This window comes from Triturus cristatus, chromosome 7 (genome assembly GCF_964204655.1).
Source record: "Triturus cristatus chromosome 7, aTriCri1.1, whole genome shotgun sequence".
Taxonomy (NCBI): domain Eukaryota; kingdom Metazoa; phylum Chordata; class Amphibia; order Caudata; family Salamandridae; genus Triturus; species Triturus cristatus.
In genome coordinates, this window is record NC_140590.1 from 926,411,233 (window position 1) to 926,699,590 (window position 288,358).

Consider the following 288,358-nt stretch of genomic DNA (forward strand, 5'->3'; position numbering starts at 1 on the left):
CACTCCCATTTGATGGCGAGCACCTTTTTGGCCCACAAGTAGACTCCCTACTTTAAATAAACAAAGAAAGACAATGAAACAGCCAAGGCCATGGGAGCATTACAGATCTCAACACAAAGAGGGACTTTTCGTCGCTCATCATACCGTAGAGCAGCAAACCCCACAACCACATACACCTCTACATCATACCAGCTTCCCAATTGCAAACATCTTCGCCTAGGGGATACTATTGGGAGCCCTATAAGGCAACAATTTGAGAGGTAGAGGAAGAGGAGGCTTCCCCTAGACCTCTGCCACCACCACAAAACCATGACCTGCCTACCGTTTTCCCCAATCACATAGCACCTGCCGGGGGACGCCTTCTACAGTTTCTTCCCGTATGGCGGACCTTCAGCTCCGACCAGTGGGTGTTGGATATTATCTAACATGGTTATTGCCCAGAGCTCACATTCACACCTCCAAATATTCCACCTCACAATCACAAACTGTCCAGAGACCATCAGCACCTGCTCATACAGGAAATCCAAGCACTCCTATAAAAAGGAGCAATAGAACTTGTTCCTCCACAACAACAAGGCATAGAGGTCTATTCACTAGACTTCCTAATACCCGAAAATGACGAATCTCTAAGGCCAATCCAGGACCTAAGACCCCTAGACAGGTACACCCTATCAGAGCACTTTCATATGGTCACTCTGCAAGATGTCATCCCACTACCTCAAAAGGGTGACTTTATGGCAGCATTGGGCCTAAAAGGACACCTATTTCCACCAGCCAATTCACCGAGCACATAGCAAATGCCTCAGGTTTGCGTTTCAAGGACAACACTTTCAGTTCAAAGTGCTTCTTATCGGGGTTACTACAGCTTTAGGGTATTCAGAAAATCTTTAGCAGAAGTAGCAACTCACGTACAAAGGGAAAACATACATGTTTTCTGTATCAAGACAACTGGCTCATAAAAATCAAAAACTGTCCGAGCTGCTTTCAGCACACTAAAACAGCAATAAACTTTCTTCACAAACTAGGTTTCACTGTAAATGCAGCCAAGTCTCACCTGCAACCCTTGCAAATACAGCCTTCCCTAGGAGCTATCCTCTACTCACACGAGGGGACAGCTTGCCAAAATGCAGCAAGGATTCAATCCTTCCAAACTCTTATTCCACAGTTTCAGCCTCACCAACATCTACCAGGGAGAACTGTTATGCATCTCCTAGGGACTAGGACATCATGCATAGCAATAGTACCCCACGCCAGACTCAGTATGCGTCCATTGCAACAATGTTTAGCGAGTCAATGGTCTCAAGCAGAAGGCCAGCTAGAGGGTCTAATGTTGATCAGCCATCAAGCATACAACTCTCTGTAGTGATGGAATTGCCGCAATCTCCAAAAGGGACGGCCTTTTCTAGACCCAGTTCCGCAGAGAACCATCACAACGGATGCATCACTTACTGGCTGGGGAGCACACTCACAAAAATTAACTGTGCAGGGACACTGGACACCCACTCAAACTCTTCTCCACATCAATCACCTAGAGCTGCTAGCTGTTCATCCAGCGCTGAAAGCATTTCTGCCTTACCTAATGGACAAGGAAATTCTTATCAAAACAGACATGACTACCATGTATTAGCTGCAAAAACAGGGGGCACTAAATCACTTCAGCTACCTTGGCTAGCCCAAAACATTTGGACGTATGCTCTCGGGCACAAAATTGACCTCCTCGCAGAGTACATACCGGGATTGGACAACCAGTTTGCAGATTCTTTAAACTGAAGACAACAAGTTCACGAATGGGAGATCAACCCACGTGCCCTAATCCCATTCTTCCAACAATGGGGTCACTCACACATAGACCTATTCACAACTGCAGAAAATGCAAAATACCCAAACTTCGCCTCCAGATTCCAACACCCTCATTCCAAGGGCAATGTAATATGGATGAGTTGGTCAGAGATTTTTGCAAATGCTTTTCCACCTCTCCCACTGCTTCCATTTCTGGTATGCAAACTTCAAATGGCGTCTCTGACCCTCATCTTCGTTGCTCCTACACGGGCCAGACAACCATGGTTCACCATGCTACCAGTATATATATATTTATACATGTATGTGTGTGTGTATATATATGTAAATATATATATATTATTTTATGCTTAACATTTGTATAGGTCACTGCATAGTTTGCATTTAAGGTTTTTGATTAGATGCTCATGGGTCTCTGTTTTATTTATTTATCACAATATGTAAATATTAGCATAACTATTTTATCTCCAAGTGCTTCACTATTGAAATATTGAGGAAAAGATCAAACTAATATAAAAAATTGTTATTAAAATACACAAATAATTTAGCTTCAAGTAAAGCAACACTTGGAAGTCTGAGTTTATACAGTACTACTTTAAATCTTGATACATTACCTTCCTTACACATGTACACCCTTTCTATGTAGTTATGTATCTATATATGTATTACTTTACTCCTTGCACTACTTGGTCTCACCCTATACCTCTCTCAATATATCCTCTACTCCACTCTCTTACTCATCCCAAACCTCAGTCTACTGCTATGATCTCCAAAATAACCCTTTCTAGACTCTTCCCTTCTCTGTCCCTACTTGGCTCACCCCAAACCTCATTTAACTGCTATGTTCTCCCAGATAACCCTTTCTAAATTCTTCCCTTCCCTATCCCTCCTTTGACTCATCTCAAAACGTAATTTGACTACTATGATCTCCCAAACAACCCTTTCTAAATTCTTCCTCTTCTCTATCCCTCCTTTGACTCATCTCAACCCTCATTTTACTACAATGATCTCTCTAATCCCTTTCTAGAGACTCTTCCCTCCTCCATCTCTCCTTTTACTCATCCCAAACCTCATCTTACTACTGTGATCTCCCAAATAACACTATCTAGACTCTTCCCTCTTCTATCCCTCCATTATCCAATTCAATCCAAGTAACAGACTTGTATGTCTACCGCTCAGATTAACTCCTATTTCTCTGTACTAATCCACCACTAATCCTTTTTGGGTCCCGGAGTAGCGCGCTACTAACCGAATAGTGCTTTGACGCCTCATCAGGGGTAGCAAGTGCTATATAAATACAATTACAATCATGACAATGATTTCTTGAAGGCACAGTACAAGCCCTGCAAGCAGCAGCAAGATCTCTTGAAGGCATAGAAGACACACTAGGAACAGGAGTGCGATCTCTAGAAGGCACACCAAGAGCAGGAGTAAGATCTCTTTAAAACTAACTTGTTCTTCTTCATCCTTGCTGCTCCTTCTTATTACCCTGTTTATCGACCTTGCTCTCATGTTACTGCAAACTCAGAAAAGCAGTCAGTGGAAGCCTAGTGTCGCTACCAGGAAGTACAGACAAGCGAAAGAGAGTCACAGGGCCCCTCTTTCTATCACTCCATTGCAGCCTATGCCTAATCAGCTGTTAACCAAGACACATGGCGCGAACCAACCCCTGCCCTTAACACATTTGAAAAAATGACTATGACTGATTGTGTCATACTTAGGGATGCACCAATAAGTCATCAAATATGGCTCAGTGTAAAACTCAGAGCTATTATGACATCATAAGTCATCATGGCATTGTTATACTATTTGTGTTGGGGTTACTTGCCTTGTGTAAATATCACTGAAATGTGCAAACCATTATTTTGGCACTATGTCATTGGTTAGTAGAGTTATGACATATCACGATGCTCTCGTGGAATATTGTGATTATTTATCTACTTTGATATTTAAATTAATAGCATTGCCTAATATAAAAGTAATTATTGTTTATACACCTTACATGAGTATATTTGCACAATTGTTTTGCTAAACATTTAAAAGTTAATTGATGAAATTGTTATTCTTAAAAATAATCTGCTCGTCTATAATATTTAAATATGAACGGAAACAGCATACTCAAAAAAAAAAAAGCTGGATTTGTTTTTAAATATTTTCTGGTGCCTTTTAACAATCTACATCTCACACTCAGACTGTGCTCGTGCAGCAAGTAAAAATCAATCTTTCAGGAATGTCATCTGCCCGAAGATCAATGAAAGCAATACATGCATTTGGAAGTAAGCATTCTTTTTCATTAAAAATGTTTTTCATTGGCACAAAGTACAGTTTTGCGGCCTAAAATAAACAATCCTTCTCTGCCAAATGAAACAGGGAAGTCGTTTTGCTAAAAGACCATTTTTATAGCCGGCCAGGGAATTTTTATTTCTATTACATCTAACTTGGACATCCCAAGGTTGCTTTTGTTTGCAAGTCCCGTTTGTATTTATCTTTCTGTTTCGTGTTAGTGTTTCCATTACGACCTTATTTTTAGTAATTGAAACTTAGAACTTTTTTAACGTGTAAAATGTACATATGCGCTCCAGCTATGGGTGCCCCATCGCTCATCCTACGCCTAAGTACCAACTGCATGGTCTATGTGTGGGCCTTCGAGACAAGTGCCTAGATCTGTTTTTGTATTATATTGTAGCATTGTATAGCACTTATGATCCCTAGGTGGGTCCCTGAAGTGCGTATCTGCAGGATTAGCAAGCTACACCATGTATGATGTGTGGTTAGAAGGGTGTTGTTTTTGTTTTGAGCATATGTGAGAAGTGTTTTCATGGCACCTAGGTGTCATTATCGTGGTCATTATCGTGGTATGGGATACAATGCCTGGTGATGTGATGGATTAGGGGTTTTGGGGTTAGACGCTCAAATTAAATTTGTAATAAGGACTAAACCGTATAATCGTCTACACAGCACCGGCTTAACCATATGGGGAAAAGGGTCCCGTGTGCATGTACACAATAAGAGATGGAGAAATCAGAGAAGACCCAGTGATCCATATGGCAACTTGCACCAGGCAGAGAATGTGTCAAGTCAGTAAAAGGTTGGCAAAAGGGCAAGAGTGGGAATTGATGACATGAGCAGTTGTCATGCATCTTCTTGCCCTCAAGGCAAGGATGCTGCCTCTTGCTGAATAAATACAACAAGTGAGCCAGGAGGGCAACATACGAGGAAACTACAAAACCCTTAAAAGGGCCCAGATTCCACCTACTCCTGCTAGGCAGAATGAAGCCCAAGGTTTGGGCAAGGTTTCATGCCCCAAGCCCCTCACATGCTCCAGAAGGCTCCCAAAGTTGGAAAAGACCCGCAGAGAAAATGCATAGGCTTCACCCAGACAGACCACACACATGCCTTAAATGTAGAGCTCCGCGTGCTGATTTTTCACATATAGTCTGGAACTGTGTCAAAATTGAGTCCTACTGGCGGGCGGTCTGTAAGGAAATTGAGAAATGATTGGCTTAGATGTCGAGCCATTACCCGAGGTTGCGCTGCTGGGTTATTTGGCTGGGTTCACCAAGGGGGTGCGTGGGTTCACGGCAATAGCGCTGTTGTTGGAAAAAAGAGAGATTACCCTGGTTTGGGGGCAGAGGTCTTCTCCCACGGTGAAATCATGGTTACACAGTCTCACATACTGTAATATGAATAGTGAGTTATTCGCTTGCATGCAGCCGCCGACCTCTCGGCCAGAAGAGATCTGGGGTCCTTTAAAAAACGACCTCCTAGAATTGAATGCTGCCCCAATCACCCAACAGCCCGATGGAGTTGTGCCCTCTGGTGTGGGCTAGATGACCTTAAATTGGACTGTACTTATTCGGGATTCATATGTTTTGACATACCTGCAGTATACTACGCTGTATTGTCAAGTCTTGACATCTGAATGTATTGCTTGTACTGGTTGCCTGACCTAATGTTATTGCTCATAATTAGGTAGTGGTCTTGCCAGCTATGTATCCCAAATTGTAGACGGGTTGAAATGGTTCTATGTATGTAAAAGTGAGTATGCATACAATGTCTGTATTACAATGAAACTGATAAATAAAGTTTCTAAAAAAAAGTTGGAAAAGGCTCAGTCAGTCTGTCCAGACCCCAGGCTCTCTACACATGTGAGGGTAAAAGGACAAAGTGCTTGGAAGGTTGCTGTCCCTTAAAGTGCAAGAGCAAACCAGCCTGCCTCAAGTTATCCCTTTGTACACTAATCACCCCTCCTTGACAGACTAATGCTATTGTTAGATCACAGAGACCCCTGCTCTTTCTAGTTTACATAAGGAGGCATCCTTTGACCCTCTAGAATCTCCTTTTCCTTTGTTTCAGGTACAACTCCACATGTCCATCTTTGTTGAGGAGGAATGTTTTCACAGAGCAACAATGAACCGGACATGGACCCTGATCTGACCTTATGCTCTGAGGAACATCAGAAACACTGCTTTATGAACAAGATGGCTTTCAAATGCGCCCTCGTAATTATAGCGCTTCGTTTCTTTTCTTCCTTGTGAAATATGACGTGTCGCTGATCTGTAGCCATAAACGTTGCGCTCTCTGTTATTGGCCTTAATAAAGAGGCACTGTTATGAAGCCCACAGACAACGCCTGGATTTTTTTGGAGGAGACTGGTCAGTGGTCATGATGTTTCATCCACATACCAGTATTCTAGTGGTAGGTGTCAGTTTGGTTTGCTTGGAGCTCCACTGGAAAGGATCAGACACGTGTAGTGGATTTTATATAGGATAATCAACGAGTCTCAATAAAGTGGGATTCCCTAGTGGTGTAGAAGTGATCTATTTCTTATGCACTGTAGTGCTCTAGCATAGGTAGCCTTGTGATGCTAATGGTGGCTTCATGATGATATGAGTTGAACTGGAAGCCTGTGCACTCAGCTCAACACTGAGCTGGTGTACATTATCGTATGTTTTAGAGATTAATATAGCTACCTGTGGGGAATACTTACGATTATTCAGTCCCTTTGACTTGTGAGACAGACAGTGTGTTCACCTGGTGAATATGCATGGATCTGTTTTCCAGTGGCAGGGTGGGGGTAGTGCCCTTGTGGCAGGGATTGTCATGGACCATGTTGCTTTTGAGTTTCCGAAACCCATTCATGACTAGCTCTGAAGAAAACATGTCTAGACTGACTGAGCATGTTTGTGTTGTAACAACAATGACTTCCGAAGGTAACCACTGACAAAGCCCATTCACCTGGGCCAAACGCATGCTGGAAATGACATTCAAGTGGCAATAAACGTATGTAGTCAACAGTTGTAATATCTTGTGTGCATTCTTTCTTCTATCCATACTATTAACCTTCATATTCCTGATAGTGGCTCCGGGCCAGATTCACAAAGGTGAACTTAGAAGCTTGATCTAAACTTAGACCAAACGTCTAAGTTTACGACTTTGGGAATTCACAAAGGGGATTTAAGAGAACTATCTTCATGTGGGCACGTGGGACGGACATCCGCCCCGAGTGCAGCATAAAGATAGCACTGGCATTGAGTGTTGGGCAAGAGAGGAGCAAGGGGAGGTTCTCCACAGTTGTCGGGGGCTCCTCTTGTACGGTGCACGTCTAGCCCTGTGATACAAGACCAAATAGCTATTCAGCACAGTCCCTCTCAGCACCAGAGGTATCCCCAGTCAAGAGGAGCCCAGGCATTGCAAACAAATGGATACATGAGTCATTGCACACACGAAACTAAGCAGCAGTTTGCCAGAAATTCACATGCACATCCATTATAACATCAAAGTACCCTCATATTTGCAACAAAGATTCTTTTAAGAAAGTAAGGTGCTCTCAGACAAGGAATCTCCCTCTGCTTTTGGAAGAAACAACAGACCCGTGGGGAAACCACCAGGATGCCCTTCTAAAGTCTACACACTAGTTACCCATCCAGCAAGTGAAAAAAGTTTTTTCTGGGGAATTTAACAAATATAAAACTCATAGTCATCATGTTATTAACTACTCGAAATTTAGATTTTTTTTCCCTCCAGGTGAGATTTTTCTTTTAATAAACAGAACTACCTTCTCGGATATAACCTTTGGGCTAATTGAAGCAGATTTTCCGTGTAACCTTATAGCCCATCTTAATAGTAAGATCAAAGTAGTACCCACGCATATCACCGTGTTAGTACGTGATTGTATATTTGTATATATTTGTCTACAGCCTTGAAAAAGTCCTGATGGACGAAACACGTGTCGGATGATTTTTGTACATATACGTGGCATGATAAGAAGGAACAATAAAGAACAAAATTAAAATAAAATTGTGGAGCATATTGTGGACTTTGAATATATATTTATACACAGAGGAAATCGTCTTAACGTGGCTTAATTTTTGTCTATGTGTGCCTTGACGGATGGGTAACAAATGGATACATGAGGTCTACAGATGGGACTGAATTCAGCACTTGGTCTCTTTATAGTGATTTTAAAAAAGGCATGGGAACTTTTAAGCTTTTACAAATCCATTCCTTCTTATTTCTGAGCTTCATAAATCAAAACATCTCCTTGTTGTTCCCTTTGAATCTTCCGATTGGAGTATTCGCAGTTGGTATATATACTATTGAATACAATATATGTTTATCTGATTCCGTCATCCTTGAGTAGTCATTTAAAACTTTTGAAGACAATACTTTCTGTGGCATGTTTGAACTGGACGGTATCACTAAGTTCCTAGGTGAGAGAAAGCAAAGAGCTCAGCAGGAGTGTGGCTTCAATTGAGTGGAGTAGATCTGCCAATGTCTGGTTTTATATATGGGCTTCTCTTGGGCACGTATTATGACAGTTATGAAATCTGATTTTGCGAAAACCATAGATATAAACCTGATATTTTGTTGAAAGGGTTAGTGTAACAAAAATATCATGCACATGAAATATCTGTGAGTGCTCTAAGCTCTCTAGGAGACCAAGTGAGTAGAATATCAAATTCACCTGAAGGGTGATGCCTCCAAAAGAACAAGTTCAAGGCATTGAAGATGTGAGAAGACCTCTGGAGGAGATAAAAGCAGCTGGGACCCTACTTTCTCATCTGTCCTCCTGCCAAATGTGGAGCAGGACAGCGGGGCTGATATCCCCACTATCCTGAATCCTGTAGTCCTTACACCTCACCAAAAGAATTGTCTTGTTAAAGGTATGAATTGTGTATGCACATGTAATATCAGACACATTAGAACCACACTCTCCTAGGCCAGTAAATGAAAGCAGTAAGTAGATAATAATATTTTATTCCAGAGTTGGAAAGCGCAACTAATCACACCTAAGAGTATCAAGGTGCTGGGAACCGTCAGGGAGATTAAGTGAGCTCTGGCCACTGCGCCACACCTCTCCTATTGACAGACCACTGGTTGTCCGTGCCACTTCTTGGGAATGGGTGCTCGCAGATCTTCATGGTTGAAGCAGAAGGTGAATAGACTTCATTCATTTACCCCCATCAGGTTTTTTTAAATTCAGAATGCTGCTCCAGAGGTATCATAAAGCCAGTGCCAACCTCCAGAGGCTCATGGAGCGGAGAGAGACAGAGACAGGAATCCCCTTAAAGTGATTGGCTGCCTAGATGACATCATCATATTAACTTGGAGGAACTTAAAGGAAGACTCATGAAAGGCCTGCATAAGTATGGTTTGAAGTGGTCCTCAATAACAGGCAGTTCTGCCACATTTCCAAGTAGGTAAAGCACATTATATCAGAGGAAGCAGTTTGTTTTATTCATGACAAGTCCCAGAACCTAATCTAGACACTTTAGATCCCCTGGAGTGAAGAATCAAAGGAAATAAAAAGAAAACTTGGTTAAGGTGGTTAGAGTTCAGCCAAATAAAGGAAAGTCCTAGTAACGGCATTGTTCGATGGCTTCACTTGCTGCAGTTGGTTCTGGTAGAACTCTGCTTGTGAAATTTTGGTTTGCAGGATCTTCATAAATTGAAAGTAGTTATATTTAGGTCTTGATGAGGGCTAAGAGTGTTGCAGAGACTAAGGCTCTGGAGTGCCAAGGATATCGGCCGTGGTTAAGTCTTCTGAAGGAGCCTTGTTTGTTTAGATGTGATGGTTCTTGACTGCTGCATAGTATTGAGTCCGTTTTTGGAGGTATCCAGGCCCTTTCCCTTTTATGAGCGTTGTGCATACTATAGAGCATATTGAATTTCATTATGGATTCCATTGAAATCCAGTGGGACACTTGGAAGGTTGGTTTGACATGCCCGACACTGTAGGCACAATCTGGCTGCTTGTTTTTTTTATCCCGTGTTCTCTGCGAATGCAACACACTGTCAAACAACTCCACCCTGGAGAGAGGTCTATTCATAGGATCAGTGATGTCATAAAGACTGCTGAAGGTTGTTTTCAGTTGAATCCATCTTAGATTGGGGTCTAATGACCACGCTGCCTTGAACAGGCCAATTAGGTCTGGGGAAACACCCATATTGACTGTGGCCTTGCTTGCAGCCCAAAATGAGTTTCTAGAACGACAGTGCTCTATAATTACCACAGGTGATTAACCTTACCTTCCATTCATCAACATCCCCTGGTGTGTTCCTCTGGAGCCAGGACTGGACTGGAAAACAACATCAGCACTGGCAAAGATGTTCATACCAGCATCATACTATGGGAAGCGGGTACAAGAATGAGAGCAAGGGGCATGGTTGGGTCATGGCAGCCCATCCCACACTGAAAGCAGCCTCATAACTTGTAGCCTAATGGGAAATGTCAGAGTGGCAGAATAGCCAGTCCATCCCTGCCAGCCCCAGAAGCTCGCCACCTGCCACCTTCAGGTAAAAGGCAGATGGGGCAGCCATTTTAAAATGTACAAAGCCAGGCAGCCCTTCCCGGCCCTTATATGGAGGTCTGAACATAACAATAGCAGCAACCAAAGTGCCACTGAGAGATAGTCAAAACAAAGGCATAATTAACTGTTGTGTCCTTCAATTAACATTTATAGCGCAGCATTTACTGACTAATGAATTAATTGAATAGAGAACCATCTACTGTAACTAAATCACGGGAAGGAATCTGCATTCCCTTCGCTTGCTGGTAAGTTGGAAGGATCCATTTGCTTGCAATATGTGTCCAGCCCCTTTTACCATTCACAGTGGGCCATACTCACCACTTAACTGCACCTCCTAAAGGCGGTATTATATAGACTGCAAGATAGAAGACGGAGTATTTGGGGCATTCGTAAACCTGAATAAATCAGACCCCATTTTACATTGCGTGTATATAAAACCCCACCCAGCCCTTGCACTGCTAGTTGAAAAAGTCTGTTTAATAGAACTGCTTGCCAAGTTGGCTCACTCCGAGCAAATAGAGTTTCCGGGAGTGCCAGCTCAGCTGTCAGCAGGGAATATTTTGCTCAAAAGCCATGTCTTGTTTTTCTTTGAGACTAGAACTCAGAGGTTTTTGGGACTTCGATATCTCAGCTCCAGGCCCGGGGTCTCACGCTGATTTACAGCTCAAATATAAAGTGACTTATTTTCACAGAAATGAAAATAGGCATGTGATGCCCTCGTGTCCTGCTATCTTTACTGCGCGGCCATTACATTTCTGCTGCTTGCCTCCTCGAGATGAAGCCCCTGGTGGCACTCGTTCTAATGATGGTAATCTCCCTGCAAGGCTCTCAGAGCATCCCCGCCTTCCACCACATCGCCTGGCTAAGGCTACTGCGAGCGGGGGACAGCTGTGGAGAATGCGCCCGGGAGCTCTGCCCCAGGCCCACCGGGTGCCTGGCTGGGGCGGTGTTAGACGAGTGTGGCTGCTGCCCTGAGTGTGGCAATGTAGAAGGGCAGATCTGTGACCTGGACATCGCCACCCCCTTCTACGGCAAGTGTGGCGAGCACCTGGAGTGCCGGCTGCACGCGGACGACAACCAATCAGAAGTCCCAGAGCCCCAGTGCGCGTGCACATCTCAAGAGGCTGTCTGCGGCTCCGACGGCAAGACTTATGGGAACATCTGCAGATTCAATGAGATGTATGCAAAGAAGAAAAACAATCTTACCGTGAGGCATGACGGGCCCTGTGAAACAGGTGAGCACACTCAGCACCGCCAGGTACCTAAAAAGAACATCTAATAAAAAATTAATCACAGATGTTGGATGCATCACCTTTGCAGTAGAATGTTTGAATTGTTGTGAAAACTGGCACTGCCATTATAGTGGCATCAATGTAAATATAAAAATGTAATTAAATGTTTAAAAGTACATCGAGACAACACTGAGCGTTGTGTGTATTTAATGGCTTGTTGTGCCCTAAAGTGTCTGCATTTAGTTTTGTGGTTTTAAAAAACATATATTTTATGATTCTTTATTTATGCTACACAATAAAGAGGCATATATATCTATGGGGATCCTCATGGTAAGTCTGCATGCTCGGCGACAGAGGTGTTATATCCCTTCCCTGCAGCAGAAAGTCCCAATTCGCGATGTTTGTAAGCAGCACATGAATGGTATAGATGTATTAATACCGTCAGAGTGGATTCCTCCTGACGTCATATGTATGTCGATTTTCTCTAAGTAAGACCTCAGTCTCCAGGGACCTTAAACTTGGGGTCAAGCAAAACAAGCATTTGCAATGCAATCAGTCTCGCCTTTGGCACCTTAAATGTATTCAGTTTTATCCTGGGTGTTACAACATCTACTGTTCTCATTCAGCCTTACACAATGCCCTGTACGTAAAATACTACTGGAACCCGCAAACAATGGACTGAAGCAACGCATGTTTAAAGTGTGTCAACGCCTTATAAGGTAGTATATAAATACAATAATGAAATACCACGTTCTAAGTGGGGCAGGCTATTGATCATGTGAACATTAAGGGAATAGAGACATAAAACAAGGACAACATGTGATTTCCTGTCCAAGTTGCTGACTCTAGAACCACGCAACTGGGATCTAATTCTGCCTTCCCCATCTGAACAGAAATGTGTGATCTTGGGCAAATCACTTCCTCTTCCTCAGCTGCCTTTTGATGTTACAACCAGGAGTGCTATTAAACAGGTCGAACTGCAGGAAGAGTGAACAATAATGCATCTCTGTGTCTCTGATTTTGAGAAAGGGGTCCAACGTCGGTAAAATGAGTATGTTTTGACATTCTAGGTGTGAGCGCACTTTAAAAAAAAATGAACCTGGAACCAATGTGGCTAGTTTTATTATGTAGCTTAGTCACACTCTTATCTACGGCATTATGCCAGTTCTGAAAATCCTCTGCAAAGCAGAAAGTGACATTGACATGTGTACTACCAGGCTCTGCAGGACATATGTTATGTTGGTTTGTGTTGCATCACACTCCAGATGTTAAAAAGTGTGCATGCAGCCTGTCTAGAATGTGAGACGATTTCACACTATGCCACATCAATATTCGGTTTTGTACTCAGACTGGAAGAATGGGTCGGGCAGTGATATTAAATATACAGCAGAAACTTGTGCCATCCAGTAGTACCATCCTTCAAGAAAGGGATGGACAGTTGAAAAATGTTGTGAGTTCAACTTCAGAAACATGGTAGCAGAGCTATGCTCAGGTGCTAATACAAGTAGCAGTATAGCTTGTGGTTGCAAAGTGTACAAATTAGTAAATTAGTGATGTAACAAAGTTTTACATAGAACTAAACGAGGGCTTTGAGAAAAAAAAAAGCACTTCCCCCGAGGTCTGAGGCCACAGTATTGCCCCTGTCAATGCATGCACTAGGTTTAGAAGTATTGTATGTACCTTCAAGAATGGCATTTCAGTGTTTAACCCCTTCCCCGCTCATGACGGAACCGCTCCGTCATGAGCCACGGTTGCCGTGCGCTCATGACGGAACGGTTCCGTCATGATACGACCGTTGGCGGACGCTCCGCCCACGCGGCGCTGTTTCCCCGCCTGTGCGGGGGGACAACGCAACTGGGCGGAGTCATGACGGAACCGTTCCGTCATGAGCACAGCTCAACTGTGGCTCATGACGGAGCGGCTCCGTCATGAGCACAGCGCCACCGCGCTGCCCCCCCCGCACCCCCCAGCGCCGCGGCAAGGGGTTAAAACGAACCACTGTACAACAGAAGATAGAAGAGTGCCAGGTGAAAGAAGAAAGCGTTGTACCTCTTATCTGATTTCCAGAAATGCTACCCATACACTTTTCAAAGCTTGAAGGCGCACAGCAGCCACCTAGGAAATCTGAATCTTAAAAAGCCTTGGAGAAGGGACTGCCCACAGGGTGACCTGAGCCCGGCAAGTGGCAGAAGGGGACTTTAGCGTCCCAGTGTTCCCTTGCAACTTCCAGGCGAGTCTGATAGTGCGTGTGTGGGGGTGCCTGTGTCTCTACGCCTTCCCGTAGAGGGTCCCGGGGTGCCTCTAACTGACTGCTGCAGGCCCTCTCGAGGTACAATTTGATTTCTGGGTTAATTTTAGGCCCTTTGTCGCAGTTAAGCTAGGAAGAAAAGACCACATTAACAAGCATTTACAATGCAATAGGTCTCGCGTTTACGAGAGTTTGAGATATTGGAATTGTAAATGACAATGCCTTTTATTAATGTTTTGGTTTTAAAAACATAAATAAAAGGCATTGTCATTTACAATGCCAATGGCTTAAAGTCGCGTAAATGCAAGACCTATTGCATTGCAAATGCTTGTTCATTTTGGTGCCCAGAACTGTTTTCTATCCCAGTCCGACCCCCCAGACATATAATCTACTCTATAAATTCGCCTGTCAGCAGCGGACAGCCAAATGCCACGGCGCATTTGTGCGTAAAGGTCTGCGACTGAGTTGGGTGGATTCAACTCTATATTGTGTGCCAGGCTCTGCCATCTACCACCACGGTCTGTGTGGGTCAGGCTCTGCCATTCGAACACCCCCTAACTCAAAAGTGTGTACCCGGCCTTGCAGCTGTGTACCACGCAGATCTTCACTATGTCCGTTTGCCCGGCATGCCCCACTCGTCTTTCTAGTGTCTTTCTGCTAGCTCTGCCCAGATATAGCAGAGTGCACCACCCCTGAGCAGCACCTGGCATGTCTTCAGAACTCAGGCATTCCTCGTATTCGCATATGATATAATTGGCTTTGATGGACGGGGTAATCTGGTGGAATTTTACAAGCCTAGTGCTCGTGATTATTAACATATTAAAATGTCGATGTGTGTGTTTAAGCGTGTGAAATGTGTGCCCCATGGGCTGCTGTGGTTGCTGCAAGCCTGATAAACTTCTTCTGAGGGAGGCGTGTTCGGACTGTTGGATGTGACTGGCACCCTGTGTCAGGTCCGGCCTCTGCCCTAAGTAGTTCCAGGCGCGCCCCTCCAAGCCGGTCATCGGAGTTCTTCAGCCCCCCTGGAAAGTGTTTAGGAAACAGAAGTGCTAGGGATGCGTGTGAGCATATTCCGGACACATTTCTCATACCTTGAAGACGTGTGTATCGACAGCCCTAGATGATGCAGACAGGAATTGATGATGGAGACGGGAGGGGCGGCGCGCAGACAGCAGACACATGAAGAACATCTCTTCACAGCCATTCCTAGTACTGGCCGAGGAGGCTGGCTGGGTTCAGCCTCCCCATCGGTGCTGCATACTGAAACCCCTGGGTGGGGTGACCTACCTTAGGCCTTACAACGTACAGGATACACACTTTATAAAAACCCCAGCGCAATAGAAGGCAGCACATCATTCATGTCACCAAGAGGACATGAATGAAGCTGCCTCCAGGGCTTGGATGAGGCACGCAGGATGAGAAAGGTGAAATGCTTTCGGTTTGTCTGCCTTCCTGGTGTCTGCTTACCCCACTCACACTTCCTCCTGTGAAGAAGAGCTGGGCCCCGCCCCCTCCCCAAAGCCAGAACCGGCTCCTGCTGCATTCCTCGCGCCGGGCTGGAGGAGTCATGCCCTGTAGAGGCACCGTGGAATGTCGTGTAGTGTAAGGCCCCGCCCCATCCAAACTGGTTCTTCAACAACCTGGCCAGAAGCTGTAGGGTCCATTCCCGTCTGTTTTATGCCCCTGGGAACACCACTGAGGCTGGGAGCAGGCCAGCATGTCACCCGCGGGTCACGTCTGTCTCGGGGAGCTGCAGCCATCCCGGGCGCGATTCCGCATTATCGGGAGGCAATGACTGTGTGCAGAGCAAACACCGCCATCTGGCATACAATGTTATCAGGCGGGGGCCATCTCCAGCATCACTTCTGACAAGGAACATAATCGGGAGGAGGCCGCCGAGCTGATATGAAGCAGGGCGGGGGACGGTGGGAGAAGGAAGGAGGTCTCATCTTTGTGAGATGTGGGAAAGGAAGAGGGGGGTGGGGGGTTGAGGCTGACATTTCCGTGTCTCCACACTCGCTGCTGCTCCCAGACTTGAAAAGACGAGATAAGTTGCTGCCCGTAGTACATTGTTACAGCTGAAATAATATTGCAAACAAGCGGCCGTCGGCCGCGAAAGTGATCGGGATCCCGATCAAACACTTCAAAGCGGCCGCGAAAGTGAAAGCAAATGGTGTGCAGGCTGCCAAATGGTGCGTGCGCCCGGCGCACATGCACTGTATTTGGAGGCCTGAAAGCACTTGTTTGCACTTCCAGATCCCCCATTTACAAAAGCTCTCGCGAGAGCAGCGCTAAAGCGCTGTCTCAGGCGAGACCTAATAAACGGCTCTGCCATTGTGTGTTTGGAGGAGGGGGGGGCAGGGGTGTAGTTGACGGCGCTGAGAACATGGAAGTTCTCGATATTAAATAAAGAAGCAACTGGAGAACATGGTTCGAGTCACAGCGTCTGCTCTCCCGTGTGTACTAAAAAATAAAGAAATAAAAAATGTCGATGCCTAAATGCCAATCCAGCAATGGTTGAACTCCCCTTACAATGAAGTGTACCACATTGGGTGAACATACGATGGAAGCGAAACACTGCGTTTGTGATCGGAGGGTGGGGGCAGAAGCAACCTTGGCAATGAGCTCCTGATATCATAGCAGCATCGCTTGGGCTCCAGCCGGGAGCCTGACTTCTTGGTAGCCCCTGTGTGGCAGGGAGCACCCTGAAGAGGAGAGAGGAGGTTGGGTAGAGCACCGAATGCTGCTGGAGGAAGAGGGAGGAAGCGTTGAGTGGCAGGCGTGGCACACACCGAAGAAAGGAAATGCTGCCATGAGCTGAGTGCTAGCCGATGCAAACAAAAAGACTGCTTCACGAAGTGTAATAAAATATAGTACCACCATTGGCAACCTTCCCCACCCCTCCAACGTAACATGCATGCTAATAAATAAACACACAACACATTTCTTGTTTGGGTAAAGTTGCTGCAGGTTTATTGCATACACCGTTATGTAATATGGTGAGTTATCTTACGGGTGATCCAAGGGCAGACAACCATCTAGGCCACCTGCCCGCCTGACGAAGTGTAATAAAATATGAAGAGTTAGAGCACATGTAACACAGTCAGTCCTCATGTGAGGTTACAACAGTAGAAGAGGAGGGACTTCTGAGCAAATTAACCAACGAAAAGCAAGCATTTACGAAGAACAGTCAAAGGAGCCAATTAAAAAATGGGCTGTGCTTAAAGCCCATATTTCAGATACAGCATGTCTCAAAGAGACAGGGCATGCACTGCCTAGGCGAGACCATGTCAACATGTTGCAACTGGCTTTGAACTGCCCGATGAGTCACCCCACTTTTTCAGGACAGGGCAGATCTCTCCGAAGTTATCCCCCTTTTCAAATAGAGGGTTGTTCCCTATGCTTTTCTCAGTTAGCCTAATTTGTATTCAATGTAAACAACCTTTTTCCTACAGAACTGTTAATTCCCAGTTACTTTTGTGACACTCGGGTACTTCACGGCGTTCAAACCTGTGAAATAAGGGATACCGTCAGTATATCTCATATTATATCCACAAATAACCATTTCACTGACTTTGTGATGTATTGCACATCCAACTACTAGTGACACGTTGATGTGCATCATCACTCTGTTCTTGTGATCAGTTTCAGAAACTGGAATTCCTCCACATCTGTTCATTATCATTATCTGCCCCACATCATGGCTGCTGCTATCAAACAGTATCACACTTCCCCGTTCATACCAACCTACCATGTACGTTGTGAAGACATGTTTAAAATTAATTAGAGCATTAAAAACTCGTGACACGCAATTTTTGGGTATCGAGATACTGTTAAAATCCAACCCTAAACATTCATTAAATATAAATCAGGCACAGATTTACTATGATTTTGCATAAGGGCTGCATCATTTGTGTGGAACAAGCCTGATGCAGAATAATTATTGGCATTTACTCAGCCACACAAAGCTACTTTGCATGGTTTATTAAATACAAAGTAACAGGATATAGTGTTCCCTTGCATTATTTTGCGTCTGGTAGGCTTCACATGTTTGAAGCATGGACGTTCCAGTGAATACACCAATGGATTTTTAACGCAAACCCAGAATTACAAAGACTTGTAAACCTGAGTTTGTGCTATAAATGATGCACCTCCCTGACAGATGGATAATGTGGAGGTATATAGAAATATCTTTATTTCTTCTTGTTATTTTTTCTTTCCATGTGTGCTTCATTCTGCAGCACACATAGAAAGAGGAATATGCCTTCACGGACTGTTTGTGTGCAGGGAGGTGATGCTTCCTGCACAAAAACAATCCTGCCTGTAACACAGGCTCCCTTGCAGCATGGTGCAACGTGCTTTGCTGCACTGCAGTGCGTGACTTGTTAATAAACATGCCTCCTTGTTCCTCTAGTAAGGCAAGGTTGGACGCCATAACTGGGCAAAGCTCCAAAAGCACAGATACTTTCACTGTGACGTCCTGCTGAATTATTTTTCAGCATGGCAAAAAGCTCTGAACAGGAGAAACATGTTTTTTAGCCCGTCTAAGGTGTTACCTCCATGGACAAGCCTGAGCACCTTCGCCCAGTTCTCCAGAGCTTGAAAAAACTCACTGGGTCCCACTTTTCTCCAACTGCTGGGAAAGTTACTTCTGATCACATTTTCTGCCCCTAGGTAGGCTTCTAGGCACCAGGTCTCCAAACATTCTTTTGAGTCTGGTTTACTGCTGGTCCGGTCCTTAGTCGTTAGTTCTAAGACTACCCTTTGTTCTGCCAATTGTTTCTATCCATTCCCTGATTGCTTATTCCTGCTAAGCCATCAGGATTTAGCACCCATGTTCTCTTCATTGACTCAGAAGCAGACTATTGTCCTCTGAGCCAGAGTTACTAACTGTACAAGCCAAGGATGTGTAATGCAGCTCTGGAGGTGTGATGAGTGGCGGAAATGATTTGAAGTCAGTTCAGTTCTGGTTTAGGCAACCTAAATATATTTTTTTACACTTACGTTATCAAAATCCAATTTCACAATTAAACCAGATTTTAAATAATAAGCAGGAAATAGCTTTGAAGCATTTTTATAGCATTTTGCCACGCGGCAATAGGGGGCCTGTTAGAACCGGGCTTCCCTAGTTGGCTGAGGTAGGTACCTTAGGCCAAGTAGGGACCCTCGCTTTCACGTCAGGCAAAGGAAGGACACCTTCTCAGATAGCCTCTGCTCACCCCCTCGGTAGCTTGGCACGAGCAGCCAGGCGTATCTTCAAAGCAAATGTGTAAAGTATTTGCAACCACGCTCTCAATGACCCAATGATGACACCACAAAAGGACTCCACACGAGTTTCATAGAAAAATAAGTATAAGTTTATATAAAAAGATATACGATGAGACCACATGATATAAATCCAACATATGCGTATCTGTAATATTCCTCCTGGCCGGTTATCAGGCCAGCCAGCCCTTGTAGGTTCAGGCGGTATTAATGAGCAATTTTAGATGATCCAATGCAGTCCTAATGCAACAATCAGGCACTTTGCAATGTAAATATAATGCAGTTCATTATGCAACAATCAAGCAGTTCGTAATGCCAAAATAATGCAATGCGTTATACAACAATCAGGCAGTTCGTTATGCAAACTAATGCAATGTGTAATGCAACAATCTGGCAGTTCGTTATGCAGAAATAACGCAATACGTAATGCAACAATCAGGTAGTTCGTTATGCAAACTAATGCAATGCGTAATGCAACAATCGGGCAGTTCGTTATGCAGGAACAATGCAACCCACAAGGCACTTCAGCACCGACCACGGTGCTTCAGACGGTCTCTCTGCCAATGGTACTGACTCGCTATCAGCCTCCGCCAACATATGCCCCCAACACGGGTATGATGTAAACCACAGTGCAGCTCCACACTCCTGCCCTGGTACTGCTACTCCTTGGCACGTACGGGCCGCGATACAAGCTGGAACAGAGGCTCGCACTGCAAGAAGGGGAGAGCCCGAGAGCGTCTCTCTCTCTGAGCCTGCACCCTGCTCTAGGCGCCGACATACGTTACCTGGGGGGTGCGACCTCGCTCTCCTCTCCGCCTCTCGCGACTTGGGCCTCCGATGCGACTTGGTTGCTTCCGGGCCGATGGCGATAACAAAGATCTCAAGGCTGCAACAGGGCACACGCACACAGCGCTGCTGAGACTCCCTTGAGCTTCGGGTGTGTACGGTTACAGGGCAATCCTCATGAAGGTCTCAGGCTCCAAGAAGCACATGCACACAGCGTCGCTGAGAATCATTTGAGTTCCAGGTGCACACGATCACAGGCCAATCCTTGCGAAGGTCTCAGACTGCACGAAGCACACGCACACACCATCATTGAAACTCACTTGGACTCCTGGCGCCCACGATCAAGGGCAATTCTTACGAGGGCCTCAGGCTGCAAAAAGCACACACACACAGCGTCGCTGAGACTCGCTTTGACTCCAGGTGCCCACGATCACGGGGCACTTCTTACGAAGGTCTCAGGCTGCACAAGGCACATGCACACAGCTCCGATCAGACACTTCTGGAAACTTTTGTGTTTCTGAGTTTCCACAACAGGGAGCCTGCTCTCCTCGGGCCCTTGGGGTTAAGTTACTTCAGGACACAGCACAGTAAAGTCCTTTCAAGCATGGGGACACAGCACACAGCAAAGTCCCTTTAGCCTCTCCTTGGTTCAAGCGGCAAACTGCAGGCCAGCACCAGAACACGCAGCAAGGGTCAGTCCTTTGCTTCAGTCTATTCAGTTGTTTCTTTCTTGGCAGAGGTTCCTCTTGACCACGAAGTAGTTTCAATCCTTTACAGTCTTGAACAGTTCCATTCCATTCCAAAGTCCAGGGATTTCAGCTCTCATAGTTATACCCCTAAATGTCTTTGACGTTTTTGTGTTCAGGGGGGCACTGATCCCTGTCTAAACCAGTTCTGGGTGTCTCCCTGCCAGTGACACCTTCTCCCTTTGATAGTGGGGGTCTGGATCCTTAATCACTCAGCAGAGGATGGAGCCATTGTTTTATGGCTGCATCCCAGGCCTCTTCACCTCCAGTGGCTACTCCTCCCCCCTACACTCCAGATGTAGGTCAGCCTGTTGCTGTCTCACCTCCTCCCCTGGTTCAAGACATTCCCCAGATCCTATCACTTTCAGATCCAGACAGTTCATCCACAACCAGGCAGAGTCACACAGAAATGTTAGAGCACAAAAACCCAGCCACTTCTAAAAGAGTGGTTTCTAAACACACAATGCAAAAACCACCTTCACAAAAAGATGTGTTATTGAATGATGAGTTCAGGCATACTAAACTTATTTTCTCCATCTTAAGCCTTTGGGAAGAAAGGCTGGAAACATATTACACAGCCTCCCCATTCTGTCCTATGAGCAAGATGGCCTTTCAACAGTGAAAAACGAAATGGAGAGTATTTCACTGCTAGGACATGGTATACACCTCAGTACATGTCCTACCTTTCACATACACTGCACCCTGCCCGGGGGGTACCTTGGACCTACTATAGGGGTGTCTGATGTGCATAGAAAGGGAAGGGTAAGGCATGGCCAGTGGGTGCACTTGTCAGGACAACATGGCAGTTTAACACACTGTGCGCAGGCACTGCAGTGGCAGGCCTGAGGTCTCTCTTTAAGGCTACTTGTGTGGGTGGCACAATTAGTGCTGCAGGCCCACTAGTAGCATTTGCATTACGAGCCCTGGCACACATAGTGCACTTTACTATGGACTTTACTAGTAAGGCATACATACCAATCATGGACAACCAATTACCATTACACTTTACACTGGGAGCACTTGCACTTTGACACTGATCAGCAGTGGCAAAGTGCCCAACGCATCTAAGCCAGTCAAACGAAACCCATCACAGCATCAAAAATAGAGGAGGTAGAGGCAAAAAGCCTGGGGTAATCACACCAAGAAATGCCAGGTCTAACAGGGCCGATTATGATCGCGCTAGGAAAGCCCTCTGTACGGCTCAGATCTGGAAGGCTTTCCTAGAGAATTGCGCTCCGCGAGTCCGAGCGACTGATTCCTATGCACCCTTATGGTGATGGACTCGGTTCGCTCGGACTCCCATTGAACTCTTTGGGAAACTATATGCAGAACTCGTTCACAAGCTGCCATAGCAAAAAGGGGTGGGTGGGGAAAAGTGTACACCCTCTGGTGCCCGCCACACTAAGCATGCATGGAAAGGGGGGACCCATATGTACCCCCACAGGACCCATTCAGAGGGCCCCTGGTGAAGGGGGGCCTGCTACAGCCCCCCGAAGTCCGATTCCCAGAGCTGTTTCGTCTAAGCAAAACCAAGTCGATACGGCTGTCTGAATCATGCATCGTACTCACTCGTTCGGAAGCTGGCTCCATTGCGTGACACAATTTGGCTGCGAACAATTCGGACTGACAGGATCGGGTTCGGAAACGAATCGGTCGACGCGGAGGAGATCTTCGCATTGTTCCTGGTCGTTCGCAACAGGGGACAATTCGGTCGGCAAGATAGGCTCCAAATCGGATTTGTTCATTCTGGAACCCGTCTGGAGGCCTTCCTAGCGAGATTGTAATCGGCCCCTAGGAAGTAAAGACCTGGTGAGGGAAAAGTCCAGCCAATGAATGTCAAACTTTGTTCTGGCAGTACATATGAATTATTTTTTAGAAACTCTGTCCCTGAAGAAATTGACTACAAGAAAAAAAGTTGGTTAATGTACTTTTTGAAGATGTGTGTGTGTGTGTATGTGTGAGAGTGTGGATGGGTATGTTGTAAATGTAGGTCACATATAGGGGGCACACAATGATGTTCTGACCATGAAATGATTATTGGATTAGTGCTCTACATATGAAAAAAGTCTCTAATGTTCAATATATTCTCCCACTTTTGAATGTTATGAGTATTATTTTATTTATCTAGTTCACTGGTTTATTACACAACAATTGACTTACTTTTTTATTGGATTTTTAAGGTGTTTTTAGATATGACATAGGATTCATTCAATAAAACATTTATATATTAGCTTTTGTATTCTGTGACACTTGTTGGGGATATTGATTTGCATGTGTATGGATGTGATATGAGTTTATGATAGTATGTTTCAAAACAATCCAAAGGGAATTTGTTTTTGACTTGTCACTTTGGTTTCCTGTCCCTTTGGTAAAGGAGGACCGCTCTCTTAATTTGGTGATTTACTGCACGGTCATTGTGGCTGGAGAGTTAGGCCTTGTGCCCTTTTTCTAGTGCTATAGACACTTCAGCCTTATTAGGTGGATGGATCAATTAAAAACCTTTGGGTTTAGTTTCGATCAATACAATAGAATAATAAACACGAAGAAGGGAAATAGATTCACCGTTATTTCAAGCAAAGGTGAAAAATTGGGGATGCATTCTCTTCACTACATTGTGATGAAACAGCGGTATATATAGACTATAATTGAGGTAGAGATGGTATATATAAATAAGTCAGTATTTGATGTAATTGCATTCTAAATATATATAACACCTTACAGAGTTAGCAAATCAGTAGGTGCACAAGCTACATGCTGGGTAAATAAAAAAACTTAAAAACAATATATAAAGGAAATTTGTGACAGACAGTGAAATCGATGGACGATATACCTTTGGAGATATCTAAAATAGTGTGTTGTGCAGATGCGGAGGGTAGAGGCACAGTTTTTCCTACTGTATTGATGTGCAAAGTTATTCATAGGGTGAGGGGTGGGAGCAAACAGACCAGTCAGTTGGTTTAGGGTGGAGGGTTTAGATATTTGTTGAAGAGAAGAAGTTTCAGTTTCTTCTTGAAATGAGGGATGAATGATTGTCCCATAAATCCCGAGGCAGTCAGTTCCAGATTCTGGTTGAATTACCGGAGAAGGAGCTGGTGCGAGATTTCTCTTTTTAAAATTTTGGTTGAATCAAGAGAAGATTGTGAGATGGCCTCTGTTGACTGGCTTTTGATAACATATTTGTGAGGTAGGCTGTTTTTTCCGTGTAGAGAGCTTTGTGAGTTATGCAAGCGGTTTTTAATATAGCTCTCACCTCAAATGGTATCCAGTTGAGTTTCCTGAGAGTGATGTGATCAAAGCGTTTCTCTCCCAAAAGTAGTGTAGCTACTGTATGAAGTGTGGCTTTCAAAGGGGCTAGGTGTGTTTTTGTGACGCCCATAATCATTGTGTTATCGTAGTCTAACTTGGAGAGGACTAAGAACTGCACCACAGTCTTTAGGTCTTCAAAGGGAATGAAGGGTTTGACTTTTTTAAGCGTGCAAAAGGCACTTTTGGCAAACGCATTCATATGCTCTTTCATGTTTAGGTGACTGTTGAGTGTAAACCCCAGAGATTCAACAGAGTTGGAGATGGATAGTTTGCAGTTTAAAGCAGTCAGGTTGTCCTTTGGGTTGGATACAAGGGAATTTGGTTTTGTTTGAGGTGACGGTTGCTGGAAAGCCAGGATTGAACTGTGGAGAGAGTGCTATTTAAGTGCTGGATGTCTGTGACTGATGAGATTTTCATATTTAGTTGGTTGACATCTGCATAGAGGTGGTAGGCAACTCTGGCTTGCTTCAGGATCATTACAAGGGGTTCTTCATAGAGGTTGAAACGGGCAGGAGACAGGATTGACCCTTGAGAGATTGGCGTTGATTTTGAGATCGAGTAATTTATGTTGATTAGCTGTGAGCCTTGTTTTAGGAAGAACACAAACCACTAAAAGACAGTTCAGTTGATGCCAGCCTGCTGCAAGAGGGTATTTAGAAGGATGTTGTGGTTGACAGTATCTAAGGCAGCCAAGAAAGCCAGGAGAACTAGGATGTAGGCCTGGCCATCATCCAGAGATCTGTGTAGGTTGTCTAAGTTGCTCAGCATTGCAGTCTCTGTACTGCAGCCTTTCCTGAACCCAGATTTGAAGGTGTTGTGTAAATTGTATCTTTCAATATGGTTTTTGAGTTGTGCAAGCATACATTTTTCGATGGTTTTGGCCAGGATAGGAAGGTTAGTAATTGGTCTGTAGTTGTTAAGGTCGTTCTGGCTGGCGTCTGGATTTTTGATAAGGGAGGTGAATTGACCGAGCTAGAGGGGTCAGGCGTGGAGCTGCTTGATAGGGAGGAGTTGATGATTTTGGTCCACACCGGAGAGATGATGTGACTGAGATATTTTACCAGCAATTTCCGCTTCATGCTAGCGAGAATTTGAGGACTACTTCTTCAGGGCTATGGTTGAATTCCATCCAGGTTGCAGCATTTTTCAGTTGCAGAGGGTTGAGAATCGAGTACTGTGTTGCTGGGAGTGGGGGACAGCCATCATTTAGGGGAAGGGCCTTGGGAGAACCCTTTTTGCACAATGTGGCATCCTTGGTGCAGGATGTGGAGGTGGGTGGTTTAAGAGAGAGTTCGATGATAGTTATTTTTGCAACAGAAAATGAGGCATATTCTTTGCAGCACTTGGTAGAGTCATTGATTGATTGTTGGGGGGAAAGAGGAGGTTTGCTGTTTTATGATGTTGAAGAGGTCTTTGGGTCTATTCCTAGACCAGTCCAGTTGGTCTCACAAAAGGAGGCTTTTTCTCTGACGATGTGTTTTTTGTATTTTAGTCATTCAGCCCGGATGATTAAGAGATTGGTTAAAGAGGTCTGTTGCCTCCGATTTGGTTAAGCCAGTTGGAGTTCTCTATTCTCATTGTTAATTTCTTTATTGAATAAGGGGATGGTTCTTGACTTCTTGAATTTCCGAGGGGTGACTGAATCTACTAGTTTTGCTACTTTATTGTACTGGTTGGTAAGGTCATCGGCAGAGGAGAGATCGGGTGAAGGGGATTTGGGAACTGATTAATACTCCATCTCAGCATGGGGGAAATGGTGTATGTTCCTCACCCTGTGCTTGGACCTGTTGGCTTGGGGGTGTGCCTTTGGGTGGGTGGTGTTGAGATTGAAGAAGATTAGATTATGATCAGTTCAGTTGGCTGGTTGGATAGAGTCGAGGGATAGGATGTTATGTTTAGAGATGATTGAATCAAGGGTCGAACCCTTGATATGTGTTTGTTTGTTGAAGTGTTCGGTGAGATAGTTCGCTTCTAGGCGAGTGGATAGAGCTAGCGCTGTAGGATCTTCAGCATTATTCAAATGCAGGTTTAGGTCTCCTAATATAATATCTGTGCTACATTTTAGGGAGCGTTGTTACCTAAAGCATAGCAGTGTTGTGAATATATATGAGTAATAATTTTGCCAAACAACCAAAGTTGCTGCAATGTGTTGCGTGAAAGGGAGACAGCAGAACAGTGCCATATCTACTGAGGCATGGCGCTGTATCTCTGTCTCCCTCTGCTGGCCTGCTTTCAGATACACACACACGGACCATAGTGCAAAGGTGTGTGTGTGTGATCTGTAGCGTAGCTTATGTACCCTTCCAGCACAACATACTGGGCTTAGGCATAGTTTGAAACTTTTCCAAGTTTGTACGTGTGCTGTACAGTAGATCACACCTGAAAAGTTGGAAAAGATTGAAGGAAAAAAAACTTTTGTCCAATGTTGCACCTGCCTTGGAGGCAAAAATATTTGGTGCAAAGCCCTGTCTACCTTTCCTAGTAGGTAGGACTTTACGCCAAAAGCTATGGGTAGTTCCATGAGAATGCCCATGTGCCACCGATAGTACGCACCTTTGACTCAAAGTAGCACAACTTTGCGTTACTTATTCTGGTCAATTCGTGGTGATGTGAAATTGTATTATTCCAAGTGATTTCAACAACACATTTTAATATGTAGTCTGATAGGCTGCTAAAGTGGCCCATTTCGACTCTTTTGTTAAAGTTAATGTCTGTCTTTTAATCCCATTTTGGGTCATATTCATTTGCTACGTATTCCTTGGCTGGGGGCTATTAATTATCGTATGCGGCTTGGATACAAACCGCATTATGTGATATCTTCATGCATCTGTTTTTATTTATACTTTTCGTGTAGACCGTGCCTGCTCCTAATCAGGTCCAGACTTCTGCTCACAATCCACCGAATACTAGTTCTGCTGGCGCAGACGGAAGCTCTTACTAAAGAAAGGAACAGATGGTCAAGTCAAATGTACAATAGAAAAATTCATATTTGAGCTGGACTGGAAACAAAAAACATCTGTTGTGCAAGTGTTCAGAAGAGCCCTAACCTGCAGGAGGTCAGAAGGCGAATGAGACCTGGGGTCTTCATGGTTGGGTAAAGAAAGACCCCGATTCTGCAGCTCACCATGAAAATGCCAGAGAGGCAGAATGGCGAGTCTGGTCCTACTCTCAGTGGACAATGTATAGGTGAGGGCACTGTGCTCTGAGTGCTAAGGGAGGATGTTGCCTTGAGTCTAGCAGGCGATATTGATATGTTCCTGGTACATGAATATAAAGTACAATAAAATCACCACAAGAGTACACGAATTAGCAGATTGTAATCATTTATTTATTTGCTTTGAAGAGTGTTCACTTGTTACAAAGTCACCTCTTAATGCTGCTGTCTCAGCTAGAGGCAGATGAGTAGAAAAAGCACTTTCCTTTTCAAATGATTGTAAATACATGTGTGAGGTGTGTCCGGAAACACTGGAATATGTTGTTTAGAATGTGCCCGGGAGGGTGAAACGGTCGTGTGCACTCACTTTCTGCTCCGACAGGGCACTTCAGTGTCGCAGAAGGGACCACAGGTGCTTATGCAGCCACTTCTGTAATACAGATTGTATGAGCACACATGTAGCAATGGCATGATCCCAAGCAGATATGCCCTCGTTTGCATTGGAATGTGGCCTTATACAAAGAGGGAACACTTTTACTAAGCACCCACACCTTTTAACAGATTCGAGCGCAGGCACAAAGGAGTTGTCAGTCGGCACTCTCAAATGTGGCGCACAATCAATGCGCTTCCAAAGGACACTGCCAGAAAGTGGGGAAAGAGGGTCTGAGGAACCCCCAAGACCCTCTTTAGGTGCTTGCAGTCACTCACTGCATCTACCTGCATGGGGCATCTATGTCCCCTCTTTAAAGTGACTGTCCTATTCAGAAGAGGTGGTGTCGGCTAGTACCCCAGGCTCGCTGGTATGCGACAAGAATACTGAATAATTGATTGTCCAGTCAGTGCTTGAATACTATAGAAAGTAAAAGTATGATTATTACACACACTACTAAATACCATGCCTTATTTTCAAATATGTGCAATAAGGTAAATAGAAAAACGATTATTCACACCCTCAGAACAGGTTACACCAGCGGTCTTCAAATTTCTTGATGCCAAGACCCCCCATCAAAATGTATGAGGCGTAAGGACCCCCTCCCAAAAAACAATTCTAGAACCTGGTAGTCCTTATCATTGACAACCATAAATGTTCTCCAGAGAAATGGTCAATCTGTGGTTGCACCTCATTAGTACCAGTTTATCACTAAAATATAGCAATAAGCAACAAAATTGTGACCAGAGCAGCTTTCCAAAGAGCCTTCTACAGAGCATCAACACCTGTTGCTGCTTTTTAGTAACTATTAAACCTTTTGAGTAAATACATTTTTTTGTGTTAAAATTAGCAGATTACGCGGCAGATGATGGATTATGTGGCAAATGCGGCAAATTTATAATTATGCTAAAATTGCTACGGCCGCACAATCATATAATTCCAGTGGCCCTTGGTATAATAGCTGTAATGCATGGGCTGCAACTTTATTGCACGGCATTAGAGGAAAACCATGCTATATTTCATGGGATGCTTGGCATTTTCAGCTGCATGTAACTGGAGATAGCTGAACAAAATTCATCATAATTAAAACATACGTAAGTTTTTTAGGTCTTTCACCGTCAGGTAGCTACATAAAAAATAACGGGCAGCTTCAATGAATAATAAATACATTTGAAAAAGTTGTTACTCAGTGGGAAATGCAATATAATAAATTAGGAAACCTCTATTAGTTAATGCATTGCAAAAGTCTGTGTGAAAGTAGAGCGCCACAGAATTAAATCGTGGTTGGTGCAGTTGAGAATAGTGACTTGTGTATTTTTAGTGCTATGAGATCACAGCCTGCGGCAGAAAGCACTGTCACTATTTAAGTCGCTATGTTATACTTGCATTACACACAGTATAAAACAGACCTCTACAAAATGTGCAAAATGTTCTACGATAAAATGGTGCATCCAAATATATACTGGCTGCTTCCAAAATATAGGGGCTTATTTATAAGCCCCTTGTGCTGCCGGTGCACCATTTTCTATGACGCTCTGGTTGCGCAGAGAGCAGCCCCATATCTACGAGGTCACGCAAGGTCCCTTTGGGTGGCTTTTCATGGCATCCTAGATATGGTGTAAGGCAACGCAGCACAAGTCGGTGCGTTGTCTTACATTGCGTGGGGGCATTCCATGGGTGTTGCAGTGTGTTTACCAATAGGTTGTGACACATTCCCAGATTTACAAGGATCTGTAAACCTGAGGATGGGTCAAAACTGCACCCTGCCCCAGGGGATGCGTAGCAAGGAGAAATATCTTTATTTCTCTTCAATTGTTTCCTCTTTCTATTGTGCAGGAAGACGTGCCTTCTTGCACAAAAACAATCCTGCCCTCAATGCAAACACCCTTGCCCTGCATTGGCGCTAGGCACCAAATTGTGCGCCGGCAGAAGGACAGGAGTGCACTGTATCTTATCAATACAGTCCATTCCTGTACTTTTGAATTGGCATAGGGCAGTGCAGCAAAAATACTTGCAGATCTGCCCTACACCATTTCATTGGAAATAAGACCCATAGATTTTAGTAATAACCAGACCCTATGTAATGCAATTTTTTTTACATAACTGTCCCTTCAACACATTCTCAGGGATAGTAAGCACTATGCAAATACAATAACTATTAAAAGCAAGCACTTCACAGCTCAGTAAACTCTGTGCACTACCACTCAAAAAAGCGATTTAATCAATTAACTGTAGCAGAACTCTCCTGTCCAGAGAAATCAAAGTTAGGCAGACAACTAAACACACCTTTTTGCCAGTGTGCTGCTAGCCTGAAAGAAATGCAAATGTTTTCAACGAGTTAATCTGCAAATCCTTTACATTTGCAGATTAACTAGTTGTGCACATTTGCATTTCTTTCAGGCCAGCAATACACTCCTAGAAAGGTGTGTTTATCTGTCTGTCTTGCTTCGATTTCCCAGCAGAGGAAAGTCCCTGAATAACACTCCAGGGAAAACATGTTAACTACCGGAATCAACCGCCTGGGCCGTTTTCTTTAGCAAATGAAGAGCGCGACCCCCTTCCCATGCCTCCAGGACCCCCCTGGGGGTCGCGGCCCACAGATTGAATACCTCTGGGTTACACCTTCAGCAGGCCCTAAACCCACAATCACAACCTGCCCTCACCAATACTAGATCCAATATCACAATATAAGAGTGGGTCAGTATCAATAAGAAAGACCTACCGGCTTTTTCTGAGTGGCACCCAATTAGTAACATTGAAGAATGTTATGGATAGAAACACTATTCAGTAGTATTCTTTGTAAGACGTTGATTTGTGAATCATAATCATTGTCAGTAAAGTTTTACAGTAAATTACATGTGTCCCGGAGTCTCATTTCTACTTTAACACTGCTGCTTCTGCAGCTTTAGGGCTACCCAATAAGGGTCCCCACACTTCACAATACTCTTGGTGATTCAGGTCTATGTTTGTGGCCAATTTTGGGGGGGGCTGGCAGCTCCCCTAAAGATTTACTGAAAATGTTGGTGGTGCAACTGATTCCAAATATGCTAATTTCAGAGCCTACGGGGGAAGGGTGTAATGGGGCACACATGAATATTTTACTAGCAGCTTTCTGACGCATGCCATTTGATCTGCAGCTTCACTTCGCAATACTCTTTTTATATACGACCTCCACACCGCACATTTCTATCATTGATGCCGGTGCCCCAGCCTGTTTTTAGGGGGCACCTTGGTGTATACCTGAACCTGGATAGCGCAGAGAACCCATCTCTACGCTGCCCTTCTATGATTCCCTGCTGGCCATTACTTCCCTGCGCCAGTACGGAGGTCAGTTTATTTCTTGACCCGCCCACCTCTGAGCTGAAGGGTGCTGGTGGTGTGTTCCCTGATCTCCCCAGACACAGGCACCAGTAGAGGGGGAGACCCACTGCCTCCCCATTTGGAGCACATGGCTCTCATTGTTCTTCTGTCCCATGGCATGGTGTCCCCAGGGACAATTGCTCTAAGCACCGGGCTCCGGGTATTCAGATGCCCAGGGTCGAGAGTGGCTCAGGGAGGGGCCTCACGCATGCCCCTTCCACATAAAAATTGAAATTGATGAGGTTGTGCCTACCCATGAGGGCTAGGCCCTTCCCGGGGAAATATTTAAAAATTGCTGCAGAGAGATATATGCTCATGTTCCTACCTGGTCCCCCAAAGGAGGTTATGTCAGTCAGTCTTTGTCAGTAGCCATTCTGAGTTTAATAAGACCCTGCCTCCATTTATAGCAAGGGAAGTTCTGGTTGCTTCAATAAAGAACTGGAAGGTCTTCCTGAAAAGAGTGTTTTTTAAGAGCTTGTACAACAGCATACTGTGCAACATTCACATTGACAACACTGAATACATTTTCATAATGCTAGAAAGCTATTATTATCCGTCTCTAATTCAGCGTCTTCTTCTTAAGCTAGTGTTGTGCAATCTCATTCAGATATCCCATTATTTTATTGTATTTTGGGGTCTTCTATAGCTGGACACTAATATCGAGGACTGTCCAGTCGTGTGGTGTAGGTGGCACCAATTCAGTTTATCCCTGTGTTCTCCCCTTCAAGTTCCTAATAGTCCTTCCAGTCATTCCTGAGTTCTAGCACTCCACAGATAGCAATTCCACTGTGCGGCCCCGTGGCTATTCACTGTTATCCTCTTCACCTGTGGACTGTGCTGAGGAGTCTCTCACTCTTGCGTTGAACCCACTTCCTCACTTCTCACCTGTACTTTGTAGCATTAGGCGCCCCAGCTACCTTCCAGCTCACTGCCATTTGCTGTTTTTCCAGTACTAATGCCAAAGCTATACATCTGTTTTTGACTAAATGCACTACTTTTCCACGTTAGTTTGTCAGGCATGTGCCGCTCCAAATCATGTAAAAAAAGCCCTGCATCTTCATCACTGCATATGGGCACCCTGGGGATACCATATTAATCCCACGGGGATCGATGTATGTCATATGTAGTAGAGTGAACTGTGGTAGTTTAAATCTAGCATTTCTGGTAACGCTCCGCAACTGTTTGCCCTCAGATCCCTTCCTCTATGGGTCTGCCCAGGTCCGCTGCCCTTGAGTCTCTCGGTCTGCCCAGGGTGCATCTGGCCTGTGCCAGGAGGGTCTAGTACAGGAGTACCACTGGTCGGATTTATTTCCCAATTGTGCAGATATCCCATACCACCTTGGGAACCGATGGTTCAGTGTCTCTTCCCCTCCATGACTGATTTCAGCAACCCCATGACACCGGCTTTCTTGGTGCACCAAGGCAGTCGCAGGTGACGGGACTCCAGTTGCTTCTTGATGCGCAAGGGCAGTTACGGATTACCAGGCTCCATTTGAATCAATTGGAGGTATTTACCGCAGGTGTCCTGTGGGCACAGTACAAATGGACCCCAAACTAGAAAACCAAGTGCGCCTCTCCAACACTTGCCTCCCTCAGGGTAGGGAGAGAGAGCAGTCAACAGCTTACCCAAGGTGGTGAAATGGGTTAGGCACTCAGAACACAGTTTATACAGTAATACCTGGTAATCAAATCAATCTCCACTCAGTGCTTTCTTTGTAAAATAAATATATTTTAAAACCCACAGGGAAATATACTACACATAAAACAAGATACACATTAAAAAAAAGAAGTCTCTTTGGTCAGAATTCTTGACCCAAACAGTATTATGGCGCCTAGTTGCTAATCACTATAAAAGCTCTTAGCACTGGAAAATACAAACCATATTGCACATTGTTACTCTTCAAAGCTACCAACAGTACCAATACTTGATTGCAGTGATTTGGCTTTGGTACTTGATTCGCAGTCAAATATTCCGTTTGCCCACTGTCCCACCACCGAAAAGAACAGAAGTGCCCACCCTTACTTAGACGGGACACTGTTCTGGTGGTGTCACAGGTCCGGTTAGGGGTGCCTTTCTAGGCACAGTTACTGGAGTTCCACCAGTCCAGCATCCACTGAGCTAGCTTTAAGTGGTTAGTGGGTGGTCAAGGTGTCAGAACACCTTGATACCCTCAGGTGACACCAAATAGGAGCCTGTACCTCGGAGCCACGGATCACAGTATAGAGTCTCTAACAGCAGGGCACCCATGGGGACAGTACTGATAGCAACTGGTACAGGACATTCAAAGCCAAATCAAGAGACTTTGCAAGTCCTGAGGGCTCAAATTGTAAGTTCTTCAACAGGGCATACTCCTTTAGCCACAGCTGATAACTGAAAGCACCCACGGCTTTCCACGGCATAGCCACCACCCATTGGCATACAGATCAGCTGGGCAGTTAGAGGGAGTCCTCAGGAGCTTGTTATGTCACTGTAGCTCTGAGCAGTAGTCCAGTCAGCTGACACTGAGTCACTGCAGGTAGCCTGAGGCGGAGAGAGTAGGTTCAGTCTTCCTTCTCCGACAGCAGGGAAGGCCTCAGGCAGCATGGCATTCCTGTGGCAGCAGTCTTTCTTCTGTAGTAGCCGCAGGTCCTGGTGTGTACTCAAGAGTAGGTGTCAGGGTCCAATATATGTATACCAACATTTATACCCAGTGCCAGCTTTGAAGTGGGAGAAACTTCTAGGCTTCCCTCCACAACTGGTTTTGGAGTTTCCTTTCTCCCTGTCATGGTCCCTTGATGTCTGGGATGACAGAAGATTATTGTGAAGTACTTTGTGAGTATGCTGAGGCAGCCCCTTTGAAGTGCAAGTGGGTAGGTGACAGCTCTGCCCCAACCATTTTTTCCAGATGGCTCATGCAGCCAACACCCATTCCTTTTTGTGACACTATCTGGGAGGAAAACCTATAGGCCAAATGCTAACTACATCTAGTCATGTGACCCAGGAAACAGGCTGCAGGCACCAAATGGTTAGGACAAAAAAATGCCAACTTTCTAAAAGCAGATGTAACGATATTTGAAATAGGTTGCGTTGCACTCAAGATTCAGTATCTTAATTCAAGCTTAAGATATGCCCTAATGTTTTAATTTAAACTTAGTGTGCACACTCTGATAGGGCTCCAGCCAGGCCCTACATGTGAAAAGTGTCACGATTACTAGAACCTGTGTTCTAGACAATGTATCCACTACTATGCCCTAGAGGGCTACCTGTTAATCCTATCTAATCAAATGTATACATAAAATTAAACAAATTCTAACACAGAATTAACTGGATGAATTAGTTCTTTAATCCATTTGTTTCTTTTTGGATAACAAATTCTTGACGTAAATCTTCCATGAAAAAGAAGGTCACAATATTCGTTTGTGACTAACAGTTCAATCCAACCCAATGCATTTTGGGTCAAAAGGACCCTTCATTAGGGGTATCTACAAAGCGAAAATAATTTCATGTTTTACAAGATTTGCAAATAACATCTTACGGTGTTAGACATTTGACAAATAGATATATTTGTGATAGTGGAGCTTATGGCAAGCCTTAGAAAGGACAAGGAGATTGACTTAATTGTCGATAAGTCTGTGATTATGTAAAATATAGAATTGTGAACAAGATATAATGAAGACAATAGAGGAAAAATGAGAAAAAGAGGATGTTGGGAGATTGAGTTTCTGTCGACAGACTCAATGTTAGAAATGGGGGTCTCTAGTTGGTAGAGGTAGGTACCTTTGTCCAAATAGGGAGCCTTGCTTCTAGTCAGGATAAGGGGGATACACACTTTAGATAACCCTTGCTCACCCCCTTGATGGCTTGGCACGAGCACACAGACTTATCCCAAAGGCAATGTGTAAAGTATGTGTACTCAAAGCACACAATAATACTGTAATAACACCACAAATGGACACCACACGAGGTTTGGGAAAAATAAAGTATCTCTCCGAAAAAAATCCAACATACATGTAATAAGAGTATGACTTTAAAAAGGTTTAAAGCAACTGGGTCCACAGGAAACTATGGATGCGTGATTTCTCACAAAGTACCTGTAGATGCGTCAAAATTCACAAGGCCAAACAGTCGTAGACATGGGAAGCGTCGAGAAACAAACATATGCGTCAGTTCCTGAGACCATGGGGAGGCGATGCAACAGTTCTGCTGCATGCAGGAGAAGTGTTGTGTCGAATCCTGTCTGTTGGGGAGAGTGATGCGTCGACTCCAAGACAATTTTGGTCCGCAGGTGATGCGTCGGGAAAACTTGCCACACAAGTACGATGCATGGAAATCCGGGATGAATCAGTGATCAATGCAGCAGCATTGAGCGGCGTTGCATTGGTTTCTTCCGCCGCAATCCCTCGATGCACCAGTTCTTGCAGCGGCGACAGTCGCTGCGTTGGTTCGGCAGTGGCGTGGTGATGCGCAAAGATTCTTCTTGCACAGCGGTGTTGAATCAGAAAAACTGCCGCAAGAAGAGCGATGCGTCGATTTCTTCAGTTCTTTAGGTTTCTTCGAGCTCCCAACAGCAGGAACAACCTCCAGAGGCCCAGAACTGGAACAGGCACCTCCTGGCAGATCAAAACTCTCAGAAGCAGAGTTCAGGGGAGCTGGGGGGAAGTCTTTGAGTCCCTGAGACTTCGGAACAGGAGGCCAGCACACACAGGCCCTTAGAGATCTTCTTCAAGCAGGTTCAAAGCAAAGTTCCAATCTTTGTCCTCTCCTTGGCAGAAAGAGCAACTGCAGGACAACCCCACACAGCAAAGGGGCAATACCCCTCCTCACAGCTCTTCAGCTCGTCTGCTTGGCAAAGGTCCCTCTTGAGTCCAGAAGTGATCTAAAGTTCTGGGGTTTTAGGTGTATTACTTAAACCCCAAAATATCTTTGTTCTCTTTGTGCAAGGGTCACTGAGCCCAATCCAAACCAGTTCTGTCCTCACTTGTGCAGTATGACCAAAGGGGGTGGAGACAGCATTGTGCAAGGGAGACAGGCCCTATTCAGGTGCAAGGAAATCTCCTCCCACTACTCTAAATGCAGCCAAGCCCTATTCAGCTCAGCTCATCCAGGAAGAGCAAGGCACACCCCAGCCCCCCAGTGGCTGTCTACAGTGAATGCACTTCCCCAGCCCTTGTCAAACCAGACAGTCAATACACAAACAGACAGAGGCACACAGAATGTTTAAATAAGAAAATGCCTACTTTCTAAAAGTGGCATTTTCAAAAACACATTTTAAAAACTATCTTTACTAAAAGATGTGTTATTAAATTCTGAGTTCAGAGAGCCTAAACTTTATTTCTCCATCTTGTTCCAATGAGAAGTTATACTAGTAAGATGTTACAAAGTATTTCCCATTCTATCCTATGGGACAGATAGTCTTTCAATAGTGAAACATGAAATTGGCAAGATGTAACTATCAGGACATGTCACACACAGCAGTACATGTCCTACCTTTCAAATACACTGCACCCTGCCCATGAGGGTACTTTGGGCCTACCGTAGGGGTGCCTTAAATATAAGAAAAGGGAAGGTTAGGGCCTGGCAAGTGGGTGCACTTGTCAGCACAACATGGCAGTTCACAAACTGTGCACAGACACTGGAGTGGCAGGTCTGAGATATCTTTTCAGGGCTACTTATGTGGGTGACACAATCAGTGCTGCAGGCACTTTAATAGGGACTTACCAGAAAATGAAATATACCCATCAGGAAGAACCAATTGTAATGACAATTTAAACAGGGAGCACTTGCACTTTGACACTGATCAGCAGTGGCAAAGTGCCCAAAGCATCTAAGCCAGCAAAAACGAAATCCAGCACAGCATTAAAAATACAGGAGGTAGGGGGAAAAAGTCAGGGAAAACCACGCCAAAGATGCCAGGGCTAACACTCGACATCCAGGTTAATTTTCCAGTAATCCCATTCATGTGGTCGTGCATGTTGGGAACAACAGTTCTTTTTCCTCTTTTTCTCATTTTGCAGCTTAAGTGGGTGGCAAATTAAGTGCTGCAGGCCCACTAGTAGCATTTGATTTGCAGGCCATGAGTACATGCAGTACTCCTTTACTAGGGGCTTACAAGTAAATTAAATATGCCAATTGCTGTAAGCCAATTTTACCATGTTTATAAGAGTGAACACAAGCACTTTAGCACTGGTTAGCAGCCAATACAAATTAATTGAGCAAAACTGGAGGGGTGAGGTTAAAAGGTTTGGGGGACTACCACCCAAGAGTTTCAGATCTAACAGTGGGTGTTCCTACATTGTTTAGTAAGCTGTTTGGAATGCTTTTGTTTGTACAAGGTATCCCAGATTGCCTAACAAACAGGATACCAGAAATAGAAAATGCTTTCCTTTTGCTTCACAGCTAGTGCCCCAGTGGCTTTCTTTCTGGTCTGTGAGGTTCCTATGGGTGCAACTGCTCATGGGGATAAACTTCACATTTGTGTATAGGAGACCACAAAGCCACTCACTCGGACCACATAGCCCTGGATTCAACATCATTCTCTTTCTTTGCTATGCAGCCTACTCACCTCTCTTCAAGCAGCCATGTGTTGGCATGCACCAAGTGTGGATGCCAGCAGGGAGGTCTCTGGTGCAAATTGCAGGGCATGATTCCTTCTTCTTGCCTCTCACCACAAACACAAAGAGGGGACAGCCATTGCTCCTGGTACCTCAATGGGACTCCCACTAACAGAGCCATGTTAGGAAAATTATGGTTGAGACATTACTAAACTAGAAGAAGACATTGCAAGATGGATTTGTCTCTCCCTCTCCCTCTTAGGCAGAATTTCAATTATGAAAATGGTGGTCCTCCCCAGACTTCTCTTCCTGTTCACCAACATCCCAATGGACCTGCCGGCACACTTCTTCAAACATCTTAGAATGCTACAAATTAGATTGGCCTGGGCCGACAAATAGCTGTGTGCCAGTTGGGAACTCCTCGTACTCCCATATTCCATGGAGGGGCTGGGAGCCCCAGACCTTGACCTCTACTATCGGGCTGCCCAAGCCTCTCATGCATACTACTGGCTACATCAACAAACCCCCCCTCCTCATTTACACATAGAGCGCCTTGTGCTGGCTCCTGCCCATTTAGCAACTGCACTGTTCCGTGCACCACACCGAATCACTGAGACCCTTGATTCGATTAATGCCACCACGCACGCCTGGCATAAACTCCTCAACCGGCAAGCACTCTCCATATTATATTCCCCCCTTACCCCATCACAGATTTAGATTGCGTGACACAGCCGACTGCAAGAGATGTGGGGAGAACGATGCTGACTTCATACACCTAGCATGGCTGTGTCCCACTATTGCCAGTTTTGGCTACAGGTTTTTTCTGAATTTAGTGCTATTACGCAAGAAATGATTAGCCCCGACTCACTGCTGGCCCTACTTGGCTACTCCCAAAAACTGAAAAAGCCCATTAGACGTCTATTAGATATGGGCCTTCTGATTGCTAAATATGTAATAACAATGCGCTGGTCCCGTGGTCCCCCACTCCTATCCCAGTGGTCTAGGGACATGATATATTGCAATACACAAACTGAAGCGTATAGTGAACTACTACCCCCTCGGATCCTCCCATAGAACTTCTGGAGCTTATACAATACCTACATTGAAGCTCAGGCTCTGGAGCTTGCCATGCCACCTGCTTCCACAAATGGGTCACAACAGTCATGATAGATCTCACCTGTGTCAATTTACATGCTGCTGCCTCATGCATCAGTTAATGTGTGGTACTACCTCCGAATCAATGTGATCATTACTATATTATCTGCTAAATGTAATTTGATGATAGCATGTGTGTCTGCCTTTTTATTCTTGATAATTGGTCAAATTCATGAAGGCAATTTCCTATGTGTATCCTTTCTTAAGTTTACCCTTTTGTATTTGTATGTCAATTGTTTTCGGATTTTTTGTCTGTTCTGTATTGATAAAATGGAAAAATAAAATAATTTTTTTTTTAAATTAAAAAACTGAGCCATGTTGGGTAGGTCCAGTTGCTCCACTGGTATGACAATGACAATTTTATTTGTGTGATTAATAAAAACCAATACAAAAAAGAAACAATCAATGTAAAGAGAATAATTAAAATTGAATAAAATGATAATATATATATACAGCTTAATTCTAAAACCACCATTTGGTGTTTCGTTTTCGGAGACGCAATAAAATGTTCTCCCTTTGGCTGCACTGGGCAAGTTTTTAGTGGGGGGCAGCATGCATGGTGCCTTCCTCCGGATGAATACCATGCTGTGCCATGATTGGCCTGTCCATTAGGGCTTGTCGGGCATGATAGATGAACTTAGCAAAATTAGCCATGTGCTTCACCGTGTCCAGTAAATATAGCTGAAGGACTGCCTCCTTAGCCGTCCGCGTGCCCAGTTGGAGGAGAATAGGTCTTAAATGGATTCGACGGATTGACAACTGGTCGGGACAGCATAGTAAGACGTGGGTCAATGTTTCATGCTTGTAATGGCAGAGGCGACACTCCGTAATTGCTGGTCTTACTTTCACTGAAGGATACAAGTATTTTAAAGGAAGCACGTGCAGTCTAGCTGCAAGAATCTTTTGTAAGGCTTGCCTCCCCACCGGCTGTGTGAGGTGTGGTTTGAGGCCATGTAGAGTGTAAAGGGAGCTTTGGGTCTCGTGGAAGCCTCTAGCTGTCAAAGCTTCAATATCCAATTTTCGAGAGCATGATCTTACTTGTTTTTTTATTGATGTTTTAATAGTTGTATACTTAATTATATTGGGGTCCCAGTTCTCTTTGGCTGAGGCAAGACCGCTTGACCACGGGTTGTCCGGGTTATTAAATATTTTGTTTATAACAAACTTCATTGAGTTCTCTGGGGCCACAGTAGTTAAGTGGAAGTATTTTGCCAGACTTGCCAGTTCTTCCAAAGATTGTCGGTTAAGATTAAATTCCAAGCGAATTAGAGTGTTCCTTGTGCACGACGGAAGACAGAATAGATTTGTGTAGGTTGCACAATTGATCTTTTCAAGGTCTTGCACCAATTTGCCTGGGAACACCTGTGTCGCGTAGTTGAGGGAAGGTAGTAATTTTGCCCTCAGAACTCGCTGGATAGCCGTGGTCGTTGGACTTTCCAAAGTGGCGTTAAGTTTACAGATGGCGTAAGTAACCATTTTTCCTTTCTGCTGGAGCTTGTGTCGATGGGCCTGTGGCCGACCTGTTTCACTGAACCATACTCCAAGATAATTGTACGATTGAGTACTGGACAATGTTAAAGGTCCCAGACTCCATTTCATTAACTTCTTTTTCGGATAGCGTCCAAAGATCACTATCTTAGATTTCATAGGTTTTGCGACCAGCTTATTTTTGGCATTATACTCTGCTAATGCTGTTAGGCCTTTTTGAAGGCCAACTTTGGTATGGTCCAAGAGAACCAGGTCGTCTGGATACTGTATCAACTGGATTCTGGTTCCCCCAGTTGCTCCACTGGGGCAATGACACTCTTCTTTTGATTCCCATGGGTCACAGGGCTCTCCAAATGTTTACCCACCTTAAAGTGGATGAAATGAAGGAGAGCAAGTGGTCGCGCACAAGTCCCCAAGGAAATCCAAAGCAAAACCGGTGTATTTTCACAGAAAACACGTTTGCGCTTGTGTTATTCCATTAGAGGTTGATGCCACAAGCAGCAGCTTTCAGAGAGCTGCACATGAGCAGCAATTTTAAAGGATAATAATTCTGTCCATGCCGAACAATTTTAAGTGTAGTTGATAGTGTTCTGCTCCTGGAAGCTTGCCCTACTTGCACAACGAGTTAGGGTTCATCTGCTCTCCAGATTTTCATGAGGAATTCCTTCTGCCTTCTACTGCTTCTTCTTTACTGGAGAAGCATTGTAGTTATAGGCCTCTGGGCTTGCCCTCGTGCAGCTCCTGTGCAGCTCGTCATCGACGCAGCAACAGCATGGCGAAGGGATTCAACACTAAGCTCCCATCAACAGCATGGATTGGCACCATGGATCAGCACCGCTGCTCGCCTCCATCCTCAAATCAAATACAACGTGGCACCTCCTCGACTCCTCGCCTCGAGTCTTTGACATCAACACTTTGCTCCATCCAAGGTACTTTGTTATCAGAACCTGTTTGAGTAATGTAACCGGCCTTCTCTTGATCGCAGTTGGCTTCTAAGCGCTTTACTGCATTTATTCTTTTAAAAACAATATCTTGACTTCTACTTATTGGATTTTTGTCGTTTTGGTCTTGTTTTGTTTATAATATAATAATCTATTTTTATAAACCTTTGTGGAGTTTTTTGTGATGTATTCATTTTGTTACTGTGTGTATGTTTCACAAATACTTTACGCATTGCCTCTTTAGATAAGCGGGACTCCTCTGTGCCAAGCTACCAGAGGGTGAGCACAGGTTATCTTTTCCTGTGTATCCAGCTTACTCCCACTAGAGTGGTAGTTGATGCTTGTACAGGGTGCATACTCTGACAACCAGAAATCTCATTTCTAACAGTTCTGCATCACCATTTAAAACAGAAGAATACACAGTAATTTGAAATCCTCTCATCAATCACAGTCCTCGTTGTCTTGTTCCCTTATTTGGGTTTGTTATTGATCTTTTTAGTAGTTGGGCTCCCACAGGGTACTTGGTTTTACGCAATCAATTTTTCTAATGTAGATTTTGCTTCAAACTAGGCCCTAGGCCTCTAGAGGATATCCTAATGATTTATAAGGCCAAATGTGTCTCCATTGCTTCCTATGGAAGTGGCATAGTGGGGTATGTTAATGTTTGGATGTTCTCTCAACACCTGAGGCGATTTTAGGTTCTTGTAACTTGATCTGAGAGAGCGTGAAGAACTTGTTGAATAGATCCCTGAAACATATCTCTGTTAATCCTAGACCGTGGTTTCAGTAGCAGCTGCTACGGGGCAGTAGTGGTCGGGCAGGGAGGGGGGGTTAAGGAAAAGAAAAAAAAATCCACTTACCTGCCATTTAGGTCAATGCAGGAAACAGGAAGCACATAGGCCTCCAGACTACCCTAAGCCAATCACGACGCTGCTGTCACCAGCATGACAGCAGCATTGTGATTGTTCTCAGCATCCTGATTTAGTGCTCAGACAGGGAGTTGGAGGGTGTGCATGTTATCTCTACCCAGCTGTGCAATGCAGCTGGGTGGAGAAAGGCTAAGTGTGCATGTCTGTTTGGCCGGCCGAGGATGGCAGGCCAAACCGTTGATACAACACAATGCTGTTTTTCCGTTTTTAGAGGTGCATTATAATCACGTGTGAATCAAACCTACATTTAATCTGTTATTGTATTAATATTAGGCCATTAAATTGTGCACTGTATAACGTGTGAGCATAATAGCACGAAGAATTAAGGTCATACCTATATTCATTTAGATGGAATTATAAGACTGTAAAAGCGTATTCATGATTAATGAGTTTTTATATTAATGTTCCTGTAACAAGTGGATATTAACAACGTATACACATATGTATTCTTGTTCATATACTGTCTTATATGAGCAGAACTTGGTAGGCCTAACTCGTTTCTCCCTGTTCTCTCTCAAGTTGCAGGTTAATTAGAAATTACATGTCAGTGGAATGTTTTCTCTTTCTTCATTTCATGTATCTGCTGCAGGTACAAGAATTTGACCTCATTCGTTGAAATAACCCCTTTGTTTTAGGAGATAGGCAATGGTACGGAGGAGAGGATGCCTTCAAAAGAGCAGAGCTGATAATAAGGGAGGATGTCTTTTGTGTCTGGAATGGCTTGGGAACCAAGGTCATCGGACTGGGGCTTGGACGTGCCATTACTTCATGGAAATTTACCTACAAGGAGGTGTTCAACTGTATGAGGCGTTCACATGATGTATTGGGGAAGGGTTCGATTTTGGGATTAAGAAATAGGGACAGAGTCTGGAACTCTTCAGTGTATTCTGTGGAGGAGAGAGAGCATCTTAGAACGAGCTCTGCAGCTTTACGCTACTAGGACCCAAATAACGCGAGTGTGCTTCTAAGGAAGTCTTCACGTGCTGACATATTTTGGGGACTTGCCTGGGAAGATATTAAGTAAGGATGTCACCTTAGAGGCAGTGTAGGGACCGATTACGGTTTGCTCGGGGTTATGGATTGTAAATGGAAAAGGTGCTAGATGTGGTTTCTATAATTGGATGTGTCCTAATTTTGGAATTAGTTATTTTGTGCATTTTCCAAAGATTTAATGTAATTCGTAGGTTTGTCTTTGTATTAGTGCCCATGTATTTTTTCACACTCGGTAGGAGGTGTTTATATGTCCTTCTATTCTTGGCCTTATAATAAATATTTGAACTCTGGATCAGGAGTTGTGGTTCTTAGAATCATGTGCAATGGTAATGTATAATTATATAATGAGTTTTCCCCTCCACACTTCCAAAGCAGGCAACAAAGGTTCATCGGCCAGGGGTTCCAGAGTAAGTCTGGAACATGGAACCCGGCTCCATCACCGTCATGTGCATTTAGAAAGTGCCCACCACTCCTACCCCTGCACTGGGGGCAGCCCGGGCCCACCCGCCTCGCACCTAAACAGAGCCAGTATGGAAAAATAAAATGATAATAACATGGTGTTACCATTTTTTTTTTTCTGTGGGTCGATGCTCCTCCGCCTTTGTGGAGCAGCCGCCGCGGAGTGGTTTTATTATTTGTGTTCTAAAGTTCACCGGAACTTGATTTTTTTTTCTTTTTTTTTAAAGGAACCTAATGGTACGGCTTGAGGTCATAGCTTGTGAAGCCACTTACGAACCAGCATTTAAAGTTAGGTACAAAGTTTTGCAGCTGGAGGCTTGGGAGAAGACGCAATTTGCTCGCGGTTTAAAAAAAATCCAGTCTTTTTTTGGTAAAATCACAAATCGTCCTTTTTTTGGGGGCACACAAAGTGACTCTTTGTGCTCTCACATTTCTGCAGACAAATGGCTTAGCTTCTTTGAGGGGCTGTATGATCTCCCTGCTGGTTCGCAACCTACTGAAGGCATTGGGTGACCCATATCTGCAGGTATCGCTAGAGGCCATTAGCATATCGTCTATAAATAAAGCTACGGGTCCCAATGATGTTCCTGTTGATATGTATTGAGCTGAGGTTCTACTCTGGGCTCCTCTACTTACAACCACCATTAACACTGCAGTAGTCTTGGCCTTACCTAGTCTTGGTCACAATCTATATTAGTACCTGCTTATAAAAAGGATATTGTTATAGGCCAAATTCCCTGGTAGACTCGGTGGTTAATATAATTGGGCGTATATTTCTTAATAGGCTGACATCATGGGCTTCTGAAAACAGGGTACTTTCTGATCTTCCATCTGGCCTAGGATCAGTTAAACAGAGTTTAAACCTATATTTAATTATCACAAAATACACAGCTTTCCTTACATGTTGCCTTTATGGACCTCAGTTTGGGCATCCCTAGGGTGAACAGAGATAAATTATGGAGCATCATAATATTCCTAGGTGTTGATGAGAATAATGTGCATTTCTTGCAAGACCTTCATTCGAAAATGCCGTCATCAGTGAGGCGGGGGGAGGGGGGTGGGGGATGTTCGTCCTCCTTTTAGTTAAAGAGAGGTGTTGAGAGACCCCCGCTGCAAACTACATAGAGGGGCATCCTACGCTCCAGACACAGTAAGGATCTCTCAGCAGAGGGGCCCGTGCACAGTCTCAAAGGGGCCCCGTGGAGCTCAGGGCCCCTCCCCCCGCACGGCGGGGGCCGCGGGGTATTTTTACACCACTGATTATTAGGGATGCATTCTTGCTCCTTTCCTTTTCGCCTGCTACATAAATCAGCTAGAAAGCACTGTAGCTGTGGGTGGTCCTGATGTGCCGCTTGTTGGAAGGCATCCATCACTGCATTACTTTATGCAGATGACAAATTAGTTTTGCTTGTGAGAATGGCATTTAGGCCTCCAATGACTACTTTAATAATTTGTTGCTTTCATGGATTCCCTGGACTTTAGCACCAACTTAAAATCCTATTTCATTGTGATAGGGCTGAGACTAACTAAATGTTGTGTATTTAAGGCAAGGATAATATAATAAGCAAGGTTTACACGTTCCCTTATTTGGGGTTGTCATTTGATTCTTTTAGCAGGTGGGCCCCACTTGTATAGTTTAGAGTACTTAGTTTTACGAGATCAATTACTTCCATTTTGGATTTTGCCAATAGACTTGGCCATAGTCCCTTAGGTGCGATCCTCATGGGGACTTTCAGACACTTGAAAACCGACAACTACTGATGCAGTAGTAGCTCGCAGACATACTAACCCTTGATTGAGGGGGTACTGGAGTACCACACATCTCTGAGGAGGGAAATTGCCACTGCATGCCAGTGTGCAACACAACTGGTCACTTTCTATTCTAAAACACGCTAGACTTAAATTTCGGGGACATGATTTTTTAATTTTTATATCGACTTGCAGTAATCTTTGTGGCGTAGCTAGGAGCATTGCCTGTGAGCATGTTATCGGAGATATATATATAAATAATTCTTCCTGCTTCGTAGGAAATTGAGAAAACAATACAGAGTTGTTGTGAAAGCTATGCAATAGTCTCGAATATATGACACAATCCAAAATAATTCATGAATACAAATGAGTTCCACTAGATTACATCAAGTGAAAAATTATCAGTTGCACATTGGCTACACTATGCAATTACATAATTTGACCAATTAGTTACTTTTTAATGTTATAGACTGAAAAGCACAACTGTACAATGTTTGCATTTACACTGTGAACTAATTCTAGGAGAAATACTGTATATATACATATATTTATATATATATATATATATATATATATATATATATATATATATATATATATATATATATATATATATATATATATATATATATATATATATACGAGTACCAGGCGCATTCATCCACTTCCAGGCAGGCGAGGAGAAAGCACACGGACACCTAGTCGTGCTTCAAGGAGATTTATTCAAAGTCAGCATCGGCATGACATGCCATTACGCGTTTCGGCCAGCAGGTGGCCTTGATCACATAGAGTAACAACCATACTGAACATCCTTATATACACAACACTAAGTGGTCACGTGATGAATAGTGTAGAACGACATAAAAGAAATCTGGATTGATCGTATTCAATTAAAGACAGAAGTTATCACTTATCATGATGAATTATTACGCACGTGTACAAATACATGAATATGAGTTCTTATAAAGTGCAGATGCTTATTGTGCAAAATATGCAGATTAAAGTGCAAATCGCAAGAATTTCTATGTGCAAAATACGCAATAAAGTGCACAATATAACTAGTCACATAAGGTATATGCAAAAAATGACCATATCAAAATACAGAAATATATATGATATAATAAAACCCAGACCTAGTTATCGAGGCACAATTGACAATATAAAATACCAAGATATATTAAAGCAAAATATGCAATTGAGATGTCTACATTGGTCTGCAAAGAAAATCTTAACTCTATTCATGATTATTAATGAAATAAGAGTACAAAGCATCCTTCTGCTCATGAACCAGAGAAACTACTGTACTGGTAACAAGTATGTCTGTCAAATTTGTGTTTGTTTTTTTTGTATATAAATACCTTTTTTTTTTGTTTTTTTTTGTTAAAGTGAACAAAGTGCAAAAATGTGTAAGAACAATATAATAAAAGGATGAGAGAAAGACTAAAAGCAAAAAGAAGGAGGTATTGATAAATGTGAAATATGCAGAATATTGAAATATACTACAATGAACATCATGTATAGATTCAATTACAAAAAGCTGATTCAATAAGCAAATGAGATCAACCAGATATTTGTTAACGTGTCTTCGGTAGCGATGGTCCCAAATACATTGCGGTAGATACTGCAAAAACCAAATTGTGTGGGATGTCAATTGGAAATGCCGAAGACACCAATTTCAGGAAAGATGTATCTAACAACCAAAAACAGAGGGATAAAAATAGAGTGATAAAAGAGATAAAAGCACTAAAAACAGGGAACAATTGATCACATAAATAGAAATAGAATGTCAATGGGCATCATCATGAGTCAAATTGAAAAAATGGTAAATATTAGTATAGCTATTTTCAGATACAGTTATATAAATCTTCGGTATTGTTGAGTCCCGTAGGTGCCTTGCTGTCGAACTCAAGGATATACCTTGTTTCGAGTTGTCTTAGGGTTTTTTCTCTGTTGCCCCCTCTGCGTAATGCCACAAAGTATTTAAGGCAACCTAAGTCATTGTTGTGGCACCTTTTAAAATGTCGCGCTACGGGATAGCTAGAATCATTATTAACGATGGCTCTCAAGTGCTGGAGGATTCTGACATGGGCTTGGAGTATCGTACTACCGATGTAATTTAAACCACATGTACAATTAAGAACATACACCACGAATTCTGATCTACAGGTGTAGTGGCCCTTGATTTGTCTTGCATTGGGACTGAAGGGAACAAAATATTCAGTGGTGTTTTGACCAAACTTGCAGGCCCTACAGCTTGTGCATTTAAAAAAACCATTTTAAGGTTTGAGCCATGCACTGTTTGAGGGTTTATCCTTTTTGATTTCATGAGATCTCCCTTCATTGTCCTGGCCCTTCTGAATGTGATTATAGATTTAGGGGGTAGCATAGGGGCCAGAACACCGTCAGTGAGCAGAATGGGCCAGTTTTTGTTGATAATGGCCCTAATTCTGTGGTGTTGTTTGTTGTAAGTCATGATCAGACGTGGGGCATCCGGAAATGGATCATCTGTCCCTGGATCTGGTGTATTTGGAATAGGGATGCTCAATTTGTCAATTAATAATGCATCTCTAGGCAGACTCTGCACTTTTTTATAAGCGTCCCTCAAGATCCTCTCAGTGTACCCTCTTTCCCTCATCCTCATTATAGCTTCCTCTGAGCATCTTGTTCTCTCCTCAGGTGTACTGCAAATACGCTTAATGCGGAGGAGTTCCCCATAGGGGATACTTTTTATGAGATGCTGGGGATGGGCACTGCTGGCGTGCAAGATGGAGTTGCCAGCAGTGGGTTTTCTATAGAGTGTTGTCTCAATTTTGTTGTCAATGATCATGACTTTAGTGTCAAGGAACTCAACTAAGCTGATGTCAATGTGCGAAGTGAATTTGAGATTAAAAGTGTTGTTATTTAAAACCTCAATAAAATTCATCACACTGTTAAAATCCCCATTCCAGACCATAAAAACATCATCGATAAATCTGTACCAAGTAACAATTTGAGAATCAAAGACATCCGCATATGTCCCCATGAGAACCTGCTCCTCCCACCAGCCTACATGGAGACAGGCATAACTGGGGGAGAAGCAAGCTCCCATGGCGACTCCCCTCTTTTGGGAATATAGATCATTGCCAAACATGAAATAGTTATTGTGTAAGGCCCAGTCAATTAATTCCAGAAGCATAGCGTTGTGATTGTGGAATTGGATTGGTCTGTGCTCCAGATAGTGTTTGGTAGCAGCCATACCGGTAACATGATCAATGCTTGTGTATAGTGACTCTATATCTAGAGTCACTAGCAGAAATCCCTCTTGCCATTTGACATTGTTTAATTTTCTAATAAAATCACCTGTGTCTTTGATGTAGGTGGATAAGTTCTGGACTAAAGGCTGTAAAAAATAATCCACATACCTACTGGTGTTTTCACTGATGCTGTCAATGGCCGAAATAATGGGTCTGCCTGGAACCGGCTTCACTCCTTTGTGAATTTTTGGTATGAGACGAAGTGTAGGGATTATGGGGAATTCATTATGTAAAAAGTTGAATTCATTGTTTGAGATCAAACCCTGTCTCTTGTAGGAATGCAACATCTTCCTTAGTGATTCTTTGGCGGTGTTGTAGCTCTTTATATTTGTTTTTTCGTAACAGCTGCCATCGGAAAGTTGCCTTTTAGCTTCAGTCTCATATTCATTCTTCGGCCATAAGACTATGTTACCTCCTTTGTCGGACGTGCAGATTATTAAATTCGAGTTGTTATTGAGTTTGTGTGTGTATATATATATATATATATATATATATATATATATATATAGTGTTTTATTTTTGCTTTGACATTGTAGCCACTGAACGGTCATGTAGTTAATATATACCTTCTAGGTGTCCGGTAAGGAAATCTTTCACATACATACCAAAGTGCAAAATCCATGGACAATACCTGCGTTCAAAGGCAGGACTGCCTCTTTTAAAAAAAAATTGCACATTACCTTTTAATGACGAGAGACTTTGAGTCGTCTTCCAAATAATGTGCGTGCAGGATCAAGACTGTGAGGACAAAAGAGCAACTAAGTATAAATTGCACAATGACTTCTGTCCGCCATAACAACATTGCTTTCAGATGCATATGTTGTGCCAGGGCATGACCACTTCTGAGAAGTTCCATAGTGCTTTAGTCTTCTTCCAGTAAGTCTGTTAACCATTTATTCTTCTAATAAATAATAATATAAAAACGTTGCGCTTCATACTTAGACTGTGCTGCCCAGATGAGCCACTTGATGGCAGAAAAACACAAGAGATATATTAAACTGCTCGTTTACTATTAAACAGTACTGAACGGTTACTCAAAGTTATACCTTAATCCTACATAGATGGGAAACATTCTGAAGCGTGGTTTATTGGTAAGTGGTTGGTATTGCAAAGGACCGTGGTTTTATTCTGTTTTCATATATAATGCATCACGCTAAACTGCTTTTAATAAAAGTGTAATGTCAGTGAATAATAGACGTATTCTGTTCCTAAAAACCTGTCAGCATTGTAGTTCAAAAACAGTTATAAAAAAAAGTAACACAAATCAGCCATGTTGCCTGCCCTTGTTTCTGGGGAGGATGGCCAATAATTGTTTGAAGACAAATCACATTAAAATGGAAAATGTTTCTTAGCCTCAACATCAGGTAACCGGAGTAAAGCAGGCTGGTCACAGATGATGTATCCTTAGCGAGGGCATGCTAAATCGGTGTGACATCTGGGTATCCACCTGGAGGGCATTCTGCCATTAAATAGCAAGAGGCCGATTTACCAACACTTTGGGCTGTCGCAAAGTCAAACAGAGTCATGCAAAGCAGCACAACGTCTTGATAAAGTATTTACTTTCCAGAGCAAAACTTTATTTGAAAATAGCCTTCAAGTAACGCAAATAGCGCTTTACACTACTTTGAGCTGCTTTACGAGAAGGGGGCGTCCTATTGGTGTTACATGGGTGTTCCCAGGCACCCGCCCATGGGGTTTGATGCAAGGCCTTTATTACTAAAATTGGCAGATCCGGCTTAGCGCCAAACAAACAATACCTTCTTGAGGAAGGTGCTTATAATAAAGAGTGTTTTAGTTGTTCCTAACTTTTCAAACATTGCTTGCGTCATCCATTGTACAGTACAGATATAATGTGGGAAAAGTTTTAAACTTAGTCTAAGCATAGTATTCTGTACTGGAACGGTATCCTTTCATTGCAAACCTATTCTAGGTATGACGCAGGCACCTTTGCAGTATGCACAGGTGAATGCGTGGTGCTAGGCAGCCTTAAGGAGGGCAAACACTGGGGAAAAGAGCAGCAGCACCAAAATTAAGTAGATATGGCTCTGCGCTGCTTTCTCATCCCATTCCAGTGCAGCTCAGCTTTGGTTGCTGTGCTACATTGTACTACTTTTTAGCAAATGTGCTCCCAACTCCTGCTAGAGTCTCTTCTTGTGAATTTATCAATTGTACATTTTAGCCTCATGTTGAGAAGCATTTTAATGTGTTTTAAAGTGTGAGCTCTCAAATTTGTTTTCCTCTACCCAGCTCCTGTTATATCTTTGCCACCTAGAGATGTGTATAATTTCACAGGAAATGACATTATTTTTGGGTGTGAAGTATCAGCCTATCCAATGCCACTCCTTGAATGGAAGAAAAAAGGCACTCAGCTGTCCCTACCAGGAGATGATGCTCACATCTCGGTTCAGGTAAGAGATTCTTGTGAAAAATCTTTGTGTTAAATTATGAGATTATTTTACTCTACCATGAATTGTCCACCATATTTTATTGATTTGTCCCACAATCTTCATCTTTACATACCAACCTAGACATTTCCAGTTCGTACAAAGTGTTTTCAACTACTTCACATAAACATTCCAGCGCCCTATCCAAAATCCAGCTCTCAATGAAGCACCGCAGGCCCAAAGAGGCCTGACAACCTTTTTTTTTAATTCTGGAAAGAAACAATGCTCCATGTGCTCTCTCATCCCGCGTATTACAGTCCTACCTGGGAGGCGGTGGTATATGTATGAGAAAAACAAGAACGCATATAAATGTGAATAATCTGGCAGAATTCTTCTGTGCCCTTGCCTAGTATTCTACAAAAAAGTAATATGTTCAGGACATTCTACTCCTTCTTAAAGCCTTGCTAGTCTTGTCATAACTCATTTTTGGCTGTGAGTTGCTCTTCTTCAGTTCCAGCATTAGCCGAGGTGTGTGTGTGTGTGTGTGTGTGTTTGTGTGTGTGTGTGTGTGTGTGTGTGTGTGTGTGTGTGTATATATATATATATATATATATATATATATATATATATATATATTTTTTTTTTTTTTTTTTTTTTTTTTTTTTATCCAAATGCCCAAAAGCTTTGAACTCGCACTCCCAGCACATGTCACCTTCCGGCATTAATCATGGAAACGAACCTCGGCATGTCAGGAAACATTTATTTCATTTGCCTACGCGTTTCGAGGCAGCAGCCTCTTCTTCCTGGGCACCTGCTGAAAACTGGCTTGTGGATTTTTCCTCATTGCTTGCACCTGCTGCCTTTAGTGGGCCACGTTCATTACGCTGTCTCTGTCTGGTGCATGCAGGGACTTGTGGTCCTAGGAAATGCAATTAAAACACCCACAGTGGGTTCCGTGCCAGTTTTAAATTTCTGCAGCATTAAATTAGATTAAGACACCTTTGGTAGGCTCCACGATGTCAGGTAAGTTGACTGAATCCGCATCTGCTGCGCTGATCGCAACGGGGCAAAGTTCAATGTTGCGCAGCCTCTTTTCATTCGTAAGATGGTGCAAGTTCCACGGCAGGGCGCCGTGTAAATCATTTTTTTATCCAAATGCCCAAAAGCTTTGAACTCGCACTCCCAGCACATGTCACCTTCCGGCATTAATCATGGAAACGAACCTCGGCACTTGGGGGAAGCTGCATTTTGAATGGCCAGAGCGATGTCGAGTGACCTCTTAATTGCTCACGGGCACTTTGTTTTCAATATATATATATATATATATATATATATATATATATATATATATATATATATATATATATATTCGGCTCGCAGTTCCATCGGGTATTCGTACCCGTAACAGAAGACAGCACTCACGGGGGAGAGTTCAAAAGGTTTATTTCATGAACTCCGGGCAAACAAGACGCGTTTCGGCACTTAGCCTTTGTCAATTTCTGCACGAAAACGCTGCGGCCATATTTTATTTATAAATATGCATTCATTCATGATATCCGGTATGAAAACAGAAAAAGGACTATTCATAGGACGGCAACAGATCATATCGTTCCGCCATCTTTGAATGTCTAAAAGCGGAGCAAAGTGCAATAAATATAGCATTACTTCCACATTATAACGTGAGTTAATCGTTAATCACAATTTATACAACCCTGAATGGGAAAACCAATTATACATGATAAATTCATTACTGTTGGTCATTGTAACTATCGAATTCTCGCCCATAGATGGGCCAATGATTCTGCCTTATACCAGAAATCCCATAGGACCACATCTAAACAAAATATGATCAATCAACACCCGATGTACATTTTGCATACATTACACATATATTTCAGAATGATCATAACTAAGACAAAAAGAATTGAAAAGGAGATTTAAAATGCAACATCTGCTAATTCAGTAATGATAACCTATTCATCCTAAATGTACGGCAAGCTCCTCACTGCTATTCAGACCCAGTGGGTTCTTGCTTTGCAAATCTATAATATAGCGTGATTCTAAACGCCTTAATCTCTGTATCCTGTCTCCACCCCTGGGGTTTGGTGGTACATGATCTAAACAAAAATATGATCAGAGATCCCTATTACGACAATGTGTCTTGTTATAGTGCCTCGCTACTGGGTATGATTCATCAACATTGTTGATCGCCCTCATCTGTTCTAAAATCCGTATCTTGACCGGATGTATCGTGCTTCCAATGTAACGAAGCCCACATGGACAAACCAAACAATAGATAGCATAGGGAGTGGTGCACGTGAGAAACTTGGTGATCTTTCTAGGTGTACTAAGGCCAGGGACGTCGTACGACAAAGTACGTTTGCTTTTTTTACAGGCTTTGCACTTACCACAAGGATAAAATCCATTAAGTGCTTTAAAAGATGCCCTGCTAGATTCTACATTGTGATAGCTATGGACCAAATGGTTTCTCAATGACCTTGCTTTCCTGAAAGTGACCAAAGGATTCGATGGTAAATCTTCTCTTATAGTATGGTCAGTAAGGAGAATATGCCAGTTTTTCCGCAATATCCTCTTAAGTTGGTTAGCATTTTCCGAAAAGGTAGTGATTATACGAAAAGTCCCATTGTCAGAGTTTTTTGTGGCTTTCTCCCTTAGTAAATCTCTCCTAGGGATATCATTGACTCTGTCTAAGGCTCGTGACAAGACCGCTTCGCTATAGCCTCTCACTCTAAAGCGTTGCATGCTCGATTCTGATGACTTCTGGAATTCCACATTACTGGTGTTATTCCTTTTGAGCCTTAATAGCTCCCCATATGGGATGCTATCAATAAGTGTCTTAGGATGACGACTAGTAGCAAAGAGAGTTGAATTCCCTGCAGTAGTTTTCCGATAGAGTCTAGTATGTAACTGCCCATCTATTACATACACTGTCAGATCTAAATAGTTGACCTCCTCAGTACTTACTTCACCTGAGAATCTCAGGTTAACATTATTACAGTTCAAAACATCAATATATGACTTTGCCAAATCTGGTGGACCATCAAACACAATGAACAAATCGTCAATATAACGATGCCATACCTTTATCCCCATGTTCCAAACTTGATTGGGCTCCGCCCTGGCTACCTGCTCCTCCCACCAGCCAACGAACAAGTTCGCATAGCTGGGGGCGAAGCAGGTACCCATCGCGGTCTCCGACATCTGTCTAAACAGATGTTTTTGAAACAAGAATATGTTATGAGTCAGGCAAAAACTAACAAATTCAAGAATCATACTGCTATGTTCATAAAACTTCAAATCACAAGATTCTAGGAAAAATCGTATAGCTTTTAAGCCATCAGTGTGTGCAATGCATGTATAGAGGCTAGTGATATCAAGTACCATAAGACAGTAACTAGCTTGCCATTCAATTTTATATATATATGTTAGAAAATCTTTCGTATCTCTCAAATAAGATTTCAGTTTGACCACATGTTGAGAAATAAAAAAGTCAACATACATAGATAGATGTTCCGTTAGACTGCCCTGCGAGGCAATAATCGGTCTCCCTGGGGGGTTCTTAATGTCCTTATGAACCTTAGGCAGGTAATAAAAAGTGGGGATAGTTGGATTCAGACATCTTAGAAATAAATATTCCTCTGAGTCTAATTTATTCTTTCTATACCAAGAATAAATCAACAAATGATAGTCAGTAATGCTTTGATTATACCTCTGTTCATTGGTTTTTTCATTGCACAGGATGTCGTTCAATTGATGATAGGCTTCCGTTTCATACTGATCCTTAGTAAGCAAGACAATGTTCCCACCTTTGTCCGAAGGCTTACAGACCAAAGAGGTGTCCTGAGATAAATCATCTAACACCATTTGTTGTTGCTTAGAGAAGTTCATAGTTCTCTTCCTGTATTTGTTATCATTACGTAAGCGAGTTAAATCTTTAATCACAGCATCTGAGAATGTATCAATAGCATCAGTGTATTGGAAAACGAAAAAGCACCAGGCTCAGTGCAGTGATACAAATGACACAGTGCGTTGTAACTTCAGAAACAAACCAAATTCAATGCAAAAATTATTACAAATTACTTTATTATTATTTCTATTAATTATTCTTTTTATATTCGTCAAAAGTTTTTTTCCTTTTTTTAAAAAAAAAACATTAATATACATCATTTAGTTCTGTTCGATTTGCATGAAATTATAATATCAATACATAAGTGATTATAAAACACAGAACAGATGTGACAAAGTATAAAATTAACACTGAACAAGTATGACCAAAGTATGAAGTTGACGCGTTTCGGCAGAGCCTTCTTCAGAATGTTCTTGTCAGTGGTTACTATGAAAAGCAAACAACAATACATGTTTCTTTAACTTCTAGTAGCACAATGAAAGAAAAATATACATTCAATTTAACACCATGCGATGTACATAAATTTGATCTGAAGTTACTTAGCTCTATTAGTCACCAATAAACAAGTAATTTACTCCTAACTAGGAACTATGAAAAATAGTAATGACTAACACTGAAAACTTCCAAGATCCAAATCCAAGGAGGTACTATGGTACTGAATAGATGAAGCTTTTATCAGATAAAGAACCAAAATCACATTCATACCTATTGTGAACGGAAGAGAGTGATACAGAGTGAACGATAAACACCCAAAGAAAAGAAAATCTGAATTAAATCACCATAATATTATCAGAAGAATGTGATATAGGATTCGTACCTATACTCTGATGAGCTTTTCAAGTAGAGGGAGGTAGCTTAATCTGAGGGCCCACAAAAGGAGGTGTAATCTTAAAAGAAAAAAAGTATTTAAATAAGAAAGCATAATGAGGGATATAATGTTGTCTCTATTTTGAGTTTGAATATGCCTAATTTAGAAAGTTAATAACAATTTATAATCAAGGTAAAACAGGTATCTTACTGTATCTTACTTAAGATAAGTTGTGGTCATAAATTGAAGTGATTACAATATCATGTGGCTTTCATTTTGATATGCTGAAATTCTAAAAGAAAAAAAAAATATGTAATGGACAAAACCTCTATAATGTGATCCCCCATATGTTGCTATTACCGCAATTCCTATATGCTCTTTTTAAGTTCAAAACTATTTATTGTCCTGTACTATATCGATTTTACATACCTACAATGCAATCGGATAAGGTTGAATGATAGATCAGTCTTATATTATGCCTGGTGAGCGCCCCAACTTCTCCCAACAAGTTGAAGCAAACATCTTTACATCAAGTGATGACTGATGCCAATGGATCCTGGTCGCCGCGGTGAAATCAGTCGATATATGCTTTTTTTACAAGAAACGACCTTCACAAATATTCTGAGTTATAGGTAAGGATCCCAATCCATTCTGCAATTTAAACGATAAATTGAAAAATAATCAATAATAATATATATAAATTTATCCGCATTTTACATCTCTTACATATTTACGGACCTAGTTTGAACCAAAAAATGCGTGTTGGAAGCATCTTTAATTTTGAGCCTCTTTCACTGCAAAGGATCTTTCTCTGAAGGATTGGTTACCTTAAGGGCTGATTAAGTGCCTAGTCAGTTTACTTAAAGGCCGAATTGCGCGTGTTGATGCCGGATATAGCACTCTGAGATATATGTAATAACGCCTAATATTAATGCCAATTTTCCAACTATCTATCTCTTCTTAAGTTAGAACTCTTATATATAATGACTCGCTATATAAGAGTATGCCACTGATTACTATCTAGCCTCCCGTCTATACTTGGAGGCAGGCTCCTATACATGCTACCTCGCTAGCTAACAAACTGGCGAACCCCGCCGCTGACTTGTTACATACCGGAAGTAACGGCACAGATCCCTCGATCCTGCTCACATAATGTCGTGCTGCTGAACGACACCAAACGCCATAAGCTATCCTTTATACGCTTCGGTAGATTCTGAACACCTGAACGGTGACGCGTTTTTTAGAGCGCGCGTATTTTCTAGAAAAAATGTTACGAATAACGCGGCCATCTTGTAATGTGAAGAAAAGTGGATGTCAACATAGGTTTAGACAAAGCTAAAGAGAATTGTGAAGGGGTATGAATCTATTTACTTAACATTTTCTTTTTTTTAATAAAAAACAGTACTGAGCTCTAAGTCTCTCGCTATAAAAAGAACATATAATGAAATGAAAAAAACAAACATAATGACGTTCTGTATCGTCAACCAATGAAAAATATTTTTTTAAAAAGGAGAGGGTGTCATGGATTGGCTATCGAACACAAGATCCTATTGACAACATTAACCTGGCCAAGTGGCAAGTATCCCTAAAAAACAAGATGGTAACTGAGCGTCCATGTGCAGGCACAGTAGTAAGGAGGATGCAAGAAGTACTACAAGATTCTTAATGTTACATTAACTTATTTAATCGCCTGATCCCATGGTATATCCATATTCAACCCCCTATTAGCTGTGTTTAAAGTGAAAATCCAGAACACTTCCCTGAACTTTCTGATGACATCCATATTTAAACCTGCTTTATATGTGATTCTCTCAATGATATGCCATCGCATATCTTCAGGTTGATGATTCTGCTCCAAATAGTGATTAACCATTGGGGCTGTGACCTTTTTTGTTCTTATAGCTGACCTGTGCTCTGTTAGCCTGACATTTAGGGCTCTGCTTGTTTCACCCACATACCCAAGATTACATGGGCATACTATCAGGTAAATAACATTAGATGTCTTGCAATTGTTTAAACTGGTTGAATTTATAATCTGATTGTTAAACCGAAATGTGGGGCCCTCTATTGCTAAGGCGCATGATTTACAACTGGTACATTTGTACGTGCCAACCACTGGCTGCATGTTTGTTAAACTGGTTTGACAGGATGACACATGTTTGTTCATGCGAGAGTTGACTATGTAGTCTTTTAGATTTTTGTTGCGCCTAAAGGCAAACATGGGTTTAGGCATGATGTCCTTTGTGAATGTATCTGCATTTAGTATTTGCCAGCTGGAAAAGACCGCATGTCTAATCCTGTCATTCAACATGGAATGACGGGCAATGAATACCAAAGATGGAACTTTCGTATCCTGTCTTTTGGTTAACAAGTGCTGACGATCAAAAAAGCGAGCTTGTTTGTATGAGTCTCTAATGATTTTTTTAGGATAACCTCTATTTTGAAATTTTTCCTTCATCGCTGATGCCTTGGTGTCAAAATCTGTTATGTTGGTACAATTACGTCTGAGACGCAAAAACTCACCAAAAGGGATACTATTTTTATGTATCACAGGATGAAAGCTGTCATAGTGCAGGATGGTGTTCCTCGCTGTCGGTTTGATGAATAGGTCCAATGACAGTGTTCCCGACTCGTGCTTAATGAGGACATCTAGGTATTCTACCTGTTTAGTGCTAATGGTGTAAGTGAACCGAATATTGATGTCGCATAAATTGATCCATTCTAGGAACTGTTGAAGATTTTCTTCTGCATCGATCCAGACAAAAAAAACATCATCTATGAATCGTGACCATTTGGTCACAGATTCATAGAACGGAGCAATCTCGTTGAAAATAAACCTATTTTCAAATAACGACATGTAGATGTTCGCTATTGTAGGGGCGCAAGATGCGCCCATACTTACACCTTGACATTGCTGATAGAGTTGACCTTTGAACTCAAAAACGTTTTCAGATAGTACTATTTTCAAACATTCCAAAATGAAAATAGTTGGTCCTGCGATATTGAATGCGTTGAGAAACCAATGAACAGCTTCAATAGCTCCATCAATAGGGATGTTACTGTACAAAGACTCAATATCCATGGTGACTAGGAATTGAGTCCTTGGACAAAATGCAGTGCCTTCCACTAGATTAATGATGTGTCTGGTATCCTGCACAAAGGCAGGCGTCTTGGAGACATATGGGCAGAGCAACGCATCCACATATTTAGCCAACGGTTCTGTGACCGAGCCTATAGTTGTAACAATCGGCCTAAGTGGAGGATCTTTCTCACTCTTGTGAATCTTGGGGATTCCATAGATGCTGGCCAGCCGTGGATTATCCACATTCAAAAAGTTCCATTCTTTTTCACAAATTTCTCCATCTCTCAGGGCTCGATCAGTGATTTTACGTATCTTGGCTGCAACTTTCATAATCACTTATGTATTGATATTATAATTTCATGCAAATCGAACAGAACTAAATGATGTATATTAATGTTTTTTTTTTAAAAAAGGAAAAAAACTTTTGACGAATATAAAAAGAATAATTAATAGAAATAATAATAAAGTAATTTGTAATAATTTTTGCATTGAATTTGGTTTGTTTCTGAAGTTACAACGCACTGTGTCATTTGTATCACTGCACTGAGCCTGGTGCTTTTTCGTTTTCCAATATATTGTATTTCCCTGCCAAGGCTTATCCTTTTTGCAGGGGACCCCTTTGTTTTCCAAATATCAATAGCATCAGTGGCCATTTGTGGGAGAAATACCGATGCAGGTTTAAATGAACTCATGCCTCCACTTTGTTGGATTTCAAGTTGGGCCATTAGTTGTGTTGAGCCAATGTTAGCATCTTCTATCTCTGTGGTCTCAGTTCTTAGACCCTCTAATACTTTCAAGGTTGCAATGTCTTTGCCGGTTAAATTGTCTGTTTCAGTTCTTCTGTAACCAGAACTCTTGTTTTTACTAGTAGATGGTTTCAGCTTAAAATATTTATGCAACTTCAGCTTACGAGTGAATTTAAACAAATCAATCCTTGTCTGTGTAAATTCAATGCTCTTATGTGGACAAAATAAGAGACCAAGTAGAACTGATTCCTCTTCTGTAGTCAAGTCTCTCGGGGTCAGATTGATTATCGTCAAATTGTCTTGCCTCATTTCCGTTTGTTGAAGAACTTCTTGCTGCGAGTTATATATATATATATATATATATATATATATATATATATATATATATATATATATATATACAGTCCTTTTCCGCTCCTTTTTCAGCGGAGATAAAGGCACTGACCTCTCGCTTCCAGAAATCGAATGACAAATCCCACAACACGGAGAGTGGGTGAAGCAGGTGATTTATTTCCCAAAAATGTTAATTTCAGAAAATAGCAGGACCAGTGTCCTCCATGACGCGTTTCGCTCCACGCAGGGAGCTTGATCACATGATGCGTCTCCGTGTGATGATGTCATACATAGAGACACTGAGCACCAACCATGTGAGAAAAATGAAATGAAAAACAGACTACAAAATTATCATCATTTAGTATCACAATGTCCGAATACTTGATAATAATGATATACATATCATATGCAAAAAAAAACGCTTATAAAAGATAGCACATCGTAATGACAGAAAAAAACAAATGTTTCCGAAATTACAAATAGATGACAAAAGGGCGGTAATCAAATGAATACATAGTGAATATAATCCACCTCTAAAGTTACCTATATTGCCCTTGGGGAAAACTTTCTAGAGAATAGAGGACAAGTGTCCAGAATTAAAAACCCAACAATACTGTCATGTCTTAAATAAATGCGTAAAAAACGGATATAAACCTTGCAAGTGCAGAAAACGGACATTTGATGTTACAAAAAGAGAGAAATACTGCATAGAGTAATAGCTAAACCAAAATACCTAGGGAGATTCCGACATATCTAAATAAACAGTTTGGCAATGCACATGTCTCACTCAAATGCAGGTGTAATAGTAAAGGAAGCTTGTCACTGAATAGAATCCATAGGCTAAAAAACATAAGGTAAAAAGTGACATGAATTTGACCAAACAAGATGAACTAAAAGCCCATATTAGTCATATTAGCAGCATGTGTGAAGAAATAGCAATGCTAGTGCAACAATTATAAATATGCTAAAAACCATAAATAGATAAAATCTCCTGTTGTAAAATTGCATGGAAAAAATACTAAAACTCTATCCAAGAAATAACCCAATGATAAATAGTCTGTAGAAATCTAAAAGCTAAAGTGCTTAAAAAACAGTGCAATATAGTGCTCTAAGACAACGATAGAATCAATAGCAGCAAGTCAAGATAGTCTTATGGGCAGAGAATACATGTATATATAACTCTCTTATTCTCATTGTACACAGAAAGGATAAAAATACAAAATACAAAACATGGTATATCAATCATATATATATATTACCTACTGGCGGTCACCAGTAGGTAGTTATAGTTAGAACCTAGTTTCCATAGGAGAAGCATTATTTGATTTGCTAAAAACTTTGGCGTTGTTTGACGAATCTTCAGGAAATTCTCCCCAAAAAAGTCTATCTAGGTCAGCTCCTACCCTGTAAGTTTTGGGGTGATTCGTCAAGCGGGGGCTGAGAAAAAAGGGGGGTCCAAAAACACATTTTCCCCATGTTAATTTCCATATGAAATTTTGAGATGGGCTACAGCCCGAACTGCTGAACGGAATTACCCCAAATCTGGCAAAAAGGTAGAGCTTGGTTCAGAAAGCGACCTTTTTTTTAAATGGTTTAAATCTGTTCAGTAGTTGCTGAGAAATTCAAAAAATAAAAGTTTTGATATCTATGGCCGCGGTGGAGTCGCGACCCCTCCCGACCACGAGCTTTATTCTAATTGGCTATCAACACTCCAAACCAGGAAGTGTTGGCAGCCTTCTTGTGACTCGGTAGAACCGGGTCACAAGAAAACCGAAAAACATAGGTGAAAAAAAGAAAAGGGGGCAGGGTAGAAACACCCTGACCCCTAGGCCTCCTCAGGGCGTCCCAAAAGGACCTCCAGGGCCCCCCCAAAAAATCAGCTGAATTCGCGCTCGGGTCGCGAATTCAGCCGAGAAATTTTTTAAAAAAGAAACGCCGGCTCCAACTCTTTGTTGTATTGAAGCCCCTGGGTGGGCCAGGTTCCGGGGGCACTGAAAAAAAGTGTGGGGGGGCTCCAATCCCCCCACACTGCCCCAGGGACCTCCACCTCCCCGGGGCAAGATTTATGAGTTGTTGGGGGGCACACAACCCCTCCCGCAGCCCTGGAGACCACCACCCCCGGGGCTTCTTTTTTAATGTGTGGGGGGCCTCCAAGGCCCCCCCAAGCCCCGGGGACCACCACCCCCAGGGCTTTTATTAATTATTTGCGGGGGGCACACGGCCCCCGCTGCCCCGGGGACCACCACCCCCCAGGGCTTTTAAATGAAAATAAATAAACCTGTTTGGGGGCCCCCACATGCCCCAGACCACCACCTCCACCGGGCAGTGCAGTAGTTGCGAAGGGGCCCCCCTCCAGGAGCCCTTGATGGCCCTGGGGACCGCCATCTCCCTGGGCCGGCTCCTGCAGTGTCCCAGGGTGCCCACACTGCTGTTTGCTATGGCAGGGCGGGAGCCGTGCGGCTCCCGCCCTGTCATAGCAAACACTGGTTTGGATTTTGTAAGTGAGAGCAAGTTCCCTGCTCTCGCTTACAAAATCCAAACCACATTGCTTTTCCACAAGAGGAGCTGCATGTTAGCAGCTCCCCTTATGGAAAAGCAATGCCGGCTCCCGCAGGAGCTGGAGCCTGCGGGACCGTGGGGAAATTGGGGTCCCCCACGGTCCCCAACAAATAGGGCCGGCCCCGGGGGATGGGTTCCCCGGGGCTAGAAGCGGCCCAGGTGGGGGGCCATGCGGACCCCTCCATCAATGAATAAAAAAAAAAAATTAGGCACAGCCCCGTGGGATGGGGTCCCCGGGGCCACTTGAGGCCTAAGGAGGGGGGCTACGCAGTCCCCTCCTTTAAAAATAAATATTTTTTTAAAATCAAAATGTGGCCATGCCGCGGGGGATGGGGTCCGCGGGGGATGGGGTCCCCGGGGCCGAAATTGGCCTCGGGAGGGGGGCCGCGCGTCCCCCTTCCCGTTTAATTTTTTTTTTTTAAAGTAGGCCCTGGGGATGGGGTCCCCAGGGCCCCAAATAATCTAAAAGGAGGGGCGCCACACAGCCTCCCTTGAAGAAAAAAAAAAAGCTGGCATCGCAGCGGAGGCCACGCCCCCTAACTGCAGCACTCAGCAAACGCGCCCCCTGGCGAGTTGTAGGTGGGGGCATTAATTTCCCTTGAATACTGAGGGTCCTTGGGGGCCAACTAGCCCACCAGGTACCTCCAGTATGCACCAGGGAGATGCGTTGCAGAGAGGTGTACAAAGGGGCATGGCAATGCAGATCCCTGGCGCATACTGGAGGTACCTGGTGGGCTAGTTTGCCCCCAGGGACCCTCAGGATTCAAGGGGACTTAATCCCCTAACTTAAAATGCGCCACAGGGCGCATTTGCACACTTGTCACATTAGGCCCCGCCCCTTCCCTGCACCACTGTGCAAACGCACCCCTTCGCCCGTTTGGCGCAGTTCTGTGGTGCTTATTGGAGGTAGATGGTGGGCTAGTTGGCCCCCAGGGACCCTCAGGACTCAAGGGGACTTAATCCCCCAATTTATAATGCACATGGGGTCTGTTTGCACAGTGGTGCAGGGAGGGGGCATGGCCTCATGTGACAAGTGTGCAGACGCGTCCTGTGGCGTGTTTTAAGTTGGGGAATTAAGTCCCCTTCAATCCTGAGGGTCCCTGGGGGCCAACTAGCCCACCAGGTACGTCCAGTAAGCGCCACAGAGTTGCAGTGCAGAGAGGTGTAAAAAGGGGCGTGGCCTCGGACCACCTCTCCGCAACGCAGCTCTGTGGCACTTACTGGAGCTACCTGGTGGGCTAGTTGGCCTCAGGGACCCTGAGGATTCTAGGGGAACTAATCCCCCAAATTAAAACCCGCCAGGGGGTGCATTTGCACAGTGGTGAAGGGAGGAGGCAGGGCCTGATGTGACATGTGTGTACTTATGCAATCACTCCATCAAAACCCAAGCGCTCATAAATTCACCATGCACTCTCCTTGCAGCACTCTAATCATCCAGTCACTACCCATGCACTCATGCAATGACCCAGGCACTAACACATGCACTGCTACAATCCCCTGCGCACTACCCATGCAGACCTCTAACCACCTACACAGTACTGATTCACTCCTGAAATTACCCAGGTTGTACCCATGCACTCCAGAAATCCCTCTGTACTAATCCAATCACTCCGCCAGAACCCATGCAGTTATAAAATCCCCATGCACTGTCCTTGCAGCACTCTAATCATCCAGTCCCTACCCATGAACTCATGCAATGACCCAGGCACTATCTTATGACAAATACAGAGGAGGTCATGCTAATTACAGGGGTTCCCCAATGCATAGTGTTCCCTAGTGTATGTAGGTGTTTTCACTGTATTCTAAGTGTCTGGCTCCGGCCTGGTTAGTCAGAGTCAGTTACCACCAGTACCCGTCACTAAAATGTTGGGGGCACAGGAGGACTTTCTGCTCCTCTGTTGGTTCTTTCTGCACATCTCTTGCTTCTTCCTGCGCTTTTCTTCGTCTTTCTGGACTTCTGTTGCCTCTTTATGCATTTGTCTTGCTTTTTTCTGCGCATTTCGTCCTCTTTCTTCACATGTCCTAACTTTGTAGACATAGCTAGAAATTAGCATTTAAAAAACCATTGACATTCACTGAAAAAAACATAGGTTTCAGGCACGTTATAGTTAGAAATTAGCATTTAAAAAAACATTGAAATTCACTGAAAAAAACATAGGTTTCAGGCACGTTATAGTTAGAAATTAGCATTTAGAAATTCACTGAAAAAAACATAGGTTTCAGGGACGTTATAGTTAGTTGGACATTTCACTGGTACAAAACCATAGAAATTCGCCCGTTATAGTTAGTTCAGCTAACTATAACGCGCGCCCCCGCAATGCACTGCTGATGACGTCACATATTACATCATTCATGATCTGGTCAGTGATATCACTGATGACATCATCCACATCAAAATCTAATGCTCCTCCTCACACTCTAATATAATCTTTGATACACCCACTGTAAAATACAGACTACCATTTTCGAAACCATCGACACACCAATACCCGTTACTACATACGCACTCACTGATTCCAAGGTCTACACACACATCCACTCATTCACCCATACAATCACTCATACATACAGTCACTCATCAATACAACACTATCATATGCACTCATACACCTATACAGACACTCACACACCGCCACTCATCCATGGAGTTACTCACACACCTAGTCAGTCATGCAAAGAATCAATCACACTCCCATTTCCTCACCTATACAGTTATACACACACCACCTCACTTATTCAAACATATACTAACACATACTTACTCTCCTATACAATCACTGATACAAGTACACACTCATCCATACAGCCACTCTCAAAATCACTGACTCTCACGTATAGTCATTTATATACTTCAAGTCTCACATACACTGCCTTTTACATATGTAGTTACTTGGACATGTACCATTGAGACATCCAATATCTCACCAACACACCCAAACACACACTCCCACCCATACAGCTATTTCCACATGCACTCTTAAACCCATACACCCAGTGAATTAACCACTCAAACATCTATGCACAGTCACGCACCTCCCACCCACCCACACACACACTCAATCTCCTATACAAATACTCAGGCAACCAATCAATAACCCATATAGACACTCATGTAGCTACTTACCAACACATGCTGCAGCATACACAACAACAGACATACTGCTACACACATTCAGACAGTATAGTCACTAACCCATGCATTCAGTAAGACACATTTAATCACTCACTTTTAAAGTCAGTCACGCACCTACTAAGTCCTCCATCCAGACACTTATATACCCACTCATTCTTCAATACACCTTGGCATATATAAGGGTGGGTGTAGTTGGCAGAGTGAGTACTACTACTCCGCCAACAGAGACCTCATATATTTTTGGTAAAATAACAAGTATCTCTTTCTTTAAATGCTAAAATGCATATAGTCATTTCAACAAAAGTGAAAGTGATAATTTAGCAAGCAGTGAGAGAGGTGATGATTTTGGGATCCTCTCTAACCTAGGGAGAGAACCGAGCAGATGCCTTGAAAACAAAGAGCACATCTTGCTGAATGATTCGGTGATGGTCCCATCCTCTTAGGACCAACCCAAGCACAGTTATTATGGGCAAAAATATAATCCCAACCAAAGGCCCTGCAAAGCATTATGAGACAAGATTAGCAGTGGGCAGTGAATATTATAGTATCCAATATCAAAATAATTCTACAAAGAGCTGCAGTTCAACTCGTCGTTACTAGGTGTCCCTCATGAGTCAAATGCAAAAGCATAGAAATTATTACATCAAGCTGCAGTTCCACTAGTCGTTACTAGATGTCCCTCACGAGTCAAATGCAAAAGCATTGAAACCCTGAGATGAGAGCTAATACTATAAATTCTACAAAGAGCTGAACTGCAGCTTCAGGAAAGGGTTTCAATGCTTTTGTATTTGACTCGTGAGGGACATCAAACGATGGCTGTACGCATATTGCATAAGTGTAGATAAATGTTATGTTGTAGCTAGCTCCAATAATAGATAGAGGCAGGCAGCCGAAAAGTTTTTCAGTTTTTTTACAGTATTGATGTAGCTTGGCGTAGAGGCATATTCTGTCGGACATAGTTGTTACCATAGTGAGCGTAGCCATTTCTAGAAGTAGAATTAGTAGTAGGATGGCCGCAAAGAGGGTGAGAATTATGGGCACTGTTCCTGTTATTCCAGAGATGATCGAAAGAATGTCTGAATGTAGTCTGGAATTCAAAGAAGAACAGTTTGAAAGCGTGTTAGAAGGCTGTAGGAGACCGTGTTAAAACAGTGTGCCAGACCTTGAGTGTGACATGTGTTGAACATTGTGTAACAATTCACAAAGTGTAATTGGTGGTTCGTATTTAAAAGGGAGTGTATTTTATTTGAAGTTCGTGGTATCTGCAGTCGATAAATCTCTTTTGCAGAAGTGAGGGAGACTTCTGTTCTGAACAAAGGTGCTTTTAGTTAGGTTTGTTTCTTGAAATGTGTTTTCAAACTAGGAATTGAAGGCCAAGTTGAAGTTTGGGAGTTAGTTTGTGTGGGTGGGAATAGATATTGCCACAGGAAGTTACTGTGTTTGAAACAGTAAGGACATGCGGTATGCCAGCTCATATTCCGTAGGAGTGTATGTTATTGAGAAGCAGATAACTGTCGTTAGAAAGCTGTGTGAATGTTGGTGTGATTGTGGGAGTTGGTGTCCTTTTAAGAAAGGACGCAAGATTGGTGGCTGTAAGCTTAGAAGCGCCTTGTAGTTGGACATTCTTGGATAGTAATGAATGACTGCCATTGTGGTCGCACTATTCAACTGTGAGAAAAACTTTTGTATGCTCTTTAAGACAGCGATATGTAAATGGAATAAGCCACTGCTCGTGAATAAACGCGCTACCTTATATAATGACATTGAACATGACAAACAACATGTGCACGTAGCAGACTCAATGACACTATATGCTGTGGGAACCGTGGCTAGCCATGTATACAAACTAAACATGGCATGGCACCTCTGCCTTACTATGCAGAATGCGGGGAGAGATGAGAGCAAAGTATGTGTGAAGGTGGCAAGTAATTCTCCATTATAAAAGTATACAATGCAAAGTCTTGAGGGGATGTGTCGGACAGACTTGAGTATGCAGAGCACAGACATGTACATGTCAACATACACTGATGGTCTATTGAGTGAAGTGGACAGTGGACGCAACCATGATAGTACAGTCAGTAGGGAAGATTACGGAATGGTAGCACGTACGTGCCTCCTCCCCCCCCCAAATGTTTAGGGAAGTGGGTTGGCTCACCGTACGCAAGGCTAGCGTAGGGGTATGAATAAAAGGCACGTTTCTTTGCGTGTGGTTCTCTTTCGGATTGGCGAACATGTCTGGCAGGTCTGCGCAGCTTACACCGCCACGAGGCTGACACTGTGAGCGAAGGTGGGTGCGTGAATGATGCTCTCAGCCTGCTGGTACTCAGAAACTGTCCTGGCCGCTGTGACGCATATATGCCCCACAGTTCACCTTTCTACAACGCTGTATGTGAAAGAGGGCCGACCACGTGCCAGCGGAAGGTCCTGGGCCGAGGTCTGCGAGCTCGGAAGGCTCCTGAGATTAACGCTAGCTACCGCGACACAGGCACACAGAGCCCAGCCTGAGGCCCAGGAGCGTGGAGTGCTCTGTATAATATTAACACAGTAGTCCGACAGGTACCGACAGTAGAACGGTGTTTTGATACCATAGTGGATGATGTTAGAACTGTATCTGAGAGTGGAGATGAAGGTACTCCCTTCGACGAGCTGCAACCAACTCTGGGTCCCAACAGTGGAACGGTGTCTTGATCCCATAATGGATGATGTCCGATATTACCTGCTGCTGAGTTTTCAGAGAACTCCCTCCGTTGAGGTGCATCAGAACCTGTGCTTCCGTAGCTAATTGCTGTACATGATTATTGGGATTAGTTGACTCAGTCGGTGGAGTACACCGTGGTACAGCAGGTCGGAACAGTGAAACGGGGTCTTGATTCTATGATTGAGGATGTCAGAAGTTAAAGTCTGTGATGATTTCGGTGTACCCCCTCCGATCAGGTGCAACCAACTCTAGGTTATGGGCAAAGTTATACTAGATCGCCTAAAGGCATGGCTGGACCACCTAAATGTCATCTCCGATTTGCAATATGGCTTTAGGCCAGGCAAAGGGACCTTGGACCAAGGTTTAAACTTACATCTAGTGGTAGGAAAATACACCATCGCCAAAAAGGGAATTTTACATTTGGCTTTTATGGATCTGACACAAGCGTTCAACTGTGTAAATAGATCAACATTTTTGTCAATTTTAAGTGACATGGGCCTTGAAACATAGCTGGTGGCCTTTTTACATACTACTCATGAAAATAACACGGCTGTGGTCAGATACAACAGAAACGGCGATTTGACAAATTCTTGGGCCATGAAGAGAGGTGTACGCCAGAGTTGCATTCTGGCCCCCCTCCTGCTCACGCTCTACATAAACAAGTTAGGGGACTCTTTAATAGCCAGCTGTAAAGACATCCCCAGGGTTAGTGTCAAGATGATCCCTGCATTTCTATATGCAGACGACACAGTCCTGCTAGAACCGCAGTGGGCCTTCAATTACCTTTAGATGGTTTTAAAGGACAAATTTTATTGTAAAGGGGTTGAACTAACCAAAGCCCCAACCTTCCCCTATATGTGGGTACTTTTTGATGAGGGCGGGTCTTGGCGTGCACAAATTATGCAAAAAAAGAACACTCTAACTAGAGCGACGAGGGCTACACTAAATTTTGCAAAGAGACTAGGGTCAAAACCCTTCCCCGCCCTGATGAAGATATATAAAGAAAGGTGCATCCCTATGGCAACCTATGCCTGTGACATTTGGGTTTTATAATGAAGGAAAGGACATTCAGTGAGCCGAAGACAAGTTTATGCGCAAGCTTTTGGCAGTCCCGCCCACTACCCCGGCATTTATATTACATGAAGAACTAGGGGTGGGATACATTTCGGATCTGATAGTGGTAGCCCCCCCATTGTGCTGGCTGAGAGTTTGTGCCAGTCCCATTACTAATTTAAACCAACTAATAATCACCGATTGTGGAGCGCTGGATGGAGCTGTGCACATCCCTTGGTTAAAGTTTATAATGGATCTGACAAAACGGCTCGGCTGCCCAGACTTATACTGTAGGCCTAAATCCTTGGGTAAATCAACAATCAGATCCATTAAACAACAGTTCCTGGACAAGTGCCAGGGACTTAGGGAAGAAAAGGAATTAGCAAAACCAACGGTGAGAAGATATGTTACATTACCCTTGTGCAATCAAGTTCAACCATAACTAATCGTCGTTAGTAACGCCTTTCATCGCTTTGTCCTAACCAGATTCTGATTGCATTTGGTTCCCTGGCTTTTGGCTGTTCCCCAAGGTTTTACAAAACCTGGTACCCTAAAACCTTGTCCTTGTATCAATTTCTCTTAGCAAGATACCTTACATTTTATTTTTTTCTGTGGATATTATCTTTCATTGCGAAAAAAGTTTATATTTCCATTACTCAGAGATTGTCATTTTACCCAAGTCCGGCCTGCTTTGTTGTACCTCCAAATGCTACCTTTCCCTATGGTCTGTTTTGGGGTTGCAAGTATTTTAACAGGAGCCATTAGGCGCAGGAAAAAGTTGCTTCTATAGCAGCCATCTGTTTTTACCTGTTTTGAATCCAGGGCCCATTTCACGCTAATATTGGTATTTTTATGATACATTGTCTATTGTACTTGGCCTTAGCACTTTGCACTTTATATGATGCCTCCTGTCTTATTTTACAATTTGAATGTTGCTCCTTCATTGATATTAAGAATGTTCCTATTTTAACCTTTTTAAAGGTCTTAAAGTTTGTTGATGAAATGTATCTTTTTAACATGTTCACTTTTATGGCATTGAGTTGCCGAATACAGTACCTTTTGACTTGACTTGGACAAGGAAGATAATATCCTATCATATGTACAGCAACACTTAGAAAACTGATATATAATATATACAGAATGGATGGATGGCTGACCAAGAATCAACAGTACTACTGAACCGATAGTTGAATTAGCGAACTCAAATATCCACAATAAACACAGGGCAAATTAAAGGCAGTACATCTCAAGGAAGTTATAGTTACGTTTTAGCCCAGCAGTAGAAATGACCAGGACCATCATCAAGATAACAGGTGTTACACAAGAACAGTCAAAGACAACTGATATGGACATTAAACAAAGTAGGAAGGGGCAATGACACCCTACAGCCAAGATGCCTAAACAAAACTGAGATGGAATAGCGATAAATTGTGGTGCACCACAGGGTACACAAAAAGCAGCAGGCGCAGAGACCTTTCCAAGTGCTTCTAATCAAATGCAAAGCCCAAGCTGACAAAATACTGAAATTTAAGGGTTAACTTAATAGAAAATAAGGACCCAACTGCTTATTAAAGGCCACGTGATGCGTTCCAATAACACCAAAGCATGTAAGTCGAGGTGGCAAAACACAGTCTCACCCAAACTCCGAGGGAGCCATCCCTCGCCAGTCCGTAAAAAATATATATATATATAATACTGTTTTTCGATTATGTGATATAAACATAAAAGTGCAGAAGACAATTTTGAAAAATGTAACTAAAACCTAAAAAATTTATTTACACAAACAGTAAAAACGTAAAACGTAAAAGTGCATTAATAATTGTAAAAATGGTCTAAACAGCTTAACAGGACCTAAAAGGCAATAGAATTGCGCCAGTAAAGTGCATGTTTCACAAAGGTGCCCACCGAATGGGCCACATAGAGATCCAAGAGCAACTGTAGAAAATATAAAGCTGGTCTATACTGAGGGAAACCAACGTTTTTGTGTATTGGAAATAACAAGGGTTTCCTCTGTGCCTCATAAAATTTACAGAAGAACATAAAATGTGCTAGGGTTTGGGGCGAGAGTTCATCACAGGGGCAGAACATGATATTCTTAGGGTCAAATTGAGAAAGGGGGAAGCACAGGTGACATCGAATGGTTCCTTGACGGAACTTCATCAGTAAGGCTCTCTCCCTTGTGTTGTTAACGTATAACAAATATGGGGCATATGCATCAACATTAGCATTTGCGATTCCTTATTAGCGAAAAATAAGGAATCGCTAATAAGGAATAGCAAAAGGCTATGCATGTAGGAATCGCTATTCAAATAGCGATTCCTTAACATTCCTTATTACCGAATCGGTAATACCGAATCGGTAATAAGGAATACCTACCCATTCATTCCTATGGGCTTGGAGGCCCATAGGAATGAATGAAAAGCCATTCTGTATTAGCGATTCGGTATTACCGAATCGCTAATAGCTGGAGCACTTTCAAGGGTGCCAGGGTGTCAAAAGGACACCCTGTTGCACCCCTGAAAATGATATGTGCACATATGTTGCACACACACATGCTCTAAGGGCATGTGTGTGCGCAACATGAAACTTTGAAAAATGCACAAAAGTGCATTTTTCAAAGTTTTTGCAAATTACCATGCAGTTCATCTTCATGGTAATTTGCTCCCCTTATTAGCGAAATCGCTAATTTTTTAACTTTGATGCATTGCATTTAAGGAATCTCACTTTGGGATTCCTTAAATGCAATCGCTATTTAAGGAATCGGTATTTAAGGAATCCCTATTTAAAGAATCGCTATTTAAGGATTCCTTAAATACCGATTTCTGCTTTTGGGTTGATGCATTGGGATTGGGTATTTTTTACTTAATACCGGGAGCTAATAAGGAATCGGTATTTTACCGACTGGATTTTGGCTTGATGCATAAGGGTGTATGTCTCTACTCCATGTGTGAATTGTAAACTCATCAGTTCTCTCATCTTAGGTCTCATAATCTCCATGTCTTCTCTATTAGATACTGCCTTTGTTAGAAACCGGTTTTTAACTTTTGCAAATTCCCTCTTTAAAATGGTTTTCTCAATTAGAATACAGTTTGGGTCTATCAATGGCTCACCAGTCCTTATTTAGATACCTGAAAACAATTGTTAAGGCAGGTCACAGCAACTCAGGCATCTAAATAAGGGCTGGCGAGGGATGGTGGGTGAGCCGCTGTTTTGCCACCTCGATTTACACACATTGGAGTTATTGAAACGCATCACGTGACCTCTGGTAGTCGCTTTCTGTATTGTATTCTTTCATAATTTTGATGGGCATGTTTCAAAGTCTATGTCATAGCGTGACTCCATAGTAAACACTATCCCAAGTGAACCATAGTCAATTGTTATAAAAAAAATAACTATCAAGAAGAGCTGTGTGAAGTTCTAATGCTTAGGCCAACACAAATCTCTGCTCTGAGAACTAATGGCAGGTCGGGGGGAAGGGAGGGTTCAAAAGGAGAGAGGTAAAGTGATGCTGAAGTGGGAGAATAAGGAGGAAGTCAGCACTGGCAGGAGAAAGACAAGAGAAGCAACCCCACTGACCACATGGTGTCTTGACTTGTGCATGTGAAAAGGGTATATGAAATAACTACTCTGCAATTGCTCAAGGAGAAGATGGCAACAATGTGGCACAGGTGGCTCTGTTGCTGCCCTTCCTGGTCAGTCTGTGCTAAATCATGGTCTGTGAGACCACCAGGGAGAAAAGAAGCCAGCAGTCTGTTGGGCTGGTGTTTCATCAGATCAAGGATGGACTGTGTCTGGTCTGAAAAGAAGACCCGTGCATGAGTGCATGCATATATCAAGGGCACATCCTATCACTACAGAAGCTGCGGCAGAGGAAGCGGTTGGGAATGATACATTATATGCTCCCTGAGCCTTTCAGGACAGGGGGAGTATGGATGCTATAAAGGTCAAGAGATGCAACAACTTTTTTTGTATTTGATGCTAGCAGCTGTGATATCACTCTGCCCCTGCTTCCTATTGACTGACTGTGAAGTGAGCGCCGGTACCCAGGGCACTGATCTCACACACCGACCCCCAGCAATGACAACACTTCTATGTACATTGGAGTTTACCTCTTTTACCTGTGGACTCAGCAGGGTTCAATCCTATCACCAGTTTTAAGGATTATATTTTGGTGTTTATTCCTCTGATGCAATCCTCAGCCAGTGTGCTGTGAGGCTTCCGTGCATTCATGCAGGTCATTGGAAACTAGCTGCAGCTAAATAAACTGAAACTCAACCCAAATCAAACAGAAATATTTGTATTTTTACAGTTACATTTTGTCTTCGTTAAAATTATCGGTCTTTCACCGGCATTCACTCAAGTCCAACGTCACAGAGCGCTTTCTTTCATTCAAAAACTAACAAATAATAGATGGTCAATTTGTATCAGTGTTGAATATAGATAATTTGCATCTGCCGTCACTGTAGAAGATGTTTCCACACTTGACATCCACAGAGAGTAAAAATGACGATTTACCACTTAGGTCCTGACTCAGAGTGTGCATTAAAAGTAGGTGCTCTTTATTGCGCCCGATAAAATGTGACACAGTGGGGTTAGAAGTTATTGGTTGCGACTTTAAGTAGCACCTATTCTGAGATTTTGTGGAACAACCTCCAGATTTTGTTGATTAGTGCACCAATATCCACATGTTGTGGTAAATACCGTATAGATTTCCGCATTACATTCCGGTTTGACCTGCCAAAATGTAACAGAGGGTGAGGTATTTAATGCACCCTGAAATTACAGGGAGTGGTAAATACCACCTTCAAGAAAGTCTATAATTATTTAGGGTGAATTACTGTCCACCTCAAGGAATAATAACACAACTTGTCAGGGTGTACCCTCAAAGTCACAACATTACCCATAGCTCACTCCCTACTAGCTAGGTCACAAAACAGGCAGGCTTAAGGTAATGTGTAAAGTATTTATGCAGTACCAAAGCAGTAATAAAGTAAAAACTCAAGGCAATAAAAATGTAAAACTGAATGAGAAAAATATAGTATATTCTAATAAACAAAATGACACCAAAACAACAAAAAACCAATAACGGAAAATATTTTTGTAAAGTTTTAGTTAGAAATGTGGCTAAAGCTAAATAGAAGTCAATGCTCGTGGTAGAGCTAGGGTCCCGGTGAATGTCTTGAAGTGAACGTTTGAAACGTTTTCAAGTCCCACTTTAGAAATGCGCTATGTCACGTTTTTGAAGAGACAGACAATTTCTTCTAAGTCCCAATGGAGAATGGGACTTAGTCATTTTTTCAGAAGGTGCAGGCCCTTGTAGAAGGATGTAGCTGAAATCCATCCAACGCTGTGGAGCTGCTGGTCGGATACTTTCCCCAGTGGATCCATTTGAAGGAAAAGTTTTCAAAAGTTTCCAAACTTACTTCTGGTAGCCAAACAATTACACAGCACACTTTTGTGGCCTGTAGAACATCAGGGGAAGGCAATTAGAGACTTTGAAGGTGTCAGCCGGAGGACAAAAGCAAAGTCCAATCCAGGTCCAGTTGCCAAAGGTCAACTGGCCATTTCGGGGAAAAGGCCTCTTGCAGTTTGTTGTTTCCCAGTGTGGCTATACAGAAGGTCAGCCATTTGACCCTTGGAGTCCACTAATTTGTGTTGGGTACAAGAGGGAGCAGGTCCATCCTTCAAGGCTCCTCTCATGTCACAGACAGCAGTTCCAGTCCTCATCTGATCTTCTGCAGGTTCAGCAAGCATTTTCGGGAAGGTGCCACATTTATGGTTGGCACTAGCTAGTGAGTGGGATAACTCAGGGGCATTCCCAACACAATGGGGTACAAGTTTCTGGGGCAACTCTACCCACGTTTGTAGCAGTTCCTGTTTGCCTTACAGCAAACAGGCTCAAAATGCCATGTGCTAGGGTAATAACAAGATGGCCGAAGTTTACAGCCTCACTAAACATGAGTTGGACGTGTGTGTGGGAGGGTACAATGGAAAGTGCCTCTCACATTTAATTCTAAAATTCAGCTTAAACAAGGCCCAGAAGCAACAACAAAACAGCAGACAGAAATCTGGTAGGACTTCAGCTGGGTTCATCAGCAACCAGACAAGAGATACACAAGAATTGGTATCTGGTCCTGTTTGATCCCTTTCAAGGGCACAAAAAATATACATAAGCCTCAAACAGACTATTTAACACTGCATGGCATACTGCTGAGCTCAGATGGCCCATCTCTGCACTTCAAGGTCCGCCAGTCAATCAAAGTGGCTTTTAGTGTTGTTCCTGGAAGGAAGTTCGTATCCCATTAAAGGCTAAGTACAGACTGGGAGGGGTTGGAGAGCAAATGCAACTTAGCCCCCAGGAGTGTTTCAGGCAGGGTAAATGTAACTTTAGAAAAGTTACTGTTTTTTAATACTTATTTCAAATCAAACTTGACCTTTGAAGTGGATTTTTAATTAATTTATTGTTTAAATTATTTTTAGGTTTAAACCGTTACACACCTATTCAATCCCAACAACTCACCAATAACCGATATACGATTCTACAAGAGATACATCGACGATGTTCTCCTCATTTGGGAAGGCACTGAAGAATCTCTGGAGTCCTTTTTCATGTGGATAAATGGTCGAGACCCCAACTTAAAATTTACCCACACCAAGAGCCGGAGAACAATCACATTCCTAGACTTAGATATCTCCCATGCCAATGGAAAGCTGGACACAAAAACACACTTCAAGACGACAGCAAAGAATTCTCTGTTACACTATACCAGTTTCCATTCTCGGACTCTCAGAGAAAATCTGCCATATGGACAGTACTTGAGGCCACGAAGAAATTGTAGCAATCTCCATGATTACAAAGACCAAGCAGAAACTCTCACCCACAAGTTGAAAGAAAGGGGTTATCCTAAAAGGATCACTGAAAGAGCAAAGAAAAGGGCACGCAACCAGAACAGAGATGCACTCCTTGAACCAAAACCATCAACCGAACAATCCATTCCTCTGACCTGCGTGACCACTTTCAATGCCGTATCCAATAAAGTATCCAACATCGTTCAAAAACATTGGAAAACACTCAATTCAGGCAACCAACAATGGGAAAAACCTTTGTTTTCATACCGAAAGGGAAGGAGCCTCAAAGACAGTTTAGTCTCAACCAGACCACCACAACAGATTAAACAAACCAACACCATACATAATGCATGGGGTCTTCCAGGGATAACAGGCCACTCTCCCTGCTGGGATTGCAGCGTGTGCCACTTAACAAAACCCACAAAAACTCTGAATCTGGAGCCTGGCAAAGTGTGGGAAATACATAAACACACAAATTGCAACACTGCCAATGCAATATACCTAATCACGTGCCCCTGCAATTTAAGGTACATTGGCATGACCAGTCGGAAAGTGAAGACACGAATCTGTGAACAGAGAAGTAATATTCAGTGCAAGCGAAACACAGCACGGATGACAAACCATTTCCTAGAGAAGGGCCATACCACAAATGACATGGAATGGTCCATCATTGAACACCTGGAAATCACTACCAACAACGCCCAACAACAACTGCTGGAGAAAGAACAGCAATGGATATATCGATTATCCACTCACCTTCATGGGCGAAACGATAACATTCCGGGGAATAGCTTAAATAAATGATCCTGCCCGCACATTGACTGGTATACCGTTCTGAAATACAACCACTCAGAAATAGTCTAGATCTATAATGAATATATTTCACCTGAGTTAATATCTACGGTTGTATGTTGTTACAACGCATTCCGTTACAACGCATACCTTTACCACGCATGTGTTACAACAGAATGCTATTTCCACGGACAACCTTTACCACGAATATTCCTTTACCACGCATACTTGCATGGTAATGGCATACTCTTGGTAAAGGTTTTCCCCTCCCCTGTACCCTTACGTGACCCCCCAATCCTTATTATAATTACCACTGCCCGTTACCCTCAATCTATATATATATATATATATATATATATATTTTTTTTTTTAAACTGTTATTCCCCTTACCTCTTCACGTCCTCTCCTCGATCTTCCTTGGTGACATCCTATGTCGTAAAGAGGAAGCGGCATTCCGTTTCCTCTATAACGACGCCGATTGTCACCACTTCCCGACGTCTCAACAGGTTTTTTTTGGGGGGGGGGAGACCCCCTCAAGCCCCCTTTTTTTCACACGCATTTTTTCTATTTTTGGGGGGAGAACCCCTACCCCCCTTTTTCTAATTTTACCCTTTAACACACGTCTTCGCCGACATTAACAAAGGACTGAACCGAACGAAGATGAACACGTTCCAGTGCAGCTTGCGTGGTAAAGACGGTCGTGGAAGGCATACGCGTGGTAAAGACGTTTACGTGGTATGTGTACCGTTGTAAACGTAACCCGTAGAAAAGCCTTCGTGATTAAGGATGTTTCCCAATATCTACCGGGTTGTACCTGCCCTGTACCTTGATATAATACAAACAATTCAGACTGAGCCACCTTAATCACTCCTTGTGATCCCCAAATAAATATTTGTAACGTTTCCTCTGATTAACACACTACCATAATTTTTCCAACTTAGTCCGTGGTTTTTAAACACATAACCATTAGCAGTCATACTGCACTGCACTTGACCCCCTTAAAATGGGTCACTAGTATTCTTGCGTACCACTGACCTGATAAAAACAGCTCGGTATACTATAGAGCTATGAACATCACCCTCGCGTCCAACATGACGCTCATTCATAATACATCACTTTAGTATGGTTGGCGTTCTGTCCCACACACACCAAATGTGGGTGAAAACGCAGCGCATGCGATGTCTACTACGAGCGCACCACGCTACGGGGGTTAGCGTTCCAGTCTTCAGCCGCTAGGCACGCAGCATACGTGACACGCTGTCAGCCAGCCGCTCCCCCGCACATTTGCTCTACAAATCTAACCACCGGGACTCCACATGAGAACCTTCCTGTTCCCGTGGAGACCGGAGTAGGTGCAGATGCGGGTGAGCTCCTCGTAACAAGTAAGTCCTCCCAGCTAGAGTCAGAAGTATGCGACCATCGCGCACAGCCAGATTCCGTTTCTTTCTTCCTCCTCTTTTACATAGGAATGCTAAACGTGGCATTTTCTTCACCTCTCAACAACAGAGAGTAAAATAGGGGTTTCCCCCTTCCGGGACGAGAGTTACCTTCTATTTTCGTAAATAAACGTAAATATACCCCGCTATATTTTTTCTCAAATTACGAGGACAAACAGACCCTTAGGGTCCTCCTGAATAGTTACGGGCCGCGCTCATCACACAGTAGATTGATAGAGCTAAACCACACATGGCGCATTTTCCACTGGACAACACGCAATCTTTTAAACGTCGCTAGTAGGCTGTAAATTACTGAGCCTTCACGCAATTTCTTGTGCCGCACCAATCACGCAGAGCAAATCTGTATTAAAATAATTACGATTCCAGCGTCTTGTCTAGTTCTGTCACAAGCATGTTTTTCCTCACTCATAATAGCATATGGCTTGCATGACTTGTGTATGAGTGGCGCTACACGTCCGATTGACACTGAGTGTTAAAAACACCATTATATTCGTAATGAATGATGAAATGAGCACATATTGCATTTGCCTAATTATACATGTTACATGTCATATTGTCCTGTCTTGTAAATCTTCTTTTACAGGTACTACTACAGGTGTGGACGCTAATTACAGTCAGTTCACTGAGCATAATTTAGCACACCTTAGCGTGTGTGCTATAAAATGCATATACACGTGGCGTAAACTCTTTTTGCCACTCACTTTCACTTTTTTTCACTTACACCACGATTTTAATTCACTGTGAGAAAGGTCCTGATGAAAGCCCTTCCAATTTTTTACATGGGCTGAAACATGTCGACCTAGCTGATAACTAAGACGCAACTAATAGTCTTTTTTTGTTATCCACTCGTCTATTTTGTAATATACCCTGGACCACTGGGAATAAAGTAATTATCAGGTAGAGACCGAGAGGTATTTTTAACACACCACTTCATCATACGTACACCAAAAAAAACAGCTCCACTGTAATCAGGTGTCGCAGCACAGCTGAGTAGCATTCGGCTACTCAGCTAGGAACTCGATGATGAAGCATGACACCAACCAGGTTAGTTTGTGAGGGTTCTTCTGCAAAACCCTTGCGGTGCCAGGCACTGCAGTGTCGGACAAACTGCTAAACAGGTCCGTCCCAGTTGTTTTAAATATTTACCGAGGGACAAGGACGGCCCATTTGTTTATCCTAAACCGTTACAACAACAGAAACAGCTGTGTCGTCATATCAAATATAATCATTATCACAAAATCAATCAGTTGCTGCATGAATATAAAGTACAATTAAATTAAACAGCAATTTATGCACATTACGTCGCGCAATGGCAATGCACAGCACATGGAATACATTTCAGCTGTTGGATGACCATACAAAATTTGTTTCAACATTGGCACAAATGAAAAGAAGAAAAGAAAGGGGGAGGAAATACTTGATACAAGCCCGCAACCAGATCCAAGCCTGTTGAGTGCAAACCACTGTGTCTATTTTGCAGCGGGATTGGCCTGGGGCCTGGCCAATCAGGGCTCGGAGGGGAGTAGGACATACCTGGTCCTATTCAGGTGCATAGTGCGCGAGATAAAGACGAGGCTTGATCCAATAATGGGCAAATGAGGTTTGTGCACAGATATAATATAGCTCAAACTCAGGTGCCGCAAGGCCATCCTAATCATAGGATAAGGTAAGAGTTTCCCAATGAAGTCCAGGTTGATTTCCTACCCAGACTAGGCACACCATGAGGGTTCTTAAAGTTGTGGGGTGGAGCGATACCTATATTCATGAAGAGGTAGAGTATTTACTGAAGTATGACCATTTTCATGATGGCAATATGTACCATTAGGGAAAGGGGTAATTTATTTCAACCATGGACCTACTCTTCCAAGGCCTTTATCACCACCCCATAGTTACTAGTCACAACATCTGGTTTGCTAGAACTTATACAGATCCCCAAATATTTGACATAGTCAGTCACCCATCGCAAAGGCAGCAAGAGCGGACGGATGATAATGGCCGGGGTGAGCGGGAGAATATAGGATTTGGTCAGATTAATAGTTATGCTAGATAACACTCTGAACATTTAAAACGCTTGCATAACTGGGTCAAGGTTCGCTCTAGAGTTATTCAAGTACAGGGTGATGTAATCTGCATATAGTGAAATCACTATGTTACATTGCATCCACATATAGTGAAATCACTATGTTACGCTGTGAGAAGGCCAGACTCTTATGACCGTGCAGTTGACGTACGGCTGAGAACAGTGCCTCGGTAGCTAAAGCATATAGCACGGGTGACATGGAACAGCCCTGGCAGGTGCCTCTGCCAAAGGAAATACGGTTAGATAATAGGCCATTGACTCAAATCCATGTCAGAGGTGCCATGTACGGTGCCTTTGCCAAGGGAAATAGGGTCGGATAATAGAGCCCTGTACATATGATTGAATAAACCTCAATCAACATAGATAAGTGCATTAAGACTAAATGAAACAATGGACTGTTAAAACAGATATAAAAAAAAAATATCTGTCATATGTTATTAGACACTCATCTAGATTTGTGTATCACAAGAAACCCTTGGGTCTAAAAAACAAAAGCTACTGTCAAAGGGGAAAACTAGCCACAAAGGGATATCCCTTTAAAAGAATGAAATCCCTCAACTTCCAAAGTGGAATGCTACGTCATTGAGATTCTCCTCCTGCAGTGATGCCTAGTCACAGCACGGGCTACAACCCCCTCTCTGAGAAGGAGGATCTCAGGGATGTTTTTGTGTAGAGGAGGGTATATACCAAATACCACAGTGATGAGCTCAAGGTAGTGGAGATGGCAGAGTTAATGGAAGAGTGGTGGTAAAAATAGCTCCGAGGTACACAATATTCCTTTATGATGGCATCTCTGGGCCAGGATTAAAAACAGTGCGTTGCAGGAAAAACATAACAGTTAGTGTCAGAAAGTGGCCGACATGTTTCAAGCTAGTCACCGTCATGTTGAGGTGTTTTTATGCACTTCAAACTGATCCCATGTGCCGCGCCTAATCACTCTCCCTTTGGTCTTTCTAGTTTTCTCACCCCCTCATGTAGTGTCCTGCGTGGACAAAGGGACATGGACACGCTGGGTATTATGGAGCTTCTTTATTTGGTCCTTGCTGTACATCGTGTATCGGCTAACTGCCGTTCCTGGTCCCCGTCTCCTCCCTTTCCGCCCGCCCTCGTCCTCCCTCGGGCAGGTCCTAGTGCCCCTCATGTGGGGTGCATCATTACATCTCCCCCCCCTGTAAACAAACAAAATAGAAACAACAAAGAAATCATTTTCAACTTTACAGTTCTTCAATCAGGCGAGACGGTTTCTTAATGGTCCGCTGAGGGCGTGATTGAGGATCAGTACTGCCTCGCTCATGTTCGCCAGTCATTTCCATCAGGGCCTGACTGCAGCGGGGCGGTGTCTCTGGTTCTCTTTTCTCAACTCGCAGTTCAGTCAGTAGTTCCTTGACATTCGGGCTGCACTTTTTGAAGTGTGTCACATTCCTGGTGACTCGTCTTCCGTCAGTTTCCGCAGTGATCATAGTTCCTCTCTGTTGCACCACTTTCAGTGGAGTTTCGTGATATCTGCAGTCAGTCTTTAAGTGTTGCTCTTGGCGCGCTAACACCCAATCTCCTTCTCTGATCTCAGCGGGAGAGGCATGTCGCCGTTCATCCACGTAGTGCTTCATTTTCTCTTTCTTCAGCCTGTCTGTGGCTGCAATGTCTTCATGATCAGAGTTGCGGTATTGTTCACTCGCGGGGGCACCTATCATTGGTAGTCTAGTGCGCGCGGGCCGTCCTAGCATGAGGGTGGCCAGACACTTGCCTGTGGTGGAGTGGGGTGTGTTTCGATAGGCTCTTAGTACCTCGTTCAGTGCTGTCTGGATGCTCTTTCAAGTGAGTTCCGCCTGTTGTATTGCTTTCTTGATCGTGGACATGAAACGTTCAATCATTCCGTTAGCCTGCGGCCATAGTGGTGTGATCTTCCGGTGTTTAAAGTTGAGGTGTTGGGCAAAGTCGGCAAAGTCGTGGCTGTTGAATGGGGGCCCGTTGTCGGATTTCACCACTTGAGGAATGCCCCATGCAGCAAAAACTTCCTCTAGTATTGATATGGCGCTGGATGTGCATAGTTGTGCAATGGGGAATCTGGAATATTCGTCCATGATGACCAACACATATTGGCCTGACTTGAATGGCCCAAAGAAATCAATGGCAACGTGTTGCCAGACGCCCTCCGGTAGTGGAGATATTTGTAGCGGTGCAGGGTCATCTGGACGGCTCACCAGTTGACATTGTGGGCAGTCCTTCAGTGTTGTTTCCACCATTTTGGCCAGTGTTGGAAACCAGACTCTTTCGCGGAGTGCTCTTTTCGTTGCTACTATGCCCCGGTGTCCTTCATGTGCTAAGTTTATGACCCCTTGTCTTAGTTGTCGTGGGATCACAATTCGCGTGTCCCTTAAGATGAGACCGTTGGTCGCTATGGACAGTTCTTCATGGACGTGCTTGAATGCTGCCATCTCTTGGTCATTCTGTTCCTTTGTGTGTGCCTGTCGCCAGCTGTTCGTTTGTATCCTGCTCTTTATTTCTTGTAGGGTGACGTCAGATTGTGTCGCTTCGCAGATGGCTTCCAGCGGAACTGCAGGGGGCCTAGCCTGATCTACCACGAAATTAATGTATTCGTCCGCAATCGATTGCTCGCATCGGTTCGTCTTGGTCGGGTGTCTGGACATATAGTCGGCAGGGTTTTCAGCTTTTCCAGGCTTGTGTATGATGGTGTACGTGTATTCTTGTAGCCTGAGGCCCCATCTCTCTATCCGTGGCGGCATTTTTGCTCGAGGGTTTCCAAATATTGTGATCAGAGCCTGATGGTCAGTGACCAGGGTGAAGTATTTTCCGAAGATGAATATGTGGAAATGTTCACACGCCCATACAACAACCAAACTTTCCTTTTCTGGCTGGGAATATGCTCTCTCTGTGTCTGTTAGACTCCTGCTGGCATATGCTACAATGTGCCGTCGGTCTTCCTCTCTGTCATATTGTGCTAAGATGGCTCCTAGCCTCACTGGGCTGGCGTCCACTGTGATCTCTGTCTTTTTTTTTGGATTGAAGTAGGCCAAGTTGTTGGCCGACTCTACCGCTTTCTTGATCTCTCTGAACGCCCCTTCACAGTGAGTGGACCACAGGAATGCCTGCCCTTGTTTGGTGAGCGTTCTCAGGGGGTGACTTATTGTGGCGTAGTCTGGTATATATCTGGAGCAGTAGCTGGCCATGCCTAGGAACGAACGTACGTCGCCAACGTCCTCTGGGCTCGGTGTGTCATTTAGCGCTGCTACTTTTTCAGGATCCGGCTTCATGCCATTTCCGGAGAATATGTGTCCAAAAAATGTCAGCGTTGGTTTGTGGAATTCACACTTGTCCATGTTGAGTGTGAGGTTTGCCTCTGTCAGTGCATGACAAACCCGATCTAGCGCTCTGTCATGTTCTTGAGTTGTTGCTCCGTATACCAGGATGTCGTCGCTATAATTTAGTACATGGGGCACATGGTGAATTGTTCTTCTAATTGCTTCTTGAAATATTTCTGCTGCTGAGGACACCCCAAAACTGAGTCTTTTGTATCGGAATAACCCTAGGTGCGTTGAAAACGTCGTGATGTATCTGGACCGCTCATGCAGCTCTAATTGGTGATATCCTTTGTTGAGGTCTAGTTTTGAAAATATTTTTGCTCCGTTGAGTGACGTGACCATGTCGCTGATGTGGGGGCCCGGGTGTCTCTCTCTCTCTATCGGTGCTCTCATGTCCACACACAGGCGGACTTGGCTTGTCTCTCCTTTCTTTGGGACTACTACGACCGGGGAGACCCATGGTGTGGGCCCATCTGTTCTCTCTATAATGTCAGCCTCTAGTAGATCCTGTAACTCCTTCTCTACTGCTTCTTGCAGGTGGAATGGGATATTTCGGTGGTGTTGGGCCACTGGTGTGATTTGTTCATTGATGTGCAGTCTGACTTGGCAGTTTTTCATTTTTCCGAGACCTTGGAAAAGTTTGGGGAACTTTGAATGACATCTAGTTAGTCATCCACTTTGTATAGTATGTCTCTCAGTTTCAGTCTTTCTGCAGTGGGCAGGCTTAACAAACTGTCTGCCTCCGGCCCTTCAATAACGTGAATGTAGGCTTGTATCGTGCGATCGCGATACGATAGGTCCGTTGCGAACTTCCCAAGACACGGCAGTGGTTTCTTTGACATCCACGTGTACACTTGCACATGGGCATCGACCAGTTTGGGAGGCGGCCGCATTCTTTGATATTCCGCTACTGGTAGGTAGTTTAGTGACGACCCACTGTCCAGTACGAACTTGGTGCGATGAGAGCCAACTCTGAGGTCTAGCCGTGGGTATTCTTTTAGCCGGTCGGGATCAGCCACGAAGTGGACATATTCGTTTCAATCTTGTGGGATGGGGGAGAAGGAGCTGGATTCTCTCGATGACGACCGTCGAGATTGGCAGGTCCGGCAGGAGTGACAACTGGATTGTGACGACCCTGTGGATGAGTCTCGTCTATCCTGAACTGCTCTGACGTGGTGACAACTGCCCGAGGGATGGTGTTGCCGGGGCTGTCTTCGTTGGTCATCCTTGTGTGAGGTGCCGCACATGCTTTCGAAGTGGTTGCTCCTGCCACATTTCCGACATTGTTGTCCTAGTGCCGGACATGCGTCTGCATGCGGTAAGTCGTAGCCGCATCTGTAACATTTCAATTGTCTTTCCGATCGTTTCTGAGTGTGGCTCGCGCTTTGGCGTGCGTTGCTTGACGAGTGGAATTGCTTCTTGGATATGGAGGAGCGCACTTGCGGTGAGGACCGTCCATGCACTTGTCGAGACTGCATTCTGAATGCCTGTTCACGTTTTTCACTTCTCCCGGCCTCCATCTTCTTTGCGTGTTCATCAGCTTGATCCTCGACTCTTGTCATTTCTTCAATCTCTTTTAGCGGATAGCTTTTCTTTAGCAGTTTGCGCCTCAGGGGTTCTGATAGGCAGCCTTCTATTATTCTTAGTCGGAGGGCATCTTCGGTGGAGAAGTTATCAAACTCACAGTGTCTTGCCAGACGTCTCAGACGTGTGACAAACAACCCATTTGTTCACCTCTTTCCTGTGAAGCTAGGTTGAAGGTATATCGCTCATAGTCGACATTTTTTTTGTGCAGGAACTTGCGGTTGAGTGCTTCACAGACTTTATCATATGAGCTGGCGGACTCATGAGGCAGTTCTTTTATGATCTATCCAACTTCTTTACCAACCAGATTCTTGAGGGCAATCATTTTCTGTTCCAGGTCCGTTACATGAGACCCTTTCATGAAGTCCGTGAAATCTTCTAGCCATTCTTGCCACCGCAGGCCCATGCCCCCGCCCCATTCAAGAGTGAGGGGCTCTGGAGGGCGTAGGAACGAAACTCCCAGCACCCCATGGGAGCTGCAGCGAGGTCCATTATCTCGTTGTTTGTTGCGATTGTCGGTGCTTGTTTATAATGTTCGTTGCGCTCACCAGTGCTTGTGTGCTATGTTTGTTGCACTCGCCAGTGCTTGTTTGCTGTGTTCGTTGCACTCGCCAGTGCTTGTTTGCTATGTGCGTTTCACTCGCCAGTGCTTGTTTGCTCTTTCAGGTTTTCTGCCTGACTTCAAAATGGCCGCCGGATATCCCTGACAGGGAATTGGATAACACTGCCTGACTTCAAAATGGCTGCCGCGAGAGTCTCGTGTGCAATGAGATTTGCCCTTTTCTTCACCGGGGATTGTATTATTTATTCACGCTCTCTCTCACTCACCGCTTGTCAGTTTCGATCGGCACTTTCTCTGGCCAGGCACCGGGTGAGTCAGCTCTTTCTTCGGCTCCCCCTTTTTGAATGAAGTCACCGCCGGGGTGGGCTCCCGGCGAGTAGGCAGGCTCTAGCCCTCAGTACGTGCCACATGCACACGCGGTGTGGCGGGGCGAGCTCCGGGCAGTTCGACACACTCCCGGATGGCTGGGGTGGGCTCCCAGCGCGCGAGGACGATCGCGCATTTCTTTACTTGCCACGCGGTTTCCGGCTCCACCACGCAGCTAGGTGCTTCCCTTTTCCAGGGGCCACACCGAGTTAGCCTTCCCTCGCGTGTTGTGTATCCCAACCTTCGTCGCCAGATGTAGTGTCCTGCGTGGACAAAGGGACACGGACACGCTGGGTATTATGGAGCTTCTTTATTTGCGACCTTGCTGTACATCGTGTATCGGCTAACTGCCGTTCCTGGTCCCCTCGTCCTCCCTCGGGCAGGTCCTAGTGCCCCTCATTTGGGGTGCATCATTACACCTCACTTGCATGTTCATCATCACGTCCTTTTAAATATACTATTTACAGTGTGATGCAAGTTCGGTTGACACTGGACCAAGTATGCACATGGATTGAGTGTTCATCGCCATCACTATCGCTCATATCATTGTTACTCTGTTCTTAATTTTCTTCCTCCCACCTTTTCTTACTCCCTCTCTCTCTCTTTTTCCCTTTCATCTCTTTCTCTCCAAACCTCTTGCAATTGATAAAAAGCAACCTTCTGTTGTAAATTGCGATAATGTTGATGTACGGTTCTGTGTAAGTTTCCCATGAAAAGCACTTCTTAAATTGTGTGCGCCTCTGCCCTGTACAGGTTGATATCCCTGAGGCAAAAGCAGTGTGCTTGGGGCTGGGAAGGCAAGGGTAAGAAGGGGTAAGGGAGAATGGTCTGCAAATATCCTCAGTAGATGTTCTATGCACATGGTCCAGTTGCATATGTCACGTGCACCCAGACAGAAATTCAATCTAGTCCAGAACGCATGGACCGTGGATATGTGTGTGCCCTCTTTTATTTTGGGATGTCGAACTCTCCATACATCAATTAGATCATTGGTATTAATTAAGTCACACAGTGAAGTGGCAGCAGCATGGTGGGTCTTGGAAGCCAGATTATAACAATGGTTGTCACGATACAGGACCAGATTAAAATTGCCGCCCCAGAGAATATTATCGGTGAAAGAGCTACACAGTGACTCCATACTGAGTCTGGGTTATCCATGTTGGACCGTATATGTTGATGATAGTGAGGTATTTACCTTTTATCAGAAGTTGCAGTATAACAAACCTCCCCTGGGGGTCAGATACCTCCGCCAGTTGGCAGACCGTGATCCTTTCTTTACCAGGAGGACCACTCCCTAGGGCATAGCCTGAGAAGTTAGCAAATTTCCTATGTGAGGCCCAGTGGAAGGCAAATGTGGTGTCTGCCTGGTTCTTTATATGGGTCTCTTGTAATAATGCAATGTGAATGTTGTGACGGTTCAAGTATACCAGCACTTTCCCCATTTTACAAGGGTCATTAATGCCCGCACATTCTGGGAAATGAAATTAATATCAATCTTCATACGTTTGTTATGTGCTATGTGGGGTGGAGTATGAGAACATGAGCTGTAGCAAGGAAAAGAAAAAGGGTCAAAACAGATCTGTACATTGCAATGCAGTCATAAGCAGGCTAGCACTCAAATACCCCATGAGAAATAGGAAGACATCTGCAATCTCAATTAGCAATAAGGAACGCGTAACATTTAAATCCAGCCTCCTTATTCTCCCCCACCCACACTGATCTTCCCTCTTATCAGTGAAAACTTTAGGAACACAAATAGTACCATTTAAATAGTAGATAAACAATTGAAAATCCAAGTAAAACAAATGTGCAGTACACCCGGGGCCCTCAACCCCACCCACGTATAAAGAGTGCGGGTAATGACCACTGTTAAGGAATATATTGGTAACAGTGGCCCTCAGAGGGCAGCACCAAACCGACCGACAGTGATCAACAGTATGGCGCAGGTGTCTGTTTGTTCGCCATCACTCCCATGACCAGCAGACACCACAGGTCAAAAAACATGAAAGTGTATGTTTGGGCGGCATAAAGCACAGTCATGAAGAAGCTGACAGATGTCAAGCACAGAGCAGGTTGTAGTGGACTACGCAAAACCCAGGTAAATCACTTATCTTGACCAATAGCATCTGAGAGGCCAGTGTCATTGCCAGGCATAGGGGGACTGGGTGTTATGATAGCGCCGTGTACTCTCACCAAGGGCACTCTTGCTACCATGTATGGTCTCAGAGGGAGACATAAAAACAGTCACCTTAGCATTTAGTTTACATCGGAGGCGAGGAGGGTATAGCATAGCGTAAGGTTTATTATAACAGAGAAGAGCTTTTGCCTCTAGGAAAGGGCATTAAGCCTCCTGCACTCCCAGGGTAAAGTCTGGGAAAATGTAGATTGTAGAGCCTTGGTATGATAAGGCACCTTTCTCCCAGGCCAGGAAAAGCATAGTTTCCCGATCGTGATAGTTCAGTAAACTGGCAATGATGGGTCATGGGAGGGCACCAGGCACCAGCCGCGGGTCCAAAGAGCAGTGAGCACGCTCCACAAGGAAGCATACGGAGAAGAAGTCAGCGTCAAATAGTTTTCATAAGAACTTTTCAATGAAGAGCTCCATCTTCGCAGTATTGGTGGATTCTTGAATGCCTATCAGGCGCAAAATGTTCCTTCTAGAATGGGCCTCTAAGTCTTTGTTCTTGTCCGCTACATTGAGAAGCTGAGTACTGGGAGATATTAAGGTGGCTTGATTCACATCCAATGACGACATGCACTGCTCTGTATCAGTGGTTCGCCTCCCCTGCCTCGCCAGACGCGAGTTCATTTTGTCCAAGCAGCCTGTTAAATTGTCGGTTTAGTGTCTGCGCTGCAGACCAGCACTCATCTGGATCAGCAGATCGTGAATATCAGGTTCACTGGAGATATTTCCTGCACTCCCTGCCGTGCCCCGGTCATCTCCATTTTTGTGGGACTCAAACCCTAGCTTAGGCTGTTTCAGGTCAGTTTTACCCATGGTTGAAGGGGATATATTTGATGCAACTCCACAGTAAGTCTAGGCAGGACACCCACAGTCAAGCAGGACAACGCTTATTTAGCAAGCCACAAGTAGACTCACCAAGGTGGCAAAGAGGTCACTTTAGTAGACCAGTAATGGCAGGAGATAGTTGCAGCAGGCAGCATGCACTACGACTACTAGGTGCTAGAAAGTACGTGTTAAATCAGACGGAAGGGTGGCGCCCACATTTTATGTCTCAGAGCACAAAATGATATAAGATGTGAAAGCCTCAAGTGCCTCATGCACCATCATGTTTTTGTGTCACTTGGGGCAGCTCAGCTGACACCCCAGGACACGGCAGCCTGCCCCTGACATCCAAAAATGATGAAGTAGGGATGGCTAGGGGAGTTCCACCAGTAATCTCCCCAAAGTCAGATGAACGGGGCCGCACTCAGACAATCACTCATCACGCCATCAAAGGTCTGCTATGGATCCAAGGCCAGGTCACACATCAGGGACCTACACACTCCAGGCACAGCAAGTGACAATCCAGCTCAGTGTGCAAGCCACAGCAGAGGCCCAGAGCCCCATCTCTGTCCCCGCCAGGCAACAGAGGCTCTAGAGTGCAGGCCCACTGGGATCCCACGCAGCACGGTCGACCAGGCCGCACTCCGGATGCAAACTAGGTTTAGCTGCTTCGCCACAGGTCCCGCCCGGTTTTATTTCTTAGGCCACAGTAGCCAGCAGTGAGCCCCAGAATAGCACAGCTCCCTGGGGCAGAGATCGAGGCAAGTCACGGGACCTCCACAGTCCCCAGCAGTTTGGGTCACACCGCGAGCACAACAACAGAGCAGTCGGCAGCCGTCCAGGCCGCAGTCCACTAGGGCCACACTCAATCTCGCGCTGCTCCCAGCGGTGGGTCACAGTTAGGTCAATATCTGTGGGTTTGGTATTGGGCTGCAGCCGGTCTGCTCCTGAACTCACAGGTGGGGGTTAAACTGGTGATCATCGCATATAAAGGGTGGATTCCGATGGATTATGTATGTGGCTAAGGGAGTGCAGCTCCCTTCTCAGGCAGCCATCTGGGCCAGTTGCAGGCCATGCCCCCTTCTTGAAGTGGATTTTTAATAACTATTAACCACAGTGGTGTAATTACTTTTTTTAGCTCGTCCCATTCCCGAGACAGTAGTAGTATTATGTTAATCAGTACTCTGCTTTTTCTACAAAGGACCGCTAGACCTGCCACATTGAAAACAGCTTTTGGAGCTTTGGCATTGTATGGACATGTTAACATTAATTTTCTTCATATCCAACTTTTAAATGCCTTGTGGGCTACAATACCTACATAGGGGTGACTTACTAATTTTAGTAATAATTATTTAGACAGGTCGGTCGTACTGCAGGGTTTACACTGCAGCAGTCACGCTACACTGGTAGGCCTGAAGCCATGTTTTGTAGGTCCACTCTGTGGATGACACAATATGAGCTACAGTCCACAAGTGGCATTTAATTTCCAGGACTTGGGTGCATTTTCTATACCATATACTAGGGACTTACAGGCAAGTTAAATGTTTGAATGAGAAATAAGCAAATTTACCCATGTTTAAAGGGGAAGCACTGTACTTGTGGTTTGCAGGGGTATAGTGCACAGAGTTCTAAAGCCAGTATGCAGAAAATATTGGGGTGGCATCACACAAAAGATGGTATTTTCCTACACCACCTAACTCAGAATTCCAATCCCTGAGCAAATACAGCTTTTTGAAGGGATCAGAAATCAGAGGCCCACTCATGATCGGGCCATGCTCTCATGTGGACTATGCAAATGGGATTTGCTTCAGTATCTAATGATGACATTGCAGAGGTTTCAGAACTCAGCATTGCTCCTTTCTGACACCCGGAACTATGGTGCACTGTTGCTTCTCACATGACTGCAGACCTTGTTTAATTAAGTTTATGCCTTCAAGCTGTGCTATTCAACAACACATGCTGGCTCCCAGTGTGAACCTTATTTACAATAAAATGGCAAGGGTTTAAAGCTCTTATGGTTGAGTGTTAGAAAACAAAGGATCAATACCACAGGTTAATATTTAAAAATTGTTATCCCAAATATGGCCATTCTGCAAAATCCTATTATTAAAATTTTCTTTAACGTTGCTTTTTTTCACATGTTTAACATGTTTTTGCATTTCCTTGTCCACTCCTCAGGGGGTTAATAAATATGTTTTACCAGAAATGTGTACATATATTTATCCAGCTAGTGTTAATCCCTTTTACAAAACAATTGAATGGTTTCTAAATAAAGATTATCATTATTCAACTATATGCAGATATCCTGTGCAGTTTGGGGGACATTGACCATGAACGTTTGCTTAAATAATTAGGTGTCAAAGGCAAGATAATATTTTTTAAATTAGTCTTTTTGTTCACACTGTTTCTGATTGAACTTTTCAGCCTACTTCAGGAGCTGTTTAGTCTGAAGCCTATACTATATTGCCTGACACTTTTCAGTAAAATTTCACATTTATTCTTAGAAATTGCTTGTAAGTCAACCTCGAGCTCTCATATTTGCTAAATATCAACGTTATAGAAGTCCTTTGTTATAAGAATATTGCAAGACACCAAGGAGTTCTGTGACCATGTAGAGGAACGAGGTCGACGGCAGAGTTCCTTTATAAGGTCATGGAACTCCAATGTGACTTGTAATAGCCTTATAATGTATGGCAGGGGGTACTTTATTATAGCCTTATAGACCGCCGTAGTGGGCTATATCGGTTATTAAAGGTCCGCTGCAGCATTAAAAGCCCGAGCCGAAGGCAAGGGACTTTAACAAAGCAGAGGGACTTTAAAAGCCAGTATAGCCCAGCTACGAAGGGCTCTAAGGCTATTAGAACATTCTGCCACTAGAGGGCAAATTGTTTTAACAAATAAAATAAAGCCTTCAGGGAGCGCGAGGGGATTCAAATCCCCTCAGACTCCCTGAAGCCTTTGTTCACAGCCATAGCTGTGAACAAAGAAGCATTAGAATGTTGGAGCTCTGGGCTTATACCAGCCATTATAAGCCCGGAGCACTCCATTGTTTTCAATGGAGCTTCCAACATTCCAATGTTCTAATTTCTTATAATCCATGGTCATACCATCACGATTCAAACACACCACTTAAACCCTTGGTGAGTTTATCTTTCATTTGAAAGTAATACTATGTTTGCAAAGTAAAATACACCAAAAAAGCAGATAGATATTTGTTACGAACAGATATTGTTATCAGTTTAATACAAGTTAGATTTGGGTTTTTTAAAAGCTGTTTCTCGGAATGTGTAGAAACATGCAAAGAGATTCCACATTTTCTATGATTATCCAAGACATGCAAAAAATGAACATGTTGCCATAAATATCTCCTTCCTGCTTATGCTGTTTATCTAGAAAAATAACAGCATAAGAATAAACAAATATGTTTGGTTTTCATTTTCTTAGACTGCAGATTTAATTATGCGTTGTGTCCTGCCTTGGCTATTGGATCTGGCACCAGGTATGGTGACTTCCGAACTCAACTGTAATAAGTTATTACAGTTGAGCGGCTACGCCATTTCTTTATTAAAGGCAACTAGGTCTGTCACAAGTTGCCAGTTATAAGGAAATTATAGAAGGGTTTGTATACATGGATTGCAGTAACCCATGTATTACATATGGGATAAAGTATCCCAGGCTGTAAAAATTTGTCCTCATAACCAAAAGATGGTTTTGTTAATATTACCCAAACTGGCCACACCCATCTTAATCTTTGTTTTGCTGTAAGATTTCAGCTTGAGACTGGTTTTTGTAGGTACCTTTCAGCACTGTTAATGTAATCATCGAACTTACTTTCAATCAAACATTCAGGGATTTGTAGAGCGCACTACTGATGCTTGGTGCTGAGAGTTGGAAGTTGTTGTTGCGTCCAGGGTTGAGTGCGTGGAGTGTTGCTGAGTCATAGCAGCAGCGGGTCAGAGGACCAGGGTCCCTGGCACTGGTCGGGTTGCGGATAAGTGCAAACGGGCTTGCCTTTGGCGCACCCGCTGCGCGCGCCTGCCATTAAGTAGGGGTCGGGAGAGCAGCTGGCAGGCGTGAGCTTGAAAACTCAGGGCGGAGGGGCCACGTGGGCAGCAGCGACGGGAAAAAACGGCACAAATAGACAAAAAGGCACAAAAAGGCACAAATAGTCAAAAACAGAAAAATCAGAAAGGCTGGCAGACCAGCAGAAGAGCAAGGCTCTCCCCCTAGACCACCAGGGATGACTTTATATTTTGCTTTTGTCACGACATCCGAGGTATCATTCATAGTTTTCTTAATCTATTTTTACTATCACAACCAAAGTCAGCTGTAAGCAAATTGTCTATTGGCTTCAACCACTTCTCAAATGTAGGTGGATAAGATAAGCTAGTTTATGCACATTTCCTTTCTAGCCAGGAGTATCGTACAGAAAACTAATTTATTGTCTTAAGAATGTAACTGAACATTTAACACATGATCTGCCCCAAAACATATCAGAGGTTGGCTTGCTTTGATTTCAGCTGCAAGTACATATGACATTATTATACTCATTGTAGCCAAGAATTTCTTGAGGATTCTGCAGTTTACAAACATATGCTTGTCATGAGCCTCCAACTTTCTACGTCATTTACAACGGGGAGTTTCCCCTTTGGGGAATGTTGCTAGTTTCTGTGGTGATCAGTAAATCCTGGATACAATGTAGAATTCTTTCTTTAAATTGACAAATTTAACAGTAGAATAAAGAAACTCCATAGGCTCTCTTGGTTCAGCTTAGGCCGGTCATTTCCCCATAGGCGGTAAAGATTCTTTGACTTCTTTTCTTCCGCCTTTACATATTCCCAATACCAGACTAAGGCTTGCTTTTTAAATGACTGTAGGCCTGGAATCCACTCTTCATTGTCCCAGTCTCTTCCGATTTTCTGATTCTTAGTTAACCACAATGATGTCAACTGAAGGTATTTAAATCTTGAGTGTGTTTTTTTTTTCAGTGATCTCAACTAATGCAATCCATGGTATCAAGGATATGCACGTCACTGAGAAGTTCTGTGGCCATATAGAGGAACAAGGCCAAATGCTGACTTCCTTCTTAAGGCCAGTGGACGCGAAAGTGGCATGCATGTCCTTATAATGTATGGCAGGAGGTACTTGGTTCCACCATCACCTTTATCACAAACCCCTTAAAGACTTGGGCTCAGGTTTACAAAACTGCCACACAACACAGCGCAGCACCCAAAGTTGCTCTGCTGTGTTACGTGAAAAGAAGAGAGCAGTAAAGCACCATGGGCCACATGTCCGAAGCACTTTTGCAGTCTGAATTGGCCTATGGGGCCATTTCCGACCATACAACTGATTTTATAAATGTACAAAACACAAATTGCAATTTGGTAACACGTTAACTGAATCACAATTTGTGTTGGTGATTTGGTATGTGGAAGGGGCGTATTTACAGCATCCTTTCCAAATACTGATTTGCATTGGTATGTACAAATGTTTTGCGACTGAAATGCGGTCACAAAACATTCGTATTTTACCACGAACTTGAAGTTAGTGGTAACCCATTCGCAAATGGGAATGTGCCCCCAAGGGACCCCTTCCCTTTTGAGAACGGTTGAAAAAATAATTCTTACGAGCAGTGATCCCACAGACCACTGCCTGCTCTTAAAGAATGTAAAGAAAACTTTTCATTTTTTTTAAACGCATCCTGTTTTCCTTGAAGGAAAATAGACTGCATTTAAAACAAAGAAATATATTGCCCTATTTGTGATCCACTAGGAATCGCAAAAAATTTAAAACACACTTTAGTACATTAGTGTTTGCGATTACCAAAAAGCCAATTGCAAAAATTGGCTATATGGTAATCACAAACACTAATCTAGTCATGTTGCCCCATATCTACTAAGATATGGTACTATCCTATTCTCTCCCTAGCTTACTGCATTTCGGCTGCCGAGCGCTATGCACACACCTTTGCGTCATAGTGCAAAGGTGTCTGCATGAGTCTAGCATAGTTGTTGTATTGGAAGGATACCCTTCACCTACACTAACTTTTTTTAATAAATCCACATTGGACGTGAGCTGTATAGTGCAGTATTTATACAAAGTGGGAACAGTTAGGAGAAATAAAAGCAATATTCCTTTATAACACCTGCTTTCAAGTGGCATTTTTTTGGTGCAAAACTTTGACTACTATTGTTAGTAGATAGGGTTTTGCGTCATAAACATTATGTGGTTGCACAGGAACACTCATGTACCACCTATGGAAAGCCGCCTGGGTGCAGTATAATGCAAAGGAGCACCCAGCGCAAAATAAGTTTTCAGCTGAAAAGTAAATCAAACATAAACATTTTGCGTGGGTTTGCGTCAGTTCTGGGATGCAAACCCATTAGAAAATGTTGTAAATCTGCCCCTTGGTGCGTTGCTCTTTTATAGGAAAGAGATAGCATGTTTGCAAATCTGAAGAATAGAATCTGTAGTGTTAAATTAAACACACTAAAAAACTGTTAGATAGTTTTTGCAAAAGGATATCTCTGGTTTAAAAAAGCGCTGTAGCTTGGAATAGGTGGAAACATCCAAAGAGGTTATCTTTTCTTTAACTTCCTAGTGCAAAATATATACATGTTGCTATAAATATATTTTTTTTACGCTTATCACCACTGTTCACCTAAAAAAAAAAACGAGGAAAAGCCAGGTTTTCCTTCCTCTGTTTAAGTTGCAACTTTAACTATGCTCTGTGACCTTCTTTTCACCTTGGTTGCTGGCTCTGGCAGAAGGTATTGTGACCTTAGAACTCAACTATAATATGTTATTACAGTTGAGCGGCTATGTCATTTCCATATTACAGGTGACCAGGTGTGTCACAAGTTGCCTGTTGTTAGGACCTGTCAGTCTTAGGGCGGACTTTCCCCTAACCGTTTGCCTCTTATTTTTGCTTATTCTTTTTGTTGGCCTTAGGACTCTGAGCACTTCACCACTGCTAACCAATGCTAAAGTGCATGTGCTGTCCCCTAAACATGATGGCATTGGTGTGTGTCTGATTGGCAAGATTTGTTGTAATGGTAAGTCCTTAATAAAGTGGTATACCAAATACCTAAGGCCTGTACTTCAAATGCTGCTAGTGGACTGCAGCACTGAATGTGCCACCCACAGAAGTAGCCTTTCAAACCTGTCTCAGACCTGCCACTGCAGTGCCTGTGTGGGCAGTTTACTGCAACTTCTACTTGGAATTTAAAACTAATTGCCAAGCCTTAAACTCCCTTTTTTATTACTGATAAGTCACCCTTAAGGTAAGCTCTAAGTAACCCCCAGGACACGGTGCTGTGTTAGTAAAAGGTATGACATGTATCTTTATGGTTTGCATGTCTTGGTAGTGATGAACAGCCTATTTCGTTGTTCACTGCTGTGATGCCTACCCCTCTCACAGGCCAGCATTGGGAATTCTTTAATACACTTTCAAGAAGAAATTCCTGATCCAAAAGGAATAGGTTTTTCATGTTTCATATGTTTGGAATGGTAATGATAAATCCTCTTTTCTGGTGAAGTTGGATTTAACATTACTGTCTTTTTAGAAACGCTTGATAGCCTGTCTTCAATGCACGTCTGGTTTGGGTGACAGCTACACTTTGTGAACTCCCTCTAGATAGCCACAAGCATAGAATCGTGAGGTTCATCTGCATTCTGCTTCTTGTACAGGGAAACAATGGGAGGAGCTGACACCTGCACTTCAATAGGTAGTGTCCTGTCGCACACAATGCACTGATTTACCCCCCAGTGTTAGCCTGCCAGACAGGACTGGCTTTAAAGGGATCCTTGTGCACTTCAGAGATTTCCTGTGAAGTCATCCCTACATCAAAGGCACTTTGGGGTATAAGTACTGGGTCTCTGACCCCAGACACTTCTGATCTTGAACTGAACCTCTGTCGGAAAGGACTGCTGTGCTGCTTAAAGGACTCAACAGAACTTATTTTCTAGAAGGACTGATTTTCTGCTTGTTGCACTGCTACCTGCTGCTCCCTGACTCTATTGAAGAAGAGTTCGACTCTGCCTTCACTTCAAGTGATTTCCAAGGGCTTGCTGGCTTGCCTCCTATTTTCTGAAGTAGCAGGGACATAAAATACTTCCTAAGACTCTGCTGATGATGCTGGACTGTGACTTCTGTGAGTCTTACCCTTGCCTGAGGTGCCCTCTCCAAGTTCTGGGCCTCAGATGGGGGTTCTGAAGCGGTTTTGCTACAAAACCCATGCATCGTCACCACTGTGCCGGTCAGAACCGACGCATCGCCCTTCGACGCAGACACAGAGGCTGTTGGACGACAGCGGTTCTACAGCCTGCGCGGCCCAATGACAGTATTCTGCATGGCTCGAAGGTGATGCATTGCCTTCACTTCAATGAAGCTTGACCTGACTGCGTGAAAAAGATCGACGCTTAATTCCCTCAGCTTTGACTCTTTGCTCCATCCAAGGTTCTTTCTCAGTGGGTCCTGCAGCCGGCCTGCCCTCCATTCCAGTGGGCCTGAACTTTGGATTTGCACACGTCCCTTGCGACCTCAAGTAACCTTCTGACTTTTAGTGACTAAAAACCCCTTTTTTTGCATTTAATCTTCAAAAATGAATATCGACTTGTACTGGTTGGATTTTTTTTTTTCGTTTTGGTCTTACTTTGTTGAGATAAATATTCTCTATTCTTCTAAACTTGTGTGGAGTCTTTTTGTGGTGTATTCATTTTGTTACTGTGTGTGTTGCACAAATACTTTACACATTGCCTTTGTAAATAAGCCTGACTGCTCTGTACAAAGCTACCAGATGGTGAGCACAGGTTATCTTATTTTGTATCCAGCTTACCCTGACTAGGATGGTGGTTCCTGCCTGGACTGGGTGCATTGTTCAGCCAACCAGGAATCCCATTTCTAACAACTGTAATAAGTACATTTAGAGACTGGTTTTTATACAGGGATTGCAGGAACCCTTGTATTATAAACCAATATGTAGAACACATGAAACAGCTGCATTTGGAGCAGTTTGGCCACTTTTAGGGTAAAGATTCTCACTGCTTAACTATGTTATGAAGTACCTCCTCTACCCTTCCTAGTCATGCATAATCTTTATTGGTCATTAGCTTGGAGCGGTGCATTTTTATATCAGACACCTAAAACTCTTTGTTTAAATGTATGCAGGCACGAGGTGGCCCCCAGAAGAATGGAATTACTGGATGGCTGCAAATTCAAGGAATAAAGAAATCGGATGAAGGGATATACATCTGCCGCACAACGAATAAGTTCGGAACTTCACTCGCTGCTGCTAAACTCGAGGTGACTGATGACAGTAAGTTGATTTTTTTATGCGGACATCTGTTTTCTGTTGATGTCAGCCACTAAGTTTAAAGACTTTTCTTACTTTGGTGGAGGGTACTGCTGGACAAAGGTTTGGGGAGAAGAGTTGGCCTAACGGCTAGGGCGCTCGACCTCAAACCTGGGGAACTGGGTTTGAGTCTCGGTAATGACGCTCAACATCCTATGTTTCTGGGGAAATCACTTAATCTCCCCGTGCCTAACAAAAAATTAATGTGTGTCCTCGTGTAACGTAACTGGTGCTATGTAAAGCGCTCTGATACCTGATTGGTTTCGGGTCAAGTTTGCGATATATAAAACTCTGCAAAAAAATATATAATTTGTGCACATTTATGGGACACTCCCTTACTAAGTCAATTTCTCACATAGACCCAGATGTATCCAAGGGACTGAGAGTTTGGCAGATGTAGTGCATTCGTCAAAAAGCAGTGGAAGTCCCATCTGCCCTGCACTCTTAACAGGGAGGATGGGACAACATCTGCTGCTTTTTTTGCAGCTGTCCATGGGTATCCACCCGACTCTAAATAAGGCGCCAAGTGCCACTTACTGGTGTTTAACGAATAGCAGATACGGTGCTGGGTGAAACAGAGGTGCCTTTAATTCTTTTGAAATAAAATATTTCTCTCAATGCAGATCTGGATTGGGAGCGCATACATGATATTGAGGGTCATAGGCAGTCAATTAATGCACAATAAGGACGAGTGATAAAAGTGTTATCAAACTCACTTTGGGGCTTGCACTTCTTATACACATATTGTTAGAAATGGGAACTCTGGTTGGCTAAGGCTTGCGCCAAAGCCAGGCAGAAACCACCACTCTAGTCAGGGCGAGGGAGTTACACGCCAAAGATAACCCCTGCTCACCCCCTTGGTAGCTTGGCACGAGCAGTCAGGCTTATCCCGGTGGTCATGTGTAAAGCATTTGCGCACGCACACAGCAACAACATCCCAGGCACACTACAAAAGGAACTCCACACAAGGTTATATCAAAAATAGCCTTTGTATTCTCATAACACATTAGAATAGTAATCACACAATATACACTGTGCCAACTGGCACTGGGCAATATTCACAAGGGATTATATACACATGACAGGGCCACATGGACCACTGTCAGAACCATCACAAAGCGAACTTGGTAAAAGTAAAACAGATCATAAACGTACAACCAGTAACCCCTGGTAATCACGGTACTTAGCATCAGCCTGTAACATAAACTACATTACGCACAGTATCACATTTAGGCGTGAAATACATTCTGCGCCAACCTCACCAGCATAAACACATTATGCAATCATCTCACAAGTCTAAACACATTAGACCCTAACCTCCTAAGTATACCTCACATTAGGGGCATAAATCACACAGTGAAACACAATCTCACTAGCATAAACCATGATATGCAAAACAACCTCATAATCATAAAACACAGTTATAGGTATAACACAGGGTGCGTAATCATACTACATACATTACATTTCCTAGCACAACATCACATTAGGGCCTGGCGCCCTACAATCCCAACAGCCCCCCTAGCCAACTGGCCATCTCAAACAGGGGCTCAAATGCCCTATGTCCCAAATGTCATGGCGCGCTGCCAAAGCAGCAAACGTCAAGGGTGCGTAATCTGCGCAGACCTAAACGTTGCAGCTGCCCACTACTTGCTGGGCAGCTGGGAAAGTAGGGGGCAAAGGAGTGCATCTCACTCCTAACTCAAAACATGCCCCCAAAGAACTGTGTGCCTAAACGGTGCAACTGCCTACTACTTGCTGGGCAGCTGTAAATAATGGTGAAGGCCTGGCACCTCTGTGCCACTTCTGTCCCTCTCAAATAACTGCACAAAGAACGTTGCAGCTGCCTGCGCTCTCGCAGGGCAGCTGGGATCAGCCAAAAACGCGGGCACCACCGTGCCTCTGGACTCAATGTGCCCCCGGCAAAAGTGCACCAAACGTTGCAGCTGCCCTCTAGCCAACTGGGGCAGCTGTAGGAAATGGCCAGAACTGGGGAAGCACGGGCCCCTCTGGGCCCTCTGATCAACAATTATACCCGCAACAGAAATGGTCCCCAACGTTGGAGCGCGCTGGCTCTTGAGGCACGACATGCCCCCACAAAGGAACTGGAGGGCACGGGCTCCTCTGGGCTCTCTCTCAATTACTGTGCCCATCATGGGGGCGGCCCGCTCTCTCTCGGGGCCGCCCGGACCACACCAGACTGCTCCCCCCACGGTGAAGCAGCCCGCTGCCAGCTGGGGCCGCTGACCACCTGAGCACTCACCGGGGATCACTTGTGCGGCTCCGGGTCTTCAAGGCGGCAGCACTTCTCTTGCGGGGCTTCCCTGGACTCCTGGGAGCCCCGCGCTGCCGGTGGTGGCCTCGGCCGTCATTTCTCTTCACCCGTGCCGCACGCGGGGCTCCGTCTTCATCAGGAGAGCCCCGCGGGGAATCCCGCTCCGGTCTCTCTCTCCGCCCGGGAGACCAGCACGGCACAGCTTCCCCCAGGCAGGGGGAAGCGGAAGTGGAGCACACCAGGCCCCGCCCACAGTCAGGCGGCGCAGGTCTGACTTCCTGGTTTTGCCGCCGATCGCGGCGGCTTCGGTTCACGGCCGCACTGCGGGGTGGGCACTCGCCTGTCTTCAGAAAGGTAGAGCGGTGTGGGCAACCGCTCTAAGGAACCAGTATGCGGGGTCGGCACCCGCAACTCCTGCACTAATGGGGAATCCCTACACTGGGGATTCCCTCTTTCATACACAGCGGCTGAGTGCTGCGGAGCCTACCGCTCCTTTTCTTGGAAAAGGGACAGAAAGCGCACATGAGGCGCTGGAGGCATCAACAAGTCCTGTATCCACAAATATGGTACCGAAGCAAGCAAAAGGGTCCCAAACAGTCCTTAAGGCATCAAGGGGACAATGTAGGGCCCATGGGCCAGCACACAGGGCCCTCCAGCAGGGAGGCAGCCCCCATGGCGGTCCTTCCTGGGCCCCACCAGCAGCAAGCCCCCCTCCGTCAGGAACACTGAACAGGAACTGAACAATTTCATGGGGTCACAGCCCCTATATTCATATGCCCTTTTCCTTTGTGTCACAGCACAGGGCTTGGGGATACCAGCCAGAACTGGTTTGGGGGAGCTTTGGAGCACTTTGTTTTGCTCAGCTCCTCTCTCCTTTTTCAGGTGGGTGCTAGGTGCTCAGGCGCACCACAGGGGGTGGAGCCAGCATTGTGGAGGGAAGGCACAGCCCTATCCAGGTCCCAGGTGCAACTCCTCCCTCCCATCTGCATGCAGATCTCTCCATTCACCACCGGGCAGACTCACCCTGGCTCCTGGAATTCCCCAGCCCTCTCAGCTCCTGTCAATCACAAGCCAGACATACACTCCATATCAGGCAGGCAGACACATAGCACACAGAAATGCCAACTTCTAAAAGTGGCACTTCTCCACCAGTCACCATAAATCTGGGCACACCATTGTGCAGCATTTATTCTCACAAGTCCGCACATACTAAACTCGGCCCTGCTCTCCTCTCACATCAGGAATTACCATGGACACACATCTCCCCCATGCATTCCTATGGGAGGGCAGGCCAATCTCACCACACATACACAGAGAGCGCACACACTTTACACTGGACCCCAGTGCTAAACTGCTCAGAGGCCTAAAATCACCAACACCAGGTTACAGAAAAAGGCTAGGAGAAGGCAAAAAGTTTCGGGGTGAACCTGCCAAAAGGGCCAAGTCCAACACATATCCTTTAGTTTCGCAGGCACAAACATCAGGAAGCAGTGCCACAAAATTGGGATTACTGAAATAAGAAACCTAACCATTAAGGAAAAAGGGATTCCATGAAAAAAATGTGTGAAAAAACCCTCTGTCCAGAAAGAAGAAATTATTCTTTTCTAGAAGCCCCTCACCCACCAGGGTTACCCCCAGGTGGCATGCTTCATCATTGGGGTCATCTCAAACTGCTGCGGATTGAGGCGTGCTGCGACTGGCGAACTACGTAGGAGCACTTTTTTATTGAATTTATGTGTTGTGCAGTGATGTAGAGTGAAGAGAAATTGTTAAAAATACCTAGCTAGTGAGCTAATGTTTTATTCCTGCTCCTAGTCGGTATGTTTAAAATCAGGGGTTAATATCAGGGAGATACCTAACTTTAATGAGTATGGTTTCCCTAGTACATGGTTTTGAGCTGTCCCTTACAAGCTCTTCTTCAGTAACACAAGAGGACCAGCCCCATGTGTACCATTCCTAATAACTCCTGTGAATAGGAAATAGTGAGGTGACACCTAATGTGTGTACACATATTACATACGGTTTATTCACTGATACGTCGTATTTCTGTTCAGGCAAAAATCAGCTTCATGGTCTGCAGGGGTAGAGGGGCTTTTAGTCACACCTTCATCAAAGCTCTCTTCTCGGTGTATCACCTATTGCCTTCCCTGGAGACCGCCTATGCGGTGATACACTTTTCGCGGTACTCTACAGAATCTCACCATCTGCGCCAGCAGCTGCGGCAATGTTGGATTTGGAAAAGGCATTTGATTCACTGGAGTGGCCATTTTTTAGGGTGACGTTGGGCACAATGGGATTCCCACTGGGATTCCTTTCTCTTATTAAGCTGTTATACACTGCACCATTAGCCCGCATTCGCTTGAAAAGGACACTGACAGCAACTATATTCCCCACTCGCGGAACACAGCAGGGGTGTCCACTTTCCCCCTTACTTTCCGTGCTGGCACTGGACCCACTGGTGCGCCACCTACAGGAAGGACCCTTATTAATCAGTCTATATGCCGATTACATAATCTTATACATGCGACACCCAGAGGATAACATAGGCCCGGTGCTCAGAGAAATTCAACATTATGGAGCTCTGTCTGGTTTACACATAAACTGGGGTAAATCAGTGCTGTTCCCCTTATTCTCCATCATCCTTAGCATGGACAACAAATTTCCACTGACGAGATGCGACGATTCGGTTCAGCACTTGGGGATCTGTATTCATAAGGATGCAGAACAAATATTACGGCTCAATTATAAGCCAGCACTGGAAAAGCTAGCGACTCGGATAGAGCGATGGTTAAAATTGCCGCTTGGCATGGCTGAACGCATAGCTCTTATCAAAATGGATATACTGCCCCAGTTCCTGTATCTCTTTAATAACATCCCGATCCCACTAAATAAAGCACTCATTGCCACATTCTGTACATCACTAATTAGCCTGGTATGGAGGGAGGACAACCAAGAGTCAGATGGGAAACCTTGACTTCCAGATGAACGAGGGGGATTTGGGGTTCCAAACTTTTACATTTACTATTCGGTGGCCCAGTGTAGCTATGCCCGACACTGGTACCATCCAGACGCTAGGATACCATATGCCAAGCCTGAGGCCGACCTAGTGGCCCCACTCCCGCTTGCTACGATACTGCCATACTGCCAGCTGGATTGCCACGTGAGCCCTGCGACATCCAGACGGTGTCTACAACTAGCTGGGCATCGAAAAAAGGTTGAGGCGGGTCACAGGGGGACACTTATTATACTCAGCTGCACTTCCCATGGCGGGCAATACGTGGCTGCCTATTATGCAGGTAACCCTTGTCAAAAGTGCTTTATCTAAATATTCCCTGGACACTTTTGGGGATGTGTTCCCTGATGGACATGTCTTTTCACTTACAGAGGACATTTGTTTTGCAGACATGCCCCTGATGGATCATTTCGTGCTGCAACGGATACAGGGAGCATTAAAGGCTCAGATACCAAGTTATGCTCTTGCGCCGGAGGATTTCCAACCATTATCGTTAATGATAACAGACACTGGGGTTGAACATTTAATTTCTAAGATGTACAAGGCCGTGCTGGCATTACTCCCTTCTAGCGATGCTGGGACACGGGCCGCCTGGGAAAAAGACATGGGACACACGCTCACTGATTTCCAATGGCAATATTGCTGTACGCCAACACGCCTGGTCTCATTTAATTACCAACATAAAATATTGCACTTTCAATTTCTGTGGAGGGCCTTATGTTACACCACTTAAAATGCACTGCATGGACTCTTCCCGACCCTACAACTGCCCCAAATGCCACGCTCCTTAAGCAGATTTTGGGCACATGACATGGACCTGCGAGAAGCTGGCTAAATATTGGATAGACATATTTCAGGAGATCTCACATAAGACCCAAACCTCCCTTACACTGAACCCATTATTGGCGCTGCTTGGGTTTGTGTATACAGTACGCAAAACAACGCGTCACTTCCCAGCTATTGCCCTTATGCTTGCCAAACGAGAAGTGCGCTACACTGGGGGGGCACCTGCCTGATCAGTAGGCATGGCTCACAAGCTTGATATTTTGCAACACAAACAGCGATCTATATGCCCAGTCACAACCACTTACCTCACGGCCTTGGGACATATGGCAGCCTTTACGCACTTATCTCCTTGAATTAGGCAATCCCATTAATGAGTAGCATGAGCATCAGGGGTGGTGTTTGAGAACGGACTGCAGGGGATACGATCTGAATATAGATGTGTAATAACCAAGGGTCTTATGTAGGTAAATTACATTTACCGATTCTAAAATACCGAATTTTACCGATTCGGTATTTTAGAATCGGTAAATGCAATGTAGGTAAAAGATTACCGAATCGGTAAGTGTCGGTATTTTAGAATCGGTATTTACCGATTCGGTAATGGCAACTGGCCACCCATTCATTCCTATGGGCCAGGAGGCCCATAGGAATCAATGGGAAGCCAGTTACTATTACCGAATCGGTAAATACCGATTCGGTAATGGGGGGAGCACAATCAAGGGTGGCAGGGTGTCACAGTGACACCCTGTTGCACCCCTGATACCTGCATGTGTGCACATGTGGCACACATACATGCCCTAAGGGCATGTATGTCTGCCACATTGCACACGTCAAAGTGCATAGAAAAGCTTTTTAACTGCTATTAGTCATTTACCACCAACTTTTAGTTGGTGGTAAATAACGAATCCCCACAGCAGCCACACACTCCCCCTACATATCATTTCTGGATTCGGAATTTACCGAATCGGTAGAATTACCGAATCGGTAATTTTACCGATTCGGTAACTTACCGAATCCAGAAATGTGCCCCCTACATAGCAAATGCCAAAATACCGGTCGGTAACGGGATAATTACCGAAAATCGGCCGTTACCGACCGGTATTTGGCTTCCTACATATGGCCCCAAGTCTCTGGTTATACGAATATCAGTGATACTGAATTAGTTTACAATGCCTGTAATAATATGGGATAGTGCTATTGTATAAAAGGTGGAGGGGATGCTGGATCAACCTGTACCAGCCTATTGATGTATATGTTTGGTACCTTACTGTTTAAAAAAGGGAAAAACACGTTTTAAAAAAAATGGATGGTGGCACCAATCTAGTATGATGAATTCCTCGACTGACATTAGATTCCAAAAGTGAGAGTTTCAATTTTTTCCATATATTTTATCTATCATAAAGGAGGTAGAGCAACCATGCTTGAGGTGATATCAGATAGTTTAGCGGGACGTCCATCTTTTTCTAATGCTTCACTAATTTATTTACTCGGGGCCTTTCCTTTCATGCTCACTGAGAGTCAATGGCTGGGCTGTGGTGGAATTAGGTAAGCATGAGAGCTCAGCGCAAAAGATCAGCATTTTAGTTGTCTGTAGTTGAGGGACTTTGGGATAGACTTTACATAAAGGTGTGTCCTTCAAATATACTGTGGTAATTAACTCCACGCAGTTTGTAGTATTTTAGGAGTATTTATTCAGTAGTTACAAGTAAAGATGTTCAGTCCTGACACCAACATTCTATATTACTTCATTCTTACAGAGTTCCACTGGTGGAGCGATGGGTGACATAAACTACAATATAGCTAGGATACAACATATCCTCTTTTCTTCCAAAAAGGAAAACAGAAAAAAGCACCACAGTGGACTTAGAGAGAAAACAGAAGCTAGATGAACGGAAAAGAGTAGAGAGAACCAGAAAGACAAGAAGAGCATAAGGAAAGACAATTGAAACATGAAAAAAACAGATCGACATAATCCAATACCCATCCTAAATTCTATACATAAACAAAAAGATAAATGAAACAGAGAAAGAGACAAATAAAGAATAGAAAAAGAAACCATCAATGACTACCCCTTGCACACCTACTGGCCAGGCAGGTATGCGAGAAAGCAACCCAAATCAGGAAGAAACAAGATCACTGAGAAGAAGAGAAATACAAAGGATTACTCATACTTCTCCATCACATATTGAAGACTGAATCAAAAATAAAAAACAGCACTGGGCTATAGTGTTGACAAAGAAACAAGAAGAATAAGAAACCAAAAACCCAGTGTATTGAAACCTGAAACTCTGCACTATAGTAATGGGACAAATACCCCAAACTATAAGGGTAAAAAGAGCATATGCAGGAGTAACCTCAAGTGGAGATCTAAATGTTGTGAACTGTTAATGAAAAAAAAACACAACCCACACTAGACACCTTCCATAAGGTAAAAACGTGCACTGTAATGAAGGAATAAGTAAGTGTAGGAAAGACCGTGTAATAACGCACCTCGACTGGAGATAAGACGTTATGCACTGTTAGAAACAGAGAACAACACACACTACACACATTAAGTGAGGTAAATTGTGCACTGAGAAAAGAAGGAAATGAGTGTGAGTAAGTGTGTGAACTGATGCACCTCGAATTGAGGTCACGTGTTGTGCACCAATGTATAAAGACGCTGAGCAGGGGGCACTCACCATAGAAAATCACTGCCGCCGCAAACGCTGACTTGCCGCCTGGAGTATCGGGCCACCTGTGTTGCTGCTGCCGCCTACCCGGGAACTACAATTCCCGGCATCACCTGCGGCCAGGACGCCGCCTACGTTGTTCCTGCGCCCAGTGGCGCATAAAAACACCTGGGAGCTCCGGTGAAGCGGGGGACTTGAAGCTGAGCAGGGGGCACTCACCATAGAAAATCACTGCCGATGCCAACGCTGACTTGCCGCCCGGAGTATCGGGCCACCTGTGTTGCTGCAGCCGCCTACCCGGGGACTACAATTCCCGGCATCACCTGCGACCAGGACGCCGCCGACGTTGTTCCTGCGCCCGGTGGCGCATAAAAACACCTGGGAGCTCCGGTGAAGCGGGGGACTTGAAGCTGAGCAGGGGGCACTCACCATAGAAAATCACTGCCGCCGCAAACGCTGACTTGCCGCCCGGAGTATCGGGCCACCTGTGTTGCTGCTGCCGCCTACCCGGGACTACAATTCCCGGCATCACCTGCGGCCAGGACGCCGCCTACGTTGTTCCTGCGCCCGGTGGCGCATAAAAACACCTGGGAGCTCCGGTGAAGCAGGGGACTTGAAGCTGAGCAGAGGTCACTCACCATAGAAAATCACTGCCGCCGCAAACGCTGACTTGCCGCCCGGAGTATCGGGCCACCTGTGTTGCTGCTGCCGCCTACCCGGGGACTACAATTCCCGGCATCACCTGCGGCCAGGACACCGCCTATGTTGTTCCTGCGCCCGGTGGCGCATAAACACACCTGGGAGCTCCGGTGAAGCGGGGGACTTGAAGCTGAGCAGGGGGCACTCACCATAGAAAATCACTGCGCCGCAAACGCTGACATGCCGCCCGGATTATCGGGCTACCTGTGTTGCTGCTGCCGCCTACCCGGGACTACAATTCCCGGCATCACCTGCGGCCAGGACGCCGCCTACGTTGTTCCTGCGCCCGGTGGCGCATAAAAACACCTGGGAGCTCCGGTGAAGCGGGGGACTTGAAGCTGAGCAGGGGGCACTCACCATAGAAAATCACTGCCACCGCAAACGCTGACTTGCCGCCCGGAGTATCGGGTCCACCTGTGTTGCTGCTGCCACCTACCCGGGGACTACAATTCCCGGCATCACCTGCGGCCAGGACGCCGCCTACGTTGTTCCTGCGCCCGGTGGCACATAAAAACACCTGGGAGCTCCCGCGTCACGGGACCCGTGCGGGTAGCGCCGGGACAAGGGCGGGACCGTCTTAGGCTGTCAGAGGCCAGAGGAGGCTGGGCTGGGCAACATCCCTAACATCTACAGTTATTGACTGGACTATGAGGTACTGCTGACTTACTACATTAAACGGTCATTGTACAGACATTGAATCAGAGTTTTGTTACAATGCTAGTGATATAAATGTGTTTATAGTTTAATCCTTTTGTGATTCTGTTGTACCCTGGGATTGTAACAGCATACCATAGGCTCCTTTTATTCCTCGCTCCTCGGTAAACAAGTGCATAATTAAGATGGGGAAGCGGGCTTGTACAGTGAAGCAACAAAATGTTGCTCCCCCAAAAAGCAATTCTAAACCTACATCCATAGATAGATTGCTATAGAAAGCTTTGGGAGCAGTGGCCACAGAAATAGAACGTACAGAGAGGCGCCTATCGATTACCCCAAATTTAGCGCTGAGCCCGCAAGTTTGTGGCTCGTAAATTGACATAAGGGCAACAGGCTTAGAGTCCACCAAAGACCAATCTATAACCGAGGAGCCACAGACCCTAGAACCCTCTAGGGATGTTACTCCCCGGTGCCCTGGTAGAAAATGTAAAGAAAAAATAAAACACAATGTTAAACCACCTATAAGAAGGAAAAAGGGGCAGGAAGTGGATATGGAAAAGGGCAACCAGGGGGGGAATCACATTGAGGCTAGGTCAGAATCCATTAATGACCAGCCCATGTGGGTTTCACTGCTGGTGACGAATCTCCAGCAGCAAATAAGAACTATTGTTAAAGAAGAATTAATTCCTGTATTGGCAATGGTAGATGGGCTGTCAGCAAAGTGGAATGGATGGGCAAAAAATAAAGAGACGTCTAAAGATATAACTAGGCTTTCCTGTTTTCAGTTTCTATTTTGGGTAAATTCTGGTGGGGGTTTTTCAGTGTTTTCAAGTGATTTCAATACCTTAAAAAAACAGTGGTTACACATTTTCGCGCCATTAAAAACAACAGAAACAGTGTTTTTCCGGTGTTTATGGAACATTTCGCTTTTATTATCCTTGCTTTCTGCAACGATAGTCAAGGGTATATAGACAGTGTACGTACAGTGTATATGAGGTCCAAATACATTTTTGCAAATCAAGCTTATTGTAGTACACCACACAATACTTCTTCAGTGAGTCTTTGGTCATGTGTGCTCACTTTTTCCTTCCCGTGTAAACTTTTTTTTTAGAAAAGGCCCTCTCAACATTCGCACTTGAGATGGGCAACGCCAAACAGCCAGTACACAATTTGCTAACTCTGGCTACTGACATATCTTTCCATGCCAATATTGGTGCACTTGAAGATTGCGATTCTCTGGGCAGGTTCAGGAACATTTTTGTTGAACTGGGCGCTTATGCCCTCAGAGTTATTGAACCAGTCAAAAATGAAGCAGCACTTTAAAAACTACGGAGAAAACTCCCCACAGTGAAGTTTCATTCACTTCAAATGCCATGGTTGGTGAAGGGACACTTCTATGCATAATTGCAAGCCATTTCTCATACTTTGTAAAATGAAAGTTCCTGAATTGCTTGTCAACATTGCTTTGCTTACCAAGTGGCAAGCACTCTAACATGGAACATGTTGCAGTGCCAAAGTCACTAATGATAGCGCCCAGCCTACTCTCAAGGAGACGTTTCACATCTACACTAGTTACGCTGAATACTTGGCAGACAAGGGTGTTTTCAGACACTAGTTGTTTTATTATGTCCACTCCAGCAGTTATGTTTTCCTGTAAAAATCTAAGAATGCAGTAGAGTGTACTTTTTTTCAAATCACTATCAACATGCGACCATAGATACTCACATTTCTTGCCTTTGCCATCATCAATTCTGTAAATGGTTGCCACATGGATAATATAGCATTCACAGCCCCTTGGACTGAGAACCATCCTCTAAGTGACACAGTTGGGATGACTCTTTCTTTGATGCCACACAAAGAGGAATATTTACATTTCAGTTCCCGCGCATAACAAAATGCACCAGAATGGACTAAAATGTCAATAGCATTCTTCATTAACTCTGAAGATTGTAAAAATGCTTTCAGCATATCATCTAACAAGTGGCAAGGATCTCTTGCAGGGTAGCACTTCAGCTCAGGTATCGATTTTGAAAAGTTATCACACAACTTTTTCATACACATAGCTGAATCACTGCAAATACATACAATATCACTCCAATCTTTGTTGAACTTGGAAATAACCTTTTTGCAGTAGCATTCCAAATGACATTGCGTTCCATGTTTTCCAAAAGTCTGGTGTCATGTTGTCACCACTATCCCAGATGCTTGGTGATAGCACTCTTTTCACAAACACTTGTCACTAACCCCTGCATTGAATGTTTAAAGTCTGAGGTGTTGGCAATTCACCTACTATCAATACTGACTAACTAGAAACTGGAGCTGATGTATCAAGGGTTTTTATCCATTCTTTGTAGGTAAATGTGATGGCACATATTGGGAAAGAATCTTACGAAACCAGCCATTTCGCCTATCAGTGAAAGAATCAAACGCTGCCAAAATTACAAATATGATATTGATGTTTCCTGATTCTCTACAGTTTATAAAATCATTAAATAAGACTTAAAACATATTTCTAAAGCTTGCATCTTTAGACCAAAGACTACAAAACTGAAAAAAGCAAAAGGAATTTGTATTTTAATAACAACTCTAAACAACAAAACTCAGCGGAATAATGATAGCCCAGTCTTTCTTGCAGCTAGCTTGTATAACAAAGTTACATTGTATTGGCCCCTTCCGAAGAAAAAAAAATGACCCTTTCACTCTCCTTTTCCTTTCTTTGAATGGCATTTAGTTTGTGGTTCTGCAGGTGTTTTTTTAGTGTTTATATGTTTACACTGGTGAGGGCTATTTCCCTTTCGGTGGGGTTTTATCAGTTATTATAGGTTTAAACCTAAAACCGGACAGCCTAGATATAACTAATATAGTCAGAATGCCGTGTGCTCAGGCCTCCATGAGCAACGTGCAAATTGGGCCTCCCATAATTACAAATGAATCTTGTACCTCGATAACTCAAGAAAAATCCTTGCACGATAGGGGAAAAAACGATATCTCTGCGGGGCAATGCTTAGTGACTACAAATTTGGTGCATCAGGCCCGCCCTCGGTTGGCAGGGAGAGGGTTATTAGAGAACATCCCCAGGCGGGGGGCGATTGATATCCCCCCAAATCAGGACTGTAGCGATTTAGACCGTAAAAATCAAACACACTGCCTCCCAATTATAAATCTACCGCCGGAGTCAGCCCCATACGTATTGGTACTTGCAGGGGCACCAGAATTAAGAAAGGGATTGATAGAAACACATCAAGAGCTAAAACACAAAACCATTCATTGGTTAGCAAATCATTGTGATTTTGGTTATGAGAACACTCACGAGATATTAACTACAAGAAGGGTAGGATGAATAGGTGACCATCACAAGGATATTTATGGAGATTGCGTAGTAATTAATTTTAGAAACCCAAGCATTATTAAACAAATTTTAGCAACAGAATATGGGAGGAATAGGGGGAGTATTATTCTACTCCCTTTAGGATATTTCTATCACCCAACAAGGCCTTACCAGCAAGATTATTCCCATCAGTTGAGAAGGAGATTCCCCCCTAAAAGAGCGGTATTTCCAAACCCAGGCCAGCTGCTGCATAATCTCCCAATTTTTAATATTTCAACTGGTAATAGGTTCAGTCCCCTTGGGGGAGTGGACTGACTGAAGGGACCCAATACAACTAATAATGAGAGAATAGCCTCAATAACACTAGACCTAAATGTAAATGTAAATGTATGGATACTTGTATAGCGCACGACTACCCGGAGGTCTCTCGGTGCTTGTACGAATACCGCTGTGGAACCCATCCTGGCTTTTCCCTGTGAGGCGTCCACTCCTGGGCACCCCCAAGGTGAAGGCCAGGCATCCTTAGCGTTGTGGGGGCCGTTGTGGAGATTAAGCAAGCTATTGCCCAGAGTTGCAGAGTGGGACTCCATGATTAGAATGGCACCGAGGCGAGAATTATCAGGTCTGTGGAATTTTTGAGCCCAAGACCCGCCGAGGCGGGGAATTGAACCCTGGTCCCGGGCTAGACCTCTGCATCAGGGTCTGCCGCTCTAATCATTGAGCCACACTTCTCCACTAGAGAGTCAGGGTAGCCCTATGGGGCTAAATCTTGATTTTGAGGACGGATTGGCTAGAGGGAGCATGAGCGGCTCCCGAAATCTAAACCGACCTCTCTCTGGGTTTAACAATTCCGAAAACTCTGAACAAATATTGGATCTAGAGCCAAAGCCCCCCGATGCTACTGGATTAATAAATGTCTCCCCAAATCAGCCAATATTGGTGCCCCCAAATAGGAACCTATTGAACACCCAGGCAACAAGGGTTTTGTCTTGGAATATTGCAGGTTTAAATAGTAAACTGGATGACCCCGAATGGGGAACTTTTATTGATTGTTTTGAAATCTGCATGTTCCAAGAAACCTGGGCAAGAAGAGAGGTTTCCAAATTAGGCTATGCTAGTTTTCACATTCCAGCAACCTCGGGGGGGAATAGGGAAACCATCCGGGGGCCTTACAACCTGGGTGGGATCACATCTGGGGTGTACAGCGATTCAAATTGACACAGGGTCAAGTGACATTTGAAGCGTCTTGTTACGGTTTCCTTCAAAGCCCCCTGTTGTCTTAATAAATGTATATTCACGACCCACTCTTAATGGCAATGAATCCAATACAGTGGAAGAGTTAACTACTTTCCTAGGTTCTATTGACACTAATCAGATGATTATAGTAGGTGGGGACTTCAATTGTCAGTTTGAGCCGCTAGAGGGGTTACCTCCTGATAGCTTATTTGATGAGGACCACTTTTTGAAAATCCCAGAGTCAGGATGTCCAAAAGTCAAAAAATGGTCCCCACTGGCAATTCAGATGAGCTGTCTCACTTTGAGACACTCTCTTCGAGCTTGTAATGGGAGATCCCTATCCGAATCATTGAATGGTTATACGTTCCACAGCAAAAATTGTGGGTTTATATTAGACTATATTTTTATTAATTCACAATTCTGGGATAGGATGATGGATTTTAAAATAATCCCACGTCTAGATAGCGACCATTCTGCACAAGTAGTAGAACTTAAAGCATTGAACACGGGTAGTCTGTCAGTTACAGATAACTCTTTTGATTCTAGGGTGGTGGTTTCGAACTGCAGGAAGAGAGTGAAATGGTCAAATTTTAGCCAATCCGAAGACAGATTGGGCAGCTTATATGATGCCTTGTTACCGGTTCTTACAGATGCGTCCAATTTATGTAGCCTGAGTAAGGAGGGTATAGATTTACAGCAGGCCCAATTGAATCATGTCAAATTAGGAAAAGTCACTTTTGAATTTTTTTATCCAAATAAAATCTTGAAACAGGACAAGTTGCCCTCCCACCCTTGGTACAATACTTTCTGCCGTAAGGCTAAAAAGGCACTAGTAATATCCATTAAAGCCAAAGATCGCCTCTTAATACGGTCGGCAAGAGCAAACTATAAAGCAGTTATACAAGAAGCTAAGCAAAGGTGGGAAGAAGAAAATTGGCCCACAATGAAAACTGCTTTAGGGGACAGAGACATGAGGATATTTTGGGGACTTGCTAATTCTGGTACAACCACTCCCCGAAGTGCGGTTGAACCAAACCTAGACGAACAGGTTTGGCGGGAGCACTTCGAAACCCTGTATGCTAAGGAGCGATTGCCCGACGATGATTCTGTTTATGGCTGTGACCCATCAGTCGTTTGTCCTGCAGCTAATAGGGATTCAATCCCCTTGACTGATGGGGATGTGGGCCAGAGTATAAGCATAAAAGAAATAAAGGTCGCACTAGCAAGAATAGCTCCGGGCAAAGCCCCAGGTCTGGATAAGATACCTGGAGACCTTTTTAAGAGTGAACCAGCTATTTGGGCTACATATATTTGGATACTTTTTAATTCAATTATGCAAGGTATGAAGATTCCTCCAAGCTGGCATGGTGCGGAAATAATTCAGATTTTTAAAAAGGGCTCCCCACTCCTCCCGACTAACTACAGACCCATAAGTTCAATAGACATTTCTCAGAAAGTTTTTGTGCGAGTCTTACTTCTTAGATTGCAGTCGTGGATGGAAGAGAGGAAGGTCCTGTCCGCCCTCCAGGCCTGGTTCAGGGAAAAGTTGTCGACCCTGGACCAAGTACTAAGACTACAATTGTTGTACTGGAAGACTGTCAGCGTGCAGGGGGGTAGTCTCTTCTTAATCTTTGTAGATTTGAGATCTGCATTTAATTTAGTACCTAGTGAGAAATTATGGTTAGTTTTGGGTGAGATGGGGGTCCCCGAATATTTGATTCGACTTTTTAAACGTTTACATGAATGCAATTATGCGCAAATTAGTTATGGTAAGGACGGCAATCTCACAGCCCCTATACCCATTAACCGTAGCGTACGCCAGGGGTGCGTGCTTGCGCCAACCTTATTTAGCCTCTATATTAATGGCCTGACTGACGTCTTGCTTGCAGAAAAAGACCTTGATGCCCCCAAGTTAGCCTCCCGTAGAATCTCGGCAATGATGTTTGCCGACGACACCCTACTGGTACCTAAATCGCCTATGGGGATAAAAAGGGTTTTGGATAAATTTGAGATGTTCTGTAGAGATAGACGTTTAGAAATAAACCTACAGAAAACCAAATTAATGGCATTTAATTGCCCAAAAAGTACACGCCCTAACCCGTCTTTAAATGGTAAACCCCTTGAGAGAGTGTCATTTAGGCATTACAATCTCCGAGTCTATGGAATGGGGGGCGCACATCACAAAATCTACGCTAAAATTAGCACAATCTTCAGGTGGCATCATGAAGGTCTTTAATAAGTCTAGCAAAAGAATTGTCAGCCCAGCAATAGAAATCTATAGGGCTCAGGCGAGAGGCGGGGCTCTATATGGCGCAGAGCTATGGGGCCACTTAAATCTGAAGAAACTAACACAGGTGGAGAACCAATATTTAAGACAGTTATTTAGACTACCACGTAGCACCCGGTTGGTCCCGCTACGTCTTGATATGGGTATAATTCCAATAGCTGAAGTAGCGAGTCTCAAACCTATAATGTACTGGCGTCGCCTGTGGACCTCCCCGAACTCGTATCCTACAGGGAGGAATTACTAGAGGTTCTGAGGGCACGGGGTGCTGTAAAGATACCGTGGTTTGACCACATTAAATCTCTGCTAACTAGCATGGGTTTAGGGGATTGTTGGTCTGAACCTGAATCAGCCTGTTTGCCAACATCTAAGGATTACATGAAGGCAGGTTATAAAGAGTACAGACTGACTCAACTTCATACCTTTTCCAGAACTGGGAAACTCACTAGTGGTTTTCTAGAAATAAAAGATTTTCCTTGCTTTGAGCCGGCAATAGATCTCATAATTCCACCAGCGGGCCAGGAAGCTCTATTTACAATATAGATATGGGGTGCTTCCACTTCGCTGCTTTACATCTAAGTGGAGAGCCCAACAAATGATTCAGTGCCCGGCATGTGACCACCCTGAGGAAACTGAGCTCCATGTTTTTTTTAGCTGTCTAGGCTACCAGAAGGCAAGGAGACGTTGGTTGGTCCAGATTTGTAGGAATCTTGGCAACAGGTGCTGTCTCGAAGTATTCAGGATATTGAAATCTGATTCTAGCACCCCAATAGTATATTCGGTCGCAGGTTTCCTGGTTTCAATGTGGTGCACTAGAAGGGTTTACCTGAGATTTTGAAATGTTGCATCTATTGCCCTGCCCTGTGGTGTAGCAATTGTGATAGTATAGTAAACTCCCTAATTATTTTGTATATCATGTATAGTTTTAAATTTAGGAGATTTTGCTTTTTTTTTTTACATGTTTTTTCTAGCTAATTTATGTATTTATTGCACTACGCACTTTTCGAAATTAATTGTGTAAGCTTTGCCTAATCTTATATCCCAAAATCCAATGTACTCTAATATGAAAATGTGTATACAATCACCATTGGTTTTTTTGGGGGGTTTTTTCTTCATGACTGACAGCATGATGCAATTTTAGATGTAAATGTTTGCTGTGTGTTGTACTTTTTAGGTCATTTTGACCGAAATAAAGTCTTTTTGAATTGAGAATTGAATTGATAAAGACGCACCTCGTGGAGTGGTACAGACAACGTGCACAGAGCAATGAGAATAGGACTCTCGCAAGACACCTCGAGTGGAGGTAAAACCTTATGCACCGGTAGTGCACTGTAGTGACAGGATTGGAACCCTGTGTAAGGACACACCTCGTAGAGAGGTACAGACAATGTGCACAGAGCAAAGCGAGACACCTCGAATGGAGGTCATGTGTAATGCACATAATGACTGGAAGAAGACCCAACGGACACACCTCACGGAGAGGTTAAGAGTTGTGCATTTTAGGAGCGGGACAACAGTCCACACAACACACCTCGTGTACTTTGAGATAAAACATTGTGCACTGTAACAATGGGCGTAAAGCCCGTCAGACACACCCTGTGTAGGGTAACAGAACGAGAAACAACGACCTTGTGTGAAGGTCTGTAGCTGTGCACAAGAAACCAACTGACTCAAAATTTGCGATAGAATGACTGTGGTCAGGTAGAACAAATAGTTAAAAACCCATATATAAAGGTAGGAACCCATGACTTATCTATTAGACCTGTAAACATTTCACCCAATAATCGCACTGTGGAAACAGCAGAACAGTAGTTACATGAAAGACAAATGGTGAATAAGCAGTAAGCCCACAAAAGCAGACTTCACTGTAAAGTAAAGATAACAAAACTGCAACACAACATGTGTCCACTGTCTCACTAGGCACTAACGGCTCTGTAGTCCACAGGTCAAAACACGGAAAATCCAAATGTGTTGCAGCGAGTCAGGAGAGATGAGTTGAAGATGGGAAAAACACTTGGCACCCATGACTGCACTGTGGTAGGACAAACAGATGTGCACCAAAAACAAAGAAAGTACCTCCAAAAACTTGCAAGTCGTCGAAATGAAGACACCAGGCAAGCTGAAAAAGAAACCTTGACACAATGACATAACGTCACCGAACACTGTGAAGTACTTTCAAGCTATGCAGTTGGCAAATGACAGGCTGAGAGAAGAGCACGATAAATTACTGTGTTCAACCACCAACCGTAAGATGGCTGCACACTACTGGCGCCGCACAGGATGGTTCACGGCATGCAGGAGGTCAAAGACGTTCGTTGTTTGCGCGCTCTGCACGGCTCGTGCTACGTTCAAAAAGGCAAAGCGGCGGATTAACTGCCCAAATGTATAAAAGTCTCAAAAGTAACGAAAAAAATGATAGACCATAAGTGTCTTACCTAGACCAGTTCTTAACACGAGATGTAGTGTCCTGCCTTGTATTACCTAAATGTGAAGAACCAATGCAGCATGTACGCTCCTCGCTGCGATATATCCACGCTGGAAGATACATCCACGAGCACTTCATGGACCCTTACATGACTTTATGTTGGGTCTCGTAGTATTTAGCCAAAAATAACTGAAAACACACCACACAGTTCGTAGAGACATCCCGACCAAGGGCAGTGGCGAAGTCAATAAAAATAGCACTTATTTGGCTTAATGACCCAAAATGGAGCTTTCCAATAGTCAATAAAGCACATATCTTGCGCATTAATATTGGTGATGCCGAAATGCGCAGAAACAGAAGTACCTCACTGGAGACACAAACAGGCAGCAACTGATTTCCTTCAGTGTCAAGGCTCTGTAAACACAGCAGGAGCAGGCTTGGGCTGTAGCTGAAATAGACGCTGTAGGGACAGCAGGAACAGACTTGAGCTGCAGTTAAGACAGGTGCTAGCACTGGAGCGTAGAGGGCGACCGATGTAGAGGTCACTGGTGGGGCTAATGTGTGCCAGTAAGTTGATGATATGCAGCTGTAGGTGCAGGAGTTGCTTCAGCTTGACAGAAGGTTACAGCTACTCCCACTTGATCTTGAGAGGTAGCAGACACAGGTTCTTGAGTCAACTCGTCGCCATAAAATTGTGGTGATTAACTCCACGCAGGTTGTAGTATTTTAGGAGTATTTATTCAGTAGTTACAAGTAAAGATGTTCAGTCCAAGACTAGCCCCACCAGGAGCAGCCAGCATGCTGCTCAGCCATTCTCCAACTGTGGTTTCCTGACACCAACATTCTATATTACATCATTCTTACAGAGTTCCACTGGTGGAGCGATTGGTGACATAAACTACAATATAGCTAGTATACAACATATACCCTGGCTCATAGGGCTCAAAACATGAGTTGGGTATGGTTGAAAATGTTTTTTCTATACACATATGGGTCATCAACAATTGTGGACATGTTTTATCCTTTAAAATGACTTGCTTGCCCACCTCCTAAAACAGAACGGACTGTAACAAAAGAAGAAATTATGACCTCACTGCACGCTGCACCAAGAAATTCCTGACTGACTGAAAGAGAACTGTAGAGAGAGTTATTTTCAACTCTGCCTTGAATCTCTGGGACCAGAATGTTGATCGGAGGGCGAGTGGTGCTAGCTTCCAGTTTGCCCACAAGGTTAAAGGGGTCCTGGGTCTTGCCAGTGAAGCCGGCTAGCTCCTATAGAACTTCTCCTCGTTGGTGGAAAGTACAGAAGGGATGGGAAAAAGAGGACGATGTGGTCATCTGGAGGAGAACAGTGAGTAATTTGACACTTGTAGTTTCTCCTGTCTGATCATGTGAAACATCTCCCCTGTATCTGGAGAGTGCAGAATGGCAAGTAGTCAAGGGAAGCTGGTGAAATCCCAAGGACCAGTCGAAACTCAACATTACTCTGCAACTTTAACCCGTAGATATGGGTGCTGAAGATTTAGAAACCTTTTACAGCAAGAAGTTCTAGAGTTCAAGGTTACAGCCAAACCACACAGAGACACATCTGATCTCATAAGACACGTCCAGTGTTGGCTGGCATCTACTGGGAGGGGGGGCAGGAGCACGTGCAAAAATATTAGAAATATTAAAAACTTACCTGAAGACGAACATAACGTCCTGTGCACCCAATGTATTCTTTTTCTGACTGCATCACAGCCAACAGGAAACTCCCTTGCCCAATCCTGGCGCTGCTGTCATGCAGTGTTATAGCTGCCCCCTGATTGGAGGGAGCAGCCTCACCTGGAGCTCCACAGTGCTCTGGAGGCCTGCACTTGCTCTAACCCAGCTGTCTAGCTGGGTTAGAGATGTTTAAAGTGAGCATGTGTCAGTGGCCGTTGCAAGACGTCCGGCAAAACAGACTTTAAACAGTGCATTCACAGCTCTCCCTGTAATGTCGTTCAGCAGGCCCCTCCCCGACCTGATGCTCTGTTCAGAACAGGGGCTGTGAATTATCATTTTATCTTTCATCTCTGGGGGTAATTTAAGTGGTGCAACACTTCTCTGTGCCAAAGTAGGAGCCGCCACTGGACATGTCTCAGCTACAGTTACCAACTTAGCCTACCTCAAGATCTTTGATCTACAGAAAAGTTTCTAAGCATAAAGGTAAACATAGTACCAGGCAGAACCCTAAACTTTTTTTTAGTACATACTCATTTTATTGAGCTGCAGTTTGATGCCAGTGTGTTGCGAAGGGAGCCTATGCCTGGTCTACTGCAACCTCTAAACTAACAGTGGATTTTTACTTTGCTCTAATTATTTTAGATCCCTAAATCGAATGTTCTACATTTTTATCCAACTTCTTTCTTGCAATCACCTTCTCGTACCTTCATAACTGGTTCCAGAAAGATTAAAGGGCCATGTAAGTCTTATAAGATATCACTAATTACCTGTAATAAGGAATGACGTAACTACTTAATTTTAATAAGCTGTTACAGTTAGGTTGTGACATTGCAAAGCCTGCTGCCAGAGCCATCAGACAGAGTGAAAGACAGGCCAAGCAGCAGCATTACAACTGCTGTTTAAAAAATAATACTAGAGCTGGCATTTCAGCTCTTTTGAACTGTTTTTGAAACAGTCATATTAGAAAGAAGCCATTCATGGCAGCCTGTTTATTTTTTGCACAGCCGTAGTTGATTACACAATAAGCATTGGCAATGACAATAGGTCTGGCTTGAGAATGCACTGTCAATCCAAACCAAAAAATCAATTTACTTTCCTGATTGCCTCATCCCATCTGTGCTGCTGCCAGATAAAACCACCATTAGTTTGCCACTGAAAATTCAAGCTCAGGCAGCTGGATAAATATACAAAACCATAACCGCTGTGTTGATGGAAAACACGTTTGTGGAAGCACACAATGTCCGCCCACTCAAAACATGTCCTCCTGGATCGCTACATGTGGGCAAAGCCACAGTCCCTCTCCTAGTTGTTGTGAGATAATCTTCTGGCGACAGGGTCGTTGTCAAGCCAGACCATAAAAAGAAAGAATATATTTGCATGTTATCACACATTATGAACTGTAGCTGTTATTGAAAGTAACTTAAATTAAACTGGTATAATATGTTTCGGCACAAATAACTAGTTGTTTATTGGTGTATTTAATTTCTCACTTCATTTTGTCTACAATGTCATCTCGTATGCATTAAAAGGATATTGCAAGTCGCCTCGGCGATCCACGACCTTCGGCCTCTATATGCTCATGGAGTTCCTCAGTGATTTTCAATATCCTTTTAACGTATGGCAGAGGGTACTTTAACCTATATATAATTAATTAAACAAATGTTAAATTGCACACCCTTGACAAAACAACAGACAATGTCAGATGAAGGCGTCCCTCATAAATATTTATGCTTCAAGATCTATGTAGTAAGTGATATTGACATTTGAATTTATGTATTTGCTCACAATATCAAAGAGAAACTCTGTACACAGGGTTTTGTCAAACTACACTGGATGGTAACAGACGTTCTGTATGTTTGAAATAGGTGATGAGTTACAGCTTCATAAAACTTTATACATTAGAGTCAAGCAGCGCGCAGGGTATACTGCATGCCAGCTCCACGAAGAAAGTGCAAGAAAAGGTACCAAGCATCCTATCCCACTGAGCTGAAATCTGAGACCACAACTCCACTGCAAACCGGCTGAGGACCTGTAAGCACAAACTTTGGAACAGTTTTTCCAAAGTGGTCCTCAAACTGAATATTGGCTATAGGTAAATTCTGAGGAGAATTGATGAGGTTGATGTGAGATGCAGAACCATGAATCCAAACACCTAACAGACAGAGCCTCAAGGGAATAACTGAAGGTGCAGACAAAACTATTTGAACTTGCAGAAGTTAACCATTTGGTGACTACCTAATCATATTAGAGGCACACAAACTCACAGATGATGAAGAAATACCATACTTTATTTGTACCTTCTTTGTTTCTTTTTAAAGTACTGCAATTGTCATATAGAAATCAAAGGAACTGGAAAACAGATCTCTTGAGAACATGTTCTCTTTCTTGATCCTTTATTATATTTGCTTTACAATAAAGGGCTGACTATGTTAAAATTACCAAACATGAAATATACCTAGTGTCCGCCCCTAGCAAAAGCCAGTGCAAGAAAGCCCATGCAAGAAGCACCCGCAAGATGTTGGATTAATATGAGGATATTTGTGCTTTGAGAATGTATAGACGGTAACAGAATCTAGCGCCAGCAACCCAGAATGAAAAATACAGGAACAGGCAATTAGCAGCTTGTGCCACAGCTCATGTAAATACAGTGGTGGAACACCGAGCAATTAGCAACATTATCAACTGGCAGGGTCGTACCAGAAGCACATTGTGAGCAGGACTCAGGGAACTTAAAACCTTTCACTACCCCAGTCTGATAGTAGTGCTACTCACTAAGGCAGTCCTAGGAGTTGAGCTTGTGCAGACTGGGAGCCAGACATTGGCAGCTGAATTTGAGTTACTGCGGCTTCATAATGGACAATGCCACTAAAGCTGAGCAGCATCTAGAAGTGACATTCCTCAAAAGAGATTAAAGGTGAATATGAATGGTTTGGCTTGTGTGCAGCAGTGCAGGCTGTAAGTGGTGGTAAGATAGGGGTTTAACCAAATATACTGTGAGATGTTGTGCCTTGCAAAACTGTGCATACTAAATCCAATATCTTTACTGTTGAAAGATGTTCCTTTTCACATACACACACACAATACATTTGCTTATTCACAGCATTGCTGTATTTATAAAAGTATAATTCATTGGTGAACATAGATATTTGTTAAAATGTCCCAAATATGATTTTGATGAAAGTTTTTCATCTCTGCTTAGGCCTGATCTGTCCCCAAATAGATTCGACCACAATCCCACACCATCCAGTGACTGTAATTAGAGTTCCCTATTCTTGAAGGAAGTTGTGAATGGATCCCATCAGAGAACCAAGGGCCTTTGGGAACAGCTGGCCTGCTGGCAGACCTCCAGTAGGAAGACAGGAGGAGGTTAATTACAGAAACATCTACCCCTAGTTATCTAGAAATGTGGAGGGTATTTGGACAAAAGATTGAGTTGTAAATAGCAGGACACAGAAATAAAGGCATACAAATATGTTGTGATGCTGAAATATCGTTGTTGTAAATATTGTTTTCAATAAAATAGTTGTAAAGAATATCGTTTTTTAAATAATTTCATGTATTTTAGTATATATATATTAATTGTATGTGTTAGTATTTTTTGTATAATTATTAGTTATTGTTTTAATATATAGCCTGTAATTTTGAGTGATTTCGAATTTTTAACTTAATTGTTAATAGTAATTTGTAATGTCATAGCAGGTAGTTGGGTTTGTAGGGGGGAAGGGTGGGAATTTAATTAAGTAATTATTAATACATTATTACTTTTTAAGTAAGTATGTGATTGATATGTATTCTGTATATTATCTAATATTGTTTTATTATACTTATATTGTATGTGTGCTTTGCTATGCTCGTAGGGGTATAGGGTGGGAAGTTAATTAGGTAATAATTAAATAACAATTAATTTATACTATATTGTTTATTTAATTGATTATTAATTATGTAAATAGTGTAATCATCATATATTTTAAATATATTTTAGGTGTGGACTACTGGGTTTGTAGGGGTATAGGGTGGGAAATTAATTAGGTAATAGTTAATTAATAGTTCATTATTAATTATGGAATTGGGTATTAATTATGTGCATTATGTAATACTAATTTATTTTAGTTGCAGGCTGCTAAGTTTGTAGAAGTATTTTAGTTATATTTTAGGTGTGGGCTGCTGGATTTGTATAGTTTTAATGAGGGAAGTTAATTAAGTAACAATTAATTGATTATCAATTATGTAAATAGTGTTATACTTATTTATTTTCATTATATTTTAAGTGTGGGTCGCTAGTATTGTAGGGGAATAGGGTGAAAAATTAATTAAGTAATAAAATAACCATTATTTTGGGGGGAAATTAGTTGTTTATGAAGTTTGTAAATAATATAATTGTTAATTTTTTATTTTTCATATATATTTTATGTTAAGTAATAATGTTTATATTTAGAGTTTTATATTTTTTGTAAATTTACAGGGGTATTCAAGTAAGTAATGTGTTTGAAGTAAAGTAGTTTATCTACTGTTGCTTAGACTGGAGTGGTAACAGTAAATTTAACCCTTCCGAAGTCCCTCGCTTTCCCTACGATTGCACAGAACTGGAGTGGGAATTGCGCATTTAACCCCTCCGAAGTCCAATGCTTTCCCTACTGTTGCCCAGACTGGAGTGGGAACAGTAAATGTTCCACTTGTGGTTCAGTGATGGTTCTGAGAAGGGAGGTAAAGCGAGATGAGCAGGAAGAGGTTCTGAAAGAGAGAGGCTCCTTACTCAGGGCGCAGCAATCTAGGGGCAAACTGTTTATTAGACCACGCAAATGTCAAAAGGCAAGATCAGATGAAGATGCTTCCAGATGAAAGTCGCTACTATTTTGAACCCCCCCCCCCCCCCCCCCAACATGCACCTCTCCACCAATTCGCTGTCTTTTACAAACACGTTAGAATGCAGTTTTTAAAATCTCGGAGGTGAAATTGATACCACTCATATTGGACCCAGGAAGCATGTTATAAATGATGATGAAGAGGAGGATTAGAAAAAGTAGGACAAGGAGACAGAGGAAACGGATAAGGAAGACCACTCAGCTGAATAGAGGGCGATAGGTTACATTAAGACATATTCAGATTCATGCACATGCCAGACAAAACTTTAACCAAGTCTTATGAAGCCGAGTTGCACCTTGTGCATGCACTCCTATGGCACATTGTGGTATACAGACTTTGTACACAGTGCAGAGAGTGGGATATAGATTTTGGACACATGTTTTAAACATTTCCATGTTGTACCTTTGGGATTGAATATGTAGAGTGAGACCAACAGTAATGAATGAACTAGATTGGTTTCTAAATAGAGCAGTGAGCAAACTCCAAAAGATAGGTTTCCTTTGCCGTGTTGGTAAAAGTATTAGCTAAGTGGTGCATTTTGAGTTTCGATGGCCCTGTTGCCACTGAATGTAAATACGTTTCATGTCATAGCTCTTTACATAAATGGATAACATTATATTTCAAATAGTATTGCTTGTATATATTATAGATAAAAAAACAAAGGATTCGAAATAAAGTCATTTAACAGGTTTTTGTAAAAATGGCCACTATTCACAAATAACACATAAAAGCATAGGCAGAGATGTATATCTCCGCCTGAAAGTATTTTAACATTTTTAACTGTTCAACAACATTCCTATTAGCTGCTTAAAAATCAATTCAAGGCTCAGGTTTCCAGGTGCACTGCTAGGAATATCAAGTGACAATTCTTGCGAGCCTGTATTCACGCTGTGTGGATTTATTCTTAAGGTAGACTTAAGCACCGGGGGTGGGGGGTGGAACTACTTGAGCAAATACACACTTTATTGTTCTCAGCGGGGCAAATATAATTCTCTCTTGTAGTACGCCGAGGATGCTTAAAACCTCGTAACAGCATTCCTGCTTCGCAAATCTGTTCAACGTTTTCATTAAAACATCTTAAGAAGAAAAGGTGTTTGTGAAAGCTTATTTGCTTCAGGGGGCCATTTCTGTACCATCTGAAACTCTCCATGTTGCTTTCTCTGTCTTTCGGTTATCGAGAAAGAAGGGGAGCTGGACTTTGTGTTTGTTCCCAATCCAAGACGGTGATTACAGTGGATTTGTATGGCTGCTTCTCAATCCAAGATGGCTCCAGTACTTCCTGTGATGTCAATTCCTGTTTCCCTATCATAAAAGGCAGCTGAAATCAAGGGGAAGGTGATCTTCAATGCAGCCAATAGTATTTTTCATTCCGCTCAACTCCCCCTTGTTCTAGATTCATGTTCTGTTGTTTTTTCCTCAGGATTTTTCTTGGATTCAAGAATCTTCAGAAGTCTCCTGCAAGCCTCTTTTCAGGATTCTTCTCTACTCAGTCCTGGGTAGCTTAGCACCCTGATCCTCATCTTTGCATCAACCTTTGCTAAGTTTCTCTTACTGCTTTCTTCCATCTGACGTTTTTTTCCCCTTTGTTTTTTTTTCTCCCTTGCAGGCTTTCTTGAGGCCACCGGCTTACTATGTATATTTGGTCTGCGTAGGTGGCATTGTGGTTACAGTAAGGAAGTGTGCAAGTGTCAGGTAGCACAGAAGTTAAGACAGACACATCAATCTAGTCTAGAACCTTACACCCATGGGGAAAGCTCTTCCCCTAAAACAAATGTGGGGGTAATCCATTCCTGGACAGGAGTTATTATAAGACTATTTTCAGGATACAAGTGGTCAGATTCATGTTGGAGAATGATCATAATGTATATGTTTGTCGTAAAAACACATTTGAACTCTCACTTCCTACCCCTTGAGTGGGACTACTACTGTGGATTTCGCAACACTCATTGCTGAGAAATCTGCAATAGTAAATACATTTATGCCCTCCTGGAATACGTGTCTGGAGAATCTTCAGGTTTATTATAGGCAGAAAGGGAATTTCAATATAGTGACTACTATAAATTCCTTATTCAAGGTTAGTTAGGAGGAGCAGGACTCTGAATCTGTATGTAATTCTCTGATCTGTTGAATAAGAACTCTTTCATCCTTTTCTTGAATACTGTGAATGAGATTGTTATTCTGAGTGCTGGGGAAATACAGTTCCAGATTCATCCACAGAAGAATTGATTGTGTTTTTTTATTTCTTGAACTTTAGGATTTCAAGTGTGAGCATTTCTTTGTCCATAGTGTTTATCTTCTTACCTCAGTGGTGGCTGCCTCTGAACGGGAGTGGTGAGGTGGGGGGAGGGATGAAAAGATGAAAAAAAAATTTTTTAAAACGTACCTGCTTTGCCGCTGCCTTCATTGCACGCCTCTCCTCCGTGTTCTTCCCGGTTGCTGCCTGTAGCCTGCACCTGAAGCACCCAGGCTTCTGGACTCTGCCAGCCAATCACGACGCTGTAGGAGCAGCGTCGTCATTGGTCTGAGTGGCCTGTTTGGCCACTCAGGAAGTGCCTGGGAGGCTGGGCATGTTCTCCACAGTGCTGTGCAACACAGCCCAATGGAGAACATGCCAACTACCGCCCAGAGTCACAAAGGAAAATAAAATGATAATACCTTCTTCTTATTATCATTTTATTTTTACTTTCCACTGCTCAACGAGCTGTGGGGCGACGCTCCTCCACCTTAGCGAGGAGCCGCAACTGGCTAACCTACAACATTTAATTTCTGTGCAAGCTATGTTGAAGCGTTATGTCATAGGGCAGTGTATGCGATGCATGCACTTTTAAGAAAGCAAAGTCTGTCCAGTGCAAGCCAGTTTACATGGCTGGACCGCTTTGTCCTCATAGCTGCTTAGGGGCAATCTGTAATACATTCAAGTGGTCTGGGTCTAGTTATCCAGAAGTGACAAGGAAATAAGTGCCAATGGTCCCGATCTTGTTTATACAATATCTGCCAAAGAGTACATTTATCATCTGGATTGAAAGCTGCCTGCAGGTCCACGAGGCAGTTCTACAAAAAGTTATTTTATCTTTTTGGAGACATCCAGGCTAGTATTTGTAACAAGTAATTCTGGTGTGTAGTTTCCATATCCGAGTGAAAGCCTGCCTGGGGTATGGTAATAGCTTTTGTTGCCCATATTTCTATTTCAACAAGTACCAAGTTAGATAGCACAATAGAGGTACCACCTAGGGTCAGATAAAACCTATTTCTTAGGTCTTGGGTACAACAGTTTAATTTTTTGCTGGCATGACCGTCTGTTTCCAATACCTATACATTTACTTAGAGTGGCTTTTGGGTCGTGCTATTGTTCGTAATTGGAAAATTTTGTGGTCTATATCAGTTGTCTGCTCTTAGTTGTAAGGCTTTCCTCCCCTCCATATTCTTGAGTTTGTCTGCCCTGGAACACTTCAGTCTCATAGTTCTGTGTTTGTAGGAGTTGTATCCTTCCACTGAACAATTGAGGGGACTCTTTTTAGTTTTTTTTTGTATTGCATGTGTTTCCTTGCTCCTTCATTTTGCCTAAGGTGACTCCCATGTACCCTGTTTTCACTCTCATTTACCCTGTTTTCACTCCCATTTCCTGAGATGTTCCCCACTCTCCTTCCTGCTCCCTGTGTTACTTTTTATATGTATTTATTTTTTATGAGGTCCTAACAGCTGCAAATTGATGCCAGACCGCTTGCTTTTTTTAGCTTCATGCGCACTTCTATTTTTTAACATTTTAATTTACTGTTCTATAATGGTAAATTACAAATGCCTCCTATGCGTTGGGGTGCATACACACAAATGTGTCACACCAAATGCATTGCCAAAGCTAATAGCTTAGCTCTTTCAGGGGGTGTGGAATTTTTTAATAATCTGCTTGTCCAACTGATAAAATGTGATAGAAACCTACATGTCATGTAAAGAAATACACTTGTCCCACCTGCTCTGTAAATCAATTATATTTGTCGGGACTCAACCATTAAATGATTCTTATTAACTATTGTTGAAACGGACCAAAATGATTTGCAACAATGCAAAAGTCAAACCACATTTTATCCTGGAAAAATTGTTGGTACTATTATTTACTCACCAGGTAGTGAGATTCAAAACTAAAAGCTCTTGGAAAATTAACTTCAGGTGCTGTACTTTGATTGCTCCAAAAAGCAAGGTGCAACTACTTTGCATGGGAAGGAGCTGCAGTGAGAATCATTATACTAAGAATGACTGTCAATCAGTTATGACAGATGGGGCCTCACAAGGCTATGTACATGCTGTTGCAACACTAAAATGCAAGAAAAGCAAAGGAAGTTTAAAAACTGAGCATCCAGTAGATCATAAGTGCATTAACACATGACATGGCGTTTTCTTTGAAATAAGGTACGCTTCTATAATGGATAAATGAGTTTACCTGACACAGAACTAAGAGCTTTTTCAGATGAAGATTAAAAATTATATTCTGGGCAAGAACTATCTGCCATTTTTTTTAAATAATACCTTAACACCAAAAACATTCTCCAATTTTATTCCAATGGACTGTCAACTGGTTATGGTTGCGGCGTTAGTCTCAGATCAAGTTCACCGTTTAATCTATGTCTAGCATGCTTGCTCTCTGATTAGGTCTGTGTTTTTTTTCTCTTGTGATTTGTGACCTCTTCAAAGAGCGCTGGGCAGTTTCTACAAATTGTATGTCTGATCTGGTAGTCCCATCATTGTAAGGAACAGGGCCTTGATTAATCTGAGCCTTCCCATGTTCTATCCATTTCACTTTTGCATGAGGCAGCTCAGATTATTACATTCTGTGTTCAGTCGCAATAGGGAGTTAGACTACCTTCAGGCTGGTTTTTTTCCTCTCAAATACAGCACTGAATTTATTCTTGTAATGATTTTGGTTGTCCTTCGTCTAATAGCTGTTTTTGTGCCCTATTTATTAATCATGGGTCAGTCAAGGGCTTTTGAAACTGTCCAAAAATGCCACTCTTTGACATGATCTCCATAATATCGCAAGTGGGAGCACTTCTTTCCAGTGGGTGCATTTTCCTTTGTTTGGGTGAGTTCTAATGCTGTGCTACTGTTTTTTATCAGCTATGCACGTACCTTGAGTTGTGCTGTTTCTCAGTATTCTGCTCTGTCACCAAGCCTGTCCTATATTGAAACTCAAGAGCAATTCATCCCTTTACGTGATTTCCATTTTCACCTTTATGGTGGGACCGTCAGCTGCCCTCTTTAGACATTTTGAGATGATTTGCCTTGGATAGATGGCTATTGGCTTAGGTTGAATCCCCTTAGAACTGAAGTAATGATGGTTGGTACTAATGCGCACAACTGAGGTTCGATTTGTTACCATAAGAGTGAGGGCCCTAAGCCTGTAAAATCAGTCAAGAACATGAGCATTAAGACCAGGCAGACCTGTATTTGGTATCTCGGATCTCTTTACTCTCCTTAACCTGTTTATTCCATCTAAAGCTGTTAGCAACATTCGTTTTTGTCTCCCTTTTGAGAGCAGGCATTCTTCAGTTACTGCTGTTGTCGGCTTGCAAATGGATTACAGTAATGGACAACGTCTTGGCCTTAAAAATGCTTATGTTTGTTCTCTAGGTGCTACAGAACTCTGCAGCTCAAACTTGCAGGCGCTCGTGAATTTGCACTAGTAAAGCATATTCTGGACAAACATCATTGGTTTGCTGCTGCCATTTGCATTTATTTTTATGTATTGTGGAATGTGCATTAATCTCTTAAAGAACATGGAAGCTACAGGGCGTGACCTGAGGCGTCGAGATGGCGGTCGCACTCTAAGAGTGCTCCTGGACCCCTCCGTCATCCGCCTCTAATCCAACGTTCATCGGCTTCAATCTGGACTCCTTACCTGATTGCTGAGCCTCCCCCGACTGGTGGTGTCCCTTCTCCGGCGTTTTCCGGGCGGATCGGCGGCCCTCGTGGCTTTGTCTGACCTGGGCCTTTCGCGGCCTGCTGTCCCTGCAGGCGCAGCCCCCAACCAACCTGGCCTGGGCCTGTCGCAGCCTGCTGTCCCCGCAGGCGTGGCCCCCAACCATCCTGGCCGTGGCACCGGGTGAGCGGCAGTACAGGAAGGGTCCGGGCGGCGGCCTGTACCGCTGGAGCTGAGCGGACATTAGGATCCCTGAGTATAGTCCGCCTGAAGCACAGACCATGTTGGGTGACCTGGGGAGGGGGGGGGGGTATTTCCCGTATTTACAAGACGCTAGTTAACAACACCCCGACCTCGCTCGACCAACTTAGGGCCCAATGGGTGGAATGGGTGGGTCCCCTGGACGAGGTGGACTGGCGGGATGTTCTCATGTCGCCCAGGACAGTCACTGCATCCGCCAAACTCCGCCTGATTCAATTATACTACATACACACTGTCTATCTCACTCCACAGCACCTGTATCGAGCCGGCCTTTCCCCATCCGCCTCATGCACGCCATGCGATCAAGACCCGTCCGATTTCTTCCACATGGTATGTGCATGCCCCCGACTGGCGCAGTTCTGGGGGAGATTGAATCTGAGCTGTCTGAGGTCCTGGGGTGGGAGGTTTCGCACGATCCACGCCACTCCAACTTAGGGATTACGGACGGACTGGACGGGTCCAGGAACGAGAAATTATTCTATAATGCAGCCATGGTCGTGGCAAAACGGGACATAGCCGCCTCATGGAAGCGTCCTACACCTCCAAGTTTTGAGGGATGGCGAAGGGGGGTGGATTGGTGTGCGGCACAAGAGAAACCCATGTACGAGGCACGGGGATGTCCTAAGAAATACCGGAGGGTGTGGGGCAAATGGCTGGGTGCCGTGGAGTAGCTTGTTCCATCCACGCATTATACTGTACTCACCGCAGGAGGGAGTTGACTGATTGCAATGTATGTGTTCTTCCGGATGTACTGTGTCAACATCGGTATTATGCAATGTCAGAGCATTGGTGGTTGTATTCTCTTGAAACAATAAAAATTTGTTTAGAAAAAAAAAAAATAACACGGAAGCTGTATCGCCAGTCTTGCCTTGCACTCAGCTAACCAAGGTTTACTTTTGATGCTGCATAGGATGGGATTTTTAGCGTTTACTATCTTGACCGCATTCCAGTGAAATGCTTTCTCCTCAGCTTCATCATCTCTTGTCCTCTGTGTTTAGCCTTTTTCTTTATGTAGACAACTATGATGCTTGAAATCTGGTTTTGACCTTCTTTCACGATATTTTGATGCAGGAAAGGCTTTCGTAGTCGGCCAAACCAGCTCCAAAGTCAATTGGTTATATTTTTAGCTTTTAGCTTTATCACTGACCCCAGCTTCTTGAAGGAGTCACGAAAACATCCATCAATTGGGTACAGTTTGAAAGTCCCCCTTCTTTGTTGCATTTCTGCCTGAACAGCTTCAATATTCACAGATTTACTGAATGGATACTCTGCACGCATATTTGTCCAGGAAACATAGCCAAGCTTATATAGTAATGGAACACAGTCTTAACCTCTACATCCAGGGTCTTCACAAACACCAGATACATGCATACAGACACCTGCACAGTCTGCAGAGACACACACCCTATAGAGGAAGAGAGACCTTGCAGGGAATGACGTGCATTCACATCCTATAGACACTCAGATCCACCGTGCAGATACACTCTGCGGGCACACACATATCCTTGAGACAAATGCAACCACTCCCATACATTGCAGAAGGAGACGTCTTAAAGGCACACATACTCGGATGACTCACACATAGCCTGGAGACTGACACACAAACATGCTTTGAAGGTGTAGACATTATCTGAATATTTGTGTCTGGAATACCATCCGCAGGCCTAACCTCCAGCAAACTTAATGGTATAGGCTGCTGCCTGGATTGGTGGATGGCACAAGGCAGCCGCTATGACAGACCAGCTGACAGGGAGGGATGGCCTGTTAAAATGTATATTATTTATATAGCCCATGTAAGTGTATGAAGAGATACATATGTAAGATATTTTATATTTATTATTTATTTATGGAAATGCAACTACAAAAATGGAAATTAGGGAAAGATAGACATGGTCAAGTTCCACACAGGCTCTCTGTTTTCTTGGAAACTACAGAAATGGCCTGAGCATCAAATAGTTTAACAATTCACCCAAGCTGCACTGAAAGCTTTGAGGTGGTATCCTGCTGTTTTTACGGTTTCTTTTCCTTTCCGGTTTAAGGCTGTTTCAGTGCAAGTTTGCAAATGACTGATCCTTCTAATTCGGCTCTGTAAAGAAAGGGTCAGTTCAAAGAAAAAGTATTTTAAACATGTTTTTACCCTATTTACAGAGGCTCTCTCTATATCATGTCATTAAAACATGTATGCTCTTCACAAAGGCTACTACATAGTAATTATCCAGATGGCTGTACATGCTGCACATGTGTTGTAACTAGATTTCCTATAATGCATCCTTTCCCTGGTTACCCATTCCCTGCTGCTCAGCCAGTATGAATGTGATGTGTGTGGAATGTTAGAAGGCTTGGTGAGGTAGTGGAATGCTGGAGTGCCTGGTGGAGTGGAGAGAGAGACAGTTGGAGTGTGTGGGCCGAGGAGGAAGGATGCTGCTCCTGGTGGGGCTCAACTAATGAACTACCAAGCTAATAAACCTCTTACTTACAACTTACCTCATGGCTACCTCTGGACTTCTTTTGGATTGTACCAACATGTTTATTTTAATTTATTGCTTTATTATCCTTCGGGCAAAATAGAAATTACAGCTTCCAGTCCCACAAAGAAACCAACATGTCCAGGGCATCGGGCAATGAGAATTCCCCATTGTTTTTCAATACAAGACCTGTTGATTTTGCCAGTGCTTGTTATGTATAGACATTATAAGGGATTTATCAAACGTTTTACATAGATGGTGTTTCATCTTTGCTGCCTCCACCGCACCCCCGTCAGCCTCACAGTGGGACATGCCACATAGAGCCCACCCGCAGCAGCCCTTAATGTTAGCCTCTGGCACTCTACACCGCCACACAGCAGTTTTAGGTTGCTCACCCTTCTAGCAGCGCTATGCTACACGTGACACGCCAGGATCAGGTGCTTTTACTCTTACTTGAGGACATTCCTGAGAGGACAGGGTGGGCCAGTTTTTTCTGGAGGACACAAATATTCAAATAAGTTCTGCTGTTGAAATATTCTGTTTTTGTACTTGGCATGATTTCACTCTACTTGAACAAAATGTACAATGTGTGTCATCTAATGTCATCATCATCATTAACTTTATTCGGCCGTTAAGACCATCAAAGTGCATAGGCACACATAAGTATGGTAGTTAAAACAAAATTTGCATGATAAAATTGTAAGCCAAAGTAGATGACATTATTTATACAACATCAAAGCATATTAAAACCCGAGCCATTAAGGAATAAAAAACAAGTTAAAAGAACTGGCTTCCAAGGTATTAAAACTATACAAGCTAAAAACACATAGAAAATACAAAAAGTGCTAGTGCATAATTGGTAGAAGTGCAGAATAGCTCAGTTCTCTGTAGTTTGTACATGATTCATAAAATGCAATAATCATAAGACATCAAGTACGAACTGAACACTTTATGAAAAGTAATGCTTAATCAAATGATATGCTCAATTCATTTTAGCTTCTGCCTCCTAATGAACCAAAACCTCCCCAGGAATTTGGCCATTGCACATACTATTAGTGGCCTTGTATCTGTCCTGAGGATACGTAGTGCCTCTAGGTGACTACAGGTTCCTGGTTGTCTGCAAACAGGAGCTAGCCATATAGTTCTTGGGTTTTTGGATAGAGGGCATGCAAACAGAATATGATTAGTTGTCTCCTCTATCTCAAGGCAACATGGGCAGTTGGTTGTTTTCACTTGAGAGCCCCTATTCCATGATGCAGTAAAGGAATTTCAGGGGAAACATCCAAATCTAAATTGAATAAATAGCTTCCTCTCTTGCGGGACAGTGATAAAGTCCATATAGGGCTCATACACACCAACCATCTTAAACTCCATGAACTCTATCGCGAGTCGACCTCCTTTCACTTGTGTGACTGTTCTCTCTGTCGCCCATTTCCAATAGTAAGACTTAACTCTCCCAGGGTATGATGGCTATTGCCTCTTGGATGCAAAGTAATTTCCTCCAATTAAACTCCCAAAAATCAGAGATTATGTTGTTTGGAGGTGTTGCCATCAGTTGGTCGCCAAACTGGTGGCCTGAGGAGTTGGGTAAAGCCCCTATTCCTAAAGAGGAGATAAAAAATCTAGGCATTAAACTGGATCAAAAACGTACCCTAGATGCCCATGTCAATACAACTGTTGGCACTTGTTATCATGTTCTGAGCCTTCTCAGGAAATGTTTTCCTTTGCTTCCTATCTCCACCAGGAAGACTTTGATTCAGGCCCTGATTATGAGCAGAATTGATTATTGTAATGCTCTGCTTTTTCCTACGAATGTAGCCTCATTGGGAAAATTGCAGGTTATACAAAACACGGCAGCCCGTCTAGTGACGGGCTTACCGCCTAGGACTCCTTCTCTGCCTTTGTTACTAAAGCTTCACTGGCTTCCAGTGAAAAAAAGAGTAGAATTTAAGATAGGATGTATGATCTTTAAGGCCTTAAATAAGCTTAGTCCCTCTTATCTTGCCAGGAAATGTAATATCTACACTCCTGGATGCTCACTTAGATCTGGATCTAAGAGACTTCTTTCGATTCCCAGAATTAAGAAGGTACGCACTGGAGGTAAAGCTTTCTCTTACCTCGCTCCGAGTTTTTGGAATAGCCTTCCTCAATATCTTCGTGCTTAAATGACCCTCCTCCAGTTTAGAAAGCTAATCAAAACATATCTCTTCTAACTCGTTTGATAGGGTCGTATATCTGTTACAAGCGCAGAGATACCCCTCGGGGTGATTCAGCGCTATATAAAATTATAAAAATAAATAAAATAAATAAACCCACTCTCTACTAGGTAGTAAGCTAAGATCTTTTTCTTCCCAAAGGTTCCCCAGGCCTATTTCAAACAGCAATGTTTTGACATTACGAAACCAAGCAATTTTAAAATCTCCTCGGTGGCAGTCGCATAATGGACATGCTCAGGTGTTTTTTTAATGCGGAGCCAAAAGAGAAGAGGTCGAAGCCTCGCTTTATCGATAATTGTAGTTCTGCCCAAATCTAGTTGTAGGGGAGTGAGCGGGGTACTCTGGGGAAGTGAGAAAGTGATCTTAAGAATTTATTCTCTGCAAGAAGCAGGCCCTCCAAATGATCAAATCCCCAGGTTTCGGCCCCGTAAAGAGCCAAACCAACCACCTTTTGATCATATATCTGTGGTGGTGCTGCTATCGGTCTAGATTGTGATGACCTATGTTCTAAGATTATAGCCCCAGAAGTCTTCCTCTGCTGTAGATTTTGATTTGAAATATGTTGTTTCCATTCTATTTCTTCGGTGAGGGTTATACCAAGATATACAATGGAATCTACCCTTTCCAGCGGAATCCTCCCCAGTAATAGTTTCCCTTTAAATGATTTGTGGGGGTTCATTAACAAAAGTTTAGTCTTTGAGGTGTTTACTTCTAGACCTCTCCTCACACATAAAGACAAGAAGCGATCTAATAGGAGTTGAAGGCCACTTGGGGTTTTAGAAACTAATAGCGAATCGTCCGCAAAAAGTATTGTGCTTATTTTTACACTCCCCAATGAAGGGGCATCTGCATGGGCTTCCGCTAAGTGATTCACCACCCCATTTACAAAAAGGGAAAATAAGGTGGGGGCTAAAACACAGCCCTGCCTCACCCCGCTTATAACCTTTATTGGGCCTGTCAATTGCGTTTGATCTCCCCAGCGTACCTTCGCATAGTTGCCTTTGTGAAGGCGAATTAAAAGTGCCAAGATGTCGTGGGGGAGCCCCTGATCGTAAAGTACTTGCCAAAGTGTAGCCCTTGGAATAAGATCAAAAGCTGACCTCAAATCAATAAAAGCAGTATAAAGACTGCCCTGTTCCAATGTCACAGACTTCCAGGCCAAGAGGGTAAATCGAAAAACCTGATCGATAGTACTGACCTTTTTCCTGAACCCTGCTTAGAAGGGGGATAATATATCATTCCCTTCCATCCAATCGGTAATTTTTGTGAGCAGGGGACGAGGAAAGACTTTCTGCGCCCCATCTATAAGACTTATCGGTCTGTAGTTTGAGGGCAGTGATCGATCCCCCTTCTTGAAGACCGGGATAACCTCGGCTCCTTGCCAAGAAGGGGTTATAGGAGCCCCAGCAGCTATACCATTGGCAAGTAGCCACATATAGTTAGACCATTTAGGAATATCGGCTAAAATACATCACCAGGTATTCCATCTGGGCCTGATGCTTAATTTTTAAGTATAGAGCTAAAACTTTCAGTAATATCTGCTGCTGAAAAAAAATTACCATCAGCCTGTAAGTTGGATAAGTCTAAGGAGGTATCTTCAGGAGTGGACATTTCTGTTCCAGAATAAATTCCGGAAAAGTGGTCAAACCAGGCTACCGCTGTGATATTATTAGTGGGTGGACTTGGTCTCTCAGCATCTCCCCTTGTTACAAGAAGCCAAAATTTCTTTTGATCTTTCAATTTAGAAGCAGCATTGATCTGTTTCCAACGATCCTCCACATGTTCCCTTTTGGCTTCCCTCTGTACTTTCTTATATGCTCTTCTAGCTATACTTATGTTAATATTATTTTTAGCTTTAATCTCAGCTGCCAGAAGTGACCGTGCCTCCTTACGCTTTTTATTAGCCCAAGAATAATGAGAGTTAGCAGGTGTCTTCTTTCGATGAGGTCTCTTACATACAAAATGGGAGTCTAACTGAGTAAAAAAGGACGAGTGTATATCTGTAACCTTTTTAAGCTCATCCTGTTGGTCGGCTCTAATATAGAGCCTATCAATATTTTCTTGTAAAATGAAATTTATAGCTTGAATCTTATCAATATCCAATGCTACCCGCGCCCATTTTAATTGTCTATTATCATTTGTGGGGTGTAAGTCCTTAGACAAAAGCATTACCTCAGAAATAGCACTGGTTTTACTCAAGAAGGAGGTCATGGAAAGCTCAAGTGGATTGTGGTCACTATCTATTGTTTCTCCAACCGCCATATCCTGTACTTCTGGCCATAATCTGATATCTATCAAAACATAATCAATGCGACTCATATTAGATGTCCTATTAAAGGTATTGGCTCCCATCTTATCCGAGTTTGTGCGGCCATTTGCTGCCCTAAGACCATAACCAAGGGATATGGCCTGAAGCTGCAGGGCAGTTTTAGTCCATTTTTTGATTGGTGGTAAATCAAGGGGAGGAACATGCCAATATGACTCTACCTGGTCGCTGTTGGATACATCCATCGTAAATAATGGTTTATATGTACAATTAAAATCACCTGCAACAGGGGTACCGATATCTCCCTCTCTTCAAGGATGTTTTCTAATACGTGAAGGGTTGGAGAGGATGTGCCTGCCTTGGTCCTGCGGGCATAAACATTAAAAATTTCCACCATCCTACCATTTCTACCCCTGAGACAAGCTGCAATTATATTAGGATCGTTAATTTGAATCTCTCTTATTGTACATAACAAATCAATCCTGATCCAGATCAGTAGCCCTCCCGCTGGTCTTCCTGGTCTGTCTGTGGTAGCCTGGGATATAAGTCGGTGTAGTGGCCCAGGTTTCTTGTAAGATACATATATCAAATTGGACAATATGTTCAATCCAATGAGGAAGTATCATCTTAGATTTTATTCCAGCCACATTCCACGTCAGTATATGGAGTGATATTTTATTTTTGTCTAATTCTCGAGGAGTAATATGATGCCACCTCTCTAATGATCTACTCTTCTGTGGATCTTGGGAGATGGTTTGCTGATCACACCTTGATATTTCTTTTCCCCCACTAGAAAGCAATTAACCAAAAGGCTCAAGGCATCAAAGCGGCATTATATCCAAATGAGCAGTTGTTGAGCCTTCTAGCTGTAATATCTCCGGGGCCTGAATAATGTTTCTGTCATGGGAACTAAGGTTTTTACAAGGTGAGGTGTCCGCCAGTAGTTCAGTCAGTTCTTGAAGTGGCGAAAATCGATTAAATAGTGGAATAGTAACAAGTGTGTGCATGTCATTCCTACTATTGTCGATGTTGTTATCTAACACGAGAATAGGAGGGGGGGGGGAAATCCTATCACCCTATCATTCTCCTCGGTTTCGCTCCGCATGTCGGTGTTTTGGTCAAGAGGCTTAAAAACCTTGGGGGCAGTGCTTCGTGTGGTGCGCTTTGCGAATATACAAGGAATTTGCTTTGTTTTGATGACAGGGCCAGGCTCTATGTCTTGTTCAATGGTGAGAGGTTGCTCCCTTGGCTTAGAGGTAAGGACAGGAGTACTGGAGGGAGGAGTCAGAATATCTTGACATTCTACCAATAATTCATCAATACGATCTAAAACACAATTTTGGGCTGCCGATTTACACGCAGATTTGGCTTTCCTAATTTGATTACGCCCCCCATCTGGTGACCTACCCTCCTTATTGGCACTCGCAGTTAGTTTCCTTTTCCCCATTAGAACAGAGAACCAAGTAAACAGATGTCAAAATACGTTTTTGATTGGCCAATATATCTCGATTTTCCTTAAGTAAAGATGCAATATACCACCTATGCAATGTCAATGCAAGTATAACTCACAGTTTTGGGAATATCTAGCGTCCACAAGACCTAAAAGGTTCCACCAAGTCCTCGAGAGTTGGACAGCCAAGGGGGGAAGCCCTGCCTTGCCTCTTCCTGGCAATGATGGGCAAGGATGGGCCCGTCCTTGACCCGGGCGCATCCCGCGAAGCGGGTGCCGCGAGTCGTTATAAAGGCGCACATGATGATGACAGCGCCTCCAGACGCGTGCAGCTGGGCTCTCTGGGACTTGGAGTCCCTCCTCAAGATGTTGAGTGGCGGCGAAGCGGCTCCCGCAAAGCAGGTGCCGCGAGTCGTTTAAAAGGCGCACACGATGATGACAGCGCCTCCAGGCGCGTGCAGCTGGGTTCTCTGGGACTTGGAGTCCCTCCTCAAGATGCTGAGGGTCATCTAATGTCAACTTTAACCCCCAGTGGGCATCTCTGAAGCTTGTACTTTATTCAAAATCAATTAATAGATTATTTTTAAAAAGGTGTCTCATGACACATCCCTAATAGTATAAAACTGAACCATACATGAAATAGTAATATTGTATAAGTTGTATAGTACACATCCTGATTGCTAGGAGTCTATTGTTATACTGAAGTGCTCATGTACTAAAATAAGGTAATCAATTTGAATGTATTTTCTTTGGGATCTTTATGCTCAATAAAGAACATTTTGTTTAACAAGATGACAAATAGCAGAGGAACAATGGCTACAAACCACAGACTGCTATGGTAGTATATTATTTACTTAGTGCTCGTGCTAGCTGTGTTCTAATCTGAATGTGTCTTTACAGGCTCATCCACCTCGTTTCAAATGATGGCCAGCAACAGAATCACAAGCCACAACACAGACTACCGAGAATATTATGATCAAACAGAAGAAGAAGGGGGTGATGACGAATATGAATCTGGAGACTACGAAAGCTGAAACTATTTCATTAAAAATAAGAAGTCAGGGAACATGCAATGTAAATGTACATACTAAGGATAATGATACCTTGAATAAAATAGCAGATTTTAGTTCTATACAGCATGTTGTTGTTATTACAATAGGGCAATAAATAAATAAAGTAGGTTATTCGAGGGAATAAAAGGAAAACTGAATCTTTTCCAGTGCCTCTGATCCTGCTCACACCTACTGGTTTGGAAACCCAGCTAACCTCAAAATTAAATATAACTAAAATATTCAAAGGTATATTTTTATGGTGAGGAGCATGTATTATTAGAACTAAGATACTTTTCACATTGGAAATACCAACAGAGAGGAGTAAATTATTTCATACCAACCATCATTTTGCGAACAGTGCTATAGGCATGCAGGACTGCTGCTGGGGTTTTCCTTCGGTGGCCCTATCATGGGCCTCATCCTTTAACGCTATGAAGCTTTCACGTTTGCTTCATTTAGGTTGGTAGAGGAGACTAGTGATAAAAGAGTGAATCTTGTAACTTTGCACCATCCAAACTTGAGAAATATTGAAAAGGACATATTTTACAAGTTTGACCCTCAGAGCCCTGAAGAAGCATGATTCTGAAAACCCCACGAAACATGTGATGGATGTTGTGACGTCTACTATATTTGATATAGATATGCCCAATATGATTATGTTTTGTGAGTAATTCAGATTTGTCATGAAAAAAAAACTTGTTGATGGCTAAAACAAAAATGAATATAATGAAGCTCAATATTAAATAATGTGCTGCTTTCTGTTGTTATTTCCATGTAATCAATTGCCATTGAATCATTGTATTCATTCAATCAATCATGTTTCTTGTACAGCGCAACTACTCATTCGTAAGGGTCTCAAGGTGCCGAGTGGAGGGTGTGGATCTGGGGTTAATCAATCAGTCAATCAGGGTTCTTGTAAAGTGGGACTACTCACCTGTACCCATTAAATAATATTGTATATAACAGTATCATAGTTCTTATAATGTGGTGCTCCTCATTACAAACACCTACCTTAGGTATTTTGGTCGTAAATCAATAACAAATATATGCGTTGGGAAAATCGGAGTTTAAAATGATGTTTTCGTCATGCAGGTGCCAAGAGCCCATTACCAAATGGCATGTTACATCAGGAGCATTGTCAGGCCCTGAGGCCGTGGAAATGTGATGGAATCCATTACCCACCAAGGAGTTCACCATCTGTCACATACTCTGCTGTTTACAGTCTGAACATGCAACTGGTACAGAATCAAGTCAATGAGGGATCTTGTCCTTTAAAAAGAAACAAGCACAACTCGGTGTCAACTTCCCGTGGAAACAGACATAGGGGGTCGTATGAACCAACGTTACCAAATCGCTGCAATAAAGAAAAGAACACTGTAACTGCGAAATTAGTAGTTTTGTTTCTCATGTCGACAGATACGGAATGAGAGTCTGGTTGTGCAGAGCAATTTTCAAAGAGGGGGAGAGAGAATATACTGGGAAATAGTAATGTCTCATCCTTTTATTGCAATGCCACATTAATCTCTAGATGCGGGCGAGCACATATCCGGGTAATTGTTATTTGATTGGAGGGCTGTTTTGCTGTATTTGTTGAGAGCATCGGCCAGATGGGCGATGAACACGTGGCCTGTGTCATACATTATTCCTGCACATTGATTGGCTTCTGACTGCGTATTTTCCACACGTGAGGCCTCTTCTAGAATTGCAATTTAATAAATACTGATTTAATTATCTTGTTTTCCAACTTCTTATTCGGATTATTCGTTCCAACGACCGTGTTGTTACATCGTATACCATTACAACGCAAGTTGGAACAACGACTTACTGTAGGGGGTAAAAGGTGTTGGATTTAAAATCCAACACTCTCCCTACTGTTGCACAGACTAGAGTTTGAATAGTAAATGATACTGTTCCAAAATCCAGCGCCCGCCCCCACCTACAGCAAGTTGTTGTAATGAATTGCGTAGCTATGGTATGTGATGTACCAACCCGGTCATTGTAATGACCGCATTGTAATGGAATGCGTTGTACACGCATGCGATGTAACTTGGCCTAGTCCTAAAAACATAGCATTCTGCCACCACCATTCACTGTACATAGCCTGGGTCACAGATAGGTGTCTCGTGCCCCATCCTAAATTATGCTTTTGGTACCCCTTCGGGACCTCAGAGTCAAGCTCTTTGCCTCAGTCAAATTTTCCTCAGTTAATTTCAGGCCAAGACCTGCATCATACGTGCAGCATTTTGTGACTGCTGAGACCATATTAGATTCACTTGCAGTTCAGTCACTCAGGGCAGGGTACACATCCTTTGCCCTTTAAAGGGACATTCTCATCCCAACAGTATGTATGCATGTATGTATATGGTATTTATATAGCACAAACCTAGGTAGAAGGCAGCGGAACACTGTCAACATTTGATTAGAGGGGTCATTGCTTTCCAAGAGCAAAAGTGGATGGGTACTACATCACCATGAAGTGTTCTCTAAAGAGGATTGTCTTCAGCTCTTTTCCAAATTGGAGCAGGGTTGGAGCAGTCCCGATTAGTCCAGAGATCATATTTTAAATCCTGCGTTCTTAGATGGAGGAAGCCTGTTGTTTTTCTTTTCCATTTAACCCTTATTTGTTTACATTCTGATGAATCCACTGGAAATGGTGAGCTTGTCATCCATACAAGAATGTGTGCCTATCATGATAGCTTTGTGGAAGATGGAGCTGGAGTTCCATCAAGATGGGAAGCCAGTGGTGCTATATCAGGTTAAGGGTTATGTGGCCATATTTCTTCAGGCCTCTGATGAGGCGTGCTACGTCATTTAGGAGGCTCTTAAGGAGGCTTGGGTGGACTCTGGGAGATCATGAAGCAGGACAGTGCCATCATCCAGAATACAATGGCTTGAATGGCAGTTCTTAAGTTGCTTTATGGAGGATGGTTTAACTGAGAGCTGGTACCAGGCTGCCTTGGTTTACTCAGTGACACGTTCCTTGTGGATGACGTTGGTGTCAAAGGTGAATCGGAGTGACTTCAGATTGGGTAAAAGTTGGGGTTTGAAACTGTCCAGATTCATGCATTTGAGCCAGGTTTGGGTTAGTTGTTGTGTCTTGTTTCTTGGGAAATAGCAAGAATTATTTATGAGGGGAGTTATGCTTCAGGTGCGTGCTAGACATCTAGGTATGGATGACGTTGGAGCAGTGTCTGAGACATTGGATGTCTGGAGACGAGGAGAGTTTCAAATACAGTTGTGTCCCATCAGCATCTTGGAACTAAAAGGATGCCTCCACTAGCTGGAGACATTGGATGTCTGGAGAAGAGGAGAGTTTCAAATATAGTTGTGCCTCATTAGAATCTTGGTGAATTCTGATGTTAAGTGAGTAGAGTCCCAAGGGGCTTCATTTAGAGGTTGATGATGACGAAGGACAAGAGTAAACTATGGGGAACTCAACAGACAATTGGGATCTTCTGGGACCTTGCGGTGCCCATGTGGATGAACAGGTGTTGGTTTGAAAGGTAGGAAGAGAACCAGTGAAAGATGCTTTCAGGGAATCCCCGTAGACAGCATATGAAAGGCTTAGTAATCAGGAGGCATTGGTCATTTCTATCTGTGGTCAGGTGAGAGCCGTCTATGATTTGTAAGGTAACTCTATCTGTGCTGCAGCAAGATTTGAAGCCAGAAAGTCTGTCGTGCAGGAGATGGTTGGCGCTTATGTGATATTAAAGTTGAGCATGGGCTGTCTTTTCAATGATCTTATCGATGATGGATGAATGAGGGATAGGTCCTCTGGAAGCTTGTTTTGTCCCAGTAGCTCGAACAGGAGGTCACCAAACTGACCTCTGGAGTCACTTCCGGGGTCCTGGGTTCAAGGCAAGAAGGCCCAATCTTCCTTCAGGTTCTTAAGACAGCAGGACAGTCCTTCTGATTCTTCCCAGGTTCAAGAGGGGACAGGGAATGCCACAGTTATGCCCCGTGCCAGCTTGTGGGTGGGGGAAACTCTTGTCCTCCCCCTAAGAAATGGGGTAAAAGATCCCAGGAGTAAGCATACCCAGTGTTGCAGCATTTCTCGTATGGTTTATTGTAACATATCCCATAGTGTCCCTCTCTACCTAAATCCAACATGGCTGAAACTTTCTTCCCTTGTCAGACCTCCCAGTGCCCACCCAGAGATGTGGCTATGATAATGGGCAAACTCTCACTTGTGATCCCTCCAAACTGTTATGTAGTCACATTGCAGACCCAAGTAGAAACACAATGCTAAATTCTCAACAAAGCAGCCAAGGATTTTAAAGCCGCACAGCTCAATTAGTCACTTCAGTAAATATCAGCCTATCAGTTCTCTATAAACTATTGCCCACCTCTAAGATCTGCTGCTTTTTGACCACATAATATTCTAGAGAATACACAATGGAAAGGTATAAACAATTATGAATAACAAGGAACATTCTTGAGTCTTCAGTGATGTGCAAAATATCTTCTTTAATATTTTCAGTCTATTACAGGTGCGGCTAACACGTTTCTCCCTAAACAGGGCTTCATCAGGGCTGCAAATACAACGTACCCAAATCAAGGTACCCGCGCACCCAAGGTCATCTCAAACAATACAGTTACAGATCTGTGTGAACATATTTAAAAAATCTAATAACAAACAACAATATTTAGTATTCAAGGGATGTTAAACAATACCCCTTAACACTCATATTAAAAAACAGGCACCACGATTTTAAGCCTCTTATGGTGTAAGAACTCAAGAAAGATACCAAGAAAAAAAGTGAACAAATTCAGGGGAAAAGAAAGAGAAGAGCAATGTGTTAAAAGACAAACTTAACAATAGACACACCTAAAAATTGGGGAAGCGTTTAAACAGTGTTCTCTAGTGCACTTGACATAACTTCACACGGATCACCAACTCCACAGGCACCCCTAATTAACAGTTGAAGTTTAATGGCCCTCAGCCAAAAGACTAGTGCCCGTCATGCAGTGCTCAAGTTAGTATAATGTACATTGAATAACGTTGGTCTAGCTCCCTTACCACTGATAATATCACACAGCAATATCCAGGATTGTGTAAGGCGTCATCCAAAGTGAAGGACACACATCTGAAGTTATAGTCTTCCAACAGAGAAGACAAATGGTATTCAAGATGAATGTGTCCCTCAAACGTCAACAAAGAATATAATTAATCCCTCTATTGGATTATGAAGTACCTTTGATCAGTCGATCATTCATGTCCTCCGTAAGTATCAGACTTCTAAAATAACGAGAATAATGTATCCAAGAGTATGGCCCATCATGAACTCCCTCGAGTCTGAGAGATGTTCTCATTGACCTGAGCTACAAGAAGAATTGGAGAGTCCTTACTATTCAAAATGCAAACACACATTACTTAGCAAGTTGGGAACTTTTTATTACTTTAGACCCGAGAGTCAATCTACACACGCAGCACAGTTTGCTACTCTAGAATAGTCAGGAACTTTATAGATTAACACAAGTGTACAGCATGTAAATCCACAGTTGATACTATTTAACCCCTTTCATGCGCAGGACGTCCAGGAGCCGTCCTGACCACGGTACCAGAGGGATTTCCTTTTCCCCCGACAGCCTCGGGAGCTGGGGAAGGGCTTCCCCAGCTCCCGAGGCTGCATGCACGGTTTCCCTGAAATGACGATCAGCGCGCACGTCGCGCTGACGTCATTTAAGAAGAAACTGAAACTGAAATGAGCCAAGAGGCTCATTTCAGTTTCGCTTTCTACGTGCTCAGGGGGCTATCTCAGCCCCTTGAGCACGTAGAAAGACGGGAGAGGTATCATTGGAAAGGGGAGAATCTCCAGTGGATCACTAGAAACCAGGGATTTTATTTTGAATGCAAATTAGGGGTGGGGTCTGCCCAATAAGTGAATGCCAATGACCCCAGCCCCAAAAAATTTGTCTTTCTGCCCCCCTGGGGGGCAGATGGGGGCAGTAGCCCCCAATCTTCCCCTCCCGGGGGGGGCAGAAAGCCCACCAGACACTAGGGGTTTTTCCACCCCAATGAATTTAGGGGTGGGGGTTGCCCAAGATGGGCATGCCAATACCCCACCCTCCCCCCCTCCACAAAATTCTAGTCTTTCTGCCCCCCGGGGGGACAGAAAGCACCCTAGATGCAAGGGAATATTTTTTTCATAGGCCTGGGGTGGGGGCTGCCCAGAGGCATGCAAATGGCCCCAAAGAAAACAAAAGACTTTCTGCCCCCTCCAGGAGTCAGATGGGGGCAATAGCCCCTGATCTGCCCCCGGGAGGGAGCAGAAAACCCACGAAGCACCAGGGATTCTTTTTTTATATTGGTAGGTGTGGGGGCTGACCAGAATGGGCACGTCAATGCCCCCACCCCCCAAAAAAAATGCTACAGTCGTTTTGCCTCCTGGGAGGCATATGGGGCAATAGAACCTTATCTGCACCCCCGGGGGGGGGGGGGGGGGGAGAAAGCCCACTAGCCACCAGGGATTTAATTTTTTCCAAAGTTCGGGGTGGGGGCTGCCAAGAATGGGAATGCAAATGCCCCCACCCACCCCAAAAAAGATGCCACAGTCTTTCTGCCCCTCTCAGGAGGCAGAGGGGGGCAGAAAGCCCACTATGCTGGCTTTTTTATACACAGGGGTGGGGACTGACAAGAATGGGCATCCCAATGCCCCAGACCCCCCAAAAGAATAGCCACAGTATTTCTACCCCCCCTCGGGAGCATATTGGGACAATAGCCCCTGATTTCCCCCTCCCCAGGGCGACAGAAAGCTCACTAGGCATTGACTTTTTTTTGGAAAGTGCCTACCTGTGAATTTTGGGCCCTAGCGCAGTCGTCCCCTAGGGAAACATAGCAAACCTATATATTTTTTAAAACTAGACACTGAGGGGAATCCAGGATGGAGGGGACTTGTGTGGCTCTCACTAGGTTCTGTTACCCAGAATCCCTTGCAAACCTCAAAATCTGTCCAAAAAAACAAGTTTTCCTCACATTTCTGTGATGGAAAGTTCTGGGATCTGCATGGATACACAAAATTTCACCCTGCATGCATTCCCCAAAGTCTTCTGAGAAACATGGTACCTCACTTGTGTGGGTAGGCCTTGTGCCCGCAACAGGAATCAGCCCAAAACGCAATGTGGACACACCACATTTTCACAGTGAAAACGGACCATTTTTTTTCAAAGTGCCTAGCTGTAGACTTTGAGCCCAATGCCCCAGACCCCCCCAAAAGAATAGCCACAGCCCCCTAGGGAAACCTAGCAAACATATACATTTTTGAAAACTAGACACCCAGGGGAACACAGGATGGGGTGACTTGTCTGGCTCCCAACCGGCTCTGTTACCCAGAATCCCTTGCAAAGCTCAAACTTTGTAAAAAATAAACATTTTTCTCACATTTATGTGATGGAAAGTTCTGGAATCTGGGTGGGACCACAAACTTCCACCCACCCGCATTCTCCAAAGTCTCCCGATAAAAATGGTACCTCACTTGTGTGGGTAGGCCTAGTGCCAGCAACAGGAAACTGCTCCAAACGCAACATGGACACCACATTTTCACTGTGAAACCTGACCTTTTTTTGCAAAGTGCCTAGCTGTAGATTTTGAACCCCAGCTCTGCAGGCAGCTAGGGAAACCTATATATTTTTGAAAACTAGACACCCAGGGGAATCCAGGCTGGGGTGACTTGTCTGGCTTTCACCAGGTTCTGTTACCCAGAATCCCTTTCAAACCTCAAGATTTGTAAAAAGAAAACTTATTTTCCCTCACATTTCTGTGGTGGAAAGTTCTGGAATCTGCGTGGATCTACAAAATTCCACTCGCCCCACATTCCCCAGTCTTCAGAGAAAAATGGTACCTCACTTGTGTTGGTAGGCCTAGTGTCCGCAACAGGAGACGACCCAAAACGCAACGTGGACACGCCACATTTTCACACTGAAAACTGACCCTATTTTTGCAAAGTGCCTAGCTGTAGATTTTGAACCCTAGCTCTGCCGGCAGCTAGGGAAACCTAGCAAACCTATACATTTTTGAAAACTAGACACCCAGGGAAATCCAGGATGGGGTGACTTGGCTGGCTCTCACCAGGTTTTGTTACCCAGAATCCCTTGCAAACCTCAAACTTTGTAAAAAAAAAAAAAACATTTTCCTCACATTTCTGTGGTGGAAAGTTCTGGAATCTACGGAAATCTACAAATGTGCTACCACCCAGCATTCCCCCAGGACTCCTGATAAAAATGGTACCTCACTCATGTGGGTGCCCCAAATACCCGCGGCGGGTAACGGCCCAAAAGGTATTGAGGAGACATCAAAATGTAACAACAACAAAAGAGCGTGATGTAATCAAAAAATCATATGTACCTTAGTACTCTAAGTGCTTGGAAAAAGTGTAAAGTAAACAAAATCAATCTGATGAAAAAATAAAACCCTCACTCACCAACATAGTTGGTGACATGCTTCATCATGGGGTTTTAGCCAGAGTAGCCTTATGCATCTCTGGTGTGCTTCGACGCTTCAAATTAAGGCGGAGCAACAGTTTCAGACTAAAATGAAGTGAAGTGATAAGTGTGCAAAAAGTGAAAGGGATTTAAAAAGCCATGTATCGTACACCAAAACACTTTAATCGTGACGAGACAGGCATATGTTAAAAATAGTGAAGGATAATTTCTACTGACATTTAATTTGGTCAGATGTATCCTATTAGTGGTCAAGCGGTCGACATGTTTCAGCTTATAAAGTGTTTGTTCACTAAGCTTTCATCAGGACCTAGTTACACAACAAAACACCTTGGCGGTATAGGCTCACTAAGGCCTACCCTAACCTCAGGTGCACAGAACCGATGGACTCACGGTTCCAATGGAGGTCTCCCACAGTTCTGGAAACAAACCTCGTTTTTCTGAAAAAAATGGATTTCATTAAGGAGACACATAATCTTTGTCTTGTGTTCATCAGATATACACGAAGCCAAGTCTGGGAGACCCAATCAGTCCCCACGTTATTTACTTAATCTGTTTAGACTTATAGCCATATTCTGTATTGCAATCAGAACAAAAAGATCAATGGAATTACCAGACTTTCTAAACATGCCAAAATCCATATAATCAGACAGAATATGGATAGAGTATTCCACACTTTGATCGATACTCTGGCCCAACGAGATTATTAGTATTGATAGGGATCACATATATCAAAGACACTGTTAAAATTGCTTAACAACTTAAAAAGATGGAAGCAAATTCTGAAATGGTAAAAACGCCGGCAGCTTACGTATAATTGAGTGGGTGTGCGCTCCTTGGGCAAGCGGCGGATTGCGGGACTACAGAACAGCTGTGACAACAGAAGGAAAAACGCGGAGTAAGCGTAGGAAATAGTATCACACCGTTCCTTACACAGGTTGTTTACCACAATAATCTGTTTGGTGTAATTTTGAGAGGTCGCATTTGGTGAGAGGATAGTACTTACATCATCCAAGTCCACAGCCAGCAGTCTGCACCTAAAAGGTCCGCCGAGCCCGGAGGTAAAGGCGTAATGACGGGCTCAGCTTTAAATGCAGTTATTGAACCGCTGCCGACCCGGAAGTGAATGTGTCAGTCTCTCCCAACACGTCTCTAGACTTCAAACAGAGAAGAAGGACTATGTGGATGCAATCTATTAAAAACGCTAGAGCGCTAAAGGATCCTTTCAACCTGTAACTTTATTAAATTAACAAACACCGTACAGCGGCCACTCGATATTTTAAATCGGAATGCCGACTGTCATCTATTTTCCAGAGTGGTTGCGGAAATTCAGTTAATACGTAAATTCATTCACCCAGGAATTCTGCAAAATTCTGGGTTTTCATGACAAATCAAAACCCTATTAGGCCCGATCTATATGGTGAAAATGATCAGACTCATCCATAGGATTTACAAGGTGCCAAATATCACAGATGATCAGAGACCCAGAGTGGCCATAGTACAGAGTGGGTGCTTAGCTCAAAAAGCAGGGGGGTTTTTTACACCCATTGTGATGAACCTGGAAATGTAATTTAAAAGCTCTTGTTTTAGCGTCTCAGCACTGTGCCCCAGGGAATATTGTCATTAAGTCCTGACAGATGTGTAGACAACCTATAGACCCAACGTTGTTCTTTTTCGAACAGTGAAGTGGATTTCACCTGTTCGATAATTGTCCAGTGAAGATCGTCTGCAGTGTGGTTCTGACGCAGGAAGTGCTCGGTCAATTTAGTTGTACTTCTTTTGCACCGGACATTACTCCGGTGTTCACCGATCCGTAGTTTAATCTTTCTTGTAGTCATGCCCACATATTTTAAGTTACATGGGCATGTAATGAGATAGATTACATCTGCAGTATTGCAGTTCGTGTGGCTGCGTTGAATCCAAGTTTTTCCGATTTCCAAAGACAGAGTCTTTGTGGGAGACGTGAGATGACAGATGCTGCAGGACCCACAGGGGTAATGCCCAAGAACAGGTGGCAAACCCCAAGTCGCTAAGACTGAAACAGTAGTCGGTGTGTTGCAGATTCTCGGTCTCGTGTGAACTAGTGAGTCCTTAATACTCCTAGCCTTCCTGTAAGAGAATAGGGGTTTCTCCCATTTGATATTGTTACTTTCTAGAATACGCCAATGTTTATTGATCGATTTAGAGACTGCATTGGACGCAGTATTGAAAGTAGTGACACACGTGAGTGGAATCTCAGTGAGCTGTCTGGGAGAATCTTGTAGGAGGATCTCCCTAGGTTGGTTTCTTGCTCGTTTACAGCTCTTGTTCAGGATGGTAGCAGGATAGCCTCTCTGTTTCAATTTACACGTAAGGTCTTTTGATTGTCTACGAAAGTCATCCAGATGGCTGCAGTTGCGTCTGATTCGCAAATACTGGCCATAAGGGAGGTTTTCGCGTAGTGGCCGAGGATGAAAACTAGAAAAAGCCAGAAGATTATTTTTGGCTGTTGGTTTGTAATGAGTTTTTGTCACAAGAGTTCCCTCGATTTTGGTAACAGTTACGTCCAAAAAGATCATTTCCTCATTATGGTAGGCATGAGTGAACAAAAGGTGGGGATCACACGTATTGATCCATGTCAGAAATTCAAGTAAAACCATCTCCGAACCCTCCCAGATGATAAAAATGTCATCAATGTACCTCTTCCAGTAGGAGAGGTACAGAGAAAAGGGATTATCCTGACTCAGAATGAATTTGTGTTCAAAATTTGAAACATAAAGCCCTGCCACACTGGGCGCAAAAGTGCTGCCCATCGAAGTACCGGTGGACTGTAGGTACAGGGCACCTTGATATTCAAAAAAGTTTCTTTTGAGTGCCAAAGTGGCACAGTCTATGATGAAACCTTTCGGGGTCTGAAAGGACCAGGTGGTGGAGTCCAGAGCTTCCCCAATGACCTTGATGGTATCATCCTGGGGAATGCTCGTGTAGAGGCTCTCAATATCAAGAGAGACAAGGATGGTGTTATTGTGATCCACTCTCAGATCTTGTAAGGAAGCCAGAAAACTTTTGGTGTCTCTAAGATAAGTGGGGGTATTCTGGATTATAGGTTTCAAAAAGAAGTCACAAAAGATCGAGAGAGGTTCCAAAAGAGAGCCTATGCCCAGTACAATTGGGCGGCCCGGGGGTGGAGATTTGTTTTTGTGGATCTTTGGCAGTGTGTAAAAGTATGGGATCACACCTTTGCCTTTCGTCATGAAATCTGCTTCATGCTTACTAATGAATCCACTGCTTTCAGCATGTTCAACAAGATTACATATTGTGATTTTCAATTCTGGAGAGGGGTCGGTAGAGAGAAGAGTGTAGTTCTTCCGATTGTCCAGAAGACGTCTACATTCTGAATCATAATCTCCAACATTCTGAATGACAATACCTCCCCCCTTATCAGCTGGTTTTATCACAATCGATGGATTAGTTTGTAGTGATTCAAGAGCTTGAAATTCAAGGGCACTCATGTTTTTATAGGTTCCTTGGTCTTGAAACGCTTCTACATCATTGAAAACAGCTTGTTCAAATGCAATGATCCCTGCTGGAATCGAGTGTGGAGGAGGTGTAAATGTAGATTTTAGACGTAAAGTTGTGTCACTAAGGTGCTCTGCAGGGACATCTGATTTATTGTTCTCAAAGAAAAATTTTAATTTCAATTTTCTGAAAAAATCAGATAATTCGCAGTGTAATCGAAAGCGATCCAGCCGTGCAGTGGGCACAAAGCCCAATCCTTTCTCGAGTACTTCACTTTCTGCCTGTGTCAAAGTGTGTGAAGAAAGATTCAGGATTAAACTCTCTGGTTGCTGGTTCCTGCTTTGCTGCGTGTGTTGTGCCCTGCCCCCTCCTCCTGTTCCCAATGTACTTGGTTGTTTCCCCTTCTTCGCCCACGTCCTCGCCTGCCTCTGCCTAAAAAAGGAGGGCGGAACGTATTAGATTGAAAGGGAGGCATCGGGGCAAAACCCGGGTTCCAACCCATCATCGGGAATTGCGGTTGTTGGAACTGACTGGGGTAGCCTGAGTTCATTGGGTTAGGAAAGGATTGCCAATTGGGTTGGTATTGGTAGGGTCTATTCTTCCCTCTACCTCGCTGTCTAGATCTTGTGCTCTCATTACTGGAACCACTGGAAAAGGAATCATTGTCATCTGTGGTATCTGCCTGATCATTCTTATCAGTTGGAGGGACAAAGTCAGGATCAGAGTAGGGATATACTTTGGTGAACGAGAAACGTTTCAGATCTTTTTGAAATTTTTGAGCCTTAGATTGTGTTAAAGAATCTTTATATTCGTTCATTTCTTTATTCAGCTCATCCAGTTTCTTTTTGTAACCGGTCAATGTTGTACGAAAATGCGTTTCTGTTAGTTGTATTTCAACCATAAGAGCTTCTGAGAGTCTAAGGGCTGTTTTAATAATTAGGACAAGCCAGTCGCGGGTGCAGTGCCACGCGATCTGGGCCCAATCCCTACGGAAAACTGGATCTTCAAGAAAAATACGTGGAGCATTGGTGACCAAAAGGCCCTTTGGTGCCACATTATTTCTTAGATACTCAGTTAATATGGTACCATGTAAAATGGTACGTATCCGACATCGTTTTTGTTCAGTTAGTTTGTCCCACTCACTGGTCTGGGAAATAGTTTGTGCTATTGAGGAGTCCGCAAAAAGGGAAGAATCAGCCAGGAGGGCATCCACCTCTGCATCTGTATACGTAAGCCCCGGGTTCTCCCCCAGTCAGTTCCAACAACCGCAATTCCCGATGATGGGTTGGAACCCGGGTTTTGCCCCGATGCCTCCCTTTCAATCTAATACGTTCCGCCCTCCTTTTTTAGGCAGAGGCAGGCGAGGACGTGGGCGAAGAAGGGGAAACAACCAAGTACATTGGGAACAGGAGGAGGGGGCAGGGCACAACACACGCAGCAAAGCAGGAACCAGCAACCAGAGAGTTTAATCCTGAATCTTTCTTCACACACTTTGACACAGGCAGAAAGTGAAGTACTCGAGAAAGGATTGGGCTTTGTGCCCACTGCACGGCTGGATCGCTTTCGATTACACTGCGAATTATCTGATTTTTTCAGAAAATTGAAATTAAAATTTTTCTTTGAGAACAATAAATCAGATGTCCCTGCAGAGCACCTTAGTGACACAACTTTACGTCTAAAATCTACATTTACACCTCCTCCACACTCGATTCCAGCAGGGATCATTGCATTTGAACAAGCTGTTTTCAATGATGTAGAAGCGTTTCAAGACCAAGGAACCTATAAAAACATGAGTGCCCTTGAATTTCAAGCTCTTGAATCACTACAAACTAATCCATCGATTGTGATAAAACCAGCTGATAAGGGGGGAGGTATTGTCATTCAGAATGTTGGAGATTATGATTCAGAATGTAGACGTCTTCTGGACAATCGGAAGAACTACACTCTTCTCTCTACCGACCCCTCTCCAGAATTGAAAATCACAATATGTAATCTTGTTGAACATGCTGAAAGCAGTGGATTCATTAGTAAGCATGAAGCAGATTTCATGACGAAAGGCAAAGGTGTGATCCCATACTTTTACACACTGCCAAAGATCCACAAAAACAAATCTCCACCCCCGGGCCGCCCAATTGTATCGGGCATAGGCTCTCTTTTGGAACCTCTCTCGATCTTTTGTGACTTCTTTTTGAAACCTATAATCCAGAATACCCCCACTTATCTTAGAGACACCAAAAGTTTTCTGGCTTCCTTACAAGATCTGAGAGTGGATCACAATAACACCATCCTTGTCTCTCTTGATATTGAGAGCCTCTACACGAGCATTCCCCAGGATGATACCATCAAGGTCATTGGGGAAGCTCTGGACTCCACCACCTGGTCCTTTCAGACCCCGAAAGGTTTCATCATAGACTGTGCCACTTTGGCACTCAAAAGAAACTTTTTTGAATATCAAGGTGCCCTGTACCTACAGTCCACCGGTACTTCGATGGGCAGCACTTTTGCGCCCAGTGTGGCAGGGCTTTATGTTTCAAATTTTGAACACAAATTCATTCTGAGTCAGGATAATCCCTTTTCTCTGTACCTCTCCTACTGGAAGAGGTACATTGATGACATTTTTATCATCTGGGAGGGTTCGGAGATGGTTTTACTTGAATTTCTGACATGGATCAATACGTGTGATCCCCACCTTTTGTTCACTCATGCCTACCATAATGAGGAAATGATCTTTTTGGACGTAACTGTTACCAAAATCGAGGGAACTCTTGTGACAAAAACTCATTACAAACCAACAGCCAAAAATAATCTTCTGGCTTTTTCTAGTTTTCATCCTCGGCCACTACGCGAAAACCTCCCTTATGGCCAGTATTTGCGAATCAGACGCAACTGCAGCCATCTGGATGACTTTCGTAGACAATCAAAAGACCTTACGTGTAAATTGAAACAGAGAGGCTATCCTGCTACCATCCTGAACAAGAGCTGTAAACGAGCAAGAAACCAACCTAGGGAGATCCTCCTACAAGATTCTCCCAGACAGCTCACTGAGATTCCACTCACGTGTGTCACTACTTTCAATACTGCGTCCAATGCAGTCTCTAAATCGATCAATAAACATTGGCGTATTCTAGAAAGTAACAATATCAAATGGGAGAAACCCCTATTCTCTTACAGGAAGGCTAGGAGTATTAAGGACTCACTAGTTCACACGAGACCGAGAATCTGCAACACACCGACTACTGTTTCAGTCTTAGCGACTTGGGGTTTGCCACCTGTTCTTGGGCATTACCCCTGTGGGTCCTGCAGCATCTGTCATCTCACGTCTCCCACAAAGACTCTGTCTTTGGAAATCGGAAAAACTTGGATTCAACGCAGCCACACGAACTGCAATACTGCAGATGTAATCTATCTCATTACATGCCCATGTAACTTAAAATATGTGGGCATGACTACAAGAAAGATTAAACTACGGATCGGTGAACACCGGAGTAATGTCCGGTGCAAAAGAAGTACAACTAAATTGACCGAGCACTTCCTGCGTCAGAACCACACTGCAGACGATCTTCACTGGACAATTATCGAACAGGTGAAATCCACTTCACTGTTCGAAAAAGAACAACGTTGGGTCTATAGGTTGTCTACACATCTGTCAGGACTTAATGACAATATTCCCTGGGGCACAGTGCTGAGACGCTAAAACAAGAGCTTTTAAATTACATTTCCAGGTTCATCACAATGGGTGTAAAAAACCCCCCTGCTTTTTGAGCTAAGCACCCACTCTGTACTATGGCCACTCTGGGTCTCTGATCATCTGTGATATTTGGCACCTTGTAAATCCTATGGATGAGTCTGATCATTTTCACCATATAGATCGGGCCTAATAGGGTTTTGATTTGTCATGAAAACCCAGAATTTTGCAGAATTCCTGGGTGAATGAATTTACGTATTAACTGAATTTCCGCAACCACTCTGGAAAATAGATGACAGTCGGCATTCCGATTTAAAATATCGAGTGGCCGCTGTACGGTGTTTGTTAATTTAATAAAGTTACAGGTTGAAAGGATCCTTTAGCGCTCTAGCGTTTTTAATAGATTGCATCCACATAGTCCTTCTTCTCTGTTTGAAGTCTAGAGACGTGTTGGGAGAGACTGACACATTCACTTCCGGGTCGGCAGCGGTTCAATAACTGCATTTAAAGCTGAGCCCGTCATTACGCCTTTACCTCCGGGCTCGGCGGACCTTTTAGGTGCAGACTGCTGGCTGTGGACTTGGATGATGTAAGTACTATCCTCTCACCAAATGCGACCTCTCAAAATTACACCAAACAGATTATTGTGGTAAACAACCTGTGTAAGGAACGGTGTGATACTATTTCCTACGCTTACTCCGCGTTTTTCCTTCTGTTGTCACAGCTGTTCTGTAGTCCCGCAATCCGCCGCTTGCCCAAGGAGCGCACACCCACTCAATTATACGTAAGCTGCCGGCGTTTTTACCATTTCAGAATTTGCTTCCATCTTTTTAAGTTGTTAAGCAATTTTAACAGTGTCTTTGATATATGTGATCCCTATCAATACTAATAATCTCGTTGGGCCAGAGTATCGATCAAAGTGTGGAATACTCTATCCATATTCTGTCTGATTATATGGATTTTGGCATGTTTAGAAAGTCTGGTAATTCCATTGATCTTTTTGTTCTGATTGCAATACAGAATATGGCTATAAGTCTAAACAGATTAAGTAAATAACGTGGGGACTGATTGGGTCTCCCAGACTTGGCTTCGTGTATATCTGATGAACACAAGACAAAGATTATGTGTCTCCTTAATGAAATCCATTTTTTTCAGAAAAACGAGGTTTGTTTCCAGAACTGTGGGAGACCTCCATTGGAACCGTGAGTCCATCGGTTCTGTGCACCTGAGGTTAGGGTAGGCCTTAGTGAGCCTATACCGCCAAGGTGTTTTGTTGTGTAACTAGGTCCTGATGAAAGCTTAGTGAACAAACACTTTATAAGCTGAAACATGTCGACCGCTTGACCACTAATAGGATACATCTGACCAAATTAAATGTCAGTAGAAATTATCCTTCACTATTTTTAACATATGCCTGTCTCGTCACGATTAAAGTGTTTTGGTGTACGATACATGGCTTTTTAAATCCCTTTCACTTTTTGCACACTTATCACTTCACTTCATTTTAGTCTGAAACTGTTGCTCCGCCTTAATTTGAAGCGTCGAAGCACACCAGAGATGCATAAGGCTACTCTGGCTAAAACCCCATGATGAAGCATGTCACCAACTATGTTGGTGAGTGAGGGTTTTATTTTTTCATCAGATTGATTTTGTTTACTTTACACTTTTTCCAAGCACTTAGAGTACTAAGGTACATATGATTTTTTGATTACATCACGCTCTTTTGTTGTTGTTACATTGTTCTTGGGGGACCAAGAGTGTGTACATACCCTCTCTCTCCTGTTGTTTATTGTTGAGACATCAAAATGACCTATCACAAAACAACCTGGTTTTGCAATGGAGTCACCTATGTTTTTGGCCCCGGGCTCGACGGCCATCTTGGGAAATCTACCAAACCCACGCATTTCCAAAAACTAGACACCTGGGGGAGTCCATCAAGGACTAACAAATCGTACTGCGGAGACTACAAAATTACCTATAACAAAACTACCTGGTTTCGGGGGGGAGCACCTGTTTTTTTTTTCACCGGGCTCGCCGCCATCTAGGGAAACTTACCAAACCCACACATTTCTGAAAACTAGACACCCTGGGGAGTCCAATGAGGTATGGCTTGTGTGAGTCCCCCAACGTTTCCCTACCCAGAATCCCCTGCAAACCTCAAGTGAGGTATCACTTTACTTGGGGCACTATGGAGAATGCTGTGGGGTAGGACATTTGTGCCGGCACGGTGATTCCACCCAAAAATATGTGGAAAATTTGAGGTTTGCAGGGGATTCTTGGTAGGAAAACGTTGGGGGACCCTCGCAAGCCATACCTCGCTGGACTACCCCGGGTGTCTAGTTTTCAGAAATGTGTGGGTTTGGTAGGTTTCCCTAGATGGCCGCCAAGCCTGGGACCAAAAACTCATGTGACCCCCCCTTGCAAAACCAGGTCATTTTCAGGTACATAGGGGGCATCTGCGTTTTTGGTCCCGGGGTCCGCCGCCATCGCACCCGAACTCAGACTGACCATCAACGCATCCTTCATGTCCGGAATCTTCCCAGAAAACTGGAAATGGGCAGAGGTTAAACCACTCCTCAAGAAACCCACAGCCGACCCAACTGACCTGAAAAACTACCGGTCTATCTCTCTCCTCCCTTTCGCGGCCAAGGTCACCGAAAGACTCGTGAACGCCCAGCTGATGACCTTCATCAAAGAGCACTCCATCCTTGATGCCTCCCAGTCTGGATCCTGCAGCAACCACAGCACCGAGACCGCCCTTTTCACCACCACCGATGACATCCGCATGCAACTCGACCAGGGTCACACCACGGCCCTCATCCTTCTAGACCTCTACGCAGCGTTCGACACCGTCTCCCACCACACACTCGCAGCCAGACTTCACGACACGGGGATACAAGGAGCCGCCCTCAATCGGATCTATTCCTTTCTCGCAGGCAGAACCCAGAGGATCAGACTCCCTCCCTTCATCTCCAAACCCACCAATTTTGACTGCGGAGTACCCCAGGGTTCTTCGCTTAGTCCCACGCTCTTCAATATCTACATGGCCCCCCTCACCGCCATCGTAAGACAGCATGGTCTCAGCATTGTATCCTACACCAATAACACCCAGCTCATCCTCTCACTCAGGAAGAAACTCAAAGAGACCAGACTCCGCTTCCAGGAAGGAATGAAGAATGTGGCAGCCTGGATGAAGGACAGCTGTCTGAAGCTCAACTCTGAGAAGACCGAGGTCCTCATCCTCGGACCCTGCATGCCCACCTGGGACACCACTTGGTGGCCCCCCCCTCGGGAACCCTCCCATCCCTACGGACCATGCACGAAACCTCGGCATCATCCTCGACTCCTCCCTCTCCATGAACCGCCAGATCAACGCCGTCGCTTCCACTAGCTTTAACTGCCTCAGCATCCTCTGCAAGACCCTCAAATGGATCCCCCCCGACTGCAGAAAGACCATCACCCATGCACTCATAACCAGCAGATTGGACTACGGCAACGCCTTATATGCCGGAATCAACAGAGGTCTACTACACAGACTCCAGAACGCCACAGCCATACTCATTCTCGGGACTACGTGCCACGAACACGTGACCCAACAACTGCGAGAGCTCCACTGGCTCCCTGTCGAGAAGAGGGTCACCTTCAAACTCCTCACCCACGCCTACAAATACCTCAACAGCATCGGACCCAAATACCTCAACGAGAGAGTCTCCTTCCACGTCCCTAAAAGGAACCTCCGCTGACCTCGCCCTGGCAGAAGACCCCCGCATCCGCAGAACTAGAACAGGTGGGAGAGCCTTCTCCTACATCCGGCCAAGACCTGGAAAGAGCTCCCCGTGCACATCAGATGCTCCCCAACCCTTATGAACCTTCATGAAGGACCTCAAGACCTGGCTCTTCGAATGATCCGAGGCGGTGACTGATCCAGATCTGCCCCTCCCCTAGCACCTTGAGAGCCTCACGGGTGAGTAGTGCACTTGATTGATTGCTTGATTGATCCCCCAACGTTTTCCTACCCAGAATCCCCTGCAAACCTCAAATTTAGCTTAAAAAATCACATTTTTCTCACATTTCTGTCTGGTAAAGTTCTGGAATCTACGTGGATCCACAAATTTCCTACCACCCAGCGTTCCCCTAGGTCTCCCGATAAAATGACACTTCACTCACGTGGGTGGGTCAAGGACCCGCGAAAGGCAAGGGCCCAAAAGGTATTGAGGAGACATCAAAATGACCTATCACAAAACAACCTGGTTTTGCAGGGGGGGTCACCTGGGTTTTTGGCCCCAGGCTCGGCGGCTATCTTGGGAAACTACCAAACCCACACATTTCTGAAAACTAGACACCAGGGGGAGTCCAGCGAGGTATGGCTTGTGTGGGTCCCCCAACGTTTTCCTACCCAGACTCCCCAGCAAACCTTTATTGTTCACTCTTACTCTCATCTCCACAACAAACATGAAATGACACAAATTTGTTAGTCTTTTAATTGTGTGTTCGCATAAGAAATTTTTTTATACAACTGATTATTCAGACGCAAATCAGCACTAATTTAATGTCCTGACATTCACAGTAACCTATCAGTAAAGGAATTCCTAGTGGAGTCGGAGGTCTAAATAGCCCCAAAACATGGAGGAGGGCATGTGCACTACCACATTGAGGTTAGAGTTTATTAGAAACCAAAATTAAGCTTCATTTCTACTGCAGAAAGCCAAAGATAGTACAGAAGTACCAAATAGTCCCAATCACTAGAGAAATATAGGGTATGTGCCAACCACCACAGAGGAAAAATACCAAAAACACAAATAGGAAATACATTCTGAAAAACATTTTCAGCATAATGTTACATGTTCCATTATCATAAAAAGGTGTCATTCAAAACTAAACAAATCAGGATGACATCCAGACACCAAGGACAAATGTACTGGCCAATGCTCTAAAATAGAAATGCATGCAATAGCAAGCAGGACGATATCTCATACCAACAACAAATATGAATAGCTCACATTTGCAATATTTTAATACACACTATTTTTACACTAATTGGTTTCAGAAGAAGGGATACACCTGCATCATTATAGTTTTTAAGTCAAATTGGTTAAAGACTTAATCAATATGAAAAATAAATCAGGTCCACTGGAAACACAGCAATGGTACCAGATTACATCGATTCACATCAGTAAAGTCACATTATAGTCACAGGATCTAGGTCCAAAGTTCATTCTAGAAGGGCTCAAATGCAATCAAAGGCCTATAAGATGTTTAAAAACTAATGTTTTTGCAGACAGCCCATGCCACAGAATCATATTAGGTTATAGGAAAACATGCGTTTCATTATCCATATCCAGGCCTTGAGCCACAGCCCTCAGTTTACAAATCCATTGATCCTCTAGTTGCTGTAGGCACAATTCTCTATTTCCGCCTCTTACATCTTGGTTTACAGTTTCGGATACAATGGAATTTAAAGTTGGATTTGGAGATGTCTGGGTCACAGGCATGTGCACCTAAGGCATATGACTGATCATTCCTAAGACAGGTTCGAGGATACTCCTGAATACGAACCTTCAACTGTCTAGTAGTACTGCCTACATAGATCTTGGAACAGTTACAAATAATGACATAAATCACATAGGCAGACTGGCAATTAAGAAATTGTCGGATATGGTGTGTGTGTTTGCTATTTTAAGAAAATTCCTGTGTTCTGTTCAGGCCTAAATGGCAAATGTTACATTCCCTGCAAGTGAAGAAGCCATTAGGACGTTTCAGCCAAGTTCCCACATGTGGTAGTCTTGAGGCAGTATAGCTAGGACAAAGTAGTTCCCTAAAGGTCTTGGATCTTTTATAGGGGATTGAGGGTTAGTCTTTCAGTAGAGATCCTACCCTTGGGACACCCTTCAAAATCTACCAATGTTTGTGAAGGATCCTAAACACATCTTGATTGAGTCTAGTGTGCCTTGTAATGATAGTCCACCGATCCTTGGTCTCTTTTTTGGCCCTTAATTTCAAAGTGTCCGTTCTTGTAACCTTCTGTACTCTGCTGACTGCCTGAAGAAGGTCTTGACGTTTGTATCCTCTTCTCTCTAATCTGCCTATGGATCCCTGCGCATGGATCTCAAATTGGTGGTTCTCACTAGAGTTTCTATGGATTCTTATGAGCTCTCCATAGGGAAAAGCACGTTTAGTGCTCATAGGATGTGCACAATCGTAGTGCAAAATGCTGTTCATGGCTGTGTCTTTCCTAAAAAGGGTACTTTGCAGCTTATTGCTTGATGTATACAGTTGAACATCCAAAAATGGGATTCTTACTTTAGACATATTTAGAGTGAAATTCACATTTTATGGGTTGCTGTTGAGATACTCAAAATAACACTTCATTCCTACCCCAATGCCTGTCCAAATCAGGAAAATATCATCAATATAACAACCCCAATAGTGGATATCCTTAGTCCAGGCTGCTTCCCCTGGACCCCATGCATAAGTGTGTTCCATCCATCCCATAAACAAATTTGCATAGGATGGGGCAAATTTAGACCCCATAGCTGTCCCTTGGAGATGTTGATACCAATCGCTGTTAAATAGAAAGAAATTGTTAGTCAGGATCAAATTGATCATTAGTAGGATCATCTCATTGTGCTCCTGTGAGACCTGACATCCTTGGCGTGGGTTTTTCCCCTATCTTTTGCCTCTGCTACCTGGATTTTTGATGCTGTGCTGGATTTCGTTTTTGCTGGTTTAGATGCTTTGGACACTCTGCCACTGCTAATCGGTGCCAGAGTGTAAGTGCTCCCTGTGTAAAATATCATATTGATTGGATATACCTGATTGGCATATTTGTATCGCCATGAAGTCCCTAGTAAAGTGCACTGTGTGTGCCAGGGCTGGTGATGACAGATGCTACTAGTGGGCTTGCAGCGCTGATTGCGCCACCCACCTGAGTAGCCCTAAAATGGTGTCTCAGGCCTGCCACCGCGGGCCTGCCTGCAGTCCCCGGACTGCCATGTCACCCTGGTCAGTGTCCCCACTGACTAGGCCTAACCCTTCCCTTTTTGTGCACATCAGTCATCCCTATGGAAGGCCCAAGGTACCCCCCTGGGCAGGGTGCAGTGTATGTAAAAGGTAGAGCATGTACTAGTGCAGGTAACATGCTCTGGTAGTGAACAACGGCCATTTTGTGTGTTAACTGCTGCAAGGTTATCTTGCTCCATAGGCTAACATGGGGGAGGCTGGTGCCAATGGCTATCAGCCTATCTTCTCATAGGAACAAGATAAGACATGAGTGTTTGATATCCCTGAGCTCAGCATTTAATAACACATCTTTTAGGAGAGGTTGTTTTTAAATCCTGAGTTGGAGAATAGTACTTTTTAGAGAGTAGCTGTTCTCTTGTCTGACCCTTCTGTGTGCCTGGGCATGCTTGTGGATTGACTGTCTGGTTTGAGAGTGACAGGGGCTGGGGATCCCCCAGGAGGTTGGCTGAGTCAGCCCTTTGCTGAATGACGACATTTGCAAGTAGAGTGGAGGGAGGAGGTAGCACCTGGGAGTGAATAGGGATGTGCCTGCCTGCCACAGTGCTGACTCCACCTCCTGCTGAGCGGCTGACGACTCTGCCCCTCACTCTGAAAAGAAAGAAGAAGCCAGGAAAACAAAGTGCTCCAGCAACACCCAGAACTGGATCAGACCGGGCTCAGGACCCACTTGCACAAAGACTTCAAAGACTTTTGGGGGTATAAGTAAAGGACCCCTGACAACAGATTTTTCGATTCTACAATCAAGAGGAACCTCTGCCAGAAGAAGGACCGCTGAGGAACTGAAGGAAGATTGCCTTGCTGTGTGCTCTAAGGGCTGACCTGTTCTGCTGTTCAACTGAAGGAGAGAAGAAGGGCTTGCTGTGTGCTGTGCCCCTGCCTGCTTGTACTACCAAGACTTTGCTGTGTCTGAAACTGAATCTCCAAGGGCCTGAGAAGAGCTGGCCTCCTGTCCTGGAACCCAGGGTTAAAAGGTTCCCAAGAAACTGAACTAAGCGATCAAGATTGTGCTGCACCGGCCTGGAGTGGGAAGTTGCCTGCAGCTGCTAAAATCCCTGTTGCCGTGAGGGTTTTGCACTGCCAGAGGGCCGCACATCGCCCCGCAATCTCGCCGTACCTTGCCGAGGCTCCCGAAGCGAAGATCGAGCCCGCTGCCCTCTCATTGGTTGAGAGGATCGAGCCCCCTCACTAACGCCGCACTGGGATTGGTCAGTGACCTCAGGACATCCCGAGAAGCCGGCAGAGTGGTGCCCGAGTCATCTGCGTGACCCGTCTTCATTGAAGGAGCAGCGAGTGTATCCAGCGTGCCCCCAGCCTGTGAACCCAAGAAGAGAGGGGCCGCACTGCCTTCCCGCTGCTCGTTGGATTGTCGAGAGCGGGCGGAAGGGCGGACGTGACCGGCCGGGGCTGTCAAGGAAAGATCTGCCCACGCTGAGGCTGCAGCATAACGCGCACGGTGAGACGAGCTGACTGGATATTACAGCCCTGCTGTAATACCCCCTACGATAGCGAGTAGAGACTTGAGACTGTTCTTAACATAGAAGAAACTTCCTAGTAACCTAGTGCAACCATTAAGTTTGTGTGCAACATATCCTGTAAGTGATCATATTTTCCCCTGCTACACTATATAAAGATATATTTTTGATATATACCTGTGTGGTCTACCTTTGTGGTGTACGAGGGGGGGGGTCATTGTGGGGATTGAGTGCAAATACGTAACACATTGCCTTGGGGATAAGGCTGACTGCTCGAGCCAAGCTACCTAGAGGGTGAGCAGGGGTTATCTACCGTGTGTGTCCCTGTACCCTGACTAGAAGCAAGGGTCCCTATTTGGTCTAAGGTACTTACCTCTGCCAACTAGAGACCCCCAGATCTAACATTGGTGGTCAGCGGTGCGGATCAGAACCAGTATTTGCACTTGACCTGCAGTGATTCCTTGTACATCACTAGTCTAGTTAGCAGTTGCATTGCACAAAGTTTTTTTAAACCTATTTTTGGAAGATCTAGGAAGCATCATGTCTCTGAATGGAGTAGGCGAGGAGATGGAATTGCAATTTGAAGTAAAAGAGTTGCTCACATACAAAAAGGAGCAGCTGAAGCAATTCTGCAAGCAGCTTGGATGCCCAGTGAAGGGCAGCGCTAACAAGGAAGAGCTACAAAAAGCTCTAAGGGCCTGGTGGGAGGCCAAAAATGTTGTAACAGAAGATGCTACTGGAGAAGATGGTGCACAGGAGCATGGATTTGGATCCGATGACTTGCCAGTGAATAGGCCAGCGTCTAGGGCTGGCAGCACCCCTTCCAGTAGGGGCCTTTCTCCGGAGGAGCTGGAGGAAAATCAGAGGATTAGGGCCCATGAGATTGAACTTTTTAAGCTCAAAGCTCAAGCAGAAGAGAGGAAACTGCGCCTTGACAGTGAAAAGAAGGCGGAGGAGAGGAGGAATGCTCTCGCTTTGGAAGAGAGAAAACTCCAGTTGGCTCATGACTTGAGCATGAGGGAGCTGGACATTAAAGCTAAACAGGTGGAGTCCAGTCCGAATGGTGGCAGCGCACAACCAGTACAGGCGGGTAAAGTATACATACCGAAAGATTTGGTGCAGAATTATCAGAGGGGTGAGGATATCTATGCATGGTTTAGATCCTATGAGCTTGCCTTGAAGATGAATGAAGTGCCCGAAAAGAGTTGGGGGGCAGGTTTGTGGAAGCATTTTGAGGCCTCTGGGAGGGATGTGTTAGCACCCTTAGAAGCAGCAGGGACCTTAACCTACCCCACTACGAAGGAGGCCTTATGCCTCAGATATGGGCTTACACCAGAACAGTACCGCCAGAAGTTTAGGAACTTCAAGAAACTTGATTCAAGTACTTGGGTGGAGTGTGTGAGTATGTACACGCGTGCACTGGGAGGTTGGATAAAGGGCAGCAAAGTACTGATTATGTGGGGTTGTGTCACTTGATTAGTTGGGAGCACTTGAGTAGTCTATGTGTTCCAGAACTGCGCCAGCATCTTTTAGACAGCAAGTAAACTGATCCCAGTGAGCTTGCTAAAGAGGCAGACCGCTGGACTAGCACCAGGGTCAACAAAGGGGTGGTAAGTATCCCAGCCAAGGGTGGACAGGGTCCCCAGCAGAAAGGTGGGGAGGACAAGGGTAACAGTAAGGAGTTCTCTAAAGGGCCCCAAAACAGTTCCCAGGAAAAAGAGTCCCAAGCCCCCAAGCCTAAGAAGTCTTGGCCCCATAAGGGCAGACAGGACAACAGACCTCCGCCTACTTGCTATGCTTGTAGGGAAGTGGGCCACATAGCCCCTAAATGTCCCAAGAAACCCCCAGCACCAGCTGCTGCTCCAGTCCCAGGGTTAGCTAGTGTAGCTTTGGGAGGGGATTTGATTTCCAGTGGGGAAGAGGGATTAGCTATGATGACCCTTGTCTCTTTAGGAGACCAAGAGATGGTCCAGGATACCTTGATACCCGCTAACACTAAAAAGTACGGGCAAAAGGTGACCATCAATGGGAGGGAGATAGAGGCTCTGAGAGACACCGGGGCTAGTGTGACATCTGTCAGGTGTCAGTGGGTGTCTGAAGAGCAAGTCATTCCCAATGTGCTCCGCCCAGTAGTGGCAGCTGACACTTCAGTGCACCTCTGCAAGATGGCGCGTGTTCCCTTTACATGGGGGGGAGTCTCTGGTACCTTGGAAGTCTGTGTCAGTGATGCCTTGCCGGTAGATTGTCTGTTGGGTAACGACCTGGAGAGTTCTCCATGGAAGGATGTAGAGCACAGAACTCACTTGGAAATGTTAGGTCTGCCAGCGTGGATCTGTGTATCCACACGTGCCATGACAGCCAGTAATGGTGGATCAGTAGAACTGGAGCCTGGAACAATGGCCCAGGGACCTGCCAGGAGAGGAAGGGGCGGAGGGCACGGGAAACCGGCCCCCACTGTTCCCATGGCCCAGGAGGAAGCAGAACCTGAGGGGGATGCCCTGGAACCTACAGGGGAACAGGTGGCCGAACTGGGGGAATTGCCTGAGCTGACCCATTGGCAGCAAGAGGGTGGTCCCTCCAGGGACGAATTCTGCAAGGCTCAGAAGGAGTGCCCTTCTCTCATTGGTGTGCGGCAGCAGGCTGCAGACCAGGCAGCGGGCCTAGGGTCCAAGGAACATTTGATCTACTGGGAGGATGACTTACTTTATAGTGAGCCTAAGTTTGCTGAGCCCGGTGCAGCCCGTGTGCTGGTGGTACCCGAGCGCTTCAGGAACTTCTTACTGGGTCTGGCTCATGACGTGCCTCTCGCAGGACATCTGGGGCAAGACAAGACCTATCACAGGCTTGTCACCCACTTCGACTGGCCCCAGATGAAGAAGCACGTCAGTACCTTTTGTAAGTCTTGCCAAACATGCTAAGCCAGTGGTAAGAGCGGAGGAAAGTGCATGGCACCCCTCCAACCTTTTCCTGTGGTGAGCACCCCTTTTGAGCGGGTGGGCATTGATATCGTAGGGCCCCTGGACCCCAAGACTGCCTTAGGCAACAGGTTCATCCTGGTCTTGGTGGACCACGCCACCCGGTACCCGGAAGCAGTCCCTCTCAGGACAATCACAGCCCCCGTGGTGGGCCGTGCATTGATGGGGATCTTTTCCCGTGTGGGGTTCCCCAGAGAGGTGGTCTCCGACCGGGGTACCAACTTCATCTCTAGGTACATGAAGTCTCTGTGGGATGAGTGTGGGGTAACTTATAAGTTCACCACTCCTTACCACCCTCAAGGAAATGGGTTGGTTGAAAGGTTCAACCGCACCCTGAAAGGTATGATTATGGGCCTAGCGGAGCCCATGAGACGGAAGTGGGACGTCTTGTTACCATGCCTGTTGTTTGCCTACAGGGAGGTGCCGCAGAAGTCCTTAGGGTTCAGCCCCTTTGAACTGCTGTATGGCCACCCTGTTAGAGGACCTCTCACACTGGTGAAGGAGGGGTGGGAGAAATCCCATGGGAAAACCCCCCAGGATGTGTTCAGCTATGTGCTGGCCATCCGCAACCAGACGCAGCGCTTCAGGAAGCTCGCTCAAGAGAACTTAGAAGCCAGCCAGGAGGAGATGAAAAAATGGTACGACCAGAATACCACTCTGGTAGAATTTCATCCTGGGCAGAAAGTGTGGGTGATGGCGCCGGTGGAGCCTTGTGCGCTCCGTGACAAGTGGACCGGGCCATACGAGGTGGTAGAGCGCAAGAGTGAGGTGACCTACCAGATCAACATGAAGACTCCTAGGCAGCCCCTGAGAGTCTTGCATGTGAACCGCCTCAAGCCCCACTTTGAGAGGTCTGAAGTGACAATGCTCATGGCTACAGATGATGGTGGGGAAGAGGATAGTGATCCTCTCCCTGACCTCCTGGCAACCAAGGAGCAAGACGGGTCAGTGGATGGTGTGGTCCCCTCGCCCACCCTGACCCCAGAACAGCAGAGAGACTGTCGCCAGGTGTTGGGTCAGTTTGCCTCCCTGTTCTCCCTGACCCCAGGTGTCACCAATTGGTGCGTCCATGATGTGGACACTGGAGATAGTCTACCGGTGAAACAGAAGTTTTACAGAGTAGCTGACAAGGTCAGGGCCAGCATCAAGGAAGAAGTTTCCAAGATGTTGGCGTTAGGGGTAATTGAGCCCTCCAGCAGTCCCTGGGCTAGCCCAGTGGTCCTAGTTCCCAAGAAAGCTGCTACACCCGGTGGTCCGCCAGAACTTCGGTTTTGCATGGACTACCGTGGGCTCAATGCGGTCTCCAAGACTGACGCGCACCCCATCCCCAGAGCTGATGAGCTTGTAGATCGGTTGGGAGCTGCCAGATATCTCAGCACCTTTGATTTGACTTCAGGGTACTGGCAGATTGCCTTAACTGAGGGGGCAAAGGAGAGGTCGGCATTTTCAACACCAGAGGGGCATTTCCAGTTTCGCGTCATGCCCTTTGGATTGAAAAATGCCCCTGCCACCTTCCAGAGACTGGTCAACCGGGTACTGACCGGGCTGGAGCAATTCAGCACCGCATACTTGGATGATATTGCTGTGTTCAGCTCCACTTGGGAGGAACACTTGCAACACCTCTGTGAAGCGTTGAAGGCTCTGCAGAAGGCAGGCCTCACTATCAAGGCCAGCAAGTGCCAGATAGGGCAGGGATCAGTGGTGTATTTGGGACACCAGGTGGGGAGCGGCCAGGTGGCGCCCCTACAGGCGAAGATTGATACCATTCTGGCTTGGGAACCCCCCAAGACCCAGACAGAGGTGAGAGCCTTTCTAGGACTCACCGGGTATTACAGACGGTTCATCAAGGGATATGGCACCATTGTTGCCCCCTTGACAGAACTAACCTCTAGAAATCAGCCCAGGAAAGTGAATTGGACCGAGGCCTGTCAAACTGCTTTTGATGCCCTGAAAACTGCAATGTGTACAGCACCCATGCTTAAGGCACCTGACTTTTCCAGTGAGTTCATAGTGCAAACAGACACTTCAGAGCAAGGCGTGGGAGCAGTACTCTCACAGATGGACGACGAGGGCGGGGACCAACCCGTAGCTTTCATTAGTAGGAGGCTACTCCCCAGGGAACAGAGGTGGAGTGCTATTGAAAGGGAAGCATTTGCTGTGGTCTGGGCCCTGAAGAAGCTGAGGCCCTACTTGTTTGGGACTCACTTCCGTGTTCAGACCGACCACAGGCCCCTCAGATGGTTAATGCAGATGAGGGGTGAGAATCCAAAACTGTTGAGGTGGTCCATCTCCCTACAGGGAATGGACTTCACGGTGGAACACCGTCCCGGTACAGAGCACGCCAATGCTGATGGTCTGTCCAGGTTTTTCCGCCTTATTGATGAGAACTCCTAAGAGGGTGGGTAGTTCTCCCCACTTTCAGCTGGAGGGGACACGTGTTAGACCTGACATCCTTGGCGTGGGTTTTTCCCCTATCTTTTGCCTCTGCTACCTGGATTTTTGATGCTGTGCTGGATTTCGTTTTTGCTGGTTTAGATGCTTTGGACACTCTGCCACTGCTAATCGGTGCCAGAGTGTAAGTGCTCCCTGTGTAAAATATCATATTGATTGGATATACCTGATTGGCATATTTGTATCGCCATGAAGTCCCTAGTAAAGTGCACTGTGTGTGCCAGGGCTGGTGATGACAGATGCTACTAGTGGGCTTGCAGCGCTGATTGCGCCACCCACCTGAGTAGCCCTAAAATGGTGTCTCAGGCCTGCCACCGCGGGCCTACCTGCAGTCCCCGGACTGCCATGTCACCCTGGTCAGTGTCCCCACTGACTAAGCCTAACCCTTCCCTTTTTGTGCACATCAGTCATCCCTATGGAAGGCCCAAGGTACCCCCCTGGGCAGGGTGCAGTGTATGTAAAAGGTAGAGCATGTACTAGTGCAGGTAACATGCTCTGGTAGTGAACAACGGCCATTTTGTGTGTTCACTGCTGCAAGGTTATCTTGCTCCATAGGCTAACATGGGGGAGGCTGGTGCCAATGGCTATCAGCCTATCTTCTCATAGGAACAAGATAAGACATGAGTGTTTGATATTCCTGAGCTCAGCATTTAATAACACATCTTTTAGGAGAGGTTGTTTTTAAATCCTGAGTTGGAGAATAGTACTTTTTAGAGAGTAGCTGTTCTCTTGTCTGACCCTTCTGTGTGCCTGGGCATGCTTGTGGATTGACTGTCTGGTTTGAGAGTGACAGGGGCTGGGGATCCCCCAGGAGGTTGGCTGAGTCAGCCCTTTGCTGAATGACGACATTTGCAAGTAGAGTGGAGGGAGGAGGTAGCACCTGGGAGTGAATAGGGATGTGCCTGCCTGCCACAGTGCTGACTCCACCTCCTGCTGAGCGGCTGACGACTCTGCCCCTCACTCTGAAAAGAAAGAAGAAGCCAGGAAAACAAAGCGCTCCAGCAACACCCAGAACTGGATCAGACCGGGCTCAGGACCCACTTGCACAACGACTTCAAAGACTTTTGGGGGTATAAGTAAAGGACCCCTGACAACAGATTTTTAGATTCTACAATCAAGAGGAACCTCTGCCAGAAGAAGGACCACTGAGGAACTGAAGGAAGATTGCCTTGCTGTGTGCTGTAAGGGCTGACCTGTTCTGCTGTTCAACTGAAGGAGAGAAGAAGGGCTTGCTGTGTGCTGTGCCCCTGCCTGCTTGTACTACCAAGACTTTGCTGTGTGCTGTGTCTGAAACTGAATCTCCAAGGGCCTGAGAAGAGCTGGCCTCCTGTCCTGGAACCCAGGGTTAAAAGGTTCCCAAGAAACTAAGCTATCAAGATTGTGCTGCACCGGCCTGGAGTGGGAAGTTGCCTGCAGCTGCTAAAATCCCTGTTGCCCTGAGGGTTTTGCACTGCCAGAGGGCCGCACATCGCCCCGCAATCTCGCCGTACCTTGCCGAGGCTCCCGAAGCGAAGATCGAGCCCGCTGCCCTCTCATTGGTTGAGAGGATCGAGCCCCCTCACTAACGCCGCGCTGGGATTGGTCAGTGACCTCAGGACGTCCCGAGAAGCCGGCAGAGTGGTGCCCGAGTCATCTGCGTGACCCGTCTTCATTGAAGGAGCAGCGAGTGTATCCAGCGTGCCCCCAGCCTGTGAACCCAAGAAGAGAGGGGCCGCACTGCCTTCCCGCCGCTCGTTGGATTGTCGAGAGCGGGCGGAAGGGCGGACGTGACCGGCCGGGGCTGTCAAGGAAAGATCTGCCCACGCTGAGGCTGCAGCATAACGCGCACGGTGAGACGAGCTGACTGGATATTACAGCCCTGCTGTAATACCCCCTACAATAGCGGGTAGAGACTTGAGACTGTTCTTAACATAGAAGAAACTTCCTAGTAACCTAGTGCAACCATTAAGTTCGTGTGCAACATATCCTGTAAGTGATCATATTTTCCCCTGCTACACTATATAAAGATATATTTTTGATATATACCTGTGTGGTCTACCTTTGTGGTGTACGAGGGGGCGGTCATTGTGGGGATTGAGGGCAAATACGTAACACATTGCCTTGGGGATAAGCCTGACTGCTCGAGCCAAGCTACCTAGAGGGTGAGCAAGGGTTATCTACCGTGTGTGTCCCTGTACCCTGACTAGAAGCAAGGGTCCCTATTTGGTCTAAGGTACTTACCTCTGCCAACTAGAGACCCCCAGATCTAACAGCTCCAAATAATTTGCTTTTCTCATAGACAAAATATGATCCATCACAATTCGTCCAAATTGCCTTCTAATACAAGTGTACGGGGATTCTACATCCATGATGACTAACCACATAAGAGTCGTCCCATTATAAATCCTCAAATGTATTCAAAATGTCCACAGTGTTTCTAATGAACAATGGCAGATTTGAGACCAGGGGCTTGAGGAATGTATCGACAAAATTCAGAGAGATGTTCAGTAAGTGACCCGATCCCAGAAATTATAGGTCACCTTGGTGGGACTTTGGCTTTTTTATGTACCTTCGGCAAAAGATACAGACAGGGGAACCTTGGATGTGTTATCCTCAGAAAGTCATATTCGGTATCCGGTAACAAACCTATTTCTTTCCATTGATTAGGAGCATTGCATTAGGGCAAGGGTCTACATCTAATTTCCGATAGCAAATCTGATCATTTAGCTGTCTCAAAACCTCTTGTTCATAATCAGAACGGTTCATCAACACAACATTTCCTCCCCTGTCTGCCTCACGAATGACAATTGAAATGTCATTCCTGAGGCTGAACAATGCATTTTTATCATCTCTTGTTAAGTTAACACGAACAAAATGTATTCTTCTTTTCTGACAGCTTATCTTCTAAGCTATACAGATCATCAGTAACCATTTTCCAAAACACATCTATGCTGTTGAGATGAAAACCTTGTGGTGTGAATTTGCTTTGTATAGGGAGTCCGCTCTCCAGGTTGAGATCTCATTGAATTCCAAGTTCTTTTGCCAATCCACCCATAGACAGCTCTTTATCTTCATCAAGTGAAACTAGCAACGAAATGTCTTTCAGTTGGGCCACAGACAAATCTGACATCACCGGTACTTGATCACATACAGATTTGTATGGTTGATTCAAATAAAAATGACATTTTGATTTAGTTTTGCATATGAACTTGGACAGATCTGCATGTAGATCAGAAAAGACACTATAATTCACTGCACAAAAACACAACCCTTTATTGAGTACAGATACTTCACAATCAGTCAGGACACGATAAGAAAGATTGATAACAAGATTCTCCTTTGTTGGAATAAGCTCATTGTTTCTTGTATTTCTTGCTACAGCTATCTGTTTAATCTCTTCTTTTGATACCTGGTTAGCACACCTGATTTTCTTTCTGTTCCTTTTCCACCGCCCCTTCTTGTCTTGCTACTTTTTTTTTTGTTTGTTACCAATTCTGTCACTCAACACTTCTTCTAAAAAAGTTGAACTAGACTGGGCACCGGTTCTTTCACTTGGACCAGCGCCGGAGCTACTGAGTAAGCTGGATGCACTACCTAGACTTAGTGTATCCTTATCAATTGGCTTTGGAAATGCAATTTCATCAAACTTTTGTGCAAAGGTATAGATCCTGCTATCATCCCTAGATATTTTGTTAAATTTCCTCTGCTTAATCACTTTTTGATGCGCTTGAATTTGATCCTTCAGGATAGCGTAATTTTTATCTGTCGCCTCCTTCAGGTTCTTTATTTCTTCTTCCAACACTCTTATATCCTCTCTCAATTTGAGACATTTCTATAAGAGTGCTGAATCTAAATTTTCATCATTATGAGCGATAAATTTTGCAAATGATCCTTCCAGTCCTTTAAAAGGTCGGGATCCAAATCATCAAAGTTAGGGAAGGTCGAAATGCGAAGTCCCCGTGGGACTTTTTATTATCCAAGTATCTTTTCAGGGTTATTCCATCCCACTATTTTGATAATTTGTTCTTTTTTAGCCTCTCTCATTTTATAAACTTTGATTTGAGACCCTCTCCACTAGATAAAGTGGCTACTTCAGCAGGACGTGTTGTATTTCCGAGATCAAATAGATCCCTCGCTAAACTTTAGATTTCTAACATCTTAAAGTCCTTTGATTGCGTTTGAGCCCTTTACTATGACCTTAGGACCTAGATTCTGTGGCTATAATGAGACTTTACTGAAATGAATTGATGTAATCTGGTACCATTGCTGTGTTTCCAGTGAACCAGATTTCTTTGTCATGTTGATTAAATCTTTAACCAATTTGATTTAAAAACTATAATGATGCGGTGTAGCCCTTCTTCTAAAACCAATCGGTGTAAAAATTGTGAGTATTAAAACATTGCAAATGTGTGCTATTTATATTTGTTGTTGGTATGAGATATCGTCCTGCTTGCTATAGCATACATTTCAATTTTAGAGCATTGGCCAGTACATTGGTCCTTGGTCTCTGGATGTCATCCTGATGTGTTTAGTTTTGAATTACACCTTTTTATGATAATGGAACATGTAACATTATGCTGAAAATCTTTTTTAGAATTTATTTCCTATTTGTGTTTTTTTTTTTTTTTTTTTTTTTTTAAACCGTTTATTACAAGTCTTAAAAGTATACAAGTATGGGCCTACAACCTTCCGGCCGGCCGCTAGCAATGATAGGAACATACGACATACATTTATGGAACACGTGGTGTTATGGAGGAGCATTTCTCAGTAGGTAACAACGTCAAAAGCCACATCATCCAGACCCCATTATGCGGTTTCATTTTAAATTAAGAACAACAAGAAAACCACACCCACAAGGCAACCCACAATCGAAAATAGCAGCACGTGCTCCCCTAGAGGGGGGATCCCAACTATACACAGAAGTCTAAAGAGAGGGAAGAGAACAGAGCGAGGACTGGGGGAACCCAATGCCCGGCAGCGGGGGAAGGAGTCGGCTAAGGGCCTATTTGTGTTTTTGTTAGTTTTCCATTGTGGTGGTTGGCACATTCTCTATATTTCCCTTGGGATTGGGACTATTTGGTACTTCAGCACTATCTTTGGCTTTCTGCAGTAGAAATGAACCTTAGTTTTGGTTTCTAATAAACTCTAACCTCAAAGTGGTTGCGCACATGCCCTCCTCCAAGTTTTGGGGCTATTTAGACCTCTGACTCCACTAGGAATTCCTTTACTGTGACTGTCAGGATATTACACTATTGCTGATTTGTGACTGAATAATCAGTTGTATAAAAATTGTCTTATACGAACACATAATTAAATGACTAACGAATTTGTGTCATTTCATGTTGTTGTGGAAATGCATGTAAGAGTGAACAATAAAGCTTGTTAAAATTTGTGAACCTGTCAACCTCTTTCATAATGTGCTAGCCGCCAACATGGTAGAGAAGACGGAACTACCAAGCTGTATTGGCTACGCCCATTTGTGACATGTCAGCCGAGCATTGGTCAGTTTTCCATTTGAAACTGACTTTGCAGCTGACTGGAACGAAAGTTGATTGACTGTGTTTCAGATCAGTTGTCGGTGTAAGGAGAGGAGAGCTTTAGTGGCTGACATTTGAGCGTGCAGGTAATTCTGCCTGTTCTTTTGGTGTTATTCTGCCTTAACTGCATCTTTTTCGCCATCTTAGTCTGCGACTTTAAGATGGCAAATAGGACGTTTGATTCGGGTCCGGACTGGATGCGTAACAAGTTGGTGAACCTCTAAGCTTGTGAAATGGAACAGGTTGTTTACCCACTACTAGTGTTTGAGGGCCTCTTGAGTGTTAGCATTCTTTTTACATATGTATAAATGGCACTTGCTTCTCACCGTTTTTCCATACACCATTATGGATTTGGGTATTTTGTTGTCTCTTTGTATTGTTGTAAAATCCTTTGTAACGTGAATCTAGACTTGACTAAACCATTTAAATAGAATCAACTGTGGATTTACGTGCTGTACACTTGTGTTAATTGATAAAGTTTCTGACTGTTCTGGAGTAGCAAACTGCACTACGTGTGTAGATTGACTCTCGGGTCTAAAGTAATAACAAGCTCCCTAGTTGCTAAGTAATGTGTATTTGCGTTTGAAATAGTAAATATTCTTCATTTTTCTTGTAGCTCAGGTCAATGAGAACGTCTCTCAGACTTGAGGGAGTTCATGATGACCAATTAAGTATCCACTGGAATTTTCTATTAATGGGCCATACTCTTGGATACGTTATCCTCGTTATTTTATAAGCCTGATCTTTATGGAGGACGTGAATGATCAACTGATCAACGGGCCTTCATAATCCCGTAGAGGGATAAATTATATTCTTTGTTGATGTTTGAGGGAACAAATTTGTTTTGAATACCATTTGTCTTCTCTGTAGGAAGACTATAACTTCAGTTGTGTGTCCTTCATTCTGGATAACGCCATAAACAATCCTGGACATTGCGGTGTGATATTATCAGTGGTAAGGGAGCTAGACCAACTTTATTCAATGTACATTATACTAACTTGTAATAACAAGAAAGGGTTTGGCCCCTAATCAGTAAGGCACACAAGTTGTCTGTAGCGACTTATTTCACCGGCTGGTGACTTAAGGGATCGCTGTTCGTTCAAGAGAAAATTGAGCTTGATGTTCTCCGTCCTGAAGAGAACCCGACATTCATGTCTATAGGGTTCGAAACGCGTCGACTGTTTATATTCTAAACCAAATAGGTGTATTTAAAAGTAGGCAGACCTCATGTTGCTCACTACCAATAAGATCTAATGAAATTTGAAGATAACCAGTGAGCTCAGTAGGTCCACCATTTGGATGTACTCTCTGAATTAAAAATTTAAAATGTTTTGTATATAATTAATTGAATCAGAGGCATTGTATATAAGAAACTTAAAAACTGTTTAGTACAAGAGCTGCTCAGATAATCTATCTATTTTATATTCATTTGTATTAAATTTGTATCATATTTGTTTGTTTTTGTGTTAAATGTTTGTTGTGTCTTCAGTGTATATGTATAATTGTATTTCATTTGTATTGTTGAACTTTTAATGTAATTTTCCATTAATACAAAGAGTAAAACTACGAAAAAGAAATTAATATTTTGAAGAAAATTTATAAAGAAAAATAAAATTCAATTTTGTTCACAACCAGAGTGTTTAGGTCATCTGGATGTTGGTATAATTGTGGAGTGTGAATGGTTATCAGTACTGGAATTTGTTTCGGTTGCTAACATTATACTAACTTGAGCACTGCATGACAGGCACTATTCTTTTGGCTGAGGGCCGTTAAACCTCAACTGTTAATTAGGGGGGCCTGTGGAGTTGGTGATCCATGTGAAGTTACGTTTCAAGTTTACTAGAGAACACTGCTTAAGTGCTTCCACAATTTTTAGGTGTGTCCATTGTTAAGTTTTTCTTTTAACACATTGCTCTTCTCTTTCTTTTCCTTTTTTAAATTACCCTGAATTTGTTCACCTTTTTTCTTGGTACCTTTCTTGAGTTCTTTTGGATACACCATACGAGGCTTAAAATCTTGGTGCCTGTTTTTTAATATGAGTGTTAAGGGGTATTGTTTAACAACCCTTGCATACTAAATATTGTTGTTTGTTATTAGATTGTTTAAATATGTTCACACATATCTGTAACTGTATTGTTTGAGATTAACTTGTGTGTGCAGTACCTTGATTTGGGTATGTTGTATTTGTAGCCCTGATGAAGCCCTGTTTAGGAAGAAAAGCATTGCTGCACATGTAATGGACTGAACATATTAAAGAAGAATTTTTGCACATCAAAGAATTTTCCTTTTATACATGATTGTTTATACCTGTTGTCTCTCTTTCCGTTGTGTATTTCAGAGTAGAAACACAACCATTTTACATACTCACGTTTTAAAGTTGCCGTCTTTTCTGGAACACAATTACATTTGGCACACATTTGCTTGCGTGCCGGTGCAGGATAATACTCTCTGAACAGCATTACTCACATTTCCACTTCTTAGGCGTATAATCACAATACCTTTGAACATTCTGTACAAGGGCTAAGTTCACTGCGCAAAATGTCGTTGTTTGTTATTGTCTGTTCAGCAACTATCACAATAGGATCAACAATAGCGGCCTGACTGGGATTTGGCATGAGAACATGGGTGATGCTTGGGGGGCGTGGCCAAGCCGGAGACCAAGATGGTCACACGGCGTTGAAGCTCTGCCGGCCGTCGTGGTAACGATGCGATTTCCCGCTTTCCAGTGTGGCTACCGGGCAGGAAAAAGGCTGCTGCATGAAGGGGATCCTGACTCGGAATCTCCCTGCGGTGCCGCGAGGGAACCAGCGAGACGGAAGAAACCGTCTGTACGATGAGGCGGAGCGGATTTCAAAATGGCGGCATTAGCGAGATGAGGAGACTCCGAGAGCCGCAGCGGAGGGACTGAACCAGCGGCTTGGGTGTGGTGAGCCAGCGGGTTGCGGACCGGGACGTTGGGCAGCCGCATACTGGGAACAGCGGAGCTCGATACTGGCCGAAGGTCCGTTTGGCCTCTGGCGGTCCGAGCGCTGTGCTCCCTCACCAGTTGTGAGCGCGGGAGCACACAGGGACAGGGCCTGTGGTCGCTCTCACATCGGCACCTTGGTCAATGTTCCTGCAGCGCTCTTGGGGATCTCCTGCCTCACATGTGCCTTCGCTCTGCCGCGGCCTATGCTGTTCTCCCACTCCCCCTGCAGGGCACCCGTGATTAAAAACTGCCTGCCTGGATTGCAGAGCTCCTGGAGTTCACACTCAGTTTAATCCTTGGCATTACCACCGCCCCAGCCACTACCCGCCACAGTAAACTTTGAGACAATAGCAGCCTGCAGCACACTGCCCTATCTCCAGACAGCCTGCTCTGTAATGGTCCTAAGCACATAAGTCACTGCTGCGTCACGCGCTCTACAGTGGTCGACAGAAGTGGACTACCTAGAACCTCTCCAGTTACCAGGAGGGTATAAGCACTGGTCAGACGCCCATACACTGCTGGACACCTCCTCTGTACTATTTGCCTAATCTCTCTTTGCCGCTTAATCACACCTACCCTGCGACTATAGCCAGAAGACTCTCAACATGGGCCTAATTTTTGCTCTGCTGATGCAACTGCGGCATGGGCCGCAAAGACCCCACACAGCGCCTTCTCCCTTTCAAAACGGTCACGGAAGCAGCCCAAGACGCCCCCGACACCATGGCGGAAGGTGGGCAGAAGGATACTGCACCGGAGGGTACTACCAGCCAAATGGGCTCTCTGCTGCAAGAGAAGAGAGCGGTGTTCAAGGCTCTGGATGTGCGCTTTGACGCCCTAGATAAACATATGGCGGAACTGGAATCGAAGATCCAAGTCCACGACAGGCGTCTCGACGTGGCGGAATCTCGTACTTTGGACCTGGAGGATGGAACGGCGCAGTCGTTGAAAAGGCTCGACCGCATGGAACGAATCCTTAAGGATATCGCGATCAAGAACGAGGACTTGGAGGTGCGCAGTGTGCAGTCGTCCAGTGTCAGGTGACACTGGACATTGGCAGAAAGGCCCCTTTTAGGTCAGGCAGGAAATGGCAACTTTCTAAAAGTGTAATTTTCAAAATAATAATATAAAATCTGACTAAGTTGGATTTTCAATTACTATTAAAATTAATTATTGAACCATTTTCCAGTCTGTGATCAAAAATGAAATTAGCACTATACATTGTTATAGTGTGACCCAGTGTTTTCCTATGGGAGAGCCAGCCTTGCCGCAGTGAAAAATGACTTTGGGGGTTATCACTACCAGGCATTTAAAACATTAAATAAACAAACCCTGCTTTTTAATTGCCATGCTCTCTGCCCTATAGGCATTTAGGCCCTACCTTAGGGGTGACTTATAGGCAGTAAAAAGGAAGGATTAGGTCTAGCAAAAAGTTTGTTTGGCAAAGCCAAAATAGCATGCTGACCTCGTCTATGCATGTTTCCATGTCTGATAGCCTGGACAAGCTAAAAAAACACGATTTTCAGAGTTTGTATATAATAACAATATGCCAGTCTTGTTCTGAAATACTTTTAGTACAAGTTCAAAAAGTCCAGGTATTTCTCTAGTCTCGAAAACCTAATTATTACCTCTGCCTTTTCGCACCACTCAGCCTGCATACAGATGCCCATATTATCTCCACCATTTACGGTAGGTGAACAAAGCAATATTCATAGGACAGCCTCTAGGTCTAGTAGATACATTATTATTACTGAGCAAAAGCATACCTTCCAAAAAAATCAATGCAAATCTGCTGAGTATTCCGTGTTGCAAGAGGAAAAGATGAGTCTCTCAGCCTTCTTTGTTAGTGCCCCCGGCACTCAAACAATCTGTCTGCCATGTTGGGATTTATCATCAATCTCTGATGCTGAGAAAGTGATTGCAAACGCATCTTTGAGTTCGCGTGGGGAGAGAATTCATCTTGCCCGCGTTCTCTATGAATTGTTTATTTGCTTCTTTGAAGCTAAGCTCTATTGCTTCAACTGTTTGTTGCATGCTATGAAAAGTGGCTTTTTATTGTGGAGTTTCTTACTTTCATTTTGAGGGCATTAGAGTCCAATACTTTTCTTTAGGAATATCGTGCTGTTTTTCCAAATTTTGTGCATACACAACCCTTACACATTAGCACCCACTGCGTGAATAGGAGATGGTATCAAAGTGTAATAAAAGATGTGCATGGAATTTGTGAGTCAGGTGTGAGTGGGTCAGTGGGTGAGGTCTGGAGGGTGTCACTGGTGTGATGGTGATGATGATGTCAGACAATGAAGGAGGAGGTGAGGTCTCGAGGCAGATGCCACAGGCTGGACGTCCTCTACGTTTGTAATGGAATATCTTGTCTGCGAAGCTCGAAATTCAGCCCTTAGTCTCTTGTTTTCGCGAGCCCCCCACATGCTCTGTCTTAGGGGAGAAAAAGTCGTGCTTTTCTCTGGAGACATGCTGTTTGTTCTCTTTGGGTGACAAAATGGCACCACAATGCGCAAAATAAACAAAACATTACCTCGGAGCGTTATAGGAAGGTTTTGTATCTAACTCACAAACATAATAGCGCACTACACAGACCCTGGAGCTGGAAAATGTTCTAGGCCCAAACAAACAAGTATCGTCACTTTAAAAGTTGCTCCAACAGGCACACACACGTGTAAGAGCAATGCTCACCAGGGGGCGTATTATACAAAGTGCTCGGTTGCGCAATGGGCGTTTGCGCCCGCTTTGCGCACTCCAGGGGCACTTTGGTATTGCAAAAGGGGCTGCAGACGCTTGTGTGCCCCCCCCCCAAGGGACTACAGACACTCGTGTGCCCCCCCCCCCAAAGTGGCTGCAGACGCTTGTGTTCCCCCCCACCCCCGTAATACTAAAAGCACTGGTGCACATACAGTTGCCAGTACTTTCTCAAGAGGGCATTGCCCGTGCAAATTAGGGAATACCTTTGCCTCTGGGCCCACGCAATATTATAGATGCAGGCGCAGAGGCAAAGAAGCTGTCAGGGGATGAAGGGTCCTATAGACCCCCCAGACATCTACTTGCATGCGGGTGCAGTCACTCACTGAACCCGCCTGGAAGGGGATCCCTAACCCTCTTTAAAAGTGCAGGCGGTTAGCCGCCTGCACAGTGAAAAACATAGTAGCTGCATCAAAGCAGCTAGGCTTTTCACCTGAATGTGCTGCCCCCAGGACAGCGCAAGTTTGCGGCTGTCCGGAGGGCAGCACATTCTATGTAGTAGGGTGCACTGTCCCTGTTTGTGCCTGGCACACCTGTTTTAAGGTGCCCCGGGTGCAAACAGGTAAAGTGTGCCCTATACATAATAAGGCCCCAGAAAGGGCACAACTGCAAAGTCAAATACTGTGACTTCTGCCACAGGGGGTGAGCTGCAAAATGACATAATAGGCCATATACTTATAGGGCGCTTTATATTGGCAATGTAGCAAGTAAGCACCACAAAGTAAACTGCAATGCTTGACTCCAGATGATACACCAGAGGCTGTATTACCAAACTGCCCCGGGGGCGCAATGGACGTTTGTGCCCAATTTGCGTTCCCCGGAGGCACTTTGGTATTATAAAGGGGGCCACAGACGCTTGGGCACTATCATCAGAGGGCTTTCCCTCATTTGCATGGGGGCATCGCCCCATGCAAATGAGGGAATTATTTTGCCTCTGTGCAGGCGCTGTATTACAGATGCGGGTGCAGAGTCAAAGACGCTGTCAAGAGGCTCACCCTCTGGAGAGGAGAGAGTCCCATGGACCCCCACAGACATTCCCTTGCAGACGTGTGCAGTAATTAACTACACCTGCCAGAAAGGGGATCTCTAATCTCTTTTAAAAGTGCAGGGAGGTTACCACCTGCACTGTGAAACACGGAGCGGCATCAAAGCAGCCTCTCTGTTTTTCACATGAATGCACTGCCCTGGGGGCAGCATGTGTTTGCAGTTGCCCGGGAAGCAGCACACTCATCCTAATACGGCACATTTTTCTGAAAGGTGCGCCCAGCGCAATCAAGGAAAATGTGCCATATGTATAATACGGCCCAAATTGTGCCGAATATGAAGACTAGCATTACAAAAGATCAATGCCATATGAAAGAGGGAGGTGTGACTGACCACCGACTCAGATGGGTGCCTGAATAGGGTGTTCCTCTCCACAGCCTGAATATACAACACAATCCACTAAGTACTGACACTGGCTACAGGCCTCCCAGCTAGGCATCTGCTTGGAAATATATATGAGAAGCCGAATCGCGTCCTGCAGCCTCCTAGCTGCAAATACAGCCTTATTTACAGATGGGGTAGTCACCTGGCCGGTTTTCTATTGGCACCACTGGTATTTCATAATTGTAGCCCTTATCTGTGTATGCTTCAAAAAGCAAACATTATTAGAAAACACTTTTAAATGTGTTATAGAGCTGTATTAGTGACCCCTGACTAATAATTAAAGTAAATATGGGCAAAAAAGTCATGTTACAAATAAATCCTTTTGATTTTGTTTAAAGTCCTACTTATTTACTCTGCCAAGTGCCATGCATCATGGGTCACATAAACGCAAATCATTGAGTACCGCATTCCGCACTGGACTATTTTCTCACACAATTTTGAGGGCTCTTTTGAGCTCAGTGGCAGTTCTTTATTTGGCACCCAGTGGAAAAATGTACTTATTTGTCTGCAGTCGGGATAAATAATAAGGGGTCAGGAAAGGCTAACTTTTGTCATGGTTACACCCCCAAACAGTGTGCACTATTTTATTAGGCTGATGATGGGAGTCCCTGCTCTCTACAGGCACAGGTAACTTTAAATGTTATGGGACTCTGCTGCCAGTGAGCAGCACTGCCCAGTGGCGTAGCAAATGGGGCAGGGAGGTGGTCCCCCCCAGTCGGCACAAATTTTGGGGGGGGGGGGCGGCCGCGGCCTCCCCCCAGCTCTTACCTGCCGTCTCGGGGCAGTCTGTTTTTAATCACAATTAAGTATCACACAAAAGGCATGGAATGTCACTCAAAAGCACATGTAAACATTGATAATGTAACACATATGCGATCTAAAGACTTGGTAGCCAGGGCCGGACTGAACGTAGCCCTGGCAAAGTTTTGTCAGACCAGCCCCTATCAGGTGTGCAGCGAGTGAGCCCGACCACTGCTAGGGGGGTTGGCGGGGTTCTCCCCCCAAGAACATTTTGGAAAAAGAAAGACCAAAATGGTACATTTTGTAACACATTTTCCATTACATATTTTTTTTTCAACTGTTTTTAATAATGATCACACATGGCACATTCAATAATTAGACAATATTTAGAGTCTATGTCTTCTTCAACAAGACACACAGTAATACAGTATTGGTTGTCACCTCCTGTTCGGCATCATTAGTTATAACTAATATGCATCTTGTCGTAGTATACATCTCCATTTGTGACCTCTAATATAATTGCTACATTTGCCAAAGTGTGGAACGGCCACCCATACATTTTCTTCTACAGCGTGTGGCTATTTAACAGTTTGTACAAATCTTAAGTACTGCATGAGCGGGTCCCAAAACATTTTAGGGCGAAATGCCACCGGTTGTTCTTCTACATAGGTTTCTAGTTGCTCTCTGCAATAAATCATATCTTTGATCCAGTTTTTAAATTGTGGTACCTGTTTACTACCCCATCTCATGGCAATCCGTCTCTTGGCTAATAATACTGCTACAGCCAATAATTTACGTCTACGAAGCTGTTTTATTTTATGTAACCCTAGTAAGCATACTTGTGGAGTATTGGGTATTGGTTCTGCCAGCATTGTTTCCAGGGTGCTTGTCACTGTCTGCCAGTATGACTGAGGTTGTGGGCATGTATAAAGTCTGCCTGTGTAGCACTACATCATAAGCATTTATCATCTTCCCGGAGACCATATCTATAAAGCTGAGTCGGTGTGTAATATATTTGCTGTAAGAATTTAAAATAGACAATTCTAAGATTACAATTTGATGTGAGCATTTGTGCGAGTGCACAGCTGTATCCCCAATCCTCTGCAGACATTGGGACTGCCTATTGTATCCTCCCATCTTTGTAGAGTCCGTTCCCGTTCTCTAAATTGCTCCTGCTGGGCCGCATTGTAAAGGTTTGTTACAAGACTTTTATGTGTGGGTGACGTGAGTAATATTTGTAACGCATTATGTGTTGGTTGACCGTTGGGGAATGGGGGATAGATGTCTCTTAGTGCCGCCCGAAATCTGAAGTAAGTAAATAGCTTTAGTGGTGTGCGATGCGCTGTTGATATGGGGTCTGTTTGAGGTATAAATTGGCCATTAGGGAATATAACTCCCATTGTGTGCATTCCCATGTCGTTCAGGAATTTTAATGTTTTATTCTCTTGTGTTACTGTTATTTGAGGGTGCTGTCGCAGTGATATGGCCAGAGCATATACCGGGAGTTTGTTGGCTTGTTTTGTCAGCATGTACCATGCTGCTATTGTGCTACATATTGGGTTAATTTCCGCCCTAGGGGTATATTGCTTTGGTTCTGATAGGAGAGCGGCAAGGGGGATCGGTGTGCACCATCGTTTTCCACCGCTATGTGGGGTATATGTGCGTGACGGGTATCCCGTAACGCGCGTGCTGACCTTGGGCACAATAATAATAGAGCTACAGGTCTGGAGCCGCAAAGCCCCCTTGTGTGTATGGCCTAGTCAGTTCCTTCCACCCCACCCTTGACTGCTTTCCTGCCCACTTGAGCTTGGTCATGAATGCGCGTAGTCTAGTAAAAAACTTTTGTGTGAGCACTACCGGTATATTTGTGAATAGATAAAGAAAATGGGGCAACACTATCATCTTTTGTAAAGGATTTCTGTCAGCTAATGAAAGTGGTAGCGTAATCCATCTATCCACTTGACCTTCCAATTTTGTTAGGGCCTTACCGTAGTTCTCACGTATTACTAACTTAGGATCACGGTGTATCCATACCCCTAAGTATTTTACTGGCTCTGTACGCCACTGCAGGGGGTAGCCCAATAACGGTTGTTCTGTGGTGGGTGTCAACGGAATTACCATGGACTTAGTTCAATTTATGCTCAGTCCCGAATATTGTTCAAATCTTATGTATTCTCTTATTAATGGGTTTAGGTTCCGGATGCTGTGTATATAACACCATATCATCCACATAGAGCGATATACTCATGGGCCGTAATTGAAACTGTAGTGCTGTGTTTGTGTGTTTTTATCTAATTGTGCATGCTAACGGTTAGAGTGCTAGAGTGAATAATAGTGGTGAAACTGGGCACCCTTGCCGCGTTATCCTATATATGTGTATAGGAGCAGCCGTAATGCCATTTGCGCATGGTTCTGTGTAAAGTAACATGGTCCAGCGCAGAAATGGATGTGAGAGTCCTATCCTGCATATAACGGAAAACATAAATGGGCACTGAATCGAAAGCCTTTGCTGCGTCCAGTAGGGCTGCAGCTGCTGGCACGTCTATATGTAGTTGATAGAATAGTGTGAAAATATTTCGCAGGTTATGTGTAGTTGACCATGTGGGAATGAATCCAGATTGGTCTGGAAGGACCAGCTTCTGCATTAAGGGTTGCAACCGTAATGCTATTATTTTTTCTAGTATTTTGGCATCCAGGTTAATGAGGGACGGTGTACGGTAGGAATCACATTGAGTCAGGTCCTTCTCTGGTTTGAGTAGCGTTATTAGCAGTGCCTTCCGCCGTGATGGCGGTAGGGCCCCCTCCTCATATGATTCCGAGTATATTGCTGTTAGATGTGGTATAACTACTACTACTATTACTATTACTGACTCTGTCTCAGATACCTGGATGGAAAGGTATATATTCAAAGTGGAGCTGTCACATCAGGAAACTTTAAAGGGTGCGCTTTTATATCGCCCTCCAGGGCCACTTAAAGATTTTAATTTAAAATGAATTGAGAAAATTGCCCCTCACATTATTGCCTCCAATCATTTCCTACTTTTAGGGGATTTTAATATCCATAGTGAGGACAAAGAGAACACTGAAGCTGCTAGCTTCTTAGCTGACATGGCCACTTTAGGCCTGGGAAAGATTAATACTGGCCCCTCACATTTGGCAGGTCATACCCTGGATATTATATTCACCAATTCCCCTCTCATAAGTGCCGATCCTCCTTGCCCATTGACGTAGTCGGATCATTCCATGATTCCTTTTCAGATCACTAGCTGCCTCAGACAGCAATCGGCTGGAGGTGCCCAGATGGCCCTCCAAAGACGATGGCATAAAGTCACGTATGACTCTTTTAACAAACTGTATACGCCCCCGATATTCGATGAACACATGGACAGTACCATGAAGCTAAGGGTCTTTAACAATAATATTAGCACAATAATTGATACGCTTGCTCCGCTAAAACATCGACTTAATACATTACGAAAAAAAGTGAAGATTGGTACACTGCTGAGTTATGAATAGAAAAATCCAGATGTAAAAAGCTGGGAAAAAGCGGGCGCAAATCCTAGCTAGATAGTGAAAGATTCAATTTCAAACTGGCTCTTGCTACTTATCACAAGAATTTAAAAATAGCAAAAATCATGTTATATTAAAACTGAACCAGGCAGGAAATTCCACAAGGGAGCTATATAAAGTCCTTAACTCCTTCACTAAGCCCACAGCCTGAGCACAACAGGCTATCCCCTCTCATGGTCTGTGTGACAACATGGCTGCGCACCTCAAGGATAAAATTAATTTGATTTATAATCAATTCCCTCAAAACCCCTGTCACGCGGAGCCCATTGACTCTACTTCTCTTACTTTTACGGACTTAGATCAAGGCCTGGATTGTTTTAAAGGTATTCAGATCTCTCAGGTGGAAGCCATGCTTAGTACTGCAAAATCTGGCTCTCCTCTAGATGTGTTGCCAGCACACAAATATGCTCTGCTTGCTCCGCTTCTAGCCTCCCCTATTACTGAGATTTTGAACACCTCTTTAAGTGAAGGTATCCTGCCTCTTGATTGGAAGGCCGCTCAAGAACTTCCTAATAAGAAGAAAGATAAACTGTCTGCTGATATGCTCTCAAATTACCGCCCCATTTCACTCCTTCTGTTGATGAGTAAAATGGCAGAGTTATATTAACACTCAGTTAATGGACTACCTCGACAAACATGCCATTCTGGATCCCTCTCAATCTGGGTTTAGACCCAACCACTCCACAGAGACTACCCTTATTGGGGTTACGGATCATATTAAAATGGCATTGGATGACATTAAAGCTGTGATACTGGTCTTATTGGATCTGACAGCAGCCTTCGACACGGTCTCTCATCAGAAATTGATTTTTCAACTGAGGGAGGCCGGTCTGCAGGGACAGGCACTTAAGTGGCTTATCAGTTTCCTAGACCAGCGCACTCAGACCATTAACCTGGGTCCATTCCATTCCCAAACCTGGAAACTCTCTAAGGGGGTGCCCCAGGGCTCTTGTTTGAGCCCAACTTTGTTTAATATCTATGTGGCCCCCCTTGCCAAGGTTATTAGGGAGTACGGTGTCACTCCTTTCTCTTACGCTGACAATACCCAATTGCTCCTGTCCTTTGCCAAGGACTGTGAGTCTATTGATCAGCGTTTTGCTAGAGGCATGTTGGCTATATCGGAGTGGATGACGAACCACTGTCTGCAATTAAATGCGTCCAAGACAGAAATCCTGCTGTTTGGGTCAGCCCAGAGTTTCTGGTCCCCTAGGTGGTGGCCTATAACATTGGGTCCTGCCCCCACTCCTACTTTGGTGTCAAAAAATCTGGGAGTACGCTTGGATGTATTGTTATCCATGAAGGACCAAGCGATGACTATGGCAGGGACTTGCTACCACACCCTAAGCCTTTTGCGCAGAGTGTTTTGTTGGTTGCCTCTCTCTGTACTAAGAACCCTGATTCGGGAATTGATCAATGGCCTCTTAGATTATTGTAATGCTTTGCTGGCATCTGCAAATGAGTCCCTATTAAACAGACTGCAGATTGTACAAAATGTGGCGGCTCGCCTGGCCCTTAAAAAACCACCTCACTTCAGGTCCACTGTTACAACAACTTCACTGGCTCCCCATCCGCCAGAGAATTAATTTTAAGCTTTGCTGTCTCATCCATAAAGCTTTATATGGTGCGAGTTCCAGCTACCTGTCAGACAAATTTAAAGTCTACTGTCCGAATCGCCTTCTTAGATCAGAAGGTAAAGGGTTGCTGGTGGTTCCCCGGTTTAAGACATTTAGAAAAGGAGGCAAAACCGTTGTCCATCTAGCCTCGAAATTTTGGAACACCTTGCCCAAGGACCTGAGCAAATGCTCTAATTTGCTCAGTTTCAGGAAACTCCTGAAAACTGCATTATTTAGAACTTAATCCTGTCTGTTCATGTTTCATCTGACTTTCCTGCTATGATAGCGCGGAGATACCCCTACGGGGGTGATTCCTGCACTCTACAAATCCCATACATACATACATACAAGCAAGTCGCTATATTCTTTATAAAATTCACCCGGCAGGCCATCGGTCCCTGGGGTTTTGTTATTTGGGAAGGAGCTAATGGCTTCTTTTAGTTCGTCTTCGGTTATAGGATAGCTGAAGTACTCCCGATGCTCATCTGAGAGCCAAGCTAGGGCTATATCATTTAGGTACTCATTTATCTCTTCCTCCGATGTGGATGCCTGTGGAGAGTACAGTCGTGTATAATATTCCGAGAAACAATCTGTGATAGAGGGTGTGTCGTAATGTGGTGTACCCTGTACATCCACGATTTGTGTTATATATGAGGGGGAGCGTGATGGTTCAATCTTCCCTGCTAGTGCGCCTCCTGGGCGTCCTCCCTCCCTGTAGTTTCGTACCGTGTACCTGCATGAAAGATATTTCACCTCAATGTCTGCAAATTCATAATAAGTGTTCAATTTGTGTCTAATTTCTGCAAGTAATGCAGGGTTTAAGGTTTGTGCATATTCATTTTCTAACGCCTATTTTTCATTATATATTTAATTGTATTAACTTTCAAATCACAGTAAATAGCAAATGAGCACCAGGTTACCCAGTCATATGTACTCATAGACATTCTTGCAGAGAACATCAATAATAGACACAAGAGTAGTGAATCTGAGAACACAAAATATGAGTCAAACCAGCCCCAATATGGTGTGCAGTGAGCAAGCGCAGTGAGCTAGCCTGACCACTAAGAGGGTGGGTTAGGGCGGTTCTCCCCCAATAACATTTTGGAGACAGAAACGCCAAAACAATGCATTTTTCAATACATTTTTCATACATACGTAACCAGCATACATATATAAGCAGCCAGGCCAGAAAGCATGGAAATGTCACACACAAGCATGCAGGCCAGAACGCATGAAAATGTCACACATAAGCAGCCAGGTCAGAAAGCATTGAAATGTCACACATAAGCACTCAGGCCAAAAAAGCATTGAATTGTCACACATAAGCACCCAGGACAGAAAGCATGGAAATGTCATACATAAACACCCACCCGAAAGGATGGTAATGCTACACATAAGCACCCAGGCCAGAAAGCAAGGAAATGTCGCACATGGCACCCAGGCAAGAAAGCATGAAAATGACACACAAAGGCACCCAGGCCAGTGGCGCTGGAACACTTTTCAGAGTGTGGGTGCTGTCATCAATGTTACATCACCGAAGTCATGGATTGTGAAAAATTCAATAATCACACAAAGGACAAGGGTAGCAAATGAGCCTCGCCTTTTAAAAGGTCAAAATGTCATCTCAGCACATGACATCCCTTCAGAACAGATCAGATACTGTGACCGATTGAGAAGCCTACATTCACCATCTGTGCGGGTGTCATGGAAGCTGAAGAACCTTCTTTAGCAGATCTGAGCATTTCCACACACCCATTCAACACCACTAAAAGCGAGATCACAGGATTTATCAAGTGACTTAGGAACCTCAGCTATATCACTCCCATACTCCAAGACCTCCATTAACACCCGCTGACCACCCACATCACCTTCAATATCTGTTGCATCTATAGATGGACTGGACATTTACATCCAGCATGCCACTCTACCTCACAGACAAATTTGAGACTTCATATAGCAGGCACAGCACATGCAGTCTTAGCATTGTCAGACTGAGGACCAGAAACAGCAAGAACGAGAATCAGAAGACATTCCTTCCGCATCATGCATTATTTTTTAAGCCAGCACCCTTTCGAAGACCTGACAAGCATCATAACTATGACTCTTTGCTTGTCCCTTAACCAGACACAACTTTCCCGTATTAGAATGATCATTTTACTCCCTTCTATTTTTAAGCCTCAGCTGTTTTATAGGTAGATTTGCACTACAAAAAACGCCATTCATACACACATCCAAGGATCGTTTAATTTCAGCACCTACTCAGTGTTGGACTGTCATGGCGCAATATAAATTACTCCTTGATGGGCTTATCAGTCACACAGTGCTGAGCTGATTGGAAAACAAGGAGTAACTCTGTTGCTATTCAATGCCATCTACCATAGGTCCCAACACTTAATATCATGCACTTATTGGCTGAAGATGTGTCAACATGTTTCAAACCCTTATCAATTCAAAGGTTCTCATCAGGACTCAGAACTCATGTCAACTAAGACAAAATAATATAAACAAAGACACAGTCACAATTTTATGGAGTGTTGGGACCTATGGAAGATGGCATTAAATAGCAACAGAGTTACTCCTTGGTTCCCAATCAGCTTGGCGCTGTGTGGCTGATAAGCAGCGGCAGCTGGTGCAGGTAAGCGCTGTGGGGCGGGCGGGGATGAGTCGTTACGCGATGGAATAGGATTTATTTATTTATTTTATTTCCCCTATTCCATCATCTGTAGACTTCCCCCACCCCATCTCACTGCGCTTAACTGCACCGGCCACAGGTGGTACACAGTCATCATCGAACAGACAGATATCAATAGACTGAAAACATACCATGCTATCATTGTATCATGGATATTGTCCATCTCCTGTAATCTGAATCAAGACTCAAGAATTGTTTAACTCCTGGCCAATAAGGTTCTCATGTCAGGGGGAGCCAGTGTTACAAAGAACCAGTTGTTGGCAAAAATTGAAACACTCGTAGGCCGCTGCTGGTAAGTGCTATGGGTGAGATGCATTACAATGTATATTAATGATATGCTCACATTTGGGGTTCTGTGTACTGCAACGTGTTATACATACTTTTTTTTATGCTATGATTAAAAAAAAAATGGTGTTCACTAGTATTAAGTATAGTGCTCATGAATAAAAACAAAGGTATTTAGTTTCAGAGTCAGTATTGGCAATTTGAATGTTGGTATTTATTTACTTTAGCCATTTGGTGCCTTCAGCCTGCCTCTATTCAGTCTGGGTTAGGTGACAGCTGGCCTTTGCGTATTCCTTTTAGATACCCACACACAAAGAGAGCTGAGGTGTGTCTTGATGGGCCATCCTAGGAGATGGGAGGGAGAAGCTGGGCACAGTCTCACACTCACATCTGAATAGGCTGTGTCCTGTCCACACACAAAGGGCTGCATACACCCCTGTAGTGAGTCTGGAGCCAGGGCAGATAAAAGGAGGACCTCTGTGCACTTCCAAGCTTCCTTTGACATCTCCCCCACTTCAAAGTCACAATGGGGAATAAGCACTGGACCTCTGACACCATGAATTTAGTATACTTCTGGACCTACGACCACTCGTAAAGAAAGAAGAGGAACAGCTGTGCTGCTCAAGGACTGCCACTCTGCGTGTCTGCTGTTTGCTGAACTCCTGCCTTGCTGTGTTGCCCTGCTCCCTGCTGCTCTTTCTTGCCTAGGTGGGAAGGACTGGACCTGCATCACTTGAACCCAGAGTGACTCCACGGGCTTGCTGGCTTGCCTCCTGTTTTTAAGTCTCAGGGACACAAAAGACTTGCAACCCTCCTGCTGCAACACTTGGACACTACTGCTTGTGAGTCTGTCCTGCCAAGTGGAGACACCCTAGTCCTGGACCCTTGGAAGGGTACCTAGGTGTTTGCTCCAGCGGAAACAATGCATTCTCTGTTGCAAGCGCAGAATCGCTGCTGTTGCAGAAACAGGATTGGCGCATCGCCTCCGGAACTGCCGCTTCGGAACCACAACATTGCCGCCACTGCATTGAAAAGATCGACGCATCTCCTCTCCGGTGTGGAGAAACCCGATGAACGCATTCGGAACCGCCACAGCTCGGAACTGGTGCATTGCTCTCGGAATCATTGCATCGCTGCCATTGCATGGCGAAATTGGGTGCATCACCCCAACAGCGATCACTGACGCATCCTTTGGCTACACCCCGCATCATCGTTGATGCAAACCAAGGATTAAGGTACTTTTGTTCAACCGGCCTAGGTGGGTCCCTGCATCCGGTCAGCGCTCCATCACAGTCGACCTAAACTCTAGACTTTGTCCCTGGTCCAGAATGACCAATTAACTCTTTAGGCACTTTCTGGTTTGTAATAAAGTGGAGGAGACACAGGAAGCAGAATAAGTATACTTTATTGAGTATACACTCAGAGAAACACCCCAGCCACCAGGCACCTGGAAGGTCTATCCGTGCTGCCCAACCGTCCTCTGTGGAATTAACCCTTAGCAAAGAATCCAGTGATTCCACAGAGGAATGCATGACACCTGTGACAATGAGCTCACGGAGGAACCCTGTTGCCAAGATCAACCCAGATACCACACACCTCTTTCCCATTATAATGAAAACAACAAAAAAATCAGGAACCAAAAACAAAACACAGAATACAAACAAAACATCATGAACGCATTCCAGAGACTGAATGTGCAAAATCTTTCAAGTAACTGGGTGGAAACACCGTCCTAACACTCTTCCTCAACCCAGAGGAACCCGTGGATTTGCTACATGTATCCGTGGTCATGTCCATTACAATTACTCTGCAGCCCCCACCCGAACCAACCCCCGTAACGCTTTCAGTAGTACCACCACTCCAAACAACCTCCCAATTGAGATTCCACTCTGGTGTCTGACGTTTTCACCACCTTCTTGAATAATTTCACCACCTGAATGGGTTTAGAGAACTTTGCTTGCCCAAGGGCAACCTGATTCGTACCCAATCACCAACATTCACCACAGTACAATTGACGCGATTCCTATCATCAAAATGTTCCTTCCTGACACACATGCTTTTCTTTTCATTGTCCCGAACAGAGGTGTTGCCGACGCTGTCACCACATTTACTCAAAACCCAAAGAGGTGTTACCAAGGAATTTGCCTTCCTCTTCCTAAAAAGTTCAAAGCGAGACTTACCAGTTACTGAATGAGGTGTTAGAGGAAACGTACACACTTCCTTAAGAACCTCCTCCCTCCAGTTCAAGCCACAATCTTTGGCAATTATGATAGTTTCTTTCAAAACTCGGTTGAAGAACTCAACAACACCGTTCGTCTCTGGATGATATAACACACACTCAGCATGCACCACACCACTTCCAGATAAGAATTCTTCCATCTCACTTGACACTAACTGCACCCCATTGTCGGTCAACAACTTCCCAGGAAGGCCCTCACGTCCAAACAAATATCATAAAACGAAAATAACATGACGAGTCTCAATGCCCTAAGCCTAAGTGACAAGAATCTCTGGCCAACGTGAAAACAAATCCACCGGGACTAACATATAGTAAGACCCACACCGATCATGAACGGGACCCAAAATGTCCAAAGTCACCTCTTCCCAGGGGCCCTTTGGCAACCGCCTCATCACCATGGGTTGAACTCTAGGTTTCAGAATCTTATCACTCATCAAACAACTTACACATTCACGAACCAACCTCTCTGACTCCAAATCCATACCAGGCCACCAATACATAGATCTCAACCTCTCCTTGGTTGTAGAAATTCCCAAGTGAATCTTGTGGGCTAACTCAAGCAAAACCTTACGCAACACACCCAGGGGAACAAGTATGGACCCACAAAATAACAATCAATCCTTGTCAGATAATTCATCCCTGACAGGCCAGAATTTCTGGGACTCACCAGCAACACAATCCTTCTTACTCCACCCCAATCTCAACCTTGCAATAACTTCTTGAAACCCGTCATCTTCCTTCACAGCCTTCCGACACTCCTGCTCAGAAATAGCAGAACCCTCCAAAACACAAACGCAAATCTCTTCCTCTATTTCCTCCTCATCAAGTTTCGCAGCTGCGTCATGCTCAGGGACCAACCTCGACAAAGCTCAGCAATCACATTTCTATATCCTGGGATGTACTCAACCACAAAATTGAATTCCTGTAATGCCACAACCCAGCAGGTAATCCTCCCAGAAACTACATCAATGCCCTTAGATGAAAATATCTCCTTCAGCGGCTTATGATCCATCTCCACACAAAACTCTGCCCCCCACAAAAATGGCTTTATCTTCTTAACCGCCCAATGAATAGCCAAAGCTTCCCGCTCTGTCACGAATCCATCGAGAACTGCGGAGACACTAAGTGCGAGGGGGAATGGTGGGCCGTTCCTGACGACGAGGACTCTCGACTCTCTCCACAGGCGACGGATGGTACGCCATGGATAAAGTACACTTCTCCAGCCGGTGTATCCCTTTAACTAGGCACATGAAGAGCGGGACCACGCCCCCAACCACCACGTCACCCTCCACGAGCCAATTGCAGAGGATCAGCCTCCAAGAGGTGGACCCATCATGAGGGAACCCGGAAGACGCGACGGTGAGGACCCGGCATTCTGGACGCCAGAGGTGCTGAGCCCCGGAGGAGACGGTATTCCACCAGAACCAACTGGAGCGAATTGCGGGGATCCAGAAAGCCAGGAGGCCAACGTGACCGCCTCTCGCCCAGCCACGTTCCCGGAGGAACGTGGCTCACCCAGGTACGTGCTCGCTTTGCTGGGTGGGCCAGGAGGAAGGAAAGAACCGGTGAGTAGGAAGCCATTCTCAAGACGGTGTTGACTCCCTTTCCCCGCCGCACTCACCTCCTCACATTACGTACCGCCTTAGTAGCACTCGGGTGATCCCCTCACTCCCTACCCTGAAGGGAACATTATGAGGACAAAGATTTGAAACATCCTCTCTTTTCTTTCTTTTTTTATTTTGTGTGATTATTGTCATGGACTATCCCTGAGGTGAAGTCGTCTCCAGAAGACGCTTGAAGAGTGTCAGACTGGTTCATGTTGTTTTGTTCACTGTGAATCATAAAACATTAAGGACGAATAAAACGTGCATAAGAAAACCCCTCCGTTTGTATCTTTACTTCTCTTGCACGGGTCCCAGCCCACAATTTGGAGGAGAATGCGGGCATAAGCCATTACTACTAAAATAATAGATGCAATCATACAGCACTTAATCAAAGGACAGGAAAAATTGGAATGGGCGGTGGACCGCCAAATGACGTCGGCCCAGGCCAACAGGGAAGTATTCAAAAACACAACGGCTGCACAAATGGAAGGACTGCAGAAAATAGCAGAAGAGCAAGCACACCCGGGAAGTAAATCAGGCAAGAGCATACCTCAAAACCCGCCGGGCTTCTGCCTGGAGAAGTACATCCCCGGGGAGGACCCCGACGCTTTTATGCTTTATGCTCAACTTTGAACGTGCAGCTCGAGCGTGTGGATGGCCAGTGGTGAAATGGCCCTTCTTTCTGGCCCCTCTCCTTACCGGTGAGGCACAGGCAGCATATCAAGTGGCTAACACCACTGGAGACACACCATATTCCGAGATTAAAGCTATACTCCTGGATCACCTAGGATTAGATCCCGAGGCGTATAGGGTGTGTTTTTCGCAAAAAGAAAAGGGAGTCCCAGGAGAGAACCCTAAAATTCTCTTTTATAGACTGAAAGCTGCAGTAGATAAATGGTTGAAGCCAACTGAAAGTAGTAAGGAAGAGATCATGGACCGAATATATATGGAACAATTCCTAGAAGCACTTCCTTATAACACACAGAGGTGGGTTCGCCAACATAACAACCTCACAACTGCGCAAGCAGTGGACATGGCCACCACTTTTTCTAGGGCGCAACCACGCACCATCCTCTGGGTAGCCGAAAAGTCAAGTCGACCCCTCCTGGGAAAAGGTGAAAAGAAAGGCCACATTCTATCTGCAACAGAACCCCCAAAACACTGTCTGTCCAAACCGGAAGGTCCGGCTTTTCGAAGCCCCCCAGTGCTTTGAGTGTGGGGAGTGGGGGCACATAGCACAAGCATGTCCCAACAAGAAACCAACCGAAGAGCCCATGGAAGTGGGGTATATTCCGAAATCCATCCTCTACACAGCAGAGTTTGACAGTGCTTTTCGTGTAAGTGTACAGGTCAATGGCCATTGAGTTAATGCCCTCCTAGACTCTGTTTGTCGGAAATCAGTTATACAAGGAGAACTGGTTAAGGCATCCCAAATCCTACATGAAACCTTGGTCCATATACACTGCGTACATGGGGACATTAAACCGTATCCCGTGGCCGACCTAACCATAACTCCTAGGGGTAGCTCTTCCTATACCATCAGGGTGGGGTTATTGAACGACCTTCCCGAAGAACTGATAATAGGGACTGACAACCCTGGATTTGTGGATATGTTCCTAACCACAGTAAATAATAGGGAGAGCAGTAAAGAGATAGGTAATCAGAAGGGCCCGTTCAACCTGCGCTCCTTCACAGGAACTTTAAGTTCAGCCAGTCCAACGATCCAAACCTCCAAAACGCTTGTCATAACGCCCAAACCAATAGGTCAAAGACCCCCTTTCCTACCCCCACTTCATTGTGTTAAATGGGTTATTGTACAGAAAGGGTTCAACTGAGGACGCTCCCCAATTACTGGTTCCTTTGTCCTTTAGAGAACAAATCCTCTTCTTTGGGCACTCACACCTGACGACCGGACACACAGGAACACAGAAAACCACAAAAAACATCTTGAAACATTTTTACTGGCCAGGAGTATATGCAGACATTAAGAAATACTGTCAGGAATGTACTATATGCCAGAAGAGAAATCCCTACAAGCCCCCTCGAATGCCCCTACAGCCGTTAATAATAATAGGAAATCCGTTTGAAGAGTGGTTATGGATCTCATTGGCCCCCTCCCAAAAACCACAAAGCATTGGCATAGCCAATAGGTCTCTCTTTTGGGACCTTATAAGTATTTAGTTATGCAGCACAATATCCTTGGTGCAACAACATCAACTGTTGCATGGCTAAACACTAATAAGGTCCCAAAAGCGAGACCTATTGGCTATGTCAAAGCTTGTTATTTTATGTATCTGGCATCCTGAAACAGAAAGTAACACATATTTCTGAGGTTTATTTATCTGCTAGTTCAACTTGAGATGTTTGAGATGATGCTGTACTATGCTTAGTAGACAATCACCATCCATTTTCCTGTATGCTTCCTTCTTAAATTCTCAGTAAAACTGATCTCTGCATGCAACAGAGACACCTTGAACGTGCTCTGGGTAGTAACGTGCACCTTTGAATAAGAGATTTCAGGAAAGCCATTATAACAGAGTCTAGAACCAATTGTAGCTACTATGTCAATGACACCAAAATATTTCACAATCCAGATTTTTAAATTAGTTTCAAAGCGATTTTTGATATTATGCACACATTTCCTAAACATTAGTCCATCCCATACCATCTCCATTTCTGAACACAGGGTGTCTAGCAAATTGTACTAAAGGAATAAATAATAAAAAACACCGTTCTTTCAAGGAATAGCATGTTAACGTATGTAAACATGTATGCAAATTATTGGAGCCCTGGGCATAAAATACTGCTCTCAAAAACACAAATGCCCTCTAAAGTCAGAAGTTAATAATGGAAAGGTAAGAGGATGGTGCTAAGACTAGAAAATAGCAATATATTCCTTGTGACGGCCCTCCTGCCATCTGCACTGCTGCCAGAGAACACCTTAAATGATCTACTTAGCTAAGATACTTAAACAGCAGTACAGTGCCAAGTGGTGTTCCCCGAAAGGTTAGGCTCCATCCCATTGTAAGTTTAATATTTTATGACTGTTAGTCAGGCCATACTGTCACTAGCTCAGACAGATAGAGAAATAAAATAATCACAGCTGTGTAGAGGGGAAGCACACAGCTTCTTGCCCAATCAAAACATGTACTCCTGCCCACCAACAAGCGGTCGGAGTAAAAAACCCTCTCTGTATTACACCTGAAAGCTCTTTTTTTCGGTTGATCACATCAGGTTACCGTCAATTTCCCTTCCAAGCCAGACCTAAAAACTACAGCCCTGGGGAGAAGGAAGCCAAAAGACTCCTACAGGACCCATGCACAATATTTATCTGAAGCAAATCACAGGGAAATTATCTTACCCCGCATATGTCCCAGTCTGGCCCGTTTCCCATGTCCTCGCCACGGTTTCCACGTAGCGTAGTGAATTACACATAGCTTAATTTGTACGGAAACGTGCGTTTTCCTTTAAATAGGACAAACGTTTGGACAATTAACAAGTGTAAGTGTAATGTATGTTGTGCTTTTTCTGTATGCTTTCCAATTGATTCATTGAAGGTAATTCAGGATTGCAAATCCCGCAACAAACTAGGGTGTCATATAAAAATATGTGACTGGAAACATGGCGTCCTAACAACATGAACCTCCGCTGTATTTCTAACACTGCTTTATATCTAGCAGTTGCAGCATGAATGAATGAATGAATAAACGAGTTAAGCATTTATTTAGCACACAAAACTTCAGGAAAAAAGTGTCTGGGCACTTCTTAAATCACTCAACAAAGAAAGGGAGGAATAAGGAGCTGGCAGAAGAGATGTTCTTTGGCAAAAAGGTGAGATTTCAGCCCTTTCCTGAAGCGTTCGTAATTCGGTGGAAACGAAGAGACATGGGCATGTCACTCCTTGCCTTGGCAGTCAGTACGGACAGCCTTGACCTCTCTGTCTGGTTCTTTTGTATTTGGGTGCATTGATCAAATATTGGTACTTAGGTCGTAGAGGACGAACACGAGTAGCAGTAGAGCATGGTAGAAATGTATGAACCAGGTGTTGTGCAATAGTGTTTAAAAAACTTTTTGTATTGTTGTGAAAGACTTTTGAATGTGATTTTAGCGGTCAGTTTGCCTGACTTTCCCTGTAACCTTTCACTTCTCCAACAATTAAACTACGTTTCTTTTAAAGCTTCTGCGTACCAGCCCTAGCATAAGATTAGGGTGAAGGAGTTCCAGTGAGGCAGATAATCACTCATTTATCAGATTGGAATTGTTATCTGGGTCTGACACTGCAAGTGAGAAACAGTGTGTCGTAATTGTATCCACCAACCATCGCAAACATCCACTAGGCTAATCTGATAATGATAGGAAACAAGCGGCCGCAAAAGTGATCGCGATAAAACATCAAAGCGGCTGTGCGGCCGCGAAAGTGAAAGTAATACCGGTCAAGCGAGGCGCGCGCGCCCGCGCACATGCATTGTAGCTCTAGGCTGGCCTGGTAGCACTTTTTGGAGCCCTCTCAATAAGTCTCGCCAGACCAGCGCATGCGCTGTGTCAGGCGAGACCTAAAAAGGGTAATCAGTACGCACTAGTAATTGTGGATTACACCACGCGTTACCCCGAAGCTTTTCCCGTAAGAGCCCCAACGACTCAGAACATAGCTGATAGAGATATTTTCCAGGGTAGGCTACCCACGTGAAATCCTAACTGACCAGGGCACTCCCTTTGTTTCACTATTGATGAAGGAAGTGTGTAAAACATTGGGTCTTAACCACCTCAAAACATCAGTATAACATCCCCAAACTGATGGCCTGGTGGAGAGGTATAATGGTACTTTAAAACTGACCCTCAAGAAAATGTTACAAGCTGAAGGAAAGGAGTGGGATCAACTCCTGCCTCTAGCGCTATTCGGTATCCACAGCCAAGTCCAAAACAGCCTTGGGTGTTCCTCCTTTGAGATGTTGTACGGGAGACAACCTCGAACTCTTCTGGAGATGACAAAAGAGGCCTGGAAAAAGGAAGAACCCAACAAGGCTAAAGGCTTTCTTGAATACACCCAGAACCTAAAATCCAAGATAGGAAAACTAAGGGATCTTGCCTACACCAGTTTAGAGAAAAAGAAGATAACACAAAAACACTTCTATGACAAAGGGAAAAAGTGTGGACGACTAACCTTAGATATCTGGGTTTTAGTATTAATGCCATCCTCCACTAGTAAATTAAAAGCGGAGAGGCTAGGTCCGTATAAAGTGGTGGTGACTGTTGGTAAAGCCTTCCCATATCCAAACATACCACATAATCTATTAAAGAAATGGTTGGGTCCGTTGCCTACGACAAACCATCAAGTGCTTCCCAGCCAATCCAAAATCGAATGGTCCTCACCCATCGTTTTAGTCCCTAAACCAGATGGCTCCATTCGTTTTTGTATGGATTTTAGAGCAGTTAATGCCATCTCAAAGTTCAACTCGTACCCCTTACCTAGAGTAGATGAATTAATAGAAAAATTGGGCGATGCACGATACATCACCACGCTAGATCTCACTAAGGGATACTCGCAGGTGCCCCTAAAAGAAGCAGATCGAGAAAAGACCACTTTTGTTACCCGACGGGCTATTCAAGTTTAATGTTCTCCCCTCTGGACACCACGGAGCACCCGCCACTTTCCAACGGCTAATGAATACCGTACTCCGTGATTATCAGGCCTTCTCATAAGCCTATTTAGACGACATAGTGATATTTAGTCCAACTTGGGAAGACCATATACAACACTTACAAACGATATTCCAGGCCTTCCAAAAAGCAGGTCTCCACATTAATTCACAAAAATCCCGGGTGGGGTTCCAAAAGGTCCACTACCTGGGGTATGCCTTAGGGAACGGGATGATAGCTCCACAGGAGGAAAAAGTGAGGGCAATCGTGGATACCCCTTTCCCATCAACAACAAGCATTGGCATAGCCAATAGGTCTCACCTTTGGGACCTTATAAGTATTTAGCCATGAAGCACGTACCTTATCTTGTGTGCTACAACATCTACTGTTCTTAAATTGTTTGATACATTTCACCTTCGGACGGATGGTACTGAAACCCTAACGGCAAGTGAGGAGGAAAAGAAAACTAATTTTGTAAGAGGCTGTGAAGTGTACATCTTGCTCACACAGCACCCAGGTACATATGCAGACCACTGACGGGTCGCGTGCAGTAACGGACGCTCTAGAAATAAAGACATAGAATTAAAAAAACTATATTATCTGAGACGGGGAAAAGAGCGGCCAGGCAGGGGACATAAATCACACAGCTGCAAATACCACCTACTGGCACAGGGAGGGGACATTGGATGAAGAGAATGGAGGAGAGGGCAGGAGAGTAGCGAGGGGTGAGATAGCAAAGAGGGAAAGGTCTGGAGAAGAAGAGAACTGATAGAGGCGAGAGTAGGAAAGAAAATAACAGAAGGGTGAGAGGCAGTGGTGAATGAAGGAGGGGTAAGAATGGAATGACTGAGTGAAAGGAGGAGGGGAAAGGACGGGGGACAGATGGTGAATGGAAGAGAGCGAAGGCCGGGGATGGGGTGGGGCGAGACATAATAAAGTAGGGAGAAAGTGAAGGTGCAGGACGGCGCGAGGATGGGTGCTCAGACAGTGAAGTGAAAAGGAGACACATAGAATGGCGGAGAATGGGAAGAGAGAGGAGACAGTAAATGGCAAAGGAAAGACGAATCGGGGACTGTGAGGAGGTGTGAGAATTGAGTGGGAGTAGAAGGGGCGAGCCAAAAAAGGAATGCAAATGCTGCCCTGCTTGGACTGGTCGGTGAATTTAAATAATATTTGCTGTCAGAGATGTCATGCTGTTGTTACCAGTGAACACAGTCAGACATGTCATGCTGTTACCCGTGAAGGCAGTCAGAGATGTCATGCTGTTGCCAGGGAGCACCTGGTTATGTGACGTCATGCTGTTGTTAATGAGCACACACTCACAGATGTGCTGTTACCCGTGAATCCCCGAAGCACAGCACAAGGCCTGACATCTCTTTCCCTGACCGCACCCCGTGAGTAAGGAAGGGCCGTGTTTGACACCCCGGGGCCTGCGGAGGCCGGAGTGGGGACAAGAGAGGCCCGGCCGCCCCCCCTTCTCCCGGAAAGTTTTGCGAAGTTTATTTCCATCCTCCGTGGGAACGAGTCAAGGCGGCGTCTCTGGCATGCTGGGAGGCAGGGATCCATGGAGCTCGGGAGGGAGGGGGGGTCGCCACCGAAATAGAAGCGGCTGGGAGGCCTGGAGTCCAATGGAATGGAGGAGAGGCGCCGCTGCGGTACCCGCAGCCGCATCCTCTGCTCTGAGGTGCACAGCGCCAAGCCTATTAACGCAGAAAAGCACAACAACACAGGCAGAGAAAAAAGCAAAACTCACCCAGGAAAAAGAAAACCTCCGCACAATTGGCATTTTTTTTTATTATTATTATTTTTAAAAATGGGGGGAAAACCCAGGACTAAAGTGAGATGGAAATAATTGATTGGAGGAAGCGGCGGCCGGAGGACTGCGGCTGCCGGGGCCTGGCGGGCTCTGGTGGCGGGAGGTAAACATGGGCTCCAAGCTCTGCTAATGGCGACCACCCTTGTCCTCGCCAAGGCCTGGCCCACTTACAGGAGGCAGTTGCCAGGCAACGGGCTCTGACTAACCATTTGCGCAATTACCTTTCTCCTTCCAGAGGGACACAGGCGGCTGGACTCAACAGCAACAGGAAGCAGAACGAGGTCAGCGGCGAAAGTGAAAGCACCGCGTTTGTAGCTAAAGTGCACCAGGGCCAGCACGGGAAACAGATGGCGCTGATGCTCGCTCCCGAGCACCCTAGGCCAGGGGACAAAGAAGGCGGGCATGCACCCGTCTTGGGCCAATTGCATGCTGTCTTTCTTAGAAAGACACACGCAAAGGGCAATAGTGGAATATAAAAAAGCACACGCCCGAGCATGTGTTTCGCACTTAAACGCCCTTACTAAAAGCCTCGCAGAGCAACTTATGCGCGCTGCCTCAGGCAAGACCTAAAAAGGGAGGTCCGAGCCTTTTTGGGTCTATTAGGCTATTATAGACGATTCATACCCCATTATTCGGAGTGTGCAGGACCCCTTACCGATCTCTTACGCAAGAATGTAAAACCCAAGGAGTTACAAAACCCTCCCGAGGCAGCCAAAACAGCGTTTTTCATATTAAAGAAAGCTATTACCAGTAGTCCGGTATTGGTCTCCCCAGACTTTTCTAAACAGTTTCTCCTCCAAACAGATGCTTCTGGGATAGGTGCAGTATTGTCTCAGATACTCCCTGATGGCCTCGAACACCCCATCCTCTTTGTCAGCAGAAAACTGTTTCCCCGAGAACAATAGTATTCCACAATTGAGAAGGAGTGCCTCGCACTGAAGAGGGCTACAGAGAAACTCCGTTATTACCTGGAAGGAAACTATTTTTTTTTTTATTCACTGACCATGCCCCTCTTCAGTGGGTATGTAGGAATAAAGGCCAAAATCCCCGTATTCTATGGTGGTTTCGCGCCGTACAGCCTTTTTCCTTTGAGGTGAAACATAGGAATGGCACTCTCCATTGGGATGGGGACTTCCTTTCTCGGATGTTTTCTCTCCCCAAGCGGGAGAATCGTAGGATGGGGGGGGTGTCATGAATCCATCGAGAACTGCAGGGACACTAAGTGCGAGGGGGAATGGTGGGCAGTTCCTGACGATGAGGACTCTCTCCTCTCTCCACAGGTGACGGATGGTATGCCGTGGATAGAGTACACTTCTCCGGCCGACCAGCCGGTGTATCCCTTTAACTGGGCACATGAAGAGCGGGACCACACCCCTGACCACCACGTCACCCTCCACGAGCCAATTGCAGAGGATCAGCCTCCAAGAGTTGGACCCATAATGAGGGAACCCGGAAGACGCAACAGCGATGAACCAGCATTGTGGATGCCAGAGATGCTGAGCCCCAGAGGAGACGGCGTGCAACCAGAACCAACGGGAGCAGAATTGCGGGGATCCAGAAAGCCAGGAGGCCAACGTGACCGCCTCTCGCCCAGCCACGTTCCCGGAGCAACGTTGCTTGCCCAGGTACGTGTTCGCTTCGCTGGGTGGGCCGGGAGGAGGGAAAGAACCGGGGAGTAGGATGCCGATCTCAAGCCGGTGTTGACTCCCTTTCCCCGCCGCACTCACCTCCTAACATTACGTACCGCCTTAGTAGCACTCGGGTGATCCCCTCACTCCCTATCCTGAAGGAAACATTAAGAGGACAAAGATTTGAAACATCCTCTCTTTTCTTTCTTTTTTTTTTTGTGTGATTATCATCATGGACTATCCCTGAGGTCAAGTCGTCTCCGGAAGATGCTTGGAGACTGCCAGACTGGTTCATCCTTGCCCTCGCCCAGGACAAAGAAAAGAAAAACACGGACTTTGTTTTGTCCACTGTGAATCATAAAACACTAAGGAAGAATAAAAAGTGTATAAGAAAACCCCTTAGTTTACTTCTCTTGCACGGGTTCCAGCCCACACGCTCACTGATGGAATATCTCATTTCAGGACCACGCAGGCTTCTGGACGCAAACATTTTGTCCTGGTATCTGATCCTTCACCCTGCAAAAGCACAGTACCTAGGCCCTTAACGTTGGCATCAGTGATAATAGTACACCTCAACTTGGGAATGAACGCTCGTAAATTGGGTGCCTTCGACAACTCCTCCTTCAATTCCACAAATTCTTCCTCACTCTGTTCGTCCCACCAAAACGAAACACCTTTTTTAACAAAAGTCTCATCCTAGAGCACTTGGATGCAAAGTTAACAATGAATTTGCTGTAGTACTTCACCATGCCCAAATATTTCAACAATTCATCCTGCTGGATGGAGAAACCAATTCTTTTATCGTTTTGACCAAACTTGATTTTGGCTTAACCCCATCTTTGACACTTCATGTCCCAAATACTCAATAAACGACTGCCTGAACTTACACTTCTCTCTCTTAATAGTCAAGTTCATCCGTTCCATCCTCTCAAGAACCATCCTCACTCTCTCATTGTGGATGGCAGTATCAGGACCAAAAATCAAGATATCATCTTGGTAAATTTTAATACCATCCACATCTTTCAAAACCTTCTCCATGACTCTCTGAAAAACAGAGGCCGCAGACACCAGCCCAAACGGCATTCTCTTAAACTGGTATGTACCAAATGGAGTAACGAAGGCTGTTAAATCCAGAGACTCCTCCTCCACTTCGATTTGATGATAGGCAGATTATAAATTGATCGACGAGAATACCTCCGCACACCCCAACGATGCCAACATCTCAGTAATGATAGGTATAGGATACTTGTCAACCACCACCCCCTTATTAAGTTCACACAAATCCACGCAAAGACGCAGGTCACCATTACTCTTTTTAGCGATCACAACCGGAGCCAACCAATCTGTTGCTTAAACCTCCTCAATCACACCCTAACTCAACAATTTCTCCAGTTCCAACTTCATACCATCTCTGACAGAAAAAGGTACATTACGCACCTTGCTGCACTTGGGTTGCACACCACTCCTCAATTTAATGTTTTGCTTGTAATCCTTGAGACATTCCAACTCATTCCTGAAAACAGAGGGAAATTGAGAACCCAAACTCTGAACAAACTCTGAGTCAGCCCAACCTTCCACCTGAGAAACAGACTGCACCACGCTCTTAACAATGATGGGAGGATCGCTGTTAAGGTCAAGCATCACACCAAGATCTTCCTGATGAAACCAACTCAGTATGCTATCACAGCGCATAGACATGTACACTTTCCCAGAAATCACTCTGCCGCTGTACTCAATGGTGCCCATAAAATACCCCCTCAGTTCAATAGGTTTGCAACTGTATGCTAGTGGCCTAATGTCAGGTTTGCACAGATTCACCTCATTTACCAAGTGCCTTTCATAAAACACATACGACACCAATGTGATCTTCACACCAGAATCAAACAATTCTTTGGTGGGTTTGTGGGTTTACCGTTGACTAATGTCATCAATGGGGCACTTGTATGTCACTGCATCCACCTGCAAAACTATTTGACCACACTCAAAATCCACGTCCTCGCCCATCACACATCCACTTTCTTAACCTTTATGTTACCCTTGACACTTTTACATTCACTCAAAAAATGAGCCACCTTTTCGCAGCTGCCACACACCACCTTAGGGGCAGGGCACTCTTGATAGAAAACCAAATGGGTGGCACTACCACATCTGAAACATTTCCTTCAATCATTAAATTTTACATTGCTGTCATAACCCTTGTCCATCTTTTCCCCAGTTGATATCACAGATTTCGTCTTTGATGAATCCCCTCTATCTTTAACAAGTTGAACTTTCACTTTGGAGTCCTTCTTGATAACCTCATCGCATTTCAAAGAGTGTTCGATTTTCTTTGCGATTTCCAACACATCCTCCAAAGATGGGTCATCCTTTAACCAAAGTTCATCACTGACCTTTATAATATTGCATCTAAGCATGAATTGATAGCTAATTCTTTCTGAAAAGGTACCTGCAAACTTGCACGAAGAAGCCAATTTGCTCAAATCTGTCGCATCATTTTCCACACTCTCCCCATCTCTCTGCACACGCCTACCAAAATGATACCTCTCTAAGGTGGTGCTGACCTTGGGTAAGTAATGGATGTCCACCATTTAATGGAAATCTCATATTCATTCATGTCACACGCAACCTCATCTGAAAGGGGAGGTAAATGATCAAAGACTTCTTGACCCTCAGACCCCAAATAGTGTAACAGCAACGCTGTTTTGTGTTCAAAGCTCAACGACGCACCACACACCCTGGCATAGTGTTCAAAAACTTTCTTCCAATTGTTCCACTTAATCATGGGTGCACCAGGAAGAGATAAGACAAATGGTGGTGCAGGTACGTTTTGCATTTTAAAGCCAGAGCAAGTGTAACATAAACAAGATAATGTTGAGAAAGCAAAGATCACCCTTTTGAAATAGCAGTAAAAGAAATAAATAGTCTCACCAACTTAAATGTCACCAACTAAAGGGCGTGCATATCGCTGATAACGACAAGCACAGAAGGCACATATAGTGTGCGTATCGCTGAAAAGCTCGGTGCAGCATATGTGGAAAGACTGCAGGTGAGCGTGTGCTGCAAGATACGGAAATTGACTAAACGGGCATGCGCATCACGTAACACGACAAGGGCTGAAGAGTGTATATGACACTCAAAGCGTGCGTATCGTTGAGGAGCTTGAAGACACAACGCACGGGAAGACACAAACACGCATGAGATTAAGTGTGCTTATCGCTGACAACGACTCTGTGAACTGAAAGGAGGCTCTGCGCCTGTGAAATTACTTTTCCAATATGGCGGTCAACAACGTAATAAAGCGTAATTTCTCTAGGAGCAATTGCTTCCAGAGGAGGTTATGTCAATCTCCTAAAATGGCCGCCGACGTGAAACCTTGAACGTGGGTTTCTACAGGAAATAGGCACAATTTGCCTGCGTGAGAGTGCAATGGGATGCACGCAGCGTGAGCAGGAGGGAGTGCGTTGCTTGAATCGCGCTGGGTTTCCAAGCTTTCCAACCAAGCAGATTCACAACTGCGCAATTTAAAAGGTAACAAAGTACGTAACTGTTGGGCTTGGGTACGCGCAAAGCACAAAGAGTTACACTTTGGATAGAAGACCAAAAGTCTTCTAGCCCAAAAAAACGCAGCGTACTCAATGAACACTCAAAGCCTGCCAGTAAAACGGTCACAGTGTGATGAGAACGGGCATTGCAAATTAGCTGAGCGTAGTGCACGCAGGGTACTCACAGATCACTTGGAAATAGGTGTACCAACAATGCTTGCCTCATTAAACTATCACAGTGGGATAAGGACGGAGACTCCACTCCAGATTTGTGCAGTGCAGAGTATTCGCCTAGTGGTGTTGAGGTGTTCTCTCCCTCAAAGACATGGGGGTCCTCCAGCTCGTCGCCAGTGTAATAAAGTGGAGGAGACACAGGAAGCAGGATAACTATACTTTATTCAGTATACACTCAGAGAAACACCCCTCCACCATGCACCCGGAAGGACCGACCTTGCTGCCCAACCGTCCTCTGTGGAATCAACCCTTAGCAAGGAATCCAGTGATTCCACAGAGGACTGCATGACACCCGTGACAATGAGCTCATGGAGGACCCCTGTTGCCAAGAGCAACCCAGATACTGCTTCTAAGCACTATTTTTGCATGTAATCTTTAAACATTCATATCACGACTACTACTGATTGGGTTTTTATTGTTTTGGTCTTGTTTTAATTAATTAGGTTCTATTTTTCTAAACTGGTGTGGATACTTTTTGTGTGGTGTTGTCACTGTTTGAAGTGTTGCACAAATACTTTACACAGTGCCTCTTTAGTTACGTCTGACTGGTCTGTGGCAGGCTAACAGAGGGTGAGTACAGGATAATTTAGGGTGTGCTGAGACTTACCCTGATTAGGATTGTGGTTCCTGCTTGGACAGGGTACATACCTCTTCTAATCAGAAACCCAATTTCTAACTAAGCCCTAAACCAATTTCTTTAAATTACCTTCCCTGATTACTTCTATTTTAAAGGTTGATTTTAATGATGTCTTACATGACCTCAGAATTTAACCTAATGGTGAGTCAGGGTATGAATTCTAATGTGGACGGTTCCAGGATCTTCGAAAGAATACACAGCAGGATCATGCTAAGAGAGTTAGGAGTCAGTTCACCTTGCTGATGCCTTTAGAAGGTTGTGGTCATTGTACAAAAGTTACAATTATGGATCAGCGAATCATTGCTATAGTCCTGTCAAATCAGCTGTAAAGCTTGACCGCCAAAAGACTGCCTTTGTCAGACCTGAAAACTTGTTGGCGAGTTTCTGGATTCCTTCTCTGGGCCAACTCTCAGTCCAGTATTCTTAAGTGCAGCTGTGCCAAGTCCATCTCTCATGTGAAGATGCGCTATGGACGTGATTCCACAGGACTGTGAGTGGGCTGTGTTGGGATTGATTAACTACTGTGTACTGCTACATGACCACCGATGAGCCACTGGCAGAATACTTTGGGGCAGGTAGGTCAGGGTCAGGGTTCGCTAAGTAATAGACAAGGTTAATGGTGGGATGAGTCAATTAAATATTGATTGGTCAGTGCGATGGAGCCTCAAAGATTCCTCTGGAAGTGCGGCATGGTACTGATGGCCTGACTCCAGACATAATGTCCATAGCTATGCAGGTGGCAGCATCAATACACTTCAAGGAGGAGCTGGCGAGGTGGCATTGGCCAGTTCAGTTATGCTCACAACATGGATGTCTGCTTTCTTTCTTAGTTGTTGGCAGGACCAGTTCGCTGTGAGAACATTTGTAACTTCAAATTGTAACTTCTTAGTGGTTGTCAGCTTGTTAATGGATCTGTGGTGGCTCTTCTAAGACATGTTGAGTCAATTCTTGAGTGTGAAGATAGTTTGCATGAAGGCACAGGAGGAAATGAGCTCTTAGGCCAGAGCAGATCTGTCAGTCAGGACAATTGTATGATACACAGCCTCCCCTTACCAGGGAGGGGAGCAATGTGGATGCTGCAGGAGGCAGTGAGATGTGAATTTAGATGCTGGTCTCACTATGTGTCATCTCAGCTGCCCCTCTGCTAACAGGTCATGTAGTGCCCTTTTACATCTGAGGGGGGCGGCTTGCACGCCAGAGCAAAAAAAGCGTCAGGATTCTCTGACAGCCAGCAGTATATAAGGTCAATGAGTAACAAAGGAACAAAGTGATTTGGTGAGTCAGTGTCAACCGCCCAAGATACTTCCATTGGCAGGCGGCTTCAGCTTGGTATTGAGGCTTGGCACCAGTGTAGAGGTGTACACCTCTTTTCCTTCCATATGAAAATTAGTCTTATCAAAGTGTGAGATGGATGACTCCACAGCAGGCAGGCACTAGTTAGGCCTAATTGATGGTGTTGCTGCTTGGGTCTCCTGGGAGGGACAGCAGTGTGGGTGGTGCTGGGCAAGGATTACTCACTGTAGACAGCCTTAGTTGGAAAGCTGCAAGACTGGTGATGAATCGGTTAAGGATAATGCCATGTCCAGATGAGACGTTCATTCATGGGACAGGGCCATTATACACCACTTCTCCTCCACCAGCACTGGGTGAAGAGCTGAAGGACTCAGCCTATTCGGGAGAATGCAGACAGGCGAACCATCCTGGGGATCCTGACAGGGCCTGAGCAGCAGCACCAAGGCAAGAAGAGGGTCGCCCTATGAGTGATGCAGCGGAAGTAGGAGCGTACTGTTGTGTCCTGAGTGGAGCAGGACGCATTGTGACCTCCGGGACCTATGCATGCCAGAACACACCAGGACACTGGTTGCCTTTGCCAGCAGAGTCCATAAAAGCACAGAAGCAAGATACTTCCAAATCGAGAGGGTGGCTCTCGCCATAAAGTGGAGGTACACACACTTTCACCTATATTTGTATTTAGAAAAAATTCAAAGTGATGATAAACCACAAGCCGCTTACCAACATTTTCATTCCAGCTCTCCATCGCACATTGAAAAATAGGTATTACAGCTGCAGAAAAAACAAATTTGACACAACATACCAACAAGGCATTGAACACCCAACTGATTATCTTTCTAGATATTCAGCAGCCCCGAACAAAATGGCAAGGAAGCAGAATCACAAAACAGCACATCAACGTAATCTTTCAGGCAGCATACCGAATGGCACTGTCATAGATGACATAGTGACACACACAGAGAACAATGAATGCCTACAATGAGCAAGCACAATTAGAGACAACTCATGGAAGACATTTCTGACCGGCATCAGAACCAGGACTACCAAGAAGCCAATAAGTATTACAGGTCCTCTAGAGCTCCGTTAAGAACTAAGTATCGCAGATGGTGGACTTGTTCTATGGGGCTGCACCCTTCAATACAGAGTGGTCAAGTTGGCAGGGGATAGTGCAGATGAAGGCAAGACTAAGGTAAAAATTCTGGTCTCAATATATGGATAAAATGGTGGAAGCAGTGGTTCATTAGTGCCAACTATGTCCAACAGCACGAGAAGGCAACTGTCGAACAACAGTTATAACAGAGAAAGCAAGCATAGTCCCCTGGTCACTGCTGATTTCTGGGTCCTCCCAGGCAGAAGGTAGCTGCTGATTCTGATGGATGCCTGGACAATTTACCCTGTAGCCGAGATCATCCACTTCATTAGTTTTCACCATGTGCACCCAAAATTGGAGAAACTCATTGCAGCATATGGTATCTATCAAGAACTAAAACAGACAATGGGCCACAAAGTTCAGCTATACCTCTAAAGACAAGGAATCTCACATCGGAAAATCACTCCTCAGTGGCCTTCAGACAATGAAGAAGCAGAGAGATATAAGAGGATACTTACTGAAAAGATAAGAATTGGGGTGAAACGAAACAAAAATATTGAGTTACCATATGGAACTTTCTGATAGTGTACCACAGCACCTGGCCCCAGTCGCGGCCGGCATGACTCGCAGGTGAGGGTGCGGGGGGTCGCACACGGAGGGGCAGAGACCTGGGGGGGGTTTAATAAAAAAAGAAAGTTAACTTTCCTTCGCCGGCCCGGTCTGGTCCGGCATCATCTCTGCTCCTCACAGGAAGCAGGCAGCCTTCCTCCTCTCTCCCACGCCAATCACAATGCTGCAATGGCAGCGTTGTGACTGGTTGGGATGCCGACAACACAGGCGTCTATGGGGAGGCCATTTTCTCCATGTAGGCTTAATTCAGCTTACAAGGAGAAAAGGCAGAGTGCGTATGACTGGTTTGGTCAGCCCTGGGGCCGACCAAACAGTCAGTACCCTCATAGTGGGCAAACGAGGTCTGCGTCGAGCTGGTTCCAATGAGGAGCTGTTAATGCTGCATCAGATTGCGTCACGCTGTTTCGGTTCTGAGGGGGACCACATCTGGGCTGGCAGAGCTCATTTATTCCACCTTCCAAGGCTCTGGGACTACGTAGGCACCACTTGGGGAGTTAGGGCTCACAGCAGGCAGAGTGCAGGTGCAGGTGCAGGATCAAGATGGTTGCAGCCATTTCTGTCCCTGAGGCTCTGATCCGGAGGCCAGCCAACTAGCCCTTGGAGTCACTCTGGTGGTCCTGGGTCCAAGGTGCATGTCCAGTCTTTCTTCCTCAAGTAGCAGGGCAGCAGATCACCTGGGCAGTCCTTTTTGCAGCAGGTATGTCCTTCTGAGTCATCCACAGGTCCAGAAGTAATCTGAAGAGGTCTGACCTGGTGCTCACTCTGAAGTGGGAGAAGGTTCTGGAGTTTCCCCTTACAGATGTGTTGGGAATTTCCAACACCCCTGCCCAGGTCTCAGTCTGTCTGGGGGCACAATAGGCTAGCGTGAAGTCCTCTGTGTGTGAGCTGAGACAGTGCCTTTGAAGTGGAAGTGGAGTAGGTGACAGCCCCGCCACCTATCAAGTCAGAGGTGGCCCATCCTGCCAACACCCAAACTTTCCTTTGTGATACTGTCTAGGAGGAATACACATAGGCCTACTGCCAACTACATCTAGTCATGTGACCCAGAAACAGGCTACAGACACCAAATGGTTATGTCAAGAAAATTCCAACTTTCTAAAAGTGGCATTTTCAGAATTAAATCTTAAAATCCAACTTTACTAACAAAGTGGGCTTTAAATTACAATTCCTGAGACTCCAATCACGACTTTCCTTGCTCCCAATTCAACGTTATCACTTATTAAATGTAATCAGTCAATGTTATCCTATGAGGTAGGTAGACCTTGCAGTAGTGAAAAACGAATTTCAGACTTTTTCACTACCACGACATGTCAAACTTAAAAGTACATGTCCAACTTTTACATACACTGCACCCACCCTTATTAAATGTTTAGGGCCTGCCCTAGGGATGATTGATATGTATTTGTGAGAAGTTGGCCTGGCATATGCTGTCCCTAGTTATAGGGACACCTTGCACCAGTCCAATTCGACTCTTATTGATGATAGGTTTAAGACAACCTTTAAAGAAAGCTATCCTAGTGGTAGCTGTGGAGAGCAGGCTTCAGACTAAGTCTTGAAGGAGTGTAAGCTTATTGTTTTACCATAATAACCTCTTGAATAACCAAATGAAAGAGTAGCCCACACAGGTATATATATAAAATATATGTATTTATTCTAGACAGAATCCCACAGTCGCTTTATGTGACTAGTGGCAAAGTTACACTTCAAACAAGCATTTATAAACACAATAAATAGCACAGAAATCAATGGGCCCCAGGGGGGGACCAAACCATATACTAAAATAGTGGTATAAGAACCACGACAATTCTACAGGCAACGCCTAGGGCATTCAGGATCGCTTGCCCCTTCAGAATCCACCCACAGTTATGAGGAAGGGGACCCACGGGAGACGCGTGCAGTGCAAAGAGCTGCTATCGGGATCTCAATGTTAGCCTATGGAGAATGTCGCGGTTTGAAATAAACAGATTAGAAATACTTCTAGCAGGAGTACAAAGTTAAAACTTTAGACTTAAGCTTTTGAGATGACCACAACCCCGAGAGTACCGAGGTACCACTGTTACCTGCCCCAGGTGCATAGGTCGTTTCTGCATAGGTCGTTTCTGCTGTCGGGTCGCGGGCTGATTTTCAATAGAAAAATAGTCAAAAGTTCTGCTAGCCAAAAGCGTCGATGATGCCGTGAAGATCAAAGATGTGAAGAATGTAGAGAAGAACCTGAAAGCAGAGGGGACAGAGTCTGGGTCACGGCAAAGTGACCAGGAGGCTCAAAGCAAAGAGCCCTTCGATGTCGGGTGCTTCAGGTGAGAGGTGCTGTTGCTTGGATCTGCAGCCACGGGCTCCGGGAGGCTTCAAGGAAGGCCAGCTTCTGGAGGGCGACTGTCCCACGTCGGATGAGGGTTGCTGCGGTGTTAGTGTCCGGATTGGATCCACTAAGCCTTGGCAACCGCAACCCACAAAGAATAAACAAATCAGCTACAGTGCAGACCCACGAGGTCTGAGAGAGGTCTCCTTCGAGGAGACTGTAGAACAGGCCTGGAGCAACCAGGGGAACTCTTGTTTTCAAAGATAGACCTCCGCTAGGGCCCACAAGTTGAGAGACAAGGGACCGCGGGAGGCGGCAATTTGGCGTGCGTAAAAGGTCACCCACGGGCCACCGGAGTGGGCTAGGGCGCTGGTCTTTGGCACAATTGCTTTAGAGTGGTTGGCTCATGAACGGGCCAAAGCACAACTTCCCCACTGGTCAGGGTCGTGTGGTATGTAAGAGGTGGCCGGGGTCTCGGGGTATTGGGGATCTCGGCACCCACGCAGTCCACGGTGCCCAAACTCGTTGAGCACACTCACTGGCCTCTGGGATGCGCTGGAAACCCACCTCAAGGGTTCTGGAAGTCGTCGAAGTTCGTGAGAGCAGCGAAGTTCCAACCGGGTCACTTGCAGGGTTTCAGGTGCCTGCCAAGCAGGGGGATAACTGCTTTATCCCAAGGGAGATTTCTTCAGTCAGCTGGGCAGCAGCTCGTCGAAGGTCGGTTCTGTAAAGTTCCAAATTAATCTGAGGCTCTGGGGCCACGTTATTCACCTTTATCCCCAAGATTAGGGGAGTGTCCAGAGTAGTGTCCACCAATGGCTGGTGATGCGGGAAAGGTTGGCTACACCCTCTCCCCTTTGTGTGTTTCCCGCCTGGGCGAGGGGCAGGATGCCCCTGAACCGGTTCCAAGCGGTATATGCAGAATTAGGTCTCTGCAGCTGCCTACGTGCAACTCTGAAAGGACATTTGGTGCACCCACCCTGTTCCAATCCACATTATCCTGTCTGGGGAGATGCTAGCACCTCCCTGCCACAGGAGCCCTATTGTCCAGCTGGCGAGGCTGGGGTTATCCCCAGCAACAGCCAGCCAGGGTCGTGTAGGTGGCGGGCAGTAGCCATTTTGTGAAACTTGTGCACTTTTAAATTGGTGTCTAAATTCTACCGCTTTTCCCATATCGCCCTTCTAGAAAGGAGGAATCGTACCCTCATGCCCATGGCTGGACTGGGGGTATGATTCCTACATGTTTGACACCAAACACGATATGGTTCTGTGTAGCCATTCTCAAGTTATCGCGATATCACAATAGACTTATAATGCGGTTAAGAGTATATGGAATGGCTACACTACAAACAACCCAGTAACGATTTTATGAAGGTTGCAAAGAGGCCCTACTCATGTAGGGGTCCCCCCTCACACATACCTCAGCACCCTGCCCTGTAGGATTACCAAGGCCTGCTATAGGGGTGACCTATGAGAGTATATGTGTTGTAATGGGGTGGGATATAGGGTACCTGTATCCCTGTAAGGGGTGCTAGCACCACCCTACCCAGACTACAGTAGTGGTCTGGTGGTGTCAGTTTGTATGGCTGTCCCAGGGTGGCACAATAAGTGCTGCAGCCCTGGTAGGCCTACTGGGGGACCCATGCCCTGGTTACCTAGGGTACCATCTACAAGGGACTGGTAGGGCATGCCCAGCATCCAATTAGGTTTGTACCTAGAGTACTCACATCAGTTTTAGGGAGAAAGCAGATAGGCTGGGGTCCTGGATAGCAGGATCCCAGCCAGACTAGTCAAAAACCACTCAAATACCAGGCAAAAAGTTGGGGGCAACCATTAGTCAGATTCCACTCTCCTACATAACCCCCCCCCCCCAAACAAAAGGAGATAAGGCTAACCTTGTCCAGATAAGCCTTTATTTCCTGAGTGGCCATATAAGGAAGAACCTGCACTAGCATGGTTGCTCCCTGTCTCATGGTCCACTTGGGAAATTCTACCCCAAGGGGTTCTAGAGTTTCTCCAAAGTCTAGGGAAATTACCTGTACTGGTTTTTGGGTCAGAGGTGGGCTGGTGGGGTGTCTGAGTCTGGAAGTAAGGCCCTACGTGGGTTGGTCTCAACCTCCTCAGATCACTGGACACTATGGAAGCCTTTCTGCCCATGACTGTGTCATATCTGGCCCTAAGGGTCAACCTCTGGCTGCCTACAGCTGGGGGTCGGATCCCTTTGGCTGGAATAGTGGAGGGCACTGGAAGGTTTGGGGCAACTATGCCCCAGGTTTCCCTGTGCTCAACAACATCCATTTGAGGGGTGCCTATACCTAAGGGTAAGGGGGATCCCTCAGTTTGTAGAGGAATATTCACCTGGCTGAAACTACTCTGCTGGGTGTCCCTAATCTGCTGATGAGGGGGTTCCTCTGGCCAGGGGCCCTTTAAGGGTCCACTGACCTCCCTGACCTCTGCAGCCCTGGGCTGACTGAGGCAGGGTAGAGAGGGGCAGGATACCTGCTCCAGACTGGGTACCACCTTGGAGGGATCCCCTGCCATCAGAGAGGTGGGCAGGCCAGGCCTGTCCACTTCTGGGGCAGTTACTTCCCAAGGGGCAGGATCAGTTCCCTGAGAAACTTGACCCTTACCTTTAGTCTGTTGGGTGGAGGACTGTTCCTCTTCCCCTATGCTCTCTGTTTGGGTAGAGTGATCCATAGTTTCAGGCTTCACTCTTTTTACTTTCTCCTGGGGTGGAGGTGAGGCCCCAGGGTCTCATCCACTCTCTCAGGGATTCCTACCATTTTCAAATGGGCCTTGTGGTCAACCTCAGCCCAGGCTGAGATTTCCAGATCATTCCCCAGTAGACAATCTACAGGCAAGTTTGGGGACACTGCCACTCTCTTTGGGCCACTGCCACTCTCTTTGGGCCAGTGACCCCTCCCCAGCTGAGATTTACCACTGCCATGGGATGGTCTGTCCTGATTCCATCTATATTGGTCACCTGGTAGCTAAACCCAGGTAAAAGCTGTTCTAGGGGCACTAGCCTCTTGGTCACCATGGTGACACTGGCCCCTGTGTCCTTATAGGCCACAGCCTTCTGACCATTGATCATGGGCTCTTGTCTGTACCTGCCCAGAATACTGGGGCTCATGGTAAAGTTGGCAAACCCCATGCCACCATCACAGACTAGAGTTGCTTGTGCAGGGGACCTGGTTAGGCCAGAGTCCACCTGCGTTCCCCAAGAAAACCCAACTAAGTTTTTGGGTGCACTCCCACCACCTGGGGGATTACTACTAGTAGCAACAGGGGGTGTTGGAGCTGTAACTGGAGGAACATTTTCTTTATTGCCATTCTTTGGACAACTGGAGTCAGTTTTCCAGTGGCTAGGTTTCTGACACACATGGCAATATGGTTTCTTTTTTGAAGAGGAAGGATTTTGGGACCCACCCCCAGCACTGGGTTTTTGTGGCTCTTCATGGGACTTTTCTGTTTTATTATCCCCACCTTTCTCTTTGGGCTTGGTAGAATCTTTCTTCTGGTCACCACCTTGGTTCTTGGGCCTGATCCTGGTTCTGACCCATTTGTCTGCCTTCTTTCCCAATTCTTGGGGAGAGGTCAGATCAGAGACCACCAGGTGCTGGTGTAAGAGTTGATTATGACAATTATTAAGAATCTGCTCCCTCATTATGAGATTATACAATCCTTTATAATCATTAACTTTACTGCCATTTAACCAACCTTCCAATGCCTTGGTAGCACAATCAACAAAGTCTACCCAATCCTGATCCTGTGCTTTTTGGGTGTCTCTGAACTTAAGTCTGTATTGATCAGTGGTTAAGCCAAACCCATCTATTAAAGCATCTCTCAGGATATAGTAATCATCAGCATCCTCTTCTCTTACAGAGAGGAGCTTGTCTCTTCCTTTGTCTGCAAAGGAGAGCCACAGGATTGCTGCCCACTGCTCTACTGGGACCCTTTGTACTTTACAGGCCCTCTCAAGAGCAGAGATCCATTTGTGGATATCATCCCCTGTCTTATAGGGGGGCACAATCTTGTGGAGATTCCTATTGTCAGGGACTTTCTCTCTAACTCTAGGGGTTTCATTACTGCCACCAGGGGTCTCTAGACCCCACTTTCTTGAAGCTTTCTGGAGCTCCAGGGCTTCCCTGTCCAATGCTAACTGTTCTCTTTTAAGCTGTAGCTTAGCCTGCTCAAATTTGATCAGTCTGCATTTCCTCTCATGAGAGGATTCTCTTCTCTGAGAAGAGGCAGAGGGCCCTTTGGATCTCCCAGAATGGTTGGATCCCACTGAGGGGGATCTGTTCCTTCTTGGATCCACCACTCTCCCTTTAGGGATGGAGGGAGTGCCTCCTGGGCCATCACCTCCATGTTGTGAGTGGTTTGTTTCTTCCAGGTCAGGATCTTCATCCTCTTCCTGGTCCTCATCAGAGTCCTCTCTTGGAGGGTCCTCTTCTGATGGATGCCCACCCAACCTGTCTACCCCACCAGACCCTAAAGTCTGCATAAAGTCTGCTATGAGCAGGATTATCCTGAGACGTTGGGTATTGGCACCTTTGTTTGTCTTAAGTTTCCTAAGGGTGCACATCTCCCTGAGATCAGCAAAGGAGAGATGATCATACTTGTCGACTGGGACCCTTTGGGGTCCTTCCAGAGCCTTAGGGGCACCTGAACCTAAAGACATTTCTAGTGTAGTGATAGTGGTGTATCTACCTACACTAAGTGTGGCCTACTGAACCCTCTCTTGAGTTGTAGTCAAGGTGTGCTAAACCCTCTACACACAACTCTAAGTTCAGTAGAACTTATTGTATTCTAGCTTGAATTTATATGTACCTTTGGTACCAAGTGGCTTTCACTTTAGAAATTCAATTTGTTATCTGGTAAAACAATGGCAAGCTTGAATCCCACCGCTGCCACCAATGTGAGAAGTTGGCCTGGCATATGCTGTCCCTAGTTATAGGGACACCTTGCACCAGTCCAATTCGACTCTTATTGATGATAGGTTTAAGACAACCTTTAAAGAAAGCTATCCTAGTGGTAGCTGTGGAGAGCAGCCTTCAGGCTAAGTCTTGAAGGAGTGTTAAGCTTATTGTTTTACCATAATAACCTCTTGAATAACCAAATGAAAGAGTAGCCCACACAGGTATATATATAAAATATATGTATTTATTCTAGACAGAATCCCACAGTCGCTTTATGTGACTAGTGACAAAGTTACACTTCAAACAAGCATTTATAAACACAATAAATAGCACAGAAATCAATGGGCCCCGTGGGGGTCCAAACCATATACTAAAATAGTGGTATAAGAACCATGACAATTCTACAGGCAATGCCAAGGGCATTCAGGATCGCTTGCCCCTTCAGAATCCACCCACAGTTATGAGGAAGGGGACCCACGGGAGACGCGTGCAGTGCAAAGAGCTGCTATCGGGATCTCAATGTTAGCCTATGGAGAATGTCGTGGTTTGAAATAAACAGATTAGAAATACTTCTAGCAGGAGTACAAAGTTAAAACTTTAGACTTAAGCTTTTGAGATGCCCACAACCCCGAGAGTACCGAGGTACCACTGTTACCTGCCCCAGGGAAGCCGGGTGCATAGGTCGTTTCTGCTGTCGGGTCGCGGGCTGATTTTCAATGGGAAAATAGTCAAAAGTTCTGCTAGCCAAAAGCGTCGATGATGCCGTGAAGATCAAAGATGTGAAGAATGTAGAGAAGAACCTGAAAGCAGAGGGGACAGAGTCTGGGTCACGGCAAAGTGACCAGGAGGCTCAAAGCAAAGAGCCCTTCGATGTCGGGTGCTTCAGGTGAGAGGTGCTGTTGCTTGGATCTGCAGCCACGGGCTCCGGGAGGCTTCAAGGAAGGCAAGCTTCCAGAGGGCGACTGTCCCACGTCGGATGAGGGTCGCTGCGGTGTTAGTGTCCGGATTGGATCCACTAAGCCTTGGCAACCGCAACCCACGAAGAATAAACAAATCGGCTACAGTGCAGACCCACGAGGTCTGAGAGAGGTCTCCTTCAAGGAGACTGTAGAGCAGGCCTAAAGTAACCAGGGGAACTCTTGTTTTCAAAGATAGACCTGCGCTAGGGCCCGCAAGTCGAAAGACAAGGGACCGCGCGAGGCGGCAATTTGGCGTGCGTAAAAGGGCACCCACAGGCCACCGGAGGGGGCTAGGGCGCTGGTCTTTGGCACAATTGCTGTGGAGTGGTTGGCTCGTGAACGGGCCAAAGCACAACTTCCCCACTGGTCAGGGTCGTGTGCTATGTAAGAGGTGGCCGGGGTCTCGGGGTATTGGGGATCTCGGCATCTGGGTCAAGAACTGCGCCATATGCGCCCAAATGAAGACCGATCACTGCAAAAAACAAGGCCTTCTGCTTCCACTGCCAACCCCTATGAATCCGTGGGAAAAGATCTCCGTCGATTTTATAGTGGGACTACCAAAAGACCAAAACTGCACGGCTATCGTGGTCGTCATCGATTACCTCACCAAGATGGGGCATTTCATAGCGTGCAAGCAGGTACCCACGGCAGGTACCTTGGCAAAGCTCATGTTAAAAGACATCGTGAGGCTACACGGCCTTCCCTTGGAGATCGTGTTGGACAGAGGGTCCCAATTTACCGCCCGTTTTTGGAAGGTTTGGTGCACCGAGTTGGGTATTCAATCATCTCTGTCCACAAGTTTTCATCCCCAATCCGATGGACAAACTGAGCGTCTCAACCAAAGCCTGAAGCAGTACCTTCGATGCTACGTGAACAAAGCCACTGAGGCCTGGGTGGATTGGCTATGGGTAGCGAAGATAGCCTATAATAGCACCATCCATGCATCCACACAACACACGCCCTTCTACCTCTCTTCTGGGTTTCACCCTCGTTTCACCCCTTTTTTGCTCCCGCGCTCTCGCGTCACTCTGCCCGAACTCCAACACCGACTCGCGCAGATACGCTCGACCCTCAAAACTGCCCGCGAAAACCTTCGCCTGGCAAAGGAGAGGTACAAAGCGCAAGCCGACAAGCACCGTAGGCCCAATCCTGTGTACCACAAGGGGGACAAAGTATGGTTGTCCACAAGAAACATCACCTTCAAAAAACCCAGTGTGTTCAACCCCAAGTTCATAGGCCCCTATTCAGTGGTCCGTCACGTCAACCCTGTGGCCGTGCGGCTCCGCCTCCCGGCGCACATGCACATACACCCCGTGTTCCACGTCTCGTTGCTCAAACCCTCGCTTTGTCCTGTAAAGCGAGTCCCTCCTCCCGTATGGGTGCAACACGAGCGGGAATACGTGGTGGAGATGGTACTTGATTCCAAGCTGGTGCGGGGCCGGGTGTGGTATCTCTTGGCATGGAAAGGGTATGGTCCAGAAGAACATTCTTGGGAGCCGGCTACGGCGATCCACGCTCCCCGCCTGGTGGCTGCTTTTCACCGCCGCTGCCCCAACAAGCCCGGTGCTGCTCTCAGCACTTGAGTTGGTGGGGAGAGGGGTGTACTGTCAGGTGGCGAGAACCGGTAGCGCGCTGCTCGCGTCACCACAATGCCGTCCCCGCCAGACGGACTCCATGGGAACTACATTTCCCAGAATGCCCGGCGGAACACGCCCCACGTGACCTGCGTCGTGCGCGACAGCGGACAAAGCCGCCGACGGACAACGAGCGGTGCTGATGATTCCTGCCTGTCCCGGACAACCTTTTGCTGCCTCTTCGTTCCAGTCCTGCATCCTCGGCCCCGTTGCGGAACCCACACCCTTCAGACCCAGAACCCCTTCGCTCCAGCGGTGAAAACCTCGCCGACAACCCCCGACGCTTGGAAGGCGTCAGAGAGACCTCTGCCCTCAACATTCCAGACTCCTGAAAGGAACCTCCAGCGCTCCTCTGCCCACGGAGTTCCGGGTCCAGAGTTGCAGCGCGAACAGGTGCGCTCCTCTGCCCACGGAGTTCCGGGTTCAGAGTTGCAGCGCGAACAGGGGCGCTCCTCTGCCCACGGAGTTCCGGGTACAGAGTCGCAGCGCCCTCTCCGTTCACTGCTCTTCGGAACCGTGAGTACTGCATTACCTTTGACTTCAGGGAGGCATCTTCCTTTGTTCTCTTTGCTGACCCCGATCCGTGGACGCGCTCTGGGGCATTAAGCACTGATTTGGAAGTGCTGCTCTTTGCTACCAGAGAGGTCGCGCCTAAGTGACCAGAGGAACCAGTCGCTAGAGTCCGCCCTGGCTCGGCGACCATTATCCAGTGCTCTCGTTCAACTGGGTTACAAGTCGTCCCAGGCTGGGGGGCCTTCCTCTATAAGGGTGGGAAGATAGCAGGTGAGAACCCGACAACCGAGTGGTGGGAAGGAAAAGGGAGGGTCACTAGTACCATGTCTCTTATGGTGTGCTTGTCTCGTTCCAGGTCCCTTTTCCCAGCTGCTCCTTCCCTTCCTTCCCTCGCCCACCTGTCTCCATAGTCCGTGTTTGTCACACGTCTTCCGGACTGGGGACGGATGGGAGGTGGACCCCATTAGAGCATCAGCGTCATCCTGAGGAGAGGATTCGCCGGCTCGCGTGACACCTAGTGGTAGCTGTGGAGAGCAGCCTTCAGGCTAAGTCTTGAAGGAGTGTTAAGCTTATTGTTTTACCATAATAACCTCTTGAATAACCAAATGAAAGAGTAGCCCACACAGGTATATATATAAAATATATGTATTTATTCTAGACAGAATCCCACAGTCGCTTTATGTGACTAGTGGCAAAGTTACACTTCAAACAAGCATTGATAAACACAATAAATAGCACAGAAATCAATGGGCCCCAGGGGGGGACCAAACCATATACTAAAATAGTGGTATAAGAACCACGACAATTCTACAGGCAATGCCTAGGGCATTCAGGATCGCTTGCCCCTTCAGAATCCACCCACAGTTATGAGGAAGGGGACCCACGGGAGACGCGTGCAGTGCAAAGAGCTGCTATCGGGATCTCAATGTTAGCCTATGGAGAATGTCGCGGTTTGAAATAAACAGATTAGAAATACTTCTAGCAGGAGTACAAAGTTAAAACTTTAGACTTAAGCTTTTGAGATGCCCACAACCCCGAGAGTACCGAGGTACCACTGTTACCTGCCCCAGGGAAGCCGGGTGCATAGGTCGTTTCTGCTGTCGGGTCGCGGGCTGATTTTCAATGGGAAAATAGTCAAAAGTTCTGCTAGCCAAAAGCGTCGATGATGCCGTGAAGATCAAAGATGTGAAGAATGTAGAGAAGAACCTGAAAGCAGAGGGGACAGAGTCTGGGTCACGGCAAAGTGACCAGGAGGCTCAAAGCAAAGAGCCCTTCGATGTCAGGTGCTTCAGGTGAGAGGTGCTGTTGCTTGGATCTGCAGCCACGGGCTCCGGAAGGCTTCAAGGAAGGCCAGCTTCCGGAGGGCGACTGTCCCTCGTCGGATGAGGGTCGCTGCGGTGTTAGTGTCCGGATTGGATCCACTAAGCCTTGGCAGCCGCAACCCACGAAGAATAAACAAATCAGCTACAGTGCAGACCCACGAGGTCTGAGAGAGGTCTCCTTCGAGGAGACTGTACAGCAGGCCTGGAGCAACCAGGGGAACTCTTGTTTTCAAAGACAGACCTCGGCTAGGGCCCACAAGTCGAGAGACAAGGGACCGCGGGAGGCGGCAATTTGGCGTGCGTAAAAGGGCACCCACGGGCCACCGGAGGGGGCTAGGGCGCTGGTCTTTGGCACAATTGCTGTAGAGTGGTTGGCTCGTGAATGGGCCAAAGCACAACTTCCCCACTGGTCAGGGTCGTGTGCTATGTAAGAGGTGGCCGGGGTATTGGGGATCTCGGCACCCACGCGGTCCACGGTGCCCAAACTCGTTGAGCACACTCACTGGCCTCTGGGATACGCTGGAAACCCACCTCAAGGGTTCTGGAAGTCGTCGAAGTTCGTGAGAGCAGCGAAGTTCCAACCGGGTCACTTGCAGGGTTTCAGGTGCCTGCCAAGCAGGGGGATAACTCCTTTATCCCAAGGGAGATTTCTTCAGTCAGCTGGGCAGCAGCTCGTCGAAGGTCGGTTCTGTAAAGTTCCAAATTAATCTGAGGCTCTGGGGCCACGTTATTCACCTTTATCCCCAAGATTAGGGGAGTGTCCAGAGTAGTGTCCACCAATGGCTGGTGAGGCGGGAAAGGTTGGCTACACCCTCTCCCCTTTGTGTGTTTCCCGCCTGGGCGAGGGGCAGGATGCACCTGAACCGGTTCCAAGCGGTGTATGCAGAATTAGGTCTCTGCAGCTGCCTACGTGCAACTCTGAAAGGACATTTGGTGCACCCACCCTGTTCCAATCCACATTATCCTGTCTGGGGAGATGCTAGCACCTCCCTGCCACAGGAGCCCTATTGTCCAGCTGGCGAGGCTGGGGTTTTCCCTTTGTGAAACTGGTGCACTTTTAAATTGGTGTCTAAATTCTACCGCTTTTCCCATATTGCCCTTCTAGCAAGGGGGAATCGTACCCTCATGCCCATGGCTGGACTGGGGGTATGATTCCTACATGTTTGACACCAAACACGATATGGTTCTGTGTAGCCATTCTCAAGTTATCGCGATATCGCAATAGACTTATAATGCGGTTAAGAGTATATGGTATGGCTACACTACAAACAACCCAGTAACGATTTTACGAAGGTTGCAGAGAGGCCCTACTCATGTAGGGGTCCCCCCTCACACATACCTCAGCACCCTGCCCTGTAGGATTACCAAGGCCTGCTATAGGGGTGACCTATGAGAGTATATGTGTTGTAATGGGGTGGGATATAGGGTACCTGTATCCCTGTAAGGGGTGCTAGCACCACCCTACCCAGACTACAGTAGTGGTCTGGTGGTGTCAGTTTGTATGGCTGTCCCAGGGTGGCACAATAAGTGCTGCAGCCCTGGTAGGCCTACTGGGGGACCCATGCCCTGGTTACCTAGGGTACCATCTACAAGGGACTGGTAGGGCATGCCCAGCATCCAATTAGGTTTGTACCTAGAGTACTCACATCAGTTTTAGGGAGAAAGCAGATAGGCTGGGGTCCTGGATAGCAGGATCCCAGCCAGACTAGTCAAAAACCACTCAAATACCAGGCAAAAAGTTGGGGGCAACCATTAGTCAGATTCCACTCTCCTACAGTATTAAAAAGGAATGTTTAGGCTTCGCAAAAGGTTTTTTTTGCCAGGTCGAAATGGCATTTTAAAACTGGAATCACAAGTCACAAAGGCAGGCTTGAGGCATATTTAAAATACTATGTAAGTGGTTGGCAGAATTACTTCTCTAGGCCCACTAGTAGAATTTAATATACAGGCCCTGTGTACATGTAGTACCACTTTACTAGGGACTTACAAGTAAATTAAATGTGGCAATTGGGTGTAAGTTAATTTTACTATCTTTGAATGATAGATGACAAGCACTGTATCACTGGTTAGCACTGCTAGAGTGTGCAGAGCCCTAAAGCCAACAAACCCTGATTCAGAAAACAGGATGGTTGAGGCAAAATGTTTGGGGGGGACCCTGTAGAAAAGGCCTATTCTAACACTAATACTGTATCTCAGAAATCTGACTAACTAGAAAAATAATTAAACAACCATTTTAATAGGTATTACAAATCCAACTCTGGTTAATTTGGATTTTTAATAAATATTAAGTAAAAATAAACTTTTAGAAAGTTACCCTTTACCTCCCTGAATTATCAGAATCCTTATTAGCATATGCCTCAGTGAGGTTTTAGCCTGGGTTCAGCCTTGAATGGGTGTGCAAAAGGTGTGAAATGTCTCCCAGTAGCAAACAACTGTTGGCTGACCTGCCTGGGTGGCTCCTCTGATCTCCACAAAATGTATATTGGGTGGGGCAACTGGCATTATTTTAACACTTCAGTGCCAAATCCTGCATAACAAATCTGACACAAAAAACATTTGGGGCACACTTGAAAGGGAGACAACAGGATACTACGGCAATTCAGTGTATCCACTGTATGGGTACTCGAGGACCCTGCTTTTGTCCTACCAGACTTCTGTCTCTGGGTTTATTGTGGATACAGTGCTTTCAATCAAAACATCAAGTATATATTAGGGTCTAAGGGAAAAGTTTAATGACCTGCCACATTTCTATTCCCCTAATCCTACAATATCAAAAACAAGTGGAACTGGGGGTCTAACAAAAACCATATGTGTATGGTGTTATATACAGCTGTGTGTGTCAAAAGATGACCAATCGAGGAGTAGCAAAAGGAGAAAAAGAGACAAAAGGAAGCAATCAAAAAGAGGACCCTATTTGGTGTAGAGTGCATGCGGTGTTAGAAGAAGTCACGCATGTTGCCTTGTTGCCGGAGGCATGGAGATGTTTGCTGAATGTCTGGGAGCCGACTGATTACAATGTGATGCAGACGCAGTGGGTGACTCTGGGCTATATGGTAGCGAAGCGTGACATTGCACAACTGTGGGGCTCCCAGAGGCCACCAACGGTCTCAGCGTGGAAGGAACACATGGACTGCTGTATGTTCAGAGAGAAAACGGTGTATGTGGCGAGAGGCAAGCCTGGGAAGTGGATTAAGGTGTGGGGTCCCTGGAACTCCTATCGTGGAGGTATTTGCGCCCCGCCCCGCCCCAGATGCGAGAGATGGATGCTGCTCTGTCTCCCTAGCCCGCGCATTCCTCTATGCTCCTGCGACATGTGCATTTGGTTTCTTCTGCCTGCCCCCCCCCCTCTTTCTCCCTAGGTTTGTTTACCCCTTCGATACGGGGAGCACACGTTACTACTATTGACCTCCTCTGCCTTGTGTGTGTAATGTTTTTCGTTTTCTTTAAAAATATGAAACCTTTCTTTGCTTGTCTATGGACTGCGGCTGCGGCTGGCTGAGTTGATTAGCAATGCAGTAGCTCTCTTATTGCTTCACCGATGTGGTTGTTAAGATGTGTCTATGCTTATAGTGTGCATTAGCGGCCGGCCTGTTGGTTGTAGGCCCATACTTGTATGTCTCTGAAACTGTAATAAAGGTTTTTCACAAAAAAAAAAAAAAAAGAGGACCCTAGAGCAAAGCTTGGATACCCATCAATTGTCTATGTGATCAATCCTATCATCTGGTCATCCAATCCAAAGAAAGATATATCTCTTGATCATAGAGATTATCTTATAGGGAGTGAGCCCACTCAGTCAGGTCCAAGATTAGCAAAGGATCGGAGCAAGGAGATCATATGTATTTAGAGGAAGATCAATTGAGAGAAGTGCAGTGCTTGAGAGGAAACAAGTGGTGTGTTAAAATAGAGTTATGAGAAAAACGCCACTAGTTTAACATGAAAAAGAAATCTCACACTCTAATTAAAAACAACAGTGCAACAAGCAGTGTTCAACAAATGACTGCTAAATGAAAAGGTCGACATGTTTCAGCCATGCGGGAATTCATGACTCAGATGTCATTTCGAGGCAACGACGGATAGAGCGGGGCCTCTTAGTCCTGAGTAAGGTTCCAGGCGAGGTGAGGTCCACTCCTCGATCAATATGGATGCCTACTGCATACTTTGAAGCGGAGGATCACGTTAAGGTTGTATTAATTCCAACCTTATGACAGTAGTGTGATAAGCACACTTCATCACTATTTTCTTTTGATACACCAATGCAGTAGCATATAGTTGACAACTGGGGTCCTGAAGAAAGCCTTTGGGAGAATGAATTCCCGCATGGCTGAAACATGTCGACCTTTTCATTTAGCAGTCATTTGTTGAACACTGCTTGTTGCACTGTTGTTTTTAATTAGAGTGTGAGATTTCTTTTTCATATTAAACATGAGAAAAACGCTACTAGTTTAATATGAAAAAGAAATCTCACACTCTAATTAAAAACAACAGTGCAACAAGCAGTGTTCAACAAATGACTGCTAAATGAAAAGGTCGACATGTTTCAGCCATGCGGGAATTCATTCTCCCAAAGGCTTTCTTCAGGACCCCAGTTGTCAACTATATGCTACTGCATTGGTGTATCAAAAGAAAATAGTGATGAAGTGTGCTTATCACACTACTGTCATAAGGTTGGAATTAATACAACCTTAATGTGATCCTCCGCTTCAAAGGATGCAGTAGGCATCCATATTGATCGAGGAGTGGACCTCACCTCGCCTGGAACCTTACTCAGGACTAAGAGGCCCCGCTCTATCCGTCGTTGCCTCGAAATGACATCTGAGTCATGAATTCCCGCATGGCTGAAACATGTCGACCTTTTCATTTAGCAGTCATTTGTTGAACACTGCTTGTTGCACTGTTGTTTTTAATTAGAGTGTGAGATTTCTTTTTCATGTTAAACTAGTAGCGTTTTTCTCATAACTCTATTTTAACACACCACTTGTTTCCTCTCAAGCACTGCACTTCTCCCAATTGATCTACCTCTAAATACATATGATCTCCTTGCTCCGATCCTTTGCTAATCTTGGACCTGGCTGAGGGGGCTCACTCCCTATAAGATAATCTCTATGATCAAGAGATATATCTTTCTTTGGATTGGATGACCAGATGATAGGATTGATCACATAGACAATTGATGGGTATCCAAGTTTTGCTCTAGGGTCCTCTTTTTTATTGCTTCCTTTTGTCTCTTTTTCTCCTTTTGCTACTCCTCGATTGGTCATCTTTTGACACACACAGCTGTATATAACACCATACACATATGGTTTTTGTTAGACCCCCAGTTCCACTTGTTTTTGATACAGTGCTTTCCTCAAACAGGATTTTAGTGTTAGATGCAGGAGGACACGAGAATTACCACAGTACATTCCCCATAACCTTCCCCCAGCCCTCAGAGCCCAAGTTGAACGTGGCTGAAGACTTTTGCCATCTTCGATTGGCTCTGACACCTTGCATTTTGGGCCTATTTGCAACACGAAAAAACAGGAACTACAGCAAAAGTCTGCAAACTTATCGCCCATTGGTTAGGGAAGGTCCAGGAGTCACCTCCAACCACTAGCTTGTGCGAGGCATAAATGAGCCATCTCCAGTAACCCACTTCAGAACACTTTCTGGACCTGCAGAAGATCAGAAGAGCGTTGGACTTGCTGTCTGTGGCCTGAGAGGAGCCCTAAAGGACTGGACCTGCTCTCTCTTGTTACCAGGAGAAAGAATAGGACTCTGATGGAGCAGGCTTTTGCGTAAATAAAACCTGCTTGGATTAAACCTTCCATGGTGTGAGTTATTAACAAATTTTGGGATTAATCGAAAAATAATTAACATACAGTCGAGAAAAAGAAATAAGAAAGATGAGGAAAAATGACACTGTGTCTAAGTAGGCCACAAACGATTTCTGTACTATGAGTAAAAATCGAATAAGGTTGTGTATTGTTTATTAACATAACTAAGCAAATATTAATTACAGAATAATAGTTCAAAATGATTGTTTTATTATACTAGTAAGAGATTGAAACGACATTTTCAAATGAAGCTTTTATTTTTGAACAAATAATAAAACCATGTTTATTTCTCCTAGAGAAATCCACATTTGCAAGAAGGCCTCAGCATTGGCTTTAGGGTTAATTTTGCTTTAGGATGTAGAAATACTGAAAAATCCATTTATTCTTCAGAGTTGTTTATTATGTTCTTTATTCTCGAGTGGCTGCTACTTGTCCAGGGTACCTACGATGCTTCCTACTGTCACAGGAAAAAGCATGTTCTCCTGATAAACTGTACTGCTAAATCTTTCCAAATGCATCTGAAAATGCATGCGCCGGAGAAGGAGAAAATTTGATTTCCTTTGCCAAAGGACAATGATGACAACATGAAACTAAAACAATGAACGTTTGAAAAGAAAGAGCGATGGAAGTGGTGTGACTTAACACCCTACGTCTGTTAGCCAATCAGAGAAGGATTTTCATACAAGAATAAGCCAGAATCGAAAAGCATTAGGGTATAATTATTAGTGATAGATTTGGCCAGGTAGGCAGAGAGAGAGAACAGGGTGTTGGTGTTTGATCTATCTGAGTCGTTCGTGTGAGCTGTTCTTTGATATACTTGGCGGATGCTGTTTGTAAGCTGACTCCTTAACTTTGGTCCTCATACCTCATGAGGATAGCCCCAGCTTTCCCTTCCGGCCCGAAGGATAGCATTTCCAGCTATAAGCACACTTTGCTATAGTTTTCTAGGTTCGTATGAAATTCTGTATTTGCATTATTCTTATTGAAAATGCTCTTTTGTCTCTTACACTATCCACTCAACTCATGCTCCTTAATGGAGCGGTTACTGTGATTACCTGTATTGTGTTCTTGAGTGAATATTCAGATTTGACATTGTGTCTCTGTTTGACCACTCTATAAAATTTCAAAGAAAACAGATAAAGCAAATAACAGAGAAACTGAGTCTGTCTTTATTCATTATTATAATGATGAAGAGATGTATATAAATGTATGTAGAAAGGTGTAAATATAAATATTCTCTTTGTTCTTGTTCCTCATAAGGGGAATATTTCACCTAAATCTTTTGCCAAATCCCTGTCAAATTCTCCGGTCCGTCGGAAGACCTGACGCAACATGGGCCAAAATGTAGTCATATAAATAGAGAGAGAAATATAATAAGCAAATTGGCAAACCTACCTTTCCGCCGGATCCCGTGTCTTCACTGCTCCTGTTCTTCTGCCTCCAACAAGAACAGGAAGCAGGCAGACTGGCTCCTTCAACTAAGCCAATCACAACTCTGCATGCAGCGTTGTGATTGGTCTGGAGCGCCGTGACACGGCGCTCCAGCTAGGGGCTACAGGGTTGTGCATGTTCTCCATGCAGACTGCATGGAGAAGGGCAAAGTGTGCATGACTCGTTTGGGCGGCCCGAGAGGGCTGATCAAACAGTCTTTGCGCACTCAGGAGTGGGCAAACCACTCCTCCTTTGCCCTGCTCAGAGAGCAGAGCAGCCCTGCTCATCCGGAAAGCAAACATAAAATGGTAATAACTAAAAGTTATTACCATTTTATGCTTTGGCTTCTCGCAATGCGAGAAAGCAGTGGGGCGATGCTCCTCCCCCATAGCAGAGGAGCCGCCCCTGCTCTTGTGTGGCTAAAGGGAGACAACAAGCTGCAAGAGGCCATTTCCTGGAAGTACCCATCTAACCAGTGGAAACTGGACCTGGACTGGACCCATCTATTGGCTTCTGCCTAACACCCTGTCAGTCTCTAAGTGTCTCCCCTGAGGTCCTGGGTGGGTTTAGGGAGGTCCTGGTGGCTTTAGAAGTGTACTGCTGTAGTTGATTGGGACTTAAAATACTAAGTCAGAAGGTAAAATCTTTGACTGGGACAAACCTGGTTCGGTGTGTCTGACCTGCACTCCATCGTGGTCACTCTCAAATCACACCTAGTCTACTACGATCATTGCTTATTATTGATGCTTTGTGGTCTTGAGTTACCGTTATTGGATTTTGTAATTTTGGTTTCAAGGTGTTTGTTAAAGTTTACTCTATTTTATAATATGGCTTGGGATTTTTCCTGTTTTGCATGTTGATTTTATTACTGTTTTGATACTACATAAATACTTTACACATTGCCCTACGTTAAGTAGAGGTGGGCAGGAGCCATTCTCGAGCCTGAAGCCTGGCTCAGCTTCTGGCACATAACGAGCTGACGTTTAATGTGGCTTCTGGCTGCCATCTTCCTTATACCCAGGATGTGGTGTTACGGCCAGAACTGTCGACTTTGGAACTGGGGAATCAGGTTTGAGTCTCTGCGTCGGCTCAACAACATCCTGTGAATCTCTGCAAATCATTTCTACTGCCTATAAACATTGAATGAGACCTTGTGTAATGTAACTGGTACTTATGTAAAATGCTTCAATAACTTAGGTTTGAGTTTGAGCTATACAAAGACGGCAGGAAATGGATAAAAAAGTAAAACCAAAGCCTTGAGATAAGGAATGACAAATAGAGACTCAATTACTGCCTGATTTGTACAAAATGAAACCAGAAAATTTGGATAAATTGTGGCTTCCACGCTTAAATTGTGTGATCTAAGGCAAACATTTTAGTTCACCAAAACTCCTTTTTCTTCACTTTCGCGTATACCAGTTGTACAAAACCTATTGTGTTTTATTTAAGAGACTATAATGTTGCGCTATAATAATCTACGCCATATAAAAGGTTGAGCTAGATCATGGGTACTCACAAACTTTCTCTCTGGGGCCAAATTTACAGTGTGGTTTGTGGCTGAGGGCCGCACCGGTGGGGGCGGGGTCAGTGGGGGAGGGGGCGGGGCTAGAGCAAAAGAACAAACTGTGACCATGAGATTGAGCACAGGCCCCTGCAGCGGACGCCTTCGTCCACTGAGCCACCAGACCCGGCATACACACATCTTTCTCTCTCTCTCTCTCTTTTTATCTCTCTCTGTCTCCCTCCCTCTCTCCCTCCCTGTCCCCCTCTCTCTCCCTCTGTCTCTCTCCCTCCCTCTCCCCCTCCCTCTCTCTCCCCCTCTGTCTCGCTCCTCCCTCTGTCTCCCTCTCTCGGTCTCCCTCCCTCTGTTTACCTCCCTCCCTCTCCCTGTCTCCCTCACCGTCTCCCTCTCCGTCTGTCTCAGTCTCTGCCTCTCCCTCTATCTGTCCCTCCCTGTCTCCCTCTCTGCCTCTATCTGTCTGCCCCTGTCTCTATCTCTATCTGTCTCTATCTCGGTCTGTCTCCGTCTCCCTCCCTCTGTCTCCCTCTCTCTATCTGTCTCCCTCTCTCTCTATCTCACTCCCTCCCCTCCATCTGTCTCCCTCTGTCTCCCTCCGTTGCCCTCCTCCCTTTGACTGTCTCCCTCCCTTTGTCTGTCGCTCTCTGTCTCCCCCCCTCTCTCTCTCCCTCTCTTTCTCTCTGTCTCCCTCCCTCTCTCTGTTCCTCCCTCTGTCTACCCCTGACTCTCTCCCTCTGCCTCCCACCTCACCCCGCGCGTGAGGCAGCCCAGGCTGAGACAGCTTCCCGGGCACACACACAGCCACACCCGAGTACTTCACAGGTCTTTAAAAGACCATTCACTTGTTAATGAGGCTTTGTTGTATTTCACCTCTTAGCGCCCCTGCATATCCACTCTGCTGGATTCGCCCAGCCCCCATAGAGCAGAGTGTCTCGGAGTCCGCGCTGCTGCAGCGGTGTTTGCTGACACTCTTTATTATTATTTTTTTTTAAACACAGGTACTATGTCTGCAAGGTCCGCGGGCCACCAAAGAAGGCTTGCCGGGCCGCTGACGGCCCGCGGGCCGTACTATGAGTACCCGTGAGCTAGATAGACCCTTGGCTCTGCTCTCCCTTTTAATCTTTTGACTCGCCCACCTCTAACGTTAGCCAGTCTGCTCTGTGTCATAGCAACCAGGGGGTTGAGCTCAAGTTAATTTAGTGGCTTTCAGGGATCACCCTGACAAGGGTTGTGATTATTCCTTGGGGTGGGAAGTCACCCACCCCTAATAATAATCCAATATTTTACACATGAACACAGGGCTCGGATAGGATTCGTAATGAGGGTGCGTGCACAACTCCCTTTTGTTGCCAGGGTCACCTAAATGGTGACCCCTGCGAGGGATAAATATGGGCAAAATGTAGGGCAAAGCCCTCATGGAGAGGGGGCTATTCTGATACGTGTCCAAACAGGCATTATATCAGTCAGCACAGGGGACGAGAACGACAGCCGGAAGTTAGAGAGTATAAAGGGGACGACTCAATAAGGGATGGCAATGAGTACATAGAAGGGCCAGTAGTTCGTTGCCGGGTCAGTCAGATTTAGTGGAAGACAAACAATCAAAAGCATTCAGAGCGTGTCCGCAAGTTTTTATGATGGTAATGCCGACAGAAGTAGCGAGTATTAAAGAGGACTACAGATTCCGAGAACACAACAACGAATGCGTTTAGTGCTGTCATACCCAAACAGGAGTAGAGGGCTCTCGGATCGCAGGTCTGACAGCCACCTTGTGCCCGCCTCGCAGGCTCCGCCCCTCGCCTCCTCTCCTCGGACCTCCTCCTCACTGTGAATCCGGCTCCCAGCCTGACACCAACATGGCGGCGCACTTGCAGGTCAGTACGGCCAGCCATCAGGACAACAATAACACATGCACATGTCGCGCCAGTCCGCTGACCTGGCTGCTGCAGTGCCTGCACTGCAGACAACCGGGGAAGGTAGCGGCTGGGATCCCCGTGTCTCGCTCACGAGGCGGGGGTTGAGCTGCAGAAGCCGCGCTGCTCTCAGACACTCCCCTCGCATTGCTTATTGTGTGTTTGAGGCGGGAGTACATGTTCCTTCCTTCTCCTGTCTGTGCGCTTCATGTCCTCAGCTCTGTGAGGTTTGGGGGCTTCAAATAAAGCTATAGCACACACTTCCTGAGCTTCAGTGGAAGAGACACGTGCCCCCGCGCCAGCATTCTCATAGGGGTGTCCCCTGGGGTTCAGCACTTAGAGGGTCATCGCTCACGTCTGATCAGACATGCCTCGCCATGCTCTGCCCTCAGAGCCTGAGAGGAGACTGTTCCCATCCTGGGGTCCCCAGTACAGCGAAACAGCTTGTGTGCCCCTCTCTGCATTGACTGCAGTGTCAGATGGAATTTGAATGGTTAGGGCACTTCACTAGCTGGGTGTAGGGTTAGGGCACTTCACTGGCTGGGTGTCAAACAGGGAGACGTACACTACACCAGACTTAATCTCTTGGAGGCAGGATAGATTATTTATTGGGAGGCGGGGGGATAGGGGAGCTAGCGGTTGATCAATGACTGGGGTATCTCCTTCACGTGCATTTGACGTCCGACAAAATAAACATATCAAGCGCCCTCTCACCTGTCTATAGGCACCTGGAACACTCAGCAGGAAACAGCTTTACAACTGACAGATGAATAAATGGGTACAATTAAATCGTTGCTTTCTCACATAGTGTGAAAGGCCGCCGAAAGCCCCTTAGCTCTATCCTTACAGAGCACACGAGGGTTCCCCATGTTTACCTTTAGTGTGTATTGATAGTTGAAGGGCAGGGAATCATTTTTGACAGCTTATACAAATGTGCCTGCGCAGTGTTTTGAAAATACAAGTCGAATTTGTTTATGATGATGTATCCATGTAATCCAGAGGTCTGCATTTGTGCACGTTTTTGAAAATTGCATTTTAAACATGAACATTTCAAACCAGACAGCAGGACTTGTCATTTGGTGCATTTCTGTCAGTGTGTCGTGGCCGTGGGCCCACCTTAAGACAGACCGAGAACACGTAGGCAAAACAAAAACATTGACGGAATGGAAAGTATTCATTGCATGGAGGCTTACTTATCCTTTTGCTCCTCTTTAGTGAAGGACGCAAACGGGTCATAAAGCAGTGGTGATCAGAGGGTCTTGTCATTGTTGCTGGAAAGCTTTGTTAAATGGCGATAATAAAAGCAAGGCTTTATATCGATTAAAACTCATGTTTAATGGTGCAGGTTTTCCACTGTCCATGCGTGCTATCTTCAAAGACATTGCATTGGCTCCAGCCGCTAGTCTTATTGGAAATAGTTAATAGAAATGCAAATGTCACTGGAAGGAAAAGTTGAATAGTAAACATAAAGAGAATACTAACTGAAGAAAGACTGTTCTTTTATTTTGCAAGGAAAATACTTCCTGACAATCTAAAACAGTGATTTGTAGAGCTGCTTAGCAAGGATGACAATTTTTAGGTTTGGCCTTCGAGAGGTCCTTTTATTTTAAAGAACAATATATACTATGTATGCTTACTTATGGAGCTTTCAGTCAGCTGTCTTCAACCGCTGCTCTACTGTATTGTTACACACATTTTGCTTCCACCCACCACAGTATACAACATGGGTTGCAGCATCAGCCCACTTCAGTCATTGGCTTACCTGACTGAGTGACAGCATCTAGCTCTTGCACAACGTGCACATCCACACAATATATACCCCGTGCGTGTGTGTATATATGTATGTGTGTATATATATATATATATATATATATATTTAGCCAATGCTTGTTTTACCTAAGCAGTGGACAACAGCTCCTCCCAACACTGCTACCGGGCCTCTTGTGTAAAAACATTTAGAAACAAAACAAGCAAAGCCAAAAAGTCGGCAGTTCAGACCAGCTGGTTTTGCCAATGTTTCTTTTAGTTTTCCTGATTCTTAGATGCATTGAGGTTGCAGTCTGCTTGTATAGCCAGATGATACCTAATGCTTGTTAGACAGTTTGTTGGTACACGGACAATGTAACCTTCACTTGAATGAGCGTCAATAGTGCATCTTATTAGTTAATAAAGCAGAGGCACATTTTTTATTCTATTTATTCAAAATACAGTCCTCTTCCCTGTTAGTGCTGGCTATGACCTGTCTGCACATTTTTTTCCATGCATGCAGTGTTATTGTGGGTAAATGGATGTCTCATGAATGGTTTGAAGCTACATTTCTGTAGATTTGTATATCTAAGACTCAGGGTCTTTTGGCCACATAGGGCCAATAAACACATTCATAATACAACACTTCTCTGTATCTTGTATTGTAGGGGGCCATACAGTGAATGACTTCATATAGGTCTCAAAACACAAGTAGATATCACCAAAGCAATATCCTAGAATGCCTTCTGTTGGTGATTGTTAACTATGCTGGATTGGGTAAAGATTTTTCTTCTTTACACTGGGTGGCGTTCACAAATGTGCAACTCCAAAGCTTGTGAAAATAGTTTGTTGGTTGTTCGAATGAAGTCCCCTAAGGATACTATGGGGTAATTGAAGCATCTATAGTGTGTCATGGTATAGGCAAAGTGTGGAGACATGTAGGGCAAGGAGTATGCCAGTCCCAAATGTGTCATAGGAGACTGTTTGTTGAGATGCCATCTTTGAACACACCTAAAGGGCCATTTGTGCACATCTTGATTGGAATGAGAATATGTATTATGATTATTAATCTTGGCAAAAAATGGATTTTGGGCATGGTTAATGTTAATGGTGGGCTTGGAGCCCTTGATAAAATGTGGTAATCCCTTCTTTGAAAAAAGCATTGCACCTTTTAAAAAGCCAGTGAAAATGTTATTGAAAACGAGCAGTGTGCAACTTTAGCGTTTCTTCAAGCAAAAGCGACAAGAATAGATCTTGCCTGGGGCGAGCAACGCATGCTCTGCGTCGCTAGGCGAGACCTAAAAAGGCAAAGAGTGTGAAAAAAGTGGTTGGACCGAAGAGTTATTCAAACAGATAGATGGGCAAGTTTTTAAGACAATAGTATTCAACAATTTGGCATAAGTGAAATGTTACCATGGGTACCTATTTCAGGATTTACAGAGTTTTATCAATTTGAGGCCACCTCTCCTGTTTTTTTTAAAATTCCCTAATTTAGTTTTTTTTTTTTTTGCGATGGAGGTGACCTGGAGATCAGCCAAATCCAATTTTGCACCAGCAGTGTGTCGTTGGCATACTTATGATGATGGAAGATGAAACTTAAGGTGACAGATGATGGCTGGGACATGTTGATTTTTGAAAGGATAGGAAGAGAACCTAGAGCCTTTTAGAATACTATGATACTTGTTGAGAACGCCTGAAGAGAAAGGCGGTGAACCTTACATGGGCAGGTTAAAAAATAGCAACTACTTTTCTGTTTTTGATAGTTTAATAGAAAGGAAGGCCGCTATAACATAAAATAGGATTGATGCTGCTGGGTGGTGTCTAGAGCTTTAAGTAGGTGCTCCACACATCTAGCGACACCTACTCTGTCCAGGGAACTGGTTAGAAGCTGGATTTATTGCACCCAAGGAAGTTGTGTGATAAGAAAGGGCTTTGCTTTTGGTTTATTTCAGTCCTTTATACTTTTAGCTGTGCAACAGAATGACGATGTGTCTGCTATTTTATTTATCATTAAAACATTTTTGCAAAAGAGGAGGAATTCTTTTTTGAGTGATATGCTGATATCAAGTTCCAATTTAACCCTTTCAGCAAGTGATTGTTGACAAACTGGATTGTTATTTTAGAATTATTTCTGACAAATTGTGATGGACATGGGGCAATGGGTTGCATTAGTGTCTATCTTTCTATTTCATTTATTTTGTTGCAATTGTTTTGAGTTTTCATAAATATAAATTAAGACCTATTCAAAATGTGTAAGTTTTGACTCCACACTGTTTCGTAATTCCCTCAGTTATTCAGTAACTCTTGCATGCCCACGGCCTTATTGAGATTATAGCTTTCGAACTCTGTACTTGACCCTCTAAACCTAATTTAAGAAATGTGAAAAATAATGTACACCACCCACTTCAGATTTCCTTGTATCCGTGAAGGAATCAATGGCTTTAAGACTCTTATCGAGACTTTTATATCAACTCTTTCATCTATCGGTTCTCTAATGGGGTGCACTGAGGGAGTGTCTTCTCCCATTCGTAGGTCGAAGCTGTCTGGTTTGCTAACAGCATTTTGGGGACATTCAGGGAGCTTCCCTGGGAATGCATTCTGCCCGTTGTTTACCATTGGCTTTGTGGTTTGTAATTCACATTTGCTTACTTTCTATTTGCTGGCTCTATTTGTTTTAGACTGTCCAGCTTGTCCCTTCCCTTGCCCAAACCCTATTTACTGTATGCGTCCTCCAGTACTCGATTTCTGTAAACGGGCCATTAAATGTTCTTCTTTTCTTGTCACATTTGCTGTGCATTCAAAGACAGAGTTCAACTGTCAAGCTCACCCTTTCAGGAGCTTGGTGTTTATTTTTCTTTCTCCGACTTCAAAGTGAGAGGATTTATGTGACAATCATACTGGCTCCAGGGAGTGCTTGAGGAAGGCTGTATGATTTTATTTTGTTTCTAGCACACAACAAAATTTAAATGTCTGTAATTGTACTGTACAGATATTTCAGAATTATTAAAGCTCAAATGAAGCACATTCTTTGGTAATTCTGAAGTGTGGTGGAAACAAATATTTGAAAACGAACAAAACAAATCAGTACACTAGGTGATGACATATCCACATACTATAATTTATGTGGTGTATACTTGTATCATTGAAACTGTATGTCTGTGCAAATATAATGGTGATTTCAAGTGAAGACGTGTTGTCTGTTTTGGAAGTGTGCTACCATACCATGCATATTCCACTCTATGCCACTCTACTCTGCACCACTCCACTTTACACCACGCCACTGCATTTTGCTCCACTGCCCTTTCTGCCACTTAGCGTGTTAACTTTATTCCTTCTTAACTCTACTCCTTTCTACTCTCCACCACTCTACTCCTCGCCACTCTTTGTCACTCCACTCTGCACCACTGAAGTCTAGGCCACTCCACTCAACATCACTCTAATCTACGCCACTCTGTAAAACTTCATTCTACACCACTGCACTCTATGAAAATATACTCTGTGCCAATGCACTCTACTCTCTACCACTCCACTCTGTGCTCCTGCATTCTATACCAATCCACTCTAATCTTCTCTGTACAACTGCGCTCTATGCCACTGTACGCTACACCACTTTACACCATTACTCTACAATACTCTAGTCTATGCCACTTCACTCCACCCAGCCCTGCAGTACTCCACTCTATGCCACAGCACTCTACCCTGCACCGCTCCTCTCTACACCACCTCATTCTACTTTGAAACAGTCTACTCGGTGCAACTGCACTCTATGCCTCTCTGTGCCACTCTACTTTTTCACTGCACTCTACCCCACTGCACTCTACCCCTCTGCTTTGCACCACTGCCCTCCACGCCACTCTACACCACTGCACTTTGCGACACTCTACTCTGCAACTTTACTCTCTCCCCCACTGAACTCCAGTGACTCTACTCTGCACTACTGCACTCTATGCAACTGCACTCTGCAGCACTCCACTGTATGCCACTCCACTCCAAGCCAAGCCATTGTACTCTACTCTGCACCACTCTACGCCACACCACTGCACTCTACGCCACTGTATTCAACGCCACTGCACTCTATGCCACTCTACTTTGCACTACTGCATTGTTTGCCAATGCACTCTATGCTTCTTCACTCTGCATCATTCCACTCTATGCTTCTTCACTCTGCAGCACTCCACTCTATACCACTGCACTGTAGGCCACTGCCTTCGACAACCCTATACACCACTCTAGGCCACTCTACTCTGCACCACTCTACGCCACTCTACTCTGCACTACTCTACTCAACACCACTCTACTCAACACCACTGCACTCTGCACCACTGCACTCTAAACAACACTCTAATCTACGACACTGCATTGTATACTGCTGAGTTCTATGCTGCTGCACTCTAGGCCACTTTACTCTGCAACACTCTACGCCAATGCACTCTACACCAGTTCCACTGTACTCTAAGGCACTCCTCTGTACGCCATGCGACTCCATTCTATGCCACTCCACTCTGACACTATATCCCACTCTTTGCCATTCCACTTGACGACACCCCATTCCACTCTCGTCTACAGCTCTAACATTTTTACCATGCAGAACAGCAGCCATTCTGGTGTACAACATGACTAAAAAACATTGGGAAAGCCAACAGCTCTTGCATAGGCAAGACCTATTGGCTTTGGCAATGATTGTTTTGTGTAGCATTTGTTGCAGCAGGAATGTCCCCTGTCTCGAGTGCCCGACTGCATGTAAAACTGGTATCTCGACTTTTATTTTGGCCCCTGAATCATGCTAATTTAATGCATTCGCAGAGGCCTAGACCTGTTCATTAGAATGTGAGGTCCAGAATGTGTTCTGAGACTTGGAGGAGTGCAGAAAGCATGTCCTCCTTGTGAGCTACTGTCTATGCCTTGAGTGTCATATACACTGGTGGTGGCAGCATAATGTGTGTTGACCATACCTTTTCTCTGTGTCTACGAGATACAATCCTACTGTCTCATCTCATTTAAAGTTCTGCTGTTATGGGATACCCAAAACCTTGCACTGACATCTCATGTGTATGTTGAGTGCGTGTACGTGCAGGGAGTGTGAAGTACATGTATGGTATTAGAACACTGTGTGTGGTATGATTTTGAGTGCTGGGGACAGTGGGGGCCAATTTGGATGCCCCTGGCTTTGTATGGCACTAGATGGAGGATGAGGATGGCTTCCAGAGATACCGGAAGTGTATTGCCTGCATTCCTTTGGCCGAAGGGTTGGAACCCAGACTCTGAAATGAGGGAGGATGCAGATAGGGCTACCTTTTAAAATTCGCTCATTAAGAAAGTCCTCTGCATGGTAAAGGCATGTACCTCTGCTCTGAGTGCCCAACTCTACTGTTGTCTGGATTCCTAATGCAGATTTTTTAAATCATAGGCCAACATAGATTTTGCATCTGCACCATGACATAGGCCTGTCTCACGAATATCAATCTTATTGAATGAATGAAGGGATTTGTATAGCGCCAGGAATCACTCCCAAATGGGTATCTCCGCAGTTAAGGTGCAGAAATGCTTGGCCAGTGGGATCACTTACTAAAGAGTTCTGTTTTCAGGAGTTTCCTGAAATGAAGAAGATCCGAGCACTTCCGTAGATGTAAAGGTAGTGAGTTCCAATGCCGTGGGGCTAGATAAGAAAAAGCTTTGCCCCCAGTGCAGAGTTTCCTGTATGGGGATAACAAGAAGAGCTTTCTCCCCTGAACGAAGAGATCTGCCAGTTTGATAGCAAATACGTTTTTCCACGAGGTAGCTTGGACCTCTGCCATTAAGTGCTTTATGGACAGAACAGCAGATTTTACTTAATTATTTGTGGATGGGTAGGTGTTGGACTTGGCCCTTCTGGCAGGTTCACCCCTAAACTTTTTGCAATTATCCTAGCCTTTCCCTATGTCGTGTAAGTGGTTTTAGGCCTCTGGGCGCTTTAACACTGTGTCCCAGTGGAGAGTGCGTACGTGCTGTGTATGTCTTCAGTGAGACTGACCTGCCCTCCCATAGGAATGCATGGGAGATGTGTGTGTCCATGGTAGTTCCTGGTGCGTGGGGAGTGCACGGTCGAGTTTGGTATGTGCGAACTCGTGATAGTGAATGCTGCGCGATGATGTGTGCGGCGTTACTGTGTCTAGTGTAGAAGTGCCACTTCTAGAAGCTGGCATGTCTGTGTAGTAAATATGAAGTGACTGTCTGGCTTGTGATTGGCTGGTGTGCCTGGCTCCAGGAGTCAGGATGGGTGTGCCCCAGTGGTGAGTGGAGAGATCTGCAGGTGATGAGTGGGAGGAGTACACCTGGGACCTGAATAGGGCTGGGCTTTCCCCACACAATGCTGGCTCCGCCCCCTGTGGTGCGACTGATGTCCCTAGCCTGTCCTGTGAATAGGGAGATGGGCTGAGCAAAACAAAGTGCTCAGGAACCAGTTGCATCTGGTTCGCCCCTTCACTGTACCTGGAGAACAAAGGAAATGTGTATATAAAAAGGGGCTGTGACCCCAAGTAAAAGGTTCTCTCTCTGGGGTCCTAACTTGAGGGGGGCCTGCTGCTGCTGCTGCTGCTGGGCGCCAGGAGGTACCGCCACTGGGGACTGCCTCCCTGCCGGAGGGCCCTGTGAGCTGGCCCTGGGCCCAGCCTTTGCCCCCCCCCCTGCATTCTGAAAGACTTTCTCTGGATTTTGCATGTAAGCGCCTGGGAAGCGCTTTATTTTCATTCCTAAAGAAGCGCTCTATTTTTCCTGAGGAGCGCTTTGCTTTCCACTGCTGAAGAGGCGCCTTGTTTTCCTGAAAAGCGCTTTACTGTCCTGAGGAGCAGCGCTTCTAATTTCAGTGGCAGCCCGGAGCTGCGATCCTTTTCAAAAAGGGAATCCCCGGCATGGAGATTCCCCCGCAACTCTAATCATTTACGGCGCGGGAGCCCACCCCGCATTGCCTGCCGTTTTTGAAACCCCTAGCGGGTGCCCACCCCGCCAGGGACTTTGTGGCGACTTGATACCCCTAGCTGGTGCCCACCCCGCCAGGGACCCTTGTGCTTAAGAACGGGAGCCTACCCCGTATTGCGCCCAAACTCACCGCCACAGCCCAGACAGGAAGCCAGGCAGTCTCGGAGAGGACGTGGGCGTGCCTTGCGTGTGGCCCGGAAGAGAAGAGCCGCACCGGTGCTCCGATACGGCTGCGTTGAAAGACCCAGACGGGAGCCCACCCCGCACTGGGACATGCTGGCCGGAGTCAGAAAGCAGCCTGTCCCGCGGCGGGGCTCCCGTGACCACGCTGAGAGCCCCGTGTGCTGCCGACGCTGCCAAGGAGATCCCAGGCGTGGAGGAGTGCTGCAGCGGCTGGCGGGGCTCCCGTGTAGAAGAGAGAGCCCCGTTGCTGTTTGGTTGGCAAAGAAAAGGAGGAAGCAGACGGGAGCCTACCCCGCGCTTCTGCGAACGGAAGGAGACCGGGAGATTGAGGACGGCGGCGGCTCCCCACGCAGGGCTCCTGTGTGTGGAAGGAGCCCTGCAGGTTCCCAAGGAGAGGGAGGACCCAACCGGAGGAGCAGCCAAGGCAGCCCGGTGAGTGGGGTTAAAAAGGGGGCCTGCACTTGGTGACTAAGCCCCGTGGGGCCCGCACACACATGGTTGGTGCCTGCTTCGGGGCACATTGTCGGTGCTCGCAGCTGCCCCGCTTGTCAGAGGGCAGCTGCAACACGGGGGCACAGTTTTGGGTTTCCTTTTGAGTCCGAGAGCGGGACTCCAACGTACCTTGCACCGTGGTGCCCACACTTTCTTGGGCCATTCCTTTTTAGAAGTCCCGGAGGGGGACTGGGGGGCCATTTCAGTTTAAAAGTCCCAGTGTGGACGCCTAACGCCCTAGCAAGGCCCAGAGGCACTGTGGGGCCAGAGCTTGTTTGTTTGCCTAATTTCCCCTGCTGCCCTGCGAGAACGCAGGCAGCTGCAACGTTTGGGGGTCCCTTCTGTTTCAGTGTCCCAGAGAGGGGCTCAGAGGGCACACTGGTGCCGAGGACCATTTCCACAGCTGCCCAGCAATTGGTGGGCAGCTGCCACATTTAGGCCTAACTCTCTTGCGCTTTTTCTGCATGCGCAGCCTGCCCTGACTTTACTGGACATAGGGCGCAGAGTCCTAAATTGGCGCCTAAGGTGGTTTGTGCCTGAGGTGATGCTTTATAGCTAATGTGATTATCACTACATAGTGTGTTTCTAACTTGCACCAGTAAGTACTGGTGGGGCCATATATGTACTATTTGTGCTACATTTCCAAGTGGTGATTTGTGATTGTTTTGACAGTGGCCCCATTGGCCCTGTCAGGTGTATATAATCCCCTGTAAATTCTGCCAGTGCCAGTTGGCACAGAGTCAATTGTGTGAATATTATCTAATGTGTTTTGGTATAATACAAAGGCTATTTTTATATATATCCTTGTGTGGAGTTCCTTTTGTGTTCGGCCTAGGGTGTTGTTGCTGTGTGCGTGCGCAAACGCCTTACACATTGCCTCCTGGATAAGCCTGACTGCTCGTGCCAAGCTACCAAGGGGGTGAGCAGGGGTTGTCTTTGGCGTGTAACTTCCTTGCCCTGACTAGAGTGGTGGTTTCTGCCTGGCTTTGGCGCAAGCCCTAGCCAACCAGAAATCCCATTTCTAACAGTAGGTTTTATTTGCTGCCGCTAGGAGGTCATTACAATAATCGAGGTGACTAATTACCAAAGCTTGAATCAGGGTCCTACGTACCGATAGAGGAAGAAGATGGAACACGCTCCGTATAAGACTCATCGTGTAAAAACAAGTGCCTTAGATGGCCGATACTTGATCTCTCATAGTAAGAGAGTGGTCTAAACGGACACCCACGTTTTTTGCCACCATTTTAGGGGTTAGGGCTGAGCCCAACTCAAGGGGCCTCCAATCTGAGGACCACAAAGTTTGAGCTTTGCCGAATAATAAGAGCTCTATTTTATCTGCATTAAGCTGGAGGAAGTTTTCTGTCATCCAGACAGAATTTGCCCGCATACTATCAGCAAAGAGAGATTTAGTCGAGCCCGAACTATTATCAAATGAAAAAAGAAGTTGGGTATCATCCGCATAAGATAAGGGAGTGAACCCATGATCTCTAATAATTTTTGCAAGAGGGGCCACATACACATTGAACATGGTAGGGCTAAGACAAGAGCCCTGTGGTACCCCCTTTGTGAGAGACCTGATGCGAGAATGGAAAGGACCCAAGTTAACTGTTTGGGTACGCTGGTCTAAGAAACTCAAAAGCCATTGTAGAGCAAGTCCCTGAATTCCAATCTCATTCTGTTTTTGGATTAACTTTTGATGAGACACTTTGTCAAAAGCTGAGGACACGTCCAGCAGCACTAACAACACTGCCTTATTGTTGTCAAGGGAAAGTTTAATGTGGTCCGTGACACCTATGAGAGTGGATTCAGTTGAAAACTTTTGTCAGAAACAGACTGTGAGGAGTCAAGGTAGCCTTGGGATTCTATGTACTCCATAATCTTTGTGTTGATATATCCTTCCAGGAGTTTACTCATAAGCAGAATACGTGAGATAGGGCGATAATTTGTCAACTCCGCTGCAGGTGCATTAGCCTTTTTACAGATCGGAGCACGGGTGCTGCTTTCCATTCCTGTGGTAGTTTCCCTTCACTCAAAGAGCGATTTATTATAGTGGTGCAAATGGAGGGGGATAGTTGCGTGGCTAATAATGCAAACCAACTTGCTGGCATAATATCGATAGGTGAACCAGATTTGACTGTTCTCAACATCTATTCCACTTTAGATACCTGCAGAGAAGGGAAGCTCTCTAAGAAGGCATCTTTCTCCCTGAGAGCTGGAGAAAGTAAGGCAGTAGTATCTTGTGTGTCAGATTCTCTAGGGAATTTATGATATATTTTATAATTTTTTTCTACAAAATAGTTGGCAATATTGTTGCATAGAACTTGAAAGGGAGGGATCTGATTAATACAGGACAGTTGGGTTGGTAAAAGTTTTAAGAACTTTTTAGAGTTCCTTAGTAGAGTTACCTGCTTGGCTTAATCTAGTGGTAATATGGGCTTTCCGTGCTTTTTTAATATTCTTATAATAAAGTGCTTTGGCATTTTTGTAAATTTCTTTCTCCCTCCAACTTTGTGATTTCCGCCATGTCTTTTCCAATTTTTTCTGGGTTGTCTGTTCCCTATGAAGTTCCTGAGTGTACCAAGCCGCATGCCTTTGCTGGGAATTAGGATGCGGGTAGTCTGTTCCCTATGAAGTTCCTGAGTGTACCAAGCCGCATGCCTTTGCTGGGAATTAGGATGCTATGTTTTTTTAGAGGGTCAAGGGTTTCTGTGACTGATTTGAAGGCTTCATGGAGTTCATTTAACCTTATGTTAATATCTCCAGGTTCTTGAAATGCGGGGGTATAAACTCTTTCACAAAAGAATCCTCTGTAATCTTGTGCAATGGTCTCCTAAGGTCACAGGTGGGATAAGTCGGGGTGCGAGGAGGTGAATGCTAGCAATCTAGAAATTAATCAGAAAATTATCAGACCAAACCGGGAGGGGTGCCCAAAGCGCTACCCTCATAGTGGGGGAAGGTTAGCGCCTTCACTAGGAGTTAAGCAGCATGAGTGCAGTGGTGGCAGCATATCGTATAATGATCAGTAGTAGTGAACAGGACCTTTTTAACCTGTGTTACTGGAGTGAGGTCTTCAGGCTCTCTCAGCTTTTTAAAAGTTCCGCTGATGTGTGCTTAACTCACTCTTGGCCTACATCAGGTTGATGTGTAGTGCTGCATAGCGCAGGCGTAGTGACTGCAATAGTATGTGTGCCTGGGATGGGTACAGTACAAGGATGGAGCAGTACTGTGCAGTACATTTGTGGTTAGTACATGTGGTGGGTGTATGCATCAATCAATCAATGTGTGTGCAGGCAGTGCGTGTGTTTTGAAATAACACACACTGGTTAAAGATAGAATGGTTTCAGTGCTGAACAGTTGGCGCAAACTGAGTGTGTTTGCTGAAAGCATGTGTACATGTGATGGTACAATTCATAGAGGTATTAATGCTGAACAGAAAGTGTGCTATGAATGTACACTGAGTGAGTGTGCCTGCAATGCTACATTGAATGTAGGACCCTGGGTTTCATTTTGGAAAACCTTGACCTGCTTGGTAAAGACACGAGGAGGAGAGGAATCCCGCCCCCATTCAGAATTTTGTTTTGCTGCATCCCTGTGAGGTAGGTGGGAACACACTGTAGGGAAGGTAGAGACTCCTTTTACAATTTAAATGATTGCTCTTTGATTCAGTTATAGATCGTAGATCACAAGGAAGGGGCCTGGACACATCCCAGGAAGGGATATGGGGCTGTTTAAGACAATAATTGAAAGTAGTACTAGCGGTCAGGGATTAGCCCTTTGGAGAACATATCACCTTGGCTGACATCCAGGTGTAAACTCTGGTCACTCCCATGAATTATGTTGTGGAAAATCCGCTTTGGAGTTGTGCCTGCTGTTATAGACCTCTTTCATGAAGGAAGATGAAAAGGAGAAGTCCCACTTCAAAGAAAGCAGAACCCCCCCCACATACAAAAATCTTTAAAGACCTAGACCCTAAATTATATTTGATGCTTAAAAAATGACTTTAAAACGGGAAGGTTGAGTCCCCAAAACATTTTCTTCTGCTAAGCAGCCAGATGGGCTGTGTGAGAAGGGGTAGCTCTGCAAGTCTTCTGCCTGTGATCAGGACTGGGGACGACGGCCTACTAGTCTCCCTGCTTGGTAAGGGGACATCACCCAGGCAAACCAAGACCTCCTACTCTGTTGCACCAATGCCTGTCTACTTGCTAAAACCAGTGTGCCCTGTGAGGAAGAGGTTCATATTTTTGAGGGAACAAGTGCAGTGGGGAACCATACTATAAGGGCTTACTGTGCGAGGTGTGAGGATTCTGTTGCGCACCGATCGGGCTGTCGCCTGTGTACAGAATTGTTTTCGGTGTATCCCGTTTGCAAGAAGGTGGCCACTGTAGACTGAGCCGTGTGCAGAGCACCATGCAGGTCTTGCTATGCAAGTATCACTGCACTAAGGTAACCAGACTGGGGCCACTGGTAAATTATCATTTCCAGGCGTGCTAAGACTTGTGACTGTTTGGACTGGGGCACTGCAGCTGGAAGAGCCTGCACTCATACCACCACATACTGCGGCAACCCCATATGCCAGGAAGGGCTGCCGGTGCCAACGTTGCCAAAGGAATCGGCCCGCCTCCCGAAGGAGAGACTAAGACTACGACTTGCGGGTTGGACCCATGCTGTGTAGGAACTGCCCCCGACTCACTGCGAAGTACTACCAGAGATACATTGGACGACATTGCATCCTTGCTGGCTCCATTCGGGAGCTGAAGAATGGAATCCCCACTCCCGTTGAGTAAAGTCAACTTACTGCTTCTTTGTGAGCAGGGATCCGCCATCTAAGAGTCCTCCGGCAGCACTGCTCCAGATAGAGATCTAGTGCCACTGGGTGCTGCTGCAAGCAGCCTGAGCTCTTCAAACCATGCTGGTTTGAAGGCGCCTGCTGCATCTCTGAACTCTTCTACGCTATGAGAGCAGGTAAGATATGAACTGGGACAGTTGGGCCTCATGGGAACTAGCTACAAATGGTGCAGCAGCATCATAGACACTTTTGACTAACTTCCTAAAAGGTCCGAAAAGAGAACTCTTGTGTCCGACATAATAGTTTACATTCCCTGATGCGGCCACCAGTGGATGGGTAATATCCCTGAGCAGGTTACACGAAGGAGGATGGGACAGGGATTTGCGTGACAACTATAGAGCCCGGCCTCATGAAGATTGTGTTATTGCTTTTGAATGTTGCGTTTCATTACCTGTGCGGAGGTTGAGCTAGATCCATAGTAGGTCGGGCCCCAGACATCAGGAGTACAAGGCCTCAACCGCCATGGTTGGCCCAATAGCACCTGCGTGCCCCAAGTCCCACTGAAAGGGGTAATGACAGTCTTCATGTGTCACCTGGTTGCAGTTCAAGGTGATGCTACGGTACCTTACATAAATTCAATAAAATCCTTCCATTTTTTATTTTTCTATTTTGGCTTGTGCTAGTGGAGTAGTCTGTACATGCCATGGAGAATGTAAGCTTGAAAAACAACTCCTCTAAGTTTAAGTGGTTTAGTGTGTCAGGATAAGGCATTTTACCATGATGAATACAAAGTAGTAGTATGAACAAGTATTTTTGTAGTGTATAATCAGGTGCGCAATGCCCATTGGTCTGAAAGGGCTTTAGTCTCCTGCCACCCCCTCACCGTCAGCACAGTGGCTGTGCTGGGGCCACCAGGTTGGCTGGGTCATGTCAGACGCTGCAAAGGGTTCTGCCTGCCTCTAAGCATCTTAGCAGCGGCACAGCTTGTTTTTTTGTTTTCTCTACATCAGGTGTCCTTTACCACTGTCTTCTCTTTCATGGAGAATGTGGCCATTACACAGGTGTAAAAGCAGCAGTGGGGAATAAAGGCTGCCCCCCTCCCGTAAATGGAAATCAGGAGTCCTCTGTAACACTCCCAGAGCAACAAAAGCGAGACATTAAGTCCCATTTATAAAGTTTTATATAGTACCAGCATGACCCTTGAGGGTATCAGAGCGCTTTACAAATGGCCACGGAAGGAGAAACCGGTTAAGTAAAACAACAACGTATTTGAGAATGGTAAAAGATCTATTCATTTTCCAGGTCAGGGAGGAGATCCAGCAAAGGCTGTGATGATAGATCAACAAACAAGAAAATAACAAGCAAGCAATAAACCTAGTTGTCGACACTGCACCATATTGAGGCCCGGTGAGTAACGTTTGTGGGTTTTAGGTCAGAAATGAGTTCATCAGTAAAACTTTGACTTCTTTTTTGAATTATGCAGTTTAGGAGTTCAGTTTGATTTCAGGGGGCAGGGAGTTCCAAATTCTTGGGGCAATACCTGAGCAGGCTCGGTTGTAGGTTATCTTTTTAGAAAATATCTGTGGTTCCAACAATAAGGTGCTGGTGCTTCTAGAGGATCTGCAGCTACAAGATAACTTCAGTTTTTGTCAAGATATGTGTCAAGGGTGTTGAAGTGTACTGCTTTGAGGGTCATGCTAGCAATTTTTAACTGTAGCTTTGCCTCATATGGGAGCCAGTTCAGAGATTTCAGATCGATAGTGATGTGGTTGTTTCTTTTAGATTCTGTGACGCACCTTGCAGCAGAGTTAAGAGAGGCACTACGGTAGCCAACTTAAATCCAGGTCTGTCGCAGAGGGTTGCACTTACGTAGTCCAACCTGGAAATCACTAGGGCTTGGACAGCAGACTTTGTCATCAAGGGGGAGGAAGGGTTTTATTTTCCTTAAAATGTTCATATGGAAGTTTGCTCCTTTGGTGGCTGTACTGATGTGTTACTGCATGTCCAGTTTCCTGTCAAGCATTATTCTCAGTGATTTTGTGGAGTCTATAAGGTATGGTAAGCAGTTAAGAGCTGTGAGTTGCTTCATCCATTCTTCGATGTCGGGTGACTGTTGGGTGGGGGGGATTAAGAGGAATTCCGTTTTTATAGCTTTTAGTTTGAAGTGGTTGCAGATCAGCCAATTTTTTTTTTTTTGTAGAGCTATGTTGAGCGACATCTTCCACAGAAGAGATTTTCAAGTACAGTTGGATGTCATCTGCTTTCATGTAATAGTGGATGTTGGATAGATTCAGATTTTCAGTTAAAGGCTCTATGAACAGTTTAAAGAGAGTAGGTGAGGATCTCTGTGGGACCCCTAATATGATCAGTGTGGAATTGGACAGGGAATGATTAACCTTGATTTTTGGAGTTCTGTTGTTGAGAAACTAGACTAACCAGTTTAGGACAAACCCTGATAGCTCCATCCTACGTTCCAGTAGGCTGTCATGTTTGACCATATCAAAAGCCGATGAGAGAGCAAGGAGGATTAGAAGGCAAGATTTGCTTTTATCTAACATTTTTTGCGCGTCGTCAACTATGTGTGTAATGGGAGATTCAGTGCTGTGTCCCTGACAGAAGCCGATTGGAATTGGTCTAATAGACTGAATTGTTATATGTGATTGCATAGATGGACATGAACACATTTCTCAAGGAGTTTCGCCAGAGTCGAAATGTTGGAGATTGGTTGGAAGTTGTTTAAGCCTGTGGGTTTTTTCAGAATAGGGGTTACATGTCCAAACTTTAGGCAGTCTGGAATAGTTCCTTGAAGAAGGGAGGCATTTACTATCTTAGTCCAAAGAGAATTATAGATGTTTTCATCTCACTGAAGAAATTCAACGGCAGAGGGTTGCTGGAGTGGTTTGACGGCTTCAGTGCTGTTAGAATATTGAGAATGGTCAATTCATCAAAGGTTTCGAATGTGTTTCACTAAGCGTTATTAATAGTGGAGGATCCTGGGAGACATGAGTGCTTGGCAATCGGGGTGACTGATTTGTGGTATGACCAGAAGGTGCTCTATTGCCATCGGCAAATCACTTTCAATCCTTTTTGTCTTTTCCAGAAGAAAAAAGGAAAATTCCTCGCTGTTTAGCTGGTAACAGAACTCAATTGGAGCAAGGCTGGATTGGCTATTAGAGTGTAGTTTGAACAATTTTTTAGGTCGGTTTCTAGCTTTATCTAGTTGGTTTCTAAAAATGTTCACTTTCGAGCTTCTAATGTTATAGATATTCCCCATTGATCTCAAGTGCTTAAGGTGTTTGAGGGACAGTGAGAATCTCCACGATTGTTCAGCTAGTCTCAAAATACACCTTTCTGCATTTAGGCTAGCATTGTACCAAGGTTTGTAGTCTTTAGTGCATATTCTTTTTAGTTGTAAGGGCGCAATTGAGTCTAGAATGTTGATCATGGAATTGTTGTAGTGATCTGTGACATTATTAACATCTGACGTCCTCAGGAGAAGACAATATGTTATTCCTGAGAGATTGCATTCAGGCTTATGTTTCGTATACTCCTTTTCCAGTGTCTGGGTTTCTTTAGTTGAGTGTTCTTCTTTTTTTTTTTTTTTTTTTTTTTAAAGACTCTTTTTATTTAATAAAACAACAAAGTGCTCATCATTACAGATAGCAATAAGACCACATTGAGGTACATCACAGCTGTTCATTACTGTAGCCCTAACAGTCCGATACATTCCAACAATATTATAGATCCCCTTCTGCATCTAGTGGGCCCCCCGGTCTCTCCTACTTTCGGCGCAACTCAACAGTAGCAGACAAGCATATTTCACCCCGATATGTGTTCCAGGCTGCCCACTTACGGTCCCATTTTTTAGGGCATCCCCTATTTTTAAAGACATCTTTCTCGGATATCATAGCCATGTCCATATCGATGAACCATCTGTTTATTAATGATGGTTCCCCGACTCCACAATTCTGTGCTATATTCCGTTTGGCAAGTGCACATCTCATCGAGACCCAGGACTGCTCAGTATAGGTTAGGTTTGGTGGCTTCCCATATATTTAATAAGCAGAGTTTTGGAGAGGCGTGAAGTGGTTTCCCCCCCTGCCATTTGAGACGTAACCGCAGCCCAGTATTTTTGGACCATTTGGCATTCCCACAATATGTGGAAAAAGGTTCCCTCTTGGGAGCATTGTTGTAGGCAATAAGTGTCCATCCTCCTCCCCATCTTAACCAGGGCTCTCGCTGCCAGATAAACTCTGTGTAGGATTTTGAGTTGGACCAATCTGAGTCTCATGGGGATGGCGATTTCCCAAGGGAAGGACAATTCGTCCGCCAGTCTTCATCCTCTGTTTCCCACATCCCCTTCCCATTGTTGTCTGAGGCATGTCAACAATTCTGGTTGATTATTAATTAGCTTCTTATATGTTAAAGATATGGCCTTTTTGGGCATAGGGTCTAGCAGCAATCTATCCTGTTGAGGGGACGCTTCCGATAGAGGGCTCCCCTCAGGTATCGCCGTTTTCAGGGCGTGGCTGATCTGTAAATATCTGAAGGTTTCAGAAGGCGCCATTTGGTATTCTTTGTGTAGTTCTGAAAATGGTACCAGCCTATTTTTGGTCCACATGTTTCCGACCACCGCGATGCCTATTAGGTCCCCATTTATCGAATCCAGGACAAGCGCTCAGCCTGCCTAGCCACCAAGACTCCCAGAGTGGGGTTACCTGTGTTATCTTTTTGTACCACCCCATTTTTCTAGTGACTGAGTGCCATACATCTATAGTGCGGGCTGTGGGGCCTGTAATGTGTAGGCGTTTGGGATTTGTGTAAAGGGCGCTACGATATCCCCCCTTTCCCATTAACCATATATCTATCTGAAGGCTAGGTTCAGTTTGCAGGCCGTGGACCCAGCGGTTGATAACCGTCAAGTGGGACGTCCAGTAGTATAGTTTGAGATCAGGTAGAGCGATCCTGCCATCATACCACCCTCCCGTCAATTTCTGCATCGCGATACGCGTGCCCTCCCGTCCCAGAGCAGAGTGTGCATTGCACTTTCAATGTTCGTGAAATAGGAAACTGGAACCTTAAAGGGGGTGTTTTGCAGTGCATATTGCCAGCATTTTGAAGAGGGCTACCCGTCCCAGAAGGGTTAGCGGGAGGGCTCGCCAGTGACGAACATCGGTGCGCAAGCGAGTTAGTGGCCCCAATAAATTGGTGTCATAAAATAGTGTTGGGTCGGTGGTGATGTAAATTCCTAAGTAGCGAAAACCCTCTGTCACCAAGGGGATGTCACAGCCTTTAGGCAATTTTGTCCTAGGGCCATGAACTAAAAACAGTAGGGATTTGGCCCAGTTTATTGTATACCCGGAGTGATTACCAAATATACGAAATATGTGTAGGATGCGATAAATTGACGATGCCAGGGATGCTATGTATAATAGAATGTCGTCCGCGTAAAGGGAAATTATATCTCCGTGTTGTTCCGTCCATTTAAGTCCCCGTATCCGGGGGTCACCCCTTGCCCATGTCGCTAGCATGAAAATTAATGGTGACAGAGGGCATCCCTGTCTAGTTCCCCTACCCAGTTGAATGCGCCATGATTTGAGCTTCAGGTTTTGTATATAAAAGCTTAACCCATTGCAAAAAGTTGGGTCCGAAACCCATTCGCTCCAGTACAGCGAACAGGAAAGGATGTCAGTGGTGTCGAATGCCATCTTGGCATCAAGAAAGAGCAGGGCTGCATCTTCCCGTATCGTTTTGGCTCTTCCCAGGGCACTATGCAGACAGCGTAAATTTAGAGCAGTGTTTCATCCTGGCATTAGTTGAGTCTTTTTTGAACTCCTGGATGCTGCAATAAGGAAGGTGATGCGGAGGTGGTCTGTCCAGTTGCAAGGGACAAAAGATTCAAGTTGAATGGAATTGGCCTTGGCAATGATTAGAGCTAGGGTTGCACCCAAATTGTGGGTAGTTCTGTCGCCCATTTGGATCAGGTTAAGGTCAGCTAGGAAGGTTTTGAGGCTGTTAACCGCAGTGTCATTCAGGTCAATCCAGTGGAGGTTGGAATCTCCGATGAAGTTATGTATGGTGTGTAGTCCCAGCTTGGTTGAGATGATTTCAAGAATTTGTTCAATGAATGAGAGGTAGTCTTTTGGTGGATGTTAGATAGCATGCAGGTTGCATAGTGGTCTTTTGTTACTCATAATGTTGATGCCTAGCTATTTGCACGAGGATGGAGTAACGGTCTGGGACTGTTTCACTGAGAGATTTTTATGGTGTATGCAGGCTAAACCTCCACCCTCTCTGCTAGATCTATTTTATCTTAGGATGTCGCATCACAGGGCTAACACAGCAGTATGACCGAGTGATTAGGATTTCAATGTAGAAAGGACTGATATCAGATCAGTGCATGCCATTAAAACACCAACATCAAAAGCAGTTTTTTTGAACTTCTGATTTAACCACTGTGTAGAACTACATAAGTGGAAATTTTTTTTGCTTTGTGACTTAAGGAGGTTGAAGCACTTTATAACTGCAATTGTAAAACATACCAAAATATGCACCTGTTTGGTATGTGTACCTTCTACAGGAATCTAAAACATAAGCTCTAATTTCAGCAGAGACAGCACTGCTTTTTGTCCTTCAGGGGCTGATACAATGGATAAAACCTACAGAACGTTTACAGTCCTGCAAAACAGTTTATTTTCCCGAAGGAAGTGTCGTCCAGAACACAAGTTATATAATTTGTAAAATGAAAAAATGGTTTCTAGAAAATTTAAGGCAGTATACTACAACATCTATAAATTAAAAGTCTCAATATTATTAAAAGGCATCCGTCCCTTGCTTTTGAAAATCAAAGTCCTTTACTAGTACCTTAACTCTTCCTTAAATAATAGATGGTTATGTCATGTGTTGCAAAGTAATGAAGGGCATTCAGAATTAGATAAGAATTCTGTGTTTTCATTGAAAAGTACCATAATTGATGCACTTCAAAATCTTTACAATGTGAATTCATTAAGTGATGTTGTGTGCACCTGTGTACCCTTATCTCTTGGGTAAAACTTTGCAATTAGTGACTTTCAGTGACTAAGGCCTCGATTACAATGCCCAGTTAATTCTGATATGTGCTGTAACTCCTATTATGCCACATTTTGAAATTACAGGATTTGCAGCAAGAACTACAATCAATTTTCCATGGGTAAATTTCAGCAGGAAAACCTGTTGAAATTTACCAGGGGAAATTCAGATTTGGTGTCTAAAGCACCAAAATCTGCATGTAATACCACTTTTATTGGAGAAAGCTCACAATTTGTGCTATTTATCACCCTTGATAAATTCAGATCACCGATGTGTCAGGTGGGAGGAGGCAGTCACCTCCTGCGTACTCATAATCAGAACCTAAGTAGAGTTATGTAGTCTGAATATGTGTCCTTTTCAAAGAGGATATGTGCTTGCAGTATTATTATTCCTGAATGACAATGGCTTTTACATACTTCATACATATTTAGTTACCTGATGTAAATGGGATGCAATGTCAGTATTGTAATAATGCACCTTTTATACTGTGAATGTACATTCACTGATCTAAATATATATTCTTTTGTGCAGTTGCCTATTCATAGGTTCAGAACTACTTTGTACAAATGTTCATGTATCAAAATGCATTTGCAGTTGCTTTTCTGAAAGAACACTCATTAGAGCAAATGCAAATCAGAGTAGACTCAGTTTGATATGTAACAAATAGGATGCATTGTGTTGTGGTTGCTTTGTTATATAATGTTCTACCTCTGATGTGTTCCTGAAACACTACTTGGTGGATGGGTAGCTAGCTTCTCCTATGTCTGTGCATTGTTGGAAAGGTGATGGTTTATAGGGTAACCTGGATGAAAACAGTATTGCTGTTAGTGCTTATTGACTGCTCTTGCCATTACACAGCATGTAAGTAGGTGCACTTAAGTGCGGAGTGAGGTAAAAATAAGTGATAAATGTGATCACTAAGACTTGCACACACCACTGTTGTGCTTGGTTGTTAGAGAGTGAGTTTATAGTGTCACCTAAGGGTCATCATTTTGGTGTGTGTGTGTGGGGTCTTGTTTCATGTTGCAGCAGTTTTACACATGCCGTTAAGCTTGAAGCGAAGCCAAGAAGAGTGGGATATGCTAATATGTACCATGTAGGAGAGAGAGGAGGAATGAGCTTTTTGTATAAAGCAAGTCTTACCCTAGAGATTGGTGCCACCCTAGTCACAGCAACATATATTCGGCCACAGGCATCTCACCAAAAGAAACAGAACAAAGGAATAATATGAAGAGGACAGGAGAGGCGAAGAGGTAAATTTCGGGGTGAAAATTGGCGATGGCTGAGCAAGAGAGAGTTAGAAATAAAGGCAGAAACAGCTAGTCAAGCCAAAGAAGGCCCCTGGGAAGCAGGAACTGACATAGCTCTTGATTTAGAGCTTGGCAGACAGGGTTACTCTGTTACAAACATGACGAATATCCTGTCCGCCATATTACAATTCCATTATATGCTATGGAACTAGAAATACGGCTGGACAGGATATCCACCATGTTTGTGATGGAGAAACCCAGCCACCAATTTCTAAATCAAGCCAAGAGTATTCAAAGGCAGACCTTTCATGAGCATCCATTTAATTGTTACATTTGACTGAAGAGGGTCCAGAAAGGAAAGTTGGAGGGAGAAATTGGCCGATATGAGAACAGAGGCAAAGGGTTGAAGATGGTATTATATGTTATGTGTATTTGTATAGAGCATGACTTGCTCAGGATGGTATCCTAGCGCTAAAGCAAGAGCTGTAAGGGTCGAGTCAGGGTGAGGGACCGATAAAGAGCCATGGCTTCAATTTCTTGTGGAATTCAGTAACTGAGCATGTGGCTCTGATGTGCAGGGACATGCCATTTCTGGGCTCAGGAGCAAGGAAAGCATGATCCCCGCATCTGGTTCTGCATATGTGGGGGATGGGAGGGCTGGGGGTGAGTAGAGTTCGGTTGAGTGGAGGTGTCTGGAAGGTTTGTGGAAGCTATTACGGTTGTTGAGGTATGTGTGGCCAATGTTGTTTAAGGCTTTGTATGTGTGCATGAGGAGTTTGAAGAGTGCTTGTTTCTGGATGGAGAGTCAGTGGGGCTCTTTGAGGTGTGGGGTGATGTGATTATGGGGTGGGGGGAGGCTGAGGATGTCTGTAACAGTGTTTTAAGGGGAGGGTGAAAAGAAGGCAGGTTAGCAGGAGAAGGAGTGCTCTAAATAGGTAATACTAAGTGTAGGTATTTTCTGTCTTGAAGTAAATGCTTGCTGCTCAGAGAAGACAGTACTATACCTCTGTAAATAAGATGAGGGTGAGATTGGATTTGCATGGCATAGCGATTGCCCAGTTTTCTGACTACCACAAGAGAGTAGATACTACTTGGTCTACAATTCAGTACTTTTCCCCACACTATTAGTACTCTTGTTTGTCCAAAACCTTTTCATAGTGGTTCTGAGTTAGCCTTATGCTCCTGTTAGACACCAATCTCATGCATTCACACTTCTTTCCTGAGTTGCTCTCTCATGCTTCTACTGAACATTCTGCCAATAGAAGTCTTATTTCAACCTCCCTTTACTTTGGACAAGATTCTACAGAAATATATTGACCATGCCATTGTGGGCGCCCAAAATTGGGGGGGGGGGGGACTATTGGTGACCAGTGCAAACCCATTGCACTTATAACGACCACCTCCTATTTTTGGCGCCCTCTGTCTTCAAACAAATGGATCTTTTCCACCGTTACAGAATGGAGCTGTAAAAAATTACATTTCAAATTGAATCATCAACTTTCAGTATCTTAATGTTCTGTCAACGAGGAGAGGTTTGGTATCGTTTCATAGCTCTATTTCCTATTAAGACATTAATAATGGTTCTTGTATTTTTATTCAGATTACTTTAATTACAGAAATATCGAGAAAGGTTTGGTTTGAGTCAACATAAAATACACAGCGTGGTCCCTATCTTAATTTAAGAGTCCTAACCTAAATAAGAACCCATGAAGAGTTCTCTTGAGAAAGAGCACGATTCTGGAGATTCATTGATATACTGCTCCTTCGCGGCCATATGATTGTGCTGCACTGCAATTCTGTATGTAGTACTTTCATAAAACTTAATAAGATTTTGTTGAAAAAGATTCTGGAGCTTCTAGTTAGTTAAAGAATGAACTCCCCATAAAGAGTAGTTCCGGAAAACTTAGCCGAGTTCCCCAACAAGTTGCAGTAGGAACTGCTAATATAGCAAAATAAATTAGTCACGGCAGTAGCTATGATCAACATGAGGAGAAAGTCTTCCTCGCAAAAAGGGTCTGAATGAAAGGAAATCACAGTTAGCAGTAGCTCACAGCAATCTGGGCAAGAATAAGGGAAAATAACACATAAAAGTATCAAAGGTAAGATGCCATGGAGAGGAAGAATGGAATGGATTAAATCTCTTTAACTAGGAACAAGTACATATGAAAACACAAAACATTTGCAACATTGAGCACAGTTAAGTCATTCTTGTCCAATGGAAACGTGTCTTCCAATGGTCTTTTGTCTCTTGCCTCCCATTTCCCATGGTACACGTCCATGCTGGTGAGCAGTTATCTAAAAGTTTATAAATGTCTTACACTAGATATATGAGGGAAGGTTCTCGGAAGTACCTTTGCAGGCCTATTCTGTTAGCTGACGTCCGTATCCCATTATGTGGACTAGTCTAAAGCAACAAAACATTTCTTTCAGAAAAGTCTTGATTAAACCATACAAAACAATATCTTCAGTAGGCTTAACATTACTAATACTCTATTTGTTATATAGTGAAATACATTGTTTAAACAAATAAGGAAATCATATGGTGTGGGCAAGCAAAGAAATACATTTCTCTTAGACCAGCAAATTTTAAAGTGGTGAATGATTGTGCAGTCAGATGACTAGGTCAGCAGTCCCAAAAGCAGAAGAGAAGTGGATTTTTTTTTTTTCATGCGTAGGCGTAGAAGCACATTAGGTATGAGGGCTTACTATGTTATTTAAGCTGCACGTTTGTTTTACACATTCAGAAAAGCAGGAAAGCATCTTCTCCTACATTTTAAACATGCATGATTTATTTATCACTTTTTAAAGAAGCATTCTCAATGGTTTTCTCTATGGTTATGACAAAGTCTACATTTTTATGAAAACTGACCTCTGTTAAAGTTGAAGGAAATGTACCTGAAATGAGAAAATGTGCTTAACTTTAACACTGTCTTTATCAACCAACTTCAGTTATTTTTCATACACTGTTGCTAAATATTTTCATGAAAGGTATTACTATTTTATAATTTGCTCCTCGTAGCATTCATGAGCATGTTCCTGGTTTGGGTGTCGGTTCTTTACTGCCATGGGTGTTCATTCGCTAAAATATCAGAAGTGGTTCAAGTGACTTTACCCACCTTTCAGTCACTGGCAGCACAGGTTGACCCTTTGGCACACACCTACTGGCTGTTCAACGTCTAGGAATTTGCTGCCTAGTGTCTAGGTAGAGTGCTGTTTAGTCTTTGATCCTGCCACTACTATCACAAGCCCTGAGACAATGGATAGCAAGGGCAGTGCTACTAGTACCTAATGGTAAACTAGGGACAGTAACTGCGACACTTGGTAAACCCTAATGGAATTCCATGTGTGATGTGGGGTTAACATTTATTTTATTTAAGCAATTTATTGAGCTCACAAATACCCTTAGGTGTCTCGGCGCTATGGACAGCTTAGTTGAGAAAAGAAGGGAGAAGGATGGATTATTTATTGAATAGCCAAGTTTTTAATTGTTTACGGAAGGACAAGAAGGTGGGGGTGGTTTTAATATGTAAAGGGAGTGTGTTCCAAAGTTTGGCAGTGGCTACAGTGAAACTTCTGTCTTCCCCAGGTGGCTTTTTTTGTTCTGGGGACAGTTAGCAAATAATCTGATGAAGAACGTAAGGTTCTGGTTGGTCTGTAAAGGCATATATTTTTTTTGAGAAATTCTGGACCTGTGTTGTGCATTGCCTTGTAGGCAATGCATTAGGCCTTGAATTTTGTTCTACTTTTGATGGGCAGCCAATGTAGCTGTTGAATTTCCCTTGAGATAGGTTTAAACTTAGGAGTGCCTGAGAGAATTCTAGCTGCTGCGTTTTGTACCATCTGCAATTTATGTAGGACTTTTTCCTGGGCATTGATAAGTAGGCCATTACATTAATCTATTTTTGACATAACGAGAGTACTGATGAGAGTTTTGCCTGCGTTGGAAGGAAGAAAGGGCAGAAGTTTTTTTTATCATCCTAATATTGAAGAAAGATGATGAGACGACCGAATTAACATGATGGATGAAAGATAATTTGTCATCAAACAAGATTCCCAACTTTCTGACCTTAGTAACAGGGAGCGTGGGAGGACCTAGTTCTTCTGGCCACCAGGAAAGGGACCAGCTTGGGGAGAGGTTTCCGAAAATCATCACTTCCGTTTTCTCGGAGTTCAGCTTTCAACAATTGTTTGCCATCCAGGTACTGATGGCAGACATTCCCTTCTTGAAATTTTCCGCGATTAACTTGCCGCTATCATGGATCTCCAACACAATATGAGTATCGTCAGCATAGGACGTGAGCCGCAGATTGTGTGCCTTGATAATTCTAGCAAGGTCTGATACATATAGGTTGAACAGGGTAGGACTTAGTTAGGATCCCTGAGGGACTCCGCATAGTAGAGAAAAAGAAGGGGAGTTGTAGTTACCGAGCTTTACATGTTGGGTGCGGTTGGACAGGAAGGATGTTAGTAGGGCCTTAGCTTTGTCTTTGATGCCTATGGCTGAGACACGTTCGATTAAGATTGATTGGTCGACTGTGTCAAATGCTGCCGAAAAATCCAGCAGCACCAAGACCGCGGCGCCTCCCTTGTCCATAGTCGTCCTGATTTCGTCAGCTGTTTTAATGAGAGCTGCTTCTGTCCCGTGGCCTTTCCTAAAACCAAATTGGGTGTCGTCCAGGAAATTGTTGTTCTCTATATAGTTGGCTAGCTGAGTGTTCATCACTTTTTCGATAATCTTTGCGGGGAGACGAAGACCTGCAATTGGTCTGTAGTTCTTGGTGTCTGTGGGATTGAGGTTGTGTTTTTTGAGCAAAGGTTTGACAGCGGATTCTTTCCAGATAGAAGGATATATTCCTGTTGAAAACATTGAATAGATGTTGGCCAATTCGGGACCAATGATTTCCGGTATAAGTTTTATTATGCTAGGGGAACCAGATTTGGGAGTGGATATGAGGTCAATAATGTATTCTGTCGTGATCTGATTAAATTCTGAGAAGGAGGGGGAGGGGTTGTGGTTAGTGGTGTGTAATACTGAAAGGTCGCTTGGAAAAGAATCTATATTAGTTGCGATAGGTTGTTTATTTGTTGAGGAAAGGGCTGAGAAGTTGGAGTAAATGTGGGTGACTTTTTCTTGAAAGAATATAGCGAGAGCACCACAGAAAGTTTGTGTAGGGGTTATAGAGGAACTGGTATCTGGTCCTGAAAGCTTAGTAACGACTTTAAATAGTTGTTTAATAGAATCCTGAGATGTTTCAATTTGATTCAGGTAGAATTTACTTCTTTCTGAGATTAAGAGGTTTTTATATTTAGATAATGCTTCCTTATAGCGTGTTTTCATAGTACTATCGTAGTTTTGGTGCCAGTGACGTTCTGAATTTCTGCATTTCTGCTTTTCTAGTCTTAGTGCCTCTGAGAAACAAGGGACGGATGCTGTCTTTCTGTTTTTAGAGGCATTTTTTATCAGTACCAAGATGTCAAATGCTGAGTGGAGCCATTGCGTGTAGTGCATGGCTGCCTGTTCATGGTTATCCGGAAGGTTTTGATGGGTAGATGATAAATGTGATTTTATATCTTCAGGGGAAATGCTGTTCCAGGCTTTAAATTGGGAGGGGGGAGGGGGATTGACGTAGTTGTGTGTATTGAGTTCAGTATTAATGTTGAAGAGGACCGCGGAGTGGTCTGTCCATGTTAAAGGGAGAACATTTATTAACATGGACAGTGGCGTAACAAAAGGCCCGTGTGCGGAGTGGGGAAGACTCCGGGGTCCCCCTCGGCTCTGGCATCGTTTTGGCCTGAGAGCTCCGGACTGCGTCCACAGTGTGGGGTGCCTCCTGCATGTATTTTGCAGGGTGGCCCCCTCCAGTTTCTTTACACCACTTAGCATGGATAGTCCTTCTTGCATGGTATTTCAGCCGCTCTTTGAAAACGTGGCTTACATTTAAGGCTATATGCCTACCAAGCATTTCAAAACCAAGAATATTTAATGGAGTTATATCAGTACCAATGAATACGTTTTCAAAATTCTATTCTTGAGCATGAGGCATCTCCTGCCAGACAGCTAGAGAGTTGTTTAACGTCTTATTCCTCAAATAACCTAAAATTGTGTTGTCGTAAATGCTGCATAGATATGACAATAATTAAAAAGATTTCCTTTAACTGCATTATTTTAATACACATTTTCCAAAACTTCCTTTAGGGAAGAATGCTTAAACATCTGCTTGAAGAGGTGCGTGTTTTGAAGTCCTGTTAGGATTGATGCAACCTGTCCATTGTGTTTGAAATATGTCATGTCATTAATTGACACACAAAGTAGGAGATAACAATACAAATCCTGCTAGGTCTATCAGCCCAAGTTGTAATAAATGAAAATATTTGCCATCATCTGTTCAAAAATTCATTGCCAACCCCATATTCCCTAAAATTATATTAAATCCTGTTATGCTGAAAGTAATGTTTCATAGCTAGTGTGCTTTCAATGCGAATTTTCCACAAATGGCCCAGAGGATGTGGCAAAACTGCCAGGGCTCCCGACTCTGAAGCTGGGAAATCAGGTTCGAGCCTCGGCGTCGGCTCAACATCCTGTGATTGTGGGCAAATCACTAACTCTCCCCGTCTCTACCAAAAATGAATGTGTCCTTGAGTAATGTAACTGGTTCTGGTGTAAACCGCTCCAATACCTTCGGGTTGAGTTCGCGCTAATTAAAAGTGCAAAAAAAAAAGGCTGCGTACAGTAACTTGGACATGGTTTTAATGCCACCTCCGCCCTCTGTGTGTCATATTAGCTCCCCCACCCAAAGTTTGTCTATTTGCGTCCCTGAATATGATGCAGGGTGCTGATGAAGCAGAATTATATTGACAGTTGGGAGTAGAGGGGTATTCAATAAGGCAGAGAGTGCATTATTGACATGCGTTTTGAGTGGTTGTTTATACGAATGAATTTCAACACTATATGGAGGAATGTATGAGCACCACCAGTGGTTGTATATACGAATGAATTTCAACACTATCTGGAGGAATGTATGAGCAGCACCAGGGAATCAAGGACCAATTCGATCTGGCAGTATCCAGACTGTGTCCCCTCACAGGAGTAACATATGCTTATTGCAGGATCTTGAAGGTAACCAGCCTGTCTAGCATGTATCATGGTCAGTCTGACAAGGTTCAGTCCTCTCTACAGTTTGCTTGGGAGAAGCCGCGGCTTATGCTTTTATTCCACTGGGCCAGTATTCAGAATGATGTCCTCTTGGCTCCAGGTACATTTTGTGGTGTCGCATTGCAATCTTTGCATCAGCTGTTATCCTGTTGTGCTGTAGGAGGGGAATGGAAAGAGGGACTATATTTCAGACCTCGGTCATCCTGAATAGTTTTTCAGAGGTTTCTTAATGGTTAGCGTGGAACATATTGTCACATGTGTTCCTAATTTCCATTCCTTTAAAACTAATCTCATTCGATGCTCATTTAAAGAATAGGTGTTCTATGGATTCCATAGAGACCTGCATATGGGGAACAGTTATGACGTGGCCCATTTAATCTGGATGTCAGATTGTTGGCCATAGTAATCTCCTGTGGTAAAGTCCTTGGTATAGTCTTGATAGTTGAACAACCTGTTCTCAAACGCCACCTGCGTGGAGGACAATCATAGAAGTAAGTCTCTGTTCTAATTCTCTTCATCCTCATTTGAAAGTAATGTGGAAGATGGTGGTTCCATTACAACAGCAAAGACCATGGGCGATAGGGGCAGCTCCTGTATGACGCCTCTGCCAATATCTAAAGTTTGTAGGTGGATATGTACCCAGAATTCCTTGCAGTATTAATGCACCTAGTAATTGTGGGTGATGTAATACCACATGATCTGTAATCACTTTGTGACCTTTTTCTTCTAAAACCGGACATCTGGGCCACAGGTAATGAGAACCAAAGTCACTGTTCTAAATGTCTTCTTGGGTAGGTTACAAACAGCTCTGCCTCGACCTGCAACTTCTTCCTCTGTAAACCTCTTGTAGTTTCCATAGAAATAAATGTAAACTGCAAAACAGCATTGGCAAAGTCTGTAGGTCTGGCTTTAATGTGCTATTCCGTAGCACAAGCCATTACTAAGTGTTGGAGTTGAGTCAGGAGAACAAGGGTTCCCTCCTACACACTGGTACTAGATGCCCATGTTGAGTAAGCGGCCTAAGGGTGCAATAGCAGAAGCTGTTACTAGATGCTATGTTATAAGGAATTTTTAGATCACATTATCACAAAACGGTCTCTTGGCGCGAATGGATTAGTTCTGGGCAACACCAACATGTTTTGAAAGAGATACTTTTTTAAGCACTTCTGGTGTCCCTGTTGAGTCAGCTGCACAAGGTTGGAGCCTCCAGGCTGGCACTAGATGCCCAAGCTGAGTCACAGCACAATGGTGCAGTTGCACAAGCTGTCTTCGTTGAGACAGCATCACTTCAGGTCGGCACTAAAGGCGTCTGACTTTTTGAGTTCCTTAAGCAGTATAAAAAGGGAAAACAGACTATGTTTTATTATTATGTACTTTATTTGTGGTTGTTAAAAAAATTCCAATGAATAAACTTGTTTGTAAGCTACTAACATTAGGCGCTACTCTTCAATATGGGAGAAAGTGCTGACACGGCCCTTGCGGAAACCCCGTAGAACCATAATCTTGTGCACAATATCTGCCATCCCAGAAACGTTTTACGACCCCAGACACTTTTTTTCATTCTTACTGGAAAAGTAGCCTTAATTTTTCTTATTTTTATCCATTGAGTATATGAAAGGGGAAAACATGCTTATGTTTTAGAATGCTAAAAGGGGTAGTTGTGAGCAAGGGACATAGACATAAAAGGTGGTGCAGTGTGCAGTACGCCATGATTAGGCTTTTCTAGAGCACACAACATAAAAGAAAGATAGCAAGGTGGTAAGATCTCTATCGATCTTTATTATTTAGGTGTATGTTGGTTACGTTAAGATTGAGACCTCCCTAACCTCATGGCCAGGGCAGGAAATGAATAGTAAAAGTCTTTGTTTTCAGCAATAGATGGAAAAGCTATATTTCACCCCATACAAGAAATTCCCCATGTGCAGCTTTTATGTTATGATTGTATATGCTCATCTAGTGTACGTTGACAGGTTAACAGGTAAACAAGAGCGAGTCTGAAGTAGAATTTGTGCGAGAAGAGGATAGTTGTAAAAATTCAACGAAGGTACCTCGTGTGGTTGACTGCAGAAAGCAGCTTCATACAAATAGAACTTGGGAAAAGACAGAGTATTTCGCAGCCTCGCTCGTAAGAGGCCAGACTGTAGATTGGAAAGGGGGTATTCATACTGCAGAGAAATAAACTCCATTTTAGGAAGGTTCAAACCAAGTTATACCCTCGTGCCTCATGATAACCTTCATGGTCATGTCGATCGATCAGGATGTAAGTGGTTCCAGCATTGATAGACCATCTGCGGTTGTAAAAAGCTGATGTAAGGGCCGCTTTATCCTACAAAGTGACCATCGATTTTCCAGCATTTGTTTGTCGTAGGTTGTGGGTTCAGGGAGGATTAAAGGATTTTTAGAAAGTGCTGAAATTCCGCTCTGTTCTTTTATTTTTGGGGGAAGTTTAATCCATGCCTTTGGTCCCTGAAATAGAAAGTATTCCAAAGCATATCAAATCTTACCCACAGGAGCTAAGCAAACATTTCGACGCCTGCTAAAACTTGCCTACTAAAACTCTACCTGACCCAGTAATTCCCAGATATCTTGCACTATTAATCTGAACCACACCTGTTCAGTGGGTTATTAGTAGTGGTAAATGTATATCCACCACTGGCAATAAGGCCACTAACACAATATAGGGCTCAGTACAGGTCTTAGAAAATTATTCCCATGCTCAACCCCTGGCAGTTTGGCTGCGAGCAGGCAGGCTTAACTTCAAAGACATTTAAAAACTCAAATTTCAGTACATAATTAAGACATAACACGCAATAAAAATCCAACACCAATTTATAAAAATAGGAAATATTTTTATCTTTAATATGACACCAAAACGAAAACAATCCAATGTAGGGAACTGGAGATATGAATTTCTTTTAAATTCAGCACTATATAGCACAGACACCTATAGCGCCTATATGGTCAAAGTTTGAAGCTGACCGCGATGGAGCCCTGTGTGGCTACCCTTAGTGGTAAGTCTCTGTCAAAGTTTTTACCTTCTGACTCATATACTTTTCTGGTCCCTCGAAGATCTCAGCCAATCTGGATTCAGTGAGGGTTTGCCGACTTACCTTACGACAAGCTCCCATTCTAACTTGTGGAAGTCAGGCCTCCTGAGCTTTCCAGCGGGACGAACCAAGGATCCAACCTGGCTCACGGTTGAAGGTGGGCTCTTGCGGTTGGTCCCAGTCACCTTTTTTACGTTCGGACTTAGAAAAGTTTATGGAGCTTTTTTCAGGGGCCCCTCGATGCTCTTCACCAGGCCGGCTTCGGTGAGGTTCGCCGACTTGGGTTTCAGCTTACTTCCGGTCAAACTCTGGAAGTCGCACCTCCTGGCCTTATCAACGAGACGAACCTGGGCAGCAGGCCGGCTTCGGTTGAGGGTCGCTGGCTTGGCTGGCCAGGTCCAGTCGGTCCACTTATGGAGCTTTTTTCCTAAGTTGCTCTAAACTTCTCCCAACTTCTGGAACTTCTTCCTGAAGTTCCCCAAAGGGTCCCAAAGTGTCCAAAGTGCACTCAAGGGTCTGGAAGCTCCACGATGGTACTTGAAAGTTTGGGACTTCAGTTTCCACAATCCACTGGGACAAAACACTTAAAAATCCACTGGTAGTTCTCCAGACTGAGGATTCTTAGTGGTGATGTTCCATGTGAGCTCTGTTAACCTGTAGCTTGCAGGGAGTCCACTCTTTAGTCCTTTTAAAGTAAGATAGTCTGCAGGGCTGTAGTTCTAGATTGTGCAGAAGGTGTATCTTCAGAGTGCGGTGCCTGGTTGGTGCAAATCAAACTTCTCAGCCTGGACCTTTCTTCTCTCTTAAGTTTCAAGCAGCAGATCCGAGAGGCACTAAAGTGTGGCACTATTTCATCCAAGAGAGCACCATTTCTCTGAAATTCTTCATGGCTGATTTTCCAGCAGGGAGAGGATAGCTGGCTAAACACACCTCCAGGATGGCTAATCTCTACAGTTTCTCCCCCTTGCATCTGCTCATTCCTTCCTTAATCCTAGCATCTGGCTGGGTACAAATAGTAGAGGTGTAAATGAAACTGGTTTCTTCTGGCTATCTCCTCCTTCGATTGAAGAATATTGTTTATGACCCCTCCCCCTGCTGTTGCCTACTTTTTGTGTGCTGCAGGATATGCAATGCATCCATTGCATTTGGATGTCTCTATGTCCAGGCATGGTATGCCTCTGTCCTTAAGCCAGCCATTGCTTCACGGTTTGTGATAAACCACATCATTGCTGGGTCTTGTCTGTTGTTGCACCCATTAATAGGTTGAGGTTATTTCTCACTCTCAAAGGGTCTGAAGTAAATTCTGTAACCTTTTGGCAGTTGTTTTAAGCAAGCCTTCTGTACCGATATTGAGGTCATTCCTAGAGGATGACATAAGGGTCTTTATTTTAGGGGTATCTTTCACTATTGACCATCTGTCATTTCTATTCCTGAACATTCTGTTACCTTAAATTAAAAGTGCTTGGCCACTTTACAACCACTGTTGATGATGATGATGATGGAAGATTTATATTGTGCAGGACAATAACCCGAAGGTATCAAGGCGCCTAAAAAAAACAGAAATGAAAATGTACATGTACAGCCTTACACATAGGCTCGCAGGAAGAGGCGAGTTTTAAGGGCACTTCGGAATCTCTGTAGGGAGGGTAACGACCTAAGATCCAAAGGAAGATCATTCCACCACTTAGGAGCCAAAGTGGAGAAAGCCTTGCCACCCCACCTAGCTCTTCGTATTCGGGGGACTGTCAGGAGCAATTTTCTGGAGGAACGCAAGTCCCTTCCAGGAATATAGTGGGAGATGATAGAGCCAACTCCCATGTCGCTATTCCTTGCAATGGCTCTATAGGTCATACATAAGACTTTAAACCGTACTCGATATTCTACCGGTAGCCAGTGCAGCGCTTTCCTGGCCAACGTGGCCGAGGAGCGTCTGGGAACATCCAGAACAAACCTGGCAGCGGCATTCTGGACTACCTGCAAGCGCTGCAGTAGGCTCCTATTTACCCCCGCATACAGCGCATTACAGTAGTCCAGTCGTGAGCCGATGAGAGCGACAACTATTTGCTTTCTGGACTGTAGGGAAAGATATTTCCTGATTCTTCGCAGGGTGTGAATTAGGCCCCAACAGGTAGAGATGGTTCTACTAACCTGTCCGCCCATGTCCAGGGCAGGGTCTATCATCACCTCAAGATTCCTAGCAGATATCGTGGGGGAAGGGCATGCTCCTAGAGAGTCAGGCCACCAGCTGGCTGACCAAATGTTCTCATTCCCTCCAAACACCATCACCTCAGTCTTCTCCCCATTCAGTTTGAGTGAGTTCTGAACCATCCACTGACCAACTGCCTCCATACAAGATCTAAAATTGGAGGCAGTTGGTACATCTGATTTGGAAAGAGAGACGAGGATTTGGGTGTCATCTGCATAAGAAACTACCTCCATCCCGAAAGTTCTAATTAATCTGGCCAGTGGGGTCATATAGATGTTGAATAGGGTCGGACTAAGGGCCGACCCCTGCGGGACCCCACATAGCACCGGCCGGGATGGAGATAGGAACTCCCCCAGCTTGACTCTTTGTTCCCTTCCTTCAAGGAAGGAGGTCAGCAGATCCAAGGCTGCGTCCCTCACCCCCACTTCCCTCAGACGATGTATAAGTACTGAGGGAGAGAGGGTGTCAAAGGCCGCAGTTAGATCTAACAGGACTAGGAGGGTGGTCTGGCCCCCATCCACTCTAGTGCGGATCTTATCAAGCACGATAGTGAGGGCCGACTCAGTACTGTATTCCCTCCTAAATCCATGCTGGGAAAAGTCCAAGCAGCCCGAGCCTTCCACAAAGGCAGCGAGATGCTTGTTTAGATGTGCCTCAAGCATCTTCGCAGGGGCTGGAAGCAGCGAGATCGGACGGAAGTTTTTTAGGACCTCCGGATCAAGGGAGGCTTTCTTTAGCAGGGGTTTAACTACTGCACTCTTCCACTCCAAAGGGAAGACACCATCTCTCATACCTAGATTCATGATTTCTAGTAGAGGCGGTAAAAGGGATTCCCTGCACTGCTTGATGATCTTCAGGGGGCAGATGTCTAGGGGGGAGCCAGATTTGGTTTTATTAAGCAAGATCTCCAGATCTTGTAGGGCCAGCGGAGGGAAAGAGTCCAGAATGCTCAATGGGGAGATGTCAGACGTGGTCCTATTCATCTCAACCAGGGCAGAGGGTCCGCTGATCGAGGCTCTTTGTATCTCAAGAGCCAGGTATATATCCTGTATTTTGGTGTGAAAAAAGGAAGCAATTTTATCACACAGATCTTGCGAAGGTACAACCGGATCAGGTGTTTGTAGGTTGACTAAAGAGTCAACGATTCTAAAAAGCTCCTTCGGCGAGGAGAGTGAAGTTGTCGTGGCCACAAAGTAGTCTTGTTTGGCCTTCACAATCTCAGCCTTGTATTTCCTGACCAGGAGTTTATGAGCTTCCTTATTCTTGAGGTCCCAGCCAGCATGCCAAAGCCTCTCCATCCTCCTCACTTCTTGCCTGAGAAGTCTAAGAGATTCCGAATACCATGGGGCAGAGGGTCTCTTCCTAGCTCGACGACGGGTCTCTAATGGAGCCAATTCATTCAGGGCCTCAGTGATAACCTGTTCAAAATGGCCAACCGCGGTCTGGACGCTATCCAAGCCCGCGGTAGAAAGGCTAACAACCCATGGCGCAAGGGAATCATTACTAATATTTCTAAAATTTCTGCCGGTTCCCATTGTGTGTTTCCCTGTTTTACTTCCATCCATCTGAGGGCATTCCAAAAGGAATGGGACCGCAAGGTGATCGGACCAAGACAGATGTACCGGATCCTTAACGGTCAGACGATGGTCATTAGAAAAAATACAGTCTTCTTTGAGTGTGTTAAAGGAATTGTTGCTGGAAGAAGTAAGTGCTTAGTTGGGATTGATCTTGTTTAAGTTGGGGTGTCCTTTGGCTCCAGAATGACACACAATAAGGCTTTCAGACTCTGCATTTCTTGTATGAGGCTTTTTATAGGGACATTAAGCCCCCACATTTCAAGTGATTACACTGATGTAAAAGAAATGTTACATTGGTCCTGCTGACCTCCCACGACCCTCCTCAAACTCTCTGATCCACTGAACGGTCATGTGCAGCTATTCCCATGAGATTGCCACTATAAACCTCTTCGTCCCCTTCCATTTCATGTTATAAATTGAAAACATTATCGATACCTCTGTTATTAAACATACGCCAAGGTTAATTCTCTCATTCCTTCTCGTATTCCACCTATTTCTTTCCTTCCCTGGTGGGAATTGTGCAGACTTTTGTTACCAAGACCGTGATTTCAGTCAAACTGTGGGATTAACATTTTTTAGGAACCAGCAAAGGATTTAACACTGACTGACCTTTTGTCTGTTACTGTAGTAATCTTATCTTGTTTTATGTGGGTTTTAGCTTTTTTTCTGTTTTTATATATTGTATGTGTTTGTGAATGCTCTTTTATGGTCCATGTACCGAAATAAAGAAAGATTGGATTGGGTTGTATTAACCTTTTGTCTATAATTTCGACCTGTATTGCTCTCATCCCAACTGCCTTATAAGGATCCCTAATTTTGCTAACTAGCTTAACTGTCCTCATATTTGTATTGGTGAGGAAAGTGTTTTAGTACATGGCGTGCTTGTGCGACTTCACCGTGTGATTAAGACACAATTCCGCACCAGGTCCAGTCAGGTTTGTTTGATAAACCATAGCTCAGTTCTGGGTAGCTGTGGCTCAGAGCAGTCAGCAGTTGAATAGGAAGAAAACTCAACACAATAAAAATCCCACACCAATTTATAAAAAATACATTGTATTTTTATCTTTAAGTAGGCACCCCAATGACAAAAATCCGGGTGTAGATTTTTTTGAATGAGTAGAAGTTGTGTGCTTCCATAGAAAAAAGTGCTCCCCCTCCATGGAGTTGTGATTATTTATTTATGCAGTTGAGCCTGTAGCAGTATGGCTGTCTGAGCTTGGACTTTCAGAGGCACGCGCATGACATTGTAATGCTGTTAAAGTGTCTAGTGTAAATATATGATTTACAGTGTTTGTTTTTCTCTGGCAACACCACAGACTGGAGGTGAGCACTCAAGAGGAATGCATTGAAGTCCCGGCACTCTCCCCTTCCATCATTAACTTTAGACTTCAAAGTGAAGTTTTGTTTTTGATAGGAGTATGGGATGTCCATGGTAGCACTAATCTATATGATTTTATTAGGTCTGGCTTGACAGTGCAATTATGTGGACCTTTTGTGATCAACAAAAAATAGTTTTCAGAGCACTCCTGAGAGAGAAGCTTAGGCTCCGTCGGCTCCACCCACATGTTAGGTACCTGAGTACAGGATTTGTTTGAGCTGAATTTGTGTGCTTCCACTAAAAAGACTGCTTGCTTATATTCCACTTTTTGACTTGTGACAAAACTTACACTCGCTACAGCAGGACTGATTTTCTTTTATGGTAGCAAGTTAATAATCATGGCTCTAGGCATGATCTGTTTATAATAACATTTTGTGATGAAGGAACTCTGCTTTGCTTTATTGTGAAAGCATATGTTAATGTCCAAAGGCATGTAAGTACAGATAGGTATTCTATTAAATGGAACCTCACTTTTAACCTTTGTAGGCAATAGTTTTTGTGTTGGCTATCCTTGTGATTAACTGTGAATATGGGTTTTCTCTGTGGGAATCCTTGTTTGGTACTGATAGGAGAGGTGCTATTTTGCTTACCAACTGTAATTTTGTATACTGTTGTAAAAGCTTACACTCAAAACTGTAGGCCTGAATTGTTTACGGTGAAAAGCTAAAGAACTGATTGGTGCACTGGGAAACGTTATATCTGGTACCATAGATCTGGTCTACTTATTATGAAACTTTATGACAAAGGCAGTTCGCTTAGCTTATTAATTGTGAAAACATTTAACACCAGTAAACCTTTAGTTATTGGTTCTTATCACGTTATGTTACAGTCAAGGATTTTGTTACATGTAATCTCGAAGACTACTGTAGCACGCAAAGGTTTTCGGTATTGGTCACCCACTCTGACACACCCTTGTAGTAGAATTTCACTCTGATGATGAGGGGCTGTATATTGTTTTGCCAACTGTAATTTCGTACCTATTAGTAATTTTATAAATGTATGGTTGCAAATGTTTGCACACTTCAGTAGGACTGTTTTGTATATAGTCCGAAGCCATTGGTAAAGGCTAGCGTCTTTATCGGTTCACCTGGAAAAGTTGCATCCGATTCCTTAGGTGTGATCTGTTTATAATGAAAAGTTGTGACAAAGCAAGTAGGCCTTAATTATTGTAAAGCACATGTGTTAAAAGCAGTAGGTTTTTAAGTGTGAATGAAAAATTGACTAGCTACCGAAACAGAAAGTTTCAGTTCTTTAAGGATTCGGAGGCGAGGTTTATGCTCTAGAGTGCTTTTAGGGCTGGAGTTGGGGTTATTTTTTCTGCTGGGGCCAGTTTAAGGGCTCGGGGTGGGGGGCTATGATGTTATTAGTGCTGGGGTCGGGTCGTTTTTAGAGCTCAGGATGGGGGTGGTGGGTCAGGGTAGTTTTTAAGGCTGGGGCCAGTTTTAGCGCTCAGGGCGTGTGGCTGGGGAGTTTTTAGGGGTGGGGTCAGAGTAGTTTTTAGGGCTGGTGCCAGTTTCAGGGCAGGGGGGCTGTGGTGTTTTTAGGCCTGGGGTCATTTCAGGTCTTTTAGGGCTCAAGGCGGGGTGCTGGGGTGTATCTTTACCACACATATGCCTTTACCAAGCATGCCTTTACAATGAAAATGGTTGTAAAGGCATATGTGGTAAAGGTGCAGTTGTGGTGAAGATTGCGTTATTAAGGCATGCGATATAAGCGCATGCATGGTTGCGTCCTAGAACCTAACTTATACTCCGTCCCTATGGGTGAGAGAACGAGTTATCAAGTTGAGGAAGAACTTCATCAAGTACCACAACCTCATCACAGACAAGGAGAAATGGACTAACACTTGCATCCTCCAGAGAAACATCATGCAAAGTACAACCACAGGGAGGAAAAGACTTAACTTATGTCCATAAGCTGATCCAATAACCCGACTGGGACATAATACATCGAAAGGTGGGCTAATCCTCCCCTCTGAGCCCTTAATAGAATTGAAACTTTCTGTTACAATTGCTAGGAAAATGTTCATTTAATGGCAAGACCCAGAGGCGAGGATCATGCTAGTTTAAAGCTTATCCACAACCATAGTCACAATGGAGGAGACTGGTTTGAAATAAAACCTCTTGAATGTTGAATCTGAGGACCAGTCCAGTGTGTTGGGAATATACTCCAAGCAGGCTCCTAAAGCAAAAGCTTTTGAGGTCATTGCACACCGAGTGGAGTGCACACAGAAAAATCTTGGTGTCAATCCCAGCTTTATGCATTATCCACCGAACCAATCTCGCAATGTTCTGAGAAGAGACTGCTCAGAAAGGTTTCCTCAAACCGATTAATAATTGATTATCTCCATAAGAACGAAGTTTTACAGTTATAGTTTAATATGCCTTGATGCATCTGACAACACACAACTTGGGATCATCAGGAAATGCTAGGTAGCACATTACACTGGAATGACATTTGATTCTTCGGGTGACATGAAACGTTACCCCGTCCGAATTAAAGGACCTTCCCGTAATATCTAGGGCCCTAACATCTGACGCTCTCCTGCACTAGATAAGACACAAAAGAATGTTCAGCTTGGCTGACAGCTATTTACGGGATAGATACCTGTTGCTAGGTCAAGCGGTCAAAAGGTTCAAAACTTTATTATCGTCTCAAAGGACCGAGTATCTAGACTCCTGAGCAACAGACAGTCTAATGCCGTGGAGCAATTTCTTAACCAAAGGGTGTTCCCCGACTGTAAGCCCCACAATCACAGCATAGCCTGACAAGATGGCTAATGTAAATGTATTGACTGATCTGTAGGCCATTCCTCCCAAAGCCAAAGAGGTAAAGAAGGTTAGGATGCGGACAACGTCTGCCCCCACGAAATCCAGACTTTGTTGCAGACTCCAACCCAGTCATCAACACCAGGCCAACCAATACCTTTTGACTACACCATCTGTCCAAGCTCAAGAAAGGAGGTCTGCAACGTCTCTCGATAGGCCAGGGACTTGCCTTCAAGAACTGTAATCCTCCATGCCATGAGTTGCAGGCTGCTGTCGCTGCCATATGATGGGGATTCCTTGGCAGATCGATAAAGGAAATTAGAATATTGTTGTAAATTAGAATTGGAGAAGCCCAAGAAAGTTCCTTCAGAACTGTAAACCAAACTTGCGACTTCCACACCGGAGTGATTACTACCAGATCAGCCCTCTGCCTGTGCTCCTGTAATGTCAATCTCATAATCATGGCGAACGGGGGGGGGAGGCATAACCCAGCTCCTTCGACCAATCCTGGAGAAAGGCATCAGTTGTTACTGCTCCCGGGTCTGGTCTCTTGCCGAAGTACCAGGGAAGATCATGATCGAGCCGGGATGCAAACAAGTTGATTGTGAACATACCCCACAGGGAGAAAAGAGCTTTAAACATTATTGGGAGAAGTTTCTAGAGAGTGGAGTTTCATAGATGACCGGATTTCCAATCCGCTACTTGGTCGGCTGACTCCAGGAGATGCTCCGCCGTGACTGACACATGATGGTCCAGACAGTACTCTCAAAAGCTGTTGGCCAAGTCCGACAGAGTTCCGGAGCGCGTACCCCCCAAATGATTGATATAGGTAAGCAAGAAGACTGGTGTGTTGAGGCTGTTAGTTCCTGTAAACTTTGACGGTGCATTTGAGATGCATTTGCACAGTGGGTCTTCTATGGTTGGTGGGTAAATGCAAGTTTACCCACCAAGGGTCAGGGTCCTGCTCTCCGCCCAAGCAGCTCCGCTGTAGCCTCGCCTGCCGCTGCCCCAGACACCTCTCTCCCAGGTAGGTGTTCGAGTCCCTCCGCCACCCGCAGGCTCCTGCCTGCACCTCATCCCTGGTGTTCCAGTGTGGGAGCCTTGCTCTTCTACTGTTCCACTGTTGTCTGTCTGTCTTGTTGTGCCCGTTTAGTCTTCGTGTCTTTTGTCTGTCTTTTATTGTATTTTTACTGTAATTTCTGTGCCTGTTTGTCTGTGACTTGTTTTCTCCTCCGTGCCCATTTCTCGGCACCCTTTTCCTGCTGCTGCTCCCCCGCGGCCCCTCCCCCCTGCGTTCACGCTCCCACCTCCCAGCTGAGCTTCCCTCCCCCTTCCCTATTTAATGGCGGACGCTGCTCGGGTGTATGAGCAGGACCTCTGACCTCCTGGCCAGGATCCCACTCTCCGCCCAAGCAGCTCCGCTGTAGCCTCTCCTGATGCTGCTCCGGACACCTCTCTCCCAGGTAGGTGTTCGAGGCCCTCCTCCACCAGGGATGAGGCATGGGCTCCTGCCTGCGCCTCATCCCTGGTGGTCCAGTGGGAAAGCCTTGCTCTTCAACAGTTCCACTGTTGGTCTGTCTGCCTTGTTGTGCCCATTTTGTCTTTGTGTCTTTTGTCTGTCTTTGATTGTATTTTTACTGTAATTTCTGTGCCTGTTTGTCTGTGACTCTGTTTTCTGCCCTTCTTTCGTTTTTGTGCCTGTGCCCGTTTCTCGCCGCCCTTTTCCCGCCGCTGCTGTCCAGCAGCCCCTCCCCCCTGCCGTTCTCACTACCGCCTCCCGGCTGAGCTTCCCTCCCCCTTCTCTATTTAATGGCGGCTGCGTGCAGGGGGTGCGCCGTAGGCGCGCCAAAGGCAAGCCCATCTGCACCCGTCCGCAACCCAACCGTGACCAGCGCCAGAGACCCTAGATTTCCAACCACCCACCGCTACAACTCTGCCACCCTCCTCGCACTGTCTACACCGAAATCCACCCACAGGCAGTTCTCCTGCCGACACTGCCGCCGAACCTTCACCACCCTCTGCACCCCTACGGCCGTCGCCCTCCTCGCCGGACGCCAACACCCCTGAAGCCCTGAGGTGCATCCTCCTCAATGCGCGCTCCCTGCACGGACACGCCGTAGAGATCTGGGACCTCCTCGACACCATCTCACCTGATATCGCCTTCTTCACGGAATCCTGGACCAACTCCTCCTCTGCCATCGCCACCGCCATCCCCGATGGATACAAGATCTAGAGGAAAGACCGCCATAACCGCCCAGGGGGAGGACTCGCCATAGCACACAAGAACTCCCTCCGACTCTCACCACCTCCAGCATGTGGTACTCTCCGTCCACCATCGAACACCTCTATTTCCAGATACATACCAGCCTTAGATCCACCCTACGTAGCACCCTCGCCTACAGGCCCCCCAGACCTCGAATAGCGTTCACCACTACCATCGCCGACCATCTCGCCCCCCACGCCATCGCCTCCATGGACTACATACTCATTGGAGACCTCAACGACCCCCTCGAAAACCTCAACGACCCCAACTCCTCCACCCTCCTGGACAAACTCGCCAACCTCGGACTGAAACAGCTCGTCACCACCCTCACCCACAAGACAGAACACTGCCTTGACCCCATCTTCACAGGAGGAAACAGCATCCACTTCAGCCACACCACGCAACCCCCCCTGGACGGGCCACCACTGTGTACACTTTTATGTCAACAAACCCACTGCCCCCAAACCTGCACCCCGCCCACCGCGAAGGAACTGGGGCAAAGTCACCGAGGAGCACCTCAACTCCACTCTCAACCGCGATGCCCCCTCCGCAGCCAAATAACTACACAGATGGATCTCCAACTGCGTGGACGAACTCGCACCCCTTCGCAACCCCGACAGACAGTGCCCCTGAAAGGCCACCTGGTTCACCGCCGACCTCCAAGAATCCAGACACACTTGCAGACTTCTCGAGAAGAATTGGCGAAACAGCGAAACTTTGGAAGACCGCACCACATACAAGAACGCCATGACAGAATACCACCACCTCATCAGATCAACCAAACAAACCATCTAGTGCAAGATCCCCGCCATTCCAGCAACTCGAAGGAACTCTTCCGCATCATCCAAGAATCCACCAAACCCCCCAGCGAGGCCATGGACATCACCCCCTCCCAGGACCTCTTCAACAAGCTCAGCTCCTACTTCTATCTGAAAATCAAGTCCCTCTACAACAACTTCAACGAACAGACATCGGACTCCGAAACTACTCCGCCCTCCAACATCGCCATCCAACCCACCATCTCCGCCTGGTCTCCAGCCACCACCGAATCGACCATGAAAGGCATCCACTCAGGAGCACCCACAGACCCATGCCCTCCGTACATCTTCCACAGAGCCGCCGCCACCACCAACACCATCTTCAAAACCGGCACCTTCCCCGACGACTGGAAACGTGCAGAAGTCAAGCCCCTGCTCAAGAAGCCCTTGGCAGATACTTTGGACCTCAAGAACTACTGACCCATCTCCCTCCTCCCCTTCGTGGCCAACGTCCAACTAACAAAATTCATCGAAGAGAACTTCATCCTCGACTCCTCCCAATCCAGATTCCGCAGCAACCACCGCACCGAGACCGCTCTACTCGCCACCACAGAAGACAACCGCACCCTCCTCAACCAAGGTCACACTGCGGCCCTGATCCTACTCGCCCTCTCTGCAGCCTTCGACACTGTCTCCCACTGCACACTCGCCGCCAAACTCAACGATGCCAGCATACAGGGAACCAACCTCAAATGGCTCTGCTCCTTCCTCACCGGCAGAACCCAAAGAATCAGACTGCCACCCTTCCTCTCTGAACCCACACAGATCAACTGCGGAGTACCCCAAGGATCGCCACTCAGCCCAGTGCTCTTCAACATCTACATGGCCCCCTCGCTGCCATCGTCAGGCAGCACGGACTCAACATAGTCTCCTACGCCGACGACACCCCTCTCATCCTCTCCCTCACCAAGGATCCCGTCACCGTCAAACTCAGCTTCCAGGAAGAAATGAAGGACGTTGCATTCTGGATGAGTAGTAGCTGCCTGAAGCTCAACTCAGAGAAGATGGAGGTCCTCCTCCTCGGACCCTCTCCCACTGCATGGGACAACACCTGGTGGTCCACCGCCTTTGGAAGCCTTCTCACCCCAAGGACCACTCCCAGAACCTCTGCTTCGTGCTCGACTCCTCCCCCTCCATTACCCGACAGATCAACGCTGTCGCCTTCACCTGCTTCAACACCCGTGAGGTAAGCCCTCCATCGTGAAGTGGCGGTAAACCAACCACTTGTTGAAATTTTCAGAGATTGATCGTCAGGCACAGACCCCTATGTTGTTTCTGGACCAGGAACAGATTGCTTAGGAAACCGTAGAGGCGAGGAGTCAAAGGGCGAATAGCCCTTTTGGAGGTCCAGACCCTCTTGTTGAATCAGAGCGTCCTCCTGATCTGAGAAGCAAATGTGACGGGGTGGATGGGTTGAAAGTTTGACACACAGAACTCTATGTGGATCCCCTGAACCATTTGGAGTACCCAGGTGTCGGACGTGAGAGCCCGCCAATTGTCTCTAAAAGTTGCCAGTCAACCCCCCCTAATGACTGCAAGTAGTCCGCTAAAGACTCACTGTGAGGATTGGAGCTGGATCCTCCACCTCTGTGTCCAATGCAGTGGACTCTGTGGCATGAGTGCCCTCGTGGGATGTCCTGACCTCGCTGGGAAGGTTGTCCTCTGCTGGAGGCGGAATAATAGGAACAGCCAGCCGAGCGTCCCCTACCCTGAGAAAACATGTGCATTGAAGATGCGCTTAACTGTAGATTGGACCTTAACCCGAGAATTAAAGGTGGACATGAATTTTCCTAGTTCTCTGACGAAACGGGTCGCCAAAGAGCTCACCTTGTGCCGCCTCGCACACTACTAGTATTCACCAACTCCAATCTCTTCCCACGCTGGAAAAGGTGTTACATTTACTCCTGGCTAGGGCAGAAGTAAATTATTTTTCAAGGTAGGGGGAAAAAGGGTGTTTGGAAAGTTATTTTACAATCACTCAGCAGATTTTCACTTGAGCAAATTTGCATGTGTATATTGGTTCATGCGTAAAAATAATATACAATTTTTCCCCTGGACTACGTTTTCAGGCCTACTTCTGAATACTCTTGTGAATTCCTGAAGTTCGTAAATTAGCACCAGTGCGAGGACATATATCTGGGGGTTCACTTTTTGTGACTTTTGTTAAAAAGTATACCCGTAATTAATTTCATGTTGCCCGTAATGTTCCTCATTCTTCATTATTAATCTGATTTTAATATTGGTGCATCAAACATGTTATGCTAAATGATGTCTCAAAGAAGTGGTATCTAAAACTGCACAATAATTTAGCATTTTTTCCAAGTTGCATATATTTTTCGGTACATATTATTTTGAAAGCAATCAATCACTGCTTTCATGCTCATCTATGTATTTGCACATAATCGAGGAGCACTACAAGCAACCTTGAGTTGGTAAATTGTGCTGAGTTGTACCCGTTCTTATACTTAAACTACTGACAGTAATGCAAGCTGAGTTCACAGCATTTCCTTAGAGCGCTCACCCAAGCAGTGAAGGTTTTGCTTTAATTAACCTTATGTACGACAATCTTCATTCACAGATTCATGAAGAGGTAGTGTAAATTAGCAGCCAAAGGGGTTTGTACTGCTGGGGTTTGGGATTACTTTTCAAGTGGGCGAAATATACACAAAAACTTAATGTTCTTGACCCCAGACAATATGTCCTTGGCATCCGATGATAGGAACTCCACACCCCTGAAATAGTTCCATAAAATTAGAGTGGCTGATTCTGTCTTCGTGGACAGATGTTTAACAAATCTTTACTGCATCCATCTCCAGTAGTTGTGCTCTTTATTCTTATTTTCTAGTTCTCTTTATGGTGTAATGTGATCTGATGTCAGAATCAACAGCTGCTCTCCTCATTCTCTAAGTCCTCCCTGCCTTTTATTGTCTAAGGCTTATTCTGGAATATGACCTCACGTGGCCTTGTACCTTCTGTTTCGCACACTACTTGATTCTTATACTTCATGGCTACTGTGTTTGTGATCCGGACCAACTCTCACAACTCTGAGCACCCGTCTCATAGTATCCTGGCATACAAATATTTTTCCATTTTAGTCCTTCGTTCTGTTCCCTCAGTTTATCTTTTCAGTACATCAACTTGAGAAAGGTTACAATCCACCTGACAAACGATGCAACTGGTTTATCTGTTGGTCTTCGATCAGCTCTGCAGCAGGCCCTAGCTCGCCGCTAGTTTCTTATGTCATGGTCAGCAGAGAAGGCAAGTGGTACTTGGATCCTGATACACCTCTGCTTTGATTAATGAACATATCCAAAAGTGAGGCATGTTGGAAATAGCTGCTCTGTGTGGAGGGGTAAAGATGGGGTTACATGGGGAAGTTGGGAGGTGGACTACTGACAATGCTGGGACGTCCAAATGTTGCAGTGGGTCTATCATCCCTGTCAAATGTGACTTCCATGCCTTTTCCAGCCCAAGAGAATGCTGTTAAGAGAGCAGCTCACTTGTTCATACAGATCTAGCTGGAGTTGGCTGGTATCTGGTACATATTTTCGGTGAGACCTCTCTGCTAAAGATCATATGAAGGTAATGCCTTGGTGAAGAGTAACCTCAAAATGTAAACTATAACATATGTACATAGTAGTGCATTCCTTTTCAGGTACATCCTTTCTTGTTGTATTCTTACATACTTGCATTTGTCGTTTAGATACTGCCTGAGCCCCTGGTGCTCCACCGCAACGCATCCTCCCTTAGATAACCACCCCAGTGAGCAGGCATGGCAGCATGAACTGGCCCAGTTTCCAACCCTTCTCCAGTAAATTCCACCGACCCCCACTCAGCATTCACATCTACCTCTACCCAGAGCTGTCAAATTCACATTGCTGCCTATGGAGCTGCACAGTCATGCCTGTCTGCCTGAAGTACTGAGGGTTATGGCCGCACCCCGAGGGCTCTCAGCCTAGTGGGGCATTTCTATTCACTGAAATCAAGAGACGTGCATCTTAGACTGTTTCTCCAAACTCTCTCAGATCTCTGGTAATTCCCAGTGTTCTCTGTACACTTTTCTATATACCTATTAGGTGTCATAGCCCCGGCAGCCAGTTGACATATAAGAGTATTTGATTGGACCATCATAGTGTGAGTGTTGACTGTTTATTTTTTTAACATCTATGGTACTATCCCGTTGTCATGCAAGAATGGCACTTCCACGATAATGCCACCTACTCGACATCTTAAAAAAAATGTCTCCCCTTGCAGGCTTGGTAAAGATGCATTCCTATTTACACTGCCACAACAGTCCATGTCATTGCATTTTTAGCTGTCTCTCACACAGAAGCTTTAATGTCCAGTTCTTCTGTTCACCTCTACTTGTTAGTATTCCTTATATGGATGTTGCTCCATGTTCACAGTTTTATTTGTCTTGTAGTTTTTTTTAAACATAATAAGTCCTGTTTTTGTGTAAATCAACATCTCTCATTCGCTATTCAAAATTGTGTTTCATTTTGTTGGAAACATTTATTTTTCTATTGTGGAACATGCCCCACACTGTATTGCAACTTCCTTCCTTGTATTTAATGAAGTTTCCTCTTGCTGTTACTGAGGAGAAGTCTACATTCTCGATCAAAAGCAGTAAGCAGGGAAAGGGGTATCTGTTTAGGTTTCATTTTAGGCCACTACTGTACTGGGCATTTAAGGCCACTTTCACTATTTGGGAATTTCTACCGTGGCTTTTCAGACAGTGTATGAACTTTATAACATCAAGATGTTTCTAAATCAGTATTACCCATTCCATAAGATATCTAAATTGTGTTGTTTGGTAAAATGATTGCATTATTAGTTAGTTATCTAGCTTGGTTATTGTAATTTCTGATTAGGTGCCCTTCTTGCTTTCTTCCCTCCCAAAACAAATATGGTGAACATTTTTGGAGCTTGTATTTATATATCTCTTGAGTGAAATAGAAACACGTGAAGTGTGTACAGGATTTTTACAAAAGATTGACATTTTATTGGTGGTTATTCTTAGCTGAAGATGCCATCATTGTAGATATTTCGCACTTCTATTGTGCAGTTATTGATATTTCTTGTGTAGCTTTGTGTGGGTGTCTTTCTCTACTTGTATTCCCGAGTATGTATGTGTATTTGTGTGAAGAGCCTGGTTCAGTGCTTTATTTTTTTTAAATAAAATTTTTATTATTTTCTCACAAAACGGTACAGTACAGTCGGTGAGAATAGCAAATTCGTTCCCCAACAGACACCAGTGCCTCCCCTAACCCCACATCCAATCCTCCCGCAGCGCCTCCGCCCAAGTTTCCAAATCCGGCAACCCTGTCCCCGATAGGTGCTCCCAGGTCCTTATCATCAGTCAGTGTCAGAGGCTTCATCTTCCTGTTCTGGCGGTGGTTCACATAGGCCCCCTCTGTATTTGTTCCATGCCCCCCACACTTTATTCCATTTTTGTGGACACCCCCGCCCGATGTACACCGATCTCTCAGCCAGCATAGCCCTATCCATGTCTCTTCCCCATACAGACAGCAGCGGTGCCTCTCCCGATCCCCATTTCTGAGCTATGTTCCGCTTTGCAAGCACAATCCCCAGCGTAGCCCAGCTCTGAGCCTGTCGATTAGGGTCGTTGGGTTCCCACACATTTAGGAGACAGCGCCTGGGTTCTGGCACCAGCGACACTCCCCCCGACTGGGACAGTGTCCGCATCACCCGCTTCCAGTATTCTTGGATGACAGGGCAATCCCATATGGTGTGATAGAAGGTACCCTCCTCCCCGCAGCCGCGCAAACAGAATGGGTGGGGCGCCCTACCTATTTTGTGCAGGGTGTATCTGGTGTAGTAAGACCGATGCAGAATCCGGAGCTGTACCAATCTAAGCCTGGAGGGTACCCCCGCCTCCCGGGGGGACGCCAGTGCCTCCCTCCACTCCGGGTCATCAAAGTCCCCCACATCGCTGGACCATTTCTCCCGTAAGGGTCCCATAGGGTCGGGCAGGTTATTTATGAGCTTACGGTACGTAAATGATGTGGCCCTCTTAGGCATAAAGTCCGTGAGCAACCTATCCTCCATTGGCGACGCCTCTGGGACCGCAGCGCCAGGCTCTAGCTGCGACAGCAGTGCGTGCCTGATCTGGGTATAACGGAACCATTCCGAAGGCGCCAGCTCATATTGCTGTTGCAGGCGCGAGAATGAGACCACCGCACCCCCATGCCACATGTCACCCACCGTGGAAATCCCAATGTCGTCCCAATTGTCAAAGCCCTTACTATGCCGAAGCCTCCCGAGCCGCTTTGTGTCCCACAAAGGCGTAAGCTGGGTCAGGACGCCTCTCCACCCCAGCTTAGCCTGGGCCGCATGCCATATGGCCACAGTCTGTCTCAGGGGGCCAATTAGGTCTGGGGTTAACCTCCCGCCGTATAAGGGCGATAGCATCCCCCGTGTACCGAGTACGTCCCTGTCCGCTTTGAATGCGGGGTCCGATTGTGGGACGTGGAGCCATTGGTTAATGACCTTTAGCTGTGCCGCCCAATAATAAAGCTGGATGTCGGGAAGTGCTAGCCCCCCGTCATACCAGCCGCGGGTTAGCTTGGACTGCGAAATACGCGCAGGGCCATTACTCCACAGAAGGCCCGTCACCTGCGCCGCTATTGTACGAAAATACGCCGGTGGTATTTGATACGGTGTGTTTTCCAACACGTAGAGGAAGCGAGGCAGGGCCATCATCTTGAAAAGTGCCGCCCTCCCCAACAGGGTCAGCGGCAGCGCACCCCAGTGGCGGGCCTCCCGCTTGAGACGGTCCAGCGGGGGCCGGAGATTCATTTGAAAAAAATCTGCTTGATCCACTGTGATGTGAATACCCAAGTACTTAAATGATCTGCCCGCCACCCTAAGGGGGCAATCCGCCGGCAGCTGCGGCGGAGGGCCTCGCAGCACATACAGGACAGACTTAGACCAATTTATCGTGTACCCCGATGCCCGACCGAAAACTTCGCAAATGTTGAATAGCGTTAGGAGGGAGCGCCGCGGGGAGGCCAGGTATAGCAATACATCATCTGCGTAAAGCGAGACTCTGTCCTCCCAGCCATCAGACCACTTGAGTCCTCTTATCGAAGGGTCCCAGCGTATCCATGCCGCCAGAGGCTCGATCACCAGGGCAAACAACAACGGCGATAGGGGACAGCCTTGACGCGTGCCCCGCGTCAGGGGGAAGTCTGCGGACATATGCCTGTTGGCCGTAACATGAGCCATAGGCTTGGTATACAAAAGCCGAATCCAGGCAGTAAATTTGGGCCCAAATCCCAGATGGCGCAGTACTGCGAACAAGAAGGGCCACTCGACCATGTCAAACGCCATCCGAGCGTCCAGTGACAGGAGCACCGCTGGTTCTCCCACGCGATCCGCCCGAGCCAGTGCGCTATGCAAGCGCCGTAGGTTGTGAGACGTACTTCTGCCGGGCATGAAGCCAGACTGATCCGGATGTATAATTTCGAGCAGGTGCGGTGTTAGCCTAGTCCGCAACAGCTTCGCCAAGATCTTTGCCTCCGCATTAAGTAACGAGATAGGGCGGTAGGAAGTACACTTATCTGCCGGCTTGCCTGGCTTTGGGATTACCACAATGGTGGCCGTTCGCTGATCAGGCGGGAGTTCGCCTCTCTGCAGACTGTCTGAGAACATATTAAGTAAGTGGGGGGCAAGTGTCCCCGCCGCCCTCTTGTACAGCTCGATCGGAATGCCGTTCGGACCCGTCGCTTTACCCGACTGCAACGCCCCCACCGCAGCCTGTATTTCCTCCACCGTGAGATCGGCCTCCAGGGCCGTCAGCGCTTCCGGGGTCAATTTGGGCATGGCCAGATCCTGAACATAAGTCAGCGCCTCATCCACCGTCAATGAGGAAGTGGAAGAGTAGACCGCCTGAAAGTGTTCTGCAAGGATATTCACTATGTCACGCGGGTCAGTCGTTACCGGACCTGTCTCTGAGCTAATCCGCGCTATCCACCGAGAACCTCTGTCTCTTTTATCCAACCACGCCAGCAGCCTCCCAGTCTTGTCCCCCACATCATAGATTCTGTGCCTTGTGGCTTCCAACCGCTGCCTAGTGAGCCCTGCCAGGTGCTCCCTGTATTTTACCTGCGCCATTCTCAAGCCTCTGGAGGTCGCCGACGTCGGGTCCGCGGCCTGCCGTGCCTCAGCCTCCGTCAGGTCCGACTCCAGCGACCGCAGTTCAAGATTTTTTTCGCGCTTGTGCGCCGCAATGGATGCAATGGCATGCCCCTTCAAGACTGTTTTATACGCTTCCCAGAGGATAGCGGGGGAGTCTACAGACGAGGCGTTCTCTTGAAAGTAGAGGTTCGTCGCCTTCCCAAGCACCTTGCTGATTGCGGGGACCTGGAGATAACCCGGGTGGATAGAATAAATACGGCGTCGAGTCAGATGATAGCGTGTATATTGTAGGAGTATCGGGGAGGGATCTGATATGCCCCTGGGCCTAATTTCAATGCTATCCACATTCTGGAGACCACCCTCAGAGCCCAGGAAGTAATCTATCCTAGTCAAACTGTTGTGCACCCCAGAGTGGTAAGTGTACTGGTGTTGCGTGGGGTGGTGGAGCCGCCAGATATCCGTTAGCCCGAGGGCGTCAGAAAAGCTCCCCAGGCCGGAGGTCCCTTTGCCACCAACCCGTGCCGGGAAGCGATCGGTTAGGTCATCTATAACCGCATTAAAGTCACCCCCCAGTATGAGTTCCCCCTCCGGTAGGTCAAGCAGAAATTCACTCAGAGCCGGAAGTGCTGTGGCATGCAGGGCAGGGGGAATGTAGACCGAAACAATATTCAAGGGGCGTCCCTCCCACTGGGTAAGGATAGCCGCGAACCTCCCCGAACCATCGACTTTGACTTTATGTACGATGAGTGGGGACTGCTTTTTCACCATTATACCCACTCCACGGGACCCGGAGGAAAATTCAGAGTGCGCCACCATTTTAAATCCCCACCTGTCCATCGCTTTACTAGCCGTGCCCGTGAGGTGGGTCTCCTGCAGCAGGACCACCGCAGGGGAGCACCTTTTGAGACTCTGGAGGACCAGGCGCCTTTTGATCTTATCCCCTAAGCCACGCACGTTCCACGTAAGGAGGGAGAGAGGCTGCACTGGAGCGAGAGGGAACTCAGTGGACCGCCCCGGCGCTGTGTCAGCTATCACTGCGATCTGAGTGTCGTAGGACTGGCGTTTCGGATGGATCGGCGTTGGCCGTGCCTGTTGTGCGTGGTGACTGTACCGTGTGATGAACAAACCATGACATGTGGAGCATAAACTTCCAAACAAAACTCATTAACAACCCCCAACCCCCCCCCCACCTCCCTGCCTCCCTGCCATACGGACTCAGAACTGCCCGCCTCCCCAACTCAGCAGAGTGCTCGCAACCCAAACCCCAGAACAGTACTTGCATGAAGTGGAGCGGGCGGTCCGAGGAAGACCTGGAACTTCCCCTGTCCCAAGGTTCAACTGTCCCCCAGGCAAGGTACAACTGAGTAGGCACCGTCCATCACAGTAGGCCAGCGAGTTCTAGGCACCAGTGGAGACCAAAAAAAGGAACACCAAGCAGGTTACCGTACTGCATCCTACGGCCGGTTCGAGTCCTCCTCTATCGGATCCTGGGCACCGGGGTCCTCCGTCCCCCCAGCGCGCCGCCTCCGTCCATCAGAGCGTCCAGAGCCGCCCACCAGCCACCAGCCCTCGAGCCAGTCGTGTGCTTCCTCCGGCGTCTCGAAGAACAGCGTCTTCCCATCCGCCACCACCCGCAGTCGCGCCCGAAAGATCATGGAGTAGGGCAGCTCCCTGGCTCTCAGCAGTTTCTTGATCTCCAGGAAGCTCCTCCGCCGCGCCGCCACCGCCGCCGTGAAGTCGGGGAAAAACGCCACCATTGAGTTCTGTATGCGCAATGGCGGTGCCACCCGGGCTGTCTGAAGAATGGCATCCCTGTCACGAAAGTTGAAGATACGAGCCAGCACCGGCCGGGGGGGCGCCCCAACCTTAGGCCTACCTCCAGGCACCCTGTGGGCGCGCTCCACCGAGAAGAAGGACGAGAGACCCCTGGGCTGCAATTTAGTTCTTATTAAGTCTTCCACATACAGGTCCATAGCGGGATTCCCTTCGCTTTCGGGAATTCCCGTGATTCTGACGTTGTTGCGCCGGGAGCGCCCTTCCTAATCGTCCATCTTTGCCGCCATTCGCTTAGTTTCCGCCTCAAGCTGGGACACTTTTTGGAGCAAAAAAGTAGTGTCTTTCGTTAACTCGGTCGTTACTTGCTCCACTTCCGTGACCCTGGTCGCCATTTTCCGGAGATCGGCTCTGAGGAGGGACACATCTGTGGAGATAGACCCCACCGTGGTCTGCACCCTAGTGAGAGCCGCCATGATGTCCTCCAGCGTCACTTTGGGCGCCCCGGCCTCATCCCCAACCTTTTCCGCTCTCCCCGTCTTCTCCGGCACCGTGACGGCGTCCTTAGTATAGGCAAATTTGTCTAACTTGCCCTGCTGGTGCGCACGGGCCCCCTTGCCAGCCATGT

The 288,358-nt window shown here is 44.9% G+C and overlaps 2 protein-coding genes across 3 annotated transcripts in view; both read left to right on the top strand.

Moving 5' to 3' along the window:
* Positions 1-11,212: 11,212 nt before the first annotated feature.
* Positions 11,213-140,409, top strand: LOC146810849 (kazal-type serine protease inhibitor domain-containing protein 1-like). Of its 2 annotated transcripts, none has more exons than XM_085614456.1 (4): positions 11,213-11,845; positions 50,923-51,083; positions 98,586-98,733; positions 140,178-140,409. In XM_085614456.1, exons 1-4 carry the CDS (start codon positions 11,386-11,388, stop codon positions 140,309-140,311), a joined length of 903 nt encoding a protein of 300 aa, XP_085470582.1. In that variant the 5' UTR covers positions 11,213-11,385; the 3' UTR covers positions 140,312-140,409. The 2 variants fall into 2 exon arrangements, with proteins under 2 accessions (XP_085470582.1, XP_085470583.1); XM_085614457.1 differs by having other exon boundaries at positions 98,586-98,720.
* Positions 140,410-233,917: 93,508 nt separating this feature from the next.
* RANBP17 (RAN binding protein 17) overlaps positions 233,918-288,358 on the top strand; it is a 1,191,453-nt gene continuing 1,137,012 nt past the window's right edge. The window contains exon 1 of the mRNA XM_085617873.1: positions 233,918-234,069. Coding sequence (XP_085473999.1) covers positions 234,052-234,069 — 18 coding nt within the window. The 5' untranslated portion in view covers positions 233,918-234,051. The remainder of the gene's footprint in view (positions 234,070-288,358) is intronic.

Bases quoted from the DNA above. Each gene is read 5' to 3' on its own strand.
- LOC146810849 (XM_085614456.1), top strand. From the start codon at position 11,386: ATGAAGCCCCTGGTGGCACTCGTTCTAATGATGGTAATCTCCCTGCAA. The intron at 11,846-50,922 runs GTGAGCACACTC...TCCTCTACCCAG, and splicing joins TGACGGGCCCTGTGAAACAG to CTCCTGTTATATCTTTGCCA. The intron at 51,084-98,585 runs GTAAGAGATTCT...AAATGTATGCAG, and splicing joins ATGCTCACATCTCGGTTCAG to GCACGAGGTGGCCCCCAGAA.